The sequence below is a fragment of the Hoplias malabaricus genome, chromosome 1 (assembly GCF_029633855.1).
Source record: "Hoplias malabaricus isolate fHopMal1 chromosome 1, fHopMal1.hap1, whole genome shotgun sequence".
NCBI classification, from domain to species: Eukaryota; Metazoa; Chordata; class Actinopteri; order Characiformes; family Erythrinidae; genus Hoplias; species Hoplias malabaricus.
Genome location: NC_089800.1, coordinates 7,409,306 through 7,697,663, shown reverse-complemented (window position 1 = coordinate 7,697,663; position 288,358 = coordinate 7,409,306). Strand labels below are relative to the sequence as shown.

Below are 288,358 nucleotides of genomic sequence, written 5' to 3'. Positions count from 1 at the left end.
ACACCCCCCACACACACAAACAGACAAACAAACAAGTAAACAAACACAACAACAAACAGACTTACTTTGGGAGTGCCGTGGTCAGAGCGCGAGAGTCTCTCGTGCGTGTTGTGGCGGCTGCAGAGTAATCTGACCTTCTCAGGATGGACTGTACCAACACGGCTCACAGGGGGGTGGCCCCGGATTGTACCAAAAGCGAAGCGGTTCAACTTTCAGGCTTTGTTGCCGGTGGAGAGGGGCTCGTTTTACATGTGTAATAATTTAAAATCTCGCGTTTGTTTGTTTTCAGGAGGAAATATAGGACAAAAAACGTTTTTGAACACTTAATTATTTCTGCTGAAATAAGGGTATAAGTTGCTAGCTTGCCCTCCCTCTGTGTTTACACAGTTCTGGAAAGACTTTACCCTGGATTTTGGACATTTTTATTAAGATTTGAATTAAGGCACACCAACCTTAGTGTGGTAAGTTTGTGAAATTTAATTCAATTATCTCTCCCTGCTTCAACACTCCTAAGAAAACAGCTCCAAAAGGATTTTACAGCCCTTTAGTAAACTAGATAAAGACAGGGTTCATATTTATTAGTAATATATATACAATTTATGTTCAGTTCAGGGTCCTGGAGGTTGTGGGTTTGAGTCCCGCTTCGGGTGACTGTCTGTGAGGAGTGTGGTGTGTTCTCCCTGTGTCTGCGTGGGTTTCCTCCGGGTGACTGTCTGTGAGGAGTTTGGTGTGTTGTCCCTGTGTCTGCGTGGGTTTCCTCCGGGTGACTGTCTGTGAGGAGTTTGGTGTGTTCTCCCTGTGTCTGCGTGGGTTTCCTCCGGGTGACTGTCTGTGAGGAGTGTGGTGTGTTCTCCCTGTGTCTGCGTGGGTTTCCTCCAGGTGACTGTCTGTGAGGAGTGTGGTGTGTTCTCCCTGTGTCTGCGTGGGTTTCCTCCGGGTGACTGTCTGTGAGGAGTGTGGTGTGTTCTCCCTGTGTCTGCGTGGGTTTCCTCCGGGTGACTGTTTGTGAGGAGTGTGGTGTGTTCTCCCTGTGTCCGCGTGGGTTTCCTCCGGGTGACTGTTTGTGAGGAGTTTGGTGTGTTGTCCCTGTGTTTGCATGGGTTTCCTCCGGGTGACTGTCTGTGAGGAGTGTGGTGTGTTCTCCCTGTGTCTGCATGGGTTTCCTCCGGGTGACTGTTTGTGAGGAGTTTGGTGTGTTGTCCCTGTGTCTGCGTGGGTTTCCTCCGAATGACTGTCTGTGAGGAGTGTGGTGTGTTCTCTCTGTGTCTGCATGGGTTTCCTCCGGGTGACTGTTTGTGAGGAGTTTGGTGTGTTGTCCCTGTGTCTGCGTGGGTTTCCTCTGGGTGACTGTCTGTGAGGAGTGTGGTGTCTTCTCTCTGTGTCTGCATGGGTTTCCTCTGGGTGACTGTCTGTGAGGAGTGTGGTGTGTTCTCTCTGTGTCTGCGTGGGTTTCCTCCGGGTGGCTGTCTGTGAGGAGTGTGGTGTGTTCTCCCTGCGTCTGCGTGGGTTTCCTCCGGGTGACTGTCTGTGAGGAGTGTGGTGTCTTCTCTCTGTGTCTGCATGGGTTTCCTCTGGGTGACTGTCTGTGAGGAGTGTGGTGTGTTCTCTCTGTGTCTGCGTGGGTTTCCTCCGGGTGACTGTCTGTGAGGAGTGTGATGTGTTCTCTCTGTGTCTGCGTGGGTTTCCTCCGGGTGACTGTCTGTGAGGAGTGTGGTGTGTTCTCTCTGTGTCTGCGTGGGTTTCCTCCGGGTGACTGTCTGTGAGGAGTGTGGTGTGTTCTCCTTGTGTCGGCATGGGTTTCCTCCGGGTGACTGTCTGTGAGGAGTGTGGTGTGTTCTCCCCGTGTCCATAGGTGTGAGTGAATGTGTGAGTTTGTGTTGCCCTGTGAAGGGTGCGTTCCCACCTTACGCCCAGCGATTCCGGGTAGGCCCCGGACCCACCGCGACCCTGAACTGGATAAGCGCTTACAGACTATGAATGAATGAGTACTCAGTGGTGTGCAGGTCTCCTAAGATCTCTGAGCGAATGTTTTTTTGTTGTTTCTCCATAATCCTATTTAAGCCGATTGTGGGCTCCACCGTTATTTTCTGCTACGAAATATCCAACGTGGAGCTGAGTGTGAGACTATGGGACACATAATTCCATCTCTTCTCCCCCAAACTCACCAAACTCTTTCACTTCCTCGTGAGATCAGGGTTTACGCAGGGTGTACGCGAGTTCTACTTTTTTCCAGACGGCAGGTCATAATGAGCTACTCTTAGTAGTGGATGGCTAGGTTGTAATGTATATGTAACGTATATAGTTACCTCACACGTGTGTGTGTGTGTGTGTGTGTGTGTGTGAGTGATGAGGGACAATGTGATGTAAAGAGCAGCTTTGTTGGAAATTGGTTGCTATAAGGCAGCACTCCTGACTCTTTCCCCCCTCTCCCTGCAGGGGTCCGCTCTGTCACTGCAGCACAATGCTCACTCTGCTGACTCAAGAGTTCTGCTCTTCATCTGACTCTCAGCCTGCTCACATTCTCTGGACACGGGACAGCTCTGGCGTAAAGGACCAGGCGCCTCATATGGGAGATGTTGGATCAGTACTGCTGGTTCCCTGCATTTCTGTTCCTACAAATCAGGGGCGTAGCCAGGTTCATGTTCTGGCCCAAGCTGGACCAAGGCCACCCAGTCAGCCAAGGCTGATTCCCCATGTGTGAGTTCACACGTATGGATGCACTCTTCTTCCTGGCTGTTCTGAATACATTTCCACGTGTTGGATTGGAGCTGGAGAGGAGGGGTGCAAAAGACAGAGGAGATGCTGCCTCCCTGGGTGCTGGGACGGCTACCTGACGTTACAGTCGTAGGTGTGCTCACTGCCTCAGTGCATACGAAGCAAATCTGTCTCATTAGACTTTGAAATATTACCACCTTTGAATTTGTAGCACTGAATTTGTTTTGCACTGAAATTATGCATCTTTAGTGTCTTTAGTGAGCCTTTCAGATTTTTGAGACACTTTGAAAATAAAGAGATAATATCCGCGGAAGGAAGCTGTGTGTGTGTGCTTTCACTGCCACGAATGGGTAAAATGCAGAGGAACAAATTTATGATTTACTTTCTGCAATGACAATAAAAGCACTTTCACATATATGTTGAGCTGGTGCTTGGCTGGATACTCTTTATAGAACTTTATGGTCCATGATGGTGGCTAATTAAGAAGTATTCTTTACTGCTCATTCTCCACTCTCATCCTCGCCTGTACAAAGAAAAAAGTTTGAGTACAGTAGTGTAGTTGTAAGCGTGTGTATAATATAGTTCCCACCTTGCGGCCAGTGATTCCAGGTAGGCACCGGACCCACCGCGACCCTGAACTGGATAAGCGCTTACAGACAATGAATGAATGAATGAATGAATTATATGCATTAATTCATTCATTGTCTGTAAGCGCTTATCCAGTTCAGGGTCGCGGTGGGTCCGGAGCCTACCCGGAGTCACTGGTCGCAAGGCAGGAACACACCCTGGAGGGGGCGCCAGAACTTTACAGGGCGACACACACACTCACTTACACCAATGGACACTTTGGAGTCGCCAATCCACCAACCAATGTGTGGGAGGTAACCGGAACACCTGGAGGAAACCCACACAGACACAGGGAGAACACACCAAACTCCTCACAGACAGTCACCCAGAGGAAACCCACGCAGACACAGGGAGAACACACCACACTCCTCACAGACAGTCACCTGGAGGAAACCCACACAGACACAGGGAGGACACACCACACTCCTCACAGACAGTCACCTGGCAGAAACCCACGCGGACACAGGGAGAACACACCACACTCCTCACAGACAGTCACCCGGAAAAAAACCCACACGGACACAGAGAGAACACACCACACTCCTCACAGAAAGTCACCTGGCGGAAACCCACACAGACACAGGGAGAACACACCACACTCCTCACAGACAGTCACCCGGAGGAAACCCACGCAGACACAGGGAGAACACACCACACTCCTCACAGACAGTCACCTGGCAGAAACCCACACAGACACAGGGAGAACACACCACACTCCTCACAGACAGTCACCCGGAGGAAACCCACGCAGACACAGGGAGAACACACCACACTCCTCACAGACAGTCACCCGGAGGAAACCCACGCAGACACAGGGAGAACACACCACACTCCTCACAGACAGTCACCCAGAGGAAACCCACGCAGACACAGAGAGAACACACCACACTCCTCACAGACAGTCACCCGGGGCGGGGCACCGTGCTGCCCTTATAACTATATAAAACCAGTAGCAGTCAAATATTTGGACACACCTACTCAGGGAGGGCTTACTTTGTTTTGAGCCATTTTCCACATATTGTGAATGTACAGTGCCAGTCAAAAGTTTGGATGACGTCTCATTCAATGTTTTTTTCTTTAATTTCTATTACTTTCTACATTGTAAAGTAATATGAAAGATAACAAAACTATGAAGGAACACATGGAATTATGTAGTAAACAAAAACAGTGTTAAACAAACCAGAATATGTTTTATACTTTAGATTCTTCAAAGTAGTCACTTTTTGTTTGATGACAGCTGTGCACACTCTCTGCGTTCTCTCAGTCAGCTTCATGAGGTCGTCACATGGAATGCTTTTCAGTGAACAGCTGTATATATACACAACAGTTACCATACCATGACAAATACATAGTGTTAAAGTTACAATTATACCTTAAACCTTACCCTCCCAGCTCAGCAGCACTGTGTGACCTGGAGGAGACCTGGCTATTGTAGCTAAAAAAGCAAGAAAATGAGATAAACCACAATGTAGGGTACACACAAAACACACACACACATTCACACATCCATAACACGTTCCTGTTGATCTGATTAGCTCATTCAGCCTTCACCAAATCAACACTGCCATCTGTGCCATGTTATAAATCTTCAGAATCGACGATAAACACCCTTTTCTTCACACTGGCTGTGGTCAGAATGCACAAGACATCCAACTGCTCAGTGCCCGGTACCAGGTCTACCTGGTTGCCATGGTGATCCAGTCCTTAAAAACTCTCCTCAGTCGATTTAATTGACCACATTGTGACATAGTGGTCACAGTGTTCCAAAAGGAAGAACAAGTATGTAAACCCAATGCGGGGATGACGATGCTCGTGACAGCTCCACATTAACTAGTTCAGTCCAGTCCCTGGTCAATTAGCTTTGAGAGCCAATCAGAAAAGACATGAAGGGTCGCAGCATTGAATGAGATGAGTTTAGCTTGTAACTCATCATGTTTAGTCTAAAGACTTGGTCTACTAATGAATCTTCACAATTGTTTTATAACATGCTTGGACCCACCGTGACACTGAACAGGATGAAGCACTTACAAGGAATGAATGAATGAGTGAATGGAATGAGGACAGAGCTATAAGGAATGACACTATTCTCACAAATAAATTGCTTTCTTTCTCTTCCTTCCTCCCAAAACTCATCCACATGCAAAGCACCCACCTGAGGAACTGAAGTGATTCACTGCATTTGAATGTGTTAACATTTAAAAAAGTCCCTCGTTCAGAATTCCTTGAGGAATAACACAAATATAGCGTGTAACCTTTGAACTGAGCACAAACAATGACCTAAAATAAGGGACATTTAAAAGCCACCCTTACTGTTTTTGTGCTAAATGCTGGAAGGAAGTGATAAAACAATGACACACAGTGTCAGTGATGAAAAGCACTGAATAGCAACCCCTGTGGAGCATTTTGTTAAATGTGTGTGAGTAAGTGATTATGTGAAAGTGTGTGCGAGTGAGTGAGTGATTGTCTGAGTTAGGGCTGGGCAATTAATCGAAAATGAATCGAATGTTCCCACTGTGGGTTTATGTACTGTCCCTTTAAAACTGTGCTACTAAGCTGTAGTCACGTGATTCTGCCCCTATCTGCCACATGGAAGCAACCTCCGGGTGACTGTCTGTGAGGAGTGTGGTGTGTTCTCCCTGTGTCTGCGTGGGTTTCCTCCGGGTGACTGTCTGTGAGGAGGGTGGTGTGTTCTCCCTGTGTCCGCGTGGGTTTCCTCCGGGTGACTGTCTGTGAGGAGTGTGGTGTGTTCTCCCTGTGTCCGCGTGGGTTTCCTCGGGTGACTGTCTGTGAGGAGTTTGGTGTGTTCTCCCTGTGTCCACGTGGGTTTCCTCCGGGTGACTGTCTGTGAGGAGTGTGGTGTGTTCTCCCTGTGTCCGCGTGGGTTTCCTCCGGGTGACTGTCTGTGAGGTGTGTGGTGTGTTCTCCCTGTGTCAGCGTGGGTTTCCTCCGGGTGACTGTCTGTGAGGAGTGTGGTGTGTTCTCCCTGTGTCCGCGTGGGTTTCCTCCGGGTGACTGTCTGTGAGGTGTGTGGTGTGTTCTCCCTGTGTCCGCGTGGGTTTCCTCCGGGTGACTGTCTGTGAGGAGTGTGGTGTGTTCTCCCTGTGTCCGCGTGGGTTTCCTCCGGGTGACTGTCTGTGAGGAGTTTGGTGTGTTCTCCCTGTGTCCGCGTGGGTTTCCTCCGGGTGACTGTCTGTGAGGAGTTTGGTGTGTTCTCCCTGTGTCCGCGTGGGTTTCCTCCGGGTGACTGTCTGTGAGGAGTTTGGTGTGTTCTCCCTGTGTCCGCGTGGGTTTCCTCCGGTTGACTGTCTGTGAGGAGTGTGGTGTGTTCTCCCTGTGTCTGCGTGGGTTTCCTCCGGGTGACTGTCTGTGAGGAGTGTGGTGTGTTCTCCCTGTGTCTGCGTGGGTTTCCTCCGGGTGACTGTCTGTGAGGAGTGTGGTGTGTTCTCCCTGTGTCTGCGTGGGTTTCCTCCAGGTGCTCCTGTGTCCTCCAACGGTCCAAAAGCACATGTTGGTAGGTGGATTGGCGACCCAAAAGTGTCCATAGATGTGAATGTGTGTCGCCCTGTGAAGGACTGGCGCCCCCTCCAGGGTGTGTTCCCACTTGCGCCCAGTGATTCCGGGTAGGATCCAGACGCTGAACTGGATAAGAGCTTACAGACAATGAATGAGTGATACATATAACCAGAATGGTACACTATTTTTGTGTTTTTGTGTATAATAACACTCCAAAATTTCACAGCTTTTTGTTAAATGGATTGTCTCGATCGTAAATAGTGTTGGACGCTCCTGAGTGAAGAGGCTGCACAGGACATTGTTTCATGTGGACAGTAGCCTTAAGCAGGTCAGAGATTTGAAATAAAGGTAAAATCATGGTTTACAAACTCCGCCAAAATAATAAAATACTGATGTAACAAAATTTATATTAAAATACTAAACCACTGTCCAGGCAATGACCTCCAGGAGCCTATCCGGAATCAAGACAGGAATACACCCTGGACAGGATGCTAGTTCAACACAATTCAAGACACATTCACCCAGTCTCTCTCTCTCTCTCTCTCTCTCTCACACACACACACACACACACACACCTTTGGACAATTTCACACATCCAATCCACCAACCAACTTTTGTTTCTAGGTGATGGGAGGAATCGCATGTCTCCTCACAGACAGTGACCTGAGATGCAGAGACACCATGTCTAGCGCCACCATGCTGTAAATTTCCCATGGAAAATGAATGAATATTTAATATAAATAAAAAAATCTACAGCTTCTAATGTTCTGGTGCAGGAATTTTCCTCTGCAACTGAAGCTAAATCTCTTTGGACTGCTCTGTATGTCCCTTAAACACAGCCCACTCCATCCTTAATAACAGCACTTCAGCATTATCCATTTATCAATAGACACCAGATGCCAGCTCCAGCAAGCCATTTGCATTATGTGAGCATTAAATCTGTATCAATGAAAACAGCTATTTCTCATAAAAAGTGTCTGGTGACTTTGCAGTGGACAGATGTTGGGGTCAGGGTCCAGTGGGCTTTGAGCGGTGAATTTCTCAGAGCAGAAATGAAGACTTGTTAGGATACTGATTGATGGGAAGTGTCAGTAGTGAGAGATGGAAATCAATGGGCAGCATGTGGAGTCTGAAGGGTCAAATGAGCAATGCTTCTGATGCTGTCCCATAAACACCCTGCCGGGCATCCATTAATAAGTCTGAGAGCCAGAGGGTTTCCTCAGCTACAGAAAGAGGGACAAAGGGTGGCACTTGTGTTGCTTAATGCACTGATCCTGTCCATGCGATTTTTTTATTATTAGACCACAGCAACAACATAACAACATGATATAACCACACCATAGCAACAACACTGTAACATCTTAGCAATAACCTGGGATAACATAGCACAGGCTTAGCAGCACCTTGCTAAACAGTAGGACATGTAACACCTTAGCAACTCCCAAGTTACCATAGTAGCAACATACATAGCAACATCTTAGCAATCACTTGGGATAACTTGGCACAGGCTTAGCAGCACCTTGCTAGCCTGTAGGGCATGTAACACCTTAACAACACCCAGGTTACTATAGCAACATCTAAGCAATCACAAGGGATTGCCATTTTTATTTTTAGACCACAGCAACAACATAACAACTTGGTATAACCACACCATAGCAACAACACTGTAACATCTTAGCAATAACCTGGGATAACTTAGCACAGGCTTAGCAGCACCTTGCTAAACAGAAGGGCATGTAACACCTTAGCAACACCTGCATTACCATAGCAACAACTTAGCAGCATCTTAGAAATCACCTGAGATTACTTAGCAGAAGTCTGGAATACCATAGCAACAACATAGTAACATCTAAGCAATCGCTTAGGACAACATAGCTAAAGCTTATTAGCACCTTATCAAACAGTAGGGATAGCCTAAAAATGCCAGACATAGGGATAACAATGGTTAAGCAATGCCTTAGCCACCACTCGGGTAACACCGCTACAGCTTAGCAACACTTAGAAGCCATTTAGGATGACACATCAATGGGCATGTAATACCTAAGCAAGCACATGGCCTAGCAACATCTTACAACTACCTGAGTTAAAACAGCCATGACCTAGAAATCCCTAAGTTATGATCTGAAACACATTAGCAATGGCATAGAACACCACAGTAACAACCTGGGATAGCATAGCAACAACAGAGTAAGATCTTAGCAAATACATGAGATATCACATCTGTGTCCTAGAAACACTTAAATAATGACATGGGATGTCATGGCAATGACCTAGCAACACCTTAAAAACCACGTGGATAGCATTGTTAGTATTTATGGGGAAAAAAGTGTTATTTCAGTGTTAAAATGCAAATCATTCTGCTTAGCTCACATTCCTAAATCCATTTGGTGTGCAGCAATGAGTGGATAATGCTGAAGTGGGTGTTAAGTGTGAAGTGATCAAACAGGGCAGCTACTCCATTTAGCTTCAATTACTTTGATATGTAATGATTTGATTCTGCTGCTTTGCAGATATGATTCATTATAAAGATTATTTAAAAAAGGAAAGTCCTGCGACATTTGTACTTTAGATGCAAAATATATTTTTATTTTAAATCTTAATCCACAAACATAATCACACGTTAAAGCCCCTGGGAACCCATTTCAAAATTTTGTGTATTTTTGTATCATTCTAAACTTGGGTGTTATGCGAAATGTTCTTCAAAGTTTAAATAAAAATCACAAATGACCTTTAAAAATGACCAAAATATGCTCCTCAGAGCTCGCTGAGAACGGTGTGGGCGTGGCCCAATACTAATGACAGTGACTGACAGCTCGCTATCACCGGAGAACAGAATGCTGTTTACGTTACCATGGCAACAAACCGCCTTGTGACAGAGAAGTGGTGGGTGTTTTTCTGGGGTTTACTCTGAACTGCAGTTGTCATTTTACACAAGATACACAATAAAATGGCACAGGCGGGTAGAATTGGCGTTATACAGCCGTAAAACGTACGGACGTCTTTTGTCTTTTATGTGTCTGGGGCTTTTATCACCGCTGCTACTTTGCTGTACACGCTGGCCTAGTGAGTCTGCCTTCCCAGCTGCTACTCTGTTCTGTGCTGCAGCCAAGTGCTGCTGCTATCTCCACTGATACGCCGTTAAACATGGCGACCGAGTGTTGCTGCTATCTCTGCTGTACTCAGACTTAATTCATTCAGGTTCGTTCTGTACTGTTTTGTTTTCTGTTTGCTCTGTTTATGTCTTTCACTCCCTTCCCATAGCTTGGTGAATAGCTGGATAGCTAGCTAGCTTGTTTACTAATAGCTCCTACGCATTAGCTCACCAGGCTCTTTGACTCAGAGAGGAGGCGTAGCTATGGTAGCCTTGTGATTGGTCAGGGTAATAGTGACATAAGCATTACCCACTTTTAGGACTGCCCATTCTACATCAAGAGGAGAGCAGTACTGGTCATGTTTAAGGAGCGATTTATCATATTTATGTTTTGTGTTTTATTATTTAAACTTTGCTGAATGTTTCACATAACACTCAAGTTTAGAATTATACAAAAAAAAACCACAAAATTTCAAAATGGGTTCTCAGGGTTAAGTCAAATGGGTTAGGTCAAAATCATATAAAGTGTTGGTAAATGACATCCTTCAAAAGATGTTTCTGCAGGCAATTGAAATCTTAACTTGAGTATTGACTTTGCACATCTTTAACTGTGTTTTATCATGATGACTGCAACTATTATTTATATTAGTAACTTTTATTTGCTATTTTATTAATAATTTAAGCTAATTTTAATGTGTTTTAGAGAAATATATTTCAACTGTATTAGAAGAGTTGCAAAAATAACATGACTCCTACACTGTATACCAAGTGTAACTTAATATAATTTAAATAACATATTAGTATTTAGTACAAATTAGTGGTTCCAACATAATTAAAGTATACTTTCGTTTGACAAGGGCTTACTATTGTTTTCACGTCAGTGTTCAACCCATGTGGGCCCCATAATGGTGTCCTGACTGGGGGCTCTACTGAGACTTCCTTGGTGTCTTCACTTAAGGCTGCAGTAAGGGTGAATAAAAGGCAATCATAAGCACCCCTTTTGGTTGGCAAAATGAAAATAGGCCTACAGAATCGTGGTCATTGCATACACATGCAGTTGTGGAATGCCAGAGTATGAGTGTTCCTTTTGCTCTATTTATGATATTTTAGGTCAGTTTCCAACATTTAAATGGCCGCCTGGACACAGACAGTTGACATTTGCACGTATAACTGCAGGCATAACCTTAAACAAGCTTATCCCCTCTATCTACACATACTCCTCTGAGAACACTATTATCTGAGCAGAGAGAGTGACAGGACACCAGCTCATCAGAAGCAATGGGGTGTGGATACTAGCTTGAGATGACCTTCACCTCATTTCTCTCTCTCTCTCTCTCTCTTTCACACACACACACACACACACACACACACACATACACACACACACATAAATCACTTCTGATTTAGAAAATCATTTAAAAACAAACAGAAATACAGGTGGCATTTGCATACAAAAAGCAGACATACTCTCAAATGTTAGCTTAGCCACATTAGGTATCCTTCTGCTAACGCTCACTAACAATAACAATGCACTGTGCCCATTTCTTGTCTTTTACAGAGCTGCCCTGGTGTTGGCCTTGAGACTACTGAGGGTCTGGCAAATTAGACCCATGTAAAGTGGACAGAGTGCGAGTTCTTAATTACACTCAATGCTAGCTTTGTTGTCACTATGAAGATACAACAGGTTTCATGCTAGTCTAGGGAAATGAATCCTTGTGTTGGGAGTGAATTGATTCAGTTCACTGTTCTTGGGTCTCCTTCGCTTCAACATCATGACACTGGAGTAGCTGGAAATAACCTTGGTTTTATTGAGTGCAATCAAGAGAACCTTCCCTTTAAAAAAAGGTATATGAACAAGAGGCCTACGAGGAGTTTGGTGTGTTCTCCCAGTGTCAGCACGGGTTTCCTCCGTGTGCTCAGGTTTCCTCCCATGGTCCAAAAACACACCTTGGTAGGTGTATTGGCGACTCGGAGCATTGTCCATAGGTGTGAGTGTGTGTACCTAGCCAATGGAATAATATTTAAATGTACAATCAAAAAATCAATATAATATCACCACAATTGCATATGTATATTCATAGCGTTTATTAATTTAAAAAAGTAATTTCAACAATAAAGTTAAAATGCTAGTATTTCCTTGTATTCTTGGGAATAGTATAGTGATAGTAGAATAGTGATATACATTACAAACTGGCAAGAGGACATTTAATTTTTTTTAGAACTGCTTTCCCCGTATATAGTAGAAAAAATAGTAGATGTTCCCTTTAAACTCCTGCATGTATTAACGTGTTAATTTTTGTCAGCATTAATAAGGATTGGTGAAAGGGTCATACACAATGTGAATCAAAAGGCTTGCTTTCACTTAGGGAATATTCTCCTAGAGCTTCAGCTTCATGGTTTTGGTCTTCCCACTTGTCCATCCTCACACTCTTAAGGAATATTTGGACCTTCTGTCCGTGTCAGCCAAAGTTTAAAAAGTCCACAATCCTTAACTTGGCACTAAAAGACAAACCAATGACGAAGCTGAATCTCAGACTGGGTGATAATAATAAAGCTGTACTTCTTGAAAAAAAATAATATAAAAAATCCAGCACTTCTCATATGGAATAAAACCTGATATGTGTTTTTAAACGAGAATAAGGGGGAGCTTTGAAGTGTTCATTAAATTTGAAGAAGTCTGCAGGATCCCGGGTGCAGGCAGAAGGCAGAAGCGCTCCGGTTGTCGGTCTAATGAGAAAAAATGGCCCCAAGTCAGACGACGGCTATGTTGAGGGCAGAATTAATATTGGCGAGAAATCAGGTTTGGGGAGGGGAGATATGAACACCTGTCCTTTTCCCGCGAGTGTCTGGCAAAAGGCTAGTGATGCCCTTCTGAGATAAGGCTGCCCCTCCGCGGATGTGTGTTTCTGTTAACCCAGGCCTATCTGATGAGCAGATACAGCAAATAGGAAATAGGTTTTTCACTGGCTTTTATGTTATCTCAATTACTGCTACATCTCGTGCTGCTGCTGCTGGCTTGGAAATGTGTGCAGAAATGGTGCTGCTGTCCTCTTTGCTCATGCCCCTAAAAAAACTTGATTGAGTTTTCTTCTGTACATTACTTTTCAATGAAATTGCAGACTTGATTTAGTTTGTGGACACCAGCTTTTCCAACATTTCAGGTGGCAAACTGCCAACCTCTGACAGCTATAGGGTCCCGGGGTCCTGGGTTCAATCTCAGCCTCAAGTCCCTGTCCCTGAGGAGTGTGTTCTCATTGTGCCTGCAAGGGGTTTCTCCAGGTGCGTTGGTTGGGTAAGGCTGTCCACAGCTTTGAATGTGCAACCATCCCAGCCACTATGGGTGCACACTCTGGTGACCTTATAGTGCCAATCCCAAACCTGGATGAATGGTGTGAAACCTGTTCGAATTGTGATGAACTGCTGTGGACCAGCTGTGGTTTAGCTAGGTTTGTTCCCCTTTGTTGCAGTTGCTTCTACTCTTGTGGATATTGTTGTGAGGATTTGATGACATTCAGCCTTGAGAACCTTCCTGATGTCAGTTACCAGTGATGGATTTTTAGTTCTGGCACCGTGACACATCCCAAATATGGACTGTGCTCAATTACTATAAAGAATGCCGCTTCAGCTTAGCAGGCCAACGCTGAAAGTGTGTCATTCCAAACTGGCCAAAAGCTGACACGGCATGGTGACCTTCAGACAAGGTGAAATGATGCTCATGTCCTAATGCTTAGAAGTGTCCCACATCGTTTTTGTGGTGTATGCTCAACTGAACATGCGTGTCTACAGTGGGTGCACTACATTGGGTGAACTCACCCATGATAAGGGGCACCTGTACTGCATACATACATACATATATCGCAGTCATCACTTTGTGGTGGTTGGCTGCACGAAAGTCAGGCGTTCACCTAGGGTGACCAGACGTCCTCTTTTACCTGGACATGTCCTCTTTTTTAGTCCGGGCGGAATTTCACAAACGTCCGGGATTTTGTTTTTCTAGAGTTTACATAGAATTTCGAGAAGTTCCTTCACAAACTAGTCCCGCCCTCCCCTACTCCGTTTGGTTCGCTTGAGTGAGAAGGGGGCGTGGTGAAGTAGCCTAAATCTTCGGATTGTAGAGCTACGGTTATTGGTCGATAACCTTCTCTGTAAACATTTAATTGGTCAGTCTGCACGTCAGTAGTCCTTGTTTATGTCAGGCAAAGCTCATGTACCCACCCTCATCTCGAGCAGCTATGCCAATGTAAGTTCTCGGATGAATTTAAAAAGAAATTCCCATGTTTTGTGTAGCAAATAAAGGTGTAAAGGACCTAAAAGCACACATAGGTTCAGCTAAGCATCCAACGGCAGCGAGGGGCGAGAGGTCATCACTCCATCATCCACAGAAACATGCTGTACACGTTGTTCTTGTGCTGATTTGCAGTAAAACACATGTAGAAAGTACAATTATATAAGTAAGAATTTGGATAAGGACATGCAGGCCACAGGGATTTTCTGTTCTTTTATTTGTTCTGTTATTTTTGCAGTAAAAATGTAGCTGCCTGCTCACATTACTGAAAAACCTGTGTGCACATATGTTCAGCAGGCTTTACTGTGATTTTATCTATATACCTGTGCACCTTGAAACAGCGCTCCTCCAGGAAATTATTAATTAGTCCCAACACCTTTCACACTAGCGGAGTTAAAGTTGCTAACGGGTTCAGATATGAAATCTGGTGGATATCTGTTGCTGTTTTTCAGGCCACTGCGATCACTCACTGAGCTCTCAGACCACGACTTTCAGCGGTTCCCACAGAGCGAATGCCTATTGGCCTCTGACCTGAGGGTTTTGTTAGCGATGTTCAAAAACTCTGACTGGAAAATCTGGGCTAAAATCGTGTAGCGTGAGCCTGGTATCAATTCAACATAGTTATGTACAGCACTATAAGCACGGTGGCTTAGTGGTTAGCATGTTCGCCTATCAGCACTGGGATCTTGGGTTCAAGTCCCATCTGGGTGGAGTTTTCATGTTCTCCCTGTGTCTGTGTGGGTTGCCTCCGGGTTCAAAAACATGGAGGTTAGGTGAATTAGCTTCTCTAATAACCGTCCTGGTGTGTGAGTGAATGAGTGTGTATGTGAATGAATGTCTGTATGTGTGAGTGAATGTGTGTGTGCCCAGACATGGATTGACGGTCTATCCTGGGTCAAACCCTAGTGCCAGATGCAGTCCTCCAGGTGGACGGTCGTTCCTGGTTGGGAGCACCCTGTGCAGACCACGTTTGGCTGCCACTTCTCTCCAGTGTGTGTGTGGATTGAGCGTTGTGTGGAATGGAGTTCTGAGCAGTGTTGATTGTTGAGCGTCTTTGGGTATCTATAAAGGCGCTATATAATTATGACAGTAAATAAATAAATAACTAAGGTGCACCCCATCTGCACCCAAACGGATCGCCTGTGAAGATTCTCTAGACACTGCAAGCTCAGGAGTGAGCTGTGTGTGGCTTGTTCTCATTTAAAGGAACAGGAACTGAAACTGGCCATTCTGAGCAGGGCTGTTTAGACAGGGGGAGAATGCTGCTGTCGTGTTGGATCTTTGTGGTACTTTGACCAAAACATGTCACAGACATGCATTAACACCCCAGAACTGTGTCTGTGGAGAAGTTATAGAATATCTCTGCTTTATGTGTTTTAAGAAATTTTACAGATATGTTTTCTTTCCCTATTCTTTAAATACTTCAGCACTTAAATACTTTCTACACTCTGTTCATACTTTTAGTTTTATAAATATGAAAATCTAAGAACTGGTCTTATGTCAGCACTCATAGAATTGCAACAACTCAGACACAAAGGAGCAGCCGAAGTTTATCACAGGGCAAAATGGCTGACGTATGAAGATACAGAGCAAATGTCAAGGTAGATAGCAAGGAGAACTGGCCCTGCTGAGGTTTTTCATCTTTGTGACTCTATTGTATCATTTCCATTGTATCATCAACTAGACAGAGGCCAAGAGGTCAAGGAAAAGAGCATCTCGGATGACAGCGCACCTCAAAGACTCGTAGGGAACTATTGGTACTCTGTGAACATGGCAAACAGGTGAATGACCCTGTGTTGAATGTGGCTAAATGAGCTTTCTGTCATCCTTGGCGATGTCTTTGGCATCATAGACGTTGAGTCACTGGTGTTTCTAGTCCCTCTTGGTCTATTTGTACCAGGTAGAGCACACCTCAGTTAAACGTTGACGTCAGAGAAGCTGGATTGGTACCCACAATCCCATAATCTCCAGGTCATAGACCCTTTACTTTGGAGTATATACAAGCTGGGTATGGACAACTGCCTATTGTGTCCACAATGAGTAAGATTAAAATAACTGTATTCACCTATTAAAAGTAGTGTCTACAAATATCTGGTCATAAAATGTATCAGTCAGTGTCAGAAACCACATACTTAAGATCACCTAACAACTCATGGCAGCTTGCATTGTTAAGGTGACCATATTTTGGTTTACAAAAAAATGACAACACTAAGAATTCATGAGAATCCATCGTAGTTAAGATGTTGGAGCAGGGGGAGGCTTCAAGCAGACTTCTTTTATATGATGGTGTGTGTGTGAGAGAGGATAGGAAGGAGTTAAATATATGTAAAATCATGCAAATATATTAATGAAAATTAATATTTATTCATTTACCAAGACTAATATATTTGTCCTTGCTAAATCATCTCCTAAGGCGGCACGGTGGTGCAGCAGTCACACAGCTCCAGGGACCTGGAGGTTGTGGGTTCGATTCCCACTCCGGGTGTCTGTGAGGATTTGGTGTGTTCTACCTGTGTCCGAGTGGGTTTCCTCCGGGTGCTCCGGTTTCCTCCCACAGTCCAAAAACACACATTGGTAGGTGGATTGGCGACTCAAAAAAAAGTGTCCGTAGGTGTGAGTGTGTGTGTGTGTGTGTGTGTGTGTTGCCCTGTGAAGGACTGGCGCCCCCTCCAGGGTGTATTCCCGCCTTGCGCCCAATGATTCCAGGTAGGCTCTGGACCCACCGCGACCCTGAACTGGATAAGGGTTACAGATAATGAATGAATGAATGAATGAATGAAAATTTAAAAATTAGAGACGATCTAGAAAAAGCATGAGGTATATTTATAATAAACCCATGTGATGAGCAGATACTCTTTAACATGGTGGGCAATGGCACTGTGGATAAAAGTGTTTTGGCTTTGACCTCAGCCCTTCTGTTCAAATTCAGCAGAACCCCACACAGCTCCTGGAAACAGCTCTATTAAATAAGCTTTTAAGTAATGCCAGTGGTTATTACTGTACTACAACTGAGCGTTACTTGGAATGCTGCCTCTTTCGAATTCATGTAATACGGAATATGCCTGGGTTTATATTCTTTAAATGATTCATGAAAAATGTATCTTTCATTTTCCAGAGGATGGGGCCCCGGCAGATTCCTGTAAGTGGGGAGCGCGCGTGTGTGTGTGTGTGTGTATGACGGCCCTCATCAACCCCATGCTGATGAACTCATCTACACTAATGGTGTGATCTACATTATATTAGCATGACTAGACTATTGGGTTTTGTTCTCCCATTTAATTTTATGGAGCACTTTAGTTCTGTGTGGAGCAAGTAGTGAAATTACAGCTGTTTAACTAGCTTTCGGTGCTCTGTCAAACTAATTGAATAGAAAAGGCCTTCCAGCCTCTACTAGACCAGTCCTAGTCCTAGTTTGTAGAAATGTATGTGGTCTTTTCATTGCCATTGCACAATACACAACAAAACTGTGCCTCCCCATTTAACTACACACATACACAGTATATACAGTACCAGTCAAAAAATTGGACAAATCTTCTCATTAGTCAGTGGTGGAATGGGGCTACTCACTGTATAGAGCTGTGTACCAGCCCCTACCTCTGCACAACCCAAGTGATGGTCTCAAACACATTAAGAAGGCAAGCAGATCTACAGATTAACTCTTGACGAGGCCACAGCTGTTCACTGAAAACCATTCCAGGTGACGACCTCATGAAGCCGACTGAGAGAACATAGAGTCATCAAAGCAAAAGATGGCTACTTTGAAGAATCTACAGTATAAAAACATATTCTGGTTTGTTTGACACATTTTTGTTTCCATAATTGCGCCTTCATAGTTTTAATGTCTTCCATATTCATTTACAATGTAGAAAATAAATAAATAAATAAAAACAAAGAAAAACCATTGAGGGCGGCACGGTGGTGCAGAAGGTAGGTGTCGCATTCACACAGCTCCCGGGGCCTGGAAGTTGTGGGTTCAATTCCCGCTCTGGGTGACTGTCTGTGAGGAGTTGGTGTGTTTTCCCTGTGTCCGTGTGGGTTTCCTCCGGGTGACTGTCTGTGAGGAGTTGGTGTGTTCTACCTGTGTCCGAGTGGGTTTCCTCCGGGTGCTCCGGTTTCCTCCCACAGTCCAAAAACACACATTGGTAGGTGGATTGGCGACTCAAAAAAAAGTGTCCGTAGGTGTGAGTGTGTGTGTGTGTGTGTGTGTGTGTTGCCCTGTGAAGGACTGGCGCCCCCTCCAGGGTGTATTCCCGCCTTGCGCCCAATGATTCCAGGTAGGCTCTGGACCCACCGCGACCCTGAACTGGATAAGGGTTACAGATAATGAATGAATGAATGAATGAATGAAAATTTAAAAATTAGAGACGATCTAGAAAAAGCATGAGGTATATTTATAATAAACCCATGTGATGAGCAGATACTCTTTAACATGGTGGGCAATGGCACTGTGGATAAAAGTGTTTTGGCTTTGACCTCAGCCCTTCTGTTCAAATTCAGCAGAACCCCACACAGCTCCTGGAAACAGCTCTATTAAATAAGCTTTTAAGTAATGCCAGTGGTTATTACTGTACTACAACTGAGCGTTACTTGGAATGCTGCCTCTTTCGAATTCATGTAATACGGAATATGCCTGGGTTTATATTCTTTAAATGATTCATGAAAAATGTATCTTTCATTTTCCAGAGGATGGGGCCCCGGCAGATTCCTGTAAGTGGGGAGCGCGCGTGTGTGTGTGTGTGTGTATGACGGCCCTCATCAACCCCATGCTGATGAACTCATCTACACTAATGGTGTGATCTACATTATATTAGCATGACTAGACTATTGGGTTTTGTTCTCCCATTTAATTTTATGGAGCACTTTAGTTCTGTGTGGAGCAAGTAGTGAAATTACAGCTGTTTAACTAGCTTTCGGTGCTCTGTCAAACTAATTGAATAGAAAAGGCCTTCCAGCCTCTACTAGACCAGTCCTAGTCCTAGTTTGTAGAAATGTATGTGGTCTTTTCATTGCCATTGCACAATACACAACAAAACTGTGCCTCCCCATTTAACTACACACATACACAGTATATACAGTACTAGTCAAAAAATTGGACAAATCTTCTCATTAGTCAGTGGTGGAATGGGGCTACTCACTGTATAGAGCTGTGTACCAGCCCCTACCTCTGCACAACCCAAGTGATGGTCTCAAACACATTAAGAAGGCAAGCAGATCTACAGATTAACTCTTGACGAGGCCACAGCTGTTCACTGAAAACCATTCCAGGTGACGACCTCATGAAGCCGACTGAGAGAACATAGAGTCATCAAAGCAAAAGATGGCTACTTTGAAGAATCTACAGTATAAAAACATATTCTGGTTTGTTTGACACATTTTTGTTTCCATAATTGCGCCTTCATAGTTTTAATGTCTTCCATATTCATTTACAATGTAGAAAATAAATAAATAAATAAAAACAAAGAAAAACCATTGAGGGCGGCACGGTGGTGCAGAAGGTAGGTGTCGCATTCACACAGCTCCCGGGGCCTGGAAGTTGTGGGTTCAATTCCCGCTCTGGGTGACTGTCTGTGAGGAGTTGGTGTGTTTTCCCTGTGTCCGTGTGGGTTTCCTCCGGGTGACTGTCTGTGAGGAGTTGGTGTGTTCTCCCTGTGTCTGCGTGGGTTTCCTCCGGGTGACTGTCTGTGAGGAGTGTGGTGTGTTCTCCCTGTGTCTGTGTGGGTTTCCTCCGGGTGACTGTCTGTGAGGAGTGTGGTGTGTTCTCCCTGTGTCCGCGTGGGGTTCCTCCGGGTGCTCAGGTTTCCTCCCACAGTCCAAAAACACACATTGTAGGTGGATTGGTGACTCAAAAGTGCCCATAGGTGTGAGTGTGTGTTGCCGTGTGAAGGACTGGAGCCCCCTCCAGGGTGTATTCCTGCCTTGCGCCCAATGATTCCAGGTAGACTCTGGACCCACCGCGACCCTGAACTGGATAAGGGTTACAGATAATGGATGAATGAAAAAATGAAGAAGATGTACAAACTTTTGACTAGTACTGTACATTCACATTATGTAGATAGCCCAAAACAAAGGAAACCCTCCCAGAGTTGGCGTGTCCAAACATTTGACTGGAACTGTATATGAATTGTGGGGACATTATCTAGACTTCCATTTTTTGGGTGGACATTTAATAGCAATTTTTCCATAAGCACTAACACTAACCCTAACTTTCACCCAACCTTAAAACATGTCTCCACCTTATAATATATTGGTTTACAATGCTGGAACCAGCTAGTGGACCCCTCAAGGAAGAAACTTCCCCACAATATAATATATTTCTGCTATACACACACACACACATTCACACTAATTGACTGAAGACCTCTCCAACCACTGAGCCACAGTTGCCCAGAAACAGCACATTTCCCTGGAGGTGACAGCGCTGAATCCTAGTCATTAGAACTCTAGCCCTCTGGGGACATATTATTATTTAATTTTTATTTTTAAATGTTTTGTTAAATGTAAAAAAAAACTGCACGAACAAGCTTTTCTTCAAGTGTGTCTTCAGCTTGAAACAAACCCAGAATGAAGGTCTTGCAATTACGTAGACATGAATCAAATCAACCGACAAATGAACACCTGAACATACAGAGAATAGCTTGCTGACATGGCCATTTTGCACCTCATTTTTGCTTGCTTCCCTCCAGCTTGTCCTGAAGTTAATTTCTCAGGAGTAATTATTGCAAATCAATAGGTGGAAACAGAGTACCTCAAGATTTTAGCCCATTTACATTAGATGTCGATGAGAACCTGAGAAGGCAGCGAGACTGCTGTGGGCCAAATATGAAAAGGCTTAAAGCCTTCAGAGAGGAGGAGAGGAATGGCTATGACTGGCCATTTGTTGAACCAGTTTCGTTCTGTATTTTTGGAACCTTGGTGGTATCCATCTAACCGGCCGTGTCTCCATCAGTTTAATGGTAACCAAGGATACATCCTTAGCAGGGGGTGTTGTGGGGTTGCTCGGTTCCAGCACTGAATTCAGCACCAGAGCCATAGACAAATGGATAGGGTCAATGCTTATTCTTTGTTTACAGCAGATTCATGATAATGAAGTATGATACACATGTGGAAATGTGGAACACTGAGATGTTGCAGAGTTCTGAGTTGTATGAAGAGCTTGTGAACAGTGGAGAAAAGTAGCCAGTGCCCCTCATGTCACATTAAACACAGCCCCAAAACATACAAATGGAGCACTTTTCTGTTTTATTTTCTAATTTTTTAATTATGTAACATACTGTAAATGACTGCATCCAGCTCCAGTGTGTGATAACACTTTATTTGAGGCTCTGTGCTCTTTCTGTTCATGCTGAAGAACCTACTATTCTTTGGTTCCAGCTGAGAATTTAATTTTCTGGTTCGCAAAACCAATATATGTCGGTGGAAACATGCAGTGCTTTTCCAAATTAGGTTCACGAAAAAGAACTGAACCTGTTCCACATTGGTGGAAAAGTGCTATGTGAGTGTGTGGATGACTGGATGTCCTGTTGGTTAGCTAAATCTTCCCCAATCAAACCATGCCACCAAGCCAGTAGGGAGAGATCATCACTAGACAGTTAGACACACGTCACTAAACAGTTCAACACTTTTGGAGGAGAGCACTACCTACCCAGATCTGTTATACTAACTATATCCATGGGTTGCTGAAGTATCACCATGGAATAAATTGGTAATATTATGAGGATGGGGCCAATGCATTGTAATGAATGAACCTGTATATGTTTCATAGAGTGAGTCCCCCACACGAGGGCGGCCATGTTTTTAAAAAAATCAAGACAAACGCAGTGTTAGGAGTCTAGCCTAAGGATTTGTGTGGTGGCTCTGTCTCCATGTACTGTAGAAGGATGTGGTGTTATCAACTACACTAACCCACCACTTTCCAATTAATTCCCCTCTAGCAAATTCAGTAACATCCTTGTCCACCCAGCGCGCTCCTACCTGAAGTTGACGAGCTGGATTTAATTAGGCTGAGTTGGAACAGCTGCAGGAGGACGAGCCCAGGAAACCTAACCCTGTGCCGGGTCTCGGCTCCGCTGTTTAAAAATATCTGGCGCCCACGCTGCCTGACAGTCGAGTCAATAACTGCCATTCATCAGTCCTATCTGCCTGCCTCTTTTTAATTACTGCAATGAATTACCACACTGCTTGCTGTATTTACTTTGTGCTTTTCCAGGTTCTCTGGTTCTCATTGCTCCACAAGTGCTTACGGCTGGGCACCGCACAAAGAGCTGAAGGCGTCTCCAGGCCTATACTGTGGTGGGAAAGGCAGATGTGCTAATATTGGTTTGAAACAGCATTTGACTGCCTCGCTGGAGTCATCTGAATGGAGCGTGATTGACAGGCTCAGATTACTCCTATCTGCTCCCCGTTCTTTTTCGCTATCAGAGAAAACGGAAACCATGATTGCAGGCGAACGTGTTTCTGATCATGTGATTACACACTCGGTTCCGGACACACTCAGGCTCTCAGTCTCCAGCCTTGTTTGCATTGGTCTTGTCTTTTGTTGACATCCAGGGATTCACTGCAAAAAAACAAAAAACAACAACACACACACACACACAAAATAAAACCTTAAGTTTAATTGACATTAGCAATTATCTTAGATTGTATTGCCCCTAAGCAAGAAAATGTAGCTCCTGTATCCAATGCTATCCACATAATAAAACTGGCCTATGCTCCAAAGATACATGATATGTTCCACATGAGGGTGGCCATGTTTAAAATGTATAGGCGCCAGTCTTTCACAGGGCGATACACACTCACTCACACCTATGGACACTTTTGAGTCACCAGTCACCCTACCAATGTGTTTATGGACTGTGGGAGGAAACCAGAGCACCTGGAGGAAACCCACGTGGGTACGGGGAGAACAGACCAAACTCCTCACAGACAATCACCCGGAGCGTGGCTTGAACCCACAACATAGGACACCTTAAAATAACAGCTTCAAAATCATTGTGATACTCCAGTCCACTTGTAATGGGGAGAAGCTCTGTCATTTCCACTCTGTTTTCTACCTGTAACTTCTGGTCTATTTTACTGATTTTAATACAGTGCTGTAACAATAAATTACACTAGGGGGAGCCCCAGGAGAAAAGAAACACACAAAAAACAAAATCAAAAACAAAACAAAACAAAAACACACATCTTACCTAGTGTTCCTTTATATCTAGTCGATATCAGGAATAACCAATTGAATTTCCTGCCCCTTAGCAACAGTAGCTCCTGGAATTAGCTTTAGCAAAATAACCCTTCTTAGATTACATTCATTGGTTCATTGTCTGTAACTCTTATCCAGTCCAGGGTCGCGCTGGTATAAACTATATATGTGAAGGTCTGCGCATGCGGCGTCCAAAATGGATAGGTCGCGCCGATCGGGTAGTCACAACGCAATGCAAGGGAGCATTGCCAAGATGGCTGCCAACAAAGCTCCTCCAAAGTAGGAGGGGCCAAAATGGATTTTGAATATGTGTAGAAAACATTCTTCATGTTTAATTCTTGTTGTCAAATATCTTTCAGAGGTCTTGAACAAAGAACTTATAATGCTGTTTGGTAGAAATTAACATTGAGCCTCAGAGTAGTTCGCCTTGGTGCAAGCATGACTGCAGAAAATCTCTAATTTACATGAATTACTGGGCATGTAAGACACAGATCCTGCCACAGGCAAAGCTATTAGCATTGTATACTTAATTAAAAATGTTACTGGACCTTATAGAGGCAGTGGTTTAAGCCCCTGTAGCATGTTCTGACATTCTGGACCTCTGGGAACTCCAGCATGCCAGCAGCCTGACTTTTCACTTTTTGTCTTTGCCACACTTTAAGCTCACCAGGTTGTACTTTTACTGGACTCTCTCCGGGTCTTCAGATGATAGCAAATGGGATGTCTGACCATCAGTGGAGCTGTAGCTGAAGGCAGATAATGTTGAAGAGAGACTCCTACAGATCATTTGAGGTATTGCAGTATGTGTTTGCTGTCGTTTTGATTTCTGAGCATTATCCCACAGTGAATTTAGTAACAGAACCCAGTAAACAAGGAACGTCCTTGGACGTTCAAAATATGTCTAAAAGTAGTCTGTCCGTCAGGGACATATTTTAAACGTCAATGGACGTCCAAAATCCATCTTAATAAGTTAGTTAAGTGGTGACCAATCGATAACGTCAGTGGACGTCCAAAATGCGTTTTATACAAGTAATTTATTTCGGGACCAATTAATAACGTCAATGGACGTCCAAAATACGTCTAATAGTCGTCTTTTCAACGTCTGTGTTTGGACGTCTTTTCAACTTTCATTTTCAACCTTAAGAGAACGTTGATTAGACGGCAGGCCTTACGTTATTTCAACGTTGAATCAACGGCTAAATGTTTACTGGGAATATACAACATGTCACTTTGAACAAATTATTATGAGAAGGTTTGATGACGGATGAAGATGCAGTCCGTATAAAAAGGAAATATATCCATATGTGTTTTTACAAATAGGTCAATATTTATCTTTATTCATTTTCTGTTACTGCTTCATTCTGAGGGTTGCAGTGAATCTGGAATCATTGTGCACAAGAGAAAACACCAGACTCCTTACAGTGGCCCTAGATGAGGATCTGATCTGTGTGAAAACAAGAACTACCTGCTGGGCCACCATACCACACATACTGTATGTCAATATCATTTTTAAATATCTAAATATTAAATATAAATTCACACTGCAAACTAATTACTAAGCTGAGAAAATGAACTGTAATCCATTATTTTTAACTGAGGAATCACAGCCTGCCTAGTACACAATAAAAGAGAAAATGTCCCTCTAAAGCATGGGAAATACAGCCTAGTCTCAGTGGACCTTACTCACCTACTTCCCCAGTGATAGCTGGGTCTTCCTCTAGGAGGGAATTAGAGCAGCTTCTGGAGCCCCAGCCCATCAGTGGCCCAAAGCCTAAGAGAGTAAATCCCACTGGAACTGAGTCTAATTCTGCTCAAGAGACATGGGAGCATGGAAGTTGCTGGATAAGGGAAAACTCTATGTGGGAGCATAGTTTAGACACATGCTGAAAATACTTCTGTGAATTTCACATGAATATGGTCTGAAGGTCAGCGTAATAAAATTTAAGTGACTACACTCTGCCATTTTACCTGCTCCACTGACTTTGAGCACTTTGTAGCTCTTCAAAATCAGACTGTTATCAAGCTGTTGCTCTGCGTAGTTTGTTAGTTTCCTTCACCCTGTTCTTCGATGAAAGACCCCCAGAGGGCCATCACAGAGCCTGATTTGAGTGGTGGATCATTGTTAGTGCTGCAGTGACACTCATGGTGTGGTGGTGGCGATGTGTTAGTGTGTGTTGTGCTGGTACAAATGGATCAGACACAGCAGTGCTGCTGGAGTTTGTAAACAATGTGTCCACTCTAGACTTTCCTTGTTGATGTAAAGATGTTGTTCTTCGACAGTGGACACAGGACGATGCCAAGAGGATGCTGTTGGCTGGATATTTTTGGTTGGTGGACAATCAATGGAGCAATGGCCTTGAGTTATTACACCAGCAGCACTGCTGTGTATGATCCACTCGTCAGCCCAACACAGCAGTGTCACTGCAGCACTGTGAACCAGCCACCACCCAAACCATAAATGCTCTGTGGTGGTCCTATGAGGGCCCTAACTATTAATGAACAGGGTGAATGTTGGCAAACAAAGTATGCAGAGCAACACATACAGACAATATGATCAGTGAAGCTGATAAAATGGAGTGAAAAAACAAAGAGATAATTTTAGTGTTTTGAATTATTACAAATACAGAGCATATTAGCACATCCCAGTAAACAAGGAACGTCCCTGGACGTTCAAAATAGGTCTAAAAAGTAGTCTGTCCGTCAAGGACATATTTTAAACGTCGATAGACGTCCAAAATCCATCTTAATAAGTTAGTTAAGTGGTGACCAATCGATAACGTCAATGGACGTCCAAAACGCGTTTTATACAAGTAATTTATTTCGGGACCAATTAATAACGTCAATGGACGTCCAAAATATGTCTAATAGTCGTCTTTTCAATGTCTGTGTTTGGACGTCTTCTCAACTTTCATTTTCAACCTTAAGAGAACGTTGATTAGACGGCAGTCATTACTTTATTTCAACGTTGAATCAACGGCTAATTGTTTACTGGGATACTTCAGTAGTTAGCAGACACCTTTTTCGTTCTATTCAAGAGAGTGCTTTCCAAACAGAGAACACTGAAATGGAACATTTCATATCAGACCATTCTCAGTGAGTTTGTATAGTTAATAAATATATTTTTAACAACTTCGTTAAGACATTTCGCAACGTGTGACATTATATTTATATACTTATTAGGAGTTAGTGTACATAGCCTTGCACCCTTCAACTCTAGGGCACATGAAACGCGTTTCGGTCCTCTTCGGCTACCGTCCTGAAAGAGCTTCTTCTCTGCTGTGGTGTTCTCCTTCATTCAGCGCTTTTTCAGTGAATTAATTCTTAAACTCTCCGGGAAAATGAGGCGGAGAACAGTGGGGCAGGACCGCGGAGAAAACGCTCAGTCTGACTCGAAAAAGGTTCTGAACTCTGTGCTTTCCACTGTGTAATTTCATTGAACACGGGGCTAAGGACGAGACTTACAGTTGGCTACAAATTCACCAGCTTCTTATTCTAACTCTTCGTTCCACCTTAAACGTTTAATTAACGCAGTGTTCAAATACCATCTTTCTGTTTCACTTCAAACTCCGGGCTACGTACTCTGGCTTCAAATTCACTCATACTCTAACGCTCAGTTCCACCTTAAATGTTTAATTCAATTTAACCCAGCGCTGATGACGAGGTGAAACGGTGTTAAATTGGTCAAACTCATATTAAAACTTACAGTTCACCTTAAACGTTTAATATTACACTCTGGACTAACAACAAGGGTGAAATGTGTTTCATATCCCGCTTGTTTTTATTCCAGGTAACGTTTCTCAAGTGAGTAGTGTATTAAATTAAAGTTAAATTCATGGCTAGTAATTCTTATTCCCAGTTCCACCTTAAATGTGTAATTGAATTTAGCTCGGCTAATGTCGAGCGCTAATAGCAACCTCGTCAAATACATATTATAACTGAGTTCCACCTTAAATATATAATTAAACTCGGGACAAGATGGATACATTAAAGGGGATAATTGGTTACTATTTCTCCAGCTTTTGGTTCTACGTTTTTAAACTGTAAATGTGTCGTTTAAACTCGTATATAAAGAAAATGCTGAACGTTGGCTTAGTTTTTTTTTTTTTTTTTACTTTTTTCCCCGCCTTAAATGGTGCAGCACCTAGGTTTAAATGATGCACCGTTTACAGTAAAACTTTATTAGAAACACCTGCTGTATGCTATACGCTCATTCAGCATTTCTTCTGAAATTAAGGGAGTTAAGAGAATTATCTGCAGTAACGGTTTCTGGACACTGCTGTGAGGATTTGAATACAGAATGTCAGCCCCAAGTGCACTAGAGAGATCATTTAGCAATGGTTTGTTATTTAGTTAAAGATCACAAACACCACTCCTGCTCATCCCATACACGTCCTTCTCTCCAGGGAACACTGCATTGTGACAACAGGACCGTGTGGGTCTATTCTCTACAGCTATTGAATAAAGTGTGTGCACCGTTAGACCTTTAACGTAGCTCAGGTCACTCAGTAAAAGTGTCTACAAACATTTGGACACATGAAGCAGCAGAGGAGGGATAACTGAACCTGTCAGCTTGAAAGGAGAAGCCTGATCTTCCTAGTACAGGGAGTAGAACGACAGTGATAAGTTGGAATTCATATTTTTCTTTTTAAAAATGTGCTCTAGGTTATATTTCAAATGTTGGTGTTGGTTGAGTCTATTTTCATATTGCATTTGTAAAATTCAGTGACGTAGAGGCTGGCGTTACTTGTTACAAACTCATTGCTATGCTTCTATTGTGATTTATTAATCCCCTAACAATAAAAATATTTTTTATAAATATTTAGCAGTTGTTTACAAAGAAAAATAATGCCTTAAAGCAACACTAGGTAGGATCTCTACCATATAATTACAGCTTAAAAATCATCCACAGATCCTCCACAGACTTTCAACAGGGAGAATAGTGCCTCTGTCATTACTATATCAAGCTTAGCACTGCAGAAACAGCACTATGTAATTTTAAGGGGTGGTCAGGCAGGAAACCATCCCCTTCCCCTTGCTCCCAATCCCTCTACAGTTATAGGTGGAGCATAGAAGCATATAAATAAATATATTAAATATTATCTTGTGTTTCTTTAAAAGTATTTTTGATGTAACCCTCACACCTTTGCCCTTAGTCATTATGTGCTGATCTATGAATACAGTTAAAATCCCCACTCGCAAGTGGATTGGTTTGGTTTCTTTGGATTGTGATGTAAGAAATCCTGGCTTTCTGGATGCACCTATTTGAGACCACTGCAGTTTCAAATTTGAAGTGGTTAGTTATGATATTTGCTGCTTGTTTCCCTCATGCTATGTTTTCTAGCGTTAAAACAACTAGAGCTGGACGATACGGCCAACATTTATATCACGATATATTTCTTTATTTTGGTCGATACGATATAATTCCGATATCGATATGAACAATATAAAATTCACTGAAACATTTCCAAGAACAAACAAGAAGTATGACATCACCATCAGACATCAACCTATTGGTTTTGTTAATTTTTTTTAACTGAATTTTAAATTGAGTGCTGAACTGACCACAGTGCCCTGTAATGACCGTCAGCCAGTGACAGATGCCGCTTTTACTTGGCACGTGACTCCTTAGTTTTTTAATGTTAGAAAGTTTGCGACAGACAAGTAGAACCAGTAAGAGTTTATGCCATGTTGCCAATTCAGTTTTACTGTCGAGTGTGTTTGGCTGTGTCTTGTGCAGTGTATCCACAAAAAGAAAACTTCATCCAACATTCTCCTCCTCTTTGCTGAGCAAGGTCTTTGTGATGCCAGTCCAGGGAGGACACTGAGGAGAATCTGAACCCTCAGCTAAAACTGACCCGTTCTCAATTATTATTTTTTTAACCTGCAGGCAAGCTGCGAGGAGCCCACTGCTGTGAAACAACAGCAGGAAAAGAGGAGCTGCTGGTCCACTGTGGTTTTATTAGGGAAGATTCTGCTTCTTGTTATCTTCATTCCACCTTTCCTCAACTACGCCTCACTTCAGAGAGAGAGACAGGAGCTCGGCCCGAAAGGTGAGTTTGCTTCCACCTTCGCTAAAACTATTGGACAGGAGCTATACACAGGAGAAAAAAAAATCCTAAGAATGAATTGCTATTAAATGTTGCTGTTTGATAGAAGATCTGCACCTGTGTATAATGAGATTCTGTGGATGTGATTTGTTTTCAAATGATTGGTATTTTCTGACATCCTGATATAATTCACTAACATTCATGTGTTTATTTCTAGGTGCACAGTTGGTAGACATCGGTCTAGGCCAGATAATCAGTCTCCTATGTAAAGGCCATGGACAACCAGTTGGTGAACACATCTCTTGTTTTTCAAACACAAACAAAGACTATCCTACTGGTAGAGAAGTGAATATAACTGTATCAAAAGGGCCACTGTAGAGCTGTTTCAAAAGTCATTTTCCATGGCTCATAAACATATAGAAATACCACCTCTCCTGAATACACAAATAACATGAAAGGCAACATGCTGAGAGATTTGAAAGCATTTTAAAGGCTTATTTTTTCAGCGTTTCTAGTGTCCTTTGATGTGTCCAAGGATCGACAGAGGAACTGAAAATAGGATCAACACGATATTGAGATGGTAGTAGGGCTGGCCGATAAGACCGCAAATCAATATCACAATTAATTGAACATGTTGAACACCTCTATTACGGTTATTAAATGTTTGTGTTCTCCCTGTGTCTGCGTGGGTTTCCTCCGAGTGACTGTCTGTGAGGAGTGTGGTGTGTTCTCTCTGTGTCTGCGTGGGTTTCCTCTGGGTGACTGTCTGTGAGGAATGTGGTGTGTTCTCCCTGTGTCTGTGTGGGTTTCCTCCGAATGACTGTCTGTGAGGATTGTGGTGTGTTCTCCCTGTGTCTGTGTGGGTTTCCTCCGAATGACTGTCTGTGAGGAGTGTGGTGTGTTCTCTCTGTGTCTGCGTGGGTTTCCTCCGGATGACTGTCTGTGAGGAGTGTGGTGTGTTCTCTCTGTGTCTGCGTGGGTTTCCTCTGGGTGACTGTCTGTGAGGAGTGTGGTGTGTTCTCCCTGTGTCTGCGTGGGTTTCCTCAGGCTGACTGTCTGTGAGGAGTGTGGTGTGTTCTCTCTGTGTCTGCGTGGGTTTCCTCCGGATGACTGTCTGTGAGGAGTGTGGTGTGTTCTCTCTGTGTCTGCGTGGGTTTCCTCTGGGTGACTGTCTGTGAGGAGTGTGGTGTGTTCTCCCTGTGTCTGCATGGGTTTTCTCTGGGTGCTCCGGTTTCCTCCCATGGTCCAAAAGCACACGTTGGTAGGTGGATTGGAGACTCAAAATTGTTCATAGGTGTGAGTGTATGTGTGTGTGACGCCCTGTAAAGGACTGGCGCCTGCTCCAGGATGTGATACCACCTTGCGCCCAGTGATTCTGGGTAGGCGCCCACCGTGACCCTGAACTAAATGAATTAAGTAATTGCCCAGCCCGTCAGGTTAATATGGATTGGCACAATCACTCATTATTTATTTAAATTTTCATAAACACTTGTTTGAAAGCAAAAAATAACCATCATTAAAAACGTTAAAATAAACTCCTAGTTTCTACATGCATTGGAGAGGAGTACTTTGTTCTAAAATTATAGACGGAAGTCTGCAGCTGTAACTCTGCATACATGCTCCCCACAGGAGCTCCACAGAACAGCTATTATTCGGGTGGTAGAGCATTCATTTCTTGTGCTTTCTCTAGCTGTGGGTGTCTACTTTATGCCCAGTAGTTATTGCATATCACACATTTTAAAGCACGCTGAGTTGCTAATGGAATTGTAGCGTCTACCATCTACCAGTCCCTGTGCTTGAGGAAAATCCAAATACGGTTGGACAGCAGTCATCCAGTAGACAGACAGTTCTCCATATTGCCATCAGGCAGGAGATTCCGCAACATCCAGGCCAGAAGTTACCAGCTAATGAACAGCTTCTATCCACAGGCCATCAGACTTCTGAACAAGCCGTGAAGCTGTTAGTCCCTCCCTCCAACACCACTTCATGCTGCTGCTTTATATATTTGATATATAATTTCAGTGCAATTGGATAAAATCACCAAGTCACTTCTATGTATGTTCTATGTATATTTTGTTATATTTAATGTATTTTCTGGTTATTTAGAATATTTAATACGTATATTAGTACTACTCTACTGTAGAGTGATTCCCTGTGCCTCACCACAAGCATTTCAATGCATAAATGTCCTGGCATCTTGAGCAAATGCCAAATAAACTTGAAACCTGAAACTTAGAAGTGCCATGTATAATGTAAAATGGATATAAAGTTAACCATGTTGTGGCATGCGTCCTCTCAGCGACTCCATAGAAAGTGGGGTGTGAATCTCACATTCTGAACGCCACAAGAGTGAAGACGTATTGGTGCAGATATTCCCTGAGACAATGTCGTCAGACTGAGAGTATTATGAAAGAATGAACACAAATGGGAATGTGCCACCATATTTAACCCATCCGCGGCAGTGAACACCCAATATAACGTAATATATAATAGGGTATAGATTTCGTGTAGGTGCCCCGCTAATGTATATTTATTGGTTTGGAGTTGTAGCTTGTTGCTGAAGCAAAATACAAAACTCCTTTTCAGTCTCTGTTTGTAGCCAGAGCACAAATGAGGGGCTAAACTGCAGAAAACACACAACTAAAAGTGAGAGATACAAGCAAAATACTAGTGAAGTAGTAAGAGTAATTCAAGCAAGAACGAGTGGAGAATGGAGAGAATCAGGTTGTACAAGGCTTTACCCAGTAGTCTGATGCTGATTCTCAGTGACCTGAACTACTTTTCTCTTCCACCTCTCCGCAGTGATTCTGGATGCTCCAACAGGGATGTCTTCAGACGTTTGGTATCATGTGCAGGAGAGTGTATCCCAAACCACAAAGGCAAGTTCCATCAGATTGTTGACTTTTCAGCACCGTGTGCGGTTTTCCATCCACTGAGTTTTTGCAAATTATGAAAATGCGGATGGAAAACGGCCAAAATTAGAAAAAACCGCCAAATATCGCTAAACGACTTTTACGCTCGGAAAAGTTGGAATATTGATAATGCGCAAAAGTGTGATGGAAAAGGGGTTTTCAAATAAATGATGAAGTTTCAAGTGTTTTATACACACTGTGCATGCGCACTGGAGCCCTGGACTGATCCCGTGACCACAGGCTTTTAATGGACTCCCTTCAACCCTTCTTCCTCATCTCTCGGCTCCTAATTTTAACGCTCTGTTTTCACACCAGCACCCGAGCTTCTTGTTTTAATGCATGTGTGAAATGCAGTAGACACACAGCAGCACTGCGCAAAAGTCAGAAACCACACAGCATCTGTTGGGACAGACTCCCAACAAAAAATATTACACCAAGCTTTTTGATATAAAGTGTGTTTTGATGTAAATGACCTACTCAGATCTACTCAGACCTACTTTTGCATTGGATGGAAACATGACTCATTTCTGCGGATATTTCTTTATTACACAAAACATATGTAAACGTTTTGTATGAAGACCCACCTAGTTTGTCTTTGTGCAGTAAAACGTTCAGCACAATGAGTCTCATCAGGTTGTTGGTGTGTGTGTGTGTTTGCTGAGGCTGGGGAATTCATTGAGACACTGAGCTGAAGCGGCGTCCTCTGGAAGAGTTTATGTAACGAGCTATACGCAGCATGTGGCCCAAGGCAGCAGCTTCTGAACATGAAGCTTTTTAGTTGTTGTAAATCGTTTGTGGCATGGCAAAGTCTAGAAAAAGCTGGAACATTATGCTTGGTTCAGCGGTGTGTATGTGTGTGTAGTGTGTAATGGTACCCCCCGGTGTGGAGTGTAGGAGGAAGATGTAAAGATTAAGGCCACCTACAAGATAAAGCAAACAAAGCAGCCTCACCATAACGATCAAATTTGCGAATCGGTGACTAAGCTTTGAGTCATGTCCATGCAATTATTACATAACTGATTTTTATTTTAAATGATGTATTGCGAGATTTGGAGATTTTAGAGCATTAAAGTATAATTTTAAAGTATAATATACGTTATATAGGGTAATAAAGATAATATGTTAGTGTTGCTGAACGTCAGTGGTGGATAGTGAGGTCTCCATGCCGGGTCTCTGATATGCCACGCCACCTCGCATCAGAATTGTGCCCAGTGCTCCACAGATACTTGCTGACAGGCTGCCAGCCTGGCATGAGCTGCGTGTCCGAACACTGACACGCTCCCTAATGAGCGCTAGGGCTGACAGCATGTCTGTCCATAACACAATGGGCACACACCTAGGAAGCTGTCAATATTCCCCCCTCCGCCTGTGGCAGGTACACGCACAATCTTAACCTCTTGAACTATTGTTATTAATGTTATGGTTTAGAAATTAAATAATATTTATAGATTAATGTTGTTAGCATAGCAAATTTGCAACTAATATGTAAGGAGTTGAGAAAGGCAAGTGAGAAATAAGTTTTTAAAATTTAAAACCGTAAGTATTGTGCTATTACATGTTATATAGCTTTATGGTGGTTTCTGTTTGCTACAGAATGGATGGCAGAACCTTCATTTGTCTTTTCTGAAATGACAGAAGCTCTGTCAAGTTTTATAAACATATTAACAGTAACCTGTAAGCTGAAGCACTGTCACAATCTCTTCAGTTTCCTCTGACACAGAATGCACTTTTTGCTGATGCCGGTTTGTTATTGTAAACAATCTGTTATTTTTTTTTTTTTAAATAACTTGGTCACTGGCGCAGCAGGTAGTGTCGCAGTCACACAGCTCCAGGGGCCTGGAGGTTGTGGGTTCGATTCCCGCTCCGGGTGACTGTCTGTGAGGAGTTGGTGTGTTCTCCCCGTGTCCGCGTGGGTTTCCTCCCACAGTCCAAAAACACACGTTGGTAGGTGGATTGGCGACTCAAAAGTGTCCGTAGGTGTGAGTGTGTGAGTGAATGTGTGTGTGTGTGTCTGTGTTGCCCTGTGAAGGACTGGTGCCCCCTCCAGGGTGTATTCCCGCCTTGCGCACAATGATTCCAGGTAGGCTCTGGACCCACCGCAACCCTGAACTGGATAAGGGTTACAGATAATGAATGAATGAACTTTATTTATGTTTTACTTAAGCAATAGAACACGAGAGGGAGTGTGTTATTATGAAATAACAGCACGGCTGTAGTCCATTTCATGATAAAACAAAACCTCGAAGGTTCTATTGCTTTTATACAACAGTTCGAGTAATAAATCGTGAAATACAGGGGTTAGACAATGAAACTGAAACACGTGTCATTTTAGTGTGGGAGGTTTCATGGCTAAATTGGAGCAGCCTGGTGGACAATCTTCATTAACTGCACATTGCACCAGTAAGACCATGTGCATCCAATGGTTCAAACATTGTGTCCTGAAGGCGGTGCCGTGTATCAGGACGACAATGCACCAATACACACAGCAAGACTGGTGAAAGAGTGGTTTGATGAACATGAAAGTGAAGTTGAACATCTCCCATGGCCTGCACAGTCACCAGATCTAAATATTATTGAGCCACTTTGGGGTGTTTTGGAGGAGCGAGTCAGGAAACGTTTTCCTCCACCAGTATCACGTAGAGACCTGGCCACTATCCTGCAAGAAGAATGGCTTAAAATCCCTCTGACCACTGTGCAGGACGTGTATATGTCATTCCCAAGACGAATTGACGCTGTATTGGCCGCAAAAGGAGGCCCTACACCATACTAATAAATTATTGTGGTCTAAAACCAGGTGTTTCACTTTCATTGTCCAACCCCTGTATATAAACAGAGCTGTGAAAGTGGTGTCAAAAATGTTTCTGAAATTAGTAAATGCTTCCGCCAAATTATAATTCGTTAACATGTAGCTTGTTGCTACGTCACAGTAAAGAACTCTACTGCACTACACACACTGCCCAGACTGGATTAGCCTCGGCTCACCACTACAGTATCACTAACCTGCCGAGTAAACCACGTGATTTTTTTTTTATCGGTATTAGTATTCTTGAAGTAAACTTAAAACTGTTTGTTGATGTGAAATATGAACTACCTGTAAGCGCTTATCCAGTTGAGGGTTGCTTTGGTTCTGGAGCCTACCCGGAAAACTGGGCACAAGGCGGGAACACATCCTGTAGGGGGCGGTACACATGCACACATTGACTCACACAAATGGACAATTTTGAGTCTCCAATCCACCTACCAACGTGTGTTTTGGACTGTGGGAGGAAACCAGAGCAGAAAGCTAGATGTGGTCAATTTAATATACTTTAATGTCAGAGATACTATTATTATTTTAACGTAGTTTTTAGCCAATACATGTTTGTGTGTAATGTTTAATTTCTTTAATTTGCCCTGGAACTACAAGACTAACATATGATGCAGGTGCAAACGCATATAAAGATAATAAGAGGATAATATATTTTGTAGTTTTCTTCAAGCAATGAAGATGTACTTGTCATTTATTGTTTGAGATTACTCCCAGTCTCTGTTTTCACAGCTAAACATAACACACCAGTTGGTTTGTTTGAGTCACTCTAACAAATCCAGCCAATAAAGCATTCATCAGAGACTTTGAAGCACATCAAATCTTCTGTGTGTACAGCATCTTGTTTGAGCCACACAGGCATAGTTTACATCTCTTGTTTGTACAGGATTTCCAAAGACAATATTTAGGTATTTAGTGAAGCATTCCAATATTTTTACAGACAGAGGGGATAATTTCAACAATGGCTTGTATTGTTGAAGCAGTCTCAGAATTATTGCTGCCAATTAGCTCTTCTATTTTAACTGCACTCACTTTTAATGATCATAAATTTGAACCTGCACTTCCCACTTTTTGTTTTTGAAGAGGACATACACATTTTTCTCAAGTTAACACAAATCCCTGCCGTCTGAATGAAACATCTGTGATATGCTTCGGTAAAAATAATACCACAAGGGTCAAACACCACAGTGGAGTTCTTCCTTGTCTAAACAGAGCGCCTGGTTTCAGCACATGTTCTTGTAAATAAGAATTTAAACACGAGAGCCCAACAGAAGCTCTGGTTTTTAGCCGTTTTCACTTGGTTCTCTTTCTTCTACTCTGCATTTTAATTCATGCTCTTATTTCTCATCTCTAGTTGTGTTTGTTGTGCTCTGTTTAACCTCATCTTTGCGCTCTCACACAAACATATGTCCATCGCTGTGAAATAAAACAACCTTAACATGACCCCTTTTAATGTCAAGGAACATCATAAATGCATGTGTAGTTTTCTTCTCCAACACTATCAGTTGATTATCACACTAAATGTTTAAATGTTTTCTAGACACTTCTTTAAACAGCTTGTAACTAATCTCCATAGAAAAGCAAATATCAAATATAGTGGAGCAGCTGCACATGAGTCACAAGCTCATTTTCAAGTTTGGTTAGAGGGGAATCGTACCCCCAGCGCTGTAGAGTTTCACATTTTTCATATTTACACAATGAAACACACAAAACATGGAAATACTAATATATTCAATAAATGAATATGTATATAGCTATAATTATAATAATAATAATAATAAAAAATAAAGAATTTTTCCAGGAATAATAATGGAAATAAAATCCATATCACATGGGGATTGGCACCACTCTTAATTTAAAGTATCTAACGAAGATCCACAAGCCTCCAGAAGCGATTTTATGCCTTTATGTCACTATAATGTAACTAATTTGAAATACGATTTAAAATACATACCACTTAGGGCCAATGACTGCAGTGGTCAGAGTTAGAATAGCATTTATCCAAAACTGACCAACAAGTCTCAATAATGTTGGAGTCTTCACTAGTGTTCTTGTGGCTGAATGCAAGCAAATCATCACAGCATGGTTCCTGCATCTAATTTAAAGTCTTCCGTAGAAGCTGTTACTGCAGCGAAGGATGGCAAAGTCTTTATTAATACCCATGATTTTAGAAGAAATGCTGGCAGAACTTTTGGCAATGTAATGTATGTCAGATTAACTGTATGATATAAAGGTTTATAAAGTTGAGGCAGGTTCCTGGAGCTGCAGAAGGCTTTTGAGGGCTTTGCTGGGTGTGCTGTATTGGAAAGTGACTGAACAACAGTCCAAAAACACACGTTGGTAGGTGGATTGGCGACTCAAAAGTGTCCGTAGGTGTGAGTGTGTGAGTGAATGTGTGTGTGTGTGTCTGTGTTGCCCTGTGAAGGACTGGCGCCCCCTCCAGGGTGTATTCCCGCCTTGCGCCCAATGATTCCAGGTAGGCTCTGGACCCACCGCAACCCTGAACTGGATAAGGGTTACAGATAATGAATGAATGAACTTTATTTATGTTTTACTTAAGCAATAGAACACGAGAGGGAGTGTGTTATTATGAAATAACAGCACGGCTGTAGTCCATTTCATGATAAAACAAAACCTCGAAGGTTCTATTGCTTTTATACAACAGTTCGAGTAATAAATCGTGAAATACAGGGGTTAGACAATGAAACTGAAACACGTGTCATTTTAGTGTGGGAGGTTTCATGGCTAAATTGGAGCAGCCTGGTGGACAATCTTCATTAACTGCACATTGCACCAGTAAGACCATGTGCATCCAATGGTTTAAAACATTGCTGGGTGTGCTGTATTGGAAAGTGACTGAACAATGATTCCTAAAACCCAGGAGGAAAGGCTAGGTGAAAGAAAGCACTTTCTCTTCTGAGCTGCTGACAAACCAATAGCAGTGTGCTGAGGAACTCAGTTGTGATTGCAGCATAGATTAAGTACTTTGGGGGACATTGTTTCCAAGATGTTTTCCAACATTGTCCTCTTTTTGCAAATGGGGCTGTCCCCTTTAAAACCAGGTCTGTTGACCTGATTGGAATGCCAAGATCAAATTAAACTCACCAAATTGAACCCCGTCATTGAAGAGTACAAACTAAAACGTGATAAGTGTTTTGTGTGTTTACGTAGATGTGTGACTTTTATTTTCTCAGGTGTGTGCATATGACAGAGTGGGGCTGGGCTTCAGCAGGAGAGTGATGGAGAACGAGACCACAGGGATGGAGAAAATGTGGAGATCATCTACCACTGGAAGGTGTGTAGATTTACAAGTATTACCATAACCGCTTGGGATGGGCTATATGACCCTAAAATAACATCATGATATTTCAGGGTAATCTGGTGAATATTCTTGGCGACATGAACAAAACATTGAAAAACACGTTTATTAATTTCAAGATCACACTATTGCACCAAAATAAATGTTATATGGTAAAATTATTTATATTCAATTAAATATATAGTAAAAAAAATCGAAAAAGTAAAGAATTCTACAAAAAGTAACGTTAAATCTTCAAGTAAATGACAAAGCAACCACAGAATAGTGTCTGTGCTGAGTTAGTGGAGGTTATCTGCTGGGGTTAGAGCTCATTGGCTGTTGAACTCTTCTAACGACGTTTTTGATTTTCCTCGTCCTCAACCAGGAGCTCCTGCTCGAGGAGGTTAAACAGTGTAGTTGTGTTTTCTGTTGTTACAGGATTCTTTCGTTTCTCACATAACACTGTGGTTTACTGTACATCTGATATTCTGTAACCACACCCCCTCCACACGACTCAAGTCACTCCCCTTTATTTGGAGCAGATTCCTCCACCGTACTTCACTGTGACTAAATGACTCGTGTAAAGAACGTATGCTGTATTACGTGTAACTGCATGACCTCATTGCGTAAACAAGTCACGATATAGTCTTTAAAAAAATGTTTTAAAATGTATTATTGTGAACGATATGATATGCCACAGATTTACTTCTTACCTGATTCAAACAGTTTTACCTTGGTCTTAATTTGGTGTACAGACTAAGAATGCGATTATTATTATTATATGGCACCTTTCCACTGCATTGAACCTACTCGGCTCGACTCTTTTGCTTTTCCACTGGCCAAATCTGGTCCTGGTCCCTGGAACCTGGTTCTTTTCCAGTCCCTGCTTGCTTACAGCTCCAACCGAGTCCAGTCGGTACTAATTGTGACCTGTAAATCCTACAGAGCACTGATTGGCCGGAGAGACCTGTCAGTCACCAAGAAATGCAGAGGTCCAGCCCAAACTTGCCTCTTATTAAATCTCTGAAGTTACAGCAGCTTTCAAGGGGTTTTGAGGAGGATCAAACGCTCCTTGGGTTGGCGGCTGATAAATCTCCAGTGAAAGCCAAGCACGCAACAAGAAAAACAAAGACACAACGAGCAAACAGCACCTGACTTTGCAGTCTGTGGCTCCCCATTGCGTGGGGAAGCTGTGCTAGTGGAAAAGCGACTAATTAAAAGTGAGCCGAGTCGAGCCATTCCCACGAAGTGGAAAAGCACCAATAGTTTTAGTTGCACCTTTCTGAAAGAGAAATGATTTCCATCAGCTTAAAGCAGACCACCACAATTTACGGATGTCCTCTGTCATGGTTTACACAAATAACCTTGTGTCTGATCTCACGGGTTGTGGCATAGACGTAAAACATAGCAGGAAGTTATTCCTTTAATGTAAACAACCTTCAGCCTTCCACGCAAGGGCATCCATTTGGCCTCTGTACTGCATGATGGCCAGCTCTGATTTTCAATCAGCTCTTACTGTCCTGTTTGACCGTGTTAGAGGAGAAAGATGTGTGTGTGCGTGCATGTCCTTCCTAGGCACACCGTCCTGCTTCATTGGCCACTCTGACCGTCCAGCACGTTTTTGCTTGCCGTTATCTCATAACTGTTGACACAGTACAACACTGGCTGCAGACGCTGCGGCCCCAGTTTTTCTTTCTAGCAGGCTGTCCGCAGCAGGAGGCTCATGCCTGGGTTTTGATCTGAGCAATACATTTTCCTTCCAGAACTCGGTAAACAGCGAAAAGCAGAAGTACTGACAAATTAAAAGATGCAGAGGACACGGTACTCCTGATAACCATGCAAGACCTGGTGCGGTCACCATCAGATAAACAATACTTAAAGCCTTTTTCTTTGAGAAATATACGAGAAAAATCAAGCTCCACACATCCTTCAGATCTGAAAAGATTCCACAAGTGTTTCTGTCACGCTTTACACTGTGAGAAGACAAGTCAGTATTATGGGTTGGAAAGGATGTGGAGCTGTCAAGATGCTGTTACAGAGAAAAGGAAATAGCCAAGAAAGAACATTGCACGTCAAAAAAAAAAAAAAAGTGTATCTCCAGTTACTGCTCTGGAGTCTAAAAACACAAGCGTAAAAATGGGAACAGACATGAAAGAGAACCAAGTGAAAGTGGCTAAAATACAGCTTCTGCTCTTCACTCCTGGGCTCTCGCGCTGAACTGAGCTGTGGCTCATTCTCATTTAAAGGAACAGGCGCTGAAACTGGCCGTTCTGAACAGGGCTGTTTAGACAGGGGGAGAATGCTGCTGTGTGTTTTTTTTTTTCTTGTGGTTATTTGACATTAAAGCCCCTGAGAGCTGTGTTAACTCGCAGAGAAGAGGTATAATATATCCCCTTTAAGTACTAAACATCTCGTATTTAGTTTTTGAGACTTCAGTGTATGGCATTTTTCTGCACGCTCCGGCTCCAGCTCTTCGTCCAGCCGTCTGGCCACAGCAGGAGGCACATGGTATGGGTTTTGATAACAGCAATCAATTTTCCCCTCCCAGAATTCAATAAGCGGCGAAAAGCAGACGCTCTGATGAATGCCCTTTCAGCCCACTGCGGCGAGACCTCTTCATTTGGCTGGCACTTTGATTTGTTGGGAAAGGAAACAGCCGAGCAGATGAAGAGCTGTAAAATACAGCACATCAGCAGAGGATGATGCGGTTTGTGTCCACTTGTGTTTCATATCAGTGAGAGTTATATTAAAGAAAGCTACATTTACAGCAGATGCACCAAAGATCATCTCATGTCAAACTCATTCAGAGGTGTGTGTGTGTGTGAAACTCTCCATAGGTGTGAGTGTCAGTGTAAATGGGTGAGTGTCCCGTGATTTGAGTGTGTGAAGGGCTGGTTGAGCGTGTGAAACTGTCCACAGACATGGATGCATGACTGACCGGTTGACTGTGTGTAATCCTCCACAGGTGTGACTATGAATGACTGGGTGAGTGTGTGATGCCCTGTGATAGACTTACACAGGGTCTATGTGTGTTCCTTATCCCCAGTGTTTCCAGGTAGACTCAGGACCCACTGTTACCCTGATCTGGAGGAAGCAGTTACAGAAGCCATTACCCAGCATAATGCTAGCTAACGGGGACTTGAACTCTTTTCCCATTTCAGGAAAAGATTCCGGAGCCTTTTACCTACTAAAAAATGAGCAGTAAAAAATAATCTTGTGCAATTTTTGGTTGAATATGTAGCAGGTGGCATAGCATAAGACTGAATTGTCTGGACACTAAAAGACGAGTTACAGTTTGACCTTTTCCAAATGATAATTCAGTGCCATATGCATCCATTCAATACGTAACAGTGCTCTGAGTGGCTCCGAAATGTATTATGTCTTATGCTTACCCGAGTATGTGTTTTTTGGCCTTTTGGTTAAGTACCATGTCTGAAATCTTTCCTCCTGACCCCATGGCTCTCCGTCTCCTGGTGCGTATTGCTAATTAGATTTCTCCGTTGCGTAGCTAGTCCCGAGCCGGTCCAGCTCCCATGTAATAGACAAGGACGGAGCTGACCGCTCTGCTAATGTCTGCACCGCTGTCTGGAGAAGAGGAGGCGGGGGTCGGAGGTCAACGGATACACGTGTCATAACACGCCCCAGTGATGAATGAGGCGTCAGATGCACTATGTCTAGCCTTCACTCATTCCCGGCCGTGTTCACCAGTGTGCCTGCAACGAGTTGACCTGTATTCCTCTTTTTTCCCCCTCTCTCGCTCCCCTTCTGTACCCCCAGGATGGTAGACGACCTCCACCGATTGGTGAAGGCCGCTGAGATAGCCACACCCTTCGTTCTGGTTGGCTCTGAGCTGGGCGCACTCAACGCCAGGTTCTACAGCCACATCCATGACACGTAAGTCTTCACACCCTATATCAGTCACTTTGACAGCTTGGCCAAACCTTGAGACAGCTGTTGGTTCGGTGCCCAGTGAAAGCATGGAGGTAGCATCTCTGGTGGTTTTTGATCCGGCAGAAACTCGGACTATAATTGAATAACTAAATGGGACAGAATACATGGAGGTCTGGCTTTAATGCACGGTCAAAGAAAGGGCATTTCTGTTGCTTCAATTACATTAAGTTGGACGTTTCTAACATTGAAGAGGCACTCTAACATACGATTTGTCCCTTTAGCGTGTAGAGAATGTTTGTCGGTGATGTCTTCCTTTTAATCATTTAACTTAATTAGTTCTTGAAAAAATAATTCAATTAAAACTCTAATTTAATTCTAATTCTGTTTATAATATGATACTTTGTAATGAAGAGATGCCATTGTCATTTTAGTAGCACTACTCAATGGAAATTAACAGATGTGTCATGGAATATAGCCTTTTAAATCCAAGAATTATTTTATATTTGTGAGTTGTTTTAATCTATAAGAGCCCATGGTGACTTTTACAAGGTCTGAACAATCCTTTACACATTTTTTATCCTTCACTTTTAATCATGACATCCATAAGTGACATTTACTCAACATCCTGGATGACAGTGTGTGAGTTTGTGAATGTGTGACCTCATTTCCAGAATGACAGAGTTCTTGGTGAAGACATAGAGACCATAGAGATGTCTATTTTAAAAGCATACTTGTGTTTCTAAAAGGTGTGTTCCGACCTGTTTAACAATTGAAAAGCTTTAGTGGCCTGTCCTATGTTACATACGACCCATTCTGATCCGATTCATTCTGATCCGATTTCAAGAACATGTTAAAATACAAGTTACCAAATATTTGTTGTGATGTTTAGGTTACACTGGGAATTTAACCCAAGAATAATGACTGAATACGGCAAAAAATATGAAACAGATGTGTTCCATGTTGATTCTAATCGAAGTAATTTCAAGAGGTATTATACAATATATTTCACATATATCAGGGGTGCACAACTCTAGTCCTGGAGGGCCGGTGTCCAGCAAAGTTTGGTGATTCCTCTGCTAAAACACAACCCTTAAACCTGTCAATTAACAGATGAGTTGAATCAGGTGTGTGTGAGCAAAGGAATCACCAAACTTTACTGGATACTGGCCCTCCAGGACTGGAGTTGTGCACCCTTGACATATATGATTCTTTGTTGTAAGGGTTAAATTATGGAAACTGCCAAGGCTGGCCCTGAATATTTCGGCATTTGGATATTCGTTGGGTGGGTAATCGGATTTAATTTTGATGTTCTGTATTCAGGCTCTACAGCACTCTGTTCCCCCAGCACTCCACCCGTATTCAGCCTCGTCAACTGAAAGGCCACTGTGCGAGCGAAGACTAAACCAATCTAAATTCAAAAACAGCCAACTTACAGCAAAGAATGGAAAGCCACTGTTTATTTTGTCGGCTTTGTTCCTGACATCAGACCACCTCTTTGAAGCTGTGGTTAACGTGTTCAATATATTTGAATATTCACTACATATTACGGCTGAAGCTCCAAAGCCCTAAAAATGTAATTGGGACAGCACTAGAAACTACTCGTTAATACTGTCCATTAATAGTGCAATCTGCTTGAAATCTGTTTAAAATCACCGTCCACTCATTTTTATATATTTTTTCTAACCTGTGATTTGACTCACCCTCGCAGCTCAGAGCAGGCACATTTTTGGAGCTCTTAGCTACATTTAAACTGCATTAATGTTGTGTATATTGACTCTACCAAAAAGATTAAAGGCGTATTCTGTGGCTTATTTTTACATTTAAAATTCATTATATATGCATTGCAATGAGTGGACAGGGGCTATATGATGCCTTTTTGTGGACCGAGAAGTCTAGCTGTGCTCACACGGCTTACACAATCTCAATAACCAAGAAATGAAACAGGACATGATGTAAACAGGCTCACAATGCTCAATGGCAGGTGTCAGCTAGTCGGCTAAAAAGTCCCTCAGTAAGTCAGGGAAACATGACCATGACCACAAAAACACTACAGTACCATTACTTAAATAATAGTAACCTTTCATTTAAACTCTCCCACAAATGAAGTGGTTCAGTCAAGACATGTTGGGTATTTAGTGTAAGTAGAAAACTGTATCTGTCACGTTTCTTTTGTAAAATAGTTTTTTAAGCTTGTATTCATGTCATTTCCTTATCCCTGCTGTGGCTAAGCCTGCAATCTACCGTTCCACTGCAGGTCTCTGCTGCATGCTGAAGCAGTTCCTTATAAATCCCTCTTCTACTGTGGGCTGATTATGGTCGCCCCCCACACCTCCACCAAGCCCGTGACAGATTTAACGTTTCATCAGCACTGATGCGCAGCCGTTAACCCCGTAAATTAAGCCACCACAGCCCAGCTGCACCTGCAAAATGAAAATATTGCCCCCGCAATGGCATCGACCCCATTCGTTTTAAAGGCTGGACCGGCCAGGTGACAGTATACGTCTTAGCTTCATTAATCAGAAAGGTTACACTGGGAGGTCGGGGTCGGATCAGATTGTGCACTAGCAGTAACACTGCAGTGCGAACCTTTAATAAATGATGCTGCAATACGACACCACATAACATCTTGTGGTGTGTGTTGCACTGGTGGATCAGTCAAAGCAGTGCTGCTGGAATTATTAAACACGGGGTCCCTCTTTTAGACACATGTACCTCATCTGTTAGTAAGCCACAGTAGCTCATCTGTTGATGCACAGTGTGTGTTGGTCGTCCTCTAGTCCTTCATCAGTGGACTTGGGACGCTGTGGGCAGACAATACTCAGTCCAGCCGTGATATTGAAGTGTTTAAAAACTCCAGCAACACTGCTGTGTCTGATCCGTTTGTACCAGAGCGACACACACTAACACCACCACCACCACGTTAGTGTCAGTGCAGCGCCCTGGTCCTCTGGGGGTCCTGACAATAGGAACTCTGTCTGTAACAGTAAGGTCTACAAAGTGCACCTGTATGGTCAGGATAATGAGTGTAGGGAGTGTAAGGGAGGTCATTTTAGTGTTGTGGCTGATCTGTGTATTTTTCAGTGTGAATGCAAAGAACACAAAGATGAGAAACACATGGGCTGTGTCTGAAATGACTGCAGTGGTGTCTACTGAGGCAGTATTCTGAGGGAGGGAGGGATTCTGAATCGAATACCTGTGAAAAACGCTGCTAAGGTTCCTCTATCTGGCCGATTTTGAAGGCAGCGTAGAAGCATCCTTCGCTGCCTTAGAGTTCCCATAATCCTGTGCCTCAGCACGGTCAACGGCAGCATTCGTTAGAATATAGTGGGTTTAGAAATTATACTTACATTTACCTTGAAAAAGGAAACTAAATTATGGGTTTAAAGATTACAATAATCCTGTGCTTTCTTTCCCCCTATAAAGTATTATTATAATTATTAACAATAATAATAATAATAATAATAATACCAAGCCTTCCCCGTATTCGTGTCGGTTTTCTCCAGATGCTCCGGTTTCCTCCCACGTGTGAGTGTGTGTCGCCCTCTGAAGGACTGGTGCCACCTCCATGGTGTGTTCCTGCCTTGCGCCCAGTGATTCCGGGTAGACTCCGGATCCACCGTGACCCTGAACTGGATAAGGGTTACTGACAATGAAAGAATGAATGAATGAAGCCTAGTTATTTTAGGATGAGCAGTTAAAGAGCAGATACCTGCAAGTCACAGCCATTGTTGCCTCCTCCTTCATACACACTATTATTGTTAAAATTAGTATAATTTACCTTTTTAAAGTTTTATTTCAGTTATAAACAGTAATATGTGTTGTTTATCACAACTGAAGGCAGTCAGTTGTTGGTATCCTAGCAACATCGTGGCATGTTGCTCTTTGGAAGCATCTAAACACTGCCTTCTAAAGCACTGACTAAAGAGACAGCACAGGCAGCAAGGCATCGAGGTTGCTGCCTTTTGTTTCAGACACAGCCATAGACTGATATGCAAAAGGAATCACACACACACACACACACACATAGGTTGAGGTTGGTTTGCATTCTGTACTCCTCCAAACTCACATTGCTCAAACTCTGTCTCTGTGTGTCCAGGCAAGTGTCGGACTTGGTGTTGATCAATCCCATTCCGGAGGACGTGTTTGAAGAGGAGAAGTGGCAGCAGTACTGGTGAGTCAGAGAGAGAGAGAGTGTTCGAGAGAGAGAGAGTTCTACTACACATCCATTTTAATACACACCTCTATTAATCATTGGCCAGCGAGCTTTAGCAGCTGCTCCTTATCTCTCATCACCGGCCAAATAAAAAGAGGACGCTCTCCTGTGTTAAACTCATGTCACTCAGCACTGTTTAAATAGCAGTATATTATTTATTCTGTTTAAAGGGCCCATACCATGGAAAAACATTCCCTTTGCTTTTCACAACATCCCATTCTCTCCCTAGACAGCACACTGTTTTGAAGTTGTTTTGGGATGCCATAAAATAACACACAAATTCATCTAGCTTTTTATTCCTTCAACAAAAATGTAATCTTGCCATTTCACACCAAATTTAGCGGTTTTGTATTCAAGAGAATGAGGGCACAATACAAGGCAGCCAATCAGAAAATAAATCAGTCTTAAAAGACCAGAAACAAAACAAAAAATTAATTCTAAAGGCCCAAGGGAGGTTAAGTAACGATTGTGGAAAAATCAGTTCTGACTTAAAGCCTTTTTGAAGCTACCACACAACGAGGGTTCTGACGTCAGGCTGTGGATTCGTAACAATTTCATGTAATGATTAAATTGAAGGACGGATTAGAGGTATAAAACTCTTCAGCTGTCTGGTTCCTATCACCAACACAACCTCCATCAACAGTTCTGGATTATTTAACATCAAAATATTCGGAATGACTTCTGAATGTTTACATCTTAGCCGTTAAATTACGCAAACGTTTGGAAAATATGGCGTCCACTGCCTCTTTTTGTACTCCCGCTAATGCTCTGTCACTGGACTTCCTCACTTCTCGGAAGAGACATCTGTCAAATAACAGTGTGCCATTTGTTTCAATAATGGTGGGAAATGTTGGGAAATATAATCACACGATGCTGCCTATAGTTATGTCTGATTACGCCAGGTACAGTAGTGTGAAATGGTGAATATATTTAGATATTCCTCTTGGCTGTATGGCTATATTTCTTTCTTTTTTTGTGAAAGCAGCAGATCTCAGTATGCTGCCTGCACTGCATGTCGTAGGAAATAATGAAGATGTATCAGAGATTTGCTCTGTCACGCTGAGCGAGTATCTTCATGTGGGCCATCTCGCCGCACATCCTGATTCATAACCTCCAACCACTCTTATTTATTCCATGCTTATATAACACAATTGGTTTCCTTCAGATAAGAAATGAGCACTTCAGAGCGGTCTAATTCGTATACGACCGAAAGTGGAGCAGGACCATCTATCTGGGCTGTGTGTCCAATTACTCTTTGATTAATAGGCGCTCGTCCAGGCCTGAACGAAATGGCAAGCATGCAGTCCAATTACTTAGGCATGGTGAAATAAACGTCGGGGGTATTCACTTACGACTTAAGTTAATATCGCATACACAGAGCTCTGTAACCGACATTGTTACTTTCAGAGGAAGCAATTTGAGTCAAATACTTGATTTAAGGGTATAGTTTAACACAGTGGTCACCAACCTTTTTACGTATAAAATCAACTTTTGAAATCTGAACAAATGAAAAACCTACCAGCGTTAATAGCAGACTTACGCCACTTCAAATAACAAAGCTGTGTATGTCCCCATCGCCTCCAATAACATCATAGGAAACTGTTTACTTACTTCATTAATGTACAGCTGAGTGTGGGCTGAGGCTGTACACTGTCTGTAAGAGCTACACAGGTAGGCATGGGCAGTATCCACATTTTTTCTACCGTAATACCATCTCAAAATATTATCTCGGTATACGGTATTACCATGGGGTGCTCTGTCAGGCTGCGCTGAGTCTTATATCTTTGAGCACAAAGTCGAGTGAATTTAGCTAAACACAGCCCGATACTGCACACTGACGATAAAAACCCGTTTCTGAGAGAGAGAGCAAATTTCAGCAACTGGTGCTGGAGGAACAGAAAAGTTTGAAAATAAGCGAAATGAGACGGTGTACAGTGTTTAGAAGCACGGCTGGCGCTAACGGGCACTTATCACACCACAGCAGATTTTTCAGCGAACTGAGGCTCAAAGCACACATATTTAGAGGATAAAGACATATACCTGTGAGCACAAAGTCAAGTGAAGGGTTTTCTCAGAATTATATCGGTTTAATTACAGCTTAATTCCTTTCTCTTTTAACCCAAGCTCAGCGCTAAACTTACAACTGTAGTGGGCTACTGGGCTTGGCTTTTCTCCACCCGTTTTCAGACCGTGACATCAGCAGTCATTGAGCTCCCACAGCGCCCCCTATTTGTTTAATATCTTCTGTTTTGAAACCGAAATCATCAGCGCTGCCGCCGTCTCCGCTCAGAGGGCAAAGACAGAGCAGCAGCACATTTGATCAGAGACGCGAATCCACATGTTAAAATTCGCAGATACAAACCCGGTGTGACCATGGCTTTAAATGTCCCTCATTAAGTGGCCAGTGAACCACTGCGGATACAGAATGACGCAGCTATAGTAGTTTGAAGTAGCATGAGATGTCGCTATCGACTTGCATGGTCTTGGAGAAGGACCTGATCATCATGATCGACTGGTTGGCACACACGGTTCTAGCAGAAGATCAGATGTACACAGTTGTATCCTTGGTTTAGATGTAGTTCAGAGTTCTACCCAATCACACAATGCCCCTAAGCTAGAAGGGTGACGCCTATAATAGTCGTCTCCTGAGAAATTTGAAGTAGCATTGTGTGTTTTCAAGCTGTTGCAAACACAACGTCATACTTCAGCTCAACACTCTTGGATGAGGACATTAACATTAGCAACATGCTGAGTGGGATAAAGGACCATCCAACCTGCCAGAGAGAGTATGTACAACTGTTTTGGTGCATGCTTTTGGTGCACTCTGTGATAAAGGGCTAGTGTCCAGTAGAGGGCAGCAGAGACACTCAATCCTGTGCAACCACTGATTTACACATCAAAGCTGCTCTCATTAAGTGTGGACTCTGCTGAAATGAGTTACGTTGAGTCCTGAGGGACACTCCATTCACCATCTCAGGAGACATCCCACATGCACATGAAAGGGGAGGAGAATTGAGATTCCTATAAGGGGTGTTCCCCACTACATACTTCAAACCCTTCTTCCTCTTGTTGCTATTCCACTACATTAAACTGCCTGGAAAATATATGAGGACACCTTCTTTTTAAATATATCTTTCCTTAAAATAGTAACTTATTAAAGTAGGTTCTTTGGTTTCTTGGGTTTATCTTCACCTTTTTTTCTTCTGGTGGTTTATATATATTTATATTAAATAAAAAAACAAAACAAAAAATAGTGAATGAAATTCATCATTCACATATAAATATTATTCTGTTGACATTTGTGACGAGAGTTAAATGAGAAATAAGAGGTCTGCAACAGATGGGTTCGTCATCTTCAATATGGCAACAAACTGCACCTTCAACTGCAGTCCTCTTTGGTTTGTTTACGTTCAGAAGCGTCATGTCTATTAAGGTGGAATGGTAATTCCTGTTGTTGGACTGTTGTTTGTATGCGGCTGAAGTGTAATTGTCTGTAAGTTTTTATTCACTCTTTGAATTCCCACAGAAACACATTTGTATCTCGAATTGTTTCGTTTTGTAGCACTTTCTGTAATGCAGTTAGCCGTATCCCAAATCTGGAGACATTTCCACCTTAAGTGATCCGAGACAGCAAAAATAAGTCAATATTACCCACCTATTGGTCCGTGTACCTTTCGTTAATTGGATTTCCATTTCTAATCCTGCAGTAGAAAAACAGAGAACGACCTATTTCCCTATTTTGAATGGTATAAATATAATTGATTTAAGGAAAACAAACAGTTTTCTACAGCATAATAAAACTAAATACGAAAAATGAATGTGAACACCTGTAAATTAAATGTTTTTTTTAATTCCTGTTTGTGGCTAATTAGGGATTAGGCTGCAGATTTTAGCCAACCGGAAATTTTTAATTAATAGCGCCATATATTTTGAAACAGAGGGATTTATTTTGCTGGTTGATTAAAGATGAACATATTTGACCGATTTCACGATTTAATAAAAAATATGGTCAAGGACGGGGAACATTTTTATGCACATTGGGGAAAACCAAATATCAATTTATAGTGAACTAAAATCAAAATATACCCGATTCTAATATTCCCTGTACAGGGGGTCCTCGACTTACGACGCTGATCCGTTACTACGTTGCGTCGTAAACCGATTTTCGGTGTAAGTCGGAACATACGTACATACTGTACGTAAATAACATACTGTAAGCACTTATCCTATCCTAACACCTATCCTCCTCGGTCCCGAGCCGCATAACCGTGTATTCTTCCGACGCGCCACGCACACCACACACGAAGTTCACGTTACGATGTTTACAATGCAAAACCACTTAAGTCGAAACAAGGCTTTATACAGTAAATGGGAGATGTATCGTAACCATGAAACATCGTAACTCGGGACTGACGTAACCTGAGGACCTCCTGTATTTCTGTTTTGATGTGTTGGAAGAAAAGGAAAAAAAAAACAAATAAATTCTACACTCTCATAACATACAGAATACGGAAATGGGTCGTTCTCCATTTTTCTATTGCAAGATTAGAAATGGAAAACCAATAAACAAAAGGTACATGGACCCCTATGGAGCAGGAATAGAGCAATGTCCTCATCTGGCTTTTTGCTTTTCCATGTTTGGCATTCTCTCCATTGTTTAAAATACAGATGCCTCTGCCATGAAGAGAGTAAGAGAAAGACTTTTTTTTTTTTTTTAAACAACCATTTAAAGACACTGGGGCTTCGTAAACACAGTAGACCACTTGCAAACTTACTGGAGAGCAGCAAATGACGAGGAAACCTCCTCAGAATTTTAAAATAAGTGTTTTGTTTTTTTTAATTTAATTTGTGCATGTCAGCTTGAAGTGCCTCTTTTTAGTTTTGTCACAGTGTATCATGACCATTGGCGTAGGAACCGTGGGGGAAGGGAGGGTGGGTCTCCTGCAAAATTGGAAACAGCTGCATTTGTCCCCTCAAAAAAAATTGTACCATGGGGAGAAATAAATATGCTTTTTTCCTTAAACTTTTATTTTTAAAATGGTCACTAAGGTTAATGTGTTTTCACAGTGAGTCAGACAAGGTGGGTCTCATTTCAGCCTTCGTTAAGGCTCCTGTTCAAATATAGAGTCTCTGGCCGTGTCCCAAACTGCCCACTGCAGCACTGAATAGTGTGTAAAAGAGTGTCATATACTACCCTTAGCAGTGTTTCTCTAGTGTAGTATGTAAAGTTCAATAGTGTGTTGTTTGGGACACAGCCTCACTCTCTAACATTAATGTTAAACATCTGCTGTTCCACATCATTATAAATGCAGTATTTTGTTTATGAATCAGCTTATAGCTATCTAATGTTTTGGATATGTGTTGGTCTTTGACTCGTATATGAGCGCATATATCTCTCTGTTCTGTTACTGTCTGTCAGAAATAAGACCCAAATTCAGATGATGTGACTTGCCTGAAGTGAACAGGTTTTATTATTTATTTGCTTCCAGTTTTGCAATTTGTACTACTCTGAAATAAACTACCCATTTACATTATATTCCCAACATGTTGGAAAGGTTTGAGGTCAAGCTTTTGATGGGGCATGAAATCCCATCTTCTGTTCATTGTAGAAGCTAATCAGGTGGAAAATATGTGGAGAAAGCAGTCAACAGTCAACATTGGTTGGGGATTAGGGGGAACTAATGGAACACTGGCAACTGTACTCCAGCCTCATGTCCTGTTGGGGGTGAGGTTAACCTTTTTCAATGTGTGTGTAATTTGTTTACCACTTGAGAATGAAATGCTTTAAGATTTGCTCAAGGTTTTTTTGTCTGGTTGTTACTATAAAGTGTTTGGCCAAGTATTAGCACGTTTGGCTAATAAGAGTTAGAGGAAAGGCCTTCAAAGCCATATTGATCTTGCCTCTTCTTTCTGTGTGTCCAGCATGCTCTGGGAGTGTACTTCAAACTTGTGTTATTGACTCTGCTGTGGAATCAGCCAGGCTTAGTCTCCTACACTGGGTTTGCTCTGGCCATCCTTTACTTTATAAGTGGCTTCACCTCGCCACTCTCAGAGGAATCAAAGCAATGAAGACAGCAAACAAAAGCAGGGAAGATTAGTTTAGGAAATCTTTCCAGAACTCTAGTCTGGACGACAACCCCAACCTGATTTGTCATGCTGTAAAATGGATTTTAAGGAAATTATACCCACTCATCTGTCTCAAAGCAGCAGTCACAGTGGTTGGATATTTTACTTCATATTTCTCATTTTAATTCCTAAAGCCCTGCCCGGACATGATTAGTTTTACGTGGGGAGTCTTTACCAAAGGACATCAGTAATGTTTACGGTGGATTCCCACTGGATAAGAAATCTTGGTGAAAGTAAGAGAGATGGGCGTGGTCACGTGAGTCATGCATTGTCATCACACTGATGTGGATCAGACACAGCAGTGCTATTGGAAATTTTAGACAGCTACTACTGTTCTGAGAACAGACCTCCCATCCGAAAATATCAAGCCCTCAACTATCTTATCTTTAGGTCTTTGAAATAGATATTTGGTGAAAAGATGTCAAGAACTTTACTAATCCTTTACACAGCTGTTATAACTGATATTATAAACCTTTTAATGGTAAACTTATGAACAGGACACAGGTTCTTACATGTGTGTAAGCCTAGAGATTTCCTTTAAGCCGTTTTGTGTATTTTAATCTTACATCTTGTATATTTTAAATGAAGGTATATCAGAAACAGTTGCTAATTATCAGTGTTTAAGATACGGATGCATGTCTACCTAGTAATCGCTTCAATTTTGTCTTCAAAGTATGTTGTTTATTTGTTATTGCATGTTTATACCATAAAAGACTGACGTATGTAAGTATTGAAGTATTTGCCGCCTTGTGAAGTGTCATCAGCATCCTCAGTGTCACCGAATTATCTTTGGGTGCTTTGATTAATTGTTTGTTTTTGCTCCAGAGACGTTGTTATTCTGGTGAAGGGGCACTAGTGAACAGGGGCCCTGGCAATGTGCTGAAATATGAACAACTCTGTGACTCAGTTACGAACACCTTCATTTCAAAATGCTACCTTTTGAGGCAAAGAGAACGCTGTTTCGGACACAGCCCGACTGTGTGAGGAACTCCCGTCTGCTCTCGGGATGTAGCCTTTCGGGAGAAACTCCTGCACGATTTTGAGGAGCGGAGCTGTCTGTCGGTGTGTGTGATCGGAAAGTGTCTGGTGTTCATTCGGCGCGGATGGTGTAGTGTGGGGACTAGGGCTGTGCCATATCGTATCGTGCGCAACAATATCGCAATAAGAAATATGAATATCGTGGTAATCGTGATATTTGACTTGTTTAGGTCGTGACGTCATGCAGTTACACTTCGTTTGCTTCAAAAGAGAAGTAACTTCAGAGGTGGTTTGGATATAAAATATCAGATGTACAGCACTGTAATTATAAGATATGAAAGAAGCCAGTAACCACAGAACAGACAAATTTACACATTTATTTGTTGTTTTTTCTGAATGTTTAAAATTGGTAGATTTGTACTAAAATAAAATGTTAATAAATATAATTATTATTTTTAAATATAATTATATAACCGATATTTTGTGGCAATAGTCTGTTTTTGAAATTAATGAAAGTATTTTTCAGTGTTTTTTTTTTTTTTTTTTTATCGCCAAAGATATCATTATCGCCCAAATACCCTGAAGTATCGTGATATTATTTAAGGGCCATATTGCCCACCCCTCGTGGGAACTTTGAGGACTAACAACAATGAAGCACAGACAAATCTGTTTAAAATGTCTTGTGTGGGGTGTCTCACCTTTTCAACATCAGTTAGGTCTTTTTAAACCCTGTAGTGTGAGCCAGGCATTGTCCCACAAATCTTGTAAATACAGTGCTTTACAGATCAATACACAAGTGTGACACACGTCATGAAAAACACAGGGGCTCTTGAGTGGCACAGTGATCTAAGCACTGGCTCTGTTTTTAAGGGATCACAGGTTTGAACCCCAGTAATGCTTCAGCCATTCGAGGCTTGGATTCCTAGAAGGGCACAATTGGCTTCACCCTCTGGGTGGGTGCCATGGCCCCCTCCCTTCATCTCACAGCATGGTGCCAGTCAGCGCGGATGTCTGTTAACAGATGCAGCTCCCCCATCATAATTCATTTTTACAGCACTATACTGAAATCAATGGGGAGGGAGAGGGAGGCTGGAGTGGTTTCCTACCCACCTCCTAAAGTTACACAGTGCCGTTTCTGCAGGGCTGAGCACAGAGGAGCAGTGACAGATGCTCTGTTCTCCCTACTACAGGTCAGTCAAGCCTCTCAATGATTTTGAAGCTGTAATTTTAAAGTAAATATATTACATAGTGCTCCTGTAAGTCCTCAGATTGCAGTGCACTCTGATCTAAGGGTTTGCCAGTGTATTTAATTAGTTAGTAATTTTTAGGTAAATTTAAGTTGCAGTAACAGGATAATCGCTAGGTCTCATTTTGTCCTCCTCATACAGCACTAGCGCATGGTTTTTGAGGCTGTAGCCGAGGTTGAGAATTCATGTATTCAGCAAAAGACTGGCAGTGAGGCTGAGCTGATGACAGACACACACACACACACACACTGCAGTGTAACGTGTGCATAGACAATAGAACAGAGAAGAGAGGAACATGGTAGAGCTGAAGGCCTCTGAGGAATCAGCACTGAGAGACAGAAATATGACACAGCACCACTGCCAGGTTAGCACAAAGACCTTTGTGTGTGTGTGAGTGTTTGTGTGTGTGTGAGTGAGAGAGAGAGAGAGAATAAGCCATTATGACACATTTCACCATTGCATCTCTATATTACAGGATATTCTTTTAACAGTAGACACTAAGTAAAATTTAATATTGTAGTTCTTAGACACAAAAGTCCGTTCTAATTAGTGTATTGGTTTATTTTAAGGTGTCCCCATTGTGGACAAAGATGTTTAGCTGAGCACCCACAACTTAATCTCCATAGAAAAGCATAATACAATATGGGACAAGCTGGAGCACCTGCATATGAGCTCAAGTTCACCAGGCTCAATGTCAGGTGTCAGACACAGAGATGTAAATCATTCTTTGGAATAAATGGAAGCGTTTAACAAATATGTGAAACCAGAGCTAATACCTGACCTCACTAATGCCGTTGTAACTCGGTGCAATCATGTCCTCTAGAAAGCACCTATTTATTTAATGGCTGTTAAACAAGCTGCGTGTGCGCAACTGAACACTGGGTTCAAATGAAAATAACAGAATTTAATCTTATGGACTTTTAAAGTATAGAAATACATTCACGGTTTGGAGGATGAGGTGGGATAATGTTAACATCTTGTGGGCCAAGTCAAGCCTCTTTCTAACAAACCAACTTTAGGCAGCACTACTCTAGAGGTACTCGCGATACCCAAGATATACCCATGAAAATAATTAAGGGATGTAATGTATAGAGCACATTTTACACGACTGTCAGCCAAAGTGCTGTACAAGAGTCATACACATACAAATTAGCAATTAGCATATAATTTGGCAATTAAAATGCCATGGTGTAAAAGGATACGTTTTAAAGGGAAACGGAGCAGACCTAACATCCAATGGAATAACTTGGATTTTTGTAGATTTTTCTAAGCTAATAAAAGCTACTCCTCAAGACAGAACTGATTTGCTGATCAAATTTGAGATCTGCGTCAAAAAAGACTCAGTAGGTTTAACATATTGTCACTGTCCAATTAAAAACACGTATCTGCAAAAAGCTAATTTTTCAAGAGCAGGAAAGGGGACTGTATTTCTCGGGGGTAACATCTTTACTGGGAAATACTGACAAACGCAGATTTCTTTTAGTGGATTCCAACAAGTCACGTTCACCTCAGTGTCACCACAGTGTTCTCCTAAAACACAGAGTGAAAATCACTGAAAATGGAGATGCGTGTTTTTAATCGGACTGCGACGATATGTAGGTCGATCCGCAAGATTTCCCACAATGCTGTCTGCAGGTTTAGAAGGGTCAACTAATAAGATCATTGCGATCTTCAAATCAGTTCCACGTACTCGGGTGAAGTTTAAGGGTGAACAGGCGTTCTCTGACGCTGCACCGAAACTATGGAACAATCTTCCATTGTTCATAAAGTCATCTCCCAAATTTAAAAACTCATTTATTTGCCCTGGCTTTTTAAAATGAATTACGGTTCTGGTGGTCCAAGTCCAAATCAAGCGTTCTTACAAGCCACCATTGGGGAGAACTGCTCTAGGAATACTCATGATACCAGTGAAATACTCAGAAAAGTATTAATTGATGATATATTTCACAAATGTTCTTTTTCAGATGGTATCTTCTCTGATACTTGTTGTCCTTTGCTCTTTGAAACTTTATTAGACAACCTGACATGGCTCACATCAGTAGCTCTGTAATCCAGGCATTCATTAATGGAATATTAGGTGAATACCATGCATAAAGTATCACCCCCCTTGGGATTTCAGAATGGAATCCGGGATGCCAATTAATAGTAATTACCACCGCTAGCGCTGTAGCTACTGCTGCCAGTCTCCTCTAATGAAGCAAGGCTGCACAGGCCCTGGTGTATTTACCTCTGTCTAATCTATAGTATTGACTCCAAGTCACTCACGGGGAAAGATGAGGGGCAGCTGATCCTCCCGCAATTCCTCAGAGTGGACAGTTACTGCCCCCTAATGGCCATCACCAGCACTACAACACAGTGTAGTCGTTCTTAGAGATGTTTGGATGTGCATTTGGCAGGATCAGAAATTTGCATTTTTATTAACGTTCAGGATTTGATTCTCTGAGCGTTTTAAAAGGTGGATTTTGTTTTTCTTGTGCACACAAAATTACAAAGGCATCAAATGGGATTCATTATTGATGCAGTTGCATCAGTTCGACCCCAAAAATTACATTTCTATGTTTGTTCCATTTGGGGATTAGTCTGCCCTGTTTTGTCCATGTTTTCTCATTGGTGGTGATTGATTGATTTTAAAAATAGTATGAGCGGTCCAAAGTTCAAATTGGCTCCTTCTGTGGGGAATTGTACTGAGACGATATGAGTAAATTTACATTATAGTCTAATCACAATAAGATTATTATAAATTGAAAGAGAGAGAGAGAAAAAATATTTTGTGCTTATTTTAAATTCCATGGTTTGGTGCATTTTCGTCTCATTTATCGAAACTGCAGACACAGCTTTGTTCAGTGGTCATTAATACACCTCCTGGAGATCTGTTCTCCTGTATCTAAAATGCTACTCTTTTAACTAGCACGAATGTTAATTAGCTGGAGCAGTTCTTTTCAGAAGGCTTGTTGTCAGTTTTTTAACTGGAACTGTGGCTCGGTGGTGAGAATGTTCGCCTCTCAGTGCTTGGATTTTGGGCACAAGTCCCATCTGGGTGGTTTTTCCGTGCTTTCCCTGTGTCTGCATGGGTTTCCACCGGCGTCCCGGTTTCCTCCCACGGTCTAAAAACAGAGGCTACGTTGGAATGAATGAATGAACGTGTGTGTGTGTGTGTCTCTCTCTCTCTATCCTGGGTCAAACCCTAGTGTGTCGGTGTGTGTGTGTGTGTGTGAGCAGTGTTGATTGAGTATCTAGAAAGGCGCTATATAAGTGTAATAATAGATAAATAAATTAGTATATTTTCTGAAGTTAAGCCTCAGAAGTTGGTTTGTTTTTCTCTGCTTCTCACAATCCAAGTAACAATATGGAGAGGCCAGTCCATTGTTCTTAAAACACCTGCACGATCTTTATTCCCAATCGAAGATTTTCCTGCAGATGTAGCACCATTATATTAAAACATGTTTGTAGGATGCCTTTCAGTGAAAAACAAATCACCAGCTACTTCTCCAAACCCCACTGATGATCCCAGACTAGGTTTGAAGAGCTTTCATTAATTAGGTGGTATACTCATACTCACTGCCTTCTGTTTCTTCCGGAGATTTCAGATCTAGGCTCCTCTTAATTATTTTTCAATTATGTTCCTTTGATTTTCATCTTACGTTTTTAAGTGAGTTATTTTTAATCTCCTCAGGCAGATCTTATGCACATGAGAAACACAAGCCAGTGTTTGTGTGAATGTTAGCTTCTCATCTGTTTTGTTAAATGAACACTAGGTAGTATTTCTACCTTAAAATTACAGCTTCTAAATGATTGTAATGTTCCACTGAGCTGTGATAGGGAGAATAGAGCCTCTGTTGCAGCTACGCCGGGTCCTCTTCTGGTTTTACTGTTAGTATTCCCAGTCCCCGAAAGTGCTACAAAACTAAACAGCTTGAGTTACTAATGAGTTTCTGTGGTAATTCAATCAGTCCATAAAAACGTCCAGACATGTTACACAAGTTACACTACCTACAAACAACAGTGGATTTCTTGCTCTAACACATCAGTCCAGGTTAACAGACATTCAGGGCTTCTGAACGTAAACAACCACAGAGAACTGCATTTACCCACAGTCATAGACGGTCCCTTTGAAGTGACAGCAGGGCCACTAACAAAGAGTGGGCAAATGAAATGGTGATTTGATGATATACTTGAAAGCTTTTGTATATTTTCTTCTTACTTCTGTGTTTCCTTTTACACTTCAAAATGAGTAACCTTTACCTAACGGCTGATTTGATTGGTCTCTGACATTTGCTCAGGAATCTAGGTCTCTGTGAGCTGGAGCAGTGAAGGCCCTCAGCCAATCAGAAAGGCTGAGAATTTGCTATGGTCTCAAAGTCGTTTTCAATGTTGGAGAAGAAACCACTAAACACATCCAGCCTGATTCATTGGCCTGAGGATGTTATAAGGAGTGTAAGCAGAGTCAGATTTTAACTGAATATCCAAGTGTAGGCACCATATTGTTTGAGAGCACAGAGGATATAACAGGCAACTAACATTGAAATAATACTTCGTCATATTCTCAGCTTCAGAATGTGGCCTGTGTCTTTCTGTGATCAGTTCACTTATCACACGTTGGCACCTATCCCTAACCCCCAAGCTGCTCCCTGGGTGCTGAGGTTGTTGGGAGCCTGCTGCTTGGTTGTGCCAGGTGTGTGTGTGTTCACTGCCCCTACTGTGTGTGAAGAATTGCTCACTAGGGTGTTTACTACCACGGATGGGTTAAATGCAGGAAATCAATTTCCCTAAGGAGAAATTGCTTCTTCATCTTCCTTTTGCAATTAGTCCAGAATTCTGCTGCCAGGCTACTGACTAACACTAAGAAAAAGAGACCATATCACTACAGTCCTCGCTTCTCTATGTTTGCTACATGTCCAGTACAGAATACAGTTTAAACTGCTACTGTTTGTTTATAAGGCACTAAATAATCACACCCCTTCTTATATTGTACACTTGCTTACATCCACAACCTCGCAACCTCTGAGATCACCTTCATGATCAGGTTTTGAGTTTTTTGCTCCGAGACTTTGGAACAGTCTTCCACCTTATTTTCGTCTCTGTGTTTAAATCAGGTCTAAAAACATACTTTTACAAAGTTGCGTTATGAATAGCAAGTGACTGTAGTGATGTTAGATGCTCTTGGTCACCCGACACTATAAACCTCCGTAATGCAGCTACGTAGCCGAGTATAACCTGAGCACCGAGTTTAGCAAGTCAAGCTAACGTTAACTAACACCAACTAAAACAGGCGAAGTGAGTGTCCTTACCCTGTTTACCTCCATGTTACAGAGGCTCTTGAACACCTTTCGTTGGTGTCCTTACATGCCCATAATGTTGGAAAAGCGCCAGTGAAATGAGCTACAGATAACGGAGTGAGCGGATGGTCCTTTCCAAAGTGCTCGTTTAAAGTTGACAAATTTAGTCCATTTTCTGGATATTTTGGGATCTTTGGGCCATTTGTTCACAGATGTCCCACTGTACATTGAATGATTGCAGCCAAAAACAACACACCTTTTCCTCATTTTGCATTAAATTAAGTGCAGCTTCTAGAGTTGTTGTCCACCATCTACGTCACAGGCAAGACGCCTATTAGAGTTTCCGAACACCGTTGGGGGGGGGGCAACGGTCTTATAAACCTTATTCCATGAATTAGTAAGAAATGACATGTTTTCTGACTATCAATAAACACAAGTTACGAACTCAAATTTCAATCTATTTATTTGTTTCACACTTTCATATCGCTGGTGCTTAGCCTTTAAAACTCTTTTTACTTATTTCTTTCTTCTGTCTGATTAGTTTTATTGTTTAAACCCAGTGTGTCCTGGGGGTTGGTATCATGTATATTTCAGTATGTGATATAATCCTGATATCGATATAAACAACATAAAAGCCACAGAAACAACCAAAACAAACGAGAAACCTGACATCGCCATCAAACATAAACCTCTTTGCTTTATTAATATAAATATTTTTAAACTAACTCTAAAACTGAGCGCAGTGATGACTGTCAGTCAGTGACAGACGCTGTAAATAATGTAACTTCAGCAGGAGTAGGAATCTGATGCGCACAACATGGGTTGTGGATTTTTTATTTGCTGAGCTGTTTTCGCTGGCTTGATGCCAGAGATACAGCTATTGGATCACGGTCCTTGCAGCTGATTGGATGATTAGAGAAACACACACTTTATTTGCGCAACAAACACAGGCTGTTGCAGAAATCCCAAACATGAAAATTATAGCAACGTCTGCCGAGCCAAATGCCGTTGAACAGAGAACATGTGGCCCACGGCCTGCAGGGTGCCCACCAGTGTCTCAGACTCTATTACAGTCTCGTAATTTTGGGGAATCTAAACCCACTCGTGTCCGGTTTTCTGTGACCTCTTTCTGGACGTGGAGGGTAGGAAAGTTTAAGGGGCCAGGCACCTACGCCAGGGCCATGCAAATGGTCCTTATCAAACCTGCAGTTGATGGGAGCGTGTATGTCTGTCTGTGTGTGTGTGTGTGGGGGAGTGAGAGAGAGAGAGAGAGAGAGAGAGTGTGTGTGACATTCCGACAGTGGGTCATGCGTTTTTCTCCTCACAAAAGAAACAGACTCCATTCAGCCTGCACTAATCCAGATGAAAAAGTCAAAGAGCAGAAAGTCCACAGGCCCAACCTCATTTCATCACTTTCATCGGCACCAAAGGAGAGAGAGGAGACAGGAGGGGGAAAGAGGGGGAAAAAGGAGGTTGGGGGAAGGAAGGAAGAAGCTCAGAAAATGACCAACATTGACGCTTTCCCTAGCTCGGCCGCCGCGCCGTTATCTGTTTAATTCATCCCGCCAATCTAGGCTGTCTTTTCCTGTGCTAAATTGCCCTTTGACACGCATGCCTTCCTGCGCATAATCCAGCACCTCCAGGGCAGAATTAAAAAACGCTGTGAATGGGAGCAAACCTCGAAATAAAATGTCAATGCCGCCGGACTGATTTGACTCCAAATCAAACAGCCGTCCTCTGACGCAGGACCTAGGGTTTTTTTTTTTTTGGGAGGGTGGAAAGAAGGGAGGAGTGAAAGAAAAATGTCCAGATGAAAGACGATGTCAGAGAAACTTCTGAATTCTCCGAAGAGGGGGAGAAAGAGAGAGAGAGAAGGTGGGGGTTTAAATTGCATGCGGAAATAACTTTGGAAACGGATGGAGAGGCCGCGAGAATAGACGAGTGTCAGGCTGCATGTCTTTCATATTTCAGATAGGAACGCTTTTTTGGTGGAAAGCAGCGAGTGCCATGACTCGTCCGACCGAACTCCCCCTCAATGCCGACTCCTGCTGTCACAAGATGGAGGAACTTTTGAACACACAGCTGTTGAGAAGTTTGGATTTCTAGCTTATGAACTTCATCCCTGGTTCTGTCCTGGTTCTGATATTGTTGTCTCCCTGAATCGGAAATTTCAGTGTAGTAAAGAAAACCTGCCTTCACTTCCCCAACTTTGTGTCATGGAAAAAAACATAGCTACTGAGAACTGGACATGAGTACAAGCTGTGTTCACTTAGTACTTAGTTTAATTTTATTTTCAATTAACCTTTTTATCATTTGTTGGAATTGAGCAATTCATTTTTCAATTCTCTGTAATAAATACATGCATCGCTATCATCATACACTCATGGCTGTAAGGTGGGGGACTAATGCCCTGGAATCCACAGTGCAAAGCCGTTTTCTTAGTGATTGCAACATAAGTAATCATCGAGATCAGCTGAATTTCTGACTAGGATTTATAGGTTATACGAATACGGACACAGTATGGAACACCCCCCTGTACGTTACGGACAAATCCCGCCTTGTTCTTACACACTGGTCATTGGCTCTAGAGAAGTGGATTGCGATAAATCATGGCTGCTTCAGTATTGCGTTACTATAAGAAGGTACTATAGCTGCATCACTCTGTATCTCACTCTGTGTGGTTCGTGGGCTAGTTCAGCAGGGACTTATAAAGCCGTGGTAACGCAGGGTTTGTGACGGCAAATGCGCTGCTGTCTCTGCCCTCTCTGAGCCGACCCGGTGGTGGTTTCGGGTTCATAACGAGAGAAATTATACAAATATTTCATGCGGATTACACGGTACAACACAAGCAAGAGTCACACTGTACCCCGGTGTTCTGTGGAGTTGTGCTGCCTTATGGAAATGTGTGACCAGGGTGTACATTTATAAATACAGGATATTTCAATAAACTCAGGACAAAATTCTCCACAGAAAAGTGTTAACTTTTGAATGAAATGGAGAAAGAAATCAGCCGCGTTTGACATATTTGTATTGTTAGTATCACTTTCTTGTAAATGTGGGTCAGGCTGCAGTGTGTTTGTGTGTGTGTGTGAGTGTAATTATTGATTGGGCTCTGTAGGCTAACACTAGCCAATTCATGGCACCAGTGAGCTGAGACCGATGGGGGCTCTTGAGTTACAAAAAGCCCCTGACCACTCCTCCACCACCCCGTCCTAATGCCCCTCTCTAATTCACCCTCCTTCTGCTCGTAACCAAACAGCCTACTCTCTCTCACACGTCTAGACTGGAGCTGCTCTTCTAGAGCTGACATACAGTGAGCTTTAGAGGCCGCTGAGGGTGAAGAGGCCAGTGAATTATCCACATTAGAACTATAAAGTTCAGATGCAGTTGCCACTCTTTTAACACTAACATTTTGTTCAAACACTGGTCAACTCATTAAAGGTGCAGTGTGGAAGATTTAGCGGTATCTAGTGGTAAGGCTGCAGATTGCAACCACCTGAATATTCCTCACCCACCCTCACTGCAGTATGTAGTATTAATGACTATTAACGACTATTCTCGGTCCAGACACTGAGGGCTTTAAAACTCCAGCAGCACTGCTGTGTCTGATCCACTCGCACCAGCACAGCACACACTAACGCACCATCACCACGGCAGTGTCACTGCAGCGCTGAGAATGATACACCACCACATCACACCTGCTCTGTGGGGGTCCTGATCATTGAAGAATGTAAAAGTGGGCAAACAGCCAAAAGCATGCAGTGCGACAGATGGACTCCAGTCTGTAACTGTAGAACTACAGAGTGCTCCTGTGTGGTCAGTGGAGCTGAGAGAACGGACATTTCCACCTTAAGTGATCTGAAACTGCAAGTCAGTGATACCCACCAATGGAGCAGAACTAGAGCAGCATCCTCAGCTCAGTTCATGCTTTTCAATGTTTGGAGTTCTGTCCGTTGTCTTAAACAACTCCAGATACAGAGAGAGAGAGAGAGAGAGAGAGAGGTAGGCAGAGAATATTGGAACAGTGAAATGGAGAGAGACCTAGCATATCGGACTGAGACTTTTGTTTTTTTTAACTCATTTACAGACACTGGAGCTCCCAGCACAAAACCGACTGGAGAGCAGCAAATGGTGAGGAAACATCCTCAGAGTTTATAAAAAGTGTTTCTTGATTTCAGTCGCCAGTGTCGACTTTACGTGTTGATTTAGACAGAAATGTTTGAAGCCTGCATTCGGTTCGGTTTTGAAAAATATCCTTATGTTACCTTTAAGTTCTGATAAATCTTACCTCAGCGTGGAGCATCGTTTGCTTAGAGCTTTGCACAAAGGGACAGCTAGATTAACCTTTTCAAGCCCCGCCTGGACGAAGACTTCTATTTGGACATCGTTTTAAGCGTGTTACACTGGGATTAAGCGCCATTTCCAAGGCTTTTGTTCATGGCTCATAAATGAGCTGTCATTGTGCAACATTAGGCCTTACAGGGAGAAGTCATTTACCGCTTCATGCTCCCATTCTAATCGTTCAGTTAATGCAGTCCATCATCGGCTCTGGCTCATTCAAATGAACACGCAGCATCCTGAGAGCACGAGGCTGTCGTAGCACTGAATGCAATCTAATCTCAGCATTCAATCTCTTATAAATATATAACTGAGCTCTGTTTATTTTTAAATGAGCAAACACTCCCGTCTCGTCTCTCTGGCTTTATTTATTTGTTTAAGCTCTGTTTAACCAACTCCATTAACAACGGTATGATGGTGAACGTTAAAAGGTGCTGTCAGTCATTTTCGCCAGTGATTCTTCTTTGTTATCTAACAGCTCTTATGCTACACCTGATGACCTTCCTGTAGATTCTGTACTAATGCTATTTTAAACATGGCTGCTGCCATATGGAGGGCCCGCTCTGTGGAGCATAAACTGATTCATTCAGGGACTGTTAAGCAATTTGTTTCTTTATGTCGAGTTACTCATTTGGGGAGGGGGGTTTAGTAATGTCATTAATAAAAATACTTGAGCTCACTTCGGCCGCATGCCTGTATTCAACAGTTCTGTGTGTGTGTGTGTTATTTTTTCAGGTACACACATCTGGTGCCCACCCTTCAAATGATGCAGCTTTCTGCAGCAGCAGGGGTCAGTCGTCTTCTCCTGATCTTTGGCCTCCTGCAGCCCACTCTTACAGGAGATGACGTTTCGGAGGAGGTCATTCAGCGGCAGGTAAATCACGTTTGCGGCCGATACGTAAAGAGATAAATGCACCTGTTCGTGCTCCACCTACAGTTACGTTTCACAGATTTTAGTCACGTAATTTTATTTTTCACTGAGCATTAGTTACGTCAAATTCCACTCTTTTACTAGGCCTCCCCCAATCACATGATGAAAAAGCAAATTATGATAGTGTGTTGCTTCAGGTTTTACAGCATTGAATCACTTGTACAGTGCATGTGCACATTATTTGGAGATCAGGAGCCTACCAAGTCACACGCTGTGAAATTAGACCACCCAGTCAGTTTTCTGTGGTCTGCCTATGTCTGAACACAGAAGATAAATCAAGCTGTTCTAATTTTTTTGTGTTACTTTTGAAGTAGACATTTTAAAACTCCCCTCAGTTTAAACGGAGCAAAACAAACACAAGTGCAATGAAATAAGAGCACTGAGTAAAAACAGAGAAAAGAAGAAAGGGTACAAAAGAGAACAGTGTAAAAATGGCTAAAATCCAGAGCTTCTGCTCCACACTCCGGGGCTCTCGCTTTGAACTGAGCTGTGGCTCATTCTCATTAAAAAGGACCAAGTACTGAAACAGATCGTTCTGAACAGGGCTGTTTACACAGAGGGATTATGCTGCTTGGGGATTGATCCTTGTGGGATTTTTACCAAAATATGTCACAGATGTTTCATTAAGACCCAGAGCTGTGTTCACTTGTGGAAAAGGGGGAGAATATCTCCTTTATCATTCCCTAAACTGTTCTCTAAAAGTTGAAAGAGGAAAGCAGCTTACAAGCTTCACTGCATCATTGTAGACCGGGTCGGCTTTAACAACAGGCATTTTCCCTTACTGACTGACTGACTGACTGATTTCTAATGTTGAAATGCGCATGCGTGAGTAGAAACACAGGGAGAGGAGGACTGCTCAGTGCGGCATTAGTGTGTTTTTAAGACTCCATATAGCTGCGCACAACCACGTTAAAACGTCACATGCTTTACTGTAACTGCACTTGGGCACCTTAAAACTTTACATGCTTTACTGTAACTGCGCTCGGGCACATTAAAACTTTACATGCTTTACTGTAACTGCGCTCGGGCACATTAAAACTTTACATGCTTTACTGTAACTGCGCTCGGGCACATTAAAACTTTACATGCTTTACTGTAACTGCACTCTGGCACATTAAAACTTTACATGCTTTACTGTAACTGCGCTCGGGCACATTAAAACTTTACATGCTTTACTGTAACTGCACTTGGGCACCTTAAAACTTTACATGCTTTACTGTAACTGCGCTCGGGCACATTAAAACTTTACATGCTTTACTGTAACTGCACTTGGGCACCTTAAAACTTTACATGCTTTACTGTAACTGCGCTCGGGCACATTAAAACTTTACATGCTTTACTGTAACTGCACTTGGGCACCTTAAAACTTTACATGCTTTACTGTAACTGCGCTCGGGCACATTAAAACTTTACATGCTTTACTGTAACTGCACTTGGGCACATTAAAACTTTACATGCTTTACTGTAACTGCGCTCGGGCACCTTAAAACTTTACATGCTTTACTGTAACTGCACTTGGGCACATTAAAACTTTACATGCTTTACTGTAACTGCGCTCGGGCACATTAAAACTTTACATGCTTTACTGTAACTGCGCTCGGGCACCTTAAAACTTTACATGCTTTACTGTAACTGCGCTCGGGCACATTAAAACTTTACATGCTTTACTGTAACTGCGCTCGGGCACATTAAAACTTTACATGCTTTACTGTAACTGCGCTCGGGCACATTAAAACTTTACATGCTTTACTGTAACTGCGCTCGGGCACATTAAAACTTTACATGCTTTACTGTAACTGCGCTCGGGCACATTAAAACTTTACATGCTTTACTGTAACTGCGCTCGGGCACATTAAAACTTTACATGCTTTACTGTAACTGCGCTCGGGCACATTAAAACTTTACATGCTTTACTGTAACTGCGCTCGGGCACATTAAAACTTTACATGCTTTACTGTAACTGCGCTCGGGCACATTAAAACTTTACATGCTTTACTGTAACTGCGCTCGGGCACATTAAAACTTTACATGCTTTACTGTAACTGCGCTCGGGCACATTAAAACTTTACATGCTTTACTGTAACTGCGCTCGGGCACATTAAAACTTTACATGCTTTACTGTAACTGCACTCGGGCACATTAAAACTTTACATGCTTTACTGTAACTGCGCTCGGGCACATTAAAACTTTACATGCTTTACTGTAACTGCGCTCGGGCACATTAAAACTTTACATGCTTTACTGTAACTGCGCTCGGGCACATTAAAACTTTACATGCTTTACTGTAACTGCGCTCGGGCACATTAAAACTTTACATGCTTTACTGTAACTGCGCTCGGGCACATTAAAACTTTACATGCTTTACTGTAACTGCGCTCGGGCACATTAAAACTTTACATGCTTTACTGTAACTGCGCTCGGGCACATTAAAACTTTACATGCTTTACTGTAACTGCGCTCGGGCACATTAAAACTTTACATGCTTTACTGTAACTGCGCTCGGGCACATTAAAACTTTACATGCTTTACTGTAACTGCACTCGGGCACATTAAAACTTTACATGCTTTACTGTAACTGCGCTCGGGCACATTAAAACTTTACATGCTTTACTGTAACTGCGCTCGGGCACATTAAAACTTTACATGCTTTACTTTAGCTGGGAATGGGCACTCTAAAACTTCACTCAATCTTCCTGTTCAGAGAATGTATTCTGGCTGTAGCAGACAGATCAAGTGGAACTGTACCTGCATAACAACAGTGAGGTGAGCGAAGACATCAGGTGCCTACAATAGTTAGTTGTTCTAATAGTTTAGAATCAGAAACGTTCATTTTGTGTGTTTATGCATGTTGCTGCATTGCAACAAATAACTGCTTTTCGTATTTTAAATATATATTTAACTCTTGGTTACTGCTGATAAATTTCCAGTAAAAAAGAATGGTCTGCACATTTATACTTATTTGACTTGAAGTTGAGAAAATGTTTGAATATTGGTCTAATTTTATGACAGATATTGGACTGTCTATTCTTTGCTTGGGTTTCAGAGAAAACGAGTTCTCTGGACTTGCATGTTCACTATGCCTTATGTTTGGGCAAACCTTGAGCGTCCCCTTGACTGTGATGAGGGTCCTAACAATCTCTGTCCCTGGAATTCCTCGCTCCAAATCTTAAACAACCAGCCAGAATTTTGGAGCACTTTTTATTATATCCTTCCCACTGAAGTAACACCCGTACTGACGGAGCTAATATATATATATATTTTACATTTCTGCATTCATTAGTCTTGCCTTCCATACTTTCTGTACAAAAACATAAAATATACGAAGCTTCTCCAGGCCTTCCAATGACAAGTGTGTGTATTTTGTGTTTTCCTGTTTTTGAAATATCAGAACCATCTCTGTGACACTGGCTATGTGGCTAATGGCAGTCCGGCTAAACTAGGCTGCCTAGTCTTGTTAAGGAGCATTTGATTACAGGGACTCCGGTGTAAAGGGGCTTCCGCTTCGAGATCTTTTGTAGCTTGTAGCAACTTCATTCCAGAGCCAGTGAATAAATCAATATAAAAAAAACCTGAAATATTTATAGTTCCTGACCATTTTTATAGAAAAAGAAACAATTTTCTTCTCCAAAACACTACACATCTGACCAGTGCAGTCACAGCTGTGGTTAATACAGAATTGTTTGCGCAGCTCACTGTCCAGTGGCTGGCTGTGAGAAAAAAAATGTAATTTAAAATACCTTTTAAAAATTACATGAAATAAGAGGAAAACACAAAACTGGAAAACTTGAAAATTTATTTTGGCTCCAAAAATGTGTGTATTGAAGTGTGTAGTTGTGATAAATCTGAAACTATTCTAACATTATTCTATATAAAAAATAGAATATAAACATGAAAAACAGCTGAATAGTTTTTAAAGTCAATGCATCATTGATTTTGCAACCCTCTTTTTTGATGGCCCAGGTCTGTGCTTAGAGCTGTTGTCCGCTTGAAATCAGACCAGCAGCTCACACCGGAGACAAGGAAGTGTGCGCCTCCTCGCTGTTCACCGCAGTGTCCACATGGTGGTGCTGTAGTGTAAATTATAATAAAACGTGTGTGGAGGGGGGGGGGATGGAGCTGGGCTTAGACGATGAGTGGAGCAGGGGCTGGAGAAACAGTTTAAAGAAGAGCAGCCGTCAAACTAAGCCAAACAACTTTCTTCTGATGCGGCCGGATCCTATTTGGGTCCTTTTTCTTTTTGAACAGCCACCCCCCCACCCCCCCCCCCCCTTCACTCTTTTTCCTCCAGACGTCTTCAGACAGGGTCTCGCAGGTCGAGATGCGAAAGGCACTCGCCCGTGGTCAAGGTAGGCGGCTGTTCTCCGCTCTAGTTCCACCCAATTTCATGCAAGTTAACGTGTGGCCGGGAATATGCAAATCGCTTATTAGAATTTTTTTGTGTGTGTGCGCCGCCTCCTCCAGCTCTGAAAAGGCTGCAGATTTTTCCTATTTGCAACATGAATCGAGAGCTGACCCGAGTAATGGAGAGAAATGATTTTAGGGGAAATGTTTTGCTTCTTCTCTTTTAAAAAAGAGGTTAAAAATAATTAATGCAAGAGGCACCTGACCAGCCCCCCCCTCCCAGGTGTCCATCACACTGGCTCTATCTGTCTGAACACACTCACACCAATTTGAAGGCCTCCGTCTCTTTTGTTTAGGGACGATAACAAGCTCATGGTGGAAGTAGCGCTAATTAATGCGCAGACGCTCGTCAACAAAACCAGCAAACAACAACAAAGTGAGGGGGAAAAGTTTTAGCTACAGAAGAAAGAGCCCAAGTACACGCTGAAGTGTGAGATGCCCCTGGATGTAGAAGCGAGGGATCGGAGTGAATCAATTTCATGTAGATAATCAGGTGAGCCTGGATCCGTGTTGTTCCGCCGTGTCAGACGTCAGAAATACATCGTATGCTTTTGCAGGAGAACTAAAAAACGCAGATGCTTTACCGCGCATTCACAGCAGCCTTCTCTGCATGAGAAAGGGAAAGCAATCGAAGAGCAGTTAATGGTTACATGGGCCTTTTGTGTACTGACGAGAGGCTGCTCGTGGCCCTTGAAATGCCTGTCGACTTTTTAATTTGACTGCACTGTCTCCCTGGATTGGGGGGATTGTTCTTCACAAGTGGGATGGCGCCCCGCTTCAATTGACTCCACTGTTGACTCCTCGCTTTCAAAAGCCTCCGTGTAAAGAGCCGAGAGCCGCGGCAGCACGCTCTGTCAATCTCAGCCATCTTTACTCTTTACCACCAGCATCCACCGGCGCTCGGCGGCAGGGTCCGGGCCGCCAGGATTAATCGGTTACGTGGCGTACAGAGTCTTTTAAAATGTACACTTTCGAAATTCCGCGGCCGGCTTTGACCGTGATGCAGTGGTAAAATTCTGCTGAACTCAGTACAGTGAGAAACTGACACTAATTCTTAGAACATAAATATATACTTAATACCTTTGTGTTTGACATCTGTAGGAGGCTGTGGTTCTGTGTGGTTCATTTTTAGCCTTTGGCCTTTTATTAAAAAAACCCCAAAATGGATTAACACACATTCCACTGACTGTTAGAGGTGTGCTGATGTTGGATTAAAAGGTATATTGTAGTATTCAGTTGTCTGTGACATGTCCACCATTAAAACTGCTGAGAAAACATTTCTATTAGTGAATCAACTACAAAAGAGTTAGACATAATACCTCTTTGTAAAATGTAATGCCCCAAAGAGCCACAAAAATACAAAATTAAAGCAGCATTGTGTTATTCAAAAGTGTGATAATTATATTTCTTTTTATTAATAGCGGCATAAACCTAGTGACTGCCCTGAAGAACATTACAGCACACAAGGGTCATCTTTCTTCCATAGATTTCCATAATAATGAAAGACAACTAAAACTCGAAAAGAATCCACACGGAGGATCCACTTGATCCTCACTGTTCGGGTTAAGATCAGATCCATTGATTACGAACTGTGCTGGATTTGGTATTTTGTGGAAGTCACAGGTGAAATGAGCACTTGATGACGACTGGATCATTAAAATGTAGCTGACTGTATTTTCCCAGAAGCACTGGCTGTTTTCAAATGCTGATTTGTGTAGCTTTTATTATGTAATATTTTCTTCTTTCTCTGTTTATAACTGTGGAGAAGATCAATGTGAAAGAAATAGTGTTTTCAAATAAGAACGGCATTTAACGGTAACTTGTAGTATTTAGTATTGTTCTGATGTATTAATGGACCTTTCCTGTTTGATCAGAAATACCTCTTGAGTAACCCGGCCCACCAGAGCGGCGCGGTGGACGAACACTTCTTCCTTAACGAGAGTGCATCTCAAGTGAGGTAAAATATACAGCGAACAGCTGCAGCTTTAATTTCACCCTTCAACATCAGTCTCTTCTCACGGGAAAAATAAAGGGCATCTTTAGTGAAAGTGTTGTAAATCTCCACTTTATCGAACAGGTCTCATTGTGAGAGTACTGTAAGAATACAGGATCTGTTTAACGTAATGATTTGCTGATTATTATTAAGAAAAAACGGCTTATTTCACTGGTAAATGTTTGTTTTCTAGCTTTATTCCTTGAAAATCAAAATCATCCACATTATTAACAAACACAAGACAAAGTTTCTCTGGATAAAGGCTCTTAAAAGAAGTAAAAAAACAAACAAAGAAATGTGTGTTTATTACACACATTTACGACCCTCTAGAATGAGTCAGATATTTAGTTGATTCCTTTGTCATTTGGAGCATGGTTTTCTCTTTAATTCAGAGACGTGTCAAGGTTCAAGCCGCTGTCGAGCAGCACATCGGTGAGCGTTCTCGTCGGAGATTCTTTTGATGAACAGCTTCCTGCTCATCTCAACCAAGTGAGAGCCGTCTCCGTTCTCTTTCTCCCTCTGAAACACCAGCTTAGTTTCTAGCAGGGGTCTTTGGAAAGTGGATGATGTCTTTATTGGCTTGTGTGTGTGTGTGTGTGTGTTTGTCAGGTTTTTGTCGAGCTGCAGAGGAAGGCTTTGGAGAGAGTTTACCCCCAGGCCCACCGCATTCGGATCGGGGGGGCGGACCGCCGCATGATCTATAAAAAGCCGTCGCCGGTAAGCAAACATTTACTGGAGCTGGTGTCAAAGAGGCAGACCAAACAGCAGAGGCAATGAGGCACTGCTCAAACACCACGCCAGGATGTTTCCTATTGGGAAAGTGTCACTCGCATTCACAGCTGTGCTGTGTCATCACATTCTTTACGCAGGGAATTTAGGGTCGTTTCTCGATACGGAGGAAATGTGACGTCTGTTCTTGATGTTTTATAATAAATGTAAATGTGAATAAAGGGGGATTCGTCGTGTGTGTGTGGGGGGGGGGGTAACCGTTACCTTTTCTTTACGTTCACACTGTTCCAATTAAAAACAAAAACAAACAGAAGACAAACAGACGGTTTATCCTGAGGATTGAAGTTTAATTATGACACCACATCAAAATAAAAATTTCCAACAGCTCTGGAATTTTATTCCATCCATATACATGCATAGCAACAACATTTTTAAGAAATATTTTTTTTCTTCCATAATAAGGACATTGGAATGATCATTTTTACAGCATCCCTCCCGAAATGCCCTCCCGCCCCCCGTTTATTAACATCAATAAACTCACTTTCGTACGTCTTTTTTTTTGTTTGTTTGTTTTTTTCTTTTTTACCCCATGGGTTAGAAATATCTGCCATGTTCCCGTTTCCATAGTAATACTGCTTCCAGTAACGTTCCCTTTTTTACAAAGTATTGCGTCGAGAGCAAATTTTAAAAAGGGAGACCAAAATGTATCGCAAACTCAAATACGAGTACTATACAAGAACGCTGCCATCCTCATTAAAACATCCACTTCTGAGTCGAAGAAAAGAGACAGAGACCAACAGCTACATACATATGCAAAGCCGTGTGTATATGCCAAAACATAAGATGCAGAATTGTGCCTGGTTTTCCCTCCGTACAGTGTTTTAAGGCTGAGAAGTCATGAGTATCGCTCTGCAAATGACATTTAGGCATATACAAATAAACGAAACAAAACCAAACAGAAACCCTTACAGCAAATAAGAATACACAAGTGCTTCAGTAGCTATTTTTGTGTCTAAAATGCATTTCAGTTTTGTATTGTGTCTATTGTCTCGTTGAACCTACAATACAGTGTAAACAATGTTTGCTACACAAGAATGACTATACAATAACATTACAAACAACTCTGATATAAATTTCCTTTGTGTTTAAATTAAGATCACTACTTCTATTAATACTGATTGTAAAATAAATAAATGTGAAAGTGGCACCAATATTACACTTGGATTTTTTTTTTTTTCGCCTCAATGATTTTGCATTTCAGTCTAGATGAAAAAAATGACGAAACATGAAGCTTCTCTTGATTGTCCACAAGCAGCATATAAAACTGCATGATGCACTATTCCAGACACGACAGTGTAGCCAAAAAGAGAGAAGGAAGGAAGGAAGGGTAGGGTGGGGAGGGGGAAGGATTGTGGCAGGTGGGGGGAGAGCATGATTTCATTTCACGTGCTCGGCCGCATGTGACGAGCAATAAAACTTCTTGTGAGTGATAAAGTTTGACAAGTTATTGAACTGGATGTCACAGAGGCGGCAGTACTTGCCGCTTCCAGCCGGCTGAGCCGAGCCGTTCATGCCTTTGGCCACAACAGGTGGCGTCTCCTGGCTCGGCGATTTAGATGTGGGTGACGCACTGTCATTGGGTTCCGGGGGGTTCTCCGAGCCCCATGTGGGTGACGTTTGCCCGTCGGGTGCTGAGACGTTGTTGGGCTGGTTCTCCTGCTGAGAGGGTACCGCCTGGTTCTCCTCAAACTTGTGCCCTCCGTTGATGATGACCATACCTCTGTTCTTAGGGAGCAGGGGCAGCGGGTCTTTGCTGGGGTTGGGACAGCCGTTAGCTGCTGGTTGCTCTTTCCCGTCTTCACTAGTGCCGTTAGTGGCCTGTTCTTGCTCGCTGGCTTCACCCTGCTTAACCATGCCCCCTGCCAAGTAATCGGTCGGCTTTATCCCAAAATACGGCGAGATCGGCTCGGTACCTTTCACCTTTTTTATTGCTCCAGGATAGAGGCAGTGGGGCAAAAATATGCTCTTATTTTCTTCTTTGGAGGGCATGAGCTGGGGGTCACTGAAAGCCTTCAGGTCTTGCACAGGCCCGAGGTGCGGAGGGAACAGACCGCCGTTTTGCACCATCAGCTTGGTGCCACCATTTTTCTCACATTTCACAGAACTTTTGTCGTACATGTCGTCAGGATTATTGCCTTCGCTCTTTATGCCTGGGAACACGGGCTGTTCCAGACCGGCGATCTCACCGTGCTGAACAGCTGTAACTGGGCAAAAGTTCTGTTTATGAGCTAAGTAATTCTCCACCTTGTTAAAACTTATCTTGCAGACGGTGCATTCGTGATAATCTAAGAGTCTTTTGGGTGAGTTGCAGGTCTTGTCTGATGAGCACTTTTTGCTGAGATCGATTGGTGCGTCCAGCTCCTGTTGGTCACTAATGGCATTGCTTTTAGCAGCTAGGATGGATTTTGAGACTGTGAGAGAAGCCTCCAGGTGTTTGGGGACCATGCCTGGAAAGACGTCGCAGCGGGGATGGAAGCGGTCAGCGAGACTTTCCACGGTTTCTTGAGAAGTGCAGGGGTTTCCCAGAGTGGGGACCCCTAGAAATCCTGGCTGTGGTCCCATTGGCTGTCTCTGCTCTTGGTCAGGCAGACACATTTCGTACATCTTCCTACGCTTGCGTGTCCTCATGGTTCTCTGCATGGCAGGCACCTTGTTCGCAGACATGCGCTTCATGGGTGGGTCGTGGCGCGTGGCGCAGTAATACTGCTTGTGCACCATGAAAGTCTCGTGGCGACTGAATGTGATGTTGCAAGCTTCGCAGGTGGTTTTGTTTGGGTCATTTTCTGCTTCCACCAGGGAATTGTTGGGACTTTTGACCTCTGCCTGCTTACCATTGAGTCTGTCTTCAACTCCCGTGGGAGTGGTCACCTTCTTCACCTGTCCTGTCAGATCTTTATCAGGCACTTTGCCGCCAGCATTCATAATGTCCAATACCGATGTATTCAGGCATGTGGCTGGCATTAGATGATTATCCGTCTCAGACGGGTGACATCCAGTTAGCATCCCTACCGAAGTGTGACCACTGTTAGGGCTCGCAGAGTCAGTCACCTTGTCTGAAACACTTGAGAAATCTGGAGATTTAGTCATGTGCTGCCAGCGACTGTTGCAGTAATGCTTCTTGTGAACTAAGTAGTTGTCCAGGTTATTGAAAGTTATGTTGCATTCAAAACAGGTCGCCCCTTTTGGCATCAGAGGGCTGTATATAACCGGTGGGTAACTGCTCCCTCCATGGCGTAGCCTGCGATGCACAAGTTCGGACATTTTGGCTAAAATTTCTGACGCTTGCGGTACAACTGAAATGTCTTGGGAGAACGCAAACTGCGACAGGAATGGACCCATGGGGAAGGTGGGTCCCATGTTGTGCTGAACCGGTGAGGAAGCCAATCTGGGACTGGAAGGCTCCGACTTAATCCTGGTGTAGGAGAAGCTGGCCTTGCCGCTTGGGTGGCCTTCTCCTTTCTGCATTCCAAGCGCAAGCTTTTTCTCACTTCTCTCCAGCTCTCCGTCGGGGGTACCGTCCTTGTTGGGCACGCTTTTGGGACTTTGCAGGACGATGTCCTTCCTGGCAGCCAGCTCGGCTCGGGCCTGCTGCAGACTCTCCTCGGCCCCCCGTGGGGAGTGCTCGCTGTCGCTTTCCCTGTGAAGCTTGCCGGAGTGGCCATGTAAGTCCTGATGCTGCAAGAGTTCCCTGTGGTTCTGGAAGCTGATATGGCAGTGATTGCATCTGAAGGCCGCCTGTGACAGGTGAGTGAGGATGTGGTGCTGGAATGTAATGAGAGAATCCGCTGTGTAGTTACAGATTGTGCATTTCAAGCTGGTGCCAGGGGGGAGAGTCTCCTCCATTTTGACACCTGTGAGGACGATAAAAGGCATGTATCAGGTCTTTGGCTTGCGTTCCTCTTAATGTTAAGTAAAAGAGACATGGAAAATCTTGCATTGTGCCAGGTTTACTTTTGTGAGCATTGGTCTAAAAAGATTTTCTCAACCCAGGTAGCTCACAAAGAAATTTAAGATGAATTCTGTTAGATTATGTTGCTTACCACTGTGTGAGTTCAGGTGCATCTCCAGAGTACGTGGGCTGCTGAAGCTCTTGTTGCACTGAGGGAAAGGGCAGGTGCTGGGGGTTTGGTGGGGGTTTGCCTCGTTCTCCTCAGGTGCACTCTCTGGCTCCCTCTGTCGCCCACTGCAGTAGTACATCAGATGAGCCTGCAGGTTCCTCTCGCTTCTGAACCAGATCCCGCAGGCCTTACATGGGAAGATGTCCTCTGGGAGACAGAAAGATGGGAGACCGGATGAGGTGATTTAGGTTGATGGAGATTAGAAAAACGACGAGATGTATAACAAGTAATGAATCCAAGCTTCTGGGGCTCACTCTGAATTTGTTTTCTTAACATTTCTTTTAATAATAACTAGGCTAAGCTTCACTGCTAGGCTTTTAGCAGGTGTGTGTTAGATATTCCCTTCCAAAACAATTCTGTCATGTACTGAAGTTGCACAGCAGCTCGAGATGATTCCAGCAGGTTGGTGCCCTTACCTCAAGGGCAAATGAAAACAGAGCACCATCTGCTTCTGGTAGCTTCTGTGTCAAGCCGAACAGCGACTAGCTCTTATTATGTCAAAAAAACAAGTACTTGCTTGTGGCTTGAATTTTGTAATCAACGTGCTGGTCAGTGGTGTTTGTTGTAGACCACACTGAAGGTGGTTATTCTTATCCGTGCTGGAGAGCTTAATCCGTGAATACCTGACACGTGCAGCATGTTGGGCTTTGTAGGGTAGTGTATGTAACAAAGGCTGAGCTGGCTCAAACAATTGGCCACACTGCTGTCCAGCATGGGGCGGAGGATAAGGGACAGGTGAGCGTCCATATGCAACACCATTTCAGCCAAGTTTGCTGCAGGAGCCTGTGCCGTGACTTCATTAGCGTACTGGGTGATTGAGTGCATGTTGATCTGTATTAAGTCTGCGTGTGTAGCATGTGTACGGTGTAGAAGTGCTGACAGTTATTTAACAAGATAAACTAGGTGTCCAGGCTGTTACTCACTGTTGACTATAGCTGTGGGAAGGATGGAGGCCATGGCCGCTTGCTGGGGCAGGAGCTGGATGGTGTCCAACAGACGTGCTGGGTACATGCCCTCGCTCAGGGACATATGATTGACCGAGTGCAGCCGGGAGTCAAAGTCCACCACGAACGCCACCAGCTCTTCTCCTTCCATTATGTTCTTAGTGGTTGTGCACCACAGCTGACCACCTGAGAGGAACAAAGACGATAATGCGTTAGGGATTAACTGAAGATATTGTAAATACATTGAAAATGAAATAATGTTTATTAACATTAAAGGAACTCTAGGTACATGTGGTTTTTAATTTTGGCTCCAGAGGCTCCTCCTAGTGTAATTCAATTTTACTTTTAATCAATAAGAAAGTGTGTGTGTTACATAGTGCAGCTTCTGAAGTGCTGAGCCCAGAGTAGCAAGGACAGAGCTCTCTATTCTCCCTATTACAGCATCACAATGATTTTGAAGCTGTAAATGTAAGTAACAAGTATTATGTATTGTTCCTTTAATGTTTATTAAAGATAAACGGTGCAGTGCAGAGTGTGATAACCTCTGTAAATCTACAGTGAAACTCTTTAGCGTTTGGTATAAGAATTAGAAACCTAAGGTGCTTTTTACTGATTTGCCGTTTCAGTCAACAGCAGGTGATTGATTAAAACGCTGACAGATCCCAAATCCCCCACAATTCAGAACTCATTTCCTGATAAACACATAAAGCTACAAACAAGTTGCAAAAAAGACCTAAGCTGAACATTGTGTACCATGACTACAGTTTTCCAACCAGAGCCAGGATCTGTACGAGCAGCAAAGCTCTTTCTGAGAAAAAGGTACTTTCTAGCTGTTGCGTTTTCAGATAAAACATCCTACTGGAGAATTCTGAACATATTTATTAACTTAGAAGAATAGAGAGAGACAGCAGAGAGGGGGGGAGTGGGGAGGGGAGCGGGTAAGAGGGAAGGTTTAAGCTCAGATAAATATTATCTCGGCACATGACAGGGCTTTCTGCCGCTCTTCATTTTCCATTCAAGAGATTAAAGTTTTTAATATGACTATTTACAAAAATCTGGCTGCCGAGATAACAACAAACTATGATATGCCGGTGCTAAATGGCAGAATTAGGACATTGTTTCAGAAGGAAAAGCCGGACAATTAATTAAAGCGCTCTGTTAGCTTTCAAAGATGTGCAAACACTCCGACAGAGCGTCAGAATGAAGGAGGACCTGTGATTCCCGTCCAGCTGCTGGCTCAGGAGCGGCAGGGGAGCGTTAGTGAGAGGTATGAGCAGGAACACCAGGAGAATGTTTAGTGCTGAACGCGGAGCTCAAGGAGCCCATTACTGATGTTTATAATAAAAGGAAACCTGAATTCTCACTCCACCCTGGCACTGCTCACAGTCAATGGAGTCCCTCTGACACGGGGTACTTTTATTTTGTAGTTGTAGTAGACGTTGCCATTTATGGTTAATTACATGTTAAAGAGACACTCCAGAGTCTAAATCTAGTCTCTACCTGCTGCGTCTGTAACACAATAAATGAAACAACTGTCCATTGGTTTTCACTGTTCTCTGCACTCTTCTATCTTCTCAGACAAGAGTTCTGAGGACCACTGTCCATGGTGAGAGTGTAAGGCTTCCCCAGCGTGTGTTGAAAAATTATATTTAATGCAGAGCAGTGAAATTTTAAAACCAAAACAAAGAGGCTGGTAAAAAAAAAAAATCTCTTAAAGGAGCAGTATCCAAGTCCTTGTGATGCTTCACTGAGGTGTAAATACCATGTCACAGCTACTCTGGGCTCAGCACTGCAGAAACCTGTGGAAGAAGGTAAGGAAACCACACCCAGTTCCCCACAGATTACAGTTACGGTGCTGTTAATATGAATTAAACTAGGAGCCCAGGAGCAATATACACACATCGTACCTAGTGTTCCTTTAATAACCTGAGCCAAATTAGTCAGAGTTGTGCACCATGAGCTCTAGATCTTCAGATCCTGACCTCTAAAAGTGGTGCAAACTATTTTTTTTCTTTACTCAATATGCCACATTTCATGGTGAATAGGGGGGGGGGGGGGGGTAGCACTGTGGTGCTGAAGGTAATGTCTCTATCACACAGCTCCAGGGACCTGGAGGTTGTGGGTTCGAGTCCCGCTCCAGGTGACAGTCTGTGAGGAGTGTGGTGTGTTCTCCCTGTGTCTGCATGGGTTTTCTTCCGGGTGCTCCGGTTCCCTCCACTAGGTGGATTGGTGACTCAAAAGTGTCTGTAGGTGTGTGTGTGTGTGTTGCCCTGTGAAGGACTGGAGCCCCCTCCAGGGTATGTGCCCAATGATTCCAGGTAGGCTCTGGACCCACTGCGACCCTGAACTGGATAAGGGTTACAGATAATGAATGAATGGATCAGCACACATTCCAATAATTTTTTAAAAAATATTTTCATACATTATTTTCCATTGAAAGTTAATTTAATTTTTTTTTGTCTTGAAAAAGTTTGGAGAATGCCAGGCACTTCTTTAATGCCCCTTTAATGCACGCCGATCATTTATGCTGCAACTACAGCAGATTACAGACCAAGAAAAAGTCTTTCTTTAAAGAAGAGTGTGTTACACAGAGCCTCGCTGTTCAAACCCTGGAACGCAAATGTCAGAGCAGTGAAGTGTTATTAAAATAGGTCACAGCTATGAGAGCTGCGTAGAAGTGTGTGTGTGTGTGAGAGAGAGAGAGTTAAGAGAAAGGAGCAGTGCTGTCTCTAAAAGCAGCTCTATCAGCAGCTGGATCTACACCCTCCCTGGGCCTGCTGCTCTTCATCAGCTGGATCCTGTCACCCACGCCACACACTGCCTGGAGAGCTTCTCTCAGTCCTTATCAGCTAATTAAAATAACAAAACTCCCACCACTCGCATCATCAGCACACGTCCCAACTGTCACCTGCCACAGAGAGCCGCTCCACCCCTCCGTGTCCACTCCGCGGCCTGCGTTACCCACACAACCACAGCACTGTTTTAGTTTAAATAAAAGGCAAAGTGGTGCTGTGGAGGTTTGTCTATAAACACCGAACATCAAAGGAATAAAAGTAGGAAAATGATAGCTGTATTTTTGTCTAAAAACACAAGCTCTATATTCACTCCCTTTGGTTTGGGAACATTATTAAACCAAATTCTGTTGCAGTTACATAGTTCTTTCCACCGTCTCTGTTCTAACTGCAGGCTTTTATTTCAGACTCTAGTTTAACGAAATGTAAAACTAAGCGCACCTCCTTTGGGGGAAAAACTAATTTCTTTAAGCACAACTGACCTTAAGACCATTCTAGCACCTTTTACAGTGTTTGTCCAAAAAAATGCCTTTATCTGACCGTAGCGCCAGTCCACTGAAGCTACCAGAATTAATTGGACTGCTGAGGACAGCCGAGAAGACACCCATTTGCATTTTGTATTCAATTTGCATGATTCCTCTTGCCTGTTTTTCCCTGTATTAGTTACTAGCTTTCATCTTCCTCCTCTCAACACCAGGTCTACATTTGTTTCAGTGAGTGAAATGTAGTGGCTGCGCAAGAAACTAAAGGAATCCTACCCAGGGCACAAAGAAGAATGAGGAGCTTCTCCAACAATGACAGAAAACACAGTGAGAGTTTCCTCTGACTCCAGTACATCCTTAAAACTCAGGCTTACTTAAAGGTCCCTGGACTGGAGTTCTGACTCTCGGTTCTGGACACAGAGCAATTTTACAGAACTGACACTATCTGTTGGTTCATTCTACGCTTCCAGAAATGGTCTGGAAAGTTTGGAATCGCCATCCACTGAAAGCTCCTTCACAGAACAGGGAACCAGATGTGGTTCTTCTGTGGCACTGCTCCTCAGAACGTGTTTCATTATAAATTAAGTGTACCATGCACAAATGACAAAATGGAGATGCATGGTTTGCAACACACTGCCACTGGAGGAGTTGCAGTTTCTGTTCTCTTTTATACCTGTGGCCAGAGCCGGTCTCTCTCTCTCTCTGACACACACTCTCGGCCAGCAGGTGCTGTAGTGATTTGTAGTATCAGTGGTCTGTGTGTGGAAGCGGTGGTGGTCTGCGTGCACGGGTAATTTGACTCTGCTGCAGCAGCTGGCAGGAAGTGGCACTGGGGGTTTCCTGTGTGTTGATGCGCAGGCGGGTCAGTGGAGCGCCTGTGGGCAGTAAACGCGTACAAGACCAAGAGAAGAGAAGAGAAGAGAAGCCGAGCTGGATGAGAGGGGGGAAAAAAATAGAAAAAGGAGTGCAGCTAGTGCCTGGACCTGGTGTGTTTTTAGCCGCGAGAGCTGTGAGAGCCGCGAGAGCCTTTGTGCAGCGGCCAACGTGAGCTGCAATGAAGGCTATTGTCTGCCTCCTCCTGCAGCGCACCTGATAAAAGAATAAAGAACTCTGACATATTCCAAAAACAATGGAGGAATTAAGGGCGAGACAATAAGCCAGCTGCTTCATTTAAACAATCAAAAACGCCGGCATCCTGTACATAGTCCAGATAATTAAAAAAAGAGAAAAAACAAAAAAAAAAAGGCTAAAAAAACCCGCCTCTCTCTCCACTGCATTCCCTCAGTGTGGCGTACGCTGCTCTCTGCCCTGAATCGCGGGGCTTTGCGGTGTGTGAGTAGTTAGGAGCCTAATAGCGGGTTTAAACACAGTTAAAGAGGTGGGCATAAAGGGACTGAAGACACAAATTAGGGAATTATGGATTTAAGTGTTTTTAAGTGTTCTGTCGCCCTCCCCTTGTAGACAATGATGAATCAAATGGAATCAGGAAACAGGAGATTTCAAAAGCCAGGCATCACAGGGCACTTTTAATTGCTTTGACTTTGCAGAGGAGAAAGAAAGAGAGGCTGGAAATGCAGGAGTGTGTGTGTATGTGAGGACTGAGACACTGAAATACACATAGACCACTGCCGTCATATCTTAATGAAAACAGAAACAAATTCTCTCTCTCTCTCTCTCTCTCTCTCTCACACACACACACACACACACACCCCAAAGTGGCGAGGGAGCTGACAGAAGGGGGAGGATAATTAAACTGGCCTGAAGACAGGTATTGAAATGTTTGTGTGGCTAAACAGCACAACACTTTAATAGTTAGCTGTAAAACGCGTAGTTAAGCACATCAGCTTTTGTCTTACCCATCTGTCCACGCACACACACACACACAGAGCACTGCAACAACACACACTACAAGAAAACACACACGCACCACGGTAGAACACATAGACCAAACAGAACCCCAAAACAGCGATGCTACAGCAAAACACACACACACACACAGTGCCGCCACCAAAACCCACACTCACTCAAACAATACACATCCTCTCTTACACACACACACACACACACACACAGTGCTGCAGCAGGAGCGCCAACAGTGCCCCCACAACACCACATTCACTACAACTCACACACACTCATAAAGCATCAAAAATTTATGAAAACAAACAAAAAAAAACACACCCTCACAACAAACACCCCCGCAAAAAAACACACACACACAGAGCGCCACTACCACTAAACCCATCCTCTCTCTCTCTCTCACACACACACGTTACCAACAATTCCCACCACTCAGACACACTCTCTGCAGTAAAACACACAGCTCTAATGATGCAGACCTGGATCTGTATGGAAATAATAATAATAATAATAATAATAAGAAGATATAGACTCAAGAAGAACAGAAGTAAGATTTGGCGATCGCTGTAATCAGCAGAAAAAACTGGAGGAACCAGGATCTTTGCTTAAACAACACACTTTAACAAGGAGTTCCTTCTCTCGGAGGAAGTCTACTGTAAGGTGAAGCACACGAAAGCAATTGTAGTCTATGACTTTCTTATAAAAACACCACACGTCTCCTGTGTTTGTTCACACTGAGCGTTAAACAGCTGTAACACGTTTCAAAGGCCTCAACGCTGATTCAGAAACGAGAGCAAGTTACAAGAGTGACACCTGCTCATCGTTTACTAAGCGCTGAATAAAGTCCATTACAGCTGGAGTAAATATGACGTTGACACAGTACCCTCCGTTACATCACGTGCTCATTACTGACGGTGCTCATTTACAGTTTCAGTGGGAGTCCTGAGGTAATGACTGTAGGTTTACTGTAACTGTAGCGAATGTGTCGTGCACCTGTAGTTGCTGTAAAGTCCTGATGAACAGGCCGTAACACATTTCAGGGACCGCGTTATTGCCTTGTCTTTGTTTACGGCCCGCACGGTACTGCCACCGATCACACGGTGAATTAAAGGCAGAGTTTAAGAACCAACTTTAAATCCCCTGTTTCATCTCCAGCCACTGGAGGTAGCTCCTACATGAACTCACCACGTGTCTGTCTTGTGCCAATAGCATGGCGTTATAAATATTCTAAAATCATATCAGTAAGAAGACTGATCTTTGCTCTGACTTCATTCTAAGTGCTCTTCTGATTCTAACCATAGGGGGGCACTCTTCTCATGCTGGAGTAGAGTCATGAGGTGTTCTGATCAGATTATGGAGCTCTTTCAGTAAAAAACCCAATGCTGCGGAGGGTAACTGACAGACGAGAGGGTGGAACTATTTTTTTCTGCTCCTTGTACTCTGAGCACTCCCTGTAGGCCTTAGGTCCAGATGTTGAAGACTTGTTGAAGAGTTTCTGTGTGTACGCGAATCACATTATTTGACTGTTAGGTTAAAACTATTGTAAATATTTGATGAAAAACTGAATTCTTTGATCTCACAGGAACACTGCGGAGGTTTGAAGCCACCAATCAAATGTACAGCCAGGAGTATTTCTGTAGAGCTGAGTATCCGGGTCACAGAGACTTGAAAGGTCTTACAGAGATGACCCCAGAGAGACAAAACCGCAGCTACAGTTTCACTCCGTATATGTCCCTCTTTGAAAATAATTCGTTCTTTGCCTCACGCTCAATTACTGCTTAGAAAACTACTCTGGCTTCAAGTTCTGATCTGATAAAGCAAATGATTCATAATATTGGAAAATGAGATATTCTCACTTATAATTAAATGCTGCTTCTTTGATAAGTCCCCAGAGATGCGAGCGGCTCTTTTCATCGCTCGCTGAAAATGATATTGGCTCAATCTGCTGTAGTTTGTGAAAGAAAAAGAGCACTATAATGTTGAATTTACTGTAAACCGGTTTTACACATCAATTAGTGCTAAAATTATAACTTTATTTACTCCATACTCCAACACCAAAGGCAAAAAAAGAGGCTTATTTCACTGATAAATAACAGGCATGCTGCGATAAATAAATACAAGGAAACAAACAAATAAGCGAGCGTATCTAGGACAAGTTGAAAGCGCTCGGCTGCTAAAATAACAGCCATAAAAGTGGATGAGAGGGTGTCATTAGTTGTGGTATGACCGATATGTAATATTAATTGGCAGATAGAGGCTTCCTACTGGAAAGAACATAATACAGAAGTGTATGTGAAATACTACAAGCACTCAGCGTTTCTAAACTATGTTTTGAATGCTCAGAATTCCCAGGAAAATGAAATGAAAGGCAGGGAATGTTGTACAGTATGCAGAGATGTATGCAATGTGAAGAATTCCCTGGCTCCTTTCTGTGCATATCTACCATTCTGACCATTCTGTCCATTCCGTTTAGTCCACAAAATAATGAGGACTTGCGCCAGCCACTTGTTCCTAATGACAACAACACAGCCTCAGTTGAAGTGTGTGAGACACGGAGGGCCTTCTTTCTGGAGTTTTCTTCCTCAGTGAAAAGGTCATGGTGAGTGGACATGTGTTTACTGGGGCATACACACACACACACACACACACATATAAACATACACACCCCTACAGCCCATTTTGCCCAGCCATATTAATAGAACACTCATGTTTCCGTAGTAACAGTAAGAGCTCTAGTGATGGGCGAGGGAGATGGGGAGTTTGGGGGTAGTTTGAAAAGGGTGGGGGGTGGTGTCGGGCACCCAGCTGTGGCCAGTGGCCCGCGTCCCCCTACCCGGCATGCCCCGCTGCGGGGAGCAGGTGAGCTAGCTGCGCTCTCCTCCAACATGGCTCCATCCCCCGGCCACATGGGCCCGTGGAACGCTGCCCTGCTGCAAATGCGAGGCCTGGAAGCCGGAAAAAAACATGGCTCCGGTTCCTCGCTGGAGAAAAAAGAGAAAGAAAGGTCCATTTCGGGCCCTTCTGGCACGGCCGGCGCTCGTGGGAGACTGTGCCAGATTGATGCACCTGTCAGCCATTTTGGAAGATGACGGATGGCCGCGACACAGGCTAATCGGAGGAGGAGAGCTGACAAAGATGTCGCCTCGGCCTGCACCGCTGAGATCTGGCGTTCTGGAACGGGACGGGGGGAAAGCAGGGGGAGGCGGTGGCCACTCATCGCACAAAACTGGCCACTAGAACTGGATGCTGGAAGTTCAATATCTGGATTTGGTATCAACTCTGTGGTAACTGTGGTACGTCACTCTCATGGTTTTACTTTTTTGGTTTTAGATATCAGCCTGTCATCCAGCATCAAATGTCCGTACCCAAGCGGCCTTCTAAAACCAAAGCTGGATATGAACGCAGATGATTTCAATGGCAATTTCTGTACAATTTATAGCAAATTGAAATACCTACATATAGATTAGATATTACATTTGCATAACAAAGGGGTCCATTTTTAATTCTGATACCAAAACTTAAGGGCATAGTTCACGACTGTAATTAATGAACACTTTCAGATGTTCAATTCAAATTCAAATGTTTCCTCACCATTCGCTAACTCTAAAATGTGTTTGTAAACAGTGTAATCTGTTTACGAAGCCCCAGTACCTGTACATGGATAAGAAGAGACTGTCTCGGTCTGGTATGCTAGTCTCTCTCTCTCTCTCTTTAGACAAAGGAGACACTCCAAACATTGAAAAGCGTGAACTGAGAGGAGGATGTTGCTCTATTCCTGCTCCATAGGTGGGTAACACTGACTTATTTTTGCTGTTTTGGATCATTTAAGGTGGAAATGTCTCCAAACTCGGCTCACTGCATTAGTGACAGTGCTACAAAACTAAACAGCTCGAGTTACAAACGAGTTTCTGTAGGAGTTCAAACAGTGAATAAAAACTTACAAAGTTACTCTTCAGCCGCGTACAAACGAGAGTCGTTATTCTCCCTCAAACACACCGTTCCACCTTAAAAGATGCAGAGCTTCGAGCATTCCCTTTAAACTCTAAAGGAGTATGTTCAATAGTTTTCATTTCACATTATATTTCAAGGTTGATGGTTTTCTAGTCAGAATTTAAAACCTAAGCAATACATTTATAATTCAGCACCAAATTTCAGCATTTAAAAGCTTTTTGTCATTTCATACAATTTACTCAGGATCACTGAGCTGATAAGAATGAGCTACGCTTGGCTTTAGGAGTCGGAATTTACTGGTTTCGATTTGGAAATTAATTGTTAGTTTCAGAGACTAACGCTTCACAAATAAACTGAAGCTTCTGAGGGAACATGAGATAAATCCAAGAGCAGAAAATTATATATATTCTCCAATCTATTTAAATTTTTGAAGATAGCGATAAAGACCCTGCAGCAGTATCCAGACCCTGAAATACTGTAAATTTATGTCTATATTGATTATGAAACTGTACATTGAAAAAGTCAAGTTCTAAAAAAACATCCTCAGTCCAGTTAGGGTTTTGGCCAACACTGGCTTATTTCTGAGCCCACAGCTGCTCACACCTGATCCCCTCACCTGCCCCCCTCCCCTCCCGAGCCATCCCATCATGCCCTGCTCCTGAGCCCCTGTGTAATTCTGTGTATTGCTGGGAGCAGGCGTTAATTACGCCCTCTCTCTGCTTTTTTGCGTGTATCAGGCTGCCGAAGGAGCTGATTGGTTTTGTGGGCCGGAGCAGAGCAGAGTGGAGGGAGGGTGTCCGCTGCCCTGGCTGCTCTGCCGTTCTGGCACTGCCCCCTCTGCTGCCCCCAGGTAGCTGCAGCGCGGCCATCTGGAGCCGACATCTGTCTCTCTATTGATGGTGAGGGCTTTAGCACTTGATCAAACGCGCGGCGACAGGAAATTGCTCCTGTAGCCCACAGGAAGAGGCGCGGGGGCTTACGCGGGGGTAATAGAGCGGAACAGAGAGGCTTCGGCCTTGCCACCGCCACGGCCGCCAGCCATGAGAGAGAGAGAGAGAGAGGGCGACAGTGACAGGGGTTGCAGCAGTACTGCTCCAGTGTAAGGTGCCAGTGTGTGCGAGTGTGTATTAGTGTTTGATGGTGGGGCAGGGTCTGTCTCAATTCAATCCCTCCATAGTTTCATGTGACAAAACTGTGAAAAAGAAAAGTTCTGTGGTCGTATTCAGATGTTTGGACACATCTTTTTGTTTCATTTGGTACATTTTCATTTTTCCCCAGAAAAAATAAATCTCTTGCACTGAAGGTTGCAGAACAATACCATGTTCAATAAAGTACTACCCTGCATTCAGCAAAACGTATGTCTGTCTGTACGTGGAGGTAAGATTTTAAGAAGGTGATTAGTGACTGTAAAAAGAATGAACCCCCACCTGGACATACTTTAATACTTGGTTTATTCTGGTTTAAAGGAGATTTGACTTGATTTAACTCTCTTTGTCGCCCCCTCTGGCTCAAATAGAAACTATCCTGTGGGCAGCCCTATCCATGGCACCCAAGGAGCTGTTGGGGGTTAGGTGCCTTACCTTAAGGGCACTTCAGTCATGACCTGCCAGCTCTGGGGATCGAAACAGCAACCTTCCAGTTACGCGCCCTGTTCCCTAACCACCAGGCCACAGAAGCCCTTAATTGTGACGACTGGCATCAGTAAGAACTGTCCAGCGTCATAGCTGTCATGCTCTTATATTTGGGGTTTAGAATATTAAATAGCTCTCATTATTTTTCATACTCTCAGAATTTATATTTTTCAAGTTGCTTTTCATCGAAGTCTGAGTCATTTTGTGTCATGCATTCTCTCTCTCTCTCTCTCTCTCTCTCTCTCTCTCTTCTTCTTCTCCCATGTGTCTACACAGTTTTAATTGTGATGGAGGCTTCTCTTTGAATTCAGTGATGGGCTTCACTTTATAGCTGCGTGAGGAATGGGGACGTCCCAAAATAATACACCACCATGTCCCGGAAACTGAGAAAAGAGCGGAAATCAATTTAAAAGAAAATAACACCCCCCCCCCCCCCCCAAAAAAAAAAAGCCCCAAGATTCCCCCAAACCAACCGTCGATGGTGTGTTTCTCCTGATTTGTCCAGGAAAGCAACCACTGTATATTCAGAGGTCACCACTTTTACGGGCGGCACGGTGGTGCAGCAGGTAGTGTCGCAGTCACACAGCTCCGGGGACCTGGAGGTTGTGGGTTCAATTCCCGCTCCGGGTGTCTGTGAGGAGTGTGATGTGTTCTCCCTGTGTCCATGTGGGTTTCTTCCGGGTGACTGTCTGTGAGGAGTGTGGTGTGTTCTCCTTGTGTCCATGTTGGTTTCAGCCGCGTGCTCCGGTTTCCTCCCACAGTCCAAAAACACACGTTGGTAGGTGGATTGGCGACTCAAAAGTGTCCGTAGGTGTGTGTGTGTGTATGTGTTGCCCTGTGAAGGACTGGCGCCCACTCCAGGGTGTGTTCCCACCTTGCGCCCAATGATTACAGATAATGAATGAATGAATGAGTTACATGAGAAATCACTGATGCAGTTTGATACAATTTTGATAGAACTGAACAGGAAGCTGCTGACCCAAGATCATACTTCCATTAGACTATTGAGACGAAGTGATGTAATTATGTCATTAGTTGTATAATGAATTACATAATCAGTTACACTACTCTCCCCCAGATCTGACAGGATTGTGTGTATTTTTGAATTGATTTGTGTGTTTTGATATCGGAAAATATGGTGAAAAAGCAGCAGATTCTGTCTGAAAAACAAGATTTTCCACACACATTCCAAAACAGCTGCTCTTCTACTCATTTCAATGAGCTTTGACTGAAGATTAATTAACACTGAACTACACCTTGCTTCAGTTCAGTGGCAGTAAGTGCTTCTTCTAAGGGCTGGGGGTTAGATTTCACTGCAACACTTCACTGTAGTCCATAAGGCTACACGACACCTACATAAGCCTTTCATGACGAGTCACATCTGTAAAGTCGTATGCCAGTTAGCATCAGTTCTTACAAAATCAAATGTGTTTAAAGGCAATGACAATGGTCCCGTTTTCATGAAGGTCTTCATGAAGGAAAGTGTGAGGAACCCTTATGAACAATCCCCTACAGTAAAGTGTTACCAGATTCACCTGCATTGTGTAATTCCCTGTGAACTCTTATTAGTGTAACAAGCCAAAGCTGCCCATTTTACACTGGGGGCATGTGAGGTGTTGTGTCACTTTCAGGACCCCCACCCCAGTCAAAAAAAAAAAAAAGCTCCAGCCCAAGGAAGAACAAGTTGGAAGTGTGTGTGTGTGTGTGTGTTGTGTGCGGGAATATGACCAGGGGAGGTGATAAAAAATTATCAGCGAGTGTGTTTTCCTGTTTGGTTTTAATCTACATTTAATTAAATTCTTATCTGCTGTGTGCTTATGGCTGCATTTGAATGGCGCTCCTGCATTCATTATGAATGGTAAAATTGAACCGACTGCATTGTGTGTGGCCCAATAAAGCGCCAGCACTCTCACCGCACTGACTCAAGAAGAGGCATGCGGAAAAAATAAGTCAATTAAGATGAGTCTTTAAATTACTGCTGTATCAAAACAAGGGGCTGGGGTTCCGGGAGGGTGGGGTGTGTGTGTGTGTGTGTGTGGGAGGGGGGGGGGGGGGGGGGGCTCCATAATAGAATCCTGACAGGCTCATAGTTGACTGTTGTTAATATGCATCTTATTTGGGACGTCCAATAACGTTAGGAAGGGGCTTGGTGGTGGGATTTACTGGTGCAGGTGATGACAGGGGGCGAATTCGCCTGGCCAGGGGTTCCAGGTTATTAAACAAAGAGAGGTCAATTTGAAAACCCTCGTCAGAAGTGCTCGGTTAATTAACCATTGCAGGAGGTTAATGCACGAGACGAAAATGCCCAAGAAAATACCAGCAATCTCTGAGATGGGATTAAAGAAACAAGGGCAGACACTGCATCTCACACTCGATCCAAAGCTGCATCACTTACTTCATGTTAAAACACACACACGTTAGGACTTTCCACGGACGTAACGATAAATGTAGCTCATTAACACTACACACAACCCTAACCCTAACTTTAAGCTCAGTAAACAAAAATACAAATTGGCACGTTTAATTTTTGGAATGAAAACATGTTTTCAATAAAAATATTTAGAAAAGTCAGGCATCGACTTGTCCTTGATTTCTCAAGCCTCTTGGTCTATGCACCGCTCCATGAAGTTGAGAAGAGTGTTTCAGAGGCAGAGAGATGTGTAAATGTTCAGTTCCCTGCTGCTACAGTTGAACTAGCCCCAAGACCCTGACTCAACGTATCCTCACTGTCATTAAAACACATCTGCTCTATACACTGTGTGAAAATGACATGATACATGACCCAAAAGAAATGCTCCACCATTACTTTTAAGGGACAGTGACAGTAAAGTCTATGGTCAAAAGCAGGTGCTGTACATCCAGGTTGTGTTTTTGTTCACAGTGCATTCACAATTTAAGGCTGATTTATTCTTCTGCGTCGACTTGACTTATACTTCTGTGTTGGTGTCTGCTTCTCTCTGCAATTACACCCCCACACCACTAGGGGCATGTCAAACATCTTCCTCTACACTACGTATTACACAAGGCAGTGGTGTATTAAAAGTATTTTTAAAATGTAGGGAGTAGGGCACTGTTTGTTTGTTTTTTCCCCAGAGATTCCAATGTTTTTTCTGTGTTCAAACTTTTTATTCGTCCCTGACGTCCACACCATGTCTGAGGAAACCTCTCGCTGTGAATGTGCTGCTGTCAGCTTCTCTGTGTTTGGAGGAGAGGAGGAGGTTCATGTTCCTGTACTTCTTTGGTTCAGTAAACAATGTCCATCCAACTACTGACCGATCACAGTCTGTAGTGTACATTGACGTTTCCTTTCTAGGCTGCGGCGTAGGGTTCGCGTTGACGCGCTGTCTACAGCGTAGGTTTGACCCAGAAATATATATTGGACTTTAATGTAAGTATTTAGTGTGTATAGTGTTTATTTAGTGTCTGATTTGTGTATTTTGCTCATTGTTTTGAACGTGTGTGTGGACAGATCGTTGAGTGTAAAACTGAAACAGCAAAACGGCTTAATGGTTCTCGTTTGTGATCAGAGAGTGTGGACAGCAGTGGATTTCTTCATCAAATGTGTGAATACAGTGTGGTTCAGATCTGAGCACTGAGGCCTGTAGCCAGTGTGTGTGTGTGTGTGTGTGTGTGTGGGGAATGGACAGATGAATGACTGCTGCGTCAGAGCGGGAATCGTGGGAGATAATCGTGCGGTGGCGCAGGGCTTCAGATCAGGCTTCTCCTGAAATAATGACGGGGGAGCCGAGCGAGTCCAGAAGCTGCAGGTTATCTCCTCCTCTGTTTGCTGTTTAAATCTTAACGGGAACACGAGCAAATATGTCTGGAGTGGGGAGGAACTGGAGTGGAATTGTTCTCGTGAAGGAAAAGAAGAGATTAGCTGGGGCACAGACCGAAGGAGATGAAATTATTGGAATTGCTTTTATTCCGACTGCTCACCTTACGCAGCTCAATCGGAGAAACACGGACGCTTCGGAGTGCATCGCTAACATTAGTCCTGCATTAGTGCAGACAACACAAGCACGCTACAACACTCTACCGTGAGTGCATTACGGCCACTGCAGTATTTATGCAGCTTAAGTAGGTCAAAAGCGTCAGATCTCCAGGTCGTAGGTAAAGAGACGGCTGTTATTTGATGGAATTTGAGCGCTTTAAGAGATGCAGCTTTTTGATAGATGAGTTAACCTGGTATCCAGATTTATTATTCAGATAGCAACTCTTAAATAACACTCCAGCATTCTTCTCTAGCTCACCTGGGTGCATGATGAAACGAGGATAAAACAGCAAAATATAATCTTTAGTTGCTAACACAAATTGTTATGTAGCTTTGAATTAGAGGAAGGAATTTAAAGGTGCAACAGGCCACAGATCAATGGAGTTCAAGGCGTTAATGTGTTTTATAACCTAGATCTCAAAACATTTTTGAACATTAATTCCAAAAATAATCTTCTTCACAAAGCTATGCTAGAGTTAAAGGCAACATCGACATTCTGGAGAACTACTCTCCTCACAGCACAACAGACTCCTACCGCGGTTTGTGTTCATTCAGAAGCTCCGCATGCATCTGTGTTGAGCTGTGAGTTCTCTCGACTCTCCAAACTGTGCCTTAGCCAGCTACTCTTAGTTTGTTACTTCTTTACCGGGACCTTTTTTCCAGTGCGCAAACAGACGGAGAGCTAGCGAATTAACTTTATACAAAGTTTATTGGATTAAAATTGTGAACAGGGTCTTCCACCAACTGAACTGTAAGTCATTCATGATCTGTAAGCGCTTATCCAGTTCAGGGTCGCGGTGGGTCCAGAGCCTACCTGGAATCATTGGGCGCAAGGCGGGAATACACCCTGGAGGGGGCGCCAGTCCTTCACAGGGCAACACAGACACATTCACTCACACCTACGGACACTTTTGAGTCGCCAATCCACCTACCAACGTGTGTTTTTGGACTGTGGGAGGAAACCGGAGCACCCGGAGGAAACCCACGCAGACACAGGGAGAACACACCACACTCCTCACAGACAGTCACCCGGAGCGGGAATCGAACCCACAACCTCCAGGCCCCTGGAGCTGTGTGACTACGACATTAACCTGCTGCGCCTCCAAGCCGTCCAACTCTAAGTCATTTTTGGGTAAAGTTTAACTTTAACTCCTCTCTTAGCTCAGACCTTAAGAGTTATACATGCTCTAAGCCAGAGCCTGGAGTTGATGCAGAACTTCTCAAGAAGCTAGTGTACACGGAATGATCACACACACACACACACACACGCTCTGGACATGCCAGTCGATGGCCCGTCTCCTCGGCCATGCTGTCTGAATGATTCATTCGACGCACTATTTCAATTGTCTTTGTAATTGACCAGTGGCACGGACGTCACGTGTCCGTTATCTGCGCGGCTCTGTGCTGGACTCCTCATGGCCACTTCATTACCATCATAAAGCTCAGCCTCGACACCACCACGACACCAGCAACCTTTATTTGCACATACTAAAACAAAGGAGAGCAGGGGGGAGGGGGGGGTTGATGGGAGAGGAATACAATTACCTGTGTTTTTATTTGCCAGTTAATGTATGCGCTGCTCAAAGCCTTTGGAATATTCATTTCTGTGTGCTCTGGGCCTCGAGGTGACCGCGTGTGATATTTGGTCCTCTCAGAGCAGGTCTAATCTGAAGAAATGGTAATTGACACAAACTGCCTCCACTGTTCTCCCAGGACAGAGAAAAAACAGGTCCCGTTAATTCTCTTCCGTAAAAAGACCATTTCTATTTCTATCGGAATATTTCTATTTCTAAGAAGTGGCTTTCTGCGTAGTTTCCTCCGTTGTGAATTCCCTCACTGTGTTGCTGTTAGAAATTTCCAATGCCCAGGTGCTGAACTTCAGCATTTGATTTTAGAGCAACAATGGAATTTTGAACAATGTACAACAATGGATACAAAGAAAACGAGGATGAAATATTCAAAATTTCTAGGTCACTATTCAAATTTAAGCAAATTTATAACACTGACCACCACTGATCAACAAGTTCAGGTTTAGCATCATTTCTTTCAAGGTCTAATAGCACTCTGCAGAGAATAAACAATCACGAAGGGCAGTTTATGCAGCTTCAGTACGCACTGGCACTGCTGTCAACACGGAACGATCACTGGATTAGGAACACCTGCCATGTGTCTACACTGTATATTGTATCAGCTCCACCGACCACACAGGAGCACTTAGCCCAGATGTTTCTCTGCATACTTTCTCATCTTCAATGGTCAGGACCCCAGCAGAGCTGATGTGTTTTGGGCGGTGGATAATTCTCAGCGCTGCAGCGACAGTGACGTGGTGGTGGTGTGTTAGTGTGTGTTGTGCCGGTGCGAGTGGATCAGACACAGCAGTGCTGCTGGAGTTTTTAAACCCTGTGTCCACTCAGTGACCACTCTGTTAGACACTCCCTCGTTGGTTCACTTTGAAGATGTAAAATCAGAGACAGTAGCTCATCTCGTCGTCCTCTAGTCCTTCATCAGTGGACGCAGGACGCTGTCGGCTGGATGTTTTGACTTGGTGTCCTCAGTCCAGCAGAGACACTGAGGGGTTTAAAAACTCTAGGAGCACTGCTGTGTCTGATCCACTCGCACCAACACTTGTCTGTATGATAATCGATTACAATTAAATCTATCTATTAGATTCGAAATATTAAAACAGTATTAATATGGAAATGGAAATTCAGAGCCAAATAAAAAAAAAAAATAATATACATAAAACCTACATATAAAAGTTGTTTTTATAAAAAAAAAAGATGTATGTCATCCAGTCTTTCTGTAAATAAACTGCTCTTGTTTTTGATGAACTCATGAGCTGTTCTGTGCTCTAGACGTACTCGTGATACCTTTTTTATATTGAGAAATGCCAACTGTGATTCACAGTGTTGATAAATAATGTGGAATATTCACATTTCGTATTCTGGAGCTCGCGCTGACGGTACGTGTCGTTATACGACACAAGAACCAGGAACAGACCCAGTTTGGAAAAACATGAATTTGATGAGCGCCCGAAAATCCGTTGGCGATTTGAATATGGAACGTTTTTGCGGGCAGCTACTGGTCCGAGTAACAAAGTGCTGTCATTCAGTGCCACTCTACTGCCTGGCTAGGCTAAGCTGCTTTAGACTGACACTCTTCAATAGACTGGAGGCTCCTGGCAGACTTTCTTCTGCAATCCAGCCTCCCTCAGAGAAAGCTTCTCAAACTCTCTCTCTCTCTCTCTCTCTCTCTCTCTCTCTCTCACACACACACACACACAGTCAGGCCAAACCTTAGGGATAGAGGGAGGCGCTTCTGACCGACTGACACATACACACTCTCAAGAAACACACACACACACACACATACGTGTAGACTTCCTCAGGACCAATGTGGGCAAACTGATGGCCCCACACCTCATTAGAGACCCTTTGACAGACGCCTTTAATGCTCCCTTAATCTGCTCCAAATCGCTCTAAATGTCAAGCCCCAGGCCAGGGGGCTTCTTCTGTGCTAAGCCTCTGGTGCAGTGGACTGGAAGCCCCCTGCTCTTCAGACCCCAACCCGACACGGGCGTCCAAACCCCCACATACCGCCCTCAACACGCAACACTCAGCCTCTGTTTCAGTGCTTAGTTCATATGAAACTTGGAGATAAACTTTGGTTATTAAATCCTGACTGACACGTCCATCATATGATGCGTCGGTACCGAGGAGCTACACGGTGCGGGGACCCCGGTACAGACAATGTTCCTTCTGAAATGGAGTGTATCAACAGGGAGTTTGTCTTGCTTTGCTGCAGTAACAACTTCTACACCTTTGTAGAACTGCTCTGAGGATTTGATTGCATTCTGCCCCAAGAACAATAGAGAGGTCAGGCTGTGGATCAAAATGCAGCTCTAGCTCTAGGCTGGGGGGCTTTATACCCCTCTAATATGTGGCTGATCGAGACAGTTCTGTTCCATACACTGTTTAATAAAGAACAGTAATTTATAGTAAATTTACAGTAAAATATTGGCAGACACACACACACACACAACTACACAAAACAAACCCCAAATAAACCCTGTAAAGTCACAGAAAAGTGGAAGCCGTTAGGCATGCTGGGAAAAAGTATGTAAGAGTATTTAACATTGCAATAATGATCCCTAGTAAGTAGATGTAAACATGTTTTGATTGCTACAAGAAGTGTTACAAACTTTTTAGAGTGTACAGTCTTGCTGTAATGAGTTGGCAGTTCTTCACTGTATAAGCTGTGGACATTTTGTACAGTGTCGGCGATGCTTTTCTATGGAGATGACGGTATAAATGACTGATTATAATACAGATTAGTAAATTAGAGGTGTCCAGAAACTTTTGGAAACACTGTGTGTGTAAATGAGTATGAACATAGCTGTGTATTTGAAGCTGTGCTGTTCTCTGTTTAGTCCCTCCCTCAGGTTTTCCTCTCTCTCTCTTTCTCTCTCTTAATTAGAAACAACATTCTTTACTCGTCTGGCAGAAAGAGGCAGAGAGAGATGGAGAGAAGAGAGAGACTGGGGCTGTTTATTAATAATGAATTTAGGAGGTTTCGCGTGGAGGAATGTTATCACCATGCGCACAATCCGACCAATAGTTTTGCCCTGATGGGCTAGCTGGGTTTCCTCATTAGCCCAACACATTTAATCCCGAAGTTTCTTATCAAATGTCACACCTGCATCTACCAAATGGCATTTCCACATTCAGTGGCATGTATTTGGGAGATGACGCTCCAAGGTGCTTGGCGGAGATTAAGCGCCCGGCGGAGAGAGCGAGCTTATTTTATCATGGCGCGGGTCTGGAAGGAATCCAAGCAGTTTTTGTCTTGTTGTTGTAATTAGAAAGCCTTTTAAGTGATAACGCCTGCATCGGAATATGAATATGGAGCGATCAGGCTCAGGCTTGCTCCATTCTTTCCTCCCCCCCCACCTTCCCGTTTTCCCCCTCTTCTTCTCCTCCAACCCCCCACCCCCACCTCCTTTTAATTGTTGAATGCGATGTGTTTTTTTTTTTGTTGTACGGTGAAGCAAGGATTAACTCTCGCTTCAGAAGTTTAATGAAAGACTTGAAAGTAGGCAAACACTCCACTGGGGAACTGGGTTTTTCCACCTTTTTCTACTCTCTACTGTGTTTTTCTCGTGGAAAAAAAAATATCAAAGGACATTTACCATGACCGGAAGACTCTCTGCAGCCACTTCGCAAACACAATAAGTGAGTGTCTCCTGTGGCACCTGTTAAAGCTGCAGGGTTTTCAAACACTTTTCTAATATTGCTCTTCATCCAACGGAGCGTAAAAAATCACAACAAAGCCTGACCTCTTCACTGTCTGGACAGTGTGGACACAGGGGCTTTGGCTCTACCTCCGCTGAAACAATCCATCATTCCACAGAGCAAAATGTACCTCCGAAAAAAAAAAAAAAAAAACACATCTCCTTTTAAACTCTCAACCTTCGGCTTCAAAATAAGCTTTTCAAGGCTGTGGAGAGAGAGAGAGAGAGAGAGAGAGGGGCGGGGTAATAGGTGATAGGCGGGAAGTCATAGGAAGGGACTACGTCCAAGAAAAAAAAGCTGAGCGAAAGAACCAAAGAGAGTGGATGAGAGAAACACAGAAAAAAGTATCTACAAAATGACAGATAAACAGATAAAGAGGGAAAGAGACACACGGAAGAGAGAAAGGAAGGGAGAGAGAGAGAGAGAGAGAGAGAGAGAGTTTCCCTTTTGCTTTGCTCCTTTCTGAGAGAAATGGAGGGATGGTGAAAGAAGGAAGATAATTGGAGAGAGTGAGAAGCAAAGAGACAGACGAAAGATACAAATTAACAACAGAATAACAGAATAAAGAAAGGCAGAAACAGAGAGAGACTGTAGAGATAAACAATGAATGGAGAAAGAGAAAAGCAGAAATGGAGAGACAGTGAGAGCAAAGAGACTTAATAAAAGGAGTGAGAGACTCAGAATTGAACTGAGACAAAGACTCAAAGTTTAGAGAGAGAGACTCTGAAAAATGGAGTCAGAAAGAGAAATATAATGAAAGGGGTGCATGAGATTTTTGTGGCTCTTACATTTTTTAAAATATACCCTTTATTTTGTCGAGTGAAACATAAAGCAGTATCTGCCTCTCAGCAGTTGGACGTGAGGGATGGGAGATTAATGCCAGCTGCTGAAATAAACCTCCATGTGAGCAGAAGAGTTAATAGAGCAGAAGTACTTCTCGGTGTAAGGAGAAACGTCTTTGTTGTGAGCGAGAGAAGCTCTGCGGCGGACAGGCCGTCCACTGGAGGATGTTGTGTCTTTTATCAGCCAGAGGAGGACAGAGGGCTGACGGGATGTCCAGCACAAGACGAAGCCCAACACTGCCATTATATGCAAATGTTGTTTATTGGCGTCCGGCAGCAGCTCGAGTGTGTTTCGGCTCTGGAGCCCACGGCTACGTCCCGTCCCACCGCCGACACTAATGAGATCTCGGGGGCCACACTTACAGCAGCCTTCCATATGCTGCCCAGGAGGCTCTCGCTCTTTCTCTCTGTTTCTCTCTTACAAACACACACACACACACACAGAAAGGTAAAGAGTGCAAGTAATGCCAGTGGGGTTCAAGTTTTATTTATAGTCCTTCTGCTGCTGATAGTTCTGATCGTTTCTGGGGTTGAAAGGAAACTTTAGAACCTGCAAACACAATGCTATCACACACACACTGCATTTATATTTTCATGCTCACTGCAGCTGTGCACTCTCTGCAGATGTGAGTAGTGTCTAGTATGAGCCACTCAGTTCTGTTTACTGACAGTCGCCCCCATTAGCGAAGACTCCCCCAATCTCACACACACACACACAGAGGCTGGTTCCGCCTACAGTTGCAGAGTGTAACTCACTTTTACAGCGCTTTCCTGATTTCCTAGCCTCCTCCCAAAGTTACACGGTGCAGTTTCTGCAGTGCTGAGCCTTGAGTAGCGACAACAGAGTCTCTGTTTATACCTATTACAGGTCAATCACAATGATTTTGTAGGTCTATATTTACAGTAAAAATACTACCCAGTGTTCCTTTAATATGAAGTCTTTCGCTACATTTCCCCCGAAGTTTGTGGACCCCTGCTCTTCCGAACCTTCTTGTGAAACGAAGGATGTTAATAAAGACTCTGTCCCCCTCTGCTGCAGTAACCGCTGCTACTCTTCCCACTAAGATGCTGGAACATTTCTGTGAGGATCTGATGGGAACACACAGCCGTCCCACTCTAATCTGTATCAGTTTTTACAAGTGGCTCCTGCTTCTGAAGCCCCAGTGCTCTGCTCTCCTCTTTTCCACTTTCTCTCATCTCAGTATCAGTCCTGTCTTCCTTTGACCCGCAGCAGCGTTGAGATTAAAGAGACGTGTAAAAAATCAGCTAAAAGGTGACTGCAAGGCTCATTAGCTCGGGTTTTTTTTTTTCCTTCTGCTCTTTGTCTCATGGCATGAATCTCAGTGTTGTGAGAGAAGAATGGGCGGGAGATTAGGATCGCTCGGGAAGCTCGTGTGGCGCTGATAAGAGTCAGATGTAGAGATAGAGCAAAGACTGCAAGGGAAAAGAGAAAGAGGGGAGAAAAAGGAGTGTGTAAATCGGGGCTTACACATCACGGAGATCTCTTAATAGCAATTAGCCTTGGATTTTCCCTCCCATCTCGACACCACAAGCGCTCCTTCGCCTGGAGAAGAAAGAGGCCGCGATGACTTCGTAGAGTTAATGCTGTTAAAGGGACTGATATCTGTGTGCTTCATTTCTCTAAACTTACTGAGGGTTGTTTTCGCTACTGAAGACCTGTTAAAGCTGAAAGTCAGCTCTGATTTATTTATCTGTAGCTTCAGAACAACTTTAGATAATGACACACACTGTCGGCAGGAAACGGTCTGAACATTTAATATCATAATTCTAGTGGGTAAAATTATCGTTATTATCACTGAGCTTTTATGAGCTGAAAAGATAAAAAAAAGTACTGATACACAAACTGAAATCATTTCAAATCATTTTTTTACTGAACACAAAACTAGCAACACTTTGTACTCAATTAAAGAAAGTTTAAATTTAGATTCTTATTATCTGTTCAACTATCTTTTGTTTAACTGATAATTATACATTTAGAACTCTCAATGGTGGTGTTTTTGTGGAAATATTTGCTGCACAAACAACTGAGGTCCCATGTTTATTTCAAACAACTTCTAGAACACACAAAGGAGGCTGCATTTCAGTGTAATATTAAATTAAGGTGGAATTTAAGGTGGAACTCAATGTTAAGGTAGAAGGAATCTCAGAACTTGAATATAATTATAGCACCATTTAAGGTGGAACAGAACCTTACACCATTTAAGGTGGAACAGGTGGTTAGTTTGTAATTATTTCAAGAATGTGTTTTTTTTTTGTAGTTTTTTTTACGAGTTCTTGTTTGTTGTTACAGTGTAAATAAGCACTTTCTAGAGCCACGCATTTGTTTACAAGAGAATCAGCATCAATTACAGTCCATTTCCTATTCCTCAGTCTTCAGGAGCTCCGGTTTGGTCTCAGTGTCCCCTGGTTTCGAGGGTCTTTGAAGAGTGAAATCAGGATGGGGAGGTGAACACCACACCATGGCTCTGTCACTGCGCCATGTTTCCGCTGACAAAAAACAACTCCATGTTACGTGCTGCATATAATTTTACAGTAACGCCTTTCATGTCTAATGAACGTCTTTGGCGGATCACAACTGGATGAAAGTGCATTATAAGAGTTCCTTTCAGAAGCTGGTGCAAAGTTGGTGGACGTTACAGCGGCTGGACATGCTATTAAAGGAAAGGAGAAGGTCTGTGTGTACGGACAGGGACTTTGTGGGCTGTGGAAATCGAGGGAAGTCAAAGCCAACGTCAAGGTGAACGTATGGAGCTTTTTTCAGACGAGTCCTGCTGTGATTAGGCCTAGCTTCACTCTTGTAAAATGGAGAGTACAATGTGTATGTGGCGTCCATGAGGGAACAGGTCTGGCACAAAGAAAGAAAGGGGGGAAAAGAGAGAAAGAGAGAGAGGGAAGAAATAGAAGGCTGGCAGGCAGGTTGAGGCCATGCCAGTTCTGCCAGCGCCATGCGGAGAGGCAGGGGTGGAGGGTGCCAGCTAGCACGGCGCGAGGAGGAAAAGATCAAACAACAAGGGCTGCAGATCTGCACCAATCTGCTCTGTATTAGCAGCGCAGCCAAGGAGCAGCTGAACCAGCCACCAGCCACAGCGAGGGAGCAGGCCGAGAACAGGAGACACCACTAGGACACGGCTAACACAGACACAAACACACACACACACACACACACTTACAGTCATCTACTTCGAACACGCAAAACACAGCCCCCACACACACACAGCCTCTGCCTTTCCACCAAATCAAGTACCCTCGGTTTGCAGTTACTGCCAAAAGTGTGACCAAAAGACACACTTGTGTTGTGTTGATACAGTATCGCAACAGATGTATGCAAAAGTTTGGAAAATAATTTGGTAATTGGCAAAAGTAAAAACAGTGCCACAGTGCAAACTGCATAAAAGTTTTCAGAGAAAAATGACATTGGCAAATTGCCTGTAGAGGATTTATTCATTCACTCATTCATTTTCGGTAACCACTTCATCTTGTTCAGGGATCGCAGTGAGTCCGGAGCACACCCAGAGCACACCCTGAACAGGGTGCCAGTCCATCACAGAGACTCATCCAGTCACTCAAACGCAAGGACACGTTAGAACAGCCAGTCCACCTGCCAACATGAGTCACGGAGGAAACCCACCCAGACACAGGGAGAGTGCACTTAACTTTCACAGATTGTCACCCACAATTGCAGGACTGGTGCTGTGTGATAGTGTGCCACCTTACTGTAGAAGATACGTTGATATATGGTGCTTTTCCACAGTATGGGTCTGGCTCTACACGGCTCGGCTTGTTTAAAGCTTGTTGCTTTTCCACTGGCACAGCTCCCTAACGAAATGGAGCCGATAACATTGAAAAACTCCGCCTCTAACAGGAATCCCTGATTTTAAAATCCGCAGCAACAGCAGCGATAAAGCTAGGCACTGTTTACTCATCGTGTACCGCGTGTTGTTTTTGTTCTTTGGACTGAACATGGCTCGTCGTCCCAGCTCAGTTTTACTTGTTGCATGTTTGGCTTTCACTGGTAATTTTAATCGGCCATCGGCCCAAGGAGCATATAAACCTCTTTAAAACACCTCAAGGTAAATTTACGAGCGGCTGTTGTGAGTTGGATATAAAACAAATGTGAAAGCTGCCGTAACTTAAGAGATTTTACAAACGGTGGTTTGTGCTGGATATGAATGAGCTCTAATTTTTGTGGTGATTGCCATGTCTCTCTGGACAATCAGCGCTCTGCAGGGTTTACACGTCACAATTTAGTACCTACTCTGCATGGTTGGAACTGCGAGCAAAGACCAAGGACCAGGACCAGATGTGGCCAGTGGAAAAGCAAAGGAGCCGAGCCGAGGTTTAGGTGTAGGTTTCATGCAGTGGAAAAGCACCATTATACATTTTTACCTGGAAAACCAGCATACGATGTGGACCACTTGAAATTTTGTATATATTTTGTATATATTTCATTCATATTTGAGCCAAATTAACTGAAGCTATCAAGATAATTTAAGTTTTTAGCACAGAATGGGAAAATTTTAGGCAACTAGTTGTTTTAGCCTGCTAAATGTGAGTGAGTGAGTGATATATTTACAAACAAGGTCTACGAGGTGGTTGGATTATTTCCCATGTGAAAATCAACCAAACCAAGTGGAAAACAGTCCAAGATTATGAACAACTTAACTGATTCAGACCAGAGCAAACGAACTTCAGGTGTAAAAACGCTCTTCAAGTGCCCTCTGGTCATCAAATAAAGACTTAAAACTCATCTGTGACATTAGAATGATATATTTAGAAGTTACTTCCAAGAAAATGCAGCTACTGTTTTCAAACCTTTAGAGAAGTCTACAACTTCACATCCACACTTCTGTCTCCACCCAGCCCTCCGCCACACACTTGTAGCTCCAAAGCTGTGCCTCACAAGTGGAGGGAATTGGTTTCTTAGGTTGGTGATGTATATAACCCCGGCTGTTTGAATTTGTCTGTTTGAGACAGACTAAGGAACACTGTAGCATTAAAGCAGAAATGCTTCTAGTCCATAAACAACACCACTCAAACTTCCTAAACAGGTTTAAAACTTACTTTTCTCTAGGAGGTGAAACCGTTTTGAAAGCTGTGTACATTTAATTCACTTACTTCTAGAGACTAGTGGACACTTTTTTTTTAAATGGTTGCATGAAAAGTAAGTTTGTAACTCTACCCATGGACAGAGGAACTGAATTCATATCTTGTGTAGTAAAAAAAAACTGCTTTGTGGACACTTTCTGCATGAAATCACTGCTCCAGGCATCATCCATTGGACATACTTGGTCAACACACCAGGTTTGCAATCCCCAGAATACACCTGAATGCCTGGAGAGCTTGCTATAAGAAGCTATAGAGCTGAATACAGGAATCATAAACCTTTGAAGCATCAAAATGCAAAAGCAGCTTTTCCAAACACAACAGGACAAAAAGCATTCGCTGTAATATGAACATAAGGTGATGCCTTGCAAAATGCAGTTATTTCCTGCAGAGCCACATTTCTGAGGACAGCTAATGGCCGCCTCCTGGTGCAAAGATGGTAAGATCTGAGCCGAAGTGTGAAGCGATGGCGCTAACTGTTTTGAGCAGAGCAGTTCCAGGTTCGGTTTATGGCGAGGCGCTCCAGAAAGGCTGGACGCACACCGGCAGCCCTAAAAACACAGCAGACGGAGAACGAGCTCGGCTTCTGCCATCTCCTCGCTGCGGACAGATGGTGAAATGAGACAATATGCTTTCCAAAAAAACCCCAGCGCCGCTCTCGGCCGCCCGGCCCGCCCAGCGCCAGATCCGATGGCGCACGGATACGGCACGGCTACAGAACGCCAGAGAAGTGGCCGGCCAAGGCTCGGCCTGGAGATTTACGTCAGGGTGTTGGGGGGGATGGGGGGTGCAGGGGGCCAGAAGAAACAACAGCAGCATTTTTGGGGGTGTTTCTGGACTACAGCTACAGCCTGTGCATGGGATTATACCACACAGCAGCCTGGAGTGTTTTTAGCGAGAGAGAGAAAAGTGGAAGAAAGATGGTGATAGTGATAGACACTGATAAGATGTGTAAAAAAAAATCTAAAAAAATATATATATAATAATAATAATTAAAAAAAATTTTTTTTATTTGCAATAGACCTAAGAGTGTGTGACCTGAACGTACTAACCCAGTAAACAAGGAACGTCCCTGGACGTTCAAAATAGGTCTAAAAGTAGTCTATCCATCAAGGACATATTTTAAACGTCAATGGACGTCCAAAATCCATCTTAATAAGTTAGTTAAGTGGTGACCAATCGATAACGTCAGTGGACATCCAAAACGCGTTTTATACATGTAATTTATTTCGGGACCAATTAATAACGTCAATGGACGTCCAAAATACGTCTAATAATCGTCTTTTCAATGTCTGTGTTTGGACGTCTTTTCAACTTTCATTTTCAACCGTAAGAGAATGTTGATTGGACGGCAGTCATTACATTATTCCAACGTTGAATCAACGGCTAAATGTTTACTGGGAAGAACATAGGGATCCATGCATTTTTTGATGATACAATATAATTGTTTACAAGGTTATCTAGTGGTTCAATATTCAATATTCAGACAGGAAATGCAGACCTGGTTAAAAAGCCAATCATTGACAAGCATTTTCATATATATATATATATGTGTGTGTGTGTGTTTAATTCTCAACATTAAAACAAAGAGAAAACAGACATATACTGAAAATAATATAAATACTCAGTATGAAAATCACATTATAATAATTGAATATATAATAATGTTCTGTAAACGAAAATGAACTCTAGACACCTAAAGGATAGGCTTCTATTTCCCTGTGAAAATCAACAGCTGCTCTGTGTCAGATCTTCTGTGTGGAATCATATAACGTAAAGTAACTGAGGCATTTAGAGTCGGCTAATGGCAGGGTGCTGTAAAATAAAAATCTCCAAAGAACCCCAAGTGCTAAAGAGGACCCAGATTGGCCTCTGTGTGTCCTGCTGAAAGGGGCACCGTCTCCAGCTTTTGTGCCTCGGTTCAGTCAATTAAGCCCAGCTTGGTGTTTTGCGAGGGAAGTGTGTGTGTGTGTGTGTGGGTGGTGCTGGTGGGGGGTGGAGGTGTCATGTGAGAAAAAGTCATTTTGTGGCAGCGTGCTCCTCAGTTCCGGTCATGCTCCGTACCGGCGCAAATTAAAACCTCCCGCCAGCCCATATGTAAATACACCCGGCACCCAGGCTGCGCTTTAATGAGCCATGATATGAAAGACCAATATAAGACCCACAGAGAAAAACCACCGGGCCCTTGACAGCTGACAGGTGCCGCAAACTTTTAAGACATGGCAGGTGGAAGGGAAGAGGAGGAGGAGTGAGTTGGGGGGTGCATTCCGGCATTCCAGCAAAGTTGGAGCCATTTAGGAGTGATGAGGAGCAAGCTCCAGGCACTTTCCTGGGAGGATTGTGGGTAATGGAGGGAGTTGGGGGAAGAGGGAATGTTCCTCCTTCTGCTTTGAGGTGCCTTTGTCCCAATCTTTAAAAATAAATAGAAAAAACCCAAAACGAGAACAACAATATTTTTATATAATAATTTTTAGCACATGGCTCAATCCTTTAATAACCTCACTGCTCAAAAACCCTCTAAAAACCCTGGATTACGTATCTCTAAATCTGCAGCGAGGGTTAAGCTGTATGGAAATGGAAGGCTCCCCGTTCAAAATGGCGCCTAGTGAAAAGGAAGCACGCCACATCTGCTTTGGGTCGATTAATCCTCTCTGAAAAGAGCCGGCATCGTTTACAGGATCACAGAAAGCGTAATCAAGATTCAGCTGCACAGAGGAGACGGTAAATCGTACAATTTAACGACAGATGTGCTGGTCTGCTCCAGCCCGGAGAGTCACCTGTACGTCCCCCCGGGAAGAACACGGCAGTTTCAGCTCGAGAGGAATCCTACTTTCAATTACCGCAAACACCTCAACTTTTAACTTTTAACTCTGACGTGTTGCTAACAACACAACGGCTGCTGCAGGGTTAGCGCTGTGGCAACGGGCTAACGCAAAAACAGAGCCGAGCTAATTGTGTTAATTAAGATTTCGCTGTTTGTCGTTGAGATTATGGGCTTGTTTGGAAAAGCTAAATGGGCAAATAAGGTCTACGACTGTTAGCACTATTGCTGGAATGAGAAAATGGAGAATGAAATCTAGGTGAGGTGAGGGGTACGCTATCCTGTGCTAGCGTCTCTGAAATGGAAATGAAAAGAGAGAGAGAGAGAGAGAGAGAGAGCAGATAGGAAGATTTGGGGACTTTGTCGCCTGAACCAGGCAAAGCCATGTTAAATCCATTCTTTAAAGTATTGGGGGGAACTACAAAGGTATTCCGGAGTGGCGGAATAGCGCTATTGTTGTGTCATCTGAGGCTTTACCCAGCGAAAGAGGAAAAGAGCGAACGAGGGGTGGGCTGCTGCTGGTGGTGGTGGTGGTGGAAGAATGTCATAAATTTAGACGCTGAAATTCCTGCTGGGATTCAAAAAAGACATAAAAATGTGGACAAGTCGGAAGTATCAGAAACCTGTACCTTACCTGTAAAATAATACAATTTCTGCAGAATCCTACTTCACTTTTACAGCTGAAACCTGACAGTGACGGCAGACACACTGATCGCTTGTACATCTCCTTCTCTCTCTCTCTCTCCCTCTCCATAACTCGCCCCACTTCACTGATTGCAGAAACGTCGCTTTACAAGGGCCTTGCTCCAACAACTTTGCCTGACCTTGCGCGGAGGTCTGAATAAGACTGTAAAATTGATTCAGCTCCGTGCAATAAAAAAGCCTGCGCATTATCTGCATTCTAATTCTAATTAATACAAGCAGAACAGGCCTCTGTGTTATTTACGAGCTCGGCCGGACCCTATTCAAACAGCACAGTAATCTGAGCCCCGTATTTTTATTGATGTGTTGATGAATGACTATATTTAGTGGGGGGAAAAAAACAAAACAAAACAAAGCTGCAACGCCTTGTGGTGATGATGGCACCAACTCTGATTACTGAACCCCCCCCCCCCCCCCTCCTCCTCCTAGCCCCCTCTCCCCCCACCTTCTCTTCTTCTCTTCTCTCCTGCTCTCTTTCATCAGGGCTTTATTTGTGGCCAGCACCTCAAATCTCTGAACACTAGCAACGACATGCGAGGTGATGTGAAAATTCCAAAGCAGAGGAGGTTAACGCCCTTGAAACACACACGTGAAACACAGCAACACACTTTAAAGCCACCCACCCATACGTTTTTATACTCAAATAATATCCAATGATGCTCTTCTCACTCACTGTCTCTCAGAGACTACAACACTACCGGTATGTAATCAGGTAAAGATACACATGCTGTTGTAGTGGGTAACATCGCTCTAACACTGTTTAACATCACTATCTTCTGCACACGAGGCTAGGGTTCCATTCCCTGCCCAGGTAACCGCACCACACGACACTAATGAAAGTCCTTGGGCAAAAAAAACACCTCACCCTGCATTAGTATACCTCTTTAAAAAGCTGTAAGTAGCTCTTGATCAGAGCGTCTGCCAAATGTTGTACATTTAAATAACAGAGACAGTCTACACCATGCTGTGTCCATTTCGTTTGCTAATTTCGTTAATGAAAACTATGAAAACATGAAAACATTCACTGACAACCTATTTTTCACAAAGAAAACTAGGCGAGAACTAAATAAAAATGATTTGAAGACTAGAACTATGATGAAATGTTTTGCAATTATCATCAACAAATAAAAACCAAACAAAATGTCGACTCCTAAAGAATCGATTCTTCAAGAGTCTGGGAGTCGCTCGTATCAACATTTGGCCAATGGTTCACTGAGTTGAACTCTTGGAGTCGACACAGTCTTGGTTTGCAAGTGCCTTCTACAGCACACTTTGAATTTAAAATGTATTTAAAGAAAAAAAAGTGGCCCTGTTCCCTCCAGAATACCAGCTACTGTTTAGTAAATAGTAAAAATCCTTAAAAATTCATGACCAACATAACTATTGTTTTAATTTAAATGGACTCAAACTAGACTAAAATCTGCTAAAACTAACGATAATTAAATGACTAAAATGTGACTAAAACTAATACACATTTTAGTCAAACGATTTAAGGCTAAAATTAAATCAAAATCAGCTGTCAAAATTAACACTGGTGTCAATGTAAAATGTCCATTTCTTGAACAAGTGTTGAACAGACTGTGAATCCAAGAACACTGACCAGGCGCACAGAAAAGGCTTTGTAATGCAATGTAAAGATGCTATTTAATCCTAGTTATCAAATGAATTGTATTCATCCCAATAACAGAAGTGTAGTCTGTGTGTAATATTAAGTAAAGTTGCTTTCTTAAGTTCTCTGAAGTTACAGAGCACAAATTATCATCTTTGGCATGAGCTGAAGTGTTTTTTGTGATCCAGAACTAAGCACCAACACCTGACCTCACTAACGTCCTCATGGCTGGATGCAGTGAAATCCCCACAGAAATGGCCCGCCATTTTGTGTCAAGCCTTCACCAAAGTGTAGATGAAGCTGTTCCCGCGGCAAAGGGGGTAAAACCCTGTATTAATGCCCTCCATTTCAGGCTGTAGTGGGTTTGTAAAGTGTCAATCCAAGTAAGTCGTACTTATTTAAATAACACAGAGCCGTATGATGTAGACTCCCGGATTCGCGTGGCTTCCTACACCTCCATTGTCTGAGTGTCTAAGTTCCTGTGTTGGGAACTGAGTTCCAGCACAAAGAGACTGTGGCAAAGCTTCAGATCTTGGTTATCTCTCATAATTAGGAGAGTGTGCAGCTAACGCCATGAGATAATTGTGGTCCATCCTTGCTAATTTTGCTGGGGAGGGTGTGGGGGGGGTGTCTAGTATTTGTCTCGTATCTTCTTATTAATTCTACTCACAAATCCTTGATTATTTTCCAATCCTTTAGTGTGATAGGATGCTTGTGTGTATCTCTCTGTCTCTCTCCCTCTCTCTTTCTCTCCCTCCACTGGCCGGCCTGCCTTGCCTTCTCAGTCGCCTGTTTTGTTTCTCCTTTTAATGAACAGTTGGATTCTTTTATTTCCCTACAAGTGCTGGATTTGCCTTATCAACCCCGCTCCCTTTGAGGGTTGCCAATTGGTTTTATCCACGGATGTATCACTTCTGTCTCTCCCTCTCTCTCTCTTTCTCTTCCCTTCTCTCTTTTCCTGCCCTCCCTCTCCCCTTCCCCAACACAAAAGAGAAAGAACCACTTCGTCAACAAACCTCTCTGGAGCGGGAGAGATTAAAAACCTCAACATCACCTAGCTTCCAGCGCTTACTCCCAACTGGTTTGTTGTAAAACTCAATTAAACGCGTCCCTGCTGAATTCCACATTACAGTACATTAAACAGAAATTCTTCAAGCGTGATGACGCCGCTTCAGACGCTCACTTCATAGAGCTGCTGTGTTTTTTGTTTGGTTTTTGTGTGTGTGTGTGTGAGAGAGTTCCACTCCCACTTTGGAGGCTTTGGCCTCTCCTCTGTCTCTACAAAGACAAAGCAGGCCATCTTTTGGAGAAGAGAGGAGAGAAAACAAACTTTGTGATTTATTTATCTGCCTAAGTGAAGTGATGGGAGGGGATGTGGTAGCGAGAGGGGTACTCATTGCCCTTGATTGCTGTGTGTAAACACAGCTTTTAATGGCTAATGTTAGCTAATTGGAGGAGAGTGGGCCCTCTGGCAATTAAAGGTAAATATAATCAAATGGTCTCCTGTGCGGGGAGAGGGGTCTCCTGTGTCAGCTTAAGCTTTAATCAGGTGAGACAGAGCCATGATGTCTGTTCTTGAGGGAAAGCTGGGGGGCACTGTGCGGAAGAGTGCACTAAGGCAACGTGTCTTACAAACAAGACCTGTCTTTTCTGTAAACTGTTACTGGTCAGACGTCCTGTCATCTCAGAAAAGCCCTGATCTAGGAGAAATGACGAAGGTAGTAATACTAAGGTAGGCTGTCCAAAATAGGCAGTGAGAGAATACATATTTTTAAGCAATACCTTTGCCTTGGGGGTGCTACTTGATTGCTTGCACACAGTGACTCTAACGCTGGCACTACGGCTGACCTCAAAAACCAAACCTAGCCCAATGGACCCATTGAAACTCAACGGGTGAATCCCATGTCACAGCTTAGCCCTACTATTCTCATTGAGAAAGAGAGGAAGGGCTAAGGGAGGGGGTATTTACACCTTGAAACCGGGCACACCTGAAGGGCTATAAATTCCTTGTGAATCTCCCTCACAAGCGAACAAAGAAAGTCACAAATGTCGTTATGTTTTTCGTTTATCCAGTGTTTTATGTTAAAATCAAGCAGCACTTTTTCTGATATCACTGCAGACTGGCAGCGCTGCTGAAGGGGTAGGGGTAAAATTAGGGAATGGAATTCACCCACCGAAGGACCCAGAGCGTGCAATCTAACTCGCTGCCTTTCCCAAACTGGCTAAGGTTTGATTCCCAGCACAGGCAACAAAACAACACTATACCAGCAGTGTCCTTGGGCAAGACTCCTAATGCAGGATTCTGATTGTTACATGATTAAAGTCATATTAGAGAATCTGCCAAGGGTCGCAAATGTAAATGAATAACACATACGGTGTAGTGGTCGACACAGTGGTCCTACAGATAAAGCCGCTTCCACACAGCTCCAGGATCCTGGCTTCTGTGAGGAGCGCATCCTCCTTCTGTCTGTGTGGGTTTCCTCCAGGTGCTCCACCCACAGTCCAAACACACGTCGGTAGGTGGACTGGCTATTTGAAAACGTCCATATGCGTTAGTGTTTGATGTCGTGGAATGAACTGGTGCCTTGTCTAGAGTGTGTTCCTGCCATGCGCCAAGTGACTTCAGGTGGTCTCGGGACTCACGGTGAGGTTACTATACACCACTGATTCCAAACTCCACTGTAATTCATTTGAAACACTGAAGTTCAAACAAAACTGCGATTTCATCATTGAACAAAACAAATATAGTCACAAATCAGTTGTAGAGTGGAATTATGACAGGTGACATGCTTTATGCATATCATTCATACACCAATAAAAAAATACGATCACGTGACTGGCCCCATGGCTCTGAATGTGAAATACCCGATCCCTGGACCCAGACACTGCAGAGAGGAAAAGTTCTTATTTCCTCTTCCAAATCCATGCTTAACCACCATGAAATAATATTCATTCATCATACATTTATCATGATTTAGTGAATAATCCCACTGAAAGCATGGCTCCTTTAATGTAGACATAGCATAAAATGGAGATAAGATGGAAAATATATATATAAAGTTAGGGCCAAACTGATGACACTGAAAAATACGACAATTACCCAGGGTTTTTATTATAATGGATAAGGTGTTATCTAATTCAAGCCCAACTGCCTTCCCCACACACAGATAAGAGCCGTGGATTTTCAAACATCCTCTAAATCTCTGCGATGGAATCAGGACTATTATTTTTGGACGAAGAGAGGGGAGCAGATTCAGCAGAGGGTCTTAGACTGTGCCAAAGGAGTGGGCTTCCCACTTCAGCTTGTCATTCTTATCAAGGAGGGTGTGTGTGTGTGTGTGTGTATTCGGGGGGGGGGGGGGTGTTTTTCCCTCCTCTCTTGCCCTGGAATTTAGGAGCAGCTTTGAACTCTCTCTGCATAACCAGTAGGCGTTCCATGACACTCTGTGATAACTGAAACACACACATACACACTCCCAGACTGGGCACAAAGCCCAACAGCCCTCCTTCACGTCTACACAGTTTCCTCTCCTGCCCGTCCTGGGATGGGTCAGCAGGCTCAGATGTGCTCACACTGATACAGACTGGGGTGAAGGTCAGGTTAAACTCAAACACACACGCACACATTTGTTTTTGCCTTTTTTCCCCCGTGCTAAAGTCAGAGACCACATTCTTTCATTTACTTAAAAACATTAATTAAGTTATTCATTATTTTTTTCTGCTTTCATTCTGTCCACCCTTGGCTTTACTACAGCTTCGATGCTTGGTTTGGACCGGCTTGCTTTCACATCTTCAGGGAAATCTCCAGAAATATTCTTCCACACCTTCAAAGTTCAGTCTTGGAAGTTGGTTGCATTTCCCAAACACATTCAGTGACGTTAAGCTTGGGACACAGGGAGAACACACCACACTCCTCACAGACAGTCACCCGGAGGAAACCCACGCAGACACAGGGAGAACACACCACACCCCTCACAGACAGTCACCCGGAGGAAACCCACGCAGACACAGGGAGAACACACCACACCCCTCACAGACAGTCACCCGGAGGAAACCCACGCAGACACAGGGAGAACACACCACACCCCTCACAGACAGTCACCCGGAGGAAACCCACACAGACACAGGGAGAACACACCAAACTCCTCACAGACAGTCACCCGGAGGAAACCCACACAGACACAGGGAGAACACACCAAACTCCTCACAGACAGTCACCCGGAGGAAACCCACACAGACACAGCGAGAACACACCAAACTCCTCACAGACAGTCACCCGGAGGAAACCCACACAGACACAGGGAGAACACACCACACTCCTCACAGACAGTCACCCGGAGGAAACCCACACAGACACAGGGAGAACACACCAAACTCCTCACAGACAGTCACCCGGAGGAAACCCACGCAGACACGGAGAACACACCAAACTCCTCACAGACAGTCACCCAGAGAAAACCCACACAGACACAGAGAGAGAACACACCACACTCCTCACAGACAGTTACCTGGAGGAAACCCACACAGACACAGGGAGAACACACCACACTCCTCACAGACAGTCACCCGGAGGAAACCCACACAGACACAGAGAGAGAACACACCACACTCCTCACAGACAGTTACCTGGAGGAAACCCACACAGACACAGAGAGAGAACACACCACACTCCTCACAGACAGTTACCTGGAGGAAACCCACGCAGACACAGAGAGAGAACACACCACACTCCTCAAAGACAGTCACCCAGAGGAAACCCACGCAGACACAGGGAGAGAACACACCACACTCTTCACAGACAGTCACCCGGAGCGGGAATCGAACCCACAACCTCCAGGTCCCTGGAGCCGTGTTACTGCGACACCTACCTGCTGCGCCACCATGCTGCCCAAACAGGCTTTTTTTGAGTTTTGAAATTAAATAAATAAAGGGCGATCCCAGTTCTGTACTGGGATAATGCCTTTTAAACATTACTGTATGTGTCTATATGTAATATTATATAGCTTACTGGGGACACCATGATCACTATGATTGTCTAATACATGACCGTGTGTTTAGACACTGTTTCGCATACAGGAGTTAATTCTAAAGGAATTAAAGTGATGTAGTGTTGTACTCTGAGGTTGTGTAGATTTAGAGGAAACCTCACCCTCGGACTGGTCCGCGGAGAGCAGAAAATCGCCACTAATCTGTTTCCCTGGCGAGTAGAATCGAGCCCCTTTCGTGAGCACTTTGCGGAGCCGGTCCCCGTCTGAATAATTCATGGCCGAAGAGCCACGGGGCAAAACTCGCCGGACGCCTCTCTCAGGTGCAAAAAAATACACCAACCTCGCCATGCCATCAAACCCGGCTCTTCAAGCGCTCTAATTCAATTACGTCCTGGAAAGTGCTTGTGGAGAGAGTGGGGATAGTGTAATTAGTGTCTCTCTCTCTCTCTCTCTCTCTGTTTCCTGGTTTAAAGTCCTGATCTGTTCTCCACCTTTATCACACAGAGGCATATTAGGCTGCATTCTGAAACACATGAATGAAATAAATGTTTTCCCCTGCGTTGTGAATAGGTTAGTGATGCTGCGTGGCCCTATTTGTGCTGAGTCTCGTGCTCAAAAAGCATGGCCTGCTCTCGGTACACACTCAAATTGGAATTGCATCGCTCTCTGATGTGGTCCAGCAAACATTATTATAGTGACACTGTTGTCATTTTCTCTGCTGCTGACAACCTGCCTCACCGAGAGAAGTGCAAACACACACACACACACACACACACACAGACAAAAACACTCATTTCTAAAAACAGGATGTGAGGCCATGGGATATATATGTGTATAAGGTGCCCACACACTGAGACTAATGTGTGTACACTCTACACTGTAGCACACTGTATTAATAATTTAAAAACTCTAGTACTTCCAAACACAGCAGCAATCATTGTTTATTCATTTAATTATTGTCCCCCCAGTAAGACGATGCTATTTATAGGAATTCCAATGTTTAACATAAAGTCCATAAAGTCTAAAAGCATAGGATGTAAACGTAAGTTGGATTGGAGGCTCGACAATATTCTCATTCTCAGTTTGGCACTGAAGATAAAGTTTGGGAGCCACCGCAGTAAGTGATGTTGAGGTTAGGGCTCTGGGGAGGCCAGGCCACTGCCCTGAGAACACAAGCTTGTTTGATTTGCAGAGGCTTTTATGTCGTCTCCTGGTGGAGCGAGGGACGGAAAGACCTGGATCAGGTCGAACACAGAGAGTACAGAGAGTTAGGTGTTCTTTTATTTTCTTCTAGGTTCCAGATGTGGAGTCAGGTCTTACTTAGTTGTGAAGAGTCACAATTTTTGTTTTAATTCATTCATAGACTCTTGTTTGACCTCGTTTGTTTTTCTGAAATATATTGTGAAAAAATGCATAACTTAAAGGAACACTAGGTAAGATCTGTTTTTTTTTTTTTTTTGTTTGTTTTTGTTTTATTTTTTCATCTCCTGAGGCTCCCCCTAGTGTAATTCATTTTTACAACACTGTATTGAAATCAACAGGGAGAGGGAGTGAGTGTCCTTTATAAGATACATAATGCAATGCCTGCAGTGCTGACCCGGCAGTGGTCTCCCGGTTACAGCTCAGTGGAGCATCACGATTTTAAAGCTGTAATTTTAAGTTAAAAATATTACATAGTTTATTTTTTTTATTCATTTGGAGCCTACCCAGAATCACTGGGTGCAAGGTGGGAACACACCTTGGAGGCTGCGCCAATTCTTTGCAGGGGAAATATTACATAGTGTCCCTTTAAATTCAATGGTTGTTTTGACTGGAAATTAAAAAAATGGTGGGTGCTCTGTGTATCTATTTTATGAGAATTTAATCTTTAACCAAACCTTAAGCCCAGCCTAAATAACTCACGCGTAGCTTTTATAAAAAAGCATTTTATTGAGTCACGACACTGGTAAAGTGACTGGGTACCATTCTTTCTTTGTTTTTCTCTGATATTACCGAATCAGGACAAAACAAAATGTCCAACAACACCAGCGCAAACACCCACACCCTCTTCATTTCCCACCTATATGCAGAACAGTCCCTAAGAAAGGCTTCTGTTACAGTTAGACCATGCACCTCTATGAACATAATAGGTGTTGGACTTTCTGGGAACAAAAAAAAACAAAACAAAACACAGGGCTGGAAGGTGTGCTTGCCTAATTCAGGAGATGAAATATTACCCTTGCCGAGCGCTCTGGATGGCGGGACAGATAGCATCCATCCTCCCGGTCGGAGAAACAAACAAACCAAAAGGAGGAGGAGAGGGGGGAAAAAAAGCTTGACCTTTCACCTGACACAGGGAGTACAACTGATAAGTCAGTAGCAATTCCTTTTCTATTCTTTTCCTCCTTTTATTTTGTTGCATGGCTTTTCTGGGGTTTCTTCCCCTCCTTCTTGGCCCTGGTTTCACCTTGCTGAGCCGTTGCCCTTCTATTAAAGGTAGTAATGGCTGCCAAGTCCCTCGCAAGCTTTCTTTCTGATTTGTCAGTCATGAAAGGAGAGCGGGGTGGATGATAAATCTTATTTTGCCAGCTAAGGGCTTCTATCTCGCTGGGCGAAGAAAAATCCGGGGCCAAAAACACTTGCTGTGCGCGTTAGGGAGCCCCGGATTTAAGCCTTGTCCGCTCTGATCAAACCAGGATTTATAGAAGCATCGTAACTCCCGACAACATCCAGCAGCTTATTAATTTTATATATTTCTGTCTGTTCCCTGATATTCCAGGCCTTGACAGTCACTCAAGATAAGCCAAAAGCCCTCTGACAGGATAGAGTGTATATATATTTTTCACTGCTCTCTCTCTCTCTCTCTCTCTGAGTTGAATAGGTTTTAGCTGAAACCTTGAGAGTGCCTCATGGTGGTTTGATTTGTCGACCCATTTTTTTTATTATTTTTTGTCTTCTCTGGGTTGGGCTTCATCTTACGGCCTTTAAATCAAACTCTAGGCCTGAGATATGAGTGAACAAACTCGGGAAGAGTGGACATCACACAGAGAGAGAGAGAGAGAGAGAGAGAGAGAGACAGAAAGACAGACAGGAAAAGAGACCTCTAGCGGCTCTAGCGTCATCCACTGGAGCTACACTCTTGAAAACAAAGATGAAAAGGTTCTTTTAGTGATGCCATAGAAGAAATGTTCCATCAAGAAATGTTCTTTGCTAACCGTGTTTAAATGGTAATAAAACTTAAGATTGAGTGATCTCTTGCATGAAAGTAAACGCAGACCAAAAGTGCTACAAAACTAAACAGCTCGAATTACAAACGAGTTTCTGTGTTTATCCAAACTGTGAATAAAAACTTCAGTTTAAACAAACAAACATACTTTTCCAACTTAAAAGACGTGGAGCTTCTGAATGTAAACAAACCAGAGAGAACAGCGCTTCCCCACAATCGTAGAGGGTCCCTTTAACTAGAACAATTTACACTTTACCTGCTTCAGAACGTGGCATTACAGACCACTGCATTTGTGTTGTTTGTGCTTCATCCGCAGACAAGCATCGTATGAAATGGAACAGCCTGAAGAGACACCGTGCCATAGCCTCATAACGATTTTACCTTCACTTTACCTAGAACTCGTGATTCCTACCAGTTCGTTTTTACTGCTGTTTTCTTATATGCCGTGCTCTCCAGTGTGGACCAGAGGAGGATGGGTTCCCACTTGTGAGTCTTGGCTCCTCTCAGGGTTTCTTTCTCGTGCTCTGAGGGAGCTTTTCCTTGTCACTCCTGCTCAAAGGGGACTTGAACCCGGATCTCTGTAAAACTGCTTTATGACGAGTCTCTTTTTGTGAAAAGCACTATATAAATGAAATGTGACTGGTTGATTTGATGGTCAATGCCAGGCCCGGGCAGGAACGCTTAAATGCATACTGTCCATATGGTACAGACGAGACCCCTTTACCCTTGAAGACAATTTTCTTCCAAACAGTGTCACCGGACTGTGAAGGTTTCCACACAATTAAGAAAGTTATTAGAGAAATGTTAATAACATGCCTTTGGCTGATTGTTTTTCTCATCAATAGCTGCATAAGTTTATCGTAAACTTTCACAGGACTCAATAAACCCTGATGACCTCCAGCGTGTAACGTTTATGACTACGTTATGGGCGCTTTATGGTTCCGCCTACGGAGAGCAGCCAGATGGCGATACCTGTGGTCTGCTGGAGACGTGACTGCGTCTCTTTCGCTCTCACTGTGCATCTCTCTCTGTATTTCTCTCTCTCTGGATTGGGGGGACAGGGGTGGGGGGCGGTGTCAATGGGATTAAAATGGAGATGAATATGAGAGGTGTGTGTTATTCACCAAATAACCCACCCCAGCCCAACAAGGCCTCAGCAGAGTTAGACTATATTCAGGCTTATCAGGGCAAGGCCGTGGTCAAGGGGCTATAGAGTGACCGGATTTTTGAGTGACTAGACGGTTTACGTGGCGGGAAAGTTGTGTGATAGAAGACTCAGCTCCCAGGGAAAACTGACCATGATTGATCTGGTGATAAAACTGAGGGAAAACATTAAAAAGACAGCATAAAAGAAAGAAAACAAACAACAACAAAGGCATAAGATTTTGTAAAACAATACTACCATCCAGTGAGTGACTGGAGAGAAGAATGTAGGGAGGTTACATTAAAGAAAGCGAAGAGCCACCATGAAAGTATAGTGAAAACACACACACACACACACACACACAGGTCAGTGGAGGCCTGCTATCCTGCAGCCGCCCTTACAGCAGTCTTATAAACTCAGCCTTCTTCGTTTAATAATATTAATATAAAAATATGTAATATCTATATTTAATATAATATTCTAATATTTAGCCTTTTCTTTTTTTTGGCACTTGTTTGTTTTTATAAACAGTTCCACTTAAAAGCCTCAAGAGCTTAGAGCAGCGCTCTTATCCAATCAGGAGCCAGCAGAGTCAGAGTCGGTCCAATCCAGTGTGTTTTTAACAAATCTCTAAAACGAACCTAATCTTTCTTCGGGTTTCGACACGAGTCCGATCTGAGAATTCCAGAATCCAATCTCGGCGAGGCCCCCTGTGTCCAACCACAGGTTTAAATACAAACAGGAGATTAATAGAATAATATAAATATAGACCAATGCCGTACAGCCTCCGAGACAAGAAATAACACAAGACCGCCGCACTTAATCAATTATTTATACTCTAAATACACACAGAGATCCAGCTACCATTAAAACACCATATAATCACATTAGCCTTTTGGCGATTAATTATTTATTAGAACTGCTCCATTATGGGATGGCTGAGGACCCCGAAAAGAATCTAAATCCACTTATCCTGAAATCCAAAATACGCAGGGAGATACCATACTCTCAGAATGTGCCAGAAATGGCCAAACTAGCTCAGACGTGGGAGGATATTTCCAGATTTAGTGTCGCTTATCTCTTTCTCTCTCTCTATCTCTCTCAGTTTTTAAATACGTTATTGTGTGTGTGTGTGTGTGGAGCATTAAAATCCTAAGTAAGACATTGTGGAGCGTACACAAGACAGAATTAAAATGTAAAGATTAGAGTGTGAGGAAATGAGACGACAGAGATTTTCTCTAATGGCCTCCAGTCCTAATGCAGTGTTAAATTTAACGGTGAGTGAGAGGCTGAAACGCTGAGGAAGGGACTGATGTACAGTACTCAGAGTTCAGTGATCAATTAGAGGTTAACTGTAGCTTTGTGCGTGTGTGTGTGTGTGTGTGTGTGTGTGTGGAGGGGGGCATGTTTTTATATGTTTGTAAAGACCAGAAGTTATTTTGACGGCCCTCACAACATTAGTTGTTTTCCTTTTTTTCCCCTCAATGGAGGTCCTCACAAGTATAGCAGAATCAACATGAATGTGTGTTTGTTTTTGCTCCTGTGTGTATGTGTTCATGTGTGCAGGTTTTTATAAACATCCAGGACACGAAGGTCCTTGTTTCATAAAGAAGACCAGACTAAAAAAATTCAAGAAATTCGAATAATTCAAGAAATTCAAGATTCATTTTTGGTACGAAAGCTACAAGGTTTTACTAAAAACAGTTCTTTCTGGTTCCTAGGATGAACGTTAGGGTGAGAAAATGATTGATATTTAAATGGCAAAAAAAACCTCTTCTAAACAAATGCTTTCTGTCTGGAAATGCTAAAAAATAATGCTTATAAATATATAAAGCCTCATAAATAATGGACCTTATGTCCTTCCAATGTGTAAATACATGCCTGTGCGTGTGTGTGTGTGTGTGTCCAGGCTCTGATGGAAAAGCGGAGAGCAAGGTAGTGCTTAAAAGCCTTGCTCCAGCATTGACACGGAGCTCAATCTGGTCTTTGCCAATCGATACGCAGGCATTTCTCACCATCGATTATATAATTATGCCGGGTTAAATCATCACGCCCACACACAAACACACACGCGCACACACTCTGTGGCACTCCAGGTTGCAGGTACTTCACAGAGCTGATTAGGATGCCGCTGGGGTGCAGTACATCACTCTTATTAGCCCCTCTGCTACACAATGGGATCATAATTAATGGTAGCAGCAGGACCCAGCGCTGGCCTGACACGAGCACAGGCAAAGCCTGCTTAAGCTTTACACACTTCTCTCTCTCACACACACACACACATTTCTTTCTCTCTCTCTCTCTCTCTCTCTCTCATTACTTTTACACAAGTCACTTTTTTTTCTTTAACCAACATATTGAATTCAACAAAAAATGCTGTTATTATTATTACTACTGCTATTATTATAGCTTCTTTCTCCACATCATCTTTACATAATCACATTGGAAAAGAAGGGTGACTGACATACAGAGAGAGAGAGAGAGAGAGAGTGTAGAATGAAGGGTGTATGTTATGATCATCTGTATGTTTTCATTCCTCTGTCTTTCTCTGTTTCCTGTCCACACACACTTCTCTGTCCATGTGCTTCTGTTTTGTCTTGGTCTCCTGTTCCTCCGGTGCTCCACCCCTCATCAGTGCGTGACCGCTCCCCACGTGACAGATGACTCTCAGCTGTTCCTTGTTCTCCTCCTGCTTGTAAGCTGTGGAAACTTCATCAGTCCGACACCGCTTGTTCGCCTGCGTTCGTGAGCTCAGTGTGTGTTTAACGGTTCCTTTGTGCTCTGTGTTTTAGTGTATGGCTTGTGTCCTCTGGTGTTAAAGCCTCTAGCTCCTGGATCCTGCTTCCTCACCTGCCCTTTTTTTTATTTGTTTATGTTTTATAACGTCTTTGGTTTGTTTTTTTAAGACTATAGAACAGGGTTGTGTCCTGTGTCTGTCCTGACTTCTCTCAGCCGGACGCTGACCCTTCAAGGCCAAACACGAAGCACCCTAGTGGTGTTTTAAGTTGGTCTTTATTAAAAGAGAATGAAAGGACTGGAGTAGGAGTTAACTATTAATAAAACAGGACAATGGCCATTTGTGAGGTTTTCTGAAAACTCTATTGTATTTGTTCTGCATTGTTTTTACATTTCTGCTTATGTAACGCTTTTCTGTTTGGAGCGCAGGGATATTTGCTTAGCTAGTGCATCTGTCACCGAGGTGAGGACTTAGTGATGCAGTGAGTGGGAGGGTGTAACTGACTGGTGTGTGTGTGATACAGTGTGTGTGTGTGTGTGTGCCTGTATTCTTCTGTGTGTAGGGGGTTTGAGGGATGCACCATCTTAATTAACTGGTTACACACGTTTTCTGCTGCACATTCATTGCCACACACACAAACACACACTCTCTCTCTCTCTCACACACACACACACACAAACACAAACTCACTCACTCACACAAACACACTCTCTCTCTCTCTCACACACACACACACAAACTCACTCACTCTCACACACACAAACACACACTCTCTCTCTCTCTCACACACACACACAAACTCACTCACTCACACACACAAACATACACTCTCTCTCTCACACACACACACAAACTCAAACTCACTCACTCACACAAACACACTCTCTCTCACACACACACACACACACAAACTCACTCACTCACACAAACACACTCTCTCTCACACACACACACACAAACTCACTCACTCACAAACACTCTCTCTCTCTCTCTCTCACACACAAACTCACTCACTCACACAAACACACTCTCTCTCTCACACGCTTACACATAAAATCACTCTCTCACACAAACATACACTCACACACAAACACACACAAAGACACTCAATCACACACACAAACTCATTCACTCACTCTCACACACCCTTACACATAACTCACACAAACACACACTCACACAAAACACACACACACACTCACCCCCCTCCACACACTCACTCACACACAAACACACACACACACTCACTCACTCTCTCTCACACACACGTTCACTCACTCACTCTCTCTCTCTCTCTCTCTCTCTCTCTCTCACACACACACACACACACACACCCTCCCACGATATTTACAGCATCTGTCACTGACTGAGGGTCATTACAGGGCGCTGTCATCAGTTCAGCACTCAATTTTAAATTTAGTTTAAAAATATTATATTGACAAAGCCAATACGCTGTTGTTTGATGGTGATGTCATGTTTCTTTCAGTTCTTGGCCTTTTTTCTGTGGCTTTTTTTTATTGTTTATATCGATATCGGAATGATATCGTATTGACTGAAATTCAGAAGTATATCGTGATATAAATTCTGGCCGTTATCATCCAGCTCTACCTCATTCAAGCACTAAAAAAGATAACTATTTTGCACATTTACTTGTTCCAAAGTCATTTCTGGCACAGGGCGGGCAAACAAAGGGAACCAGGCAGAGCTTTGTGGTTTATTGCGTGCTAACCAATCAGGTTCATCTCTACCTTCTGCCTGGTAACCAATCCCATTCATTCTGCCTCGAAGGTGGCGCTGCCTCCAGAACAGTTCAGAGCAGTGATTTGGCACACGAGCTATGCTGCCTTCCGAATGGGACAGTCCTAAAATGCTGCCTACACAATGGAATGCGCTCAGTATATATCGCCCAGCCCAAGGTTATTTAACTCTGACTGCAATTGCTATAAAATGCTAGAAATAGAATTTAAGTTTCAGCTAGACTAACCCTTCCCAAATGAACCCTAGAGATTTCATAATGAGCTCCGTGCTTAGAGCTTACCGACTGTAGGAGGTGTTTCTGCAAAGAGTGTTTGGGGAGACTGCAATTAAGAGTCAGTGTGAGTAGAAAGTGCTTTAGGGTTTAACACGTGGGGTCTCCGAAGACGTACGTACACCAAGCCACTGTGTGTGTGTGTGTGTGTGTGTGTGTGTGTGTGTAATCTGAGAAGCATTACACAAGCTCCGATACTCAGGATCCATGGGAAAGAATAAACAAGAATGAAATCATCATAGTATATATAGTTTCCCTTAGAAAACAACCAGATCAGATTAAGCCTCTCGTTGCTCAGACACTGCTCTCACATCTCCCCTTGTGTCTGAGAGGAGATCTTCGTAAAGTCTCACACAGGGCTCAGATGTGTCCAATTTGTCCTTAAAGAACCAGCAACTCTAAAATGCCCCTTGGTTTTTCGTGTAAACATGTAAACTCTCTCTCTCTCTCTCTCCCTCTCTCCCCCGCTTACAACAACACCCCCCCCCCCCACCGTACACCCTGACCGTGTGCACTTATCGCCCAGCTCAGCACAATCAATTATTGTTGCGGCGGAATCATTAATAATTTCCTAATGAAAACGATTCTGTTGATCTCGGTTGTATTTTAATTAAACATAATTACGGCGCTGCGGTGGGGGACCCCTTTAGGGTACGACTAAGTTTTAATACACTGATAATGAATTTTTTACATTGTGTTGGCTTGTTTAGTTATTATGCGCTGGCACTATTTCCCTACGTTGGGCAGATAAGAGATAATGAGCCCGGCACCTCCTCGCGCGCTCCGCCGCCATGATGCTCAAAGGGGAGATGTGCGTCAAAACAATTAATGTTGCTTTAACTGCTTTAAAAACACAGCCCCTGACGACAGAGGTCTGCCTTTGGGTCAAGGTAGCACGAGTGAATGTCAAAAAGGTCTCGGATATATATGAATAATAATAATAATAATTATAATAATAATATCTACACAGTTTTGCTACACTGTCAGTGCACTGTAAAGTACAGAAGACTTCTTTAGGTTTGCTCTGGAGCTAAGAGGCTGATGTAGCTAACACGTAACACGTAACAGTCGCTTGTGTCCCATCAATCTCTCAGTGCAGTGGAGGGAATCTATGAGATGATTTATGCATTTGAGCTTTTCACGTCTTGAAAATGTCCTTGATTCTGTGTGAAAATGCTGTGATATTTGCACCAATAGGAAGGGTCTAAAATAGATGTGTGTGAGTGTGTTAAAGTTTCCGTAGGTGTGTGTGTGTGAGTGACGGGGTGAGTGTGTGAAAGTGTCCACAGGTGTGTGTGTGTGAGTGACGGGGTGAGTGTGTGAAAGTGCCCACAGGTGTGTGTATGTGTGTGTGTGTGAGTGTGTGAAAGTGTCCACAGGTGTGTGTGTGTGTGTGAGTGTGTGAAAGTGTCCACAGGTGTGTGTGTGTGTGTGTGTGTGAGTGACATTGTGAGTGTGGGAAAGTGTCCACAGGTGTGTGTGTGTGTGTAAGTGACGGTGTGAGTGTGTGAAACTGTCCACAGGTGTGTATGTGCGAGTGTGTAAAAGTGTCCACAGGTGTGTATGTGTGAGTGTGTGAAAGTGTCCACAGGTGTGTGTGTGTGTGTAAAAGTGTCCACAGGTGTGTGTGTGTGTGTGTGTGTGTAAAAGTGTCCACAGGTGTGTATGTGTGTGTGTGTGAAAGTGTCCACAGGTGTGTGTGTGTGTGTGACTGTGTGAAAGTGTCCGCAGGTGTGTGTGTGTGTGAGTCAGTGACTGGGTGAGTGTGTGAAAGTGTCGACAGGAGTGTATGTGTGTGTGAGTCAGTGACTGGGTGAGTGTGTGAAAGTGTCCACAGGTGTGTATGTGTGTGTGTGTGTGTGAAAGTGTCCGCAGGTGTGTGTGTGTGAGTCAGTGACTGGGTGAGTGTGTGAAAGTGTCCACAGGTGTGTATGTGTGTGTGTGTGAAAGTGTGCACAGGTGTGTGTGTGTGTGTGTGTGTGACTGTGTGAAAGTGTCCGCAGGTGTGTGTGAGTCAGTGACTGGGTAAGTGTGTGAAAGTGTCCACAGGTGTGTGTGTGTATGTGTGTGTGTGTGTGTGTGTGTGTGTGTGTGAGTGACTGTGTGAGTATGTGAAAATGTCCATAGGTGTCTATGCATGACTGAGTGAGTGTTCACAGATGTGTGTGAATAACTGGGTGAATGTGTCCACAGGTGTATGTGTGAGACTGGTTGAGTGTGTGAAATGACTTACACACAGAGGTGTGTGTGAGAGAGAGTGTGTGTGAGAGAGAGAGAGAGAGCGAGAGAGAGACAAAGAGAGTAACTGGGTGAGTCAGGGTGTGCCTTGCCAAAAATTCTGAGCAGACTCTGGGTGAACCACAACCTTCGTCGCGTTGACACAGTTACAAAAGATGAAGATGAAGTTATGAGGTTTTGTTTTGCAGCACTGTCACTGTAAAACTAAAGAAGCACATTTCAGACGAGACACACGTTGTGGCTATATCCACAGTAAAACACTGTAAAATGACCGTAATTTTCAGAATGGCAGCAGGTAGTGTCGCAGTCACACAGATCCAGGGATCTGGAGGTTGTGGGTTCAAGTCCTGCTCCGGGTGACTGTCTGTGAGGAGTGTGGTGTGTTCTCCCTGTGTCTGCGTAGGTTTCCTCCGGGTGACTGTCTGTGAGGAGTGTGGTGTGTTCTCCCTGTGTCTGCGTGGGTTTCCTCCCACGGTCCAAAAACACACGTTGGTAGGAGGATTGGCGACTCAAAAGTGTTCATAAGTGTGAGTGTGTGTCGCCCTGTGAAGGCGGTAGGCTCCAAACCCACCGCGACCCTCAACTGTATAAGCGGTTACAGACAATAAATGTTTTAATTAATTTTTTGAATGAACTGACAGCTGTGTCTCTAGTGTAGTGTTAAGATTCACTTACTGTAGTGATAGCGTACACTACTGAAATCAACAATCACAGCACAGTGCTGTCATTTACACCTACTGCTTATCACTGTATTTGCAGGAAATGTGTGCAAACAAAGAGAAGTTAAAGAGTGAAGAAAAAAGGGGTCACTCAGGCACATCTACAGTCAGCTGTATAAAAAAAAAAAAAAAGGTAAAAATCAGATGGAGAGGAGCACAAAAGCTTGGTGAATTAGTCCAATCCTGCAGTGTACGGGCTTATGTAAAACACCCTCGTTACAACTGGTCAATTTGCACTTGCACAAAGGCAAACTGTCACCCCCCCCCCCCACCCCAGACTCCTCTGACTCGCTGTATCTGACCGGCCTCGGCCTAAGAGGCTTACGCTCTAAAATTTTAGGTGACCTCTGCATAATAATAATAGCCTTGTAGGACATTCGCCGTCTGTGTCCGCGCTCACGAGAGCCGTGATATCAGGTGACGGTGGTAAAAAGGACTAATTGTGGAGATTTGTTGAATGAATGGATCTGGCTGGGCGACTTTTGAGAGCACTTAATGTGGTAATACCGTTCTGACACAGATGTAGAACATTATGTTCATGTAATACACTTGATTATTTAGATGAACTCTGCCATTACATTTCAATCGGCCCGTCTCTGCACTGTACGTCCAAACATTAGTAGACACCCCTCGGCGACAGTGACTTTAGGCGGTTTAAGGTGTTTAGGTTTTCAAATATGTTCTAAAGCATTTGTGTGTGTGTGTGTGTGTGTGTGTGTGTAACATATAACTGCAGTTAAACATTCAAACATTCATTCATTCATTCATTATCTGTAAGCGCTTATCCAGTTCAGGGTCGCGGTGGGTCCAGAGCCAGCCTGGAATCATTGGGCGCAAGGCGGGAATACACCCTGGAGGTGGTCCTTCACAGGGCAACACACACACACTCACACATTCACTCACACCTACGGACACTTTTGAGTCACCACATTTAAACATTTGTATTGTAATTGTGGCGCTGAATGACAGGTGGCCTTACATTAAATAAAAAATAACCTAAATATAGTTTCAAAAAATGTCAAGTGAGAAGAATTTATTTATTTACGTGCATCTTTTTGTTTGTTCTTGGTGATTATAGTGTATCCAAAAGTGTGTGAGTTTTGCTTTCGACAATTTATAAAGATGGTGATTCCGATGTTAGTGATCAGGAATGTACCGTATTAATACTTCATTATTATTATTATTATTACTAAACATTTAATACGTATGTGTACACTCAATATAAACCTAACATACTCTTCACAGAAAATTCTTAAGTATAATGGGATGCTCTAGCGCAGCTGTACATGAGCTCAAATTCAAGTAGTTCTCCCTGTGTCTGCGTGGGTTTCCTCCGGGTGACTGTCTGTGAGGAGTGTGGTGTGTTCTCCCTGTGTCCACATGGGTTTCCTCCGGGTGACTGTCTGTGAGGAGTGTGGTGTGTTCTCCCTGTGTCCACATGGGTTTCCTTCGGGTGCTCTGGTTTCCTCCCACAGTCCAAAAACACACGTTGGTAGGTGGATTGGCGACTCAAAAGTGTCTGTAGGTGTGAGTGTGTGAGTGAATGTGTGAGTGTGTGTTGCCCTGTGAAGGACTGGCGCCCCCTCCAGGGTGTATTCCCGCCTTGCGCCCAATGATTCCAGGTAGGCTCTGGACCCACCGCGACCCTGAACTGGATAAGGGTTACAGATAATGAATGAATGAATGTAGATTTTTTTTTAATAATTGCCCAGCCCTAGTTTGGAGTGATATCTGTGATCCATAACTAACCACCCCACACCGGTACCTGACACAGATAAATGCCATTAAATCCCCACCTGGTGTAAAGCCTTCCTAGAAGAACAGAGACTGCGTCTGCGGCACAGGGTGTTTACAATGCTTGTTAGCTATGTTAGCATGTTTGGGTGCAGCATTCGTTTGAGTGAAGGGCTTGTGTGTAATGAGAGTGCAGTGAGGAGTGTGGGTGTGTGTGTGTGTGTGTGTGTGTGAGAGTGTGTACGAGGGGGAGGGGGAGGGCTAGGAGCTGAAAGAAGCTGCTGGAGTGTGCAGAAGGGTATTGTGGCACTTGCAGGTGGATTGGGGGATAATGAGTTATGGCGATGAAGTGGAGAGGTTTAGTGCTGGCTGGATGAAGCCACACTGTGAGGCTAATGTAAAACAAACAGCACGCGGGGCTATGGCAGGCACGCACACACACACACATTCTAATACAAAAAAAGCACACTATGGCACATACACACCTCTGAACAGAGATACACCCACGTATGCCGTTTTTAAAAAAATAACTGATTATTAGCAGACAAAATGATCTGAATGTAAAATATGGTCTAACATCAGCTCAAAAATAAAACTAGCTTTTATTTTTTATCCGTCAGTTCCCATCATTTATTGGGTGTGTTACAGCCTCTGCTTGTTCAGAACCTCATCCTGACTGTTCCAAGGGTTGGTAATGACTTGAAATCCTGACCGTACCCTGCCCTGGTGCTGTATAAGCTGCCAAGCTGATGTAGTCCCATTAAAACTAAACTCCACCACAGTGAGATCAGACTAAGCTTAAAGTTAGTTGGTTAAAGCTGGTTGAGGTGAAGAGCCTGTTTGAATTCAGTCTGTAGGTTTGTCACAGAAGACGTGTAGTGATTATTGCAGTATAAAGCAAAACTGTGATCTACAGAGCAGCTGATTTAATTCATCGGCCCAGGTGCAGATACACAGTCGTCCACACACTTCTGACACTATCACAACTTTCTGTAAGTTTTTAGAAAGTGCTGTTCTCACACTGTGTGGTGCTGATAGAGCAGAATGTCCAGCCGTCAGCTGTTTAATCCTAAAGCTCCTAAAGCTTTACACTGAGCATCACATAAGGGTGGCCTCACATAGGCACCTCATGATTTGGGTTTGATTCTGGGTTCCCCAAAATGACCACAAATCAGTTCTTTGTGTATTTAATTTTCTGTGGTCTGTATATTCTGTATACACACACACACACACAGACACACACATACACACACTGTCCTTGTATGTACACTCACTGTCCATTCTCTCAGCTCCACTGACCATACAGGAGCACTCTGTAGTTCTACAATTACACCTTGTAGTCCATGTGTTGCTCTGCATACCTTGGCTGTTTCTCAATACAAAGTACGTCAAGTTTGAACAAACTCCCGAGGACGGTGTGGTCGTTATATAAATGGAACGCCGGAGTACTATGAGTCACCATTTCCACGGCATGAAAAAATTAATAGCGCTGAGGTTGGTGCGAAATGCATTCTGGGATATCTGACTCTCGCAAGTCTACAGAAGTCATGCCCCAGTGCATCCTCAATAACACGGGTGGAGCAAGAACACATCCGGGTAGTTGAACTGTACTTGGCTAGAAGTGGACTTTTAAATGGAACCTGGGCTGAGGCTGATGACGTTTTCCGAGAACACAAGTACAGACAAGAACACGTATTGAGAAACGGCTTTTGTTAACCCCTCTTTCACCTCGTCCTTCAGTAATTGGGTATCATTCGGGCGGTGGGTCATTCTCAGCGCTGCAGTGACACTAACGTGGTGGTGGTGGTGGTGGTGTGTTAGTGTGTGTTGTGCTGGTACGAGAGGATCAGACACAGCAGTTGCTGCTGGAATTTGGCCCAAATCATCATGCGCAGGCCAAGAACACACTCTGGACAGAGTGCCAGTACATCGCAGGGCGTCACACACACATCACCCAGCCACTCACACACGCCCAGCTGTGCACAGATCCACCTACCTTGATTTTATTCATTTATTTATTTATTTTATTGTGGCAGGCAATGGGATTTACACTAAAAGGCAACGTAGGTAATTCTGGAGAACGTTTTTCTTCTTTGAAAAGCTCTGCATCTTTTAAGGAGTGTTTGAGTAAGAAGACGAGTGTAGCTCGTTTGTGGTTCAAATTGAACTCTTTCAATATTTATTCACTGTTTGAACTGCCACAGAAAATGAGCTGTTTACTTTTCTAGCACTTTCTGTATGCATTTCTTTTAATGCCATGTAAAGCTAGTGGTCTCCTGAATTGGGAGTTCCACCTTAAGTAATTCACCTGAAACAGCAGAAATAATAATAATATTACCAACCTACGGCGCAGGAATAGAACAACATCCTAACCCTAACGTTGATTTTGATCGTTCGGACATCTCTCCACATTCCAAATGTTTCCAGATGCCATTTCTCAGCCATGGCTGACCCAGAGATGCACAGAAAGAATACGCCTGGCCCATTTCGATCCAAGACACTTCGTTTCTTCCCCATTTACCGAGTCGGGGCTTCGTGTAAACACCAGACATTTTCCAGTGCGCAAACAGACCAGAGAGCTAGCTACGGGGGAGAAAACATCCTCTAAAATTGTATTAAAAAGATGTTTCCTAAAAAGGTGTGGGTGGCTTCAGTTTGCCAGATTAATGACAATAATAATTTCAAAGGGAAAGTATCAAGTGGGAAATCCAGGGCTGTGAACATAAAAACCGTGACTTGAACCTTGGAAAACGATGTCCTAACCTGATGTGCCGTATCCTAACGTGACTGGACAAATGTTTCAACCTCTGTAAAATTACACTGACTTCTGTGCATACACACACACACACACACACACACACAAACTCCACACTTCAAAACTCCTCAGAGATAATAACAAGCAACAGCAAGAAGTTCTCGGATGCACTAAAACATACATCACCAAACAAAGCCCAAAGCAGAGCGTTTAATTTATGAGCCGCCGCAAAAAAAGGACAATCTATCATCTGCCAGCGACATAAGCTCTTGACATAAGTTCCAATTTAGTGTAACAAACTACCTGCAAACATAATGTGACCCAATAACTGAGCGGAGCCGGCTAGCCGACTCTATAGTGCTGTCTGCTGTAGTTATTAGCCGGTGCTCTAAATATAGGCAGAAGTCTGTCCTGCTTGCTTGGGGCAGCCCAAAGGGGAATCACACTCCCCCAGAAGGGCTCTGGATAATGAATTATGCCACACAGGATGCTGGGATACATTCATTACCACTATATCTGTGCATTTTTCATATAATCCCCTACTTCCAACCACATGGCCTTGGAGATGTATCACTAAACACTGCTTTGACACATGGTTATGCGCACAAAAGCTGCAACTACAACATATCTGCTATATCCATACAGCCTCCAGGAAACACGCTTTACAGACGACTTCAGAACATACAGATAGAGGTGGGAGCTGTAAAATCTAAAGCTATACTCAGTGGAAATGATGGTTACTGGAGTAAACTAAAGACTGTAAAAGAAATCTACCTTCCATTCTTTCTTAATGGAAGAGGAAAGTCTGTAAAACGTCTACAACCCATGGCTCTTTACTGGCTCTTTCTTATTCTCTGATCCTTTAGGTGTGAAATAAAAAGACAAAGGTGTGACCAATAATATCACACCAAGAAAAAAATAAACAACAAAGTGATCCCACTCTAAAGAGCAATTAATGCAACTTTAGGTAAGAATTCATATTGTTGCTCCCGGGTTCCTGAAATAAAGGGTTAATCGGAAGTGATACATAGTGTCGTTTCTGCAGTGCTGAGCCCAGAGTAACCACAACGGAGGTTCTATTCCCTGTATTACAGCTCATTGGAGCATCACAGTCAATTTGAAGCTGTGGTTTTAAGGTAAAGATACCACCTAGTGTGACTGTTGAGACAAATGGTGGTTCAGAAACAGTGCTTTCTCCTCCATCAACATCCATGGCAGAAGAGCCATGCTACCTGGGAGCAGAGGGAGTGGCTACCTCTCCAGGTGTCAGTGTTGGCGGTCCCTAATCATTCATGCATGTGTGTTTTCACTGCCAAGCATGGGTTAAATGCATAGTGTTTTGTTTTTGTGACATAGCAGCTATTAATTCATAGCTTATATATAAATGAAATAATATGTTTGAGTAGAATTAAAATGTAACACATTCATTCATTCATTCATTATCTGTAACCGCTTATCCAGTTCAGGGTCGCGGTGGGTCCAGAGCCTACCTGGAATCATTGGGCGCAAGGCAGGAATACACCCTGGAGGGGGCGCCAGTCCTTCACAGGGCAACACACACACACTCACACATACATTCACACCTATGGACACTTTCGAGTCACCAATCCACCTACCAACTTGTGTTTTTGGACCGTGGCAGGAAACCGGAGCACCCGGAGGAAACCCACGCGGACACAGGGAGAACACACCTACTCCTCACAGACAGTCACCCGGAGCGGGTATCGAACCCACAACCTCCAGGCCCCTGGAGCCGTGTGACTGCGACACTACCGTGCCACCCACAAATGTAACATCCATCTATAAATTAAACTTAAAGCAACACTAGGTCGTTGCTACTTATGGCTCTGAACTGCAGAATACTAAGTAACTTTTGAAGAGGGTAAGAAAGATGGTTTGGCAAGACTCGTAGAATAAAATGTAAAATTCAATAATCACGTTCTGGCTGTTTTTAATGCTACATTTGGTGCTAAAACGGATTCCTGCTTCTTGAAGGAACTGTGTAACAGCGAGGGAGAACACGCTACATGGCTGTACGTTAATCTACAGCCTCCTGTCCTTGCTGTTATACATCAGGCAGACAGGGTTTACATAGCGCAGCAAACAAAGTGACCCTAGCCTGAGCACATCCTCCCGGTCGAGTGAATGCGAAAAGGCAGAGGAGAAATTATAGCGCCTTAACAAAACAGCCCCTCGAAATCCCGTTATTAGTCTTTTTTTTGTTTCATATATTCAGTCTCCTGGCAAAAAGATTAGGTGATTTTAAAGCAGCGCATAATCTTCTTTAACAGCTTATCAAAACTTTAATGATTTGCTTGATAAAGAGCACAAAGTTAAGTAGCCGGTTAAGAGGATAACTCCCCCAGTGCAGTCTAGTGATTAGCAGATGAGAATTGGCAAAGGCTGGAAATCTGAGGTTGCAAATCCCACTTTGGCTTCTCGCTCACTTTGAGGGTAGAGGAAAACTCCATTTTCAGGGAGGAGGGTAATGGCTTCAGAAACTGATAAATGAGAGCTATCCTTGTGTCCTTTGGAATCCTCAAAAACCCCTCCCCTCTCCCTTAGCTCCGTCCCCGTGTATTTACTCACTCGTTCGTGCGCCTCGTAATGGAGTCGACCCATCAGCATCAAATTAGCAGCTGGATTCTTAAAAAGCGCGGCCTTGAAATCATAATGTCAATGTGCCGCGCTCCGTAAGCAGGAGTGAGCACGAGCCGCCTACGTGGCCCATGAGATAAATGTGTGTTGGCAGCGGGGTCATGGATATCATCCCTGATGCTTTGTTAAGTTCTGACAGCGTGGCTGGGTCATACTGCCTCGCTGCTATAAAGATGTTTTTATAATATGTAAAAAGGCTGCAAAATTAGAGACGTACCAATAAACGCACCGCGTTCACAACTTAAGTCTTATTTGAATGAAATCGACACTTTGCAGCAGGTCATCGTTCATAAGGCTGCATCACACCCGCAAACGCCTTTCAACACCTGACATAACTCCACACACACATCTATAAAGGTTCACTCCAGCAAGCGTCAGTTGTCATAACACTTTCTCGGATGAAACTGACTAAAGCAGCCTAATTCTAACAGGCGTCAGACGTCATAAATGTTTTTCGCTATCATAAACAGGCTTAAAGGCTTATATTAACAAACATCAGTTGTCAAAGCACGTCTAAGAGTTAAACAGACTACAGCGGTGTCACTGACAAATGGACAATTGTTGGGATAAGCATTTATAGATGTTCCTGTAGGTCAAATAATACATTTTCAGATTGGTTCTTTCGCATATCAAACATATTCAAACGTGCGACGACAGAATTCTGAAATCTGAATTCTGAAAGTTAAATTTCACTCGTATTTTACAAAAATAATAGCTGCTTCTTAACCTTGCCTCCAATTTCCGTGGCCTAATGGTCGGAGAAGGGAGCTTAGGACTGGAAGGTCACTGGTTTGATTTCCATGACTAGTTCCACAGCTGAGAATCAGCACCATTTGTGTTAAATTAACATTGTAACTGTTAAAACGTAACACTCTTCAACACTCTCTCTGTTCATTTAACACTAAAAGTGTGGAGCTAACGCTGGTGAATTTGCTGTGAAAGGCACTTAACCCCCATATGTTCCCCTAGTGCTGGGGATGGCTGCCCGCCTCTCTGTGTGTGTTCACTGCCCCTAATGCACTAGTGTGTGTGTGTGTTCACTACCGCAGATGGGTTAAATATGGAAGACATATTTTGTTTTACATTGTACAGTGACAAATATTTGCACATTTCCTCTGAGACATGCAAAGCCAGCCGCCCCCTTGGTTTTTCAAACGGCATCACTGGACAATTCAAAGTCCTGGAGGAGAATGCAAACAGCCCAGATCTGTTACATCAGCTTTGGTTATTTGGAGCATCACAGGGGATTGAAAGGATGGGGGGGCGGTGGCTAAGTTACAGGTGAATATGATGAGCCAATCATATTAAATCAAAATGTGACCTAAAAGCTGCTAAAATCTGACGATGTCTCCATGAGGATGACGTGTGTGTCTTTGTCAACATCTCTGTGTATCATCCACAACTTCCTTCAGGCATTTCACGTACAGAAATGTCACTCCGCATTTGTAAAGTTTCCAGTAAAGGCAGGTGGATGATGGTGCTCCAGTGTAGCTTTATATGCGCTGGATTTTGGGTAGAATATTACAAATGTTTTAAATACGGATGAAGGGAAAAGGATAGGGAGAAAGAAAGTGATTCGGAGTGAGAGAGGGCATGCAGGGTGTCATGGGCTGTGTGTGTGTGTGTGTGTATGTGTGTGTGTGTGGGGTGGAGTTGTGGAGCAGAAGAGATAAACCCAGACGCTTACCTTTGCTGTACACCACACAGTTGTTTTTGTTGTCTTCCGCTCCCTGCCAAGTCACATCCAACAGCCACCTGGGGCCCGAGCTCAAAACCACCGGGACGGGGGCCTTGGTCTTCTGCAGGAAGAGAGATAACACACACATGCACGCGCACACACACACACACACAAAGCTTTTAGTTATTTTGAGTGTGATTAAGGAGCATATTAATAAGTGAGAGATACGTTTAACTTGGAGTAAAGCTATAAACATCAACTCTTTTTTTTTTTTGTAAAACTCCAAGAGTCTGAAAAAAAGCATGTCTCACGTGAGTTGCTAAAGCTGGGTTACATTATATTACATTAATCAGAATTCTACCCGTACTACAGCTATGATTTTCACACTTGAAAACAGATCCAAGGGAATTGCTTGACTTGCAAACTAAAACATAACGGCATTCACTGAAATGTGTTTACTTTTGCGATGAGGAGTCTGTATGCACTTATGGGACCATGAAAAATTCTCAAGCACCTATTGTTTTTTTTTTTTAAAGTAGTAGATGTGTTGTGAAGGAATATAGAGAACTAAGTTGTTTCCAGATGTTCTTCTTGATCAGACTGACTTGTTAAAGCAACACATTCGCACACGGAACATCACTACTTTCTGTAACAATGGTATTTGTTTGTTTTTATTCTAATATTAAAGATTTTTGTTTGTTTTTGAAAAACAGCTTTTTAAATCTCATTTTCTCAGGTGTCTAAAACTTTTGCACAGTACTCTGTATCAAAATCTGAACTATTTATTAGCTTCTTTAAGGTAGCAAATTACTGATCAACACATGAGCCTAACGTCAGGCACACACTACACGACTGAGGACAACACGCTACACGACCCCAAGCTCCCAAACTAAACAAGAGACCTGGGTTTCCTAGGAGACGCACACAAACACAGACGTACAACTCACTGCGGTTATCGTTTGCGCTGCTTTTTGTTGGAGATCCACAAAGAAAAAAACAAGTAAAATGTATTTGGGTCATGGATGTGAAGACTTGGTCAGTCTCTACACGCTGCAGAAGGTGCTGGAGATTAGTAGAACAGCACATACTTGAGGCAAAATTCCACCTTAAATGGTTCACATACATTAGCAGTACCCGTAGCGCATGCCACAGGCCTGTGTCATTTAAGGTGGAATAGAAAATTAGAATAAAGGCTGTAACAGGGAGTTCTATAGCTCACTGTTCTTTCTCTATCAGGTAATACAGGTTATTTGAGGTTATTTGGTGTAATGTATTGTAGTTTTCCATAAATTTACAGTTTACACCTGTAACACACCTGTGTTTACTTTCTGTGCTCTGTTCTCATTGGCTGTTGACGGGACACGTTCAGGCTTGAGTTGGTGAAGAGTTTACACTACACGACTAGGTACCTGGCATCACAAATGTCCTCAAGGTTAGATGCAATCAAATCCTCACAGACATGTTCCAATAAGCCATTTCCAAGCTTTAAGTTATGAAATGTAAATGTACTATAAAATTAATGTAATTCTTGATTTTGAACATTGTAAATTATCCAGGGTATAACAGTGAGGGGAAACAAAGAGCCAGACCCCGGGAGGAGGTTTATTTAGGGGCTCAGGGCTGAGGGGTGGAGATGTTTTGGGACTTGCTGGTTGTCTTCCTCAACATACTTCCCAGAGTCAAAAAGTCCAAAGCCAGGGATTGTGGGAATTCACTTCCCCAGTGATCCTGTATCAGATCTCCTCGATTAGCTGCCTGATCTCGGTTGCCTGGGAAAATTACAAATGGAATGCAGATAGCTGTGGGTGAGGTGGGGAGAGAAAGGGCGGCAGAGGAGAGGCAGGTTTTTGCGGGTGAACTTTGGGCACATTGTCCCGTTGCTTATCGCCCCCTCCCCATCTCACTATTTCCTGCGAGGAAAAAAGAAAAAAAAAAGGACAGGGGGCCGGGGAAGAATTTAAAGAATCAGTATCCATTTCAAAGGCCGACGGAGGTTACGTTTGGTAATGCGCCGGCAAATTATTCCGAATGGGCAACGTCATTTTTCTTCTCGGGCGCCGGGTCAAACCTGGTGCTTTAAGTTATTTCTATAAATCAAAAGCTGGGAGATAGGGAGAGGGTTAGGGCTCAGCGAACGGCCCAATATGGAGAGAGGGGTCAGTGCGGCGGCTGAGCTGTTGTATTTATTCTCCACCTGATTTTTATTCAATTTGTACTTTTTTAAAATGGCATTTTCCCCCGTTACAAAGGGCAATGAGGGCCTGAAGTATATCTTCACTCTGTTTTGGTGTGTGTGTGTGTGTGTGTGTGTGTTGGGGGTGAGGGGAAGGGGGCTGGACTGCTGTTACAGTACCCTATTACTGGCAGGGAAAATGTCAGTCTTTCTAGGCCATTACTTGTCAGCCCCCAGGCTCTCCTTCATTAGAGTGCCGCAGAAATAGTTTAGCTAAGAAAAAATGGGCTGGAGAGCCCTTCTCCATGCTCTCTATCTCTATCTCTCTCATACCATAGGAGACCTTCTCTCCTAAGACGCCATTACTCTCGCTCGCTTCGACTCTCCTGAGTATTCCATATGCTGCTGTGATTTGTTTGCAGGCCTCGTACACCCCCTCAGCGACGCATGTACAACGCTGTGAAGCGCGTGTTCCGTATCGTGCGCTCCAAGCAGACGTCTGGAAGACGAGCCGAGCCAAGCCAAACCAAGCCAGAATCTCTCCAAATTCACACCACAAATACGAATACTAACCCCCTTAAATCTGAAATAGAGCCCACAACGGGGATGGGGAGAGTACTTAACATCTGTACTCCATCGGTAGAGTACTCAAAATATACTCGAGCGTCTAGAACAGAGGATTGTGGCAATGCTCTTCCCCAGTGATCCTTTATCAAATCTCCTGGATAAACTGCTCGATTTCAATTGGGCATCATCCATCCATCCATTATCTGTAACCGCTTATCCAATTTTTAGGGTCGCGGGGGGTCCAGAGCCTACCTGGAATCATTGGGCGCAAGGCGGGAATACACCCTGGAGGGGACGCCAGTCCTTCACAGGGCAACACAGACACACACACATTCACACCTACGGACACTTTTGAGTCGCCAATCCACCTGCAACGTGTGTTTTTGGACTGTGGGAGGAAACCGGAGCACCCGGAGGAAACCCACGCGGACACGGGGAGAAACTCCTCACAGACAATCACCCGGAGCGGGAATCGAACCCACAACCTACAGCGCCACCGTGCCGCCTCAATTGGGCATCATGATTATTTAAATTATATCAAAGGTAATATTAAATATTTTAATCCAATACACTTTTTCTCCTCACCCTTTGCCAGCTCTTCTATCTTTTTGCGCATTGGAAAAAAAGTGAGGTGTTTGTGCGCAGGCCTGGCTCTGTAAATGGGGAAATTAACTCCAAGTGTACCGGTCTGAAAGAGCTCAGACGTTCTCTCTGTGTCTGGAAGCATTTAGACGGTGGAGAGACCTCAGAAGGTAAAAAGCACAGATGAGTAATATTGACTTATTTTTGTTGTTACTGAAGTATAATTTAAGGTGGAACTGACTCCAAGTCAGGAAACAGTAGCTTACATTCTGTGAAAGTAAGCACAGTCCAAAAAGTGTTACAAAGCTAAAGCGGCTCGCGTTACAAATGAGTTTCTGTGGTAAGTTAAAACAGTGAATAAACACTCACAGACAAGTTACACTTCAGTGATACACAAACATACAGTTCTGTCTTCAAAGATGCTGGGCTTCTGAATGAACACAAACAGGAGGGGTTTGATTTTTCTGTGAGAATTTTTCTCATTTTTATTTTGAAATGAAATGAAAACCACAAAAGAATAACAGTCATGTCAAACGTACTATTATTTTCATATTTCCCATATTTTAAACTAATTATTAGAAACTGGGTTATGAATTAGCTCAAACGTCATATTCTAGCATGTTTCTTGTAGTCAGTGTGTTTCAACATATTTTTATCCAGAAAATTATATCTGAATACCACCACTGTATGTAATTTAAATGTTTTTAATGAGTTAAATAACTGTTCTCAAAGAACCTGTGGAATATATACCTTCAAAGAACGTTCTATTGCAATATTCTCCATGTTTAACTGCACCATAATGTATCAGTCCAACAAAACGACAAACCCTTGCTTTTTTATGCTGACTGACCCCTAGAAAATCCCTGTGCAGAAATTTAGTTTGCTGGAGCCCCACCCCCCCACCACCTGTCCCCTCGCTGGCAGCGAGACGGAAGGCGCTGGTCATTAAAGTCGGCTTGTGTTACCCATCTCAAATTAGTCATACAATAAAGTCTTATATCCTCAGCCTTCAAATCTCACAGTCCTGTCAAAGGGGCACGGGAGACGGGACGATTGTTGCTACGACGACTATCTAAAATGAAAATCGGATTAACCCTTTCTCTGATCCTCTCTGTCTGGAGCCTTTCTCTTGTCCCGAAGCAGGAGGTCCTCTCACTCTCTCTCTCTCTCTCTCTCTCTCTCTCTCTCTCTCTCTCTCTCTCATTCAATCCTATGTTCCTCACCCAGTGTTTCACTCGATGCCCAATTCACAAGATTCCTGAGTACAATTCTTGCAATTCATATAGAAAGTTATATCAATGGAAATGTAAAGAATCCTAAACACATCTAAACATCTCCTATAATTGTGCAGGGTGTAATACAGCGTATGTTTTATTTATTGCTTTTACAGAAGAGGCATGAGCACAATCCAGCTGCACAGAAATAACGCAGTGAAATGATGATAATTTATATGTGAAAAACACATTATTTACAGGAAATAAGTATAATTTATATTTTCTATATTTAAAAAAAAGGTACTTATTTTCCAATTGGTTGATGTAGGATTAGAGATGTTCTATTGTATGATGTATTTGATTTTAAAGTTTCTATATTTGAATCATCTGTTACACTGATTTGGAGGCTGAAGTGTGACGTAGCTGGGTGATGATGAAATGCTGACAAAACCCTTCAGAAGAAGCTAGAAGTTGGAGCACTATGTTTAAATGTGAGCAGGTTTAATGGCTAGCTGCCCTCTGGATGTGTCTATGTGCTGATGGCTGGCCTGGAGGCCTTCTCTCTCTCTCTCTCTCTCTCTCTTTCTCATTTTCCATGGCGGCTCGCTGTGTAAGAGATACAGTGAAGGGAAACAGTGTAGTCAGCGGCCCGGTGATTACAAAACTGATGCTCCAAATTCGCTATAAAATGAAAATCAATATTTCCACGAGTCGCTGCAACATAAAAGATAACCTTCATTGATTTTTCCTGACTTAGGCCAGCGCGATAAGATCTAATATAAATTTTTTTCAGCCGCTCGGATTTGGATCAGAACACCCCCCCCCCTCACAGAACTGTGGAAAAATGAGGGGGGGGGGTGGGGAGGTGGCCGATAAGTTCCTCTCTCTCACATCCACTGAGCTGATTTTTTTTTCATTCCTTCCTCCCATCTCTCTCTCACTCTGTTCTCTTTTATTCCCCTCTATCTGTCTCCTTTCTTAGCTATTTATAATTGGGGTGGTATTAAAAAATAAAGACCGACACCCCTTCGATCAGGAATTTGCTCTAAATTTTATAATAATAATAATAATTATTATTATTAATACGAGGAAAAGCTAAACCAGTTCCAGATAATGTAGAAATTTCAGGAGGAATTGTGATGGGGAGCTGATGGTGGCAGCATTGGGGGGGGGGATAGAAAGAGAGAGCGAGGGGGGAGGTAGGAGAAGAGCTAACCTGTAATAGCTTGTGTGCCTGACTCTGATTAAATGTTGCCATAGATGAAAGGGCCCAGCTTCGCCGCAATAAATTAACCAATCGCGCAAATCCCAAATCACTGCTAATCCGGCCTTGATACCATGATCCTCTGATCAGCTGAAGGAGGTGAGGAGGGGAGGAGAGGGAAAAAAGAGTGGCTGCTGACAGTTTCTCCTCCATCCTCCATCACTTTTCCAGCTCGCTCTGTAAACAGCCGGCTAATGATAGCGCCGCTGACCGCTGCCCGTGACACCCGCGGCTCCCTGCTCTCCGGACCACCGCAAATCAATCCCCCTGAGAGGCTGGGAAACTTTATTTCTGCTTCTCTCTCTCTTTTTTTTTATTTATTTGCCACCTTTTCTGACTCTCTTCCAGTTGCTGTTATCTCTCTCTCTCTCTAGAAAATGAAATAGGACTAAAGTGGACCTGAGGAATTTGTGTTACGAGGTCTAAATAAAAAAAAAAGACTTTGGCATTGTATGGATTAATTTGTCAAATTCAATGATTTTATTTTACAGTGCAGTCTCTTCATTTTAGATAGGATCCAGTCGTTCAGAATGTATGTATGTATATTTGTAATATGTTTTCTGAGTGTAATTTAAAGTGCTCTATGATATTAAAGAACCCAACAAAAGCCTCCCAAAAGAAAGAAGCAGATTCAGCAACTGCTTTCTGGAAACAGCAGGTGTCCATAGTAACCAACGTAAAAGAAACATCACCCAATTTTCACTGGGCTGCACCAATCTGGTGAAGTTTTGGGGGGGGGGGGGAATCACAGTGGAACAGACCATTTACATGTCATGCATCGAGGAACACAGTCCTTTCCAGTTTATTACGTTTTCTTTTTTTCCCCCTCTCCTGTGCATATTTTACATTAGATTTTTAAACTAGGCAACATTTAAACTTTTATTTTATATATAAAGCTATTTCTACATATGCACTATTACACGTTTTGTGATGTAAATGTAATTAATGACCATTCAACAGCAACATTTAATTAAATTTATGTACATACTATTTCTGGATGATGTTTAACAATAACACATAGTAAATAAACACATTATTAATTGTGTATTATAAACAAAGAGTACTAACAAAACAGATTTATATACAATATATTACAATATATTAGTAATTAATACATGTCAGGGGAAGACAATAAAACCCTTTAATTTAAACCCTTTACAATGATTTTTTAATAAATTACAAATAACATTATTTTTCAGTGTGTGATGCTGTTGGTGTGTGTGTGTGTGTGTGTGAATATATTCAACCAATGACAATTATTTTAAATGAATGTATTAATAAAATGGAGGTGACCCATTGGTGAGTACTGTATTCTGAAAATGTGCCTAAGATTTAAATATTTTTCTTTTCTTTTCTTTTTTTTTTGTACTGTAGATTGAAAAAACATTTGTGGCATCTGTGCAAATTACAGTGTAGTGAAGATGCTGCCCACACACGGGCTCTGGAGTTAAATTAGCTTTAAATAATAGTACACAAAAAAAATATGGCCTTTTTTTTTAGACGGAGGACAGATTTCTTTCTCCTTTTTTTTGCAGATTAATTGAGATTAATATTTAAAGCCTTCGCAGAATCTTAATTGGATATCAGCAATTTGAGTAAACAGTCAGGAATTCTGGGTTTAAATGTTGGGCTTTAATTTTAAAACCTCCCACACGATGAAGCTTAAGCCTTTCATTCAGAAAAGGGCAGGGATACAATAATAATAAAAAAATGTAGAAAAGAAAAAAAAAAGGTGTTTTTAGAAAAGGGATCTGGAATATCCACTTCAGGAAATGGTCAATGTCAAGCTGACATGTTTGTAAAGGAGGTGGACACTGTGTGTGTGTGTGTGTGTGTGTGTGTGTGTAGGACAGGACCGGACCTGTCCTAAGACTCTGTTTACAACCTAAAGCACCCCTCGCTCACCTCGATAAAGCCCTCTGCAATTAGTTGTTCGCTATGATGAAACAAATTGCATGTGGTCAACTGGAAATTTCATTAAGGAAGATTTACCTCCAGCTGTCGTTATCGCCGCATATTAATATTTCCCTTGGCCTGCGGGATGGATGACTTACAGGAAACCATTTTTTCCCTTCATCCCCTCTTTCCTAGAAGAAGCAGTGTCCCAGTCCTGTTATGTTAGATTACATTATATACATCAGGGCTTCTCAAATAGGAACCTTAGTGCTCCACTCACCACATCTCCACAGAGCTGAAGGTCCAGGGAGGTCAACAGAGCGAGACAAACAAAAGAGCGCTTTTCACTGTCCACTTCCCTTTGTATGCAGCAATTTTAAAAATGCCACTGTAGTTTTTTTTTTAAAACGTGATTTAGCCCAACTTTGTCCATTTACTAAACAACTTTACAACAAACTTACCGCTGACTGTTGTTTTACCAAGTCTGTGAGCAGACCACAAGCGATGTTCTGTTTTATTTTTGAGGAGGAGAGTGCTGTTGTTGCTTTATTCAAAAAAATGAATAAAAAAAAGAATTGAAGCCCACCTTCTGAGTGCAATTTATACACATTTATAAGAGCTGTGGGCTGCAGTGGTATGTTACAAATATTTGTGTTTATATATATATATATATATTTATCATTTACTGTTTCATATGCTAATATGCTAAATAAAAATCTTCCATATCTCAGAGCCTGTCATCCCTTTCAGCTCCTTTCCCCTCATTTAAAATGCCACTCGCCTCAAATGAAAAGATACCTCCCTTCCTTAGTGCCTTATTTTTTTTTTCTAATACATATTTTTATTTATTTTTTTCCCCCAATAGCATCTGCCATTGGGTGGCTAAATAACAAAAATATGCAAAAAAAAATAGATGAAGCAAAAGAAGCAGAAGCAGAAGAAGAAGAAGAAATTGCACGCTAATTCCCTTTGGAGATAGATCTTGGCGGCTGCCCTGTCATAAATCAGAGAATTTTTTCGATATGAAATGAGGCAAGCTGCTCTAATCATTTCTGCATTTCAAATTGGATCACTGGCTCAATCGCTTGGCTTTTAAACTGCTTGCCTAAGAGCAAATGTGAGGTGGGAGATAATGGGGGGGAGAAATCTCTGCCTCGCTGCAGCGTACTTAGTTTACTGCTTGAGTGAAAAAGAATGCTTTCTCTGCCTCTACCCCCCACCACACCTCCCTCCTCCCTCCCTCCCTCTCGCCAGCTTTCTCTTTTCAACTTTGTTAAATTGACTTTTTCTTTTGAAATCGATAAAATTGAGAATCGCCGCACCGCCGCCAATCTTTTAAGGAACACCCATTAAGGTTCACACAAGCCATTATTTTCTGCCGCTTGCAGTTGCTATAGGGACGGTGTGTGTGTGTATGTGTGTGTATACTGATTCAAAATCACCTTTTGCAAACACACCGTTCGATTGTATACTGATTCCGTCTATAAAAAGGGGGCTTTGTTGTCCTCTGAATGAGATATTGTCCATGTCAGATGTCGACAGTGTACAGAAAGTGAAGGGTAAATGTAAAGATGCTTTACTAGGTCAATAATCTAACAATGCACTGAGGTGTTTCCTTTACCAAATCAGTGCAGATGTGAACCCTGTATTAGCTCTTCACCACCGTTCCTTTGAGACTAACCACATTTAACAGCTGCTCTCTGACCCTGACCAGCTAATTGTATTTCGACAATGCTGCATGAAGTCAGAGCCCTTTCCTGTACTTCTTTTCCACTCAAAATGTCTATTACACACTATTCTTTTTTCACTATTCAAAATTAAAGTTAAAATGAAGTGATTAAAAAGTGTACAGTAAATGGGACTCCTAACAACAGAGTAGGCATTGGTGGGCAACCTCAGATAAACAGAGTCCTGTAACATTCTCTTGCTCTTTTGTCATTTAATGGTAACAACTGTGTAACATTAAAAATGACAATTGTCATTTGATTCAACAAAAAAATTTTGAAAAAATTTAAGCGGTTTGAAAATGGAAAGTGAGAAGAAGTAATTCCTCGTTGCATTCGTTAAGAGATTTGTAAATTAGATAGTAGTCGTGAGTTTTGGTTTAGAGGATCATGGACGTAGTGTATTAATACGTCATTTTAAAAAAAATGTATTTATTTATTTTTAAATAAAATGACGAGTGTAATTTTGTCCCTCAGGCCATTAGACTGTTCAACTCACCTCAGCAAATAATAACCCTGTGACTCTGCTGTACTCTGGACAACTGAACAGATATAACCCTCCAGTACTGTACTGTGCTGTGCTGGTTTACACTGTTTACATTGGCTAATTGCACTACTTCCATCACACTGTGAGTTATTTCTATATCTGTTTCTGTTTATTATATTTTATATCTATACTTTTTATATTTTATTTTATATTATATATTTAGTTCTACATTCAGTTCTACATTCATATTTTTGCTGTCTTTATCTTATTTTCATATCTTACTCTTGTATGTGGAACAGCTACTAGACCCCTTGAATTTCCCTCTGGGATCAACAAAGTGTATCTATCTCTCTATTTTTAATACTAAGCAAAAGTTACTATAAAATCACAAAACAGCTGTAGAATATTTGAATACTTATATAATTTAAAGCTTATACGTACTCCTTTACTGAGAAAAGCAAATTTGCAAATTGAACAAAGAAGCTGCTGTTTTCACAACAAAGGACCGTCTGCCACAGAACCAGGATCTCAATTAGACCTGTCCCATTATCACATTATCGATTCATCGTACAATATGGACACTTCCTCAATCATTTTGGATGACGTCAATATCGCCCACTGTCACCTGTATTTTAGCCAGTCGTTTTGTTCTGTTCTCTGTGTTTCTCTGAAGCTTTTATGTGGATTTGTATCAAATCTGTGGATGTATTTGATTTATGTTTTATTTATTTAGGACTTTGAAAGACGTTTAGATTCCAGTTCCTATATCTGAATGTTCTTAGCTAGGTTTGGCTTAATGTTCATTGCTCTTTCATTGGGCGTTACTGCATTATTATTGCATTAAATTATCTTTATATCGGTGGCATAAATTCTTACTAAAGTGACTATAATGCTGTTTATCAGAATTATTTTGGAGACAATATATCGACCACAAAATGAGTATTAAGACAGGCCTAATCTCAGTATTACTGAATGTGTTTGGGACTATTTGGACAGTGAGAAGCAGTAAATACCACCACTTCTAAGACTGAACTGAAATCCACAGGGTGTGGAAGAATATCCCGACAGGTTTCTGAAAGCAAGAACAGAAAAGAAGAGAGAAAAAGAAGGCAAAGTGTGGACACAATTAGCACTGAAAAAAATCATATTATAAAGCCAGTGAGACTTCTGTTAAACTGTCTGGTGTTGTGTGTGTGTGTGTGTGTGTGTGTGTGTAGCTGTGTATGTGTGTGATGAGGAGGTCGCTAGCCAATTCCAAGCATCTTACATTCTCCAAAAGCTTCGGGCATGGAAGTATGTTCCAGCTCTAAAGCCATCCAGTTTACTGCATGCTTAGCCTGCCTTCAGGACAACCTCTCTCTCTCTCTCTCTCTCTCTCTCTCTCTCTCTCTCTCTCTCTCTCTCTCTCTCTGTGTCTCTCTCTCTCAAACACACACAATACCACACTGACACTACAAGTACTAGGCTTCAAATATTTCTTTCATATCTAATTATTTTGACAAAGCCAGTGCCTGAGAAGTTCCTTTTAAGAAAAGTTTGCACTTGGCTAGTTATCTAGACTTAGGCAAACTTACAGTAACTTGCACAAACAGAAATAATTGTCAAGAAGGAGAACATCACCTCTAGAAATCTAGACCTGCGAGCACAACGATGCCGAGCAACTCACGGCACCCGATTCAACCCGAGCTGAATATGCTTTGTAGGTGCACAAGTTCAGTTATTCAGAAAGGCACGAGTGCACGGAATTCATAATGCTTGCTTTGCATTCTAATAATGACTAGAAGGGACAGAACATGCTTTTCCCTTGTGTTCCGATTCAGCTGGCAAAGTGACATGCCTGTTCTACAGTCCTCGCCATTTAAATCTGAATTTCCCCCTTTTAAATCCAATCGCAGGCTCGTTTGATCTTTGCATGCGCCTCACAGCCACCTCCTGCAGCAAGAGGCACCAATGGGAGACTCATAATAGGGCGCTTTCTCAAAGTCCTGTTAACCTGGACGAGTATATCCGTGCCTGGAGGGAGCGAGAAAGGGAAGTGGCATCTGACCAGACAGCAGATTTCAATATTACACCCCGCGCCAACATAAACCCACCACAACTGGCAAATCTGCATGTCTCCCGTACTGTAGAAACCGCAAGTAAATTCTGTCTAACTTTAAATTGGATGTGAAAAAAATCCATATGGTGATATAATGTTATTTTATATATGTTTTTTTTTTATTGGCTACTGTTTGGTAGCATGAATTCGTCCATCCACTGACAGATCATTGTTCCCTCTGCTTTTGGCACAGAGACAGTCAGGACACACTGCTAGCTGCTGCTCATTAGCTGTAGGGCTAGAATCTACAGAGTCAACCCAAACTGGGCTGCACTCATCCAAATGTATGAACAAAACCACTCATTACAGATCTCTGAGATGAGATAATGATACAATGTGCTCCTTTTGCTTTCAGAAAACTGGTTTTCTCTGAAGCTTTTGTGGATCTGTGGATGTGGATCTGTGTCAAATCTGTGGATATATTTGATTTATGTTTTATTTATTTAGGACTTTTAAAGACGTTTAGATTCCAGTTCCTACGTCTGAATGTTCTTAACTAGGTTTGGCTTAATGTTCATTGCTCTTTCATTGGGCGTTACCGCATTATTATTGCATTAAATTATATTTATATCGGTGGCATAAATTAGTACTAAAATGACTATAATGCTGTTTATCAGGATTATTTTGGAGACAACAAATTAACCAAAAAATGAGTATTAAAACAGGCCTAATCTCAGTATTACTGGATGTGTTTGGGACTATTTGGACAGTGAGAAGCAGTAAATACCACCACTTCTAAGACTGAACTGAAATCCACAGGGTGTGCAAGAATATCCCAACAGGTTTCTTTGAGAAACTGAAAGCAAGAACAGAAAAGAAGACAGAAAATGAAGGCCAGTCATTACAGATCTCTGAGATGAATTAATGAAACAATGTGCTCCATTTGTTTTCAAAAAATGTGAAGCGTACTACTACCACCACCCAACTCTACCCGACTGTGGCAGTTGGGTCTTTGGCTACGTTCACACAGCAGGTAAAAGACTTCAAGACGATCAAATCTGATTCTTTTTTCTTCTGCTGTTCACATTATCCATGTAAATTGACCTATACCTGACATCAGTCTGAACAGATCACGCCACTAAACTGACCCACATGAGCAAATGGACGATGCTCCAGGCTCGCTGGCCAGAAGGAAAGTTCTCTCGGTTCTTTCCAAAGCGCTTTTGTTGTGAAATGAAGGAATGGAACCAGACTGTATTTCTATGTGAAATACAGTGTAAATTAAAGACTTAAAAGTATAGATTCAAATAGTCAATGCTTATTCATGGGCATTCAAGTTTTCTTTCGCCCTAAGCACAAATTTGCCAGGTCTCCCACAAACACAAGGTCTCCAAACAGAAGGAGACGAGCGCTGACAAAATGAGTTTAATATTTCCATGATTCACATTTCACGACATGAACTACTAAGAAATAATTTCTTCTTCTGTTATTCTTCTTATTCTGTAAATACAACTTTCCACAAGTTTAATTTTCTCATAAATAAGTGACAGGATCCTGGATTAAAAGGTTTCACATGTTCCCCAATATTTAAAAGAAGAAGGACCAGTCAGTGTCAATTTCCTAAACATCGCAGATTAAAAATTGCACCGTCTACGGATTGATGTAAAAGTCACATGAATTCCAAGCTAGCCATTCAAAGACACACTGCCATAGAACGGAAGTGGATCAACTTTCCGTACCACATATGAAAGTGGCTCAATACCGATCAAAAAACAAAGTTAGATTCAGTGTAATTCTTGCTTTTCACACAGCCGCAAAAACAACACATTTGTGTCACATATGAAGAATGTAGACTTTCTTTCCAGGCCTCTGCACTTTTGAACAAAGTAGAGAAAAATTCGCATCAAAACGCTGCATTGCCTTGAGAGATGCCAAAAAACGATGATCCGTAAAAGCCTTCGTTTGACTTCTTCTGAAAATCTTTTCTGAAGTAGTGCATCTAGTAATGCACTGATACTCTAACTCCTGCGAAAGGGGTCAATCAAGCACCCTGCAAAATTACTCTCAGGTGAAGTCCAACGAAGGGGTGAGGAAATTACTTAACAATGCTCGAGACGAGGCTGGACGTGAACCCTTCCACCTTTGCGAGACAGGCATCCATTTGCATAATCTTGCAGGGCCTGCACTGGAGGTGCACCATTTGAGCAGGTCTTGATTTTTATGGCTGCACTTTTGAGCGATGGGGTCCTCGCAAATCCACTCTAAAGAGCAGCAATATTTACTCGGAGGTAAGGCTGAAAGATAAAGAGGGCGAACTCGGCCCCTCTGAATGCATTAGACGTGAACTCCCTTATCGGCGAGTCTCAGAACGCTGGCCGCCGAAGGAAGGACTTCCAGGGCTGGATATGCTCTTTGTTACTCAATTAGTTTACCGGCGACCCCCGCGGTCTAATATTCCTGTTTTGACAGCCTCGCAGACGTGCCCTTAATGTGCTAGACCACCGGGACAGACGGCCAGACGCTGTCCAGACGTCCCTTTTCTCCGGCCCCTATCTAACGTTTTTATCTCACGAGAGAAACCGTCTGCGATAGCGCACCAGATGACCACCGTGAGGAAAAATACTTAAAAAAAATAAATAAATTACCACTGATTTTCGCACTGCATACTTTCATTTGGTGCTGTTTCTCCATCTGGAGTGGTGAGATGAGAAGCCCCTTGGCATCCGAGGAAAGGAGAGAGCGGATGGATGACCGGGAGTTTTGGGGGAGGCTGAGAAGCGAATTTTGGGCTTCGGGGATGGTTGTCAAGGACCAGAGCATAAGGGGTGTGGGGTAGAAGGGCGACCCTGGCTCTTGGAACGAGGTGAGGTGAACGTTTTGATGTCTTGGCCAACGTGACACAGTTGGACGCGGCGAGATTGAAGTGTCAGATCTGAGGCAGGGAAATGAGTCATGTTTTGAGTAATACATCGCATTCAAAAACAAGCTAAAATCCTAATATGCCTGCAGAGCAACCGAGTTAACAGCCCTGATGTCCAGCACTGGTGGCCAAAATTGATGAAAACAAAGTCGCCAAGCCAAAAGGACCGCAAAACCACAAAGTTTTCACATTAACAGAATCAAGTGTTTAAAACCGATTGCCAAGATTAGTACGTTGCAGTCATCTTTACTTCAAAATGCAGAATTTTTCAGCCAGCAATCTCACACACTTCACACACTTTGCTACCAATTAACTCATTCGCCCAGCGTAATTTTGAATTCCAATGGGGTGGGGTGGGGGGAGAGAAGAGGGATCACGTTCTGCAAACGAGAACAATTGTGGATTATCTCGACTGCTTTTCAAGGAAGTTGCTTCAGCGTCCTGTAAAGGGAGTCTTGACAGTGACAGATGGCAAAGCAGCTGGTGCCGCTCATACCCCTCTCAATCACACTTCACTATGTTTGCTGTGGAGTTTATTGCCTGTTTGGCCACACCTTTGGCAAGGCCCTCTTATGCAAACTAAGGGAGACAATACTGTGCACATTTTTGCTGATGCTGCTGTGATTAAACGGGCTTAAGCTAATAGTAGGATCCTCCAATGTTCCTGTTTTGAAGTGCTCTGTGATGCGGTGACAACTTCTTTGTTACTTCCATATAACCAAGGTTTAATCTCATATAAGACTCTGGGAATTAATTAAAGATACTCTGTTTTAACAGGCACAGTACCAGGAGATGTGCTCTTCTGAGAATTCTGGAGAAACCATGTGCTTTTGAATGTCTCTTGGGTCCCTGAGAGGCTTCTGTCAGCCGCAGGGGCCCTGTCCAGCAGTGTCTGACCTGAGATCATACTGTTCCAGAGAAATCTCTCCAAGTATTCCCTGATGGGAAACACCCCTATACGTCACCGCTGTGTTCTTAGCCCAGAACACTCTGGAGAACCATCTCACATTTCCCTGGCATTTTCTTGGGACCAAGCCTGAGCTCTGCATGTAAACAGCCTCTGGCCTGTTCCCTCACCGACCCGCTCCTTGTCTTGCTGCCATTAGCTTGACTTGAGATCAGCCTGAACTGGTTGCCTCAGCTACCTAACAGTTCTACTCATAAATCCTTAAAGGAACCAACTGCAGCAGGTTTCAGTATGAGTTGAGACCAGGGCTACTTCTGCTGAAGGCTGGACTCTCCCTTGATAAACAATGGTTGGATCGATGAACAAGAAGCAGTGGGGCTGTTGGTGGTGACAGCCAGTGGTAGGTAGGAGTTAAAACTGGAAATGTATGACATTAGAATAGACAGGTGGTAAGCTTCAGACGTGATCCTCCTCTAAAACTGTAGCTATTCCCAGCCATGAACTGCTCAGATCACTTCAATGGAGAAGCTTTGAGCTTCTATACTACTGTTGGTATTTGTTTGTGATTTATAGGGCTGTCCTGAATACCATTTTTAAGGCTTCGGAACAGCTGCAGCAATATTCGGCGAGCATTAGAATATCGACACTTGCTTTTAAATACCCAATCTCCAGACTGCTTTCCTCGCAGAGCACTATGTCTCACAGCATGGCTTCGTTTATTAGTCTCTCTGAGGGCTCACTAAGGGCACAGTGTATGTACGAGTTAACTAGTGCATGAAGTAGGTTTCCGAGGTGGAGCTTTGAGGTACGAAACTGACAAAATTAACTGTGCCGTCGCGGCGCTTTGTTTTAGCATGTAAAGCTGTTTTATGTTCATTCGTACAAGGACTATTACGTTGACAAGCCAGAATACGGGTAGAGTGGGAGGTTTCTGGGAGCAGAGCTGAGGGTTTTTAGCACTGGAGGGCCTGACTATGGGTGGAGTGGATCATTGCCAAAAAAGTCAACAACATCCCAATCCAAAACTTAAAAACTGACTACCTACCCATCCAACGAATATCTGAACATCAGAATATTTGGGGCCAGCCTTTGTGATTAGTGATTAGTTTTTATTGTAGATTACTGGAGAGATCAGGGCTTGAGCTCTGGAAGTAAATAAATAAATAAATGCAATTTGGTCTTTCTTGTTTTCCTTCACTTTGTAAAGTGTTCATCTGGCTGCAAATGTTGAAAAAAGTGGAGGTGGCTAAGAGAGATTACAACAGGCTCCTGCCAAATGCTAGGCCTTGAACACAGAGTAAAAAAGAAACCAAAACTGGAAATAAAACTGTGCCATTTGGAGTGTCGCTCGCGCCGAAATGTTATCAAATGACGCCCAGATTTTAACAGCAAACACCATTTCTGAACTTAGTTCGCCGGCCCCGCTGTGCCATTTCCTGTTATTGTGCCAAGCTACGTCGCCGTCACTCGAGTCACAATGCGGTTCTGCTTATCGTCCCTGCCGCCCGTATCTGTTTGTCTGTCTGAGTTGCGCGGAGATGAAGAGAGAGGGGGGCTGAATGTCAGGTTCACTTGTAGATGAAGTCGACCATGTATTATCTAAGCGCTGCTCATCTGTAGCCCTGGGATACGCCGTGTGTGTGTGTGTGTGATGAACACACCCCTGTCGTCTGACTGAGAGAGCTGGGAGGGTGAAGCCTTTAGAGATGAATGTGGAAAAAAGGAAAAGAACAATGCACCCCAAACGCCCCTTCTCCGTGGGGTCCTGAACCCTGCTCTACCGTACCCCTCCGGCACGGCACTGGCAAGCATTCACCGTAAAGTAAGAGTGGGACGCTCGCCTCCAGTGTTTTCTAAGAAACCGTTGCGAGTGTGTAGCGGTTTCTGGGAAAAGCGCAGGTGGGTCTCAAATGGACATCAGGCTTGCGCTTTGGTGACGAGTCTCATTTAATTGGCCGTGATGGAGTAGATGGGGACAATGGAGTGAATAGCCGAGGGTCCGAAGAAAAAAAGCCAGATCATTACCATTTGAGCCATTAGAGACGGCCCCAGTCTGGCGATTGGGTAAAAGCCCAACAAAGTAATTGGTGCATGCAATCACAAATTGGTTCCCCGCCTAAAATTTGGGCCTATTATTTCATTAGATAAAGCCACATTTGGGGTGCCAAAATCATTTGTGTGTCCAACATGGAATTAAAATCCTGTTACTGCCTGATACCAGACCACATTACCAGCCACTGACGGGGGGAAGATGTCCAGGCTGATAAATGAAGTAGAGCTGATGGAATTATGTAAAGAATGCTGTAAAAATACATATATAAAATAAATAAAAAATATAAATCAGATATTCTGCGATGGTTGCTAAGTCGAAAGGTGCTGCTCGTCGCTGCTCCGATATCCCCTCAGTCAGGAGTGTAAAAATACAGCTTGCATATATAATTAGATGTAACTGTAAATAATTGGTTATGCATGTGTGCACATGAGAATGATGTTTCGAAAGTGTGTGTGTGTGCATTTCAGAGTGTGTGAGGGAGAGAGAGAGAGAGTGTGTGTGTGTGTGTGTGTGTGTGTGTGTGTGTGTGTGTGCGCGCTCCATCCATACTCCACTCTCAAGTCCCACTGATTCTCCTTTCCAGCCATGTTGAATCCTCTTTCCTTATCAGGCCAGTCCAGGCCCTGCATCAGGCTCTCCTTGCTATGACAGAGGCTACAACAATAGGCGTGCGATACCGCTGCTTAGAGCTGCGTTTCGGAGGGGAAACCTGCCACGGGCACAGATTAACAACACACACACACACACACACACACACACACACACTCTCTGTATCACACACACACATCCCCAAACACACACACATCCCTGCACTCCTACAAAAACAGATTGCAGCTTCCAAAACAAAACATTTTTCAGAAGGCCCCAGCTCATTGATTAATGAAGTAATGACAGGAAGAAATATATATATATATATTGCTGTGGAAAAAAAACTACATACAAAAAAACCCCTAAAACAACGTCCCCCCAAAGGAAAAAAAAGAAGAAGGAGTGGGAAGAAAAATAGAGGAGCCATAAAGCAGACCACACTGCCACTTGTTCAAGTTTTTGGGGGCTCGAACAATGAGCCTGTTGGAGGGAGATGGGAGGAGAGAGGGAGGAGATAAACGGAGGAGTGACAGCTTGAAGAATTCCTCCCTGCTCTGTCTATACGCCGAGCCCTCCGCACCTAACCTCCTGCTAAATTACTGAATAAGAAGCTCTGCTTTGCTCTGGCATTCTCTCTCTCTGTGTGTGTGTGTGTGTGTGTGTGTGTGTGAATGAATACAGCATCTTGTCATTTTTCCAGTCAGGGACATTTCAAGCACTCCATAGCCACAGCTGGACAAGAGATGTGGAGGTGTGTTTTACAGATGTTTACAGTCTACTAAAAGCTGGATGCTAATAGGGCTAATAGCTGAATATACAGTTCCACTGATATTTCAATGAGTTACAGTTTTCACCCTTACACTACATATACATAGCCTCTTGTGGGGACTGGCCAAACCCCACAGAACCCAACACGCAGCTAACAGCACCCCAACACACACTGGGTGATTTTTCAGAACACAGGTTCTGTGTTTAACTGTGTACGCAAGAGGTATTCCTTTTTTCTCCAGAGGTCACTATGGTTTTTCAGCACGTGCTCTCCACCCCCATTTAATGGTTTGTATATTTATATTTTGGAATCTCACCTCTCATCCCCCGCCCCTTACTACTTTTGGAGGGGGGTACACAACCACACCAAAACATTGTTAAATTCCCTTAACGAGGTCAAAACCTACACTCTACAATCATTATTTAAACAGTACTCGAAAAAAACGTCTCAGAAAGCTGATTCCACACCGTAGGGCCACCAACAAACTCTCAGACAGGCCAGACAGACGCCTGGTTGGACAGGGTTAAATGTGCTCAAAGCTGCATTCCCTGGATTTAAAACCTAGCCCCTGCTCTTTCACTCCAACTGGAAAGCGGGTCCTGCAATTAGCGCCGCGTCCATTCATTAGCTCAGCTCTGAGCCCAAAGCATTGCTAGTGGCCATCTTGGAAGCACCCCCCCACCACCACCACCACCCCCCCAACCTCACAGGCGCACACGAATCGGGGGGCCCATTATTAGACAGCTTCCAAATCAATTACAAACACTTAAAACAGACACTGGGCAGCGGGCGAGAGCCGAGAGCCGGAGCCATAGGCCGCCATAAGGGCTGATTCCAGGTCCGGTAATTACCGTGATGGAGACACCTGCTACTCAATAACTTCGACCCAGCAGGCCGGCCACCGCATGGCAGACATTTATGTCCGAGTGTCATCATTAATTTGTGTTAATTTGGGAGGTGTGTGTGTGTGTGTATGAATGTGTGTGTGTGTGGGGAGTGAGCTTGTCGCTCACCTGTACAGGCCTGCTGGGTAATTGGACTCTAATGGCCTGATTGATCTGCAGGAAGTGAGAGAGACAGAGACACGGAGACAGAGAGAGAGAGAGAGAAGAAAAAGAAGATGAAGAAAAAGAGCGATGTGGCCAACCCAACCCACACACTCTCACACACCTCCGCACGGACAGAGAAAGATGAAGTCTAAAGTGGTGGAGTGAAAATAAGGGCTGCCCAGGGGACTTCAAGGGTGCTGAACACACAAAATATCATAAAACTCCCTCATAAGCCGCGAGATCAAATTTTTAAGGCTAAATTCCCTGTTTTGTAAATTCTCTGCCCTACAACCGCTTTCCTTTCTAATCAAAAGCTCTGCAGCCTGCACCAAGCAAGAGGAAGGTGCAGAGAAGCTTACAAGCCACAGTTACTGCCAGCAATAACAAAAATATGATGTCATTTTATATGAATCATTTCTCACTCGTGGCTCATTGCAGTTCCTCCTGTCCAAAGAAAGGATTCAAAATCGTTAATCAACACCATACTGGAGGTTATAAGCAGAAGAGGACACGCAGTACTGTGCAACACCATGGGACCCCCCGGTCACTGACTTCATTTCCAGTCAAAATGCCCATCAGATCCTTCTTTTCTTCTACCTGCTTTAATTGATTTGGCTGTGGCTCCCTGTTTACGTTTTAGTGCACTATTGAGTGCACTGTCAGAAGAAGGGAACGTACTCTGTACCTTTAGTTAGAATTTTAATACACATTATATACTACATCGCTCACGGACTGACGGTCGTCAAAGGGCACTATCGTCAGTTCACTGCCCTTAATTTTAAAGTTAGTTTAAAAATATTAACATTGACAAAGCCAATAGGTTTATATTTGATGGTGATGTCATGTTCCTTGTTTGTTTTTACAGTTTTTCTGTGGCTTTTATGTTGTTTATATCAATATCAAAATTATCATATCGACCGAAATATATCGTGATATAAATTTTAGCCGCATCGTACAGGCCCTAAACTTTTTCTATTACAACTGAATACTTTTAAATTGTGTTGATTTCACACGCCCTGTTTCATCTCCAGTACTTATACTATGTTGTTTTGTTTGACACAGGTCTATGATGAAAGATTACAGATACCCCCTTCTCCTTTGGTTTCTCCTTCTGGAGAACAGAATGCAATGTACGTTGAGGAAACACCGCTGTTGTACGTTTTATAGATACATTAACAGTGTTTGTACCTACCGTGGTCAATAATGTATCTCTATTGTAGGTGCCTTTTTTCTGACAGTGTATGTGAGTGTCTGAGTCATAAAATGTATTCAAGTGTGATTTTGAGGGCACTACATTCTCCCACAATGCACTTGTAATTTACAGTAAACATCGGAGATCCCTACACAAGCTGAAAGTTGATCAAAATGCACTGCAAGCTGAAAAAATACAGGAGAGTACAGGGGAACTACACAAACAATAATAATGTACATAAACAGTATTTAGTTAATAAGGTTTATCAAACCCTACGGCAAAAGTATAAAAGCCCAACTCTTCTAAGTGTTAAAAATGTCTAGAAATGAGCGCAGGGGTCAGGATTGAGGGATGAAAACCCTTCCTTTTTTTCCTCCAGGGCTGTTACTGTGTGAAAGACTGCGGCATAGTCAGAATGATTCACTGTTCTAACAGCTTCGGAGGAAGCACTCCACTGTATTAAATCAATAGCTGAGACTTTTGTGAGAGATGACTCACTGAGTCGTAAATCATTTGGATGAATCGTTTGAATGGAATGGTGGATGGCATCCAGACGGAGGCGTCTGTATTTTGTCGTGTGTAAACACGCGCACGCTCTCAGGAACACACGCATACAAACACACACACACACACACACACACACATACACACAGAGGCTTCCCAGCATAGCATGGCATCATCTCAGGCCACTGCAAACTCCCAGCGCCCCCCCTGGTCTTCTGACTCCCTGGTCAGCCCATCAGCTGTGAAATCTGCCCCTCGCGCTGATAAAGGCCCATCATGTGACCCTATCTTTGGCCTGCGGATGCCCAGATCAACCTCCCTCTCTGTCTTTCCTTCTATCTCTCTCGCTCTCTCTTATGCTCTGATTCCATCACGCCTAAGGGGGGCTCTATCAATCCACTTTACTCAGTGTAGCCCCCCCTCCAACTCACAGCCTACTTTCTCATCCATCACTGCCCACACTCTATTGGTGGCTTCTTTACCCAGCGACTCCAGTCCGGTGCAGTCCGGCCCATACAAACTTAACCCCTGACCTCTCGTCTTCACAGACCAGACACAGTAATGACATTCAGATTATTGAAAGAACCCATTTGGACGAAAAGACTCAAGGCTTTCATGGTTCATTGGTTCTCATAATAGTAAAATCATAGATCTGCTCAATTGGGGACAGGGGACAGCACCTTTAATGCCCGCCCCCCCAGGGCCAGTCCATATAAGCAGGTCAACTATCTAAACTGGACACGGTCAGACCGTGTAGAAACCTGACGGTGAAAATGATTCACCACTGCTTGAGAGTGATTCATAAAAATGAAGATTCCTTTAGTTTTATTTCTGCGGTGTTAACCTGCTGAGGTCATGCTGATACTTATCAGACAGAAAAGCTATCATTTCGGTTCTTCACTCAGTAATCAGGCAGATATTCGGGGTACAGACGTCTGGTGAAGGTCAGTGCTCAGTCCTTATCCCCTGCAGAAATGGCTAGTGGTTTGGACAACATAGTGGATAAAATTCCAGCCCTCCACATGAAAGGCTAGGGTTTGAATCCACACACGTAGGTGGACTGGCGACTCAAAAGTGTCCCTAGATGTGAATGTGTGAGTGTGTGTCGCCCTGTGAAGGACTGGCGCCCCCTCCAGGGTGTATTCAATGATTCCAGGTAGGCTCTGGACCCACCATGACCCTGAACTAGATAAGAGCGTTACAGATAATAAATGAATGAAGGAATGAATGAAAAATATTCTTAACTTTAAATATAAAATAAAAAAAGACGTTTTTAATAATAAGTTAAACAGTATAAGAAAAATAATAATAAGTAGAACAGTAAAAAATCCACTGAAAAGCTTCCAAAAACAAACAAAAACGTGGCATCACCATCAATATATGTGTATGTGTGTGTGTGATAATCAGTAACAAACCCAACCTCAAGTGTGATGTTGTTGTTATAACAGAAGAAAAAACAAATGTATATGAAGTATAGGTTTTCGAGCCAGTTTTAAGGACAGTGCACCAGTGTACTGCAGTTGTGTAAACCTAGTGGTGTTCTTACCAACTGGAAAATGGATAAACGAGTCCAAACAGCGGCCAGAAGGTACACACCTGCCCAAACCAAGGTCGGCTTGTTTGGTGCGCACCAGAGTTTGACTCTAACGAACATCACCAACAGAGCAATCCCACCAGGGTTTGAATGAATCAAACCAAAGCTGACAAACAAAAACAAGCCCTTAAATGTCCTAAATGTGTATGGAAACTGCTACAAGAACAAAACCTGTGACTACAGAGTAAACACTCCTGAATGAGGTCATATTAAAAAAACAGAAAGTAAAGTTTTGGTTACATCCCAGAATCATCTGAATGAGAATATTAAGTCCTTCTCAGAACTGTACTGGGGAAAAAAAATTCTTGGAACTTTTAAGGGAAATGAATTAATAAAGTAATCCCCGAGAACAGCGCCTCTGCGTCCAGCCTCCGCACGGACTGTTCCTTATGTTTTTAACAGGATAAATATGAGATTCGTTACCATTTTTAATAAGTGTTTCTTAATTAATCCACATTTAAAGTGGAGCGCTGAACCCTGAAGGACTCCTCTTTCTTCCAGAGCAGCCAGGTCAACCTGTTCTCTCTCTCTTTGTCTGTTTGTCTGTTTCCAGCCGCCGACAACTGAATAGCGACTGCCTTTTTAAACAAGTGGAGTCTGGGTGATTGATGTAGCGCTAGTCTCAGAATAACATCAACTACAACAGATCCTAACTCCATTCAGCGCAGGCCTGGACTCCACTCAGAATCCACCAATTAAAGCATTTAGTCATAAAATATGCAGATTAAATGGTTAAAATGGATGCACTTCAAAGGCTTCCGTTGGAGGCCAATTTGACTCTGGAACAGTCAAAGCCACGAGTTTGGTTTGTGTTTGAATGTCATGGGAGATTTTCTCTTTCTCTCTCTCTCTCTCTCTCTCTCGCTCTCTCTATCTTTTTTGTGTCTCTTTCTCCCATGCTTCATTAAAATGGGCATAGACAGCTCAGATGTTCTCATGTGGGGAACCTTCTAGAAAGCAGAAATGGAAATTAGGAGACTTCCAGGAAAACCTACACTTGACAGTGAACAAGTCTGCCATTTGAAGACTGTAGGTACAAAGGTATATTTGCATGAAAGGAAGGGAAAGGGATCTCAAGACTGCAAATTTTCTGGAATCTGCACAAACACAATTCATCCATGTTCAAAAATAAAAACACGCTTTCCCAAAAAAAAAAGCAGGAGAGCAATGAAACAAAAACTTGAAATAGTTCACGTTGGCACATGGGGAGCACTAACTATTTATATGGGATGTGAAATATATAAATTTAATATGTGTATAAGGACTATAACAGTAGTTATATATGCAACAATCTCCATGTTTGATAAGTAAGACTTTTAGATGTTGTTGCTATATATCTGGAGATAATGAGTCCAAGTCCCATACAGACCATCAGTGGTCCCTTTTAATTTGATTTAAAGTGATTCAGAGTGTGCAAAATGATGAAATATGACGGCCATATTGCCCACCTCTACTTTGGTGGTACTGCTTTTTGAGACCTATTTAAATGCGAAGGTCTCACGTTTTACAAAATGATGCAGGATGCTTTGAATCATTGACACCGCGTGTTTTATTTGTAAAGAATCCTCCACAGAATTCACGGAAAACACCAGAACAACAGCATTCTGATTACCAGTGTCAGTTTGGAAAGAGAAGATCCAGAACCTACCAGGCCAGTCGTATCGGTGCTCATCTCGATCTTGCCATCAAACGGTCCCCACGTGGTCCCTACAGGAAGCTGCTGGCGGCTGTGGATTCGCCGTTCGCCATCTTTGTTCAGCAGGTCTAGTTCTCCTGTGAGACACAGCGTAGATGTTAGTTACTTTTAGCCATGAGGCATGTCCTGAGAATAACAGGTCTGCTATAAAGAAGACACTTCTACGAGTTATAAAGGGACTACTGATTCCAAACTAATGTATTCCAGAACTGTGCTAAAGCACGTGTTATTTATTCCCCAATAGACATTAATGATTCGATTAGGTACTAGAGCAGAGATCTTCAAAACTGGATTTGGATCCAGGTTCCAGGTTTGGATTTTAAAATAGCAGGCTGGTATGACACTATAGCTGCAACTGCTAATGCACCTGACTGGAATTAGATAAATCCCAGCCTGGAACCTGGAACCTGGATCAACGGACCGGATTTGAAGACCTCTGTACTGCTGTGGGGAGGGGGGGTGTGTGGGGGGTGCACTGTGGGGCTGCGCTGAGCCTTATATCTGTGAGCACAAAGTCAAGTGAATTTAGCTCTGCACAGCCCGACAGTGCACACCGACTAAGCAAAATAAGACAGTTCTACACGGTTTAGAAGCACAGCTGGCCATCTAACAGCCACAGCAGATCCAGCAAACTGAGGCTCAAATCACACACATTTCGATACCTATGAGCGCAAAGTCGAGTGAAGGGTCTTCTGATTATTTTCTCTCTTTTAACCCCAACTCAGAGCTAAACTCACACTGCAGTGGCCTACTGGGCTTGTTTTTTGTTTTTTTAATCACCCATCCGTTTTTCAGAGTGTGACAGTGAGCTCCCACAGCGCCCCCTCCCTGTGGCTCCCTTAAATGCACATAAATGAGCATTTTAGCCGTGTTCTTAAAGACATAACAGAAATTTGACACCTCATACACATCCTAAATACTGCCCTCATTTTTAAATACAGCAGTATACGGTATTACAGTTATACCGCCCAACCCTTCTCTGTACTAGAAAGGAACCAGGAATGTCTACACTGGATTGTCCAGAAAATGGAGATCCTGACACCCATGAAAAATCTGACAGAACATAAAAACTGAGTTGTTAAGGCTTTTGTTTTATTCCTGCCTAAAATGAAAGCCAGTCTGCCGTTCTGTATAAGGAAAGCAGGTGATCCTAGATCAGAAAGTGATGAAATCCTTGATAATCCCACTGTGTGTGTGTGTGTGTGTGTGTGTGTGTAAGTATGGGCTAGGCTCCATGCTATGGGCACCTGTCCTCGTAGCTGTTCTTCATCAGATGGACTGTGTCAAAGCGGTGGGCCGCTAACCTTTCCTGAAAGAGTGCCTCCCCCCCTTCTCCGATAAAACCACGCTGAGACGTTACAGGCTTTCTGGCCGGCCGTATGGGATCTATTTCTGTTTTTCCAGGAAGAGGCAGAGGCCTCTTGTTAGCGCTGCTCAGAGCTCAGCCTTAATTAGCTGTGTTGTGGCGTAGCATGGCTAGCGCTTTGCAGCCTCCCTGAGCACAGCTATCTTATCAGTCCGATTCAGTGTACTTTTTCAGGACAGCGATTAATCAAACGGTTATGATAACAGACTGCCTGCCCCTGGCTCCTCTCTTATTTGTTTATGTGTGTGTGTGTGTGTGTGGGTGTGTGTGGGGGGGTGGAGAGGGGAGGGGGTGGTAGTAACACACATCTGAAGTGCATGCTTCCGGGCCAGAAGTCGTGGGGATTGGAAGTGGTGGAGCCAGAGCAGACCTATGACTGCAGAGGATTTAGGCCCTCAGAACTCGAGTGCTATCTGTCCCATCTCCCTGGGAGCGTCCTGTTTGGCTGTGCTGGAGTGCATAATCACGCGCCACCTCTTTACGAGCAGCTGCTCTCAGGACAGGCACGAAAACACTGGACACTTCTGACTGGAGCTTTGGTTAAATATGTTTGGGATGCGTTGGAGTATCAGTGTCTGGTATATGACTAATGCGCTCTTGGCTAAATGCCATCAAATAGTCACAGAAAACTTCCAACATCTACTGGAAACCCTTCCCTGAAGAGTAAAAGCTGTTACTGCAGCAAAGGGCAACAAACTACTTACTGATAACCTTGATTTCACAGGAAAAGATGCGCAAGCAGTCGACCACAAACTTTTTCGATCTGTCATTAGATGTATATCTATATAGTGTGGTCTGTGTGTTTGGGTAAGATCTCACTGGCGGTTGAGCTCTCCACCAGAGTTTTTACCTTTCCTCGTACTCAACGTATGTGCTTCTGTTTCAGAGGAAACAGATTAGTTTTGTTACCCCTTTTGTTGTCACAGGCTTCTTACATATCTTTCACATTACTGTGGTTTGAAGTAAATCGAATTTTTGGTATCCAGACCAACTCCACACATTTTGGAACGAAAATGAGTAACTCCATGATGTCATTGAAGAAGTAATGTCACTATTATCATGATATTTATTTTCGGTACCACTTTAAAACAAGACTGCATTTATAAAGACCTATAAATGTTTAAAATCTCTTTATTAGATTTTTACAAATTATTAATAATCATTCTTAACACTTAGAGTTAAAACTGCTAATAGTGATCTCTTTTTTTTTTTTGTCTGATACTGAAAGTGTCTAAAAAGCCATTCTATCTCTGGTTAATCGATTAAACTTGGTGGTTAAACGGTTAAACATATTAACAAATATATGCTGAAGACAGGCTTAATGTTGACTACGGTCAGGATATGGCTGAGGTTAGTGTAGATGAATGGGGGTTCACTATTTGGCAAATTACAGGTAAATGTTTCTTTGTATCTATATGTTTTGAATGATTAATGATTTTCAATGTGTTCACAACCTTATTAATAGATTGTAAATTATTTAAAAACCTTGTCTTATTCTAAAGTGGTACCTGATTGTTTTTTTTATCATTTGAAAATATTATCTGTGTTATTGGGCTCCAGGGGACTGGAGGTTGTGGGTTTCGATTCCCGCTCCGGGTGACTGTCTGTGAGGAGTGTGGTGTGTTCTCTCTGTGTCTGCGTGGGTTTCCTCCGGGTGACTGTCTGTGAGGAGTGTGGTGTGTTCTCCCTGTGTCTGCGTGGGTTTCCTCCGGGTGACTGTCTGTGAGGAGTGTGGTGTGTTCTCCCTGTGTCTGCGTGGGTTTCCTCCGGGTGACTGTCTGTGAGGAGTGTGGTGTGTTCTCCCTGTGTCCGTGTGGGTTTCTTCCGGGTGACTGTCTGTGAGGAGTGTGGTGTGTTCTCCCTGTGTCCGTGTGGGTTTCTTCCGGGTGACTGTCTGTGAGGAGTGTGGTGTGTTCTTCCTGTGTCTGCGTGGGTTTCCTCCGGGTGACTGTCTGTGAGGAGTGTGGTGTGTTCTCCCTGTGTCCGTGTGGGTTTCTTCCGGGTGACTGTCTGTGAGGAGTGTGGTGTGTTCTCCCTGTGTCCGCGTGGGTTTCCTCCGGGTGCTCTGGTTTCCTCCCACAGTCCAAAAACACACGTTGGTAGGTGGATTGGCGACTCAAAAGTGTCCGTAGGTGTGAGTGTGTGAGTGAATGTGTGTGTGTCTGTGTTGCCCTGTGAAGGACTGGCGCCCCCTCCAGGGTGTATTCCCGCCTTGCGCCCAATGATTCCAGGTAGGCTCTGGACCCACCGCGACCCTGAATTGGATAAGGGTTACAGATAATGAATGAACGAATGAATATCTGTGTTATTGGGAACCAGACGATACGGCACAGCCATATTCCTAGTGCTTTGTAAAGAAGTGACTGTCATATAGTGTGTAGTGGACTACACGGACATTCTTCCTAGGATTCTGTTCCTTACTTGGGGACGTACATCACTAAGAGTCCTTCAGCAAGACTCCCGCAGCGCTCAGGATACAATCATCTGCCAAAAGCCATAAACGTACCCGCCATTATGAAACTTTGTGTTGGAGTGAAGGAAGCTGCAAGACTTTTCAGTGCGTGGGGCTACAGGACTTTGGAGCCACAATCTAAGATCAGAGGAAGAATAAACACCACACCATCTGGCTATGCGCTAGGCTGACGTGCTTTCTTTCAGGCCGAAAAAAGTGACACGAAGGCTGAACTTTCTAACGACCTATTCGAGTGCGGTATCCCTCTATAAATATCAGCCGTGTATCAGCGACGTTCTGCCATGTCGCTCTGTCCGTATGGAAATTCTCCAGCCTTCTCTCCGGCCCACGCGTAAACATCATCAGGTGACTTGTTTGCTAAATATCACGGCCACCTCTATAATGGCACGTGTGCCGCAGGTCAGATAGCAACCGTGGCTGTCTATTTTTTTTTTTTTTTTTTCATCAGTGTATATAAACCAAACCTGCTATCTGTGTGATGCGTGTGTAAATAAGAACATGAGGACACTGCAAAACGGGTCACGCTCTACTCTTTCACCAAACCCAACTGAAAACACTATGGGGAAAAGGTTTTGCTGCGAAGATATTGCTCGTTTTTTGCAAGCGTTGCCAGTTAGTGCATCACGAATCCACATTTGTGATTGGGCACCTGCTCTAATGTTTCTTTTTTTAAATGAAGGGTTTAAATTCAGTTTGAAAGTAACAGGCATTGCATTAGATGGTAGAATATTGCTGTAAAAATAAGCTGCATTTAGCCCATAACCCTTAGTGAGGTCAGGCACTGCCTTTGACTGTTTAGTTTCAGATCAAACACCGCTCCAGTTCATTCCAAAGGCATTTGATGGAGTTCCATCAGTCAAGAGAAAGCAGACCCACTGTTTTTGGGGGCATTATGCAGTTCTTGTAGATGGTTGACTTAGGGCATGGTGAAGTTGGGCTCATGTACGGCTGCTTCGGAACGTCCCAATTCTCTTCAAGCTTTTCTTACTGAGATTTTAATGGAACGTTCAGTGGAAGAAGTAATTTTGCAGTATTTTCATGTGTCCTTTTTCTTAGAATGCTGACCAGTGTTAACAAGAGTAGATGTCATTAAAAGGAGATGTGAGGTTTTGTTCCATGCTTGTAAAGACTGGTGAAGCTTCAGGTACAAAGACCTTTCTGCCAGACGTTTTCTGACAACTGTCCTCCACCAAGGAAGCCACAGGTTTATCAGAAATATTAATCAACACGTTTAAACGGATCAGACACATGGCCTCGTTGCCATTGTGTCAGTGGATGCAGAGGAGTGTGTTATGGAACATAAAAGCAATGAAAGCATATATAAGAACGTATAGCGTTTACATTTTTAAATGTCTGTGCTTTCTAAAGGTTTTATGGACGTAGTATGGGATATTTATTCACCTCTAAGGCCATAACAGACTTTTGAAATGTAGTCTGTACAAACAGACGTGCAACATTTATAGGATGTTACAATGAGAGTGTTTTACAGTGAACATAATGTATTTAAATATGGCATACAATTGCTATATTTAAAGAATAAAATATAAAATAGAGAACGTAATATGGCACAAATTATGACATGTTGTATTTTATTCATCTCCAATTTTCCAGATTAAAACAATAAACAATATTAGGGCATTAATAATGTAGGAATATAGAGTATATTTAGTTCTCTTCACATAGAAATTCAACCAATGGTCTTACAATTACACTCAGGACGTTCGCAGCAATTTTCCTGACTGTGCTGTGGAAAAAGCCTGTATTACACACTAGCGTCCGCTGTGGAGGTATGTGTGAGATTTAGGAGGGCAGGGTCTCGGCGGAGAGCAAGGTCTCACTCTCTGAAGCCCACCGTGGCCCTGCTGGTCTGTCAGAAGGTGGGGAAGCTCATTAAAGGGACATAATTAAGCGCCAGAGCACAGCTGGCCACATCACAGACTCACTGCGGCTGCTCTCGGCCTCACACGCTTGATGTGTCCTGTTCCCACAGCGATAAGGCCTCGTGGCCTTTCGCCACACACACACACACACACACACACAGCCATTCCAAAGTGTAAAATCATTTTTCATATGAACTACAGTTACTTACTTAGATGAACATATACAGTACAGGTTTAAAATGTATAACCTCAGACCTTGGAAATATTTGGAAAAATTCATATTTGTTTTTGTGAGAATATAAAAAGCCAAATGATTAATAATATACTCAAATGATCAGTTTACAGTAATTCATTTCATTTCGATGGCTCCATTTCTCTGCCGTGCTGCTAAGCGTTTTTGTGTAAAACAAGCGTATGTTAGTCTCTTTTGTGCAGCTGATGTTTTACAGTCGTAAACAAAAATCTTACGCACCCAGGAAAAGAAAAAGTTTTCTGTTCCAAACTGTGCCATATGTTAAGACAGAAAAACAATAAAAACTGTGGTAAATACTACGAACAAATATTTTGTATGGGCTATACCTGTAATTTCATTTAACCAAACTTAAACACGATCAACAAAACGTGTCACTGAAAGGTTTCTCCAAACTTTTCCATATGACTACGCAGGCACGCAGTAGACCATCTGAAGTGTAACAAATAGAGTGTGGTGCTGGAGCAACAGCAAACACTCAAACTACAGCGACAGATGAGTAACTGTCTCTGACTTTACATCTACAAGGTGGACCAATGTGGGAGGAGTGTCTCACAGAGTGAACAGTGAGTGGACACAGGGTTTAAAAACTCCAGCAGCACTGCTGTGTCTGATCCAGCAATCATACCTGCTCTGTGATGGTCCTGTAGGGGTCCTGATCATAGAAGGACAGGGTGAAAATGGGTGAATGAAGTATACAGGGCAACTGACAGTCTACGGTGTGTAATTGTAGAACTACAGAGTGCACCTACATTGTCAACAGAGCTGATAAAATGAAAACTAGGTCGTCTAAATGTTTCAGCTGATACCGGTATATTACTTGGTTTATGTTTGTGACAGCTGTTTCTATTGATATATTAGCTCCTATTATACAAGTTGCAAGTTAGTTATGCTTTAAAAAATGTGCACAACACACACACACACACACACTCCCCATCACAAATATCGCTGTCCACGTATCCAAACTTTTGAATGATCCTTTTTAGTCTAAATTTGACACTTTCTGCAAAGTCCCTGCTGAGCGAGTGTGATGGTCTTGGATGGAGTGTGTGGATCTGTGCATGTGGCAGGAGGGTATTTGAAGTTGTGAGCTGGATAGTGATCCACTGCCAGTCGTCTGTGGGCCGTTCCAAGGCTCGCGTCCCAGCTGCTTCCTCCCAGCTGTTGCGGATTCTGTGGGAGCCCGAGGGACGGGGCGTCGCGGACAGCCCTGGGGGCGCATAATCAACCCCCCAAAACCCACAAACAGAAGCACCCCCCACCGCAGCAACCCCCCCATTCGCCACCAGCGTTTAGACATCGCCTCTCTGCGGATAATGAGATCAAGATATACAGCGGGAGAATATCCGCACGGATCCGGCGCGGAAGGTCGGAGAGATGCTGGCGGTTGGCTGTGGGTTGTTTTTTTTTTTTTTTTCCCTTTCCCAGACATCCATCTCTATTCCAGATATGCTCCGAGTCAAACGCGCCGGGATAAACAGTGGTGTCATCCAACGGCGTCTTATCTTCCAGCGTGTGCAGTTGGAGCTGTGTGTGTCTGCATGTTTTGGACTTGTAAGCTCATGAGCCCGTGAAGAAGGATGTGGCATAGGCCACTGGATCGCTAAGGTCGGAAATAGTCACAGCGAGATTGCTCACTCTGACCGCTCGGCCGTTTAAAGCTACAATTTAAAGGCCTTTTTTTTGGGCAGTCTCCATTTTTTTGTAAAGCTGTATGTTTGATATTATGTTATTCATGGTAGAAATTTGGAGAAAGCTTGTCCAGTTTCCCTAAGCTACCATTTAAGTCCTTTCTTTGGCAATGATTTTTATTTCACTGGTTGTTTGTAACGTACGTAGCCCTGTGATGGACTGCTGTGCTGTCCAGGGTGTGTTCCTGCCTTGCACCAAATGATTATGGTAACCATTCATTCATTATCTGTAACCCTTATCCAGTTCAGGGTCGCGGTGGGTCCAGAGCCTACCTGGAATCATTGGGCGCAAGGTGGGAATACACCCTGGAGGGGGCGCCAGTCCTTCACAGGGCGACACACATTCACACACTCACATCTACGGACACTTTTGAGTCGCCAATCCCCATGCAATGTGTGTTTTTGGACCGTGGGAGGAAACCGGAGCACCCAGAGGAAACCCACGTGGACACAGGGAGAACACACCAACTCCTCACAGACAGTCACCCGGAGCGGGAATCGAACCCACAACCTCCAGGCCCCTGGAGCTGTGTGACTGCGACACTACCTGCTGCGCCTATGGTAACCATGACCAAATTAATTAATTAATCGATCACCATAGACAAGATGCTCACAGTGTTGGCTAAAATGGTACAGGTTCTGGAGAAAGCAATTCAATTTTTCATTTAATCGTTTTGAAAAAGGCCAATCAAATAGGAGTTTGTATCTTTCACAATTTGGAAAGACTTTACAAAGAATGGCCAAGTAGAAGTGGTTTTACCCTCAGGTGTGAACCCAGGCTTGGACTGAGCAAACCCGGTGTTCCTTCCAAGCCCCAAACCGAGTACCGCTTGTTTCCGAGCCTCAAACCGAGTAAACCTAGCGAGCTTTTTCTGATTCTCCCTGTGTGTGACATTATGTTGTGTATGTATCTATAAAAGGGCTAAAGACCCTAAAGATCGCAACCACAGGTTTAAGCAAATAGCTAAAAACTACAGGCCGTTTGTGTTGCCATGGTAACCTAAACAAAACTTTGTTGGCCAGTGATAGCAGACCGTCACATGTTCATTAGAATAATAAGACCACGCCCAGGCCGTTCTCAGAGAAATCTGATGAGAGCTTTCGAGCAACATTTGGGTGGTATCATTTTATTTCTGGTCTGAATGCTTCACACAAACACCAAATTTTAGTTATAATACAATAAAAATCAACACATTAAAATGCGTTCCCAGAGGCATTAACATTTGGGTCATACAGTAAATGCGCCTGCTGTTTACACTCCACTAATGTTTATTTTGTCGGTATGAGATTTTATTATCACAGCGACTATACTCTAAATACCTCACTTCTGCAAGCGTTTGGAAGCCTCTGAGTGGGAATTCGGACCACTCCATCCACCCTGCCTGATGTCTCTCATCAAAACCGAAATGCCACGATCTTGGCATGGAGCAGCTGACGATTTGACCAAAGAGCAAGCTCTTCTCCGCCGCTCATTCCCTCTGTCCCTCCCCTCCTCCGTTGATAAGATCATCATCTGTCGCTCCTCTCCGGGGCCTGCTCCTTCTCTCCGCAGATACTTGGCAGAGGCATGAATGTCCCTTTTGTTTGAGGAGATCCTCCTCCCGATAGTAACCCCCAAAAAAGATGCTCCACGCAGGCATCTGTTTGTTCCCCCAGCAATGGTGGAATGGGTGGAGAGAAGTGAGGGAGGCTCTACTGCCGAAGTTAACCCTGGAGACTGTGGCAAAGTGCCACTACAGAGAGATGCTGTAATGCCAAAGCAGAAGGGAAGATGCCCAAGGAAGAGATGTAGGGTGGGGTGGGGGGGCGGGCGGGGGATGAAAAAACTCTTTTTTGAAGAAGGCTGTGTAAAATGTAATGAACTAATCACTTCAGAAGGAAGGGGAGGGCCATCTTTTGGATGTGTGCGATGCCCTGTGATGGACTGGTGCCCTGTCCAGGGTGTGTCCCTGCCTTGCGCCCCATGATTCTGTGAAGCATGAAGTGGATATAGAAGATAGATAATATGAAGATATATTTATATATAGTTCTACGGTCTGTGATGAGCTTTAGTGAAAATACCACAAGGCCCACACACCACAGCAGCTGTTCCTTTAAATGAGAATGAGCCACAGCTCAGTTCAGTGTGAGAGCCCAGCAGTGAGGAGCGAGGAGCAGAAGCTCGGGCTTTTAGCCGTTTCCGCTCTGTTCTCTTTCATCACTGTTCTCGTTTTCTCAGTGCTCTTATTTCCCCATGCTCATTGCTTCTGTTTTGCTGAGTTTAACCTCATCCTTGCCCCCTGCACATGAATGTGGGTCCAGTGCTGTGATTAGAGAGGCTACAGATCCCCAAATTAATGCGCGCAGGCACTGAACAAGTGATGTTTCATAAAATGTCCCCTTTAAAACCAAGAGAACGGAGATTAGGTTTTTGCTGTTTAATACGAATACACAACCAGCATTCAGCATTTCACATAAAGGAAAATGGAGGGTAGGTCTCAAGAGGTTCCTTAATGTGCAGACAACCCAGAGCAACACTGAAAAAGGATCCTAAGTGAAAGCAGAGGCTCAGGCACAGAGCTCAGAGCTCAGCTCCATTGATGGTGGAGCTTCTTGAGGTGTCGAACAGGACACAAATTAATATACGGACTGAAGCATATGGGGTGAAATGGAATGTGCCATATTGCTCCACAAAAGGGGTCTCGGGCAGGAGAAAGAGATATGCGATATGAAATTTTACAGCTGAAGGAGAAATGTCAGAGCGCTTTGATAAGAGAGCGATGAACTTTCCCCCCCTTCCCCCAAACCCCCCCATTATCGGGGCTGAGAGAAGCAAATGCATCATTTATATCCCACAGTCTCGCCATTATCTCCTGTTCAGACACTTGTGTTAAAACACAGGAGGACCTTTTTACCTCTCTCTCTCTCTCTCTCTCTCACACACACACTCTCTCTCCTTCTCTCTTTCTGTATTTCTGCCTCTCACTTCAGTCCCTCCACTCTGCCCTGCCTTCTCTCTTTCTCTCTCTCTCTCTCTCACACACACACACACACTCTCTCCTTCTGAATTTCTGCCTCTCACTTCAATTCCCTCCACTCTGCCCTGCCTTCTCTCTCTCTCTCTCTCTCTCTCATTGCTATCTCCAACAAAAGTCCTCTGCTGAACTTAAATTCCTCTCTTATGAGGAAGTTCCAAACACTGGTTATCATTGTCATTAAAGAAAAGCTACGATTCGAACAATTCATCAAAGCCCTTTAATATTTTTTTAATATCATAGTTTTTTTTTATATAAGAATATCCTATATCTGATAAAATTCTGAAAACACATTTGATGTGTGCTTGGCAGTAGACAATGAAAACGAATGGTAAACATATCATTATAAGACATCAGATTGAAAGGAGAGGGGCTACAAGCATTTTATAAATCCATTAGTGATTCTGAAGGTCCAGAGGACTACGTTTTGAAGCAGAAATCTGCCAGTTTTTGGCTGGTTCAGATCTGTCACTAGAAATGTAAGTCCAGAACAGCTAATAAAAATGCTCAAAAATCATCTGAAACTGGACGATAAAATAAAGAAACTCAAGTCCTTCAGTGTGTTGTCCTGTTTTTTTTTGTTTGTTTTTTTCCATTGGTCAGAATTGTTAGCTCTAAATTTGACTTAAACCAAAGCCCCCTGCTTTTTCAGCAACTTTGCTCTGTTTGACCTCCTAATACAGTGATACTGTAAAGCGCTCAACACGTTATTTATGCGCTCGGCTCCTGGAGTAGCAGGTAAGTAAAAGCCGACTGTACGCCGCATATCTGCAACAGGCGGCGAATAAACGCCGTCAAACAATATGAAATCCGTCCATTTTTCTCCGGCTCATTTCGATCAAAGCCTCGGCGAACGCTTCCCGACAACAATCTCCAAAGCATTCATCTTGTGGCGGCCGTCACAATGCCGACTGATTACGCACGAAAGAGAGAGATGAAAGTGTGAGGAAGACGAGCTATCGCGAGCATCATCTAGAGGACAGCCAGTCTTTCCCTGCCGACAAATTTGACTACCTGAGAGGTGTAACAAATTCAAAGTACTTGCGAGGGGATATAATTCCTCTCACCTGTCAGCGCTAACTGACTAATAGAGAGTGTATTTACTGGAGAGGAGGCGCTCGTGCCTTTTGATTTGCAGCGATACAAAGCTGACCCCCGGATATGGATGTTTAAGTGGAAGCTTCCCGAGCTCCAAATGAGCAGAGATGAAAGGCTGAAGGAAACTGACTGCTGCAGAAGAAGATGCACCAAGGCAGAATGCTTCCAGGATCCACGCTGAATAATAGTCTGAGGCTGTTTCTCAACAGCAACAACGGGACGTTCTTAGGACGTCACCTTCGAGACTACGCTTTTGATACGGCGGTGAATGATGGATTCGCAGGTCGCTCTCATGGCATGTGGATGGATCAAGAACAACATGGGGGGACTTTAAACTGTTCTTGGGGTTGTTGGGTGGTTGAACATGAAGTTCAGCGAGAACATGACGACGCAAAGAACACACAAACTGTCCAAATTGTTGGCGATTATTACTTTTAAATTAAAACACACAGCCACTTTAGGCAATAACAAAGCTTGTGGAATCTCTGTAGAAAAGCACTGTCTATGGAATGTGTCACCAAAGAGTAGCTGCTTATGAGAGTAAGGTCATCAAGCCCAAAAACAGGGGTATTATTGCGTAATACCTACCCCCAGTGAACTGTAGAGCAGTGGAAGTGTTCTCTGAGGTGATTCAGTGAGGTAAATCAGGGGGGTGGTACTAAAGATGGTTTAAAGGGTCAAATAATGCATAAATTAAAGCATTATTTTTATTACCCGAGCAAAAAAAAATTAAAAATCTTACCTAGCATTGCTTTAACAAATAGAATCACAAACATTTAACTTAAACACAGCTATTAAAAGCTGAAATAAACAAATATAGACAATAAAAAAGCAATACGTTTATTTCTAACCAAAACCATTAAGTGAGATTCAACACTTTCCTGCTCTAAATATTCCACGATTTATAAATAAAGCACCTAAAATAATGTAAAATTGATTTATTTGACGTTTTTAAAAAGAACACACACACACAGCTTCACTATTTATAGGTGTCTTCTCAGAGAAGGGTTTAAGAATAAGCCTTTCAGATGAGGAGAAACATACATTCAGTCAGGTGTGTGTCCAAACGTTTGCCCGGTCCTGCCCTCCTCCACTGTTGGTATTTTTTTCGCTCTATTTACCGGTGTTGTTTTTCTGCGGTGAACCCCAGTGAGTCATTAGCCTCTCTCCATCCTCCTCTTTCAGCCAATTACAGCTCCTCCAACTACCCTCCAGCCCAATCCTGCTGCTCGTGCCTTGCCTGACCCAGTTGTCTTTTGTGACGAGGTCTTAGCCCCAGCAGTTTGACAGTCAACAGATAAGATGGATTAAGGATTTTTTTTCCTCTCTCTCTCTCTCTCTCTCTCTCTCTCTCTCTCTCTCTCTCTCCTCTTCCTCTCATCCAGTTGGGATAAGAACAGCGTAAAAGGCGGGTTAAATCGCCTGCTTTTTCGCGAGGAGTTTTTAAATGACTGGAGATGAGGCTGATAGAGGGGCTAAACCTCTGGCAAGGTCCAGAAAGGTCAAGGTCATGCTCCTAATCGGTAGCTGGCTTTTGAGGTGGGGCAGGACTCTGGAGGAAGAGAGGAAACAATCTGATGCTGAAGGGAAACAGCATCTACTCAATCCCAGCAGGCCAAGTGTATGTTGTCTGTCACAAAGTCCAGTGAATCTGACACGACAACAGGCAGAGACAGGGTCCATCGAAAGTAAGGGTCCTGTACGGTTTGGAAAGTTTTATTAAAAGCATTAAACTAATCTATCCAATCAAATTATGATAAACAGACAGTATCATTAAGAGCATTTGTGCATCATATTAGACTCGTAGCACGGTCAGAAACGTCCGTTCTTTCACTGTACCCCACTGTCTTCGTTCAAAGTGAAAAGCGATTAGTCGTTCTAAGACACAGGGCATCAAATCCGGACCTGGGTGTAGGTTTAAAGCCAGGATTTTGAAACATCTACCTGGTATTAGGGGTGGGCGATATGGCAAAAATAAATTATCATGATTATTATAATCTTTTTTTAGAATTCTCGATTTTTTTTAGAATTCTTTTTCATGCCGTTTTTTAAAGGCGAATTTCAGAAAATTGAGAAAATGTATTTAGACCCCAAAGGGTTAACCCTCTGGGGTCGAAGAAAGCGCCGGCGCGTCAACGACCATTCGCGATATTTCTATTAATATCTTAGCGATAGCACAGCGCAGAAATACAGTTCAAACACTCTGTGAATCTTTCGATCGCATGTTATCGCCACTGTATGTGAGATGTACATCCCAATTTATGAACCTATGTATAAGATCGAGACACGCCTCCTCTGCCTCTCGCCGTGTCCAACTGGTGGATTACCTTGTCTTTAAGACTCTGATAAAACTGTTCTTCCACACGAGTAAAGGGATGTTTTCATAAGAAATATAAAGGTTTTGGATGAAATTGGATTTACGTTTTTCAGGGTTAGAGACAGATTATCGCTTCATAAAATGCTCTGGGTCACATGGGCCTCTCTTAACGAGAGCGCTGAGATTGTTTTTAAACAATCTGAACATTTTGAAATAAAACATGTGGGCAATATATTATAACACAAGTACTTTGACCTCTTAACACGCCAGGTAATTTTTACATTTTGTGGTTGAAAGTCTTGTTTCTAACCCAGTGCTCTTCCCCTTTAAGGCCAGACGTGTTGGAAGAAGGGAGCTTTCCCCGATTGGCTGTAGAGTTTGGCCACCTCCCTCACTCCCCTCCTGTGTTTAAATGGTCTCAGTAGGGAAAGGACAGGCAGGATCTAAGCTTTGAAAACCTATGTTTATTTTGATTAATGTTGCCATATAAAACTGTTTGCTTCGTCTCTCGTGGTGCGCCTCTGTTAGCATGGTTGCTTCCCCACCACCTTGGTTGAGGATCGCCCCTGATTGGTCTACAGACTTTATCGACGTGTCGTTAAAGCCGAGAGCCCAAGCTACACTGCCAAAGCGGAGATCCATGGGTTGCGGTCATGTGATTTATTTTGGCGTGCCATATTCCGTACCGACTGTATAGTTTCAAAGCGCAGCTCTAATGTAAACAGATCTCAGCATTATTGTCTGTTAGCCATATTAGCATTTTTTCTCACTGGATCTAAAGCAAACTGTTAGCACATCAGACTCCAATGCATTCCTCTGCTCTTGTGACTAAATCTGTGTGTTCCTTTCTGAAAACGTGAGTGATGAGAAATGTATCTACACCACTGGAAATCCAATACCAAATCCGAAACACCCTCGGTAGGGCACAGTGTAGGTCATAAAATAACAGTTTCTGCACTCACATGGTATGATGCATTTTGAAAATTATTCTTAAGCAGCTATAATATTCATGTTCCTCTTTCGAAGTAGTGTCTAATTATTGTCTGGGTGCATTATTGCAATATGACACAGTGACGTCACCTGCAACATATGGATAGCTGCTGCTGCTAATGTACTTGACTGACCAGGTATAATGTCATGCCGACCATTTTAAAAACCCGGATCCAAGGTTCGGAATGCTCTATGACGTTTGAAACAACAAAAACCGCCCCTTAGACTCATGTACAGTGTTGGAATCTGTTGTTACATGAGCACATTATTATTCTCTCTCACATAAGCATTAGTTGCAACTGTGGCAAACAACGTATTTTTCATTATGACAAAAGTGACGTATTGGATTTAAGAGCATCTGCCCTGTATACGTAGTATGGTCAGAAAGTGCAGAATGTCTTTGTGAGGTATGTCCGAGTGTCCGTGAGGGTCAGGTTAAGAGGGTGTGTGTTTTCCTTCCTCCTTCATCTCCTGCCAACCACATTTCTCTCATGTTTTTATTTTTTTAAGCCCTTAACTGTCGGTAACCTCTCGGCTGCTGCAGGACGCTATCACTGATCTCTTGCCAAAAAAAATAATAATAAAATGTGGGGGGAAAAAGAAGTTCGAGAAGAGACAAAAACGTTTAAGGGCATGTTCGTAAGCATGAGTGCTGTGTGTGTGTGTGTGTGTGTGTGTGTGTTTCTCTCTCTGCTCCCCTCATGTCACTGACAGGGGAAAGTAATCCTATACACAGGCTGCTATTGTGAAATGAGAAACTAGCCTCCTTGGCTGCCAGGGAGCAGATGCACCTCTCTCTCTCTCTCTCTCTCTCTCTCTCTCTCTCTATCCTAATCTGGAAACGACTTAAAGCAGCCTTATCTCCAGGCTCTCCTGCTTCATTTCATGCTTGATTTACTTTAATTTGTCTGATAGGGCACAAGGATTTGGAAATGGCCCATCTTTCGCTGGAAAATGTTCTGATTTTTCTCCGGCATTGTTATGTGGAGGTTTTTTGAGACTCTCTCTCTCTCTCTCTCTCTCTCTCTCTTCTCTCTCTCTCTCTCTCTCTATCCTTTGCTCTTTCTCTCCTTTACTCGCTTCCTTGAGAAGTCCTCTCCCTCCTGTGCCGCATTCTGTTCGAGTGTGCTCGCATTCGAGCTAACACAGCAGAAAAAGGAAGGTGGGGGGGGGAAGGGTTGGGGTGTGTACAAGCGGGCGTGAGTGTGCATGTGTGTCTGTGTGTGTGTGTGTGTGTGTGAGACCAAGTGACTTGTGGGGGAGGCTGTTTGCCTTTCAGATTGCTGCTGAAGACAGGGGGAGCAGCCAGGTGCTTCAAACCACGAAGATGTTGGTGCTTAAAGGTGCGGCGGGAAGAGGAGAGGACTGGCCCACTCTGCCGTAAGTGTGGCAGCTGATAAAGTCTGCTAGTGAGAGTGGGGGAGAGAGAGAGAGAGCTCCATGCCCACACACACCTCTGCTGCAGCTGGAACCAGTTCCACTGCCTCTGCACAGTAACAATATCTCACAGATATTTCTGTGGGGGTTTGGGTGAATCAAGACTCATTTGGAGAAAGTAAACGAACAAACACATTCATACACACTTTAACTAATGTGTGTCCTTGCCTTATGCCCAATGATTCTGTGTGAGCTCTGAATCTACTGCGACCCTGATCAGGATGAAGTGTTTACACAAGATGAATGAATGAATGAATGTTTATCCAATCCACATGCACAGCATACCTCAGTTACTTCATTTACTGTGAGGGACATATATATGATTCATCCCTTCTCCACACCTATAAGTCACAGTCCAAACAAAAAGTCAATGTAAAAAGGTTTTATTCCTAGTCATTTTGGAGCGTTTCTATTGGTCCATTCATCATGGAATTTACGAACAAAAAAATATGAAGGACAGCTGCTTCATGTTTTCCTTTGGACAGCACCGGTTTGTGATATAAAAGTTAACTCATTGAAATATTCCTCAGCGCTGCGTGGCTCTGCTCAACACATTGGTCTTTTATTTCTGTTGCTGTGGAATGTAGTGAACAATAATGTGTCTATTTACTAAATGCTCTCATTTCAAATCGTAAAATCTATACCTAAGGTGTGTAACATGAGCCAATAAATAATTCAAAACAGGGATGGACGATAATTAAATATTGATATATATTGCAATATAAAATAACAATGATATGGTTTTTAAACCCATTTTCAATATTTCAGTATATAATATTTACAGCATCTGTCACTGACTGAGGGTCATTACAGGGCGCTGTCTCAGTTTAGCACTTTTAAAATTAGTGCCAAAATATTCATTCATTCATTCATTATCTGTAACCTTTATCCAGTTCAGGGTCGCGGTGGGTCCAGAGCCTACCTGGAATCATTGGGCGCAAGGCGGGAATACACCCCGGAGGGGGCGCCAGTCCTTAACAGGGCAACACAGACACACACACACACACACACACACACCTACAGACACTTTTGAGTCGCCAATCCACCTACCAACGTGTGTTTTTTGGGCTGTGGGAGGAAACCGGAGCACCCGGAGGAAACCCACGCAGACACAGGGAGAACACACCACACTCCTCACAGACAGTCACCCGGAGGAAACCCACGCAGACACAGGGAGAACACACCACACTCCTCACAGACAGTCACCCGGAGGAAACCCACGCAGACACGGGGAGAACACACCACACTCCTCACAGACAGTCACCCGGAGGAAACCCACGCAGACACGGGGAGAACACACCACACTCCTCACAGACAGTCACCCGGAGGAAACCCACGCAGACACAGGGAGAACACACCACACTCCTGACAGACAGTCACCCGGAGGAAACCCACGCAGACACAGAGAGAACACACCACACTCCTCACAGACAGTCACCCGGAGGAAACCCAGGCAGACACAGGGAGAACACACCACACTCCTCAAAGTCACCCGGAGGAAACCCACGCAGACACAGAGAGAACACACCACACTCCTCACAGACAGTCACCCGGAGGAAACCCACGCAGACACGGGGAGAACACACCACACTCCTCACAGACAGTCACCTGGAGGAAACCCACGCAGACACAGGGAGAACACACCACACTCCTGACAGACAGTCACCCGGAGGAAACCCACGCAGACACAGAGAGAACACACCACACTCCTCACAGACAGTCACCCGGAGGAAACCCAGGCAGACACAGGGAGAACACACCACACTCCTCACAGTCAGTCACCTGGAGCGGGAATCGAACCCACAACCTCCAGGCCCCTCAAAATATTAATATTGACAAAGCGATTGGATTGTTGTTTGTGGGTGATGTCATGTTGCTTTCAGTTCTCTTCAGTTTTTTATTGTTCATATCGATATTGGAATTACATCGTATCGACCAGCTCTAGTTCAAAATGATGGATTTAATATCTTTGGTGCGTCTCATTCTCAGCCTTATTGTCTTCATGTACAGCACTGGGCTGTGGAGCAGTGGAACAGCATTCTTCAGAGTAAGAGATCTCCATCAAATACCTCTGGGCTGAGCTTGAGCAGAGATTTGTGATCCAGAACTAATCATCCAACATCAGTACTAGACCTCACTAATGCTTCTGTGGCTGAAAACCATTACAAACTCGCAGGAATGTCCCAGCATTCTGTGTAGATTAGAGATTGCTATAATCTGCAGCAAAGAGGAACAAAGTGTCCATTAATGTTCTTCATTCCAGAAGAAATGGGAGCCACTAAGCTTTTGGCCACACAGTGTAGTTAGTGTATCAAAATATAGCTGTTGCTGAATGTTAAGATAGGTATTAGAACGCTGAACAGCCAATCAAATGCAAGTACAGCTGATTTACCTTCTTTAGCACATAAACCAGAAAGCTCTGGGTGTGTTCTTTATGCAGAAGGCTGCTAATCACCACAATGTTGTGTTAAAATAAGTTATATCTAGGGTTCATTTTGGCAGCTGTTTTGATCTCGCTTTAGTGTTAAAATATGCATTAGTCTAATTTTAGTCAACAAACACTAACAACATTTTAGTCCTAGGTTAGTCCATTAAATCCAAACAAATCTAATTGTAGCAATGACTGTTTTAAAGGAACACTAAATAATATATTTACCTTAAAATTACACCTTCATAGTCATTGTGATGTTTCACTAACCTGTCACAGAGACAACAGAGCCTCTGTCATTGCTACTCTGGGCTCAGCACTGCAGAATCTCAACTATGTAACTGTTGGAGGAGGGTAGGAAACCTCTACTCCTCCCTGCCCCCTCTCACAGCTGATTTCAGTACAGTGCTGTAAAAATTAATTACACTAGGGGGCGCCAACTCCAAAAGCAAAAAAAACTAAATCTTACCTGTTCCTTTAAAGATTCAATTATTTTAGAGGTATTATTTATTACTAAATTAAACTCATAAAGAGTAGCTTATGACTTATTTTACATTATTAACGTAAAACATGACATCATCCAAAATTAGGGAAGAAATACGGCCGTACAATTTGCACTTGTTGAACATTAAAGTAAAGATTGAAATGTGCCACAGAAGGCGCTCACAAACCGACACTGAGTCGACTCCAAGAGTTCAATTCTATGAATCATTGGTCAGTGGTTGATACGAGCGACTCCCAGATGCTTGAAAATACAATTTCTTTGGAGGTGACGACTCGTCACTGTTCCGCCCTGATGTTCTCCTCTCTCTAAGTTTTATTCCCATGTGAAATCAGAAATAAATTTTTGGTCATAATTTTTGTTGAAGAAATATACACTAGTTTTATTGAGTCGAAATAAGACGGTAAAGACATGTTGAAGATTCCCCAGTGCGCTTGATGAGCACGAGCATAAAACATTATAGCTGTTAATAGATCAACAATAAGCCTTCCATCTATTTTAGATTGTGTTTATTGGGATGAAGAACAGGGTGAGTCACAGTCAGCTGACTGACTCTCTCTCTCTCTCTCTCTCTGATGATGATAAGGGAGGAGGACGCCCATCAGTCTTCTGCGACTAATTACAACGCAATTCATCTCTCTGCGAGCATGCGGTACTCCTCACAATAGAGGAGTTTCCAGGTCTGTCACGGGACTACAGGAAAGCTCTCGCTCACTTTCTCTCACTCTCTCGCACCCCATTCTCTTTCTCACTCCACACACATAAGGCACAGTACACATGCTCTTCAAAATGTACTGTCTCCCAATTCTCCCCCTCCCCCTCCTACTTCCACACAGAACATACTTCCACATGCACACAAAAATGTATTGCCTCGCTCTGTCTTTCTTTCTCCCAAACACACACACACACACACACACACAGATTACCAAACACAGTGAGAAAATGCGAGTGGGGGCCATTGAAATTCCTCTCACAAGCTGAATTTACTTAACTGCGGGTGTGTGAGCGGCGATAAACAGAGTGATGATCCGGCAACACGTCTTTATCCGCGCTTTGCTTTAATTAACGCCGGCATGTTTGGTGAAAAGATGATTAATATGCCAATGACAACTGCATAATTGAATACTGCAACACACACACACACACACACACACACATATTCACTGGGAAAAAGTATGATTATTCAACTTCTACAAGTATCATTATTGTTATTATTATTAGGAGCTGCAGTATTTGTGCTTATTCATTTATTTCGGGTCTTAATGATCCTGTTTAGCAGGTATCGCTGATAATGACCACTATATTTATTCAGGAAACAACCCACAAACCACAAGTGTCCAAGCTACAGCTGGACGAGGAGGGGGGAGGTGCTTTAAGGAGGTTCTCCTTTGAAACAGATATGTCCCAGAGCCACCCCCTCCATTCACACACAAACACACACACACATACACACACACACACACACACGCTTCCTTGTCCTAAAATTCCCTCCCCGCCTCACCGCTGCTCTTTTATGTGTTTGAGCTGGACCCAGGAGGGGAGGGTTTACAAGCAAAGCAAAGCAACCCCCGGCTTCCAGAACATATGCTAAAACGAACGTATGCTAACAGGTCCTTGTGGGTTTAACAATGCAATAAACGTGTATCTCACTTTTGATTGTTTTTCATTTTTGGCTTTAATTGGATGCTACAGGTGTCTGTAACATTTTGGCTACATTTTACAACAGAAAAATAAGTTGCTTACTCTGCAAAGTTAATTTATTTTATATGTGAGGTTCTGTTTTGAGCGTCACAGTCTAAAATGTTTGTTGGTCTGTTAAAAGCATTCAGAAGGCCTAGTCACATAGAAAAGTTTCTAAATCTTTGAACGCACCCTCAAAAGAAAAATTAGCATACACACTTTTTTATCTACTGAATATACTGAAGAAAAAAATAAAACATAAAGGTACTGTAACTTTTGTACAGTCTACAGTTTAGTCTAATTGTAATGTCAGTCAGTAAACAGACTCTAGGTAGTAATTCTACATTCAAATTAGTTTCAAAATCACAGTGATACTTCACTGATCTGTAATATAGAGACCAGAGCCTCTTTTACTCCTATTCCAGGCTCAGCACTGCGGAAACTGCACTATGTAACTTTTGGAGGAGGGTAGGAAACCAGCCCAGCCCCCTTCCCCCTTGATATCAGTGAAGGGAAATACAGTCAGCAACTCTAGCAGGAAGGGCGGCACGGTGGCGCAGCAGGTAGTGTTGCAGTCACACAGCTCCAGGGACCTGGAGGTTGTGGGTTCGATTCCCGCTCCGGGTGACTGTCTGTGAGGAGTTTGGTGTGTTCTCCCTGTGTCCGCGTGGGTTTCCTCCGGGTGACTGTCTGTGAGGAGTGTGGTGTGTTCTCCCTGTGTCTGCGTGGGTTTCCTCCAGGTGCTCCGGTTTCCTCCCACAGTCCAAAAAACACATGTTGGTAGGTGGATTGGCGACTCAAAAGTGTCCGTAGGTGTGAATGTGTGAGTGTGTGTTGCCCTGTGAAGGACTGGTGCCCCCTCCAGGGTGTATTCCCGCCTTGCGCCCAATGATTCCAGGTAGGCTCTGGACCCACGGTGACCCTGAACTGGATAAGGGTTACAGATAATGAATGAACTCTAGCAGGAGCCTGAGGGCAAGTATAACAAATATTACCTAGGGTTTCTTTAAAATATGCTGAAGTGTGTTAACTGTAGAGGATGTGTACTGAGGTTGAGTCCAGGCGTGCCCAATCACAATTTAACCTTTATGCACATTTAGAACTAGTGAACACGGCCTACTGCAGAGAATAAAGGCATCAACATGGCAAAGGTTGACGTAACATGGAAGAGTTAGCGCTGATTGCACTTTAATCGTGTATGTCTTTCATGTCTTTCCTATAGGACCATTTCTCTGTTGTGATTTCCTGCCTATCATTACACAAAATGGCACAAATTAAAGAATAAAACCTGGCTCCAAGTTTACTTCATCCGCTTTTCAATTAGCTTTATCTCTAAACTCTCTCCAGGCTCTACTGTCTCCATACTATTCATGCTAAATGCGCACTATAAACACGCTCCCCATCACCACAAAGCCAGGCTCCAATCTTCAAACGGCAAGAACAAGAGGGAGAAGGAACGGCGCGCGCCTTTGTGCGCTCTCTATAGCATTAGTCAGTTAGTGCCACACGATGCTAATCACCCTGGAACAATACAGTAGCCTCACGCAGAAATCCCCGAGGACACAAACTCTACCACCAACCGGGCTCCAAATCACTGCCATATTTAGCTGCACCCGCTTCAAATTCCTATTGAACTAATCGCATGCTGTTTGTTGACAGAGGGGAAAAACAAGACGAATGTTGCCTTGTTTAGTCTGCGGAGGAATTTAATAATAGCAGACGGGGGGAAAAATTAAATAAAATAATAACTTACTGCACAGTTTCGCAGCTTAAAATAGCTTAGTGAGAGTTTGCGGCTCCGGCCTGTATCTTAACGCATCGCTTTGTGATGAAGTAGAATGGCGGTATCTTTGTTTCGATTATAATTGTGGCTTGTATTTAGTGCCTTCAGATTGCATTAGCTCTATTTCAGATTGCTCCCATAACTAACAAGCATGAAGTTTTCTCTTAAAGCCTCTTAGCGTATCGGATCAGTGGCTAAATTTGCATCGGGGCACTTTAAGACTGCGCGCGGAGTGATTTGTCTAATCTCTTGTTGCATATTTCATCGGCACAATCAGACACTGTGCCTTATTTCGAGGGCGTCTGCATGGGTGTGTGTGTGTGTGTGTGTGTGTGTGTGGGTGTGTGTGCCTGTCTCTGAGCGGGAGAGAACATATTTTTCAAGGAGAACTGAGGGTTATTATTCACGCAAAGCATCAATACAGTAACCTCTCCAAAATGCTCAATTCAAGTATGGAGATTATCATATTAAAGCTGTATTGAAGAGCATTCAATAACTGCAGTAAATAAATAGAAATGAACTGAAGAAATGGAAATTAGTCTCAGCATCACCTACGATTGGGGATGGGGACTAGAGTCCAGCTGTGACCATTGCCCACCTGATTTAATGTGGACGGTGTTGAGATTCAAAGTGTGTGTGTGTGTGTGTGTTTGTGTGTGCTGGGCAATATGGCTGCAAATCAATATCACGATTATATTCATTCTTTCATTCATTGTCTGTAAGCGCTTATCCAGTTCAGGGTCCAGAGCCTACTGGAAATCACTGGGTGCAAGGCAAGAACACACCCTGCAGGGGGCGCCAGTCCTTTGCATGGCCATAGATACTCACACATTCACTCATACACTCACATCTATGGACACTTTTGAGTCGACAATCCATCTACCTTTGGACCGTGGGAGGAAACCCACTCAGACATACTGAAGAACTCACCAAACTCCTCAGACAGTTAACAGGTGTTTATTGTGCTCAGTTCATTGACAAGGCTTATCACTGAAAATGTCATTTGTTCTTGTCTGTTTTTGAGCCACGCTCTGTTCATATTTGATGTGACTGTGATTCAAGTGTTGAAACAGATTGGTGGAATTAACTCAGGTTTTTCTCAGTGTTTACATGTGACTTCTTTATGTTGAGTGTAGCCTTTCACTAAAGTCAAAACATGTCCAAACCACAGACACAGCAATTTTGCTCAAGTTGCTCGGTTGCCATCTGTGTTTAGGTTCTCCTCCATGTTGCTTCCTTTTGCTGTTGCTTTTAACTGAATTAACCAAAAATGTATGAACACACACACACACACACATATATATGATCGATATAGGCAAGATCAGGTCAATTAGAAGTTCTGAAAGTCTATGGGTCTGTCCCGAACCTAGTGTGTTGTCTAACTAGAGATCATTTATCATCAAAGTGTGCAAGCTCCCAGCACATAGTCTGTCCCAATTCTTACACACCTCATTATGCCGTCTACTATGATAACTTAATTTGGCTGAATTTTAAGGCAGCATCGAACTCTTCCTCAGCCAAGAAGGCAATCCCAGAATGCAATGCCAGGACAACTCCCGTCCATTTCACTCTTCTCCCAGAAATAAAATTATTAAAATCGTGATAAAAACAGGAAGATCCACCATTGCTGAAATGCTGAGGCCTTGGTAGAGGCTGAGGTAAGTAAACACTGGTTGAGTGCAGTGGGAGGGAGCAAGCCGTGACGCAATCGCTCTCTGACTACAGTGTCTCAATAATCTGCCTCATGAGGACAGGACCGTTAGAACACTGTCGACTTACACAGCTGTCTACGGAGTCACTGCCTACTTAGGCAGCTCACTAGAATTTGGGACAGACCTTATTTGAATTCATTTTTAATTCACTGCCCAGCCCTATACTGGATACATAAAAAGCAGGCCAATCTCTAGCTAAGCATTTTCAGCACAATCCTATTCAAATTTTTTTGGTTGATTTTCTCAGTAGGGGACAGCACAGAGAACACACCTCTGCACATCAGGATACATATACATGAGCATGAATTCATATAAAATATTTTCATCACTTTACAGTTGATATGATTTGATTTGTTTGTATTTTTTCACGGTAAACTTCAAGACAAAACAAAACGTTTACTAAGAATATTTTAATGAAGTGTGTATATGATGTGCTCATTAATTTCAAATAGAAGAGAAATACCAAGACCTGGGCCGTCCAATATTTGCTTCACCAGCGCACTGTAAGGGCCACCACACTTACGATCACAACAATCGCAATGACTCAGTTCGTCCATCTTGTGCTGCCCTAATTCAAAGACCAGCTGGCATTAGAGCATGATATTACAGTACAAAGAACAGCAGATTCTACAGTCACCACCATCTGATTTGCACCAACAAGCACAATAACTCCATCTCCACAAGAGCGGCTGAGAAAAGGCTTTTGTATAAAGATGAGTGAAAGGCGTGAAGGAGATGCTCTCGCTGGGCGAGTGAGTGGCAGTGAGCCATGTCACCGCTTCTTGATTACACGGGAAATAAACAAGTTCAGAACGCAAAGCCTGCCGCTTTTCCAACTTGCCGCTTTGCATACATTAAAAATCCCGGCCCTGTCTATAAGTCGCCTTAAAACGCTTAGGTATCAGCGGAAGCGGCTCTGACAACCTTCGCTTAGGAGTTTCTGGCTTTATCAGACACCTCAGCCAGACGGAGCCGTGCTAAAGGATACATCTTTTTATCCCAGAGCTTCCGCCGCGATCCACTGGCGCGCCACCAGTCGCCTGGGCCTGATCGGCAGTTTACCAATCTTTGCTTTCCAAGACTTTCTTCCCTCTCTCTCTCTGTCTCTCTCTGTCCTGCTCCCCCCCCCCTCCTCCTCCACCACTCTCTCCCTCTCCCTCTCTCTCTCCATGTGCTAAAGGCTTGAGGGGTTCAATCAATGGCGCTTTGATCTCGGCTGGAACTATAATTATTTAACATTGTTACAAGGATTTCTCTAATCCATCCTACCATTAAATCCTTTTTACACCCTCATCTCCAGGAGTCTCTAATCTGCATCTGGGCCGCGCGTTTCTTCGCTACTCACCACCCCTCTGACGACACCCTGACTTAACGGACTTCTGCGAATAATTACAGAGGGGGTAGGGGGGGAGCCAAATAGAGAATGAGAAAAAATAAACTTGGGTGTTGGGAAGATGGGAGGAAGTTGGCAGGAACACAGAGAGCCCCCTGAGGTTTGTACAGATGATGCTGCACATTCCTATTTTCCTATATTCTCATCTATTTTGAGACCTGCGTTTGCTGTTTTACCCGTTACAGCTTATTAAACCCTGCCGTGAAACGATCTGGTATCCCTGAATGTCTAACTTTGTAAGAGAAGGAACAAATGTGTCTTTAGTGAAATCAGTCACCTTGCATGTTTAAGGAGGTAGTACATTCTGGCTCCTGCAGATGGCACTCCATGGGGATGACTGGACCATAAACACCTGCAGAGTGTGTGACAAGATTTATAGAAGAGGTGGTAGAGTGCAGTGAATGTGTTGTTTGCTTTGTGGAAAATGGGTCACAAAGCAGATGTTAATGATTGGCGAAAAAGGAGTCATTGTATTTGGGCGCCAAAGGCCACAGTGTCAATTTCTAATAGGGATTAGTGTGTCTGGAAATATGAGAGAGATAATATGTAAACAGTTTATGGAATAGGAAAGTGCTACAGCTGCCCTCAACATGCTGCAGATGCTCTTGAGCATAATAACTGACATTAGGCATGTCTTGGGAGATCTATTTCTGAAATGACCTCCTTGAAGAGGATTCATTTTCACGTTGTGTCGATTAAGCTTTATTGCTGTTACATACGTGCAAGTCCAAGGAGTCAGAGGAATCCTAAGTGTCTAGTAAATTCAAGAGAGCGTTTGAATGAAGACTCATGCATTTAAAGAGGATACAATCTACCCCTTTCCCACGAGTGTACACCCTAGTTCAGAAAACATCTTTGTTCAAAATACCAAAAGGGTCAAACACAACAGCGTCATTCTTCCACTGTCTAAACAGCCCTGTTCAGAACAAGAGGTTTCAGCGCACATTTCTTTAAATTAGTATGGACTGTTTACTCTCCGTTCTCTTCTCGTTTCCTCCATATTTAATCAGATTTTATTTTGTCACACGTGTGTTTATTTTCCTGTTTAACCTCCTGTGCTGTGATTGGAGAGACTCAAAACAGGAGGAGTGAAAAATTCAAGGTGAGTGCACTCTCATTTTACCCATTTCTGCAGACTTAGGCAGCTCACAAAAAACATATTGGGTGGTCATGATTGCTGGGTTCCAGATCCCCAAATTTCAGTCGGCATGCGCTAAATAAGTGCCCCCCCCCCCATGGTATGTCCCCTTAAAGCATTTTCCTGCTCGCAGATCTCCACTCCATCTCGTTCTGTTGCTTTTAAGGACAGCAGAAAACAGGATTTTCTCAGACAGCCAGATAATTACAGTCAAAAATGAGCCTACATCCTTTTCTCTTCTATTGGACAAGCCTCCTCCAGTGCCCACCCCCCCCCCCCCCCCCCCTCTTCCCACATCTCATCTTCTAAAACCTAAACATGAATTTCAGGCTGGTGACATCGACCTTCTAAGTGCCATCTGTTTGCTTCTGGAGTGGGATGGAAGCATGAGGCATGGATCATCCTGACGCATGTGGAAAAAAGAAAAGGTCCCACTGGCCCTCGGCAAATATTTGTGCCTGGCCGTTTCGCCGCGATATAAATAGCAGCGCGGTGAATGCAAACATTTGTCGAGGCACCTGCCGTGCCATCACGCCCATCTGCTCCTTGAATTCACTTAGCCTGACATATGTGTGTTAAAAGCTGAGGTGGCTATTGTTTCATGAATTAAATGAGGTGCCTGTCCAAGAGGAATGGGCTTTACAGGTGGGCTGAATGGAGAAAGAAGGAAGGGGCTGGGGGGCTTCAGAATGGTAAGCACTTTCTGATTGAGCGAATGATTGGGGGACTTTGAATATGCCGTCCCTCCCTGTGTGAATCCGAGGCTCCTTCCCGGTGGTCTGTTCTTGTACCTGGCCAAAGCCAGTGGCCAGCGCCCAGCTGGCACAGAGTAATGGGTCATGCTGGACTCGACAGGCTCTACGAGGCACAGAGGTTCGCTAGCTCTGAGGTTTGTCAGGCTCAGAGATCTGGCGGCCGTGTGATAAGCTCTAGGTGTGGATTACTTAATGCTCACTCGGTGGTCCAGATAGCAGACCATTCAGACTGATTTTTCAGGGTTTGAAAGAAACCTACAAAAGTGCACTTTTCTTTTGCCACGTGTTTGAAGTTAGCCAGGCCAGACCCTGTGGAGGAACGAAGAATGCAGAGATTCTGAGGATGTCTAGTTAGGTCATTTGTCTGGTGTGTGGAGGACCCTCTTTCTAAAGTTCAATATAATGACACAGAACTAGTAGAAGGACTTAAGTTCATTCTAACTTAAGTAGAAGACCTCACAAATTTACCATATATGTCACTAAAGGACCCATCGTAATCTCAGTTTATGACTCATAGCTATTTTATAATTGACCATCTATTAAAAAAATCAATGAATAAATGTGCACAAAATATATTAAAGTATGATTATGATATGCATAATAAAGTAATACAGAAATAAATGAATAAATGTAGATATTTGATTCAAGCATTTCCTAAAAACAAAAATCAATTAATTACTTATTAATTACATTATATAATTTGTGAATTTTTTTATTCACATCATTTTTTCGTCCTCCATCGTAAGTAGAAAATTTTAGGATCTTTCTTTTTTAACAATCTGATCCCAGTATACCTTTCCAAACATCACATTCTGTAGCTTAAATATAAATGATTTGAAGCCAGCAGTTCTTAAACTGGGCCGCAAGGTGAATGTTTCTGTCTGAATTAAACTGTTCTATTTTAGAGATATATTTTTTTAACCCTCAAATCTATTGCTTTTTAAATCCATTCATCAATTTAAAGATCAATCTTACTGTTCCTCCAATATAAAGAAATGGACCGGATGCTTTAGATCTTTTCAAGTCACCATTTAAAGCCATCTGCAATAAACAGAAAGTGAGTATGGTTTCCTCTGTGTGTTTTAATAACTGTCTGTTTTCTTTCCCCAGTGGGACATAGGTCAACATTAACCTACAGGAGATATACCTCTCCTTTGTTTTCTATAAATACTGGGATTGGTCTCGAAGTCACACACATACACATAGGTCCTGATACGTTTGTGACCATCCCTTGCTAATTGCACTGATCTGGCCACTAAGCCATGCTTCAGCTACTGCAACCAGCCATAGCTTAATCAGCCTGAGAGCGCACCTTCGAGTCGCTGATGATAATGAAGGAACAGTAGACTAGTGTGGGTTGGATGGATGATGCCTTTTTAACACAAACCCCTCAGATTTCAGATAATGGCTCAGATAATGTGTTCAAGAAGCTGTGTGACTAATGACTAATTAAAAGGCTAACGTGTTGAAAAAGGATGGCAAGTTTGGGAAACTAACTGAATAATGACTCAATTAATCCAGCCATTTCTACGACTTTATACGGGCGAAGCAGAGCCTCATGTAGTTGCACAGCTGCTCGGTTTGGCGTTGACAAAAGTTCAAAACCCAACAGTGGAGCTGTTTACGAGAATGTGAGCAGAATCCATGATATTACATACCTTAAGAAACTATGTAGCCCTCTTGGCATTGAGCTTGTGACCTGTGGCTCATGTGCAGCTGCTCCAGAGGCTCCTTATATACTTAACGTAGTGGATTTTAAGGGATGTCTGCAAATGCCTGGACACTGTGCATGTTTGTAAGGCTTGAGCTTGCACATTTAATTAGTGGGTCCCTATGTTCAACCATACAACCTTAACACTTGCGTCTTATTACGAAAATATTGCGTATTATGAAATATAAATTAACAACTGAGATTGTTACTGGACACCCTAAGCATAGCATCACAAGATAAAGTACATCATACGTGTATATGCTTCTCAAGCTTAAAAAAAAAAACAACGCCACCTCCTCAACATCACCCAAACACCACTGTCCACGATGTATGTGCTATATTTGTGTTAACAGTAGAGCTGGGAAATAATAATTCAACATCAATATATATCGCAATGTAAAATGTTTATATCAATACTGGAATTATATCGTATCGACCTAAATTAAGAATTATATTGTGAAAGAAAATAAAGTTAAACGCTGTGCCATCCTACTTTTGGAGGAGACCTAAAGCAGATCAAAGTGAGTTTTCTCCATTTTATTTTTTCCATAATAAAGAAAAATGAACATATTTTCTGTACCATACTTCTCTTCAAAAGTCTTTCAATGGAGCCGGCTCTGCTAGCTCAGCCAGCATGATTAGCATGATCAGTGGTTCATTACCACTCCCCACCCACCCCGTTCCCCACTTTCTTTCTGCCTTGAGGAGTGTGTCAAGATATGTATCAAAGAAGTCCATGATAATTAGCAAATTGCTGTACAAGCTATCACCACTAATATACACGAGCCTGCAAACAGCCATAACGAGACAGAATGGAGCAGAAGATTGAGAAGAAGATAAGCCAACATTTTCAGCATGAGCTAAGTGGGTGTTCTAAAAGGCTCCATCACACCACGGGGATGTTCTCCAAGAGAGGGCCTTCCCTTTGGAACCGTATCTTACACGGCTTAGCAGCAGAAGCTATTTGTTGAAAGAACAATGCCAGAGAACCCAAAAGAACCGGAGCACTTGAAATGGCAGTGTTCATAAAGATAAAGCGATTATAGAAAAAGTTCAATTAGGCCCATGAGTTGGCTTTAGTCGCTTTCAGCTCCAAAGACAAATTGCAGAGGTTGGTTTTAATGGATTCCTCACAGCAGGTGGACTTGGTCAAAGTCACTTCATTAAGAAATCCTCCTTCTTTTAGATGTAATGGCCATTATACATCCCATTCAGATACCCTCACCGAGAGTGATTAAGAATTATCTGTTACCGATCATAATCGCACCTGCTCTAACTTAAGTCTGGGAATAACAAAGGGAATTGGAAACGTTCCGGATCTGAACGCTCACAAAAAAAAAAGAAAGAAAAAAGAAGGGGGAGAGCGATAACAGGATAGACTGTCTCAAACTAAATAAATTTGCTTTTAATCGCTTTGAACAGGAAGTCATGTCATTTCAGATGTTCATATTTGATTGTCTGATTTTCCACTTTATTCAAATTATAACATGCTCATCTGACTCTTTCAACACAATGGGAAAAATGAAAAGGGGGAAATGGCCTTTCAGAGGAGACGCCGTGTGAAAGTTAATGTGGTTATTACGTGCTGAGATTAATGCCCGAGCACTGTACTGCTGCATGAAAGACAATGTTGTCGTTTTCCGCGGCGTGTCATTTCCTGTACTCGGCCAGGATCACTTCCTATTGGGTGACAATAGGACGTCTCTCATTTACATTCTGTTTTCCTAGAAATTCACAGGCACCTAACGTCCCCTGCTGCTTTGTGACACTAATATGTGTTTGTGTGTGAGAATGGGAGGGAGGCAATGGTTGTGGGCATGCAGACGAGATCTTATCTGGGTAATGAAACCAGATTATCAGTAACATCGACAAGTACCGGCGCTATCGGCCAAATCGCTATATGTCACAGAAATGGAATTCAAAATTGAGACAAATCTGAGAAATTTGTTTAACCATCTCAACCCACCATTGTAATGTCTGTGTGTATATATATATATAGTATGGTATTGTATAGTACAGTATACTATGGTATTGTATAGTACAGTACAGTACAGTATAGTATAATACTGTATAGTATAGTATGACATTTTACAATATTGTATAGTATAGTATTGTACAGTATAATATGGTATAGCATAGTATGATATTGTATAGTATAGTGTGATGTTGTATAGTATAGCATGGTATTGTATAGTATATTATAGTATTGTATAGTATATCATGGTATAGTATTGTACTGTATAGTATAGTATTGTGTAGTATACTACTGCATAGTATAGTATGGTATAGTTTAGTATAGTATGGTATTGTATATAGAATGGTATTGTATAGTATGGTATAGTATGGGATTGTATAGTACAGTATGGTATTTTATGGTATTGTATAGTATAGTATAACGTGTAAAATGGATCATCAAGCTATTTTCTTAAAGGAGACATATTATGAAAAACTCACTTCTGAGTTTTAACTTATGAGTTATTCTGATTTTGTGCTGCATCTTGCGTGGAGTACAGACACTTCAGAATTGTCCTGCCTCCTCGACTGAGTCTGTCCAGTCACAGTGATGGACCTGTGTTTATGTGAGAGCACAAAGACGAGATTAAACAGAGCAAAACAAACACGGGTGCAGAGAAATAAGAGCACAGAGTAAAAACTTATAAAACTAGAATGGAGAAGAAAGAAAACTCCGTGAAAACTTGAAGAAACCTGTTGTTCTGAACAGTCTGTATAGACACGGAGAGAACACTGCTGTGGTGTTTGATCCTTGTGGTGTTTTGCCTAAAGCCGATCACAGATGCTTCATTAAGACCCCAGAGCTGTATTCACCTGTGTCTCTTTCAAAGGTTTTCTCCCAGTCAGAGGTTCTTTTTTAATGAGAAGCTCAACGTTATAGTTTTTAAACTCATTCTTCTCACCAGTTGCCCTTTACACTGATGAAAAACTGATATGAGAAATTTAGAAGCTGTCATAAAATCTCTTGTGTAATCTAAAAAGCTGAAATGCAGAGAGGTACACAACAAGCTATTGAAGCCTTTTCCTACTGCAAGGAAATACATGGTTTCATTACACCTCCTTACGTGAGAGAAGCTCCAGTAACTCACTCTCTCTCTCTTTCTCTCTCTCTCTCTCTCTCTCATGGCAGGACAAGACGGATAATTACTGTCACCATAAGCTGCAACAGCTACCACACCACCACCTCTCCTCCACCCCCCACTCCTTCTATCCTTCTTTCTTTTTAAAGCATGAGTTTTAAGCTCAGCGCTTTTTTATCCTTCACAGTCTTGGTCTGGATGTGACGCTTCCTTTTTTTTCTCCTTTCCCCTCCCTGGCCCCCGTAGTCATGGGTCTGACCCCCTCAGCCCTGGCTGCCGCCTGATCAGAGTGATGGTTTATTACCGCCGTCGCCGTGCTCTTATCGTCCGCTGCCAATGCTCATTTCCTTCCGCAGATTGAAATGCAAATGTGAAATTTAATGATAAATGCATTATCTGATAGGTGCTGATAACACTGATTCACTGTCAGTGTAAAATACACACCCCAGGGGGGCTTCCCAGCGCCAACTTGCCCAAATCCACTTTCTTTTTTTTTTTTTTCCTTTTATAACAGTATGTACCTGCAATAAATTCTGGAGGTCATATGCATTAAAAGGGGGAATCATATTTTGTGCATTCAGCAATGTGACGCCACTGGCGAGCAATAATTGCTGGTGTTGCTATCTTGTTCGATGTATTATCCATCACTTTGATGAAGTGACTTTTAAGAAGAGAGAGAGAGAAAGAGAGAGAGGAAGGAGAGAGAGAGAGAGAGAGAGAGAGAGAGAGAGAGAGAAGAAGAAGAAGAAAAAAAAACAAGATAAAAATATTTTTTCTCTTCAAACCCTCTGAGAAAGCAAGGGGGGAAAGAAATCTGCATGGTAAAATGAGATTCCTCAAGAAGAAAAGATAAATATGTTGTGTGTGTGTGTGTGTGTGTATCTGTCATAAGCTTTTCTGTTGGGGGTGCACGGTCCATGTGAAAGCGCACATGCAATAAAGCTTTGGAGCAAAGCTATTTAATCCATTCCATTCAACCCTGCTAACTTTACTTATAATTCATTGGCGATAATAAGTTAATTTAAGTCCATCGTTCCAATGGTCGGCGTGAGGTTCTCTCCAAATGCAATTTAGTCCAACTTAGGACGCTCGTCAGATCACTGAAGCATGTAGTTGCCGGTTTTCGGTGCACGTCTATCCGTTTGCCCACCTGGGTGAGCCAATGCGATGCAAGGGAATGATAGGACTTCGTGTATTAGAAGATATGTTTATGCAGAGTTTTTTGAAGACAATCTCAAGTAAGAGACATTTGGCCAGCTTTGTCCATTCAGTTCACCTTCGGACCCCAATTAATCTTGGCTACATTTGAAGAGGTAAACACTTGTCATGGGCCTGATATTTAGCTCATTTATTTACCTATATATACACACATATGTACGTATATTGATTCCATAAAAGACCTGCTTTCAACGGGGCAAGGCCTTCCTCGGTGAATACGTCTGGTTCTTTTCAATTTCTTAGAGCTTATGCCAGGCTTGATGAGCCTGACGTGGAAATTTGAATTCAAACAATGAGTCGGCGGCCACTAATTTTAGCGCTCATTAAAAGCTTCGGCGGGAGCTCCGAGTTTTACCTCCGTACGGCAGCCTTGTCAAGGATATCTTTAGATGCCCTGCTATTGAACGGCTCAAATCCCCTGATCCCAGATGGATTCATTTAAACCGTGTCATAATGGGCCGCTTACAAGTGATTACTAGCCGCTAGCTAATGGGCTAAGCGCTTGAAGAAAGGCCAGGGACGATCTGGTGTCACCCGAAAGCCCTGCCAGATAGCGGGAGTGAAATGATCAGGAGACCTTCAAGCTGACACACTTCGGGCCTGTTCTCTCGTTCGCTTGTTTTCACTTCACAGAGAGTTAAAGGCAGCGAAAGTGAGATTAAGTGCAGGAGAATAATTATGCTCATGCTCATGTGTTATTGACGCTTACATCATCATCCACTGCACTGCAGTACCAGGAGGCTAATAACTGCCAGTCTGTTCAAGGCTCTTCACCCTGGATGCAGTTTACTGCTGGATGATTAACACTAACCCTGCATTCGCTAGAGCAGGTGACAAATCGCTGTTCTACAAATTTGTCTCGTGAGAGTTCAGGGATGAGAATTTTTTTGTTATCACCATTTTGTTTAAAAATGTGAGTTCAGTAGCTCTATAAACAACAAACCTGAGAAATATGAAGTGTTTGTATATTAGAGTTTGTTGATTTATAGATTCAGAGGCGAGAAACAAATTATCTGTAAATTTAAGACTCTTATTGAACTCTGATTACAACACTAGGTACATTTTGCTATTTTTGCCCCTGGGCTCCCCCTACAGCTGCAGAGTGTAATTAGCTTTAGCACAGAATACACCGGTGGGGATTTCCTGAAGTTACATAGTGTGGTTTCTGCAGTGCTGGAGAACGACAGAACTTGTTTGTCCTATATACAGCTCTGTGGAAAATCACAATGATTTCAAAGCTGTAATTTGAAGGTAAAAACACTACCTAGTGTTGCCTTAATCAACTCTAGTGTAGAGACAGATGCTGTATCTGAAACGACACAGTAACCCGAGGAAGGTAGCTGCAGAGTGTGAATCGAACGTTAATATAAAATGCTATCTGCTGAGACTCCCCAATCTGACCATTTCTGAGATGCATCTTTCGCTGCCTTCCATTTCCCATAATCCTGTGTGTCATTACAGTCAGCAGAACTCACGTAGTGACAGCTATGTAGTGGCTCAAGCTATGTTTCTGTACAAATGTAAGTTAGATCTTATTATTTCTTCCTAGAAACAGTTATCACAGACTTGCACTCCATTATCTCCAAATTATTCTGGCTATCAAATGTTAGTGCATCGGTATCACAATACTGCTGTGACTACAAAGCGTAACAAGATGTGGTCTATACCACCGCAGGTAACCACACAGTCATTTCACTACACTCAGTCACACAGTGTTTACTGAGGACACTTACTTGGTCCGTCCCACTCTTCTGACTCCAGTGGGGGATGTCTAGCTTTGTCATTCTGTCCCTCCATGTCCGTGTCCCCCATCTCTCTACTGCTGTTCTCTTCTCCTGGAACATGGAAAAAGAGTGTTGTTTTTTTTCTCCTGTTAACATGTGAGCCTATCTTCATCAGTGGCAAACAAAAAAAAAACACAACTTTAATTAAACTGCAATTCATGAGCTTTAAAAATGTCATGGTGGAGTATTTACGAAGCACTGGACTCTCAGGCCATTGCTGTAATTCAGATGGCCCGTTCACACTGCTTGTACCCTTGGGTGAGAAACAGACATGGTACAATACCGCCGAGTTCGTTTCTGATACAGAATCCCATACTGAACCTTGAGGATCAGCCAATACTGATCGAATACGCATTGTGACAAATGCCACTACACAATATTCCATCTGACAGCACATACAAGGCAGAGAATAGAGGGAAAGTGGGTAAACCAGATAGGTTTGGAGGGTTTGGATCTGTTTCTGAAGCTACTTTAACAGCATTTCTGTGCATGCACTGTGTATTTCAGAGAGAAATATGTTTTTGTAACTGACACCTCCATTGTGGACGCTTCATGTATGGACAGAGGAGAGTGAGTCCTGAGGAGCACTATGTCTCCAATGTAGATGCTCCTCAGGACTCACTCTCCTCTGTCCATACTTGAAGATTTCTTTTTCTGAACATTTCCGAAACTAAATATTGTATATAGCACAGCTCCAGGGACCTGGAGGTTGTGGGTTCGATTCCTGCTCCGGGTGACTGTCTGTGAGGAGTGCGGTGTGTTCTCTCTGTGTCTGCGTGGGTTTCCTCTGGGTGACTGTCTGTGCGGAGTGTGGTGTGTTCACCCCGTGTCCGCGTGGGTTTCCTCTGGGTGCTCCGGTTTCCTCCCACGGTCCAAAAACACACGTTGGGATGGTGGATTGGTGACTTCAAAATGTCCGTAGGTGTGAGTGTGTGATTGAATGTGTGTGTGTGTCTGTGTTGCCCTGTGAAGGACTGGCGCCCCCTCCAGGGTGTATTCCCCGCCTTGCGCCCAATGATTCCAGGTAGGCTCTGGACCCACCGCAACCCTGAAGGGTTATAGATAATGAATGAATGAATGAATGAATGAATGAATGAATATTGTGTATAATAACATTTTGGGCCACTTACTGCACGTTATATTCTCTCACACTCACACAAACACACACACCACGAACTTGCTGAACACTGAAAAGAGAGCAAATTCATTGTGTTGACTGTAGTAAAGTGTCTATTTTCTGTGCATTAAACACTGCTGTTACAAGGCAATGTCCTCTTGGAACGCTCAAAAACAAGTAAACTTAGAAGGTTAACAGGTTAATGTACTTTTAAGAGGAGGTCTTCAAATCCGGACCTTGCATTCAGGTTCCAGGCCGGGATTTTACAATTGTCAGCCACGTGCGTTAGCAGTTGCAGCTATAAATACGAGGCAACCACTCCAGCCTGGAACCTGGATCCAGAGTTCTGGATTTAAAGACCTCTGCTCTAAAAGCTAAGTACATATAATGATTTTAGGAGATTATTCCTTAAAAGAAATCCATGGCATATGTTACAGTGTCGCTTTATGTCAGCTCCATGAAGTGAACAACAGATGTTGGAAAGTTGGCTGCACTACACTACCAGCAGCTCTGAGACACCGCAGGCTAGATTTGGTACAGATTCTGATGAGATTCATTCTTTCATCCTAGAATTTCCAGTGGATATCACCCCATATAGGACACCCTCTATCAGATAAGTGCCATCTGTAGGGTAAAACCATTAATATCTAATTACACCATGCTTTTGTTTTCTACCTGAGGTCAAACAAAACATCTGTTATTTAAATTCAAAAGCATTATAAGGATGCACACTAAATGAATATTGCTTAAAAACAAGCATTGTTTCTCTCCAGGGGGTGGTGATAGTGAGGTGATACGGTGAATGATATGTTTTGTGGGAGTCTGACTGTAAGGGGATCTCATGGGTGGACAGGAGAGAAGATGCCCCAGTGGCAGAGGAGGAGAAGGTAAGTGTGGAGAAAAAGCTGCTTATTTATTCCTGTTTGATCTTGTGTTGGTGTGTGTGTGTGTCTGTGTCCATGCAGGTGTTGAGCAGTACGTGTACGGCTGGTAGAGCTCCTGTGAAAGAGCTCTCAGCAGCTGGTCTGTGGGGGATTTGGGTAGATCCTCGTCTTAGCTACAAGAGCTTATAAATTCACTGTTAAACCCATTGCTAGAGAGTTGTGGGTCCTCTCTGGCTAGCTGCAGTGTCTACTTTATTCCTAGACACAGCAACAAGAATAACCCGCTATCCTTGTTTAGGTTTGTAATATTGAAAGGTGCTTCATCACTCCCGCTGCTCCACAGCCCAAAGCTGGGGACCTTACCACTCTAGCTGACACTTAGTGAGCTTAGCCTCACATGTAACTCCTCCAATTCTATTGAAGAGGCTTTTCTATGGAGTTATTAGTACACATCCAACTATGATATAAACAGTAATGCTATGTCCCAGATCTAACCTCCGCATAAAATCATTTTTCCTTCGTAGAGATTCCTTCTCACTCCAAACAAAGATAGGCAATGTAAAGAGGAGATAAAGAGCGGATGTGTGGCTGATTCTTCTCTGTATCTCTCCAGGCCGGCACTGGAGCCCAAAGCGGAACCACCCCCACATGCCCGAGCTGGCTATGGGCCTGTTCTAAGTGGGGCCACACTGAGTTCTCTCCCAGTGCCTCTGGATCTTTTAAATAACTTTACCACCGCCAACCTGGGGCCTAAGGGTAGCTTTCTGGTGCTTACAGTCTTACTAGGGTTATGCGAAGCAAATATTAAGTGTACAAAGTTTTAAAGAGTTTTTTTATTATTATTATTCTCGTTTTTTTGTCAGTTTGCCATGTGTCAGTTTTGGTTTGGACGATTTAAAGATGGTGGTTTCAATGTATATGTTGCTGAAAGTAGTGTTAAATAAAATGATAATTCTCCTTTTAAGTAAGAAGACTTAGAAGCAGGAGAATGTTTGAAATTTCAATTACAATTATACGTTACAAAAAAAGCTTTAAAACTTGTGTACACCCAACAGTAGGGCTTGGAATATTAAAAGTCTCAAAAGCCTTTAAAAGGTTGAGATAAGAAGCCTAAAGGAATATAATCCAAAACAAACCTGTGCAAAAAATAAAAATAAAAAACAAAAGGGAGATTTTTCTTCATTTCCAAAGTTCAGTCTAAGACTTTGGTTGCATTTTCTGCTTTACGTCGTCCAAGAAAATGTACAGTCTGTAAACGTCAGATCGGAAAAGCCCGTCCACTTTTCTGAGAGCAGTGTATGCCAATAATGCACATGCATGGTAGTGTCCACAAGGCAACATTTCTGATATATTCTTGTTTATTATTCATCATTAATAAGGTAATACGAGCAGTCCAAGGAACACAATCTTGGAAACGTACCCCTTAAAAGCATTGATCTTCCAAAATAACAGCACAACTTCCCTCCGATTTGAAGCACAGGTTGCTGCTGTTTGCCTAAAAAAAGGACAATCCGTGTATATAACAGCGACGGATAAGATACACAGCAGACGGAAACCAGATAGACTGCTCGAGCTGATAAGAGGACATGCTTTTGTCCTTTACCAGCTCTTTCATAATGATGGTCTTTTTCACATTAGCACCTTATGTTTCCTTTCTGGGGCTCTGGAGTGGCAGAATGGTGCAGGATGTGGAAATGACCCCTGTAACGTGGTGGAACGGCCTTTAGTGGCGCCCGGCTCAGCAACGTGGGCCCATCCGGATGGGTTAATCTACAGATCGAACTCCCTCGCCATGGTGGGTTTAAGCCAGTTAAGACATGGCTCACTTCAAAGGCAGCCAGTAAACACGGCCAAAAGGATAGCAGCTTCCTGGCTGGCTGTGGACTGCGAGGCGCAAGAAGTGCGCAGCGCTGTCCTACTTACAGAACATGAGGTCACTGCGACCTAGATTCCCTTATGCAAGTTCCTACTCAGGACGATGCTTTTCTTTTTTTTTTTCCTAGTAGTTTATATACACCCCCCACTCACTCTCTACCCTTCTCTCTCTCTCTCTCTCTCTCTCTCTCTCTCTCTCTCTCTCAACCACAAAAATGCTGCCTGAATATTTGTATTGAAGCTCTTTAGCATACTCCTCATGTATAATGATGAGGATAACAAAAGGCGAGTATCAACAGTTCCTCTACAGTGGAAGAGGAGAGAGAGAGAGAGAGAGAGAGAGAGAGAGAGAGAGAGAGAGAGAGAGAGAGAGAGAGAGAGAGAAAGCCAGGGAGATAACATTAAAGGCACTACCTTGATCTGGGGCGAACATGCTAAGCCCTGTAACGAAACGTATTGCGACTGTTTAATTACTGCTCAGGAAATGAAGCTACAAGATGATTCCTTAATTAAGCAGTGATTAAGGATTTTCTGCCTTCTATCTAACGCTGTTTGCAATGCATTTTAAACACAATCGCCGCGGCAACCTCTCCGGGAACAATGTCGTTGGGCTTGATGAAGTTTTTTTTTTTTTCTTTTCCCCCTTAATTCCAAGAATGCAGTCGGAATCGACAGGGGAAAATAACTGTGCACTCTTACAGCAGTTCAAGCAGAACTCTATACATGGAAAGCTTCAATGGACCTTTACCCTTGTTTAGCAGAGAGTTAACTTATTCTCGTATGACTTATTTGGCAGGTTCAATTTTCAGTTCAGTTCAGGTTTATCCGTATAGTGCTCTTAAAAAAAAAAAAAAAGACACTGTCAAAAAAACAACTTTTCAGAAATGTGTGCACATCCTCTAATGAGAGAGCAGAATGTGACAGTGGAAGAAAATATTCCCTAAGAGCACAGAACAGGCACAAAAAAACTCTGAGGAACCAAAAGTAAAAAGTCTAAATGTGTGAGGAAGAAATACTGAGGAGCCGAGACTCTAACCCATGCCGCTCTGGGGGATACAAGCAGTACAAGGTTATAGCAACAGAAGGCATTGGTTCACACAGAGAACAGATTCAGAGGATAAAGACAATAACCAGTGTCAGCCTGTGTTTAGATGCATGTGTCACAAAAACCTATTTAATGCCTCATAGCAAAACTAGTCCAATCACAACGGTCCAAGACTGAGGGTAAAGTGAAGTGCTCATGGTGATGGTGTTAGCAATATTTCGTCCTACACAGTTTGTATAACATTCTTTCATTCACTAATTCTGGGTCAGAACCCTAAATCCTAAACAAAATAACCGGGCATGAGGCAGGAACACACCCCGGACAGGACGCCAGGGCAAGCACGTACTCATGCTTTAACTCTTTCACCTGTGGACGACTCCACCTACTAAAACGTGTTTCAGGACTGTTCAGCACCCACACAGACACAGGGAAAACACCATACCATCCTCCTAACAGACAGTGACCCGAGGAAAGTGCTGAACTCAGGACCCCAAGATTCTGGAGCTGTGCGGCAATGACGATACCAGCAGCGCCACCATTAGTGCTAACAAAATGAATGCATTAATCAATGCTAATGTTTAATAGGCCACAATTTCTCCCATAATTCACCCTTTTTACAAAGTCTAATGATGTATGTGGTTCCATCTACCAATGTGTTGCTACTGTTGAGTTCAGTGTAGATTACATTGTACTTACTGACGAAATATGTACTACGTTTGTATGTGTCATGTATTGAGTTTTAGCGCTCTCTGAAAATTTTACTCAGAAAATATTTATAATAATATTATAATAAAGTACAAAAGAATGGTTCCCTTGAGCCAGTTTGTCATACGTATAACACTAGCCATTTATCTCCCTGCCAAAGATACAAGTACTAGCATTTTAAGTTGTTGTTTAAAGCATTGGCACGGTGGCGCAGCAGGTTAGTGTCGCAGTCACACAGCTCCAGGGGCCTGGAAGTTGTGGGTTCGATTCCCGCTCCGGGTGACAGTCTGTGGAGTTGGTGTTGGTGTTGGTGTGTTCTCTCCGTGTACGCGTGGGTTTCCTCCGGGTGCTCCGGCTTCCTCCCACAGTCCAAAAACACACATAGGTAGGTGGATTGGCGACTCAAAAGTGTCCGTGAGTGTGTGAGTTGCCCTGTGAAGGACTGGCGCCCCCTCCAGGGTGTATTCCCGCCTTGCGCCCAATGATTCCAGATAGGCTCTGGACCTACCGCGACCTATTATCTATTCATTACAGATAATGAATGAATGAATGAATGAATGTGTTAACCTTACATTGGTTTGTTTGCTTTACATTTAAATACTATTAAATATTCAGTCTTAAGGAGGAATGATACGATTAATCGCAAATAACAAGGAAATTGTGTGATTTTTTACTTAAATATTTTTATGAATCAACAGCACTATTTTTTGTAAACGCCTATGATTTAAGCTGATCTATATTCCAAAATAAAAGACATTATCTATGGCTTTAATAAGGAATATTAAACTTTTTATGGACTAATTGTTGTATGTTGACTTTGTATGTTGATCCATTGATAACCATGTACTTCTGGCTTGTTTTCCCACACAGGGCTACAATCTGCCAAAGATCTGACGACTGAATTAATCTGACACCCACAGAACTTAAAGTGGTTAGCAGCTATAAAGCTAATTAAAATTTTATAAAAAGTAAGGCTTTTCAAAAACAGCAGGAGGGTAGCGGCACATGCAAATGATTCCAAAGCTGTCAACCATCTCCATATCACTTGAGGAACCATAGCAATATTTCTACATCAGGATCCAGCTCTGGCGTCATGTCAGGTTACAGCAGCAGCTCAACAGGGTGGATGTGGTAATTGTAGCGAAAGCAGAGAGTCTCCAACAGAGATGCCCAGCTATAACAAGTACCTGAATGAAAAAAAAACTGAAAGTAGCACAGGCATGAGGGCCCCTCCACTCCACTGTTACTAAACCGAAGTGAATGCTGGAGTGTGATGAGAAGATGGCACAAAACATCCAAGCATTCCCTGAGATCTACAGCTGGTAAGCTTCCTTATTTTTCTACAGTTCCCATATTTTTACAGTAGCTTGATGACATTTACAAGGTATGGTAAGGTACAAGTATGAGTAAAAGAATACAAGAAGCGGTCTAAGTGTTGGCCCCATCACCTGGAGGTCACAGGTATGAATCCAGGTGAGGCCTCAGCTTTGAGAGGCCTGGAGTCCTAGAGAGCACAACTGGCCGTGCCTTTTGGGCTGATAGGACCGCTCCCATCATCACTTCCCTGGATGCTAGCACAGAAGTTAAGCTGATGTGATAGATCTGGACAGTTGGCAATCAGTTAAACCGTTTGCTAAAGCTGTAGCTGTTAACGTTAGTTTGAATATTTGGCCCAAACTATGAATAAAATAAAAAATGTATTTCAGAGTTCTTAAAAGCTACTACTCACTCACCCAATCAGGTTTAACAAAATGTGTTATTCAGTGCTTTGCATCAACATCATTTCAAGACAATTACCTGAAGCTTAGTTTAGCGACCAAGAGTAGCTAACGTTAGCTAACAGCAGCTAATGATTGTGTGCGATTGTTATGTTTTCAAATTATACCTCAGACGTATCTGCTGCTTTCAGGGCAGAGAAATCCCAACAGCATGGATCTGTTCATTAGCAAAAAGAGGAGCGCGTAAATACACAAACAAGAGCAAACACAAACGAGGCAGAAAGGCATGCTTGAGTGTGTGTGGCCACGAGTAGACATGTGAATGAAGACTGAGCTGAAGAGTTGAGCTGGTGAGTTCAGCGCTATCAATAGCCTATCAGAGCCCAGCCCTTCTCTTCAGCCTAATGGTAGCCAGGCTGATGCAGGTCAATAAGCTTACAGGCGATTTATACAAACGCCTCCTCTAGCAAGGTAGAAACAAAGTCATATTGGCTTTCTCCCCCCTCTCCCTCTCAGCACTGCCTGCACCGGCAGAGCCCTTGAAAATGTCAATCCGGCGCGGGCGATTTTAAGTAGATCTGAGCTTCCTAATCCGAAACAAACTGAGACCGAGAGGGAGATTGAGAAAGAGAGAAAAATAGAGAGCGGGAGGGAGAGAGAGAGCGAGAGAGAGAGAACCTATTCCTAGCATCTATGGCTATTACAGGCTGGCGGTGCGGGATAGATTAACAACAACAGAGCATTTACGTGTAAACATAACATAAATATATACTACATGTTGAAAGGTTTGTGGATGTCCCTTATATCTGGTGAATTCTGCTACATTATAGTGCATCTATTGTGGATGTAGACATTTAATAATTTATAATCTCCCCTGAAACACTGAAACGAAACATGATACTACACATAAACACAAGGCCAACACGCCCAATGATAAGTGTCAGCAAAAAGGGTAAAAAACCTACAGAACTGGGCTGTGGAAAACTATGGTTCTCTGAAGGTCCATCAGATACCTTTAGCTGGAGCGACATTTGCGATGCTTTCATCACTGAATGCCATCAACTCCTCCAAGTGATGTACTAACATCTAGTCCAAAGCATTTCCAAAATCGTAGATGTAACTGCAGCAAAGGACGGCAGACACCCAGTTCACCCTTCGTTTCAGAAAAACATTGGATGGGATGTCCTCAAACTTTTGGCCAGTGTGATGGTTACTAATCTCCAAGATAAAAAACCAAAACAACAAAATGGTCATCATCCTCACTGAACCTCCAATTGACATTCCCTCCTCAGCTCATTTTCGCCACAGACAGATAAGCAGCGAAACCACACAAATCTCTGCTACTGCCGATGCCAAACAGATTTCAAACGGCAGGGAAAAAAAGAGACAGGAAGAGCGAGGGAGAGAGAGAGTCAGAGAAAATAACCCCCGCAAAATCCCACAAAGCACCCTAGTGGAGAGAGGTGATTAGTGAAAGGCCTTGCCACTATCTCCTCCGAGGCCTATAAATTCCTCGTCATTACGGCATCTGGCAGTTCTGCTGGGCTCTATGCTTGGCCTGCTTTATCTCTGCTCGAGATGCAGTCTGGGAGCATGAAGATCTGCCTCGCCTAGATTGTCATACTTAACAAACATTAATGATTCATTTCCACCGCCGAGTCGAACGGCGGGGCGAAAGGGGGCAGCTTGATTCGTCTTATCGCCCGGCAAATTAGCATTTCCCCATATTTCCGGCCGCTGCACATTCAGATCTCCGCTTTTTTGCCAGCTCCTCGTTACTGGCTGTGATTGGAGGAAGATGGTGTAGGGATCGTTCTGGTGTGGGAAGATCCCAATTAGTTTGGAAAAGGCTGGGGAAAAAGTAGCGTAATTAATTGTGTCACTTTGTTTGTTGGCTACTGTCTGGGATTGCCAAGTGGAATGGCTCAAGAATGGCATGAAGGGTCAGCGGTTTCTGATAAGGGCAATAATTGACTTGGACTTATGATAGAATCCCCAGGATAGGATCATATCATGGCCACTGAGGGATACTTAGCTAGTGATATGTTGTTATAGTGGCAGTTCTACGCGAGTGCTGGTCATCACTGAACGCCTCTGATTTTCACAGTTGATTATGACTCTAGTGTTTTCAGATTTTTACGGTAGAATTTATCCAAGACAGATGTGTCTAATTGGTGGTCACTATATTTCTTGCCAGGATATACTTCACTTGCAGAATACTGTATTATCTCTCTGATAATGTGCCTTATCTCAGTCTATGTTTTGTTTCTTGCTAAATTCTTCAACTGCTTTACCACAAATTTGCACAGTGGAGGTGCTGGACAAGTGACGATTTACAGTCTGAATGCTGTCCTTTTTCTGTTCTTTTGTGTCAAAATCTGTTGAAGCAAGGTGAAATTTCACAATTTCTATAAAAAATAAAAAAAAGATGACATCCAGTAAATAACACACTATCATTCTTCCAATTATAGCCGAGGGTGTGACAACGGGGTGTAAATTCTGGTGTCGAACTTGGTGTCTTGGTGCAGTGTTCACAAGTGGGGGGCTCCATAAACGTGAAATCGACCGTGCCCAGGACCTTGTTTGAAGAGAGCTTTTTTAATCGTCAAGGAGAAGGCAAGGTCGTCTCTCTGGAGTATTTGGGTGTCTTTCTGTTTCCTTTTCTTCCTCCATCTTTCCGGTGTGTGTGTGTGTGTGTGTGTGTGTGTGTGTGTGGGAGTGTCCGTGCTCTCTGTCTCATGTTTATTCACGTTCCTTCGCTCGACTCAGCCTATTCAAGAGCGGAGACTTCATTTCACACTGAACTATGCTGTTTCAATACCATTACGAGTGAAGCCATTGACGGGAGCCCTTCGATCATTTCATGGTACATGACTATGCAATGGCTCCACTGAAGCCGAAACACTCTCCAAATAGTTTAAGGTGGCCACTGAGAAGAAAGCTCTCCTCAGTCTCCTCTGCTCCAGAGCTTTGTACAAAAGGGCTGCTCAGAAACCCCAGACAACTGATGTGCCAAGGCACGCACTCTTTCCTGTAGAGCTTGTCACGTTTGTGGCTTTTTGGAGGGTTTACTGTAATGAATGGGATTTGCAATCATTATCTTTGACATTTTTGGGGCATTGTAATCAGTACCAAGGGACAACATTTTTGCTATCGTTTGGTGTCACCTCAAACGTACTGTGTGATGTTGAAGGTGCAGCTGTACTCATTACTGAACCAAGGAATGGTGAAGGAAGCAATGCTGACCAAGGATAACAACTTGGAGACTACCACAAGCTGTAGATCCAAGGAGTATGGATTAAAAACGAGGGGAAGGGTTTCTAATAAGTCAAAGCAGAGGCTTCAAGGTGCAACAGTTATCTTGAGGGCCTCCCCCATCCTCCTGGAAGGCTATGGCAAATGGGCCCCACTTGCGGCGCCATTCAACTTCTTGACCTTTGTGACTATAAGCGGCTTTGCGACTTCACCGCGCTCAGATCAAAGTTAATAAGTGTGCGGCTATGTTAATGAACACGGCAGCCTGGCTCTTTTGTGTTCCGACAGCTTTTTAATACCTATTATAGGCTGAAACTTTTAATGGAGGCTTTAGGTTCCCCCTGACAAGCCCATTTTGGAGCGAGGGGCTACTCGAATTTGCAAGCACCCAGCTAGGAGCTACTGTCTTCCAGAGATGGAACCTTACTTGCCAGAGACCTTATTCTCCTCGGCAAGTCGCCACGACTGATAAAGGCCCAGGCAAGAGTGGCTCCTTTTAAAAGACTCTGTCGTTCGACTCGGAGGCCGGGGCTAATTACGGCATGCCGTCACTTTTAAGAGGGTTTACTTAATCAAGAGGCCGCTTCTTCTGTCTTCCTATAACCGCTGAATAACACCCGTAAACCGTTTAACGCCACCGGGATTGCGTCCGCTATTAATTTGTGGCGCTCTGGCATAAGTGGGGTGTATTTAAGCCACTACGACATAGGGCTGAATGACTTCTAAAAGAGATCTAATTGAGCAGAGGATCAAGTCGAGGCTACACCTGATGAGCGTGCACTTCTCGCTATAGTAAGTGGGGCTGGGAAACGCTTGGCCGAAGAATTACCACACTGGCACGATATGAAAATAGGGGACTTAGAAGAATTAAAGCTGATAGGAAAAGAAACGAGAAATCTGACGTAAACAGCCTGTCTATGACAAGGGAGAGATTACTTAAGTATCTGAAAAATGAAACAGTTGAAACTTTTGGCCACTGCTTTGGTCTTACTTTGCGCATAGCCCTCAGAAGGTTTGAGGGTTTTGCTAAACCTCTTGGAGCATCCAAAACAAAGGAGCTATCAAAAGCTGGTGTGATAGACTCTGAAGTCAGTTTAAGGAAGTGTTGCGATGTTAGCACTTTTCTGCTTATGGTAAATGCAAGACTAATGAACTCTCCATATTTTAGCAATCCTCCTTAACAAGAGCAGGGATTTATCTCAGTATTTTTTCCTGTTACATCCCCTACTTCCTTATGCCCAGTTTGGGATTTATTCATTTTTAATCTGCAATGGGCCCTTATTAAACTGCAAAACAGACAGACTTTGCATTAAGTGTCTAAATTGTTGTTTCTGCTTTAGGTTTTTTTCCCCATATCTCCAAAATCTCATGCACATTAATATAATACAGGATATAGACAGACAGCTCTGCATTTGAATTCCTGTTGCATTGTACTTATTTTTTAACATGCATGTCCCGTGTAAATATTTTATTGCATCTGTAACCTAGACACGTTCAATTAAATCACTTATTTCTCCATAAATCTACATTTACTCACATTTTTTACAATTAGTAATTACTTGTGTAAATATGAGCACAGCTATCAACACTGGCAGTTATCCACAAGACATACAACACTGACCCACAGCTTCCATACTGGTGTTTCCCCAATGAAACACAACTAAGGTATATAAAATAATAAATACGCCTGCTACTTCCTCAAGTGCTCTACTTGAGTGTCCAAAAGACTTGTTCGAGCTTGAACATCAGCTTCAAAAGCTTATAAACCATATTTGACCTTGAAATTAAACAGGGACGCTGTCATTAATATTAATGTTTGTGCACTTACCTGCTGTTTTTTTTAAACAACAAAAGAAAACTATTATTACAGTGCATAGCTAATGTAAAACATAAAAAGACAGTGCTTTTCAAAGAGGTTCCCTGTGTAAAAATCCCACTAGGCACAATGATTTTTAAATGGTGTGACAGAAATATAATTCAGAAAAACTCGCCTTTTTTTTTTTTAAAGAGGGGACATTCAAAGCACAAGCTGTTCATTAAAAAGTCAAATTTCTGGTGATGGGTGGCGAGTGAAGTTGGGTACTCCTGGGGTTGTGGGAGCTGAAAGCTTGGGGTGTGCATGTGTTTTTTTTGCATGTGTCTGTGTGTAGGGAGGGGCTGTTTGATTGACAGCTCTGTCATCTCTTTCTCATAACCTGAAGCAGGCCGTTAAAAAAAAAATTAACTCCTGTGATGGCGAGGTGTGACCGAAAAAGGAAATAAATAAGACAAGAATGAACAGACGCCTAATTGAAATGGAGTTCAAAGTGAGCTCGGCCTGCTTAGAGATGGAGGCAGCTGGCGGGATTGGCCTTGTTGTTGTATGTGCCTGTGTGTGTATGTGTAAAAAGTCTCTTTACCGAATATCACTTAACAATTTCCCACAAGCAAGGTACACACACACACACACACACACATATATATATATATATATATATATGTGTGTGTGTGTGTGTGTGTGTGTGTGTGTGTGTGTGTGTGTGTGTACTTTGCTTGTGGAAAATTGTTAAGTGATATTCAGAAAAGAGACTCAAATGCACAGACACAAAAACACAAAAAAGCATCCTGGCTGTGATAATCAGGAGGGTTAGCCAGCTCTATGACTGTCATCTCTCAGATCAAACTGCTGTCCTCAGGTACATAGCAGGAATCAGATATCAAACAATGCGGCTAAAACCTGGGCGCAGAGGTGCTGGAGGCTTTCCCATGCCTTTAATGGACCTGCCAGGAGTCCGCATGCACAAACTCCCAAAAAAACACTGATCAGAGAGCTAAGGCTAAGGCGAGGGAGGAGGACGAAGCCTCTATTGGGAACCAATTAGTAAAAAAAATGCTTTTATTTATACATTAATTGCTTAGGATGTCTGTGTTGAGTCACAATTCATCCCGACATGAAAAGTTTCAGGTTCAAAGGTACGTTACTGGCTTGTTTCGAAGCAGGTGTGTGTCGCAAGTTGCTTGTGGAATTCCAAACTGATTGCATTGATACTGAAAAACTCATTTGTTTGTCTTCTTTTGATATGAAAGCAGTAAGAAGTGGTGGGTTTGCTTCAGCGGAATAAGTTGAATCTCAATGATAAAAACAAACAACATTTATAATCAAACGTTTCTGAACAGTTGACAAGAACTCAGGGAAATAAATGATAGATCTTTTCTGAAGTCGTATTTTTTGAGATAGAAAACAAATACAAAGACGTGTCAAGCATTTCCACACACTGTGATCCAGTGTGTTACTTAGCTATGAACGGTGCTGATCCAGGATCAGTGACTGGCTTGCTGCGTCTGATAAACACAATCATATTGGAATTGGCAGATATGCACTACAAATCCTAAAGTTGTAGTGTACACTCACTCAGCCTATATCATCTCCACAGAAAAGCATGAAACACAAAGCAGCAGCTGCACTGAAGCATACTCAAGACCAAGTACTGCATATAGTGGTTTAAAATTCTCCAGCGTTTCCCAATTTGATTGGTGTTTGTTATCCAGAACTAATCATCCAGCATCAGTACCTGGTCTCACTAATCCTCACAGAAATGTTGCAGCATCCAATATAAAGGCTTCCCAAAAGATTAGAGGCTGAGAACAAACAACATATTCATATCATTCATTTTAGAACATAGTGTATTTAAAATAAACATATCAGACATCTGTCTGCATCGGCCCAAAATTCCTCTATTGGTGCTTCTTTGAACAAAGTGCAATCACAGTCAGACCAACTATCAGGTGCACAAATACGTCTTAAAGAGTTATTCAGTAACCTATAATTGAAATACAAATTCACACAGCTCCAGGGCCCTTCTGTGAGGAGTGTGGTGTGTTCTCCCTGTGCCTGCATGGGTTTCCTCCGGGTGACTGTCTGTGAGGAGTGTGGTGTGTTCTCCCTGTGTCTGCGTGGGTTTCCTCCGGGTGACTGTCTGTGAGGAGTGTGATGTGTTCTCTCTGTGTCTGCATGGGTTTCCTCCGGGTGCTTTGGTTTCCTCCGACGGCCCAAAAACACACGTTGGTAGGTGGATTGGCGACTCAAAAGTGTCCATAGGTGTGAGTGAATGTGTGAGCGTGTGTCACCCTGTGAAGGAATAGCGCCCCTCTCCAGGGTGTGTTCCTGGCTTGCGCCCAGTGATTCTGGGTAGGCCCCGGACTCACCGCGACCCTGAACTGGATAAGGGTCACAGACAATGAATGAATGTTCTCATTTTACTTTAAAACCATAAAGATGAACTATAAATACACTATGTTCAAGATCGCTAACATCGTAATCACCATCTTTAAATCGTCTAAACCAAAACTCATGCTTCTTTTACATACAATATTATCCCTAAGAAAAGAACAAAACGATGCCCAGCTTTAAAAGAGTTTTTCTTTATGGAACTCATGCAGTGATACTTAATAATTTCTTCTGTTGTCATTTTCAAATGTACTTCATTTCCACTTCATTGGAAAAAAATACAAAAATGCCGCTCTGAGTGTGTGTTTAAATGCGGAAGACACATTTTGTTGTATGTTGTACAATGACAAGTAATTGCAAATTATATTACCTTACGTTATTTTTCTTTACTGTTGTCTAAGTGAAAATATTTCTTCTTTCAAATCATTCTAAGATGGCTCAATACAGTATTAGAATCTGACCTTTGTTGCAGAAGTACTCCATGTCCTCGCAGGCAAGGTTCTCCGTCTCAAAGTCCGCTGAGAAGTTCTCCACGGAGAACTCATCTTTAGCCACCAGCTCGTTTCCATCTGAGACACATTCCTCCTCTTCCTCTTCCAGACCATCATCTAGGGGACCTGCGCACACGTTTCACACTCCATATAAGCAAACAGTTTTACCACATTCTCATATTAATGTGTGCAATAGCACTGTGTGTCTGTACTTACTTTGCCTTTCAGATTGTTATCTGTTTCAGCGCCAGGGCTTTATTGTTTTTTTATTTTTATTTTTTTTATTTTAAACCATTGCTGGACATCTGCCTCAGACACAGCATTAAAATAAGCAGAAACCAACTCTATTAAAGTGTGTGAGAGTGCCTCTAGTGCTAGTTCAGCTCCAACAATTATCCCAAAATGATTCCTAGGTCTTTTCACCAGCGAGAAACCTGGCAGTGTTTCAGTCAAATACAGGACGGAAGGTTAATGATTTGACACTTTCACTGCCAAAACAGTGCCGTCAATCAGTGCTTTATTATCTGTACCTTCCAAACATTTTTAGACACATATTCTAGTGAATTCAGCTACTTTAAGCTGCACTGACGCTTAAATATGCTTGTACAGTCTCCACAAGAAAGCTTGAAATAAGATGCATCTGACCATGAGAATAACTCCTCCAAACTGTTGTGTAGCAGTGAAAGTGTTCTCTTTAGGGATGAAGCCTCTGGGATGATTGGAAGTGAAGTTATCATCCGACATCTCTGTCTAACCTCACTCATGCTGTGATATATGAATGCAATCAAATTCTCACTGATATGTTGAAGAGGTCAGATATTCTAATGAGCACCATGGTGTCTCTCAGGCTGTTCTTCATTTTGGAACCTGAGCAGAGGTGTAAGCAGTGGTTGAAGAGAAAGTGCAGCTCAGTTCTATCCCACACTTCACCTCACTGTGCCTAGGCTGATGACTCAGAAGCAATCTCTGGAATAAAACAACACTTCTGTCCTGAGTAATGAACATGAAAACACACACACACACACACACACATATCCATTTACTGCTGCAAGATCTGCATGAGCGAAAACCACTCATACTCCAATACCCAGATGTGGGGAGAGTAGCCTCAAACCAAACTGAAAGTAAAAGCACTTTCTCAAAAAAACACCTTAAATACTATGGCTCAAATACAATCATATCGATATCAAAATCAGTTGGTAAGAGTAAAATTTGCTAATCACCAGTGCTGCAATTCTTATTATAGCCTTACTTATCAAGAACACTGTCTTAACATGTTTGAAATGTGGACATTTACTCTTAGAACAGACCAATAAGTGACAACCACATACTCTGCTGTGCACATAGCAACAACCACAACTGAATAACAGTCTCAGTCTCTACAGTCAGTGTCCAACATTAACACCAGATCTTCTAGGTCTTCTTCATTATAAACACAGGTATAGACCTTATTATAAAATGGAAAGTTCTGAACCTACAATCTGATTGGCCGAGCCGCGTTCAAAGCCGTTGTAAAATACACAATATACGCACACCTATGTCCACTTCACAACATCTGAATTCCGTATTAATGTGCCACTGTCTTAAACCTTATTAGTGAGCTAAGTGGCAGCATTTAAACAATGGAAACGTTTGATATAACGGGTGGGTTAACAGTGGGTGAATAGTGTGACGAGATTGTCCAGATTAATCTTTCATTAATTTAATTCCAAATTAATATAAACAGCAGTCCTAATCATTAAGTGGGTGTTTGGTTTAGTGTCTAAATTTAATGTTAGACTGCTTAGCTACCAGAGTTTACATTAGTGAAGGAATGGTAATTACAAATACGTGACTTATTGAATCACGTATGTGATTTATTGAATTTAATTTAATTGAAAACTGTCACTGTTTTATTCAATTATCCAAAAACAGCATGAAATCAGGAGACAATACAGTGCCTGTTTAAGATAATGCTACTCAGCCAGTTTCTTGAGCTAAAGGCTAAAAACACATTCCAAGTCCATCTCTAAACGTCCTGCAGCTTCTCCTCTAGAGTACGAGTCCCTTCAGAAAGAGAACAGAAATGTAAGTATTTCTAATCAACTAAAAACCCTGAATATACATGAACATATTTTGTTCAATGGAGGGGCTTTGTATCGCCCTCATGTTGCTTAGCAACAGTGCTCGCCATTAACAGACTACACTGTGTGGTGGAAGAATACTTTATTGTGAATGTTTGTTTATGAATAAATAGGTTTATTAATTGGACAGGTGTGTATTTTATTGTATTTTATGTTGACCACAGCTTTTATTCAAGAGGTCCACGTCACATCACGCCAAAACCAACTTTTCCCATGATAAAATTGCAGTAACACAGGCCTCTCGTGGCTTATTGCTATATTTTACAAAAAATTAGTTTAACTTAAATCTCATTCGCAATATTGGTCAGAAAACAATTCTTAAAGTACTATTTACTACATCCAGTGTTTATTAGCACAAGAACTGAAATATGTGCAAATTTAGTCTTCACGTTTTGGATCATTCTGGTATTAAATTTATTGCTAAAGCATTAGAAAATCAGTGATGACTGAAAGACAGAACGGCTACTAAACAGAATGAAACTAAACTCAAAATAATACCCAAGAAGAAATATGGATTACTCAATGTAACATAAAATATTGTCAGTCTTGGGACATAAAAGTAGAAGTGTTATGATTCGGGTACAAATCTATAAATACATTATAAATATAAATAAAATACAACAGTATTTTACGGGCTGTCACTCTCCAATGAAAACAATGTATCTCAGACAGGTGACTTCCAAGAAGGAGAAAAAAAAAACAATCTTATATTTTAATGCAAGTTAAAGCAGAGATATGTTGCAGATTTATGGACCTTTTAAAATAGTCTGTTTATGATGGAATTCTGAAAACAAAATGTAAAAAAAAAAACTGTTGGTATGTTGATATTTTGTCAAAAAAAGTTCTGATCTAGCAGCGAACATGTCCTTAAGCAAACGCAACTAATAACTAGCCACCTCCGCAAATCCGAAATGCTGTCAAATCAGTTCCCATTCAGAAAATAAATCTCTGTTCATAAAAAGCGAAAAAAACTTTTGCAGCCTCCTTCTCTTTGACCAATGCCCTTGGTGGGAGAACAGTAGAACAAGCAGAATTGAAGCTGCAATGTCAAAAACTCGTCAGGAAAACAATGCAATGGAGGAAAGTTGCTCTCTCACTGCCTCCTGACTTCTCGCGCCGGCATTAGCATGGGAGCGGGAAAGAAAATACTTTTATTAATTTGTTCGCCTTATCGCCGGGTACAATGTTGATTTTCCATTTACATACCATGCCTTTGGGTAATACAACGCTGCAATCTTAAAGGAGACATTTTTCCGTGTGATTAATTTTTCCCCCCTCTGTGCAATATTATTTCTTTAAATCTAAATGATTTCAGGAGTTTTGCTTGTAGCCGTACATCTCTTTCTGCTATTTGCATAGTTTTTTTGGCAGCAATCAAGGGCACTGATGGAATTACAGGCACCTGAATAGTATTAGCAGAGGGAAAAAAATTACAAACTTATAAGTATTCACACTGCATTTGAATAAACCATGTTTTTGCCGCCTGAGAAGTGAAAAGCTCATTGCAATTCACAAGAAATATTTCAGCAAGCTCACACGAGGGGCTGTGCAAACTTTACAGGCGAGGAGAAGAACACTTTCTTTTTTACTTTGAATGAAACTTAATGTAATATTTCTGTTACTCTCAAGCTGAAAATTTCACATTATATAAAAAAAGATAACACCCTATTTGTAGATTGGTTTATCATATTCTTTACACATCTCAGTCACAAAAATATCACAGCACAACATTACAGCAGGACGACTGAGATTTTAATGAGATACTGTACTGTGCAACGGCACTAGAGATTATCAGATTTAAAAAGCTATTTATCTGAGCAGTAAGTGTTTATTTGCTAAAAAGCAAACAAACAAACAAACAACACCCAACATTAGAATAAAACCCAATAACATTATTCCAGTGAGTGTGACACTCTGTGTGTGAATGTGTTGGTTTAACTTTTTCCAAATCTCTCCTCGTGGAGTCCGTATTATTTGAGGTTATCAACCAATACCTAGTTTTAGCGGTTAATAAATAATGATTTTAAACAATGTGTGCTGTTGATTTAACAAATTCATGCAAATCAATGAGAATCTGAACAAAACATTGTTCTTCAAACTCACTCTCACCTACTACTTTTTAGAAAAAAAAAATGCATTTGTTTTATATAATTATTTTTTTATTTACTGTGATTATATATAAATTTATACAAGCCCCACACTCACTGAGAAGGCATTCGTTTAAATATATATCACTATCTTAGGGGCCTAAGACTTCTGCACAGTACTGTATGTCCTAACAAAACTTTCTAAAATGAGAAGCAGCAGTCAATCTGTGCAAATCTGTTTTTTTTTTTTTAATAAATATCGAGGTGTTTAGAGGAAAAACAATTGTTAAATCTGTCTGTAATTTAAAAGATAAAAACACATTAAACCCCATGTGAAATCAATCCCACCTGAATAGAACTGTCAACAAAATATTTTAATTAAACTCTGATCATTCTGTCTTAGCAATGACATGGGATCAAGAGCTGCTCGCCACACACACAACCCCAGAGACGGTCTTCTTGCTTGTGTGATACCCCAGTGTAGTAGTAGGCCTAGCTGCACATAACAAAGCGATAATTCTGGTTCAAACTCCCCTTGGAGAGTGTGTGTTCCTCCTGTCCTCCTTTCTTCTGTTAAAAAAAGGAGGAGGGGGCCTCCCTGATCTGCGCTAAAACGACCCTGCTCTTTTCATTAAAGCTCGCAAATGACTCCTTTGTAGCTCGGTGGCGTCCGTGGGTAGCTACGCTGACATGAAACGAATTAGCGTGGCGATCTCTAATAGACGCGGTGTGAAGTGGCGGAGAGTGGCACTTTAAATTAGGATACAGTTTTATGATCTTATCACAGGCCCTGGGCCCCTTATGCTGAATCGCAGGAGGAAAAAGGAAGGGAGAGTGGGAGAGTGTGTGAGTGAGAGAGAGAGAGAGGGAGAGAGAGAGAGAGAGAGAGAGAGGCTCACGCACACTCAATACGTCTCAATATGCTAAAGGAGTGGAGTGCTGATAAGGATCGGGGCGCCGTATCAAGGGGAGATTGCTGGAGCTCGACGTGTTTGGCAGGGCAGAGGAGAATTGCAAGGAAATGTTTCTAAACACACACACATACACACACACACACACACACCTACCTTGAATGAAATAAATTCCCAATGCTGAGTGAGGCGGACGTGTTGAATGCCTTGTAAACTTCGCCCGTAACTCTGCGATATTACAAAGCCGCTGATGCTCAAATTGAAGAAATAAAAACAGATTTACATGATACGCTCTGGCCGATAAATAAAAAAAGAAGCAACAAAGGCTACATCTTACTTCTGATTAGCCAAAGTTGCCGCACCTTTTCCACGCGTTTAGCTTATTATACCGTATTCATGGCATGGAGAGACCCGCAATAATTTCAGACAAGCCAACGATAAGAATAATGACTTTCCAAACGACATCCACTGCATTCCCAACTCATTTTCTGATAGGGCTGCCCCTCTGCTATATTTAGTTGTGTACTGTTAAAAACCCTGTCAGGTGCAAGTGGGCTCCATAGATGCAGACTGGGAACAGAGGCATCAATCTCTGGGATCTTTATAAATATCTAAACGACCCTTTGGAAAGGTGCCATTTCGTGGAGAAGCTTATATTAGTGTGCATTTGTATTCTTTTAGCTGAAAGTTCCCAATTCATGAGACTTCTCTTCATATAGAGAAGTAAAATGCTGAATTCCATGTGAGAAAAACAAAATATTTTAGATACATGTTCATCCAAAACTCCTTCTGAAACATTGTTTCCCTCCACTAGAAAGGCTTTGTGTTGAAACAATTCTGTGAGGATCTGATAGCATTCAACTTTAAGAACACAAACACAGTCAGGTACTGATGATGAGGGGTAGGTTCTGGTTCACAACCCTCACTCCAGTCCATCACAAAGTCCTAAGATGGAGCACCATCTTGGTGTTAGACTCATGTGGAGCTGCTCTAGAGCATCCCAATTAATTTAATCTGTGTCAATAAACGTTCATCTATATTTCTTCACATATCTGACCGTGACACTCCAAGTTCCTGTCCTTTTCTCTTTTCCTCCAGAGTGCATAAGATTAAATAGCTAAACCAATTTGCAAGATCAGAATACATCACACATAAATTCAGAGGATAGAGAGTGGGAGTCAATTCTGAGGTGATTGTGAGCTGAAGGGAGTAAAAATAGAGGTGACTGAGAGCTGAGGGGAGTAAACACAGAGGTGATTGTGAGCTGAAGGGAGTAAACACAGAGGTGATTGTGAGCTGAAGGGAGTTAACTCTGTGGTGATTGAGAGCTGAGGGGAGTAAACTCTGAGGTGATTGAGAGCTGAGGGGAGTAAACTCTGAGGTGATTGTGAGCTGAAGGGAGTAAACTCTGAGGTGATTGTGAGCTGAGGGGTGTAAACTCTGAGGTGATTGATAGCTGAAGGGAGTAAAAATAGAGGTGACTGAGAGCTGAGGGGAGTAAACACAGAGGTGATTGTGAGCTGAAGGGAGTAAACACAGAGGTGATTGTGAGCTGAAGGGAGTTAACTCTGTGGTGATTGAGAGCTGAGGGGAGTAAACTCTGAGGTGATTGAGAGCTGAAGGGAGTAAACTCTGAGGTGATTGAGAGCTGAGGGGAGTAAACTCTGAGGTGATTGTGAGCTGAAGGGAGTAAACTCTGAGGTGATTGAGAGCTGAGGGGAGTAAACTCTGAGGTGATTGTGAGCTGAGGGGAGTACACTCTGAGGTGATTGAGAGCTGAGGGAGTAAACTCTGAGGTGATTGAGAGCTAGGGGAGTAAACTCTGAGGTGATTGAGAACTGAGGGGAGTAAACTCTGAGGTGATTGAGAACTGAGGGAGTAAACTCTGAGGTGATTGAGAACTGAGGGGAGTAAACTCTGAGGTGATTGAGAGCTGAGGGGAGTAAACTCTGAGGTGATTGAGAGCTGAAGGGAGTAAACTCTGAGGTGATTGAGAGCTGAGGGGAGTAAACTCTGAGGTGATTGTGAGCTGAAGGGAGTAAACTCTGAGGTGATTGTGAGCTGAGGGGAGTACACTCTGAGGTGATTGAGAGCTGAGGGGAGTAAACTCTGAGGTGATTGAGAGCTAGGGGAGTAAACTCTGAGGTGATTGAGAACTGAGGGGAGTAAACTCTGAGGTGATTGAGAACTGAGGGGAGTAAACTCTGAGGTGATTGAGAACTGAGGGGAGTAAACTCTGAGGTGATTGAGAGCTGAGGGGAGTAAACTCTGAGGTGATTGAGAACTGAGGGGAGTAAACTCTGAGGTGATTGAGAGCTGAGGGGAGTAAACTCTGAGGTGATTGAGAGCTGAAGGGAGTAAACTCTGAGGTGATTGAGAACTGAGGGGAGTAAACTCTGAGGTGATTGAGAGCTGAGGGAGTAAACTCTGAGGTGATTGAGAACTGAGGGGAGTAAACTCTGAGGTGATTGAGAGCTGAGGGAGTAAACTCTGAGGTGATTGAGAGCTGAGGGAGTAAACTCTGAGGTGATTGAGAACTGAGGGGAGTAAACTCTGAGGTGATTGAGAACTGAGGGGAGTAAACTCTGAGGTGATTGAGAGCTGAGGGGAGTAAACTCTGAGGTGATTGAGAGCTGAAGGGAGTAAACTCTGAGGTGATTGAGAGCTGAGGGAGTAAACTCTGAGGTGATTGAGAGCTGAGGGAGTAAACTCTGAGGTGATTGAGAACTGAGGGGAGTAAACTCTGAGGTGATTGAGAGCTGAGGGAGTAAACTCTGAGGTGATTGAGAGCTGAGGGAGTAAACTCTGAGGTGATTGAGAACTGAGGGGAGTAAACTCTGAGGTGATTGAGAACTGAGGGAGTAAACTCTGAGGTGATTGAGAACTGAGGGGAGTAAACTCTGAGGTGATTGAGAACTGAGGGGAGTAAACTCTGAGGTGATTGAGAGCTGAGGGAGTAAACTCTGAGGTGATTGAGAGCTGAGGGAGTAAACTCTGAGGTGATTGAGAACTGAGGGGAGTAAACTCTGAGGTGATTGAGAACTGAGGGAGTAAACTCTGAGGTGATTGAGAACTGAGGGGAGTAAACTCTGAGGTGATTGAGAACTGAGGGGAGTAAACTCTGAGGTGATTGAGAGCTGAGGGGAGTAAACTCTGAGGTGATTGAGAACTGAGGGGAGTAAACTCTGAGGTGATTGAGAACTGAGGGGAGTAAATTCTGAGGTGATTGAGAGCTGAGGGAGTAAACTCTGAGGTGATTGAGAACTGAGGGGAGTAAACTCTGAGGTGATTGAGAGCTGAGGGAGTAAACTCTGAGGTGATTGAGAACTGAGGGGAGTAAACTCTGAGGTGATTGAGAGCTGAGGGAGTAAACTCTGAGGTGATTGAGAGCTGAGGGAGTAAACTCTGAGGTGATTGAGAACTGAGGGGAGTAAACTCTGAGGTGATTGAGAACTGAGGGAGTAAACTCTGAGGTGATTGAGAACTGAGGGGAGTAAACTCTGAGGTGATTGAGAACTGAGGGGAGTACACTCTGAGGTGATTGAGAGCTGAGGGAGTAAACTCTGAGGTGATTGAGAGCTGAGGGAGTAAACTCTGAGGTGATTGAGAACTGAGGGGAGTAAACTCTGAGGTGATTGAGAACTGAGGGAGTAAACTCTGAGGTGATTGAGAACTGAGGGGAGTAAACTCTGAGGTGATTGAGAACTGAGGGGAGTAAACTCTGAGGTGATTGAGAGCTGAGGGGAGTAAACTCTGAGGTGATTGAGAACTGAGGGGAGTAAACTCTGAGGTGATTGAGAACTGAGGGGAGTAAATTCTGAGGTGATTGAGAGCTGAGGGAGTAAACTCTGAGGTGATTGAGAACTGAGGGGAGTAAACTCTGAGGTGATTGAGAGCTGAGGGAGTAAACTCTGAGGTGATTGAGAACTGAGGGGAGTAAACTCTGAGGTGATTGAGAACTGAGGGGAGTAAACTCTGAGGTGATTGAGAACTGAGGGGAGTAAACTCTGAGGTGATTGAGAGCTGAGGGGAGTAAACTCTGAGGTGATTGAGAGCTGAGGGGAGTAAACACAGAGGTGATTGAGAGCTGAGGGGAGTAAACTCTGAGGTGATTGAGAACTGAGGGGAGTAAACTCTGAGGTGATTGAGAGCTGAAGGGAGTAAACTCTGAGGTGATTGAGAGCTGAGGGAGTAAACTCTGAGGTGATTGAGAGCTGAGGGAGTAAACTCTGAGGTGATTGAGAACTGAGGGGAGTAAACTCTGAGGTGATTGAGAACTGAAGGGAGTAAACTCTGAGGTGATTGTGAGCTGAGGGGAGTACACTCTGAGGTGATTGAGAGCTGAAGGGAGTAAACTCTGAGGTGATTGAGAACTGAGGGGAGTAAACTCTGAGGTGATTGTGAGCTGAAGGGAGTAAACTCTGAGGTGATTGTGAGCTGAGGGGAGTAAACTCTGAGGTGATTGTGAGCTGAAGGGAGTAAACTCTGAGGTGATTGTGAGCTGAAGGGAGTAAACTCTGAGGTGATTGAGAACTGAGGGAGTAAACACAGAGGTGATTGAGAGCTGAGGAGAGTAAACTCTGAGGTGATTGTGAGCTGAGGGGAGTAAACTCTGAGGTGATTGAGAGCTGAGGGGAGTAAACTCTGAGGTGATTGAGAGCTGAGGGGAGTAAACTCTGAGGTGATTGAGAGCTGAGGGAGTAAACTCTGAGGTGATTGAGAGCTGAGGGAAGTAAACTCTGAGGTGATTGAGAACTGAAGGCAGTAAACCCTGAGTTGACAGAGCTGAGGGCACTAAACTTTGAGGTGATTGCGAGCTGAATGAGTAAACTCTGAGGTGATTGAGAGTACATAGACAAGTAGTAAGAGACAAACGAATTGAGACAAGCCAATTTAAGACAATACACAGCAAATCTCCAATTACCTGAACGTTTACAGCATTCAATCAACACTGCAGATTTTAATAACAGTCCTGGTAGACACAGATGAAAGCCCTATGAAATAACTCAGTCCTATACACATACACTATCCTGTATCTGCTCAAGTAATAACAAAGGAATTCAAGATATAAGTTCACTGTATGCACTACACATTGGGAAAATATTGCTCGCTCCCTCTTACTCTCTGGTATAAACATCCCTACAGTGGCTCATGCTAATGTAGTGTATGTTATCTGAGAGCTGTCCAGATCACACTATCCCTTCTGCCCTCCTGATGCTCTCTTTGAGATAAAAAGATCTATAGATGCCTCCTTTTTAACGCTCCCCTCCAACAGCTAACACACACATTACAGCAAAATAATGTTTAATAATAAAGAGTAACAGTGCATTAAAACATGAAGAAGTGTGTTCCAATCATAGCATTGTCTTAGAAATTCAAGGAACTCCCAAACTTTTGCCTATAATGCAATTCCTGATGGAAATACAGTTTCATGGAGAGAAAGTGTCTGATGAGGGACCATTCAACAAAACAGGAAGAGATGTCAAATTCAAATTGGATCGGAATATGTGAGTTAAAGTGACAGGCTTTAACATGTGTGTTTGTGTTTGTGTGTTTATGTTTGTATGTGTAGAGGGCTGGTCAGGGGGCCTCTGATGGTGATAGCGCACTTTATCAGCAGGAGCCACAGTGTGGCGTCCATGCCACAATCCGGGACTCCACCACGGCTCCTAATTAGGGTGGAGGTAATTGAATCGAACAGAACAAAGCGGCAGATCTCTACAAGCATGGAAATCATTTTGCTCCCACCTACACCAGGGCTTTTTTATTTTTTTTGTCCCCCCACCCTTTCTTTTTTTTTTTTTATCTCGCCATGCCATTGAAAATGGGACCAAGCTTGGCCAGAGGATAAAAAAACACACGCCCAGCACCTGAGACCCAACATGAATGCAAAATGCTCTTCAAATGCCTATAGGGACGTCCGGCCTGGCTCAGCCCCGCTGGGCTTGGACCGCAACCCGCCTATTGTGCCAAGGCAGAAACTGGTGCACTGTTGGAACATACAGGTTAGAGCATACACAAACACACACACACACACACACAGACTTCACTACTCCATACATTCTAAAGTAATGTGTAAACTTAAAAAAGTTATGTGAGTGTCTTAAATTTTTCTGTCTTTACACTTGAAAAACTCTTATAAACAGGTCTTACCCTGCGTTCACACCAGCAGAGGCTTTTTGCTTCTTGTGATCATTTCTGAACCCGGGCTGACCTGACACCATTTTGGGGTTGTTGAGATAAAGAATGTATCACCCTACTCGATTCCCATTGAAAGTCGTCACTTTGGTTCACTCCTACTTTGAATAAAGTCAAACATTATGCTCAAATCTTTCAGGTCACCAACTTCTCCTAATTTGCAACATCAAAGACCTCCAGCCCCTTAGGCTTGTCAAGTCACTCCCAGTGTGGACAAAAGGTTAGAGTCTGTTTAGAATAGGGTTGAACAATAATTCACTTTCAATATACAGTGGAACCTATACTAACAAACTTTCCAAGATACGAACCGGGCATTGGAATATTTCTTGCCTCCACCAACGAACCCTGACTCTAGAAATGAACCCAAGCCTCTGCCAAGCCGGCGGCTGGAAATGGCCACTGACCCCAATAGGCGAGTCTCCCAGCGCGTCCAGACTTAAGTCATTGACCCAATTTCTCTCGTTCTCTCGACCCTCGAGCTTTTAAGATTAGCCAATTGTAGTTTTAGCAATTTAGCATTAGTGTAAATAGCAGACATCGAAATTCGTGCTAAGTTAAGACGTATCTACGCTTCGTCTCCCCACATTTACCCGCTTACTCTCCGTTATTCCACCCACCCCCCACCTCCCGTCATACAGCCAGTGCCTGTGTTACTCCTCCAGCCGGTCGTCACGTATTCAAGGTAGCGATGTGTAACCACTTACAACTTTATTATTTCTTTTTTTATTACTGTTACCACTGTATTTCTCTTTTATTTTTAGTAACGCTACATGTATTTTTTACTAATTTGAGAGTGTTGTAAACATATATCAGTGCAAAAAGGGTGACTTTCGGGGTGGGGGCTGGAACACATTAATTGCTTTTCCATTATTTTAAATGGGGAAAATTGACTTGTGAAACGAACTTTTCCACTTACGAAACCGGGTCACGGAACGGATCAAGTTCGTAGGTAGAGGTTCCACTGTATATCATAATATATATATATATATATATATATATATATATATATATATATATATATATGTTTCGATAATAATGATATGATTTATATATTATGTGATTTTAATCACATTTTCAATATTTTAAATATTTACAGAATCTGTCACTGACCAACAGTCATTACAGTGCGCTGTCGTCAATTCAGCACTTCATTTTAAAAGTTAGTTTAATGATATTAATATTGACAAAGCCAATAGGTTTTGTTTGATGGTGATGTCAGTCCTTGGCTGTTTTTCTGTGGCTTTTTTATTGTTTATATCAATATCAGAATTATATTGTATTCACTGAAATTAGGGATATAATTTTGATATAAATTTTGGCCGTATCGTCCAACTCTAGTTCAGAATGAAATTTGTTTCAGTTTTGTTTCAATCCACCTTCTTTTTCAGACACCTTTAATAAAATTAATGTGCTGTCAAGATGAAGCACCACTGATTCCTTAAAGAATGAATATAGTGCAATTTCTTCTCTTAATCACTTCTACTAATACTGAGAGTGAAAACTTGCTGATGTGACATTTGGAAACAAATCTTTAAAATGAGCCATTTTTAATTGAAGCAATAGACTTAAGGCAACAACTAAAATCAGACATAAACTACTGAAATGTTCTAGCACTCCAGCTAAGAACATCATGTCACACAATGGGAGTGTGTGCTATTTCAGGAACTGGTTCCATCATGTTCTGCTGTTATCAGAATAATTCTGATACCCACTGATAATTCTGTGCCCCTTTTGACTAAAGAATATTCAGATAAATGTATTTTTAAACCCTTTGTTTGTAAAAGTAATGTATGACTGTGCAGACGCTCGCCTGAATTTGAAGAACAAAGAATATAAAGATCTATACCATACCCATCACCTGTTCCCAGAACAGTAAATCCAAGCCAAGACCCATTAAGACACCTATATTTGAGGTTTATAATGCATGCAGCAATACCTATTTCATCACTCTATTGTACAGTTTCTGTCCACTCACATGGCTTTGAAATATTCCTTCTGCTACGTGGCTGGTCAGAGCCTGAAATGAGGAGTTTAATCTAAGCCCCACAATCTTGATTTAGTACCACTTAGAAAGTCGGAACAGAAGAACAAGAGCAGGAGAAAATTGGACGAAAATGTGACCCAGCATCTTCTCTAATGTTTAGAAGCCCAAAGGCCTCCAGAAGCTCTGCAGACAGTCCACTCTATTCATTAGAGCAGAGCCATGCATTAAAATGATCCGTTATCACAGCAATAAATGGATACAGCACTCAGAACTTTCTAATTGATTTGGACTCTGCAGAACTGCCATTTAATAAGGACAACTTGTCGCAGAGGTGGGCAAAATGACGATATATATTATTATCATAAAAAATTAAGAGATGTTTAAACACCATAAGGTTTGTTAGGGTATGTGTACCCTCTTTTGTTACAAAGAAAGCATGTGTGTGTGTGTGTGTGTGTTGGGGGGTGAGGGTGAGTTAGATACTTCAGTCTAATTTCAGCTTACGGTATCCATTGTTTTTGATACTACATATTAATGTAGCACCACAGGATCTGGGAGGCAGGCAGGAACACACCCTGGAAAGGTGGCCAGTCCATCACAGGGTTGTGATACTGGGTGGGTTCTGAACAAACCTTAACCATGAATATGAATGCGGTTACTTTTTTAATTCATGCGTTAATACATTGTGTTTCAAGAAGAAACTCCATCATGACCCCGTATTACTTATAACAACTGTGGGAACAAGTCCTCTTATCTCCAATAAGTTAACACTACAAGAAAAAGAAAAAAGCCTTCTTAACCTTTAATAGAATTAATGCAGACGTGATTTATTCCAACTAACTTTAGAATTTTGATTGGTACGTTCATAAGATAATTCAAAAATATATTTGAAGTTATTGCTGGACGATATGAGCGCAAATCAATATCACGATTACGATTAATTAACAATAATTTTGTTTTTCGGATTTTAGACCCTGGTATTTCAGTGACAAGTCATGTACTATAAATATGATCCAGTATTAAATCTGGGATATGATTTCAAATGTTCCTGGGAGCTTGTTGCTCTCTTGTTTTTTAAGCACTGTTCATATTTGGTGTGTGATTGTGCTTTGGTCAATGAAACTGCTTTTTCTCAGTGTTTACATTTGACTTCTTTTTGTCCAGTGTCTTTAATTAAAGTCAAAACACAATACGTCCAAACCACAGACGTGAAGTTTTTCTTTGGTACGAGCTGATCGAGTCGCTCGGTCGGAGTCTGTGGTTAGGTTCTCCTTCATGTCGCTTCCATGTGGCAGATAAGGGCAGAATCACATGACTACAGCGTGGTAATGTGGGTTTAAAGGGACAGTACATAAACACACAGTGGGGAAATAACAGAATTAAAAAGAAAATAATAAAAATAGTTTTAAAATAATGATATAATTGATAGAGACAAGGGTATGTCCATTAGAAGTTCTGAATTTCCCAGCTGTATTTGAAGTTATGTCAATATGTGAAGAATATTTTTTTCCCTTTCACTGTGAACTGACTGCATGAATCTGGAGGAGGATTATAATAGTGAAAATAGTGAAGCAGTCCGTCCAGTTCTGCCCAGTGATCACAGAGATGGGAAGTTAATGTTCCAATGGCAGGCCAAAGCTAACGGCCATCTGCGGGACTGACGAGTGATGAGGCTGAATCTGCTTTGGTTGTGTGTTGTGTGTGGAGTGGAAAAGCGTCAGCACAGATTGGAATGCTCGCGTAGCTGCAGTCTGTGAACAAGAATAAGCGCTGGTATTGTTTAACTTGATTTTCCGGTTGCTAAGCAATGTAATTCTGGTGATTAGAAATGGCTGCGTTCCTAAATTCAGCCACTTACAATCAACAGTCAACAAACTGTTTCCGAAACATGTGCGCAAAATCCTGGAGAAAGGCTGGGTGCGTGTTGGGAGGGGGGGGGGGGGGTTCATAATACAATCACCCACAAACACACACACTTTCAAAACACAGTGGCTCAATGGAAATTGAATTTACACTAATCGTAACATAACGGTGGGCAATAAAATGATGAACTATATCATATTCTTTTTCTGTATCTTGGTATAATTGATATCATAGTAATCATATACTCAAAGAAACCGTAACTGGTGTTCTAGGTTTTGTATGTCGTATTTGTAGGTCGTAATAAGAAAGTTATAGCTCTAAACACTACAAGCAGAATGAAACATGACTAGGACAAATTTTACCTAAATTTAGAGCACAGTTTCTATTTATATGCCGAGTTTTTGTGGAAAAGGGGACACACATAAATTATTAAAATGTGCCATAAATACAGCAAGGCCACATTTATTTTCCAGTATGTTACACAAACAGTTTTAGTCCACTCGAATGTGCAGTAGTTCTCTGGATGTGTGCTTCTTTTGGCTCCACTGAAAACAAGCAATTTGATCAAGGGTGCACAAAATGTTGCATACACCATAAACTCTGTTGTGCTTAGAATTTCTGTCCTTTTGTTTGCCTCCTCTCTGCGCTTCCGCGTGCATATTAATAGCATCCGAAGCAGCTCGGCGCTGTTTTCTGAGTCCAGTGCCTTTTCCGAATTGGAGTGGCATGAAAACACGACTGGCATTTGACTAGGCCATTAAAAATCTGGAGGCTCCTCTGAGCGTGCCTTTGGGCCTCAGCAGATGCCAGGCTCTCTGCCTCGCTTTTGCTCTCTTCCCTCACACACACACACGGTCCCAACCAAACTGGCGCACACAGGCACCTATTAAAGGCTCAGGGTCATCCTCCAAATGTTCAACACCAATCGTGCTTTGTGAGGCTCAGGTGTGAGCTCTTATTAGCTCCTACTCTCATTTTGAGCCCGGCCCAATTTGGACCACGGTGCCTTAAAACTCTCTCGCTGGTCATTCTGCACCAAGCCAATCACACAAACATGAGAGGAACTCGGAGAGCACGATGCCTGGGGGTGGTTCTGTGTGTTGTGCTTGTTTCTCATAGGTTAAATGGGGAAAAGAGTCTCCATACTGCCTTTATTGTTGGATGCATGCTTTGTAGGTAAATGGGTTCCGTATGAATTTCATACGCTAACAGGCTACATCTGTCTACAGTTGCATGTATAAGTTGATATTTCTAGATGGAAATGGGTATATATATATCCATTGTTTATGTTATTATTATTATTCAAACACACATAGGATACATTATATTTTATCAGTTTGACACAGGGTCATGGAGCAATCCCTAAATGTGTGTATGTGAGAAATAGCACCCCTTGTGGTGTAAAAAAAATGGTACGTACTAAAATATGAATCGTTTTTATATCGCAATCACAGACACCGAATGCAGTTGTAATTTTTAAGAGCGACAATTTTTATTCTAGGCAACATTACAGAGAGCAAAGCCTTAAGAGGTTTGAACTGGGGACATTTATCTCCTACACAACAGAGTAAGACCAGAGTGAGTGACAACCAAACCCTGCTAAACCACAACTACATTCAGTCTGGCACTAGGCGCTCAATTTAACACGGGATCTTCTTGGGATTTTTGTCATTTATAGACAATAACAAAAAATTGCAATCACAAAATTTGTCTGAAAAATCTCAACTAGATATTGCCCCTAATATTTTGACCTAATTTTGCATCTAAAAAAAAACAACAAATCTACACATTTTTAACTCATGATTCTCAGAGCTGGACGATATGGCCACAAGTTATAATCACAATACATTTCTTGATTTCTGTTAATATGATATCATTCTGATATCGATATGAACAATAAAAAAGCCACAGAAAATGGCCAAGAACTGAAAGCAGTCTTGGCTTTGTCAATATTAATAATTTTAAAGGAAATTTTAAGTTGAGCACTGAACTGACGACTGTAATGAACGTCGCTCAGTGACAGATGTTCTAAATTATGTTTATTGAAATACTGAAAATGGGTTTCAAAATCATATCATTGTTATTGAAATCTTTTATATTGCGATACATTTTGACAGCGAATTATTGTCCAGACCTAAGTGAAAATAATAACATTTAAGCGCTGCACTTACTTCTCTGTAGTTAATTCTAGCATTAAGTCACAAAATGTGTGTTTTCTCTCCAGGGATTTAACCTTCAGAGATCTAATAAACTGAACAGCTTCTAAGACTAGTAAGTGACTAGGGGCATTTTCACACCTGCACTTTGTAGTCCGGTTAAATCAGGCTCTGGTTCGTTTACATCTTTGATGCAATTCGTTTGTGCAGGTGTGAACGCGGTAATCACACTCAGATGTGGATCAAAACAACAACACCGAGACCCTTGAGAGGAGGTGGTCTCGGTCTGGTCCCAAATGAACTCTGGAGCAGTTCGTTTGTGGTGAGAATGTGATCTGTCCTTGATCCAACCCAAATATCAGGTGAACTCTTCAAGTTTGAGCTAAATGCCTCCTCTAGACAGGTGTGCTTTGCATTATGCACGACTCCACAACACAGGAGCTTCTTCCTGTTTGATCTTTCTTGCTCCCGCCCCCTGTAGGTCTGACCAATAAGTGAAGAGAGCGTTCTAACAGGATTTGCAGTGACGCGTTTTGGTGCGTTGATTCATCACTGTGTGAAAACAAACTAAACTTCCAAGTATACCATCGCAGACCAGAGCAAACAAGTTATAGGTGTGAAAACACACTCAATCTTTGATTCATGTTTTGTGTTTTCAGATCTTTGCAGCCTAAACAGTTCACCCAGCACGGCTTCTTATTACCACAGTTTAAATCAGTCCAATTTTATATTAAGGAACCAAAAAGAAAAGCTGATGATGAAGCGTGTCAAATACTTCCAATAAAACATATATATATTTTTTCTTCCGGCGAGGAACAATTTCAGAGATGGATACATCTGACACGGCAATTTCACTTTGACGTTAAAAGACGACGAGTCTCTTTCGCAATAAATTCCTCATTAATTCAATTCTAATTTGCTTCTGGTTCTTATTTCTACTATTGATAGTTCCACTTCTTAATATCCCTCCCCCAACACCCATCCAAACAGAGAGGGGGAGAAAAAAATGTATATATCGCTGCTGTAAGTCTGAGGGAAGAGAGCGGAGGATAAGATCTAAATATTACCCAAGCCAAAGAGAAGTGTGCGAGTCTGATGAATGTTTCAAAAGAACAATTCTTTATGGATCGGATAAATCTTTTTTTCCCCCCACTTTTTAATTAAAAGTAAAGAAAATAGAAGTTAATTATCCTGTAAAGATTAGCTGGTGGGCATCTTTCTGTAAATTAGTTCTAATTAAAAGGAAATTGTCAAATGACATTCAAAGTGCTGTCCTTTAAAAGTGTGACAGAGGCGAGGCTTTCTCTTTTTTCCTCATTCCCCTCTCACTCTCCGTGGTTCTTAGTTCTTGATCTGGCCTGCTGGAGCTTGGTGGAGATTAGGATTCTGTCAGTGGAGTCAGCGGAGGCAGCGGCAGTTTGGGCGGGAAGTGTGGCGCTTAGACCTTGTCCAGGAGATGCGTGTTTCTGCTTGTGGGCGGCTGGGCCTGCTGGCTGCTGCCATGTAATTATTTGATTGCGCTGATTGTCGGGTTCATCTGGATGTTTCGGGTCAGGGTCAAGAGTCAAAACGGACCTCATGGGGAGGAGGGTTTTGGTGGGGTGCTGCTAGCAATTTTGTTAGCAGGATGTGTGTGCGCATGCACGTGTGTGTTTGTGTGTGTGTCTGTGTAACGTAGCGAAGCATGTGCCTCTGAGATTGACACGAGCTGTTAGGCTGGAATGAAGTCGAAGGTTTCGCGTGGATTTCGTCAGCTATCGGAGGATTTGGAGAAAGAGCGCGGAGACTGAAGAGAAAACAAGCCGAGGCCCACGGAGACCCGCCATGCTGCCTGTACGAGAACAATCCCCAATGGCCGCTTACTTTGTTCATTCATAGCGCTCTGACAGTGCCAGCTCTAATGGAATTGACAGTCACCCGGGCTCAGTAACAAACCTGTTCCAGTCCAAACTGACTCCCCGCATTATGTTTCTCTTCTTCTACTTGTTTCATTGGCATCTGAACAGACTCACACAAGCAACAGTGAGAGAAAAGCCTCTGAGAGACCGCAAGTGCAATGGTCACCTCAGCTTGCGTCATATCCACTAAGCCAAGGTCTGATATAGTGCAACTGTCATTGTTTGGTGGTATGTAACTTCATTAACTGACAAATCAGTGGCATTAAATGGCATTCGGGTCATTGCTGTCAGAACTAAACCTCATTTCTCCACAATGTCACTTTACAAATAAGAAAAAAACAACATTCTTCAAGTATCTGGAAATATCTAGTACCTCCTTTTTTATACCTTTTTTTATCAGCATTAGGTCTCCAGCAACATCTGAGCAATACAATGATCATCTGGTCCATGGTGGTTTGGGTTACAAATAACTATCATTTTATTATTATTTTTTAAAGATTTTCATGATAACAACTGTCAAAATTGACGGAGCAAGAAAATACGGTGCAGTGGAAATCTAATTCATTCCTGAAGGCCTTTTCTCAATAAGAGTTTCCTGTAGATGCAGAAGAAAGTCTACTTTCTGTGTGTGTGTGTGTGTGTGTGTGTGTGTGTGTGTGTGTGTGTGTGTGAGAGAGAGAGAGAGAGAGAGAGAGGGGAAAGCCTCCTCCACGGGGAAGGGAACGCTCTGGCAGTAACAGAGAAGACAGCACACTGACCTTTCAACAGAGCAGAGGAGAGAGGCCCTCTGTCAAAAGACTCCTCCAGAGATGACAATCCACCCTCCTTCCACCTCAGCCTGACAGCACACACACACACACACACACACACAGGAGCCTACACTACAGCCTACTCAACACCTACCCAGCCGGGGTATGGAGGCACATCAGTCACTGAAAGATTATTTCTTCATCTACTGCGCTGTTCAAGCTCTTAAACAAACAGAGACAATGTTAACATACTTCAGATTAATTCAAACGAAAGGAAAAATGGTAAATATAATCATTATAATATTCAAGATAATTTATGATTTTTAGCAGATAGCTGAGATTTGTAAGACTATAATTATAAAATGATATGATTAATTGTGATTTAAATTTAGATTACTGTCTGTAAATTATGCTTTAGGCCTGTTTGTCTAAGTGGTGATGATGTCACAATGAGAGTGTTTGACTGCCTCTGATTGGTCAATCTCATCTACAGAGAGTTCATAAGTTTCCCCTGAAATAAAGTAACTCTTTCAACTGCGGTGGGCAATACTGCATAAAGATTTATATATAATAAATATTTGTTTTTGTCAAAAGAAAATATATATATATATGTGTGTGTGTGTGTGTATGTGTTATTTGACAAAGCACTATAACAGAATTGAAAGCACTAGATGATGAATCTAATTAATAATTATTTAATAAGCTTTTAAGTTTTAAAAAAACACAGCCATTAAATAAATAAATGACGATCTGAACAACACACTCCGGTAAAATATATTAACATTATAACAAAATGTCTCAATAATGATAAAATATTGCTGCTGTAATCCAGTAAAACAGGACTAATTATGTTCTCTGTTCTGGGCTCGACAATTCAATATATATATATATATATCACTATATAAACATTTATATGATTTTAAACACATTTTCAATATTTAATTATACATTATTTATAACATCTGTCACTGACTGAGGGTCATTACAGTTCAGCACTCAATTTTAAAATTTAGTTTAAAACTATAAATATTGACAAAGCCAAGAGGTTTATATTTGATGGTGATGTCATGGTTCTTGCTTACTCTTAATACTTTTTCTGTGGCGTTCATGTTGTTTATATCAATACCCAAATTTTATTGTATCGACTGAAATTTAGAAAAATATTGTGATATATAAAGTGTGGCTATATCAGCCAGCCCTTACTCTGTTTAACGAATCATGAAGTTGTTCTGTGTTCCTTAAACACAGAGGACACCTATGATATGCTCAGAAAGGCATATCATGATGATAACAATACATATATCCCAATGACAATAAGATATCCCTATAGAAAACAGGCAGTGTATTAGGCTGCAGGGTGAAAATACTGCCTTATTGCCCACCCCTAATTATTTTAATTATACTTATCATTAATACTATTATTATTTGTTAGTAGCATTCTTATTCAAAACGCCCCTGCAGTCTTGACAATAAGCGGCAGTATATTTGTTACAGAGCACAGCACTGGGACAAAGCAGCAGTCCATTACAATCGTATCACTCAGGCCCACTGAGAATACTCCAACCTAAATATCACACCCTCCCTTTTACAAAATGCCTCCGTATTACAAGCAAATTACTAGTGCAGTGCAAGGGAGCCACGCAGGAACAAAGACGGGCCGCCATAATTATATCTCTCCGTGTGCGGCATGCGAATGGGCATCCTCCTCTGGCAGGGCATTCCCTCGAGACCCCCAGGCAACAAAACGATGGCCAAATGATTCTGCACTCGGTCCCCAACCCCACCCTACATCCAGATTATCGTATTTACCTCAGGTGCATTATGACAACAGTGTTGTTTACACCTGTCTCGGCGAGGAAAGGCAAGGTTTGCCCTCTCTAATTTCGCAAACGTACAGTATGCATATGAGCTTGTGTTGGCAGAGATTTAAATTAGGTCAGGGCTGGAATACATCAATGGCAACCCATATGCACACCACAGAACCCCCCCTACCCCCCATCACAACACACACAGACACACACACACACAACCCGCCACAACCCTGTCATTCCTCTGTGCACCCGTCTTCGTCTTCTTTGCTCAGAAGCTTGGCGACGAAGAAGCCTCGACAACTGCAGAAGTGTGATATGTGCAAATCACATTTGCAGATGAGCTTGAAACTCCTTTTAATATTCAGATATCAGACGCGCTGTGCAGCAAGCCCCCACTAAGACTCTATCCGGTAGTGTGTGTGAGAGAGAGAGAGAGAGAGAGAGAGAGAGAGAGAGAGAGAGAGAGATCCCCTCGTCATTACGGCGAGCATTCACTCGGTTTACACTTTTACATATTTCTCTCCACAAATGTACGACGGAGTAGAAACATCGGCCTTATCGCCGATAACAATGCAAATTGTCAAAAGCCTCCGGAAGATTCTGACGAAAATCCAAAGTCGTTTTTAACAAGGCTTTCTCTCTTTTTTCCCCTCACTTCGGCTTTCGTTACTGCAGATTATTGGTGCGTTTGATTTTTTATTTTTTTCCTTCTTCCCCTCCTTCTGTAGGAAGTCACATGTCGTCAGCTCCGTAGACGAAAAGGTACAGTTGCCATAAGATACAAAGAACACGTGTCACTTTCCCACTGCCAGTCGCGCATCAAATACTGTCGCAGCGGGAGTCCAGCTTTGGGCAGCATCCTCACCATGCCACATGCTGCACCCTTTCAGCCTGTTAGCCGCTCTGAACTGTGGCACGACGATGTAACCAAAGGCCGGGTTTACTCTGCACTTCAGTTTACTTCTGACCTGAGAGTAACCTCTATTGTTCATGACCAATTAACCTGTCAACTGCACTTCAATAATAATATTAATAATAATTTAAAAATAATCAATTCCCTGACCACGTTTATGTGGGAATATCTGAGCTTGCAAAAACATCATGGAGAGGTGTCGAACCAATCAGAAGCAACCAAACCCCCATGTGCTCTCCAACTAGTAGTTATCATACTACAACCACCGATTTTCCTAAGCTTTTAAGACCTAGCACGGCGACAAAAACAAACAGTCAGGTCAGCGGTGATTCACAACAGACATCATTGACCTTTTCAGCTAGTCACTGCAGCTCTATTTCACTTTGCTGCAAAATGACCTGTACGACAGTCTTTATGCACAACTAGACATACTGAGATAGCAAGAAACAGTCTAACACTTCGCACTAGAAAATGGCCATCTCAACGTGGGGTTCCCCAGGGGTCTCTACTATGCCCATGAGCTCCATTACTTCCTGACACTTACCCTTGTGAACCCTGTCCACCCTCAAATTTTCCTTCTTTTCTAATTGGATGACAGCGATGCTGCAATTTCGATACAGAAAGAACCTCCTTCATCTCACCCTCCTCCTTCTCTTCCACCTACCACCTCCCCTCCACAGCGCCATCCCTCCCTCCCAACCGCCCCACATCATATTTGTCTCCTGCTTGTTAGCCCCTACGTCAAATTTGTCTCCGTGCCATTTTAATTACAGCCTCAGCAATCTCTCCTGTGGCATTCTGGGACAACACTGATCTGCAAAAAAGGTGATAAGTGGGAGACGCCACCCAGCTTTGGTATCAGTCATAAACAGACACTTAATTGAATCATTTGACCTCAGAGGCTGATCCCCTGCAATAGCATGCAGCAAGAGGGGAAAAAAATGATTTCTGAATATTAAGACAGTCGGGTCTGGAGCGTGCCGCCCGCAGTACATAAACCACAGTCATTTTGGCTGCGTGCCCACCCCACAGCAATGTGGGCCATGCTATAGGACAGATAAGTGAGGCTGTGGTTTGCATGTGTGGAGAGAGAGAGAGAGAGAGAGAGAGAGGTAGAGGGAGAGAGAGGTTCAATGTTTCCTTTTTTTTCGTAGTTGCTTCAGCATCTTCCTGTTTAGGGATAGCTGTCAGAAGAAGATGGCATGAGTTCAATACTGCAGCAGGTTTGTTCAAGGCTTCCGCCCAAAACACGCACGCACACACACAAACACGCACCGAGGCCCACAGTTCAACGCCGATTGACTGCTAGCATTCTCTCTCCCTTTTTTTTTTATGCGAGCAGACCATTTCCAGATGCAGCCGAGTTATCAATCCGAACAGACACACAATCCGGGTCCAATGTCACTTCTCCTCATTATGTTAATGGTTAATACATGCAAATGAAAACATTCTGGCAATTTGATTTCTTTGAAGATAGTTTGCATATTGTCTTAGCCATAATGACGGCACACTTTGCGCCCCCGACTTCGATTTATGCAAGGCTAGTTAGTTCATTTTTATCAGTGCCGAGTTCATTTCTAGGGCTACTGGAATGCAGTCCCCCGCCCCCCCCCCCCTTTTCCTCACTATTTAACTAATTAGGATTCAGGTAACATAAGCAGATTTTTCACGCTATTGGTGTTTTTCTTAATTAAGAAACAAATGAATTCTCCCCAGCAAAATAGATGGAACAACGGGATAGGGTGCCAGAGGCCAGATGCTGCTGCTCTTAATTAGAAGTCACTCTATTGTCTGAGCCTTTCAAATGAAGCTCCAATCTAAATGGATATCAAAAGAGCTGCTGGAGTAAAAAAGGGGGAGAGAGGGAGAGGGGGGGGGGGAATCCGGCCATTTAAAATAATACGAAAATAAAGATAACGGAAGACAAAAGATATGTCCTGGAAGCTGGAGTCCTCTACCTACAGGTGAGAAGGGGAGGCGAGGTGAGCTCCCTCCTCACCTCAGGAGAAAAGGGGGCGGAAAAGTTGAAAGAGAAGTGGCCGCCCCCGATGCCCTCTGCCTTTCCCTGCAGCTAGCCCTGCCGCTCTGTCAAGAGATTCTGAGCCTTTCAACCCCGCTGTTTCATCCTTCTGCATCGCCACTTTTTCATCAGTGTGCAGTTTTCCTGTTTGAGAAGAGAGAGAGAGAGAAAACGGGCGGCTTGGCTTCTCCGCAAAAAGCTTGTTTGTTTTATCGTCAGAAAGCCGTTTAGAGGTAGGAAATGACATTCCGCTAAAGGCTAGCAAAAGCAGAAAATTTTGTGAAAGCGAGTACAAAGCAGGACACCGGCAACATCTGAAGGTGGTCTTCTATGTCCCACCAAAGGTTAAAAAAAAAATAATGAAAAAAATGAAATAAATAAATAATGAAGAATAAGAGCACAAAGTGAAGTCTTGTGCTTGTTTTTGAAAGTTCTGAGGAAAGGACTGTGTGTGTGTGTGTGTGTGTGTGTGAGAGAAGCGTGGTCATTTGGGTCAGCTGGGCTTAGTTCAGTGCGCCGGACTGTAGGCGTGTGTGTGTGTGTGTTGGGTGGCTGAGGGCGATAGCATCGGCAGTCCGCATGCTAAGCACTGCCAAGCCCGTGGGTTTCTCCTTCAGACGGCATGGCTTAGGAGCTCCCAGCGGATGGGCCAGTGCCCAGCGATACGGGCCCAGGACCGCAGCGTCCAGGCCAAGCCTCGCCAGTGCCCGAGGGGCTGTGCCATCAATGCCTGCCCGTGCGTGCCAGCCTGGACCTAGCCCAGCAGGCCATTTCAAAAGGGGGGGCGGAGTGGAAGGGTGGGGGGGGGCTGCTTTCGGAGGATCAGGTATGCGGTGTGATTCCCTTTTCCCTTTGTAATGCACCCAGTCAAAGGAAGAGCCAGGCTGACTTTCAAGTCCTAGCGTAGCGCCTCGCCTTTCATTTCGGCCGCGGGCTCGTAATTGATTTCGGAGTTTCCGAAAAAATTCTGGATGCCGAGGAATCGGCTCTGCTATCGAGCTGGCATCGTCTGGCAAAGAAAAAAATTAAAATAATTGCACGACACTGGAGTTCCAATAAAAGGGAATGTTTTTAAAGCTGTTGTTCAAGAAAAAAAAATGTTAAAGGAGTTGTTTAAAAAAATTTCAGCTGCGCATTTTTTCCCCCTCGGCTCTGGACGAGCTGAGCGGTCTTATAAAGGAGTGGGCCGGATCACTCAAAGAGAATCCGAGCTTTGTTGAGCTATGCTGCTCTGCGCTACAACTTCAATCACATGACAAATTAGATGTAAAAAAAGAAAAAGAAAAAACACACAAATCATGTACTTTCATCAATACTTTTGGCATTGTTAGAATATCTGAAGCAACAAGAAAAAAAAACGAGTACATTTTAAATGTTACAATTTGAAGCAAAGCAGTGTGCATATGGTTCCCTGGGCTGCTGGGAGCATCTTCCTTATTAAAACAGCCATGTTTTAAACACCTCTACTTATCCCCCCTCAAAATTACCATAATCCTCCCTCTGTTCACCCATGTGCTTTCGTTCATTTGCACTCCCGTTTGTTTATTTCTATCAGCCCGAGAGATTAGAGGGGGAGATTACCTAGTGCCGAAACACGAGACGCCATCAAAGACGGCGAGGATAATGTCACTCTTTTTGCATTGCTTTTTTCTCTGCCCCCCGCCCCCCCACCTTCCCCGCTGCTTCGTCTTCTCAGAGCACTCGGCAGAGTGGTAGAACAATGGCAGCGGCGGCGCTCCGCAAAGCGTGACAACCAGACGAGCCGATCCTGAGGGACAGGCCACATGTAAACACTGGGGCTGAACACGGAGCGCTACTAGACCCCCGCGTCCTCCCCGCCACAGCAGCTCCGCTCCTGAGCTAATTCCACTGGGGGAATTACTGGGCTTTTAGTGGGTGTAGGTGTTGAGCATAGCAGTTATGAAAAGAGGAAGGGGGGCTCTGCCCTTTCTTACATCATTTACAGGGAGGACCTGCTTCAATTATGAGTGAGTAAACAGTAATACTGTGATCTAAGAAGTTTTATCGTTTAGATATGCTGCTGCTAGTCAGACAGAGAGCTGAACTACACACTCAGACACGGTCCACCCTCTGTGGGGAAACTAATTATCTGATACTATCCAGGTGATCTCAAAAACTGTCCAAAAATACTGATACTCAAACAGATGCTAAATATATTCACACAAAACTAGCATCTGCAAGAAAGGTGCTGCCTTTTCTTACATAAGTCAAACAGCACGCTTCTGAATATGTGAAACAGAACAGTTGAGTGTGTAAAATAATAAAAGGAGGAAGTATTAGCAAACAGCTGATAGTGTTGCAAACTAAACAAAGACAAACTGCCTTAAAACAACATAACTCTCCTTTTATTCTTACATTATTTATAGAGCGGAGTTATGAGTAAAACGCCACATAAACACCCAAGTATCATACTGTATAGAATAATATCTTTATAATTCATAAAACAATGATAAAAATCATGTTAATTATGATACGTAATGACATACTGTATTTACCCGTAATACAGCATACGTTCTTTACACGAGTCATTTAGTCACAGTGAAGTACGGTGGAGGAATCCGCTCCAAAAAAAGGGGAGTGACTTGAGTCGTGTGGAGGGGGTGTGGTTACAGAATATCAGACGCACAATAAATCACAGTGTTATGTAAGAACTGAAAGAATCCTGTAACAACAGAAAACACAACTACACTGTTTAACCTCCTCGAGCAGGAGATCCTGGCTGAGGACGAGGAAAATCAAAAACGTCGTTAGAAGAGTTCAACAGCCAATGAGCTCTAACCCCAGCAGATAACCTCCACTAACTCAGCACAGACACTATTCTGTGGTGGCTTTGTCATTTACTGTGAAGCTTTAATGTTACTGTTTTATAATTGTTTACGTTTCCTGTTTATATTCACACACTACATTTTCTCAACTTTGGTCGTGTGGTACATTTACGCTACATTATTTATTTTATACAAAATCAGAATCTTGGTAAGCTACTGTTGTTTACAAAACAAGCAAATATTTACAGATTTTTTTATTTTTTGCTTCTTCTGAATGTTTGAAACCTACATTTGTAGTAAAATATTTTAATAAAACCATTTAATATTATGAATATATACAATGACATAATAAATTATTTAAAATATACATTATTATATATTGTTCCAACAATGCGTTCTTGAAATTAATACAATTATTTTAAGTGTTTTTTCACATCCCCAAGAACACTGTTACAGCTAAAATACCTTGAAATATCAGGATATTATTTTAGGGCCATATCGTCCACCCCTACACCCAAGTGATCAGAAAATCTATGAAATAAAAATATTGATATTAACACTGATACAAACTAATCATTCAGAGACAATCGTGTGCAAACATTTTTCTAAAACAATCAAGTGAACAAGTATCTAAACTGTAAATAAGTCTGGTAGCAACAGCAAATAATTATTCACTGAAATCTGCAAGTCCTAACAAATATGACGTAACACACAACTATGGAAGAAACGCAACTTTTGGCTTAGTATTGTTTGTGGCACTGATTCTTTTTGGAATAGAACTATCAAAGCTGAACCACTGAGGCACTGAGAGAAAACCGAGAGCACAGAAAACGCCACAGATGAGGAAAGATCATACAAATCAGTGACATTGTTGACTTGTGAGAGACAGACAGACAGAGAGAGAGAGAGAAAAAAGTTTTATTTCTTTTCCTTTAGGCAGCATGTCGGTGTGGCTGCCTAATTATTTATCCTGTGGGTCCTTCATAGCTCCCATTAATTCCTCTCTCTCTCTCCCTCTCTCTCTCAGTAAAAGAGCGCATATGCTGCTGATAACATGCCAGTGAGGGTGAGCACCATTTGCGTTCCCTGAGTGAGAGAGAAAGAGAGTAAAAGAGGAGAAAAGGCAGCTCTCCCCTTTCACACCAACCCATAGTATAATGGCATTAAGAAACAGCTCTCCGTGCCTTAAATTTGCCAAAGACGCTTCTCAATTCTCACAGAGAGCTGGGCCTCGCCGATCTCCTCGCCTCGCAGCTCTTAATTCGGATGAAGCTGCGGCAGGCCTAGTCTCTTCTTTTGGCAAAACAGGTGGTGGAGAAAAGAATGGAGAAACAGAGACTGGATGTGTAAAGGAAAAGACGTGTAATGACACAGAGGAGGGTAGGGATGGTACAGCAACAGTGGAATGAGTTTAATACCAGCAATAGAGAGGGTTATGGATTTTCAGGCTGTGCTATAATTGGTACCAAAGGTTTCAACGGTCATGTGCTAAATGCATGGTTTAACTGGACTAGGGTAAAACCTCATCATAGTCTCACAGGTATATCTGCCTCTGAACAAGTAGAAGATGGAACAAAACTGTCAATCAAAACAAGTGATGTCCGATCTGTCTGCTATGTGTTTACCACAGGGCAGGGGTGACCAAACTTTGTGTAATGTCTGGAGGAGGCACAACAAATAAGGTAAGGTTTCCAAATGGGTTACGCATTTTATATAGTGATGTCAAAATGAACACATTAACTCATGTTAATGCATGTGGGAATTTAATACTAATCATTTACCAAACTTGGCTACAACTCTCTACCATACTTCACTCTTTTTACAGAGCCTACTGACTTAATAGTGATGTAAACACAGTCACAACTGTTGAGTTCAGAAGGTAGATTACATTTTATTTATGCTGAAATATGTAATAAATATCATCACTAACTCTCACTCTTACCCTCTCTCACTCTCTCACACACACTGAGCTCCTGTTTCATCTCCTTTTCTGAGCCATGAGCTCCGCTGTAGTGTTCATTTTCACTATTAAAGCTTCTGTGTTAATATTCTATCTCAAATTATAGATATTAGATTAGAATCAAATGAAGAGATTATAATCCAAAAATCATTAAAACTACACAGAGATAATAATAAAGCCAAAAAGAAAAATGTCAGATAGTTCTATCCAGATTGTCATGCATGTCACACTACACACATACCCCAAAAATACAAGGAAGTACTAGTATATTTACTTTATTTATGTGATTCATTTTTTTTTATCAATAGACACTACTAATATAAACATAATCCCAATGTGTTGATCTTACATTGTTGCTCACACTTAAATATCCATTATTAAATGCTTTAGTCTTAAGAAGGGACAGTGCAATTTATAACGATCAATCGCAGCAAATTGTGTGATGAATTAGATATTTTTTTCAGCCCTAATTTTGTAGTATCATACTGTATTTTGACATGAACAAACACTTTATAAATATTCTTTCAAACAGAAAATGTGAGTTTCATAAGTTATACATAATAAAAGGTACATGTACAATATATAATTGCATTACAAAATGCAAAGGTTTACTCTTTCACCAGATGTGTGTCATCTTCAGTTTAAGCACAGGGTTGATCAGTTAGTTCATTAACTAATACAAACTTAAACATCATCTGTTTTTGCAGTAATGGAAAACACTAAGTGACATTGTCTAGATTAGACTTAACTGGTCTGCACATGCTTCACCACTCTACTTGACCGGCCAAGCCACCAAAGAAGATCCATTAAAAAACCTTCAAGATCAAAGAGACGTGAATCTGCAAGTGAAATCCAAATTTCACCAGCCACGTGACTTTAAATACAACACTCCCAGCCCCACTCTGTTCATATTAAACATGCATTAAGTAGAGGTTTTTAACCTTGCGGTCACAACTCCTTTGGATACTCAAAGTAGTCCCATGGCGGTCGTAAGAATGGTTCTGCAAATGCACAGCCCACCCTGGGGTGCTGGTAAATGGAGGTGTTGTTAGATGCCATAACACACTTGATTGGTTATGCTGTGCAGCACCACAACCAATGACCATTCTGCACTAAACTCACTATTTACACGGTTCTAAGAGACAGAAGTCAATATTTTACTTGCATTCAGTTACACGACATGTTCACAATGATCACAGCTGCTACTCTAAGGGCTCATTTGAAATGTACATCATGTTCCATGCTTGGTTATGGTTAGCACTCACATTGATGCATACCATGCCCAAGTCCTACTGAACCGCTTGAGGAGTTGGGCCTGACTGAATTGAATTTGAATTTCTACAGAAACTCATTTGTAACTCGAGTTGTTTCATTTTGTAGTAATTTTGGTAAATTTTACTTTCATACAGTTAGCGCTCTCCCGAATTTGGAGAAATTACCATCTTAAAAAACCTAAAACAGCAAAAATAAGTCAATACGAGATGCACACAAACTACATCTACCCTCCAAGTGGGGAGTCTGTACGACCTACGGTCTCTTCCACACAACAACTTTTACAGGAGAAAAAGGGAAAAAGAATAATAAGAAAAACCGTAACAAATACAATAGGGTTCTACGCACTGAGCTTGAACCCTAATTATCCACATATAAAGCAGGAATAGAGTCTTCAACATCCTCATCTCAGTTTGTGGTTTTCAACATTTGAAGTTCTGTCTGTTGTATAAAAAAACTCCAGATTTAGTCTCTTCACCGCAGTGAGCAGAGGGAGAAACAGCCTAGCATATTGGACTGAGACACTATGTTTTTTTAGCTATCTACTGACACCGGGGCTTCATAAACAAATTAGACCAGTTTCAAGCACGCAAAGAGACCTGAGAGCTAGCAAATTGTTAGGAAACGTCCTCAGAATTGTATAAAAAGTGCTATTTGATTACAACCATAAATGTGGCATTTTTGTATATATCCTGCTACAGCTATGCTTTTATATATACGGAGCATTCTGTTCCACTTCATGCACTTCTGTGGAGATTATACAAGCTGCTTGGGCACAACTGAACCTCTTTTGGATAAATGTCAATGCAAAATATCTAATGAGGTTCCAGCGACTACAACAAAACCTTCTGAGTCAAATTCCACTAGTGAGATTTTTGAGAGAATGATTTCTCTTAGCAACACGTTCACTAAAAAAGCTAGTTAGGAAAACACAACAGGAGACTCTAATGCCTTCAAACATCTTGAGATGGCATGCAGATGAATAAAGATAGCTTTACGCAGCAGCTTTGAGAAGGAACTCTTGTGATTCGATCTGGGAAACTGGGCTGGAACCTACATATCATTACCACCGAACAAAACCTGAGAAACAAACAAACACAAACTCTGTAGCTCCTCATTACACAAAGTGAAAAGCTGCCACTCAGCTCTGCACACTTTGAATGATTTAGCAGTCAGAGAAATGACAAATATCTCTAAAAAGCTTTGAAGTTGCGATTGGAGCAGAACAATGTGAAATATGGCGTTTGTTCAAATCCCCGTATTTTCTCTGACAGTGGGAAGATAGCAAATAATAAATCCAGCTTACCTTTAACAACAAAGCGTAATCTAAACTCTCTGGATTGCTCTGTGGCCTGATCATTAATGCATTACATGCTGAATGTCAGGGTTAGTCTTAATACAGAATGTGCACTTCTCACTACACAAACAAGGTTAGTCTAAAAGTAACATTTTTTAAAGCAGAATTACAGAAAAATGCAGCACCTGTTAAAGGTTCAATTACGTTAAAATGGATCATTAAGATTAAGATTATCGGAAAAAGGAAACAGGTAAAAAAGAAAACACCATTTAAATAAAACAAAGAACCTGCTGGTGTTCTGAGAGAAACAGACTGGCCGCCCCAGAGCTCAGACCTCAGGCTGAATGTGTTAGGGAATAAATGAACCAACCTCTAAGACTGAACTTTGGCAGCCTGGACAATTATCCCTTTAGGACTTCTCCTGAATATTACCAAAGATGTAATACAGAGCGGGCACTCTTAGGACTGATCATAATGTTCAAAACATTTTAGCTATTGAGGCTTTTCTGCTTTCTCTCCTCCTGCTAAACAAAGACACGTAGCCTGTGTCTGAAACGCCCTAAATGCTGAGACACAATTCTGAGGGAGGAAGGCACTGAATGTTTGTCAGAATTACTGCCTTTTCTTGCTCTGATATCTGTAAAGTTACAATTTCCCTAACTAGTGAACATTAGGACATTCTTATCCAGACAATGTTGTGATGCACTGCCACCTGATCCAGGTACATTTGTGTCAGAATGCTGGATCTTGAGACAGCACAGGCAGTAAGGCGATGAGGTCACTTCCTATGAAGCACTGAATAGCAACCAGTTTTTGGAGCAGTTCCTAAACGTGAGTGAGTATGACACTGTGAATAAGTGAGCAAAACATCAATAGGTTTTTTCTACTCATTTTGTTGATGGGCACGATCATTCATTCATTATCTGTAACCGCTTATCCAATTCAGGGTCGCGGTGGGTCCAGACCCTACCTGGAATCATTGGGCGCAAGGCAGGAATACACCCTGGAGGGGGCGCCAGTCCTTCACAGGGCAACACACACACACACACACATTCACTCACACCTACGGACACTTTTGAGTCGCCAATCCACCTACCAACGTGTGTTTTTTTGGACTGTGGGAGGAAACCGGAGCACCCAGAGGAAACCCACGCAGACACAGGGAAAACACACCAAACTCCTCACAGACAGTCACCCGGAGCGGGAATCGAACCCACAACCTCCAGGCCCCTGGAGCCGTGTGACTGCGACACCTACCTGCTGCACCACCGTGCCGCCCGATGGGCACGATAATAAATGTAATAATAATAAATAATAATTACCTCCAAAACCAGCTGAAATTCAAATAAACCCAAGATTAACACTCCTCTTTATTTCAGATGTAAAGGCACATTGAACAAATCTGACATAACAGTAAATACTTATTCTATAATGACTTCCAAGACCCAGCTTGCTCTCTGTAGTTTTTATTTGATAATCTTTATATGATCCAAAGAGCTAGAGGCACAGATTACATACTGTACACAGTCACAAATCAATGGCTCGAGAAGAAAAAAAAAAAACAACAACATACAATCGCAGCTCTAACAGGTTATCTGAGAGAAGAGGAATGTTACTGAAAACTCGATCTAACACTTTAGCCTCCTCAGAGTTGCGATAATGCTCTCAGAGGGACTTCTTAGAAAATATTCGTTTAGAAGTTTGGTTCGGGTTAATCCTATACACTGTACAAGGTTCATTTTGAGTGATCAGAACTAAACAACCCTCTTTTTTCACACAAGCACACTTACAAGGATACACACACACACACAGAGAGACTGTACTTTAAAGGTCTGTAGACCTGCGCACGCTATTATTGATAAGAAAAAGAAGCTGGTCAATATACATCATCTAGCCGAAAGGATTACATTCTTATCTAAAATGATATTCAGTAAAGTATGACCACAGAAATGCCACTGGAGTGTTCTTGGGATCTGGTCTTGTTCTTTAAAAAAAAAAAAACGGAGGGGAAAACACTTTATTGGAATTAAGATCAGTGTCAAGATTAGAGGGAGAAACAGAGTGTGATTCCTGTTTAAGCCTCTCCTCTACTGCACTTTGTGGGCTTTCTTTTCTTTTTTTTATTTTATTCCGACTCACTGCACAGAGCCAGACGACGCAGGTTGCAGGACTGCGCTGTCTGTCTGTCTGATTGAGGAAAAGCACTGCACTCTTAGTATATATATGTGTGTGTGTGTGTGTGTGTGTGTGTGTGTGTGTGTGTTGTGTGTGTGGCACAGGCTCTGGCACACACTGTTGCAACAGACTGCGTGGAAAGCATGAAACTCATGTCATGCATTATACAATAGGGGTGCACCAATCATGAATTTTTATGACCAGTTGCGATTGTGATATCTTCAAAGCCAATTCGTCCAAATCTTGACCATTTTTCATTTTTACTGTAAATCTGACCTGTTTATTAAAACAAGGGAGTCTTTTTAGAGGATGTTGCCCTGAGGCAACAGCATCTAAACATCTGGTTCCTAAGTGAATAATGATGTGTTGATGGTGAACATTGTAAATAGCCACAACAGCAATTTGATCTCTAGAGTAGTAACATGAATCATGGTCATATGTTACTGAATGTTAGTTTAATGGATTAATAAATACGAATCCTATTTTATCTGATGCACAAATAGTGCTTGGTGCAAGTTTACTGAGACAATGTTGAGTAATAGAAGGTTTGTCATGTATTAGAAGGCGATTCTAGTCCTGATTCTGATTGTGCAGCTGTATTATACACTACTGCTCCAAAATCTATTAGTCCATACAAACTTAGAGTATAATCAAAGCCTGTAAATGTAAAAAACGACGTAGTGTTAAATAAATGGCTACTTTTCTAAAATGTCCCCTTCTTCCTTACGGTCGAGAATGCCATGGAGTGACGCACTGTGGTAATGTTATCAAAGCCAGTCTCATATCATTCGCTCATTTGTGATGCTTCATTAAGCAGCTCTCCTCCTCTCTGTTACACCCACCAATTACAAAGAGCTCATTTGCATAGTGCAAACGAAATCCTTGCATTCATTTCCAAGCTTGGCTTCTCATTGGTCAGAGAGAGAGAAGCCTCTAGCCATTCAAGAAAGACAGAAGTTTGTTGTTAGGGCTGATGGACCGAATCCAGCGTTTGGTTTATGGGCATCATTAACACCATTAACCCTTTAAATCCCAGGCCTAAAAACAGGCATGTGTTCATCGCTTTAGAAATGTACTACATTATATTCAACTAAATGTACTGTAAACTGATAGTTGATTATGCAGATGTTTTGAAGATTAGGGCTAGGACTCTACAAATAAATTCAACACACAATAATACTGAAAGATTTAGCACATAGAAACATGAACATTCAATCTTTTCTTCTCCATTAATGAGTGAGATGTAACAAAAACAAAACGTATAAGACTTACGTATCACTTTTCAGCAATGAATGTAAGGTAAACAATAGTCATGTTTCATCATTAGTCAAATCTATAAACCCCTACTGAACTGTGTTCTGGATGAGCGATGACGCATCAGTTTATCCAACACTAGAGTAAGACTCGTGCAACTTTTTGGAAGGCAAGAACGCATAGTATCAATATTTCACTCAGGCCAATACACACATGCTTTAACTCATGTGCAATAAACAAGTTTTTGGGACCACTGGCAATTTTTCCAAATGAATCACTGGTGAGGTGCTAGGGGTAATAGGCTTAACACAGCATCTGAAGTGTGTGATTCAAATATTTGCAAAGTATTCAGGTGTACAGAACAAGAGTTGAGCACAATGAACGTACAATCTTAAAAGATTAGCCCACTGTGTGTGCACAGATTATTAAACGAGTCTAGCCTTACAATACCCCATGCTGAGCATTGGCTAGGCGTGTATACAGAGGACCACTAGCCACTGGGATGTGGAGCAGTGGGAATGCCTCCTCTGGAGTGATGGAGCTCCATCTAATACCTTGAGGATGTTATGTTTGTGAAGCAGAACTAATGCAGTTGACCTCACTAATTTCCTTATGCCTTAATGCAATTAAATAAAGCCATGCCAGGAGAGAAACAACAGAAACAACTTATTTATACCTTCCATTTCTGATCATTTCACATATTAAATGAATAGGTGTCCACAAACTATATAAAACAATGGCAGTTCTCTTTCAAAGGAGCCTCTTCAGGGATAGAGCTGTGCTGTGTAAAACTGGTAAGAGACTTTGGCTCCTGAAAAAGGGCACAGCCATACACACTCATAATCCTCTGTCAGGGCACTTGGAATCAGCTCAGCAATAAGGAGAAAGAGGTGTGTGTGGGTGTGTGTGCATGTGTGTGTGTGTGTGTGTGTGCGCGACACACAAACATACACACACTCACACACAGACTGCGGTGAGCGTTCTAATTGGCTAATGTATGCAGGAGCCAGTCCATGTTGGAGGGGTATCAAAAAGCAATCAACGCTCCATCCCTGATGAGGCCGGCGACGGCGTTGATTCAGTGAGGGGATGGGGAGATGATGCTTTGGCAAAGCTGAGGGTCCATCTTCTCCAAGCACCCCCCGCCTCCTCCCCCTCCCAAACCCCCGCCCCCTTCGAAATGCCACACAATCACAAGACATTATGCTCACGTCTCAACTCCAAAGCCACAGGAAGAAAAGAGAAGGGGGTTGGGGGTTGGAATCAAGGGGATACTGAGTTCATCACTCACTGGCTGATTGGGAGAGACCCATTTGTCCACTCGTGCATACAGCCTCTGGGACCTAGCAGTCTTAGCATTGACTTTCAAATTGTCCATTTGTAGGCAAAAGGCAGAAATACAGGACCGCCGTGTATGATCAGAGCACGTATGAGACGATGGTTTGGAGGAATGCAGAGCAACATTATCTTCAAACGCTATACACCACAACAGTCCTTTTTCAAACGAAACCCGAGCAGCTGAATTAAAAGAAGGTTTCATGGGATCGTGTAAGGCTAAACGCCAGAGTGCATCAACAGGGCAAACACAAACACTGTAACATTTGCAGTGTTCAAAGAAAGAGCTGCTAAAAATAAATAAAATCAATTAGACGACAGCACACTACAATCTTTCACTAATCAAATACAGGTTCTGCATATCAGCCAAGTGTGTGTGTTTATCTATCCCTCAGCTCACATAAGCACCACATATCAAACCATTTTCAAATCTGTGGTCCACTAATGATTTGAAATAAATACATAATAGTGATTCCTCTGACCAATATTGCCATTGAGATTTAAACTGCAGCTATTTTCTGTGAGGCCTGGTTTGATAACAAAGGCAACCAGGAAGTTCTGCTTCCCATGTGAGAGCCAGGTTCTCATCTGTGGTTGTCGTCATGTACACAGCACAGTGTTTGGTTGTCTCTAACGGATCTAATCTGTTCTTCATGCATTCATTCCATTCATCATCTATAACTGTATCATTCTGATCAGGGTCTGAATTTGTCTGGAGTCTACCTGGAATCACTGGGCACAAGGTGTGAATACCAGTCCATCGCAGGTCCAACTCTGTGATAGCAATGAAATGTCCACGTTTAAAACATTTTAAGACATTGTTCTTGATAATGCAGACCAGAATGTAAACTGCAGCCTTTGCGATTTGATAATGGCACTGAAATTCAAACTGTAATTTAAACCGAAATTATAGAAACAATTAATCTTTCAGGTCAAGGCGAGAATACACCCTGGAGGGGGCGCCAGTCCTTCACAGGGCAACACAGACACACACACATTCACTCACACCTACGGACACATTTTTTGAGTCGCCAATCCACCTACCAACGTGTGTTTTTGGACTGTGGGAGGAAACCAAAGCACCCGGAGGAAACCCACGCGGACACAGGGAGAACACTGATTCAACACAGAACCCCACAAAATAAGCATTCCATACGTTAACTAACTGCTACCCTTATGTAAACAGAGCAGTTTCCAGACAGTGTTTCATCTGAACTTAAATTATATTACATTCAGTGCAGTATGTTTCTTCTGTATTTTGCCTCTAAACTAGAGATGCATAGTATGGACTGCATTTTGTAATTGTAGTCGGCCTTGCAAAGAGAGACGTATGCAGATGAATGTCTCTGTGAATCAATAATGTGATGTCTTTAAAGACTAGTTAACTTTTTTCCAAAATAAATTCACCATCAACTACTTTGATATTCTGTTGGATTACGTGAGCCTAGGGCTGGACGATGCAGCCAAAATTTACATCACAATGTTTTAATTGAGTTTGGTTGATACAATATAATTCTGATATCGATACGAACAGTATAAAATCCACTGAAAGTGGAAACAAAAAAAAACACGACATCACCATCAAACACAAACCTATTGGCTTTGTCAATATTAATATTTTTAAACCAAATTTTAAATTGAGGGCAGTGAACTGACGACAGGGCCCTATAATGAACATCAGTCAGTGGATATTGAAATAATGAAAATGCATTTAAAAATCATATTATTGTTATTACAACAGTTTATATTGCGATACACAGATATTGAATTATTGTCCAGTCCTAGTTCAACAATATTAATAATATCAATTTCAGCATCATCATGATAACCTGAAAAACGTGAAGCTTCCAAACCTGGGTTTCAAAAAGACTATGAAGAGAAAGACCTGAGACCTGAAAGACCACCAAAAATCCAAAAGCCCATCCGTCCACTCCGAGAAGACAGTTCAAATCTTTTTTTCAGAAAATACATCCACTGTCAAGACAAAATAGGACAAATTTTCCAAATGAATCTAAGACCCTGTTGATGTTCCCAGAATATTTGAATCGTGAGAAACAGAAAGTGCAAAGAGTTTCTCTGACTAAGCTTTTGATGTGTACAAAAATATCCCAGAGTTCTCTGAGAAACTGCAAATGTTTTCTGCTTTTCTTAAATTACATGTTTTTTTTATAAATTAAATAAATGGTGACTTGCACATTGTAGTGTACACATATACCTCTCTCTCTCTCTTCCTCTTACTCTCTCGCTCTTACTCTCTCTCACTCTCCTCTGCAGCTCTTTGGGAGAGGACGTTGGGATCTGAGCTCCACTTAGACACAGAGCAGGAGGATTTCACAGATGGCCGCAGCGAAGCTTTAGCCTTTAGCCGACAGAAGAGCGAGGAGCGGGGGCCTGATTTCACACCGGTGTGTGTGTGTGTGTAAGAGTATGCGCGTACACATATGTATGTGTGTATGTGTGTGTGTTTCTCATGAAAGCAGGCCACTTATAATCCACTGACTGCAGAAAAGGCCCGGAGCTATCCCGCTGCCCAGACGGCGTCCTCAGCCCAGGCCTTCCCCACAAAGCCCTGCATGGTGTGTTAGGGTCCGGGGCAGCGGGATCCACTGCTGCTCAATCACTGAGTGCAGGAAAAAAGCTCTGGAAGCTCTGGGTGGACTCTGCACATTACAGATGTCTGCGCATCTGCAGCCACTATTCATGCTGATTCTGGGGCCCTGAGTTTGTTGGCCCTCTGACACGTGATGTCTAAGCCACAGCTAACTATTTTCAACTTAAACAATATGACACTGTAGGACGTAGCTGCATTTATAAAATACATTGTGTAAATGAGAATAAAAATGAATTCTCATGACTGATCAGGTGTTACGTCCAGGAGAAAGCAACATACACAAGTAGCAGTGACAAAGGAAGCATGTATTTTTTTGTAATCAGTGAAAAAACAAGTGCAATTAGACGGTAAACAAAGAGAAGGTGCTGCCGCGGGTCTTTAAGCTCAAGCCTGATGAAATACAGGCATAAAACGACATAAAAGCGCAAACAAAAGTTTCCCGACATTGAATATTTATTAGCAAAAGACTCCACGAAGACTAGGAGTCCAAGAGATTATAATCGACTTCACCCTCTGAATAGACTGAATGCCCCTGCCCCTCTGAATGAGTAGAGTGCCCCCATGCACTCAGGGCAATGACAGTCAACATGGGCGTCTTTTATCTAACAAAAAATTAGCATTATACTCCAAGTGTGTTCGGTTCCTGGAATTCAAATTAATTCAGATGATGGTAGGAAAAAAAATAGACACACACACACAATTTGGAGCTCTCAAGTACAGAGGTTTAAGTGTTGGCCCTATCATTAGGAGATTGCAGGTTTGATCCCTGGTGATGCCTCTGCCACCTGAGGTTGAGAGTAATAGAGAGCACGACTGTCCTCGCTCTTAACACGGCCTCGATGGCACTCCCTTCTCCCCCATCAATCCTCACACTGTGCAAACCAGCACAGGTATCTGTCAGCTGACGTGACAGATCTGGCCAGCTGGTGCTTTCCTCTGGCACTCTGTCCAGTCGCAGTTTGAAAAAGAAATGGTGGTAGGTTTCATGTGGTAGCTGGCAGGTTGGTGGCATTGTGTGTGACTGAGGGAGACTTGTGTGGGTCGCTGTTGACAAATTCTGCCAAAACTGGGATGTAAAAAATGATATAATTTAAAAGCACTGTCAGACACAAGAATTTTACACACTTGTTAATGCGTCTCTAGCCGCTTGACCAAAAAAAGAAACAGCTGTCCTCTTTTTCACACTGTATCTCTGAAGTGTTGAAGAGGCTTTGAACTTCAGAATAAAATAAAACAGATAGACTTAAATGAAAGGATCTGAAATGCATAAATATTGTGGGGGAAATTTTGAATAAATTTTCACAAAGAAAAAAAAAAACAGGGCGCAAAGCGGGAAGAAATGGTCCGATAAGATGTGGATGACGGCTGCAGGCAGAAAATGAGTTGTGAGCAGATGAAACGGTTTTAAAACATGGTAAGATAGATTCGCACAATCTGGGCATGCCCAAACTAAGCTGCAATCACATGAGAGAACATTTCCCCAAAAGATAATCTGACGAGAGTGACCCAGAGTTACTCATTTATAGTCCATTCACTCGAATGCTTTCATGAGACAACTCGTCGTTGACACCCAGGACCTGATGAGGACCTACGCTAGAGAAACACCTGAAGACGCGAGCAAAGACAAACCTTCTCTATCAGACGCTTCAAACAGCCCACTCTTCCTTTGACTGACTACATCTGTGAAGCCAACTTCTCCTTTTATTCCTTTCTTTTAAACAGTCCTTTAATGATAAAGTCCGATTCATGTAGAGGAGAACAGTGGCGGATATTGTCATGCTTCGAGATAATGGGGCCTTGTGAATAGATTTTGATTCTAAGGTGGTAAATACAAGATGATGGGCCTATTTAATATGGTGCTACAGAAAAGGGAGACTTTTGGGCTGATGGAAGCAATTTACCTCTTTTCTTTTATGCATAGAAGGCTACTCAAGGCAAAGGGCAAAATTAAGAAAAACACACACACACACACACATATATATATATATATATATATATAAAATATTCTCCTTCTTTTCATTTATTCTGACTAGGGATGCACCGATACCACCTTTTCCCTTCTGATACCGATAACGATATTTCAAGTTGAAGTATCTGCCCATACCAAGTACCAATACCAACTCTATCTTAACTACTAGATAGGTGCCTATAAATCCATATATGTATACTGCTATACTTACAGATGTTATTTTGTTAAAGCAGTGTTCTGTATTGTTAATAAGATATAATAATCTTGAATAAACATTTATTCTTTATTAACTGCACATTAAGTTTCAAAGCCATAAAAAAATTTATATTTCCACAATGCAGTAACAAGTACAAGTAGGCACTTTCTAAGGACTGCTGCTGACCTGTGTTAGCATGCTTCTTTGTGGTTGCTTGAATGTCGTCAGTGTTTTTTGGCATGCTGGGGTTACACTACACAACTTTTTTTGCCTGGAATTCGCATTTAAGACCAGTCGCAGTATATCAATGATTTTATTTTTTTGGACGTAATCACAAAGTGTAAACTCTCCACCAACTCAAGGTTGAACGAGTCCCATCAACAGCCAAAGATGGCAGAGCACAGAAAGTAAACACAGGTGTGTACAGTGGAGCTCTACAGTGGAGAACAGATTAAACGGTAAAACTATGGGAAACTACAAAACGTTACATAGTGCTGGATGCACATGTCCCCAAATAATCAGCATCACCTGTAGGAGAACATGGTGCACCACAAAGCACGCAGTTACAGCTTTTATTCTAACTTTATTCTAATTTTAAATTTCACCTTAAATGATGCAACACTGCGCTACGCCTAACACTGTTTCTGAACCATTTAAGGTGGACCGTAGCCGCAACCATGTGCTATTCTATTAATCTCCAGCTCTGACTGCAATGTGTAGAGACTGCGCTGACCAAGTCCACCACCTCCACGACCCAAAGACATTTTACGTGTTTCTTTCCTTTGTAGATCTACAAAAATAGCAGCGCCAACCATAACCACAGCGAGTTGTAGGTCCGGATTTATCTTTATCTACAAAATACGAGTTGGGTAGGACCCCCTGGACCCCCTGGAGTCCTTTCAGCCATGTCTGAGGTGATCTGATATGCCTTGATATTTTAACTAATTTCACCTACCTAGAAATTTGTTCCCAAAAAGCTACACATGCTAATATTCAGCACAAATCCAGCAACAATAATATGAGAGAAGCATGTATGTCATTCTTCTGTTTTTATTTAAATTAACTCTAAACTTGGACTTCCCAAGAACCTATTTTCAAAAGTGCTGAAATTTAGTGAAATAAACATATTGTGAACATTTATGAAGTTTTCTTTAGAGCTCTGAACTTTGTAGACATTGTGTTGGCTACACACTGGTGGTTACAGCTTTCTGATATTATAATTAGTTTTTCTTCTACATTGCTATGAATCTGATGTGACTTTTCTACAACCCCAATTCCAATGAAGTTGGACCGTTGTGTAAAACATGAATGAAAAACAGAATACGATCATTTGCAAATCCTTTTTAACCTATATTCAACTGAATACACTACAAAGACAAGATATTTAATGTTCAAACGGATAAACCTTTTTTGCTTTTTTGCAATAAAGACCTCCGTTCCCTCGGGTGGCACTGCATTAAAAACTGACATCATTCTGTCACAGATATTACCACGTGGGTTTAGGAACGCTTCAGAAAACCGTTGTCAGTGAACTCAGTTCATCGCTCCATCTACAACTGCAAGTTAAAACTCTACCATGCAAAGCGAAAGCCATATATCAACAACACCCATAAACGACGCTGGCTTCTCTGGGCCCAAGCTCATCTGAGGTGGACTGGTGCAAAATGGAAAAGTGTCCTGTGGTCTGACGAGTTCCAATTTTTGGAAATCATGGACATTGTGTCCTCTGGGCCAAAGAGGAAAAGGACTGTCTGGATTATTATCAGCGCAAAGTTCAAAAGCCAGCATCTCTGATGGTATGGGGGATGTGTTAGTGCCCATGGCATGGGTAACTTGCACATCTGTGAAGGCACCATTAATGTTGAAAGGTTTTGGAGCAACATATGCTGCCATCCAAGCAACGTCTTTTTCAGGGACGTCCCTGCTTATTTCAGGAACACAACTCCAAGCCACATTCTGTACGTGTTAAAACAGCGTAGACCCCAAACTGTTGAGCAACTGAAGTTGTACATCAAGAAGGACGGGAAAGAATTCCACCTACAAAGCTTCAACAATTATTGTCCTCAGTTCCCAAACACATACCGAGTGTTGTTAAAAGGAAAGGTGATGTTGCCCCTGTCCCAACCTTTTTTGGAACGTGTTGCAGGTCTCAAATTCAAAATGAGTGAATATTTGCAAAAAAACAATAAAGTTTATCCATTTAAACATTAAATATCTTGTCTTTGTAGTGTATTCATATCGAATATAATTTGCAAATCATCGTGTTCTGTTTTTATTTATGTTTTACACAACGTCCCAACTTCATTGGAATTGTGGTTGTATACATGTGGCTCACACATTGAGATAGGTGTGAAACACAGTTAATAAATCCCCTCCCCACTGTGAAAAATAATGGGCCATTAGCCCCCACACCACCCCATCAATGAGACCACCTGTATAATTTGTCTGTAAATGGTGCTATTTATTAATATAGCAATGACGGACTACATACATGAATACATATGAGTTTCACATGACTGCTTTTAAGAAGCAGAGAGCACCCATACTTTACTTCAAACCGTTTTTCCCCTCTACCAGCTGAGCTCTGTGTCTTTGCACTTTTACAAAACATTTACCAAATTCTTGTTAGGCAAAATGAATCATTCCCCAACACCATGATGAGCTACAGAGTTACGCTTTTTAATGTCCAGATGTGGTACTTTATGACTAATGTTAAATTTTAATGATGATAGTAAAACCTATTGCAGTAATCCAGCAGGTATTTATGAACTTATACTAAGTCCAAGCTTAGTTATATCAAGCTTAGTGTGCAAGTTCCTTGCATGTCTTTCATTCAAGGCAAAGAACCTATTGAGTAACACCTACATGCCAGTGCTTATGCAACAAGCCACTGTACATCCACAGCGACAAGTAATGAAATACATTCAACAATGTCGTGGAAAATGTGCTCTTACCAGCACTGTGACCTGTTCTGCACTCATGCATTGCTCCTCCTGTTTCCTAAAGGCAGTCAAAGGTGGAGCAGCAGAAAGAAAAATACGGATAGAGAGAGAGAGAGCGAGAGAGAGAGAGAGAGAGAGAGAGAGAGAGAGGAAGATAGACGTCTGTGACCTTCTTGTCCTTCTTATTTGCCTAGCTGCCTCTCCACTTCAATCTGAGACGCAGAATCATCAGATCCCAAACGAACTGTCAAACGTGTGAGACGGAGGCAGAACCAGGCATCAATCAATCAGCTCTTCCCTCTTTTTTATCACAGAGGGGTTTTCAGCTGTTCTCCTTATCAACTGACCCAGTTGTTTCCTGCTCCAGTGGCTTAAGAAGTAGTTGGAGATGATCAAAACTGTGCACCTCAAACTTTAAACACATAAAACAAGCGAGGGTTCTGAGTAGAGCAACATGAGGACATGTAGAAAAAATACATAGAAGGTGTATTAATAAAAAAGCAAACAAAATAAATGCTGGTCAATTATAAAAAGCTTGAGAATTGATCAGGGGTCATGGTCGGTCCAGACCCTACCTGGAATCATCAGGTGCAAGACAAGAACACCCCCTGAAGAGGGCCATTATGCATCACTTTATTTTAATAAGTGCTTGCACTGTTCTTTTTTTTAAAATAATTCATGAATTCATAAAAAAAATCTATGTTTCCTCAAAGCTTTTAATGTGACACCACTGTTCTGCTGACTTCAACCTTATCTGCTAACCTCATAATAACCCAATATGTATAATACAAATGACTAGCAGTACTATGGCGACATCATGCACATTCCACAAGACGAGCAATCTTTAATCTTTTTGTTTCTAATATGAACCTTACTGATATTTATTAGATATGTGAATTTTGAGGTACACGTCTTTAACTGAGTGGTATTAAAATCACAATCAGAGCACCATCTCTTTAGGAAAAAAACCGAAGGCCAAAATGTCCATTAAAATAACATCAGTGTTAACGCCACTGTTTCTGATCCTGTCCCTGCTCTTGGTTTCAAATGAGCAAGGCGTCTGAACTATGCCATATATAAGTACAGCACATAAAGCTAATTATAGTCACTTAATGATCTGCCAAATCATTTCACCAAGATGTAAGCAGCACTGTCAAAGCCATGAGATGATTTACCCCTCTGCAGATCAAAACACAGCCATCTTAAAGTCATGTTCTTAAGTTTGTACAGTATTCCTAACCTTCCTGACATAAATTGTTGATCTGTTTACTTGCCAGGGCTTTGTCATGTGTAATTTTCCAGCCAGCTCTTAAGACACCGTCCGCTTTGTGTTCTCGGGTCGGGAAAATGCTGATGTACAAATCGAAATGAGAGGCTTGCCATATAATCCTCCTCAGTACCGATTCCTTAATGGGTTGAGTCTGGGTATGGGGTGTGTGTGTGTGTGGGGGGGGGGTGTTCAACCTAATGCTGGAGGAAATTTCCAACATCCTCTTTTTTTTTTTACATCCCAAACCCTGCGCTTATAAACACTAATGCCAAGAGTGAACCTTCGAACATCCTGGCAATCAGCTTACTCTCAATGGGGGTCGACATATTTCAAAGTCAAAGAAGCGTACACTGTGTGCTTTTAAAGAGAGTTGACGTGTGGTGAAAAAGTGGGGGTCAAAAAAGCAAAGAAAGCATCGGCGGTCAGAAGTGGAACAGAGCCAATCTGAACGAAGAAGCTATATGGAATCGCCATTGGTTTTAAACTGGTGGCTGCTGATTTTGGCCAGATGTAGTATTCACTTCATTTCAAAGAAAATGCTCCCTTCTCTGGCTGCCTTTGAGGATGAAACAGAGTGTGAGGGTGTGTGAATATATGTGTGTGTGTGTGTGGGCATGTGTGTTTATTCAGGTCTGTTGTGTCTCACTCCTGGTCATAAGCCAAATCAGCTCAAGACCCAATATCCATATTCATTACATGCTAAGATTCCAGTCAAGTTAGAAGAAAAAAAATGAAAAAAAAAATGAAAAAAATATATAAGGTCTGCACAGTGACCGCGAGTACCGCAGACTAACCAAACACACTTAATTGAGCTGTATCTCGGCAGTGGAGGCGCGTGGAACGGCCGGGGTGAAAGGGAATGTGCGAGTGAAATGATTGAATTTGTGATGTGTGCGCTGGCCCCCTTTCACTCTCTCTCCGCCTGCTGCCCCTTTCGGCTGGGGCCAAACTCAGAATGTTAAATGAGGCGACTATGTCCCCGAGGCAGAGGAGCAGGAGAGGAGAGAGAGAGAGAGAGAGAGAGAGAGAGAGAGAGGAAAAGAAAGAGAAGAAGAAATGCAAGCTTCTCTGTGTTCCTCTCTTGTGGAACTGTTGTAAGGATGATGAGGAATATGATGGTGTTGGATCCCATTGGCCAACCGGGCTATACCTAGCACCTCAAGTAAAGAAAGGGGAGAGAAACAGTGAGAGAAAGAAAGGAGAGCCTTGTACTGTTGTGATCACACGATGAGTTCTCAGGGACTAACTATTTTCCTATGTCTAGAACTGAAAGATGAATTGTTTACATTGCAATTAAAAATTTCAAAGGTCCTTCTTTCAAATCGAAACAGCTGCCAATTTTATTATCGGCTGCAGACGTGTTAAACTGCTGAGAAGCAAAGACACCCAGGTGAAATGTATGACATCACACCCACAACCTAAAGACGCCCGAGACTATTATTTACAGAATATACTCATAATTAAAAGCATAATACGATATAAACGAATACAAATTCTTCAAACCTGGATATGTCATTTAGAGAAAACACAACACTGATGTAACTCAATACAAGAGGGCTTCATTCAGTGTGTGAGTGGTGAGTGTGTGCATGCTTGTTGTCAGTGCACAGGAATGTCCTCAGGGCTCACTGATGCTTGCATAGACAGATGGGCACTTTCATTAAAAAAAACATGAAAAGTTACCCTCACCTCTACAATTTATCTGCGCACATCCAATCCTTTGCTTAAACGGTGCCAGCACAACATCATAAATAAACCTTCACTGAGGATACCGGTTAACAATATTCAAACGTTTCCAACCATAACTGGAGAATCAGACTCAAAAGAAGCCAGATTACAATTGCATTTTTTTTTTTTTTTCATAGCTTCTGTAAATTCCCTGTCTCTATAAACACAGTCACACCCAAGCACGCAAACCGATAATCAGAGCTTTGTTTAGGCTTTAAAAGGACGTACTTGAGCCCGAGCACCACTCCAGGCCCCTCCGCAAACAGCCTTTGAACATCAATATTTAAATCTCACATCTTTGTTGTGATTAGAATGCAGCCTCCGCCCCCTCCCCCTTCAAACAACAGGGGGAAAGGGAGCAAGACAAAAAAGACCAATCGATGATCTTAGAGTCTAAGCTAGATTCCTAAGCAGTTTGCCACTCTCCGTGCACAAGATAAGATAAACTTCCTTTGACCTGAGAGATGAAGTTGCCATGGCGATCAGGGGAGTCCACTCTGCCTATTGATATTTTGCTGATGTTACAACGAAGCGAACCAGATCCCGCGTCTGATAATGCTGATTAATTAATACCGATATTGATCCGTACAAGCACGAGACAAGGCTATTAACTGGGAGGCTGAAAGTCAATTGGTACCTGCGGCTCAGTAAGAATCGCTGATATCAGGCACGTAAAATGGGGCCGGGAGACGATGGGGATTTGTCAAGCGCAGTTTCGCCATTTGATCTTGTTGGGTCCTTCAAGATGGAGATGGAGAAGATCTGAGTATTTTGTTGGTTCCAGTGGTTTAAAGTCTGAATGGTGGATCTGAAACAAAACTAAAGTGTTTCCCACTTTCCCACAAATCTATTTCAATGGCTGAAGTAGTACACATAAAAAAATAGGTATTCCTCGCGTCTATACAAGTTGTTCCTTGTGCTCAAATACACCAATGGATTCACAATAGAACAGACCACTTGCTAAATCAAAGCAGCTGCCAGACACAGCATTCTGCAAAGGTTTTTCCAACATTTGACAAGTTGTAATACACTGGTCGTAGCTGGCTACAGCCAATCTTCACAGTAGGAAGTACCCTAAATTCGAAAACACATCCATGTTTTCTTACATGGGAAAGTAAATTCAGTGGGAACACTCCAAAGTGTAAACAGAATTCAGCCAAAATTCAGACATGAAACAAAGTCTAAACAGGCCCAAAGTTTGTGATGTTATTACAAACCCTCTAGACCCCTGGACAGATAGCAGCAGGTCTCCATTCCTTTGGTATTGTGAGAGCCTGTGAGAGACTCACAGGAATCTTTACAGCAGAATTCAGGAAAAAGGAAGATAAAGAGGAAACTATGGCCGGAAGTGACCTCCACCTTTTGAAACCAGCATCGCTGCTTCATCACAGAGTTTTCCAGTACGAAACTGAAAGAGAGAGACAATCCTTGCCCATACCACTCCAACTTAGCACATAACATCCACATTTCCAGCACAGGAAACTGCCATCAGTTGACACTATACTCTGCATCATCTCTTGCACCATAACAGGCCCAGTCACGCATTCATTCCAGAAACAAACTGGTCCTGATCGCAGCGCATTTCCATCAGGAACGTGCTCTTACTGCAGAGCAGGCAACTAGTGATAATAATAACAATAATAACAAATAATCTCAAATGAATAGCTGCGCGATAAAAAATGACAAATTGTCTGTATATTGTAGCGGGCTCCATTTGCATATGCCCATTTGCATAGTGTAATATGGCGGCTTCAAACAGACAGACTAGGATGCGAATGATGCTCCTTGAGCGTGGATGAGGAAAAACAGTGCAAGCTGTTATTGGCTGCCAACAGATGTCACTGTGAAAGTTGGCATGCAGCAACCATTTTTGCTCTGACATAAATCTAGGAGGAACACTGCGAAGAACTAGTCAGTGGCTCAGAAAGTGGCACTTAAGCATGGGAGACCCCAGCATCCTGGGCTTTCAATGCATGTCACATTCAAAGGAGATTGAGATTCCCTCTGCATAAGCATCTGATGTTTGAGTTTAGTTTAGAATGGAATTTAGCCAGAGGCTGAGATACAATATACGTGCCACTCAAAACCTCAACCTCAGATATCGCCTGATACACTGAGCTTAGTGTGGACAACATTTACCACAATCCTCTGCTTACAGTCTCTTTTCTCCTTGTCTCAAATACACACACCCCTTATAATCGATAAATTCAGATACTGTGAGGTTGACCCAGCCATTTAATTTTGTTCACAGCTATTCACAGATGCATATAGAACTAAATGGGACAGTGGAGCAGCTGCAACTGAGCTCAAGGTCATCATGCTCCAAGCCAACTTTTTGTCATACATTCATTCATTATCTGTAGCCGCTTATCCAATTCAGGGTCGCGGTGGGTCCAGAGCCTACCTGGAATCATTGGGCACAAGGCGGGAATACACCCTGGAGGGGGCGCCAGTCCTTCACAGGGCAACACAGACACACACACATTCACTCACACACTCACACCTACGGACACTTTTTGAGTCGCCAATCCACCTACCAACGTGTGTTTTTGGACTGTGGGAGGAAACCGGAGCACCCGGAGGAAACCCACACAGACACGGGGAGAACACACCAACTCCTCACAGACAGTCACCCGGAGCGGGAATCGAACCCACAACCTCCAGGCCCCTGGAGCTGTGTGACTGCGACACTAACCTACTGCGCTACTGTGCCACTTTTTGTCATACAATATTAGCATTATTAATATTCTGGCTGAATACAATCAAATCACCACAGCAATTTCCCATCTGAGACAAAGTTCTGGAAAGGATATTTACGCACTGGACCTGAATGTGCCACCTCTGTCTTGGTATACAAACAATTTAGATATGAAATGTAGATGTAGAAATTAAGGATGCACTGATGTGAGAATTGTGGACCGTTAGCTAATATCCGTCAATGCTGACTTATAAACATTTAAATCATATATAAATGTAGTGTAAGTGCATCTGGATTAGCATTGAAAAAAAAATAAACCACACACACTTGCAGATGCTGACGAATTAATAAAATGCAGATATTTAAAGCTGTAGCTCAAATATATTGTAAATACTAATTTGAAATATTGGTCAAATCAACGCCAATATTTTTCCCTGTGCCACAAAAGAAACTCATTTAGGATTAGTGAGGATTGTTCATAATATTTACAGTATACACTAAAACATTTGGTGATATTTTCTAAGGCTTAGTTTGTATTGAAAATCCCTAACACCAAAAACAACAACAAAAAAGATTCACGCTTCAACAAAGCATGGCAACTTCATTCACTATACCACACACATGTATACACACGGACAGAAACACATCCCCTCCCATCTCTCATGTGTATAGAGCTCCATCTCTACAATACACATTCATGAATACACATACACACACCCATACACACACTCCCACTCTGACATGTTGGCAGCTAAGTCAGCAAACACTCTCCCAGTGCCATACCATTCTAAGTTGTCTGTGATAAATCCCATCCAGCGATCTGAGTGTCAGCTGATAGGCCTCGCTTGGCTCCGATGTGACATCATCAGGCGGCGCATTACAGCTCAGGGCTGCAGAGATGAGCATCGCGTAGAAAGCTATGAAGTCAAAGTGACAGCCTATTACATATGCCATTACAAGAGTGGAGCTCAAACTGAGCTCTCCAACGCACCAATCCAACTCCAGCATGCCACACTGCTATCTACAGTGGCCTAAGCTACATCCCATAAGACGCTCCCTGGATTTTCTTCTAAATGCTGAAATGAAACATTTTCCAGACTGGGCTCTTTGTGCATTCAGCATGATAACTTGTTTGTAAGTAGACACTTTCCAATAAAAGAGTGCAGCAGAGTCAGTTGCAAGCCCTAGTAAGTCAATCAATTTCTCAATGGATCAACTGGTCAATAAATCGAGGAATCAAAGAAATTTCACTGCTGCAGTCAAAGATCACTGGAACGACATATAGACAAAGCACTCGTTATATGTTCATAAACAGTAGAGAAACATCTGAGTATAGATACGGTTATGTTTTAAATTACAGTTGGATTAGAATTGTATATGTTCCATAAAAATAGGCAAATTTCATTATACATCATTATATTAATGTACTTAATATAAACCCCGAAAATCAATAACTGTGATTCCTAAATATGAGATTTTGAAGTTGTTAATGGTTGTACATATTGTTTATGACTGTAACTGTGTTATTTACAAATACACCATCAATAGTTCTTGTTGATGTAGTTACAGTAAAGCATTACCTGTTATTTTCAACCAAGCCTTTAGGTTTAAAGCCTATGAATCATTTGTCAAAAAATATGAAGGCAACCCGTTCAACATGTCACATCGAATAAAGTTGCGACTAGCATACAACACCAGGGTAAAGGCCAAGTTTTCTTTCAATTAGCAAAGTCCAACAGCTCATTAAGTTCTGTAGCCATTACCTTTTTCACAGCAGATTAATTTACATTTTTAACCTTGTGCCATTTTATTCTTGCAGAAATACAAACTGAACAGCAACTAGGTAACTCCAAATTTTACATAATTATTTAAAATATATTTTATTTAATTTTCTTGAAGTATGGTTCGCAAAGTCAAAAAAACTATTAGCTAATGGTTGTTTATTTTAGAGGGTGAACATCCTTTAATTAAACTGACTCCATCATTTTGTCAGGGGGAGTACCAATAGCATTCATCACTGATATGCAAACACCATGCTTTCCCTAAAATAGAACACGTAGAAGAGAAGTACAAATCCTAAACTATAAGTTATAATAATTTTACACAATGAGTCATTCTGAAAATTGGTGGATAAATAAAACCAAAAAACGGTGTGCTTTTAATGACAGTGGCACAATGCTTGAAGAGTTAAAACATCAAGAATTCATGCACTGCTCTGTCTAGCACTTTCCATCAGGCAAGTTAGAGGCGCCTTCCTCCCTCTCCCTCCATAAACAGATGGAGAGAGGCCCTTCTTACATCATCCCACCTTCTCCGCAGCCCCCGCGTTGCAACTTTGGGGGCAATTTTACAGACAAATTACACCAAAGGCCACGGTTTCAATTTAACAACCTGTATATCTGCCCTGCCTATTAGAGCAGGGGAATACATTCGTCAGTGTAAACGTGGCTGAAGCCTGAGCATGCCTGGGAGGGGGGGGGGGGGGGGGAACGAACGAAAGAAAGAAAGAAAGAAAGAAAGAAAGAAAGAAAGAAAGAAACAGAGAGAGAGAGAGAGAGAGAGAGAGATGAGTTCACACATCATGCCACAGCCACAGCTAATCGCAAATCTGTCCAGCATCAGCAATATTTTTGCCACTTTCTATCATAAATTTGACTGCCACTGCCTTGGAACGGTTAACAATCTGGAGAATTTATTGGCATATTGGCAGAGTGGAGGATGATAAGGGCTAAAACAACAGCAGCAAGCAGCTGGCTCAGAGATATGGGCCCGATAACACTGATACTGTATGTGCTCCCATACGAAACGCCTCCTCCTCTATCGCCCCCCTCTATCAAACTCTTATTACAATACTAAACACAAAGAAAAAAATGTAAGAGGGTTTTTTGCTTTGTTGGGGGGGGGGGGCAGAAATAAACACCAAATATATATTTATAAAGGAAAAAATAGAGAGAAAAGAAATCAGATGTAACGTTTTGCTGGCAAAAAACAAGAGAGTAAAAATACATAATTTATCACAGTATTATCAGGATATCCAGGCAACCTAATCAAGGAGCACTGAGTGACTATTTTTTGCCTTATCATCCAAAGTGGTGGAAACGGAGAGGGGAATTATCAGTCGGCTGCAGATTGCTGGGCTGGAATTTTAATGGTAATAATCGGGGCCTCTGATGGTATATCTGCCGGCCCTATCTTTCCCATTATCGGGCACTATCTCCCCAGTCATCGGAGCAAATTAATGGCGCTCTTTCACCATCTCCTTTTTATCATGGCTCCGAGAGCGCCCAAGGGGAAAGAATAAGCAAAATATTAAAATACTGCATAAATCACAATTTTAGATAACGGGCCCCAACGTATGCCGGTGTACGGGAGGTGGGAGGGGTGGTTGGTGGATGGGTGGGTGGCTGCTTGAGGTGGTGGGGTGTGGGGGGGGAGCTAGAACAGGCGTTAGACCTTTTTTGTCCTTCAAAACGACTGTGCCGCGCTGACTTTCCACCGAGTCGCCTCGCACAGCCTTTCTTCTCTTTGCTCCCCTCCTGCGCTGCTAGGGAGGACCACTGTAGGCTCAGCTTGACCTTTTCTCTTTCAAAGCCGAGCTCCGTTTCAGCATGGACAGCCGTGGGCCCTGACGTGGAAATGCTAATGAGGATGTTTTCAAATTTGGTTCATTTCTGGACATTTCTTTTTGTGTGTGTTTAGCTTTTTAAAACAAACTTGCCAAACTTGTCAAATAGTTTAATCAATAGCACAATCGAACTTAAAAACAAACAGCATCACAGACAGGGAAGGGTTCACTGCATTCTATAGATGAGTGTAAACACTCAGGAAACGAATGGGACTAACTTAATTCACTTCGATAACTTCTGCGGTGTACCACTGGCAAAAAAAAAACGTTTCAGCCACTGAACGGATATCGGTCAACTTATTTATATTCATTAATCACTATCTGAGGAACACACTAATTCTTTTGGAACCGATAAAATGTGATATTGTGTTCCCAATTTTATTGTATTTACGTTGTTATTATTATACATCCTTTTATTTTGCAACATTTACATTAAATTCAAACAGTTAAATATAGAACACAATTTAATTACTACATTCAAACACACACGTACAAGACACACACACACACACACACACACACACAGCCATATGGATATTGATTGGAGCACAGCAAAAATAGCTTCAACACTAACTCTGATCGAGGACAGTACAGAGTCAAATAGCCTTCTGGGAGAATTTAACCTGTCTTTCAGAACAATTCATGAGAGAGCTACCAAACACACACACACACACACACACACACACACTGCCTTCCCTACACACAGACGGCCTGCTTCCTCGAGGCCCTGCCACATATTAACACAAACATTTCACCTTTTCATTTCACAGTTTATAGGAATATATTAGCAATAATCGATTGCATGTATCAACCTTTTTTAAATTCGTATCCCAGTTACATTTAAATATATATATAGCTTTAATATCCTGAGATTTTGGAAACATCTGACCAATGAAGCCCATTCGGTCATTAAACAGCTGCTGTAAAATGCCACATTAGCTCACTGATGCATCAATGCTGGTTTTATACATTTTCATGCATCATTTAATAAGGGCTGTGTTAGGTTAGTAAATATTACAGCACGCTTTAGAAAAGTTTAAAAAAATGGTGACATACTGATGATTTAGAATTTGTTTAGTATTTGATACTATAAAAATACCAAATATAATGCTTGCAATATTAGACAGTATCAGCAGGAATAATAGCAGCATTAATTTACCACACTGATCATAGGCAAAGATTTGGACTTGAACACTTAATAATATGAGAACAATTATCACTACTGTTGTGTATAACTGTGTTATTTGAATATAGCAGGTGTTTGAAAATATATCTCCTCAATTACTTTATGTATGTGCGTTTGACAGAGAGAATTATTATCTAAAACAATGTGTGTGTGTGTGTGTGTGTGTGCCATAGCTTTCTGAGTTCACAGCTCAGATTCACTTAGCTATATAATCTTTGTCAAGGTTACACACATCCAAATTATTTCAAGTAGCTCCTGTTTCACACGTTTCGTGAGCCACCACGCTTAACTGTACTTCATATATATATATCGACAACTAACCAAGTAAATTCAAAAGATTAGTTTTCTCTTCTTTAGCTCCAAAACAACGCTGGTTTTGGAACACACGTGCAAAAAAAAAATCGCCCAGAAAATGGCTTTTATCCCATTTTACAAGTTCAAATAAAAACAATCCAATCAACGTTGCACGTGCGGCGCGCGAGAGGACCGTTACTCCAGAAGTGTCGGAGCAAAAAAAAAAAATTTGTTCTGCCCTACAGCTCGCGAGACAGCCGTTATTTCACACCCGTTACAAACCGAATTCGTTCGAATAAAACACACCGAGCTTCGCGCGCTCGCGCGCGAGAGAGAGAGAGCCATTACTTCAACCGCCGCTACACACCGACCAGGTTTGAGTTAGAAACAAGTGAAAGTGCAGAGAGACGTTACTCCAGTGAGCTCTCAATCCGAATCGGTTCGAATACAAAACTGGTCAGAGACTGCACGTGCGGTGCGCGCGCGAGAGAAAGCCGTTACTCCCCCAGCCACTGCAAACAACTTTTACGCTTTCTGTCAGAGAAAGACGGCAACGGGAAGAGGGAGAATTTGGTGGTAATAATGACACAAACTCACGTTTGATTTGCCGGGGGTTGCTCTGCTTTCTTCGGGACATGCTGCTCTGAGCTGCTCTCAGCGGGTCCAGGAGGAGCTCACCGGCTTCGGGTTCATCCAAGAGCGAAACCGTGAGGTGGGAGGAAAAAAAAAGAGGAAGGGTGTTTTTTTTCTGTTATTCACAACGTCTAAAGCTCCGGTTCTTCTATTCCTTTTCTCTCTCTCTCTCTCTCTCACGGCGTTTCACAGGCACGCTCTTGAATCTCTTCCTCTCTCTCTCTCTCTCTCTCTCCCTCTCTCTCTCGCTCGCTCTCTCTATTCGTCCTCCGAGCTCACGGTGAGGCGATCCGCTCGAACTGACTGGAGAGGTGAAGGCGTTTCGCGGTTTTGTTTTTGAAGATAAGGTTTGTGCCTTGCTGAACGCCGTACTCCACTCCTGCCAGTTTTTTTTATTTTTTTTACCTCAGAGCTCCTCCAATTAATTCATTCTTTCATTAATTGAGTTCTCTTCGCCGTCTCTTTGACTCCAGTACAGTCACACAACCACTCAAAGTAACATTTATATCTGTTATCTGCACAGGCTGATGCCGTGGTTGGACGATAAATTGTAGCTATTTGAATAATCGAGATAGCAAAAATGCGCGGGAAAACGGGAGCAGGTGAACTCGTTTACCTCATACATCACTGTTATCATGTTCAGTCACATACAGCTACTGAGTTTTCCAAATATATTTAACCACATATAACACTAACCACTCTTAGAAAACAGTTTTAATACGGGGTCTTTGTTATTGTTGCTATCAGAACAAAATCACCTATCTAAAAATAAAAGCAGCTAACTTAAGAGTGAAAAAAACATTTGTTAATGGAAGTCATTTTGGAGAATGACATGCTGATACACTGTAATACCCTCCTTACACCAAACATTTTTTTAAAGCAATTTCACTATTGCAAATACATTTCCCAACGTCAGAATACAATCTTGAGAGTTTTGCTAAAGTTGTGGCTAGCTCCTGCCTTCTCCCTTGTTTGGTTGTAAGGTATTCAGGATAACTGTCTGAAGTAGTTTTTATTTTTTGTCTTCTTCACACTCCGATAAAAATCAACTATGTTAGCATTATGATAAGTTTATAGTCTTGGCTCATGCAAATTGTGACCTGCAAGTCCCACAGTTTTGGCAAAATCATAGTCAGTGAATAAAACATTCCCTTTTCAGTGTCTTCCATTGACCTTTTATATTTAGAGTATAGGCCTGTGACCCTACAATCTTAGAAAAATCGTATCCAAGGAGCGATTATACTACAGGCAATGATTAAATGTCACTCTCAGAACAAAACTTTTACCTCCAAAAACTGAGAAGAAAAAGAAATAAACTTTTATTGCAAGCCATTTTCAAGCATTCCTTTAGCTATAATGATGAAATGTTGATGCATTTTAAAGGGCAGCTGGCATTTTAAATTCACATGGAAATCTGGTAAGCAACAAATCGAAACGATTTGAAGTGAATAACAGCCAATATATAATGGAAAGCATTTTTATTCACCTAATAAAAGATGATAATAATAGGTATTTCAGCCCTATGTAAAGTGCACTCCAAAAATGTTGGCCTAAACAGGATTAATTCCTGAGGTGTTAAAGAACTGTGCACACTTTTGAAACCATTCAATGCATAAATGGTTCTGTGTGGTGTTATACTTTGGTACTGTGCGTGGTCTTCTAAAAACCTTTCAATTTTAACTCATTTGAAAAAAGCTGTGGGATATGAAGATATTTAAGATGTTTCTGGAATGATAAACATGGATGTAGATTCTCTAAATTATTATCCATATAATCCAGATACTCACTGAGGAAAACACTGAAAATTAATATAAAATAAAACTAATATCCAATGCATTGTATTTCAAATGTGCTGCTTAAATTTGAGACTTAATTTATGCTACTTATGCTAGTTCTATCATTTTATATGTTAGTGCTCCCACAAAAACCTCAGACTTTGAAGAATACATATTAAAATACATTTTAGTGTCTAGTTTATAGGTATATTAATCAATTATTAAGTAAAGGTCCTTCATTTAGCAATTATTAATATGAAAATTCACATTTGTGGCCTGTATAAATGTAGCCATATATTAATTTAATATGTTAGGAAACAAAAAGTAATATAAAGTTACACAGAATATTTTTAGACCTTAATGTTCTTTTCTGGTAAATATACTTTCAAATCAGCCCCAGAATTTGATGTTTAGACTTTTTTTTATATATATACAGTAGTCTTAGTGTTGTTTATATGGATAACAGTTGTTATATCCACTATTGGATTAAGTCAGTCCAGTAAATTAAATGTGTAAAGTCTATTTTTGTCATGTTAGAAATATAGCCTCAGTTATTGTTCTAAAAAAAAGTGTAAATGTGTAAACAATATTAAAAAATGTTTACAGTACTTTGCAAAGTCAGAGGTTTTGTTTATATTTTAGTCAAATTGTACAAGGATTTATTTTTTAAAAGAAGTATAGTACATATACAGTATACATCTACACTCTAAAATTTAGGGGAAATTCAAAAGAAAGAAGTGGAAAAGGATGTTCTAAAACTGGAGTTAATATCGTTTCTATAGATACAGACAAAAGGGAACCCCTAACAACTGCAAGATCTGGTGCCACAACAAAACTGACAAAATTGGATAAACATGAACTTTTTTAGAGCCTTCTTCCTTCAGAAACAGGAGAAAAGCTCCACTCTTGTCAAGTCTGAAAACATCCACACATGTTTCTATGCATTCTTTCACTGTGGGACGACACATTGATGTTCTGGGTCTGAAAGAACGCGGACCTGCCAAGAAGCTGTTACTGAGAAGAAAGAATAAAAATAAAAAAGACTAACCAAACAAAGTAGGGTTCAACAATGAAGGACCACCACACAGCCATCAACATCTGTGAATGTGTTTGAGATTATTTAAATCATAAAAAGCAGAATATGTAACCAACCCTTAAGACTGAACTTTGCATATGTGGAAAAAACCCATCTCATATTTTTCTCAAATATTTCTTTGAAGCACTGAAAGCAAACTCCAAAATGAAAGTAAAGCTGTTATTAATGCAAATATTGGACACAGTAAATAAATAAAGAAAGAAAAAAATGTTTTAACGACCTCTGTGTAACTTTTTGTTAAATATTATTTGTTTGTTTTGCTGGCTTTGAAAAATGCCCATTTTGAGTTAAATACCTGGAGAGTGGTCTCTGACATTGTATTAAATATCAAAAATGCTGCTGGCTTTTTATGGGGATGTTCATGTTGTTAACATATGGCTGCACTTCTGTTCCATTGTAGATTGTAATATTAACAATGATCGTATTTTTGTTCTTACTTTCCTGAATGTTATAGAACTACTTCTGTCTGAATGCAGTTACTATTCTGGTCTGTTTTGTTGTTTCTTATTTAAACTCTGACGCTTTACATTTCAGGGCTCCCCTCTAATGCGTAAAACACATGCTCGGTGTTTAAAATCAGCACAATAATTTACCAATCACTTTGTAATTGCAATATGTTTTGCCAGAGTTCAGTTCTGTCATTCATTTATAATCTTTCAGTGGTCTTTTAGAGTTAAGATTGGGTGCGTTCATCCTAGTTCAAACAGTAAGTGAAAAACCAACTACAGTCATATAATTGGCCAGCAAAATGTAGTGGTGATGAATAGTTTTTCTCTGAAGCGACAGCACGTCTACTTGAATCAAGCCTCTGTGTTTTTTTTATGTGTGTGTGTGTGTGTGTTTTTTTTTCTGTACTCTTTCCACCACTGGCTGCACACATGATCCAAAACAATTTGGGGGCTCAATTTGGCATCACCAAACTTTTGCAACAATTTGGCACATTTGCATGCAAGTTATTTTTGCTCTTCTCGCACACATCCAAAATAAGAAATAGCTTGAGTGAACTTCCAGCCTTGAGCCCCGAGACTTTTTCTTTATTATTTTATCCTCCCTCCATGTTTGGTCTTGCATAGAGTGAAAATGTGCTCATATATATTCGAAAAATCCAGCAACTTCCACGTCACCGAAAATCCCCTTTATCATCATTACTCAGATTTTAAGTATCATTCCTTAAACAGTTGCAGGGACTGAAAATCGCCTTCTTCAATTAGCCAGTTGAACTGCCAAGTAAGACAAGCAAGTCGCGTGTGAAATTATCTTGTAACCCAATTCCAGGACTTTGGAACGGAGTCGGAAACTACGGCATAATTTCGAGGGGTTAACTAGTCAACGGTGCTGCACCTTGAGGAAGCTTTTATCTGCCTCGCTCCAGTCTGCCTCTGCCTCCCCTACCCATAACAAGCTGGCAAGAGGAGAAGTCTCTCTCTCTCTCTCTCTCTCTCTCTCTCTCTCTCTCTCTCTCTCTCTCTCCAGTAAAGGGGTTGTAACTGTGCCACACTAGAGGAAACAGAGATCCAGTGCAACTTCAAAGCTACTTTAGCTTTCTGCAGCACTGGGTTTGGCTCTTTCTTTATTTCTGAGCTCCAAAATCATCAACAAATATAGATCTTTTAAAAAAAAAATGGCCGTACTCTATTCATAGAAAACGGTACTCTACAGGTACAACCAAAGTACCTCTAAATTAGTACAAAGATAGTAGTATGTTTAAGGTACAATTGTTTTCCTCAGTGTAAATAATAACTTTTTTAAATAGAAAAAGATACAGAAAAAATAGTTTGGATTCAAATCAATGTGTCTGTATAAAATATGATACAAACTAAAGGTACTGAAGATGTACACCTGAGGTAAACCCCAGTGAGTTTTTAGTTCACTATTTTCTGAAATTCTTTGGCTAAAAAATAACAGATGTATACAAAAGTTTGGGTTTGATTGTTGTGCTTGTCTTTTCTGAGTGAACAGAAATTAACCCAAAGTGTTCAAACTCTAGCTTGTGATGTTGCTAATGTGTTTTCATCAAGTAACGTTTTTAAAAAGGTATGTGGAATTAAAATTTGTTTTCAAGACAGGCTGTATGAGGTCAGAATAACTTTAAAAATAGAATTGCAATATCTTAAAACATAAATAAGACAATAAAATGAAATACAGTAAAACTGGACAATCTAAACCAATATAAACTCACTAACAGAATTAGCAGACCCCAGTCTATACTTCGTAAACCCAGTGAGCAAAATGGCAGTACTCTAAAAAGCATTTGGTTATTTTATTCAAAGACTTACTCTGGTGTTCTGTTTTGTTTTGATAACAAAACATTGACTTCTGCATCCGTGCTTCAGGTGTTGAAGGCTGGACTGCTTAATGAATGAGATTTAATGCAGAACAGAAAATTATTAATTCTTTCATTCATTTATTGTCTGTAAGCACTTACCTAGTTCAGGGCTGCGGTGGGTCCAGAGCCTACCCAGAATTATTGGATGCAAGACAGGAACACACCCTGGAGGGGGCGCCAGTCCTACACAGGGCAACACACACACACACACATTCACTCATACCTATGGAAAACTATGGAGTCACCAGTCTGCCCACCAACGTGTGTTTTTTGGACCGAGGAAGCAAACAGAAGCACTTGGAGGAAACCCACACAGACACAGGAAGAACACACAAAACTCCTCATAAACAGTCACCCGGAGCAGGACTTGAACCCTACCTGCTGCGCCACCATGACGCCCCCCTGGGGTCCCTGGAAATCTTTGATTCCTGCCAGACAGCTAGCTATGGAGATAGCAAATTAGAACAGGTAATTTACATGTCAGACTTAAAGGCACAGTATTGAAAAAAAACAGCTTTAGAAAAATGTCACACAAAATATAACTGATGTAATTCGAACTTAGGAAAGACATTTATGGGACTTTCAAAATATAATGATAATTATAATTTATAAATGTTAACCCTGGAAAGCCATAAAATGCATGATTCTGTCACCTCAGTTTTAACCAAATCACTGATAGTCCTTCATTGTAGCCAGTATGTCGACACTTCTCTTACCTCCACTTTATTTTTCATTTCCCAGAGCCACCTTAAATACTGTACTTGAGCAAGGAAATGTGAGGGTTGCTGTAGTATGCTGGTAAATGTCAGAGAATCTTCATTTATTCAAGCTTTTTATGTGGTTTGTGCATAAAGTGTGTGATGGAGGAGAAGGATAGACTTGACCTTGCTCTTCTCGTCCCATCCAGTCATCAGCATGCACGGCCATTTAAATAAACCTCCGCCTCTAAATTAATTAACTTCCTCCAGGCGATATTCTTCACCCCGTGACCCGTTTTTTTTTTTTCCATCACTCAAGGTTGGATTACATGTTAGAAGCCATATTTCCATCCTGTAAAAAAATAAATAAATAAAAAGAAGAAGCTATAGGCAAAACAGCCATGAATTAAAAAGAGGCAGTTTTAAGCAATCAATAATTGAATCAAAAGGGTGGTGCTGGGTGAGATATAATTGCAGGTGCGGCGGGATGGAAGCGAAGGCCAGATCATCTCCAAAACTAAGGATGGTTCACCTTGTATTTTCTTGTGTTTTGTTTCAGGGCGGATTAAATGAATCTGTGAACAGCAGAGCGGCCAGTTAAACACCTGCTGTAAAAAAATCACTGTCGAATAATTCACCGCACTGTTTACACACTGCTGATGTCATTGGCCACACACACATACACTGAGTTACTTTCCCACAAAACTGCACTTTAATATTTCAAAACACACTGTGTTATGAGTAATCCCATATGTATTATGTATATTTAAGTACGGTCATGTTGCCTAATAACAATGTATCCTGTATATATTGTTTAACATAAAACAATGATAGAAAGTGTTTGGGATGTCAATGTATCTCTCTCTCACACACACACGCATAAATATATAAATAACAGTTTCTGTTCTGTGTTTGCTGTATTTTAAAATAATCAGCCAGTGTGGACTTTGCATTTGGGATGAGTTTTTTAAATTGGTATTGATATGAATGGATAATTGTGGACAATAATAGACACTGGGTTATTTTGTCTGAGGCCTGAAGTACACTGGCGTCCAGTAGAGTAACTTTACCCTCTGATTAACTCCCTGCGGGCCTGCGGAGGGCTGGACCTTTATCCGCTCGGCCGTTTGACTGACAGGTACAAATCTGTTTGGGGTGGAGGCTGCCTGTAGCATGGGCCGGACCAGATGGTGGAAATAATTAACATGATACTGTTCCCATCGCTGGGGAAATCAGTGGCATGCAGTTCATTCCTCTGATAATCTAAAGAACATACAGTGTGTGTGTGTGTGTGTGTGTGTGTGTGAGTGTGAGTGTGGGAGTGTGGCTGATGGTGGGGGGAAATGAAAACATGAGAGAATTTAACATGGTGATGAATTGATTAGTAATGCCAAGTCATATTCACATATCTAGTCAGAGCAGTGATGATGTAGACTACTTGCTCAGTGTCGTGTTAATTAGTGCTGTCCCGAATATCCCATGTTTAGGGCTTCTGAGCTTCGGCGAATATTCGAATACTCTTGGAGTGACGTGGTTAAAAAAATCCGCTTCCGACCCCTGCCTTAATACCCCCCTCTCTCTCGCTACCTATGTTCGCTAACCTGCTGTAATTACCCCAAGTTCCGGCCACTTAAATTACAATATTGGAAATCTTAGCTAACTGTAAATAAATAGAAGTACTTTACTCACTCAAATCAACATTTTTCAGGAGTCAAATATGTGTCGATTAATGTACAAGACTTGCTTGACTTAGAAAGAAAATATGTTTTTAGATAAAAACGCTTTTGTTTAAGTAGGTGCCGATACTGCTAAGATTACTAGCGCCCCCTAACTTCGGCCACCTCCCCTGCTTGTGACAGTCAAACGAGACAGTTGCTACAACATTCAGTGGTTTTGAGAGGTTCACAATGAGATTATGTTTGTCCTGTGTTGGTATCCGTACTCTACATGTAAGGATTAAAATGGCAGTAGATTTTCCCCCTCAGAGAAAAGGAAGCTAACCGCTAAGCTAACTTTTACACTGAGGGAAATATCTGTCGCGAAATGGAAATGTGTTGTGTTCCACATGCAGTTTTGCACACAAAGAATTACAACACTGTTATATGTTGATACTTAAATATTGTTTAGATATGTGATTTCTTGCAAGACTGATGTTTAAATGCCCTACTAAGGCTTGAACCTACGTTTTATTGTTTTACCCAATGCAATTGGCGAAGAGATTGAGCGGATTTGCACCATATACGGCAGTGGCCGGAAATAGGGGACGGGGGAAAGTTAGGGGAAAGACAACTAGCTCGCTAACTAAGTGCACAGAATATACACAATTTAACCATTTAATTTGAGTGGAGGTGCTCTAATTTCAGGCACAAAGCTGACAAAATGAACTGTGGCATCTCCTCGCTTCGTTGTAAGTGTATTGTTTTAGAATGTTAGGCTGTTTTATGTGACTGAGCTTTAGGCTTCATTTGCACAAAGACTTTTATGCTGATGAGCCTGAATACAGGTGGAGCGGGGAATACTGCTGGAGCCTGATTGTGGGTGGAGTGGAACATTGCATTTATCGATAATCACATTCATCCAAAACATTGAATATCCTAATCTCAACCTTAGAAACTGAATACCTACTCAATTGAACAAATATCTGAATACCCAAATACTTGGGGCCAGCCCTATTGTTCAGAAAACAAGCGCTCAGCGCTTAATTTAAAATTAAGGCTGCACCGAGGCTCCCAACATGACTCCACTCACTGAGTCGTTCGCTAACTCGTGCATATACGGTGCCACTAAGCGTTTTAAGTAGGGTGACCAGATCTGAGATGGGGGGTGAGAGGGTGATAAGCTCTCGCCCCTCGCTGCCGTTGTATGCTTAGCTGAACCTATGTGTGCTTTTAGGTCCTTTACACCTTTATTTGCTACACAAAACATGGGAAATTATTTTTTAATTCATCCGAGAACTTACATTTACGTTTCGGCATAGCTTCTCGAGATGAGGGTAGGTACATGAGCTTTGCCTGACGTAAACAAGGACTACTGACGTGAAGACTGACCAATTAAATGTTTACAGAGAAGGTTATCGACCAATAACTGTAGCTCTACAGTCAGACCGTCCAATAAAAAGATTTTAGGCTACTTCACCACGCCCCCTTCTCACTCAAGCGAACCAATCGGAGTAGGGGAGGGCGGGACTAGTTTTTGAACGAAGCTTCTCGAAGTTCTATGTAAGCTCTAGAAAAACAAAATCCCGGACGTTTGTGAAAAGTCTAAAAAAGAGGACATGTCCGGGTAAAAGAGGACGTCTGGTCACCCTATTTTAAGCAGGTTGCTGTAGGGCGTTAGACTGTTTTAGGTTACGTTCAAGACTTTTATTTTGACAAGGCTGAATACAAGGGGAGTAGAGGGTTGCCTTTATTAATAGCCACATTAAAAAAAAAAAAAAATAAATAAAAAAAAAAATAATATTAAAAAAACAAGTTAATGAAAATATCAGAATCTCAAAATTACAAACCCAATTTCTACCCCGTGAACGAATATCCAAATAGTCGAATATTCAGGGCCAGCCCGTGTGTTAATGTACACTGTCAAAAAGCTATCACTGTGGTGGTACCCTCAAGGATACATTCTCAGTACATTTAGTTAAGGAACATAAATGTACCTCATTCTTTATCATAACTGTAGCTTTTAATGATTTCATACGTCACATTTTATCTCCTGGATTTATATTATGTTCTTTTATTTTACACATTTCTACAATGAAAGATTGCAGATATCCCCCTCTCCTTCTGGAGGAGACTGCAGTGTGTCTTTAGGGAACATAGCTGTAATTTTAAACCACTGTTTGTACCTTTGGTGACCAATAATGTACCTGTACAGTACCTTTTTCTGACAGCGTTTGAAAATATAGTTTCATGATACTTATTAAAGAATGCATGATGTCTTAATGTTGGAATATTACTCTGAAATTGTGATGTCATTCAGACACAATAGCATTAGTGATAGTAGAAATCCAGGTTCTGGATGATATACAGCACTCAACCCCATACCAAATGTAATGTATGGGATCTGGTAAAACATCTGAAGAGATTTTACACAGTGGACCTAAGGCAGAAGAGAAGATGTACAAGGCTCCACTGCTCAGTGATCCATCTCTGGCCTTTCTCACAGTAATGGTGGATAGTGTGGTGAAATAATACTGTGTTTTCTTCTAGAAATGATGATGGTTAAGTGCAATGTGTGTGTGTGTGTGTGTGTGTGTGTGTGTGTGTGTGTGTGTGTGTAAATGAGCTGCTGCTGTCCTGGCTTAAGAGTAGCATCAGCAGCATGGCTCAGAGATATGCCATTTGCTATGGCACTGTATGCTGGGCACACCAACTGGCATTACAGTATTGGCGGCTGTCCAGAAGAGGTGAGGACACAGGGAGTGTGTGTGTATGTGTGTGTGTTTGTTTGTTACACTGGAGAAGAGTGTTTGTTGGCTACCATGTATGTATATGTGTGCGGGTCTTTGTACACATTCACAAACACTGTAAAGCAGAAACACTGAAGTAAACTGTTGTATTTTTTTTTGTAAATCAGCAGCCAGCTGTAAAGACTGTAAATAAGTTTCATTATTGTAAAATTTGGATTAAATGTTTGGGTTAAAGTGAGGTTTGTGCTACTGTTAGAGTAAGGCTTCAAGGGAATGGCTACGATTGTGGGGAAGGCAGTTCTAAGCTCGGCGTCTTTTAAGGTGGAATGGTTTGTTTGAGGAGAAAATCAACGGTTGTTTGTAGGTGTCTGAAGTTTAAGGTGTAAAATTGTAAGTTTTTATTCACAGTTTGAATTCCCACAGAAACTCATTTGTAACTCAAGGTGTTTGGTTTTGTAGCACTTTCCAAAATGCAATAATCTGTCTCCAGAGTTTGGAGACATTTCCACCTTAAATGATCAAAACAGCAAAAATAAGTCTGTTACCCCACAATGGAGCAGGAATAGAGCAACATCCTCATCTCGGTTCATGCTTTTCAGAATTTGGAGTCTCTCCATTGTCTAAAAACCTCCAGATGCTCGGGAATGAGAGAGAGAGAGAGAGAGAGAGAGAGAGAGAGAGAGATTATTACTCATTTACACACTGGGGCGTTGTGAACATCTGAATTTTATAAAAAGTGTTTTTTTTTTCTTTATTACAATTGCAAACCTCACCTTTAACCTTATGGTTAAGGTTAGGGTCAGACACCACAAAATGAATGGAAAGCTATGTAAAGTCAAGACTAATGTGTTTGTGACTATATCTCTGTGTGTGTGTGTGTGGCCACAGGAACAATTCAAAGTATGTGTATGTTTCTGTGTGTATGTTTGAGTGTATGTGGTCACACAGACATTTGGGGTGTGTGTGTGTGTGTGTGTGTGAGATCATACAGACAGCTGGAGTGGTGGGCTGTGTCAATGCCGTCCACGCCTGTCCGTCTGCTCAGAGGGAGACTGAAGGTCTAAAGCCGCTGATGAGAAACAAAGTAAAAGCTGCCACTGAACAGTGTGGCCATGTTTACTGACCCCCAACTCATACCCTTCCACTGAGCCAAACCTTATACTGACCTCGCCCTGACCTCGGCATGTCTAAACACTGAATGTCCTGAATGTTTCTGAAGACTAGGCCTACCCCTGATAAAGATTGTTACTAATGTTTAATTCGTACATATATAAATAAACACAGAATATATTTTAGGAAATTCATTCTTAGGGTTGGCCACTTTCTGAAATCAAAATAAGAAATGCAGAGCCCAGGGGACCAGTATGCACTTGTAAATCCCTTTAGACTGTAGTCAATCAGATAAAACATTTTGTTGTCAGATATTTATTAAGCAAACTGCCATCAAGAGTCAGTGTCTGTCAGTAGCCTTTTTGAACAATGACAAAGCAGAATCTGTCCATGTATTACCAGTTTAAAAATAACGGTATTATTTTAAATAGTTCATTAATTACAGTAAGATCTGAAGAGAAAGACTCTTATTGGACAAAAAGTCTAAAAGACAGTGTCATCCTCATTATTTTATCAGAGGTGTAGTCAAAATGTCATAGAATGTATTGCTTATTTTGGACTCATATTTGTCCCTCTAATATAGGGCGATCAGATCTGATGTGCAGACTGACCAATTAAATGTTTACAGAGAAGGTTATCGACCAATAACGGTAGCGCTACAGTCAGACCGTCCAATCAGAAGACTTTAGGCTACTTCACCACGCCCCCTTCTCACTCAAGCGAACCAATCGGAGTAGGGGAGGGCGGGACTAGTTTGTGAACGAAACTTCTCGAAGTTCTATGTAAGCTCTAGAAAAACAAAATCCCGGACGTTTGTGAAATTCCGCCAGGACATTTTTTTAAGTCTAAAAAAGAGGACATGTCCGGGTAAAAGAGGACGTGAATTTTATGTATAAAGAATTACTTGGATTTAAAAAATCACCTGTGATGTGCTGAGGGAGAATGCATGTAGTTTCTCCAGGTCACGGTGCTAACATTAGTTCTAACAGTAGAGCTGTAGTTCCCAGTGTTTCAGCTCGGACCTGCTGTCCTCAGCGCCCCCTGTCGGAGGGACTGTGACTCCATTGGCTACAGCACTGAAAGACAGATCATTCTGGCTGCTGATTGGCTAAATAAAGGTGACGACCAACGAATAGCGCGCTCTCTGTTTAGGAGCCGAGGAGAATCTGCCACTCGCTCCGGCTGAGAGAGAGCTGCGTGTTTCTGTCTCAAACTGTCGTCATAACCGTGTGACCTCAACAATACAAACCGGTTCAAAACGGTCTTTTAGTGTCCAAATACGGAACGATTCCGTATTTTACGGGACAGTTGGCAACACTATTAGTTCTGTTTACAATGTATTAAATCAAAGGATGAACTCTGTGTATTTTTACACCCTCAGGTTGTCTCCTATTAATTCATTCATTCATTAATTCATATTTTTAAATATTTTAGCCTCATCCGATTCATTGGGCATAAGCACATCCCCTGAACAGGGCACAGGTCCAGAATAAATTACTATAATGTATAATAATAACATTTATTTCATAATTATATACATAATGACACAAAGAGTTCACCAGATAATGAGGAAAACGCAGCGAACCTTCAAGAGATGCATATCCTTCCACAAAACCGTACATACAACAATGGCTTCACCACCCCTCCGGAAAAATGTCCACTTCTACTTGCAAAACCACGTGTTAGCATTGATAGTGACCGGACTTTTCAACTCCAGGAGTAGGCAAGTGAGCCCTAGTGAAAAAGTTGTTCACCACCCTAACAAACGAAGGCATTACTGTGTGGTGAACTGACAATGCTTTTTAAACTGTGTTTCTGCCCCTTGTGGCAGCCACCCCTCCCTATCCACCCCTCCACCCCAATGCCAATGGCCGCCGAGTGCAAACAGATGTCTGAGAGCGTGCCCGTTTCACTCCCCAGTCTGCCAACTCATGCCACTCTGGTGCCAACTTACTGCCCACTCACCCCCCTTCCCCTCTAAACTGTAAAATAAATCTCTGTTCACCCTCAGAGTTTTACTTCATGACTCCACCATGACTTCAGCATCAGTGAAACAGTATTCTCCTCTTATAGCCCTTATTTAGAGCTAATTCAGACACATTTTGGACGCAGACCTTCGGGGTGCACGCACCGGGGGGCTCATATAAGCTCCATAGGATGGGGGTGACCAACCACACATTAGCCTAAAGTCACCAGTGCTAAGTGCCAGCTATAGGGGTATGAAGCCACTTAGTATCAGGCTGTGGAGCAGTGAAAATGTGCTGTCTATAGTGAAAGAGCTCCATCCAGTACCTCTGGCATGAGTTAGAGTTGTATTTGTGATCCAGACCCAATCAGTAGTAGCTGAATACAATGAGGTATTTACAGCAATGTTTTAATATCTACTACAACACCTTGTAGATCTTATTCCAGCATAATGTAAGTGTTCTTGTTTTATCTGTAGCTCTGTGCAGACCAGAAGAGTTCTTCCACACAGTCTGTGCAAGTCATTTTACCACCACACATGGCTGAAAGCACACACTTCTACAACGTTATTACATGCTACACTGCATTATATTCTCTGGAACTAGGGACCTAAAATATGGGCCTTGCTGCCCATGCTGTCTCATGAGTCAGTGCCTCAGAAGGCAGTGTTTTGACATGGGTTGTGACTGAAATGTCCTCAGTTCTGTCAAAAAGCAAACAGCATTTTATACAAGCACTCAATCCAGACCCGACTTGGCACCTTCCTCCCTCAAAATACTGCCTTGGTAGACAGCACTGAGGACGTTTCAGACACAGCCCACTATGTCTAATGAGTCAATCCCTAATGAGCCAATGTTTGACCATGGGCTGTGTCTGAAACGTCCTAAATGCTGCCTACTGAGGCAGTATTCTGAGGGAGGAAGGCGCCAAGTTGGGTCTGAATCGAGTGGTATATAATGCTGTTTGATTTTGGTTCCTGGAATCTTCGTTATACTTGCTGTCTACGAAGTCTTGTACACTATTAATCACTTATAGCAACTTCATTATCATTATCTGTAACCCTTATCCAGATCAGGGTCGCGGTGGGTCCAGAGCCTACCTGGAATCATTGGGCGCAAGGCGGGAACACACCCTGGAGGGGGCGCCAGTCCTTCACAGGGCAACACAGACACACACACACACATTCACTCACACCTACGGACACTTTTGACTCGCCAATCAACCTACCAACGTGTGTTTTTGGACTGTGGGAGGAAAGCAGAGCACCCGGAGGAAACCCACGGGGATACTGGGAGAACACACCAACTCCTCACAGACAGTCACCCGGAGCAGGAATCGATCCCTGGAGCTGTGTGACTGCGACACTACCCTGCTGCACCACCGTGCCGCACTTATAGCAACATTCCTGGATAAAACAGAATGTAGTAACCTTGATGTCTTGCTGCCCATGCTATCCCAAATGTCTGGGCCTCATCAGGCACCATTTTGACATAAAGGTACCTGTTACACAATCACATATGAGCCACACTTCATAGGTGGAAAAACATCACAATATTGCCAGGATACTGACGGGCTAACATTTGCTAGCCAAAATAATTACAAATTTGAAGGTGTTGGAACAAAAACAGGCAATATTTTATACAAACATTCAATTCAGACCCAACTCAACACCTTCTTCTCTTAGTGTCGTGCCTCAGCAGACAGCTTTTAGGACATTTCAGCCACAGCATATGTACAGAGTGTCTCAGAAGTACAGAAATGTAAGGAAATATATTACCCATTGATCCAGTTTTAACACAAGCTGTGAGGAAAGGGGTAATCATGGCCTGATAGGTCCCTCCCTATCCTCCCACAGCTTGTGTCTAAGACTGGATTAACGTCTGGTAAACATTTTTTATTATATATGTGTGTTTCCTTACTTTTTAGACACTGGTTATATTCTGGTAAACTTTAATGTTGTCACAGTTTTAAACACTATACACTTCAGCAGTGGGGGCCACCTGATTTAACTATTTGTGTGTTCAAATCCAGGCAAGAGAAAGCTATAGTTGTCTCCAGACATGGGAAAGGAGTCATCCTAGATCAGTGCCACATAGAGTCAACATACTTTTGGGTGTCGGCATAGTTTATTTCTTTCATTATTGTTCTGTATCATCTGAGGACGGCACGGTGGCGCAGCAGGTAGTGTCGCAGTCACACAGCTCCAGGGACCTGGAGGTTGTGGGTTTGATTGACTGTCTGTGAGGAGTTGGTGTGTTCTCCCAGTATCCCCGTGGGTTTTCTCCGGGTGCTCCGGTTTCCTCTCACAGTCCAAAAACAAGTTAGTAGGTGGATTGGCGTAGGTGAATGTGAGTGTGTGTGTTGCCCTGTGAAGGACTGGTGTATTCCCGCCTTGCGCCCAATGATTCCAGGTAGGCTCTGGACCCACCGCGACCCTGACCTGGATAAGAGCTTACAGATAATGAATGAATGAATCAATGTATCATCTGATTTCACATTTTAAAGGGAATATCTATGATTGTTAGGAAACTGTTGAATTGAATTTAATTCACACTTTATTTATCCACAAGGGGGCAATTTTTTCTGGGTCCACAGTCATTACAAAACAATAGACAACAGACAAATAGATATTTATATCACTAGAAATAAAACCAACCCAGCAACTAATGACAATTCTCATCCTGTAGTCTAATGGCTTCAGGTACAAAGGTTGCTCTCCATCCGTCACGCAGTCCGACATCGAAGACAGCGGTACCGACGACCATTAGGCAACAATTCAAAATGCAAGATATAAGGTATGCAATGGGTCATAGTGATTAAACATCCTTTTTTCAAAGTTGTTTGTTTTTGCAGTGAAGCTAGTGATCTCAATGGGAGGCCAATGTTCTCTGGTTTTGTTTACGTCCAAAAGCTCCATGTCTTTTAAGGTGGAACGGTAAGTTTGAGAGTGGTGATGTGGCTGAAGTGTAACTTCTCTGTACGTTTTATTTACTGTCTGAATCACCACAGAAACTCATTTGTAACTCGAGCTGTTTAGTTTTGCAGCACGTTCCAGGTTTGTAGTGAGTCAGTTTCATCTACAGCCAAAATAAGTCAATATTACCCACCAATGGAGCAGGAATAAAGCAATATCTTCATCTCAGGTCATGCTTTTCAATCTTTGGAAAACTATTCGTTGTCTAAAAGCCTCCAAAATACTGTTTTACTGCCAAAATGTGCTGAAAGAGAAATCCTAGCATACAGGACTGAGACACTTTGTTTTTTTTTTTTTTTAGCTCTTTACAGACACTGTTTACTTCATAGGTTTCGAGCACACAAACAGACTGGTGTGCAGCAAATGGTCAAAACATCTTCAGAATTTTATAAACAGTTTTTTTTATTATTATAGTTGTCAACGTCACCTTTAATGGTGATGAAATCCATGTAAATCATAGGCTCTCCTGTGGTTTAATTTGGCACAGCATTGAGTATTCTGCCATGTTGTTAATCAATATCCCTTCCCCTCCATCTCTCTCACTTTTCATGTGTGTGTTTTTACACCTCTTTTGCGAGACTCCTGCTATTTGTTTGTTTGTTTGTTTGTTTGGATATTGAAACAAAAGAGATGGAAACGGGAAAAACAGCACACACCAGCTGTGTGTGGAAGAGATTAGGGCACCAGCTCGTGAGGGGAGTTCAGAGAGGACTTAGCGGACGAAATCAAACCAGAGGAAAAGAGCATGTGGCCTTGGGAGGAAAGACCAAATCTTAGAAGAAAAGCCATGTGTGTGTGTGTGTGCGTGTTCATTCATTTTCAGAACATAAAGACCAGCTTGTATAATCTCTAAGGGAGGCAAGAAATAAAATGGGATGCTCTGGAGCAGCTGCATATGAGCCTGAGTTCACCTTCTCAATACTTAGCGTGGGAGAGATGGGTATAAAGACCCTGTAGATGAGCAAAACTGCATTGTCTGGAGTTGCAGTGGCATTTGGGATCCAAAACTAATGTAAAGCCTTGAAAAATAGTGAAATCTACAGCAAAGGGGGACAAACTACAAATATTTGAGTTCTACAAATATGTTTTTTAAGAGCATTTGTGTAACATATATTCAACATTCAAACATCCTTCTGCTCGTTTGTCATTTTATGGTAACTTGCATTTTATTAAAAACGATAACTGTCAATGAATTTAAGAATAAAACCTAAATATTAAGTATTAAACACACCATTGTTCATGATCACTAACATGGAAATCATAGTAAAAAAGTGTAAAGCGACTAGTGCTGGGCGATATGAGCGCAAATCAATATCACGATTGATTGTACATTTTAGCATTCATTACGTTTAATGAACGATTATTTTGTTTTTGTATTTTTGACCCTCACAGTTCAGTGTCGAGGCTTGTGCTGTAAATCTGCTCCAGTGTTAAAGCTGCGTTAATTTCTCTAATGTTGCTGGGAGCTTGTTCCTCTCTTGTTTTATGAACACTGTTTATACACATTCAAACCACAGACAGTGTGTTTTTCTTTGGAACGAGCTGCTGGGGTCGCTCGGTCATCCTACAACTTGGTAGCGTGGTTTTAAAGGGACAGTACGTGAACAAACAGCGGGGACATAACAGAATAAATATAATTGATATAATAAATAGAGACAAGATTATGTTGATTAGAAGTTCTGAATGACCTGGAAGTTGTGGGTTTGATTCCCGCTCCGAGTGACTGTCTGTGAGGAGTGTGGTGTGTTCTCCCTGTGTCCGTGTGGGTTTCCTCTGGGTGACTGTCTGTGAGGAGTTGATGTGTCCTCCCTGTGTCCGTGTGGGTTTCCTCCGGGTGACTGTCTGTGAGGAGTTGGTGTGTCCTACCTGTGTCCGTGTGGGTTTCCTCCGGGTGCTCCGGTTTCCTCCCAGTTACAATAAATTGACAAAAGAGCGGTAGGATGTGTTTAAATGTTGAATTTTACAATTACACAAAACAAAACCCTTTAAAACGTATTTGTACACCTAATACATTTTGATTCAGTGTGTGTGTGTGTGTGTGTGTTGAAAGCATAAGACAAGCAGACAAGCTAAAGGACAGCACAATCCCTTAGCCGCCACCAACTTTACCTCTAAACCTGTCTTTACCTTGAATCCTCCTTTTCCAAAATGGCTTTAGAGAACTGTTTTGGAAAAAGCCCGAGATATGAACACGTCACTAATGTGGAGAATCCCCCAGCTGTGGAGGTTTGTTTCATAAACTGCCATGTTCACTCGTTTAAGCTTGAGCTTTACTCTAAATGGAGATTTACATATGTTTGAGAAGGTTTACTTCTACCATTCAACTTTCATTTCATGCCATTCTTCTGTTGGAACCTAAACCTCGTGCAAAATACATGTGAACGTTTTGTTCCATATTTAATACACACAGGAGCACTTTGTACTTCTACAATAACAGACTGTAGTCAACCTGTAGTCCTCTTTAACCTTGTTCTTCAATGGTCAGGACCCCTAGAGGACCACCACCTAATTATTGGCCTAGTTATTAGAGAAGACGGCCTAGGACTGAACTGACGTTGGTTTGATTCCCACAACCGGCAGGAGAATTTGGGACGGTGGGAGTGAAGGAACAGCACTGTCCTCCTCCCTCAATCCATGGCTTGAACAAGGCACCGAAGCCACAACAGCTCCTCAGGCGCAGGTGTGTGTTCTCAGCCCCTAGTGCACTAGTGTGTTTGTGTTCACTGCCACAGATGGGTCAAATGCGGAAGATACATTTCGTTGTACATTGTACAACATAATTACATGTTATCATCATTATTAGACAGTAGCTCATCTGTCGGTGCACAGTTTAAGTTGGTCATCCTCTAGTCCAGGGGTCACAAATAGGCAGACCACAGACCCAGACGCTGTCCTATTCAGACCTGGACCTGCAACTGATAAACTAAGAGCTGTTTAATGTTGAACAGAGTGTTTGTTTAAAGTGGTGTGGCTCTTCTGGTTCAGGTTTACACAGGTAATCACAGACTGATCACATGTATTTGTGCATATCACACGTGAGGTTACTCAGCCAATCAGAACTGTGCATTATGATGAGCGCTGTGACTCGAATGAGTGACACACATCGGGCAGGGCTCCAGACACCGCCGTCCTGGGGCCAGTAAAAACAGCCCAGAGGTCGTGATAAAAGCTCTTTTAGGACACTTTCGGGTCGTCAGTGTTGTGTGAGGTAAAACTTTTATAAGAAGGGAACGATTACCGGTTGAATTTGTCATAACGCCGAACATGGGTTCTGTTTATGGATAAAGTCCCGTTCTTTCAGCACAACGAGCCAATCAGCTTGCTGTTAACTGATAAAGACCCGCCATCCAGCGATAAGAGCCAATCAGATTGCTGGTTATGGTAAACTGCAACTACAAGTCATTAGGGACTTTATTTAAATATGCAATTTTTCCCCGAAATCATTGATTTACTTGTTAATTATACTTTAAACGAGAAAATTACGTTTTATTTAAAGTATTTGCTATCATTATTTATAAATCTTTTATACTGAAAAGTAATTGAAAGTGTAATTTGATTTGACATTAACTTGTCAACTACATAAAATTATGCTTAAACTACAAGGTTATCTTAATGTACAGGATATGGCACTGATCATAATGTAACTTTTACATTATGTTCTGGACCTTGGCTTGAGAAAAACATCTCTAACTGGACCTTAATGAATTTAAATTTTAATAACCCCTGCTCTAGTCCTTCATCAGAGGTCACATGACTCTCTCCACAGGACCTTATTGGCTTATTGGCTTTTGTTTCCACAGCATCCCATTCTAATGCTACTGCTCTTCTACGACAATTTTACAAGATGTGGGTGCAAACGGACACCTACATCAGCCCTGAATCACTCACTCATTAGAAGGAGGGTCCACAGACTTTTGGCCATGTAGCTTACATTTGATTTCTCCATTGAATCACGCTTTACCATCTGGAGCGGTGGATCAGACAGAAGAGGATTCAGATGGCTGTAGGTTTATGATGTCGTGTAATATATTCATCTGAGTTATCGCAGACTTTTAAAGACTGATGATGATGATGATGGTGATGGTGATGATATGATGATCATCAGTATTAGCTGTGTACTTGTCTTCAGAAAATTCCATCTGCTGATCTCAGTCTAAACTGAGTTTGTATCGTTTGGAGCATATGGTTGAGCCGATTTATGGAGAACTTATTAAAATGAAGCAGAGTGTTTTTTAAAGTAGGAACCAATAAAGAGATCGTCCTGATAGGTGGACTGACTGTGTGAAATTGTCCACAAATGTGAGTAACTGGGTGAGTGTGTGAAAGTGTCCACTGATGTGTTGGAATGTGTATGTGTGTGTGTGTGTGTGTGTGTGACTGAGTGTGTGAAATTCTCTGCAAGTGTCAATGAATGGGTGAGTGTCTGCAATTGTCTTTTGGCATGAATACATAAGTGACTTGGTGATTGTGTCAGTGACTGGGTGAACATGTGAAATTGTTCATTAATATGAGTGACTAGGTGAATGTGTGAAATTGTCCACAAATGTAAGTGGCTGGGTGAATGTGTGAAATTGTCCATTAATGTGAGTGACTGGGTGAGTGTGTGAAATTGTCCATTTATGCAAGTGACTGGGTGAACGTGTAAAATTGTCCACAAATGCGAGTGACTGGGTGAATGTGTGAAATTGTCCATTGATGCGAGTGGCTGGGTGAACATGTGAAATTGTTCATTAATGTGAATGACTGGGTGAATGTGTGAAATTGTCCATTAATGTGAGTGACTGAGTGAATGTGTGAAATTGTCCATTGATGCGAGTGACTGGGTGAACATGTGAAATTGTCCATTAATGTGAGTGACTGGGTGAATGTGTGAAATTTTACCACAAATGTGATTGACTGGGTGAACGTGTGAAATTGTCCACAAATGTGACTTGGTGAATGTGTGAAATTGTCCATTAATGTGAGTGACTGGGTGAACGTGTGAAATTGTCCATTAATGCGAGTGACTGGGTGAATGTGTGAAATTGTCCATTAATGCGAGTGACTGGGTGAGTGTGAAATTGTCCATTAATGCGAGTGACTGGATGAACATGTGAAATTGTCCATTCATGTGAATGACTGGG

At 42.4% G+C, this 288,358-nt stretch overlaps 2 protein-coding genes across 4 annotated transcripts; one reads left to right on the top strand and one right to left on the bottom strand.

Moving 5' to 3' along the window:
- Positions 1-26,650: 26,650 nt before the first annotated feature.
- si:dkey-122a22.2 (uncharacterized) lies at positions 26,651-72,831 on the top strand. Its single transcript, XM_066645324.1, has 11 exons — positions 26,651-26,822; positions 29,312-29,474; positions 29,689-29,760; positions 32,274-32,350; positions 38,384-38,484; positions 42,265-42,381; positions 46,475-46,549; positions 65,292-65,430; positions 71,763-71,845; positions 72,274-72,370; positions 72,491-72,831. The coding sequence occupies exons 1-11, from the start codon at positions 26,763-26,765 to the stop codon at positions 72,656-72,658; spliced, it is 1,152 nt and encodes a 383-aa protein (XP_066501421.1). The 5' UTR covers positions 26,651-26,762; the 3' UTR covers positions 72,659-72,831.
- An 824-nt stretch (positions 72,832-73,655) lies between these two features.
- zfpm2a (zinc finger protein, FOG family member 2a) lies at positions 73,656-272,170 on the bottom strand. 3 transcript variants are annotated; one of them, XM_066645304.1, is made up of 8 exons: positions 272,034-272,170; positions 210,913-211,068; positions 195,595-195,696; positions 159,886-160,010; positions 134,726-134,837; positions 77,712-77,918; positions 76,711-76,935; positions 73,656-76,521 (listed from the first exon to the last, which is right to left on the bottom strand). In XM_066645304.1, the coding sequence occupies exons 1-8, from the start codon at positions 272,077-272,079 to the stop codon at positions 74,048-74,050; spliced, it is 3,447 nt and encodes a 1,148-aa protein (XP_066501401.1). In that variant the 5' UTR covers positions 272,080-272,170; the 3' UTR covers positions 73,656-74,047. The 3 variants fall into 3 exon arrangements, with proteins under 3 accessions (XP_066501401.1, XP_066501407.1, XP_066501414.1); XM_066645310.1 differs by lacking the exon at positions 272,034-272,170 and adding an exon at positions 266,851-266,966; XM_066645317.1 differs by lacking the exons at positions 210,913-211,068; positions 272,034-272,170 and adding an exon at positions 230,921-230,985.
- Between the last annotated feature and the right edge of the window lie 16,188 nt (positions 272,171-288,358).

Bases quoted from the DNA above. Each gene is read 5' to 3' on its own strand.
- si:dkey-122a22.2 (XM_066645324.1), top strand. From the start codon at position 26,763: ATGAGGCGGAGAACAGTGGGGCAGGACCGCGGAGAAAACGCTCAGTCT. The intron at 65,431-71,762 runs GTAAATCACGTT...CTGTTTGATCAG, and splicing joins AGGAGGTCATTCAGCGGCAG to AAATACCTCTTGAGTAACCC. The intron at 72,371-72,490 runs GTGAGAGCCGTC...TGTGTTTGTCAG, and splicing joins TTCCTGCTCATCTCAACCAA to GTTTTTGTCGAGCTGCAGAG.
- zfpm2a (XM_066645304.1), bottom strand. From the start codon at position 272,079: ATGCAGAAGTCAATGTTTTGTTATCAAAACAAAACAGAACACCAGA. The intron at 160,011-195,594 runs GTAAGTGTCCTC...TGTGTCTCACAG, and splicing joins AGAAGAGTGGGACGGACCAA to GAGAACTAGACCTGCTGAAC. The intron at 76,522-76,710 runs GTAAGCAACATA...TCGTCCTCACAG, and splicing joins GCACCTGAACTCACACAGTG to GTGTCAAAATGGAGGAGACT.